Source organism: Grampus griseus (genome assembly GCF_964374135.1).
Source record: "Grampus griseus genome assembly, chromosome: 6".
NCBI classification, from domain to species: domain Eukaryota; kingdom Metazoa; phylum Chordata; class Mammalia; order Artiodactyla; family Delphinidae; genus Grampus; species Grampus griseus.
The window spans coordinates 63013792-63254436 of record NC_139000.1 but is presented as its reverse complement, the minus strand read 5'-3'; the positions used below and the strand labels follow the sequence as shown (position 1 = coordinate 63254436).

The following is a 240645-nucleotide window of genomic DNA, read 5'->3' as shown; positions in this document are numbered from 1 at the left end:
CTATAAAGACGATCAAGTTTATCCTGGCTTTTCAAAAAAGAAGAAATGACCCACACAAAGGAAATTAAGGTTGTCAGAGACCTGACTGGAGGATTTGCCTCCGGGGGGAGCAGGGAGGCCGCTCCCGGTGGTGTGTGCCCTAAAGGGTTAACTCGGGAGAGTTCTCTAAATTTTCCCGACTTTACCTGTCTTCCCAGAACCAACGCTCCCCCCACCTCCACCCCTGGCCTTCTCAACTCCCCTCTTTCGCCAGTGCTTTTTTTCTTTGGGCTCTTGGTTTACGGGGCCTGCAGCTGGTGGACTTGGCAGGCTCGCCTCATTAAGAGTGCTCTTTGAAAACGGACTGTGTTTGAGCATTTCCCTAATGAGGACAGGACGGGGTTAAAAAGTGACCATTTCATGGTTGACTTGAACCTGCCTACTTTTCTTGATGTGTCGTTGTGAAATGCTTGATGTGGATAACTCCCACTTGCTGAAGGAAAAAGTCACTGGTTCCTTCGGGTCCTCGGGGTGGGGTGATAAAGGGGTGGGGGGAGGTGGGCAGGAGCCGGAGAGACAGAGAGAGGAGAAAGTTGAGGGGAAAAATCGAGAGGGGGGAAGCGAGGAAAAGAGAAAAGGGAAATCAGAGCACAGCTGGAGGTGGGGGTGGCCCCGCCCCGGGGCTGGGGCCGTCGAGTCCTCTCCGCGGCCCCCGGCTAGGTAGACGCGGAGCCCCTGGCACTCACTTTTCCTCTCTCCATTGTCTGCACAGCCTTTGCTTCCACCTCTTCCCCACCCACCCCTGGCCGAAAACCGGAATTTGGGGGGCGGGGTGTGTATGTGAGAGTGTGTGTCTGTGTGTGCCAGTGCCCGTGCGCGCGCGCGCGCGCAGAAAGGGTGCAAGGCAAACCGCCGGCCTCCAAATATCCGAAATCAAGTTCATTCACTCGGGGCCCGCGGCTGGCGGCGGGGTGGGGGCGGGGCTTCGCGCGGGAGCTTGGCGGGCGCGGCCGCCTTTGCAGGGCTGGAGCGGCACACGCACCCCGCTCGCGTGCGCGCCCACCCGCCCGCCCGCCCCGCAGCCCCGGGCGCGCCGCGGCCCCACCCTGCTTGCACCCAGGCGGGGCGGGAGCCGTTTTCCGCCGGCGCCCCGGGCCCCGGGGGGGTGGGGATTGGGGGCGAGCCAGAGGGGCTGCAGGAGGAAAAGAGCGGAGCAAGCCGCGGGAGGAGGAGGAATAGGAGGAGGAGGCGCCGGAGGCGGTGGCGGCGGCGGCAGCTCGGCCCGGTCCTCCCGCTCCGAGCGAGGCCACGTGCACCGGGCACCGCCACGGAGGGCGGCAAACCGCGGCGAGGCGCGCCGCTTCTGCGGAGCTGCCCCGGGACGCGGGCCTGCGCAAGGGAGACCCCGGAGGGCCCCGCCCCCATCCGCGCCGGCGCGCCCCAACTACTTGAGACCAAGTTCGCTCAGGCCCCCGCCTCCCCCTCCTCCCTTCAGCCGGCGGGCATTGCGGACCGCGCCCGCCCGGGGTGCGAGAGTCGGCGCCCCAGCCTGGGCCCCGGGGCGGCCTGGGTGTGAGGGAATTTTCCATTCGTTCCTTTCTCCGGCCCAGTCCGGCTCAGTGCTTCTCCCACTCGGAGGTTCCCGCGGTTTAAAGAGATCGCAGCGAGCACCGAAATACCTCTTCCAGGGCGGGTTTTCGAGGGGTGTGTACGTGGGGGGGGGGATGCGGGATTTGCCCAAAGGGCGGAAAGAAGATCTATTTAAAATAATAAAAAAAAGTCATGGTGCTGTTGCAGTGGTATGAGAGCTTTAACAAATGAGAGAGAGAGAGAGAGAGAGAGAGAGAGAGAGAGAGAGAAGCAAGAGGAGGAGGAGGAGAAAGGTGGGGGGCGGGGGGTGTGGAGAGGCTGGTGCAAAAGGAATGCGCGTTTGCAGGAGGAGGAGTAAAGCGATGATTGTGTAATTAAATAATAAAACAATCCTTAAGTCTGATTTGGAGAGAGCTCGACCGGGGTCCAGAGGGTGGAACCGGTGAATTTTTCAACTTCCAAGTTTTGCAACGAAAGAAAGCGAGAGAGGGAGGGGAAAAAAAGAGCCCAGAGCAGAAAAGAGAGGAGTTTGGAGCCGAGCGGGAGAGCGGGATTTATCGTTTGGGATTTTTCAGGAGCGCGTTCCGATCCGTCTGGGCGGCGGCGGCAGCAGCAGCAGCCTCCTCGCTCGGCCGGGTCAGACGCGGGGCGAGGCGCGCGGGAGGGCAGCCGGGCGTGGAGGAGTCTGCGCGGGCAGCGGCGGCTGCAGCCGGGGACCGCGCACCGCGAGCCTCTTCCGCCCGGGAGACCTGCGCTCGCGCCCCCTCCCTCACCCCGGCCTCTCCCGGCTCCCCCACCCCACCCCGCCCCCACCCCGGCCCTCTCCCGCGCGCGCCCCTCCACCCGCGCGCACTCGCTCACGCTCCCCCTCGCGCACACACATGGTCGGCTCGCGGCAAAGTTTCGCCTGCGGTCGCCACTCCGGGATCCTGCCGCAGTGCTCGGGGCTGTAACCTTGAACTTTCCCAGCGCGGTGACACATTCTCCTCGCTCTCCCTCCCGCCCTCTCTCCTGCGCCCCCCTCCCCGCCTTTTTTAAAAAAGCATTTCACCACCAACCACCACCCCAATCCAACCCACACCGAATCTTCGCGCACCCCCTAGCCCCCAACAAAAACAACAACTGCAAAACAGAAAACAAATCCCCAAACCCAGGCGAAAAGCAGCCAACACCGGCGGCGGCGGCGGCCTCGGCGAGCACGGCCAGCGCGGTCGGACTGCAGGAGGGTTAAAAGTGTAGATTGGATTTCACCCCGGGAAATCTAGCACGCCGAGTGAACTTGAATCTTTGGCTATTTAAGGAGGACTGGGTTTGTTGTGAAGTTGCGGTGATCCAGCGCAGAGCCCCGTCCTGATTGATCGCATCGCGGGGCTCAGATGACTGTAAAATGAATAGATGAAATTCTTGCTTCTCGAAGATTTTCTTGGGCATCTCCGGGAAAGTGCGTTTTAAGGCGAAGTCATGATGTATTCTCCCATCTGTCTCACTCAGGTACATGCCTCGGTCACTTTCTCGAGCTTTCTCTCTAGCCCGAAATGCCTTTGTTTTGTTTTGCTGCTCTCGTCTGCGGACAATTAATGGCTTTAGTTAACCTCCGCACACCCCGGTCCCCCTCAGAAGAAGTGGCCCGGAGTTGCGGCGGGGTTTGCAGGGCGGCGCGGGAGCCGGCGCGCGGCCCCTAGCCCACGGCCACCGCGAGCGCCGAGCCCAGCGCCCTGGGCACGGAGAGCGGGCGCCCGCGCTCTGCCAGGGCGGCTGGGCCGGGCGAGGCCGCAGGGGATGGGCAGGGCCCGGGCCCGCAAGCGCTAGCCCGCGCGCGGCCCCACTAGTGCCCGCTGTACCCCTGCCCAGGGTGCCCGCCGCCTCGCTTGCGCGCCGAGGCGGACTCCGGCTTTAGAGGAGCTTTAGGGGAGGACAGAGCCCTTATAAACAACCGGTGAACTTAGGCGAGGGGACTCCAATAGGAGTCCTTGTGGGCGCCTCTGGACTCCGCTGCAGGCAGTGGGCGGGAGACGAAGCGACTCGGAGGTTGTGGTCCGGGGACCCATTCCTTTGCTTAATTTGGGGATCTGAAACTCAGGTCCATCGCGATCCGCACTTTGAGGCGTCCAGTGACCACGCCACAAAGGCGGTCTGTACGTGGACTCGAGTTAGTTGGTCGTGGTGAAAGTTAAGGACTTTTAAAACATGTTCATTTTGTGGAGACCTGTTCATTTGACGATATTTGGGCGTAGGACAGAAAGAAATGCTGGAAAGTAAGGTCATTTAAAATTTTTTCACTCTGAAAATTGTCCTAAGACTTTAGGAACAGTGTTGTGAAATAAAATAGTGGCTTTATACTTTTGCAGGAACACAACTTATATATTTTAAACCAGTCGGTCAAATGGAAAAGTGACGAGACCAAACAGACTTACCTGGGGGCATCTTTCATCGCTGCCCAGCTAACTAACCAACTGACGAGCTGACTAAATATCTTAGCCCAGAGTTGTTACTTGAAGCAGTATTTTAAACCTCTAAAGGTATGGGGCAGTTGACTTCAGCTTTTAGGAGGATATGTCACGATTAGTAATTGAGAACCATTTTCTTTGACGTTGGCTTAAAAACTAAACAGTTGAAGAAGTGTCGCCTAGTCTAAGGTGTGTTACAATTTTTTAAAAATCCAGTATCATGATGATGCATTTTTTCTGATGAACAAATGATTAAGGTTTCAATTGTATGACAATTAGAAGCCATTGTGATTCAAAAGGACTGAGGCATTCATAAATTGTGAATGAAGATGAAAACAATGATAAGGCTTATTCAGTGATTGGATACAGTCCTGTAGCTTTTTGGCTGACACATTTTTTATTGTTTATATTTTGTTTGGCATCGGAGTATGATTAACTTAGATATGGCTATTTTCAGCAAGTAAACGTGCACTTTAATTTAACAAAACTGGAAAAATGAATTGCTGAGCTATTTGTATTTTTAAGGCTGTGAATAATGGCCAATAAATATGATGATGAAACTGTTTCAGGTATAACGAATTGCCTTCAGCTGCAAAAGTTACCTTTCATATTACCCATCAGCAGGATTTTTTTCCCTCTTTCTGGTAAACCACATCCATTTGACATTATTTTTACGTTATTGAAGCATAGTTCAAATAAAACAAATTAAGGTAAGGTTTTCACTTGCAAAGTGCTGTACCACTTACTCTCATGTAAAGGATTGCTTTTCTATATTAGTTCATATTTCCAGCATCGGCTTTTCAGAAACATTGCTAGCGATTACATTGCATTTTCGGTTTCCTCTAAATATGTATTGAAAAGTCACTAGCTTTATCTAAATTTGTGTAAGTTAAAAATAATATTGTAGCATCGTGACATATGGAATATTACAAGCATATACAGCATAGTCATTCAGCTATCACATTAGTATTCAAGGGTGCATGCTTACCAACACTAATTCATGATGACTGATATTCTCTACTGTTTTAATAATGTAAATCTAAGTTGACATATTGAAACTGTTTTGGGGATTTAAGGTCTAGACTAGAGAAGAAATTTTAGCTTTAGAATTCTCACTTTAATATCTGTGTGACTTTATAGGTAGTGTAAGGTGTTGCAAAAGTAACATTAACGGTGTTACTTTGATATCAGACCAGTAGTTTAGTTTTGTCAGCAAAACATTTTTTAGGGTATGTAAATACAAAATAGAGAAACATTCTTAATTGATTGGAAACTTTACTAAGTGTTTCAGTTATCACAAAAGGATATCTAGGTTTTAGAAAGAATTTTCAGAAGGAGCTACAGTTAAAGTTGATATTTATCAAAGTGTTACTCAAAAGTATCAGTACCTGGATATAAATCTGTATTTATGTATCAGTATAAATCAGATGTTTAAAGAAAATTAAGAACCATCATGATATGATTTTGTATTTGCTTTTTCTAAAAATAATGTAAATCCTTAATAGTATAACTTTCACTTGGAATGATTGCATTGAATTTTTTTCTTCTTTCGCTGTTTCTCAAGTTCTTAAGGTACATTTAAAAAAATGGTTTACTGTTATATAGCAGTGGTCCAAGAACATCTAGTATTTATTCTTCTGCCTCTATATTGGTCTAATTTTCCATCCCTTTCATGGAGACCGCTGTTTCTGTGAAGAAAAAGAAATATTTCCAGTAGAATTAGGACTGTTTACTTTTATATTTGAAATTTGTAACTAGGCTATTTATTTTATCAATTTAGTTCAACTAAAGGAAGTTTAAAAAGAGAAAAAATTGGCATTACTGAATGCCAATGTGTTTTAATAAAAATTCTGAGAGAGCAAGGTGGCATATTACCTTAGCATACAGCCATTAGATCTTAGATCATTTACATGCTTTGCTTTCTTAAAAAATAATTTTCATAGTTGTTTAAAGTATTATTGTGATAATCTATTAATTAGGACATCTGAATACCTTAATCACGTTTTTTTTGATGAAGACAAATTACTATGCTCCACATTCATATCATTCAAAATCACTAAAAATATATTGTAACAGCATTAGAAAACAGTCATACTTGAGAGATGATATTTTAGTCATGGTAACACGGAAATATATGTGACTTGCTGAAAATCTCTACTTATCACTTTTTTGAGGATATGTCTCCATGTCAGAAGTAAGTGTTTTGCTTGAAAGGAATTCACATAATAGTAAAGCCCTGAAAGATATTTATAAGGCAACTGTGGACTGAGAAAGTTTGCTACTTCTATTTATCAATAGGAAAAAAGTATGTTTTAAAACATTACTTGGCAGCATTGGCAACAAACTCAAGGCAACCTTAAAAAACATTGTTTTGTGTGCATTTGCTAAGAAATTCCAAATTCAGCCCTCACATTTGCATTTTGATTGTTTAACTAAGTTATTAAAATTTTGAGATCTGTTACATGATAGATGATTGGAAGCTCAAACAAATTTAATCAAAGTATGTTTGATGTCTTTATAGGAAAATGAAATGTTACTGAACATAGTACTTAAGGATAAAAGTACTTAGAAGTTAACACATTGCTTAATATCTGTTAAAATAATATCGTATTTTTAAAAGTATGGCAAGGGTAAAGTGAGTGAGGCAAAGCTCCTCCCGCCCCCATGTACTCTTTACATCTCAAGTTTTTAGTTCATGAGTATATATGTATGTTTTTTGATCATATCAATAAATCATAGTTAAAGTCAGAATATAGGAAGTGAGTTCCCAAAGCATGTTTGAGTCCACATCTCCTTGAGCAGGGTTTCCTTTTGCATCTATTTCTAAGGGGGATAAACAAAGTTTTTGTAGTTACAGTGAATGCTGAAAGCATGGCATCAGAAAGTATATGGAGATAGGGAGGTCTTATCATGGGCTGTGGTTGCTGTGAGCAGGGCTGCCTTCCCACACAAAGAACAGATTGTGGTTTAACTCTTTCCATGGCCTAGTTTAATGTGCTCGCATAGTAACTGAATTGTTCAAATCTCTGCTGGAAACTACTGATCGGTTTAATGATTTCCTCTATGGCATTTGGTTATGCCTCATGCTGTGATGTAATCATCTACATTCTGTATTGTTATAAAATTTTGATTTAGGTTTATTCTGCTCTAGAAACATTTTACAGCAATATGTTAAAACACTTGAAAACTGCATTATTGATTGGATGGGATGTACACCTCTTCCGGATCTGAACTGCAGACTGCGAACATGCTGCAGTCTTTAGCGTTGAAACTTTGAATCTGATCTTAAAAACGAGTTCATAACTCTATGGGAGTTTGGGGGTGTCTTCTTTGTTAGAGTGTCATTTGTGATACTTTCATCATTTTTACCTGATGGAATTCATCAGTCTGCTGATTAAACAGAATTTATTCCACATAGTTCAGGGTGACCAGCCCTAAGATGTCAATGTTAACTTGGGATATAAACAGTTAGAGAAAGTTATTTTGTGGTTGAGGTGACAATACAGTGACCAGAAAAGTGGCCGCAGTGGAAGTTCTCATTTGTTTCAGATCTGGCCTTATTGCCTGCATACAGTGTGCACGACTGGATGTTAAGCTCTTTCTCGGAACAGTAAGAGGCCTGAGCTTAGGAGACAGGTTTTACCTATGGCAGGAAGTAATGAAATACTGACTGCTTTGGGAAGTAACTTGAAATAACTGGAGGTGCAAATTGTCTGCCACTCGTCGCCGCCTCCCTCCCTTATAAAAGGCGTACATGAAACAGGCAGGAAAAACGCAGGAGCCTAAGGTAAACCACTTAATTCACAAGACGGGATCTCTCCACGTGCAGATTCACAAGTCCATGCATACGGGCACCCACAGCCCTGTCCAAGAATTCAGAGGCGTAGCAGATGAATTGTATTGATTCCACAAAAGCAGGGAGTGACCAGCGGTGCTCTCCTGGTGTCACCCTGCCACTGCATGCAGAGACACAAAGAATGTAAAGTTGGTGCCAAGTTGCCATTTTTCATTGTTCACCTCAGATTGATTTTTAAGGGGTTTAGAATAATTGCCACACTCATGTGATCGGTTAACAAATTAACTGACTCTGTGGGGCTTCAGACTCTATAGGAAAGCTGCCGGAAGAACATCCGAGTCAATTTTGTTTCAACTTTAGAAACTTTTATTTAAAAATGCAAGAGCGTGTCTGTGGGTCTGTTAGAGAGTAGCAGCGCGCGTGTGCGCGCGCATGTGTGTGTGTGTGTGTGTGTGTGTGTGTGTGTGTGTGTTGGGGGCCAGCGTTGCTGGTAGAGGGAGGGAATGCGCTGCTCAAAGTATGGAAACCTTCTGTTCAGGACACTGATACGACAAGCTGTGTCCTTTGCCCACTTTCCCTCACTGTATACCAGTTTCTCTAGTTACCACTCTTGGAATGGTGCTGTTTCAGTGTTGGAATGTTGGACGTTTGATAAGAAAATGGATCAAGTTTAATGGCGCATGCTCTTTGTGCCACCAGCAGCCTCTTGCTGAGAGCATGCTCCAAAAGCGGGAACTGTGTGGCATTACACTGAGCATCTATATGCTTTGTGTTTCTGTGCCACAGAGAAGAGAAATGAACTGTGGCATCGCTCCTGCCTTCTGAACAGCTCTGCTCCGATTAAAAAAAAAAATCTCACTGTGTTCTTTGTAAAATGGTACTGCTTAGTGTTAGTTGGTCAATCAAATATTTAAATATTGAATTAGGTGCCAAGCATCTTGGTCGCTTACGTTTTAAAGAATGTAGGATACATGGTGGGAATGAGGGGGATGGGGCCAGAGTGAAAATACAAATATAAACCTTATTTTCTTTTTTAGGAGGGAGAATCAACCTGTGAGTTTTGGTGGAAAGGGGGCAGCTTGGCATACTTTATTTTCTTCTGGTCCTGCTATTTTGATAATTTTAAATAAGAAAAGAATGTTATTTTTGTGCATAACTCTTGGTACCGAATTGGGAAGGGGTTGTGGTCTGATGTTTTGGAGCCTTTAAAAAACTAAACTGACTGTGTATGTCTTCTTTTTCCTCCTCATCTTCCACAGGATGAATTTCACCCATTCATCGAGGCACTACTTCCACACGTCCGTGCAATTGCCTATACTTGGTTCAACCTGCAGGCTCGGAAACGCAAATACTTTAAAAAGCACGAGAAGCGAATGTCAAAGGATGAAGAAAGAGCAGTCAAAGATGAGCTTCTCAGCGAAAAGCCTGAAATCAAACAGAAGTGGGCATCCAGGCTCCTGGCCAAACTGCGCAAAGATATCCGCCAGGAGTACCGAGAGGACTTTGTGCTCACCGTGACTGGCAAGAAGCACCCGTGCTGTGTCTTATCCAATCCCGACCAGAAGGGTAAGATTAGGAGAATCGACTGCCTGCGACAGGCAGACAAAGTCTGGCGTCTGGATCTAGTCATGGTGATCCTGTTCAAAGGCATCCCCTTGGAAAGTACCGATGGAGAGCGGCTCATGAAATCCCCACATTGCACAAACCCAGCACTTTGTGTCCAGCCACATCATATCACAGTATCAGTTAAGGAGCTTGATTTGTTTTTGGCATACTACGTGCAGGAGCAAGGTAGGAGCAGATTGTTCTTTCTTCTAGCCCGGCACACACTGCCCGCAAACCCCACACAAGGAACGCCTGGCTTGGGTTAGATGGTCCTGGAGGCGCCTAGGTCTCGTTCACCTGCTCTGGGGAGAGTGGCATGCCCTCCTCCACTTGCTTGTCCACTGCCATGCGCAAGCTATGGAAATAGACATGGAGCTTTCCTACCTGGATAGGCATGGATATTTAAAGACCACAAAGAGATGTGTTTTCAAGTGTCTTTGAAGTAATACACTTTTTCAAAGACACAGAATAGTCCGAAGTGTTTATTACACTTCATTTTTTGTCCTCGGCTACATTCTTTACATCTAGTCATCTTTTCCCAGTTTGAAAATGTAACTTGATTTATGAATAGTCAAACCGTTCTTTAACACTCTTTGTATTAACCTCCTAACTAACGAGGTAGATCAACTTTTTTCACGGATCTAGTGCTATTGCCTTGAAAAAATAGAATTAACATTTCCTATTACAGAATGCTTAAGATAGCCAGTATCAGAAAGTATACCTTACGTAGACGTAGATTTATTTAATTTAAATATTTCTATCAACACCTGCTTTTGATTGTGTAATATTCGCTGTAGATTAAAGGGATCATAGTTCTTATCTAAATAATTTATGTTATAATATTTTCCCAGAGTGACTTGGGAACACTTAATATTGTTCGTTTACTTGAGTGTAAATTCATAAAACTTACCGAGGAGGGAAGTCGCAGCTCTCCTTACAGAACAAAAACAGAAAGTAGACTGGTTACACTGGATTAAAATAAATCTCAAAAAGAATGCAGAAACCGCATACCGTACCTATTTTAAAAAATCCTTGATAAAGAGAGTGGTGTAAGTGTTGCCTGAATGATTCAAAAATAGGTGATATATTTTGCTGAGTGTTTTCTGGGTTCATGAAACGTGATTATTATTTTTATTTTTCTTAATATATTTTCTTTAAGGAGGTTTAAAGAAATGCTTCAAATAAATGTATCGGTATATAGATGTCCTTGTGTTAGCACAGTCCATAGGAAAACATTTTAAAAAACAACCTACCAAAAGTGGACTGTAGTTTAATGTGCCATAGGTGGTGGGTCATTTTCTAACTTGGCCTGGTGGTAGGGAAAGTGGCCTGCAGATAGCCAGGTGGCAGACGGTTATCTGATATGTGTTATATAAGTGTGGGATTTAGTAAATGGTATGAACTTCATCATCATCCCAAAATATAAAATATCAGAATTACTCTTTTGACTCAGAAATCTAGGTACTTACTATGTGCTTTTTGTCTTTGTATTTCCTTGGTATAGTTTTAGAGATATGCTTACAAGTCATTTAAAAATTTCTAGTTTGATTTTAAATAATGGTGCTTGATATCATACATTTGGAGATATTGTTTTTTTTTAATGAAAGATTGCATTTACTGTTTCTATACACTGAAAAATTTAAGTCCAAGTAATGATGGTTTGGGGAAAAAAATTTTTTTTTTCCCTGTGTGTCCCCAAATAAAAGCACGTTAACACGTGACACTTAATTTGATTGACAGCTGTCTAGGAGGTGACATTTTAAGGTGGGCTGTATATATGTGTTGGATTGACTGTCAGTGTGTTGTAACTCTGTCGTGAAAGTCAAGGCTGGAAGTAAAGTTTTAGAAAGTGGGTCATGTAACTTTTTAGTGCAGGGAGGGAAGGTTTGCAAGCACTTCACTGCTGCTCGCCTTTTAACTTGCTTGAAGGCTAGTCCTTGAGGTGTGCACGCATGTACATTCACTCCTGGGGCAGGCAGCCAACTCTCTTGGTTGATGAACTGACAATAAAGAACATATCCTTTGGATTTGTGAAGATAGATTGAAGAAAGAAAAATGCATAAATGCCTTCTGCATTGCACCATCGGTCATGATAGTCATAAAGTTGTAAGCAACTCTTGCAGACCACATTTTCAGATAAAACATTGATTTTGTTGTTGTTTTTAGTCTCTCTTTTAAAAACCTTTTATTATTTTACACTGCGCACCTAATTTATATCTTCTGCTACCTGTGAGTGCACCATATCTTCTTAACATCTGTTGGCTGTTTCTTTGAAAAAGTCACATCAGGATGCTTTTGTGTTTTCCTTTTTTCAAAATTTATATCTTTTTCCTTTGGTCAAATGTAGGTTAATTATGTCATTTTGCAGTGCATTTGATTAAAGAAAGAATTTTAAAATATAAGTCTGTAGTCAGTCAGAGGGCTGCATTATCTCCCATCGTGACTTTTTATTTCTCCTCTAAGTGCATGAAAACCCACTTAAGTATGTTTTATCAATCAGGTGAAAAAGTATAAAGAAAAACATGAAAGAAAAGTCAGAAAAGAAAAATGTAATGTTTGCAACAGAATGAGCAACAGAATTACCTTTCCCCCCTTTTTTCTTTCTCTCCCCACTTCTAAACGACTGGGAGGAAAACATGAGAAAGAACAGAGAGAATGCCAAAGATGGTTGCCACTGGCACCAGGATTGGCATCAGACCCTCTTTGTTTAGCTCAGGATGCCTGTGATTTGTTAGTTGGCATCCGCATTGCAGTGTGGAGTGATGTTACAATATATTGACAATTTCCAGATCTAGAAATGTCAATAGTCCTCTTGGTTATTTATACAAGATCACAAACTGCATCTCTTCTGGAGGATGACATAAAGACCAACAAATAATAAAGTTCATTGTTGACCAACTTCCTATGCTTTTTCCCTGTTTCTCTTTTGGTTCAACCCACACTTTTTTTTTTTTTTTCTTTCATGCCCAGCAGCCTCAGCCTCATCTTTTTTTGAAATGTGGAAAGAGTTACTAGAGCTTTGACACAAGCTCTAGTGCTACATCTGCATCTGATACAGTTTTGGGGAGAATGTATGCATTTTGAAATCAGTTTTGATATATATGGTTCATTAGACTTGTGCATCCCATGGCCGCAAGGCAGAATTTCCTTTAAAGCTAAATAAATCTCTTTGTTATTCAGCCTCTTCTGTGCCTAGAGTCTGGTTGACCACAATTTAGTCCATTTTTGTATTGCTCCATGTTTAGGAAAGGGTCATGTTCAATATAGTCATTTATAAAATGATACCACCCCCCACTTTACCTAAAATATACACATCATGTGGGAGTCCCTGCGTTTAAATCCATAAAATCATTTGACGGTATTGATTCAGAGGGCTGCGCTTCGGCTGTTTCGTTGCTACAAGAACCGCCATTTTGTTTGTGAAGTGCCAGGCGAGGGGGAAAAAAAAGGCAGACACTGTGCTGGATGCCAATAATGGTTGCCAGTGGCACCGAGGTTGGCATCAGACCCTCTTTGTCTAGCTGCTGAATGCCTTTGATTCGTTGGTTGGCATCCGCATTGCAGTGGGCACACTGAAAAGTTTTTGACAATCCCTGAATGAAAGCTGCTTGCTTGTTTGCTGCAGCAAACCTTAGCTGATAGAAAACCCTTCCTTTTATCTATTTTTTTTTTTAGGTTTCTTTTTTTTTTTTCAAAGATGGTGACAGATTAAAGGAAAAAACAGCTCTGAAGTGGCCTCCATTTTCCCCAAGATATTAAAGATGTCCAGGGATTCTTGGGCAGGTGGTACCTATTCCCCATATTGTCTTTGTTACTGCCTTCTTGAAAGCAAAGCAAAACAAAACAAAACAAAAACCAGGCAAGCCTCGCGCAGCACACCTTCCCGGGACAGAAGTACGCTGTAGGATGCTGGGTGTGCTCTGGGAAGGGTATGGAGGGCTAGCTGGCTGCAGTGACATGGAATGCACTTGCCAGGACTGACTGTGGCTTTCAGTCACATCACTGCGTATTTCTTAGGCAATTTTTAGTTCCTTCAGTTTCCACACTTCCAAATTTTACAGTAACCCACTGAGAGGACCTTTCTATTTTTTTTCTAGTTAGTAATGTGTAACAGGGTAAACGTTAAAAAAAAAAGAAATGAGAAAACCTTCATGAGTAAACCTAACGTCAGGAAGACCAACCAAAAGGCTGAAATCATTTTGGTTGAAGTTTCCTAGATGGTCTGCATTCATATTGCTTTCTGGTTAACCACCATTATCTCGTTAATTAATAAGAAGGATTAGCAGTGCTACCCAAAAGGCTACACAGAAGGAAGTCTGGTCTGTGGAGGCGTTGAGTGGCCACACTGTGTCCTGTCTGAAGAGTGGCGTGGGGTAGGGGGCTGGGCTTTCTCTGAGGCAGGAAAGGGTTTTGAAGAAAGAGATGGGTCACAACACACTAAGATGTTTCAGGATCTCAAGAGAGAGTAACTGTTGTCATGTATTTAACAGATTCGAGTTTCAACTCAGCCTGACTGATTTTTGGACTGTGTTTTGCACTCTTATTAAACATGTTTTGGAGTGCTAAAGAGGCCTGGAACCTCGTGGCTCTCACGAGAGAGGAGTTTCCCTTTTAGCCTTGTGGAATCCTTAAAATCGTGGATGGTAACTTCTGTTGTTTTATTGGTAACTGATATGATGATCAAAGTGCATTTCAACATTGTGAAAAACGTGACTTGTTTACAGGGGAAGTTGTAATCATTATTATTGTTTTTGAAATAGAATCCTTCCTGGTTGTCACATCTCATTAGGGAGGAAGCAAATGCGAAGAATTGTTTTCCTCCCTCAGTTACTGACTTTTAGAATCCTTTTGGGTAACAATTATTTTTTTTTTTATGAAAAGCTTAAGTAGATCATTGCTTGCAAGTTGACAGCATATTTTAACCTTTTAATAAATTTCACTTCATTTGCAGATTCCCATTATGGGGAAAAGGAAGCTTTCATAATCTGTTAAAACGGATTGGTGGGCTTACATTGTGAAATGCTCAGAAAGCATGACAGTTGTATGCATGTTTGATTTAGGGGAACACTGTTAAGTTTTCCCATCTAGCGTCCTGTCCTTGACTGAACTTATGAACTCTAGTGCACACTTGTTTGCATTCTGGCTCTCGCACAATTCAGCAGATAAAGAAGGGCTCTTACTGGCCTGTCTTGCTCCTAGGCTTAATGAGACCTTTGTGGGAACATATATTGTAATATGAGATACGTAGCAATTTTCTCACTGATAAGAAGAAAACACAGGCCAGAAGTTTGCCCTCTCTGCCATGATGTTCCTGCCCTGATAGCTTTGCTGGACAATTCAAGAGTTAAACTCGGAGGCCCCAGTTGCCAGCTGGGAAAGCTTGGCATCTGTGTTCTGATATGGCAAACCAAGCTCTTGAATTGCTCTTAATATGATCTCACTTTTCAAAAGGGAAGGAGAGAGAAGGAGAGAGGGAGAGAGAGGTATATCATTTGTTATATCAATTATGATTTTCAAATATTTAAAAAGTATGTAATGATCCACTTTTTGGAGGCAGCAAAGGTTGGTAAAATGTCCTGCTGACAGCATTGGGTGTCACTCTCTGCATGATACCCTCTCGCCGTATATGCTGCACTATACATTTTGTAATGAAAAATATTCATCTAGATTACACGTTTGGATTTGCAAATTTAGTGCACTATGCCTCTTGTGTGGGAAAATAACTCCATATGCAAAAGGACCAAAATGATGTTCATTATTCAGGAATCAAGGTAATTTGGGGGAACAGTGCAATGACAGGAGATGATGCTTAGGTCTCCCAAGGGGTGCTCCCTGACAGATACAGGGTGTGTGCCTGCAGACTCAGCTGGGCAGGAGCCATTGAGGAGGCCTGTTGCCACTGCTTTAATTCTTTAAAGTTTCTGTGTTCTAAAGTGGTAACCTAAGAGGTATATCCACACATAGCTGTACTATAGATTTCGTAGGATTTTTTATTTACTTACTTGTTTTTCCCTAAATTTGGAATTTACAAGGAAACTGCCAAAAGGAAGTTAAAGTTTTAATCCTTCATTAACTTTTTTTTAAACTTAATTAATTTATTTAATTTTGGCTGTGTTGGGTCTTCAAAGCCGCACGCGGGCTTTCTCTAGTTGCGGCCAGCGGGGGCTACTCTTCATTGTGGCGTGTGGGCTTCTCATTGTGGCGGCTTCTCTTGTTGCAGACCATGGGCTCTAGGCGTGCGGGCTTGCTTCAGTAGTTGTGGCTCGCGGGCTCTAGAACACAGACTCAGTAGCTGTGGCGCACGGGCTTAGTTGCTCCACGGCATGTGGGATCTTCCCGGACCAAGGCTCGAACTCGTGTCCCCTGCATTGGCAGGCGGATTCTTAACCACTGTGCCACCAGGGAAGCCCCCTCCGTTAACTTTTTACTCTTAAGTTTGGCACTATAATTTGGAACAACAATCCAACATATCTGATGAGTAAAGTCTGTCTCATAAACTTTCATTCTGCTTAACTGAACTGAGAAACTAGACCAGTGGGCTTAAAAAAACTGTTTTGTGACACTTTTACCCCTGCCATCCCTGCCAACCAGTTGGAATTTCAGCACCTGAAGAGGGAGGGACCCAGTGGGAGGCTGCGCCAGAATTCTCTGGAATTCATAGAAGTTGAGATAAATAGGTTTTCACGTCTGTCATCCCAGTGGCTTGCATGATAACTGACTTTATAATCAAAAGAATCATTATTGCTTTGTTGGAAGGTTAAGGTTTCAGAGAGTGGAAGTAGCCTAAGGGGCGCTCATTAAAATAGGGAATTATTAAATCTCTGAAAAAGATGGGCGAAGGCAAGAGTGATCCCTGGCTCTGAAACTAGTTTTAGGTGGAAGTGTCTCTGCAGTTTGTGGAAAGGTAGCATTTCCTAGTTTGAAGTTGAGGAGAGTTGAACTTGTGACGCTTGAGGAGTTTGTCCATGTATGCGCTGTGACAGAGCAAGTGATCAGCCAACGTTATGTTCAAAGCAGTTTTACAACCTTTTTTCCCTCCATCCTTGTGGCAGAGGAATAATTTTAGAAATCTCAAGGACTAGTGGTTATGTGATGGGAAACAGGAGTTATTACAGCAGCATGCCTCAGCGCCAAGCATAGCAAGAGGGGAGCTTCCTCTTCAAGCTCACTTTTCTGTGGCAGCGTGGTATGTCGTCTCATCTTAAAATACATTCTTGGGTCCTTGAACTCTAATTATGTGATGTGGTTAATTTCACTGAATTCCATTGTTGGGATTTGGCATAGAGAAAAAATCACCAAACTGCAGAGAACTTGCGAACTTTAAGTGCGTGCTGTGGAGGAGGGAGTCTGCGGGATTAGTTTGTATTAGACTGGATGGTATAGGATGTGAGGCTAATGGGACTTGAATGCTTGGGCTTTTGGGTTGTTATATTATTCAGAAAATTGGAAGAAATGGCCACCAATTAACCAATGAGGTGGAAAGACCTTGAGGCTGAATTGAAGGCCACACATACAAGAAAAAAATACCCTCAAAATTACATCAAGCAATGTTCTAAGAGGGGAATGCAAACTCTTCTTGTGCATAAATATATTGTTTATAATAAAACACTTAGATACACATATTCTCTCTGTTTACGATGATAGTTTAAACAGGATGGCACTGATGAATCACAGACAAATTAAAGAACTCTGAATAAGAACTATATAATTGAAAATATGGGGTGATGGATGAAGTAATTTTACTAGCTGAGAGTTGCCTGGAGGTTGTTTATTTTCAGAATCCCATTTTAAGGCAGTTCAGAGCATGTAGTAAGTTATGGATGAAGCACAAATCAGTTGAAAATGGGATTTGTTTAAACAAGCGCAAAAAAAGAAAATAAGAATTGCTTTTGAGAAAAAAATTCTTTAAATATAGTGCAGTTTTAACATTCTGGCTAGCGTCAACTCCATGTCTCAAAGTAGAAACTTTAATAAATAGTATCGAGTTGAATTGTAAAATACATGTATCTCCCACAAAACTACACAAAAGCATTTAACAAGCATCAGTTCATAACTGTGACACTAATACATATTCTGATGCAGCGTGAAGCTGAGGATTTTTTTTAAAACTTCATTTTTCAAAACTCACATTGAAAAATATACATGGGGAAATGTATTGCTGTTAACAGGGAATGGTAGAGCTTAGGACAAAGATCTGATCATCAGCACAGATGTTAAGATAGTTATTTGAAATAGGGTGTATTTTGTAATTCGTGTGAGTAGGCGATTACATTTGTGCCCCTGTTAATAACCCGAGTATGTCAATATGAAGTCTATACCCCTGTATTAGTGAATTCTGAAGTGTGAAAAATGTTCCTGCTTAGCACAACTTGTATTTTATTATTCTGACATCTGCAGTTTCTGGATGGATTACCTTAAATTTGCTATGCTATGTTAAAAGCCTTGTTTTATGAGGTTGGTCTCAGCTTCTGGCCTTAGTGTCAGGAACCCTGCTACGTGATGCAACTTGCCTTGTTAGGTTTAATTGACCAAAGCTGATGTGTTAAAACAATTCATTTGTGTTGTAACTTATGCCCTGGCTAACTTGCTACCTGAATCCTTTGACCTTGACTTGTCTGGGTCATGAAATGGCTGCAAGCTGTTTGACCTTTCTATTGTGTAGTAATGTCACTGTTTCCTCTTATTCTTTTATGGTAATAGCTGACAAAAAGCCCCAGCCCTGACTTTACACCCCAGTGGATTCCAGGCGTCCCTTCGCAGTAGCGCTGTCTTCTGTTTGACATGGTCTAGCCGTAGAAGTGACTTTCTTTTGTTTGCTGACAGCGATGGGGACAGATTTGCAGCTCTCCTTGCTCCAGGAGGTGGGGGGTCGTATTCTGGCATTTAGAGGGATTTGGATTTCTTCTGCCTAGATTTTCAGTTTCCGTGTTTTATGATTATTCATATCACCATTTCCTTTTCCCCTCTCTTCTGAGGTTGGCTTTTCAGCTTTTTATATTTATGATTTCCTTAATAATTGCTTTTCAACATTTTCGGCTGTTACAATAAAAATATTTTATTGTCGCTCTATAGGGTAAAACTGGTAAATTTAGTTATGCTTTGGATTAGCAATGCGTAAGTCCTAAAATGACTGACTTATAAACTTCACCTCTTAAACTTGTCTGGTATTGGAAAAAGCTGTATACTAAACATGTAGGATTAAAACAAAATTTTTAAGAAATGAGAGTCATGTCGTAACTTTACACAGTCCATCTTATAGTTTTAGGGGAAACCTATTCGTGCGACTTAGCTGAATTTCAAAGCATAGTGAACCATTGGTAAATCTGAAGCTTTTACTTCTTTGGGGACATTTGCCAGCATGTGAAATTCAATGCTTATTTTAACAAATATAAAAATTGTTTTTTCCCTTCTTTATGAAACCCTCCTATGCAAAAATAGAGAATTTTACCTCTGTTCTCTTCCGAAGCAGTGAAATAATTTTATTTTTAAAATATTGGGAATGCCTTCTAAAATGTTAAAACACAGATATTTTTATCCTACCAAATTTTTCTTTGCCAAATATGACATTGTAGTTCATGATTTTTCCTATATTTGCCAGATTAAATATTTAAAATCCAAGCTGTTACATTTTATTTTTAAATTATTAGAGGGAAAAAAGGAAGTTTAAGTTAGAATGTGCATTTCCTTACTTGTATGTCCCATACTGTTTATCCATGTGTGTGGATACACTGACAGATGAGAGACAATGTGGTCCAGGCACAAGAACCTTGGAAGAAAACATGCCATTTTTCTATTCCCATTTTAAAAATATCTGAAATGGCAGGTGAGAGAGTTTTTCTTTTTCTTTCTTTCTTTCTTTCTTTTTTTTTTTTTTTGGTTGTTGCTGTTTTAAACTATTTTTCCCCCAGGAATGTTCACAAGATCAAGGAATTTAAATGCTTTTCAGCATTAATTGTGTTGATAATCCAGCATCCTGCGGATCCAAGGAAGAAAGGTAAATGAAACGTCTGATTTTGGTCAATAGCCTCAGTGTCTCTCTCCTGTCCATAAAACCCAATCTAGACTTGAAAACACCTCTCATGCCTTTCTGCTCACTCATTGGTGTTTTCATTGGTGGAGTCCACCAAGAATCGAGTTTGGATGTGGTTAGTGGGCTAATGGGTCGTATGCAGTGGGACTGTGATACAAGAACAGCGGCCAGCCCCCAAGGATTTAAAAAATGTCTGTGATTTCTTCCAGAAGTCTGCCTCGGTTCCTCCACCGAAATGATGTAAAACAAATCGCAGCTGCTGAGTTAAAGAGCCTAAGTTCCTGGATCATGTGTAATTGGTGTGTGTGTGTGTGTGTGTGTGTGTGTGTGTGTGTGTGTGTGTGTGTGTGTGTGTTGCAGAGTTGAAAAGAAGTGAAGGTAGAGAAAAAAAGAGAGAAGTAGGGCCTAGATCTTTCAGGAATGACTTAAGAAGGATGGTTCATTCATAGATTGAGGAGTAAATAACATACCATTTAAAATATTCTGTCAGCTTTGGATTTTGGATTCCTTCACAGTTGAGCACATCTCCCTTCTTCCTGCCTTTTAGTTTTTGTAGAACATAGAAAAATAAGCGCATGAATGTGACATGTCTTCGTAGTCTTGCTTCTTCTCTTTATCAGTTTTGTGACCTTGGCTACGTCACTTAAGCTCCACGTGCTTTAGTTTTCTGTCTTGTAAAATGAGGATTAGAATGCCCGCTTCGCAGGGCTGTTTGAGGATTACATGAAATAATTCATGTAAGTAAAAGCAATGATGTTATTAATAAGAGTGATTATTGCTCTTTATAAAGGAACATGGCATAATATAGACATCCGGAGGAGATGCCCAATAGTGAAGAGAATGAGTGATTAGGTGTTGCAGCAAGAGGTCATCAGTTTGTGTGTATCTCAGGTGATAAGACCCTCCAAAGAGAAAATGAAAAGTCCCAATCACAGTGATGTGTATAGATATTTCCTAGTAGGAACATGTTCCTAGTTGTATATGGTTTTTATATCAACTTAAAGTAGAATTACTGTACAGTTTTAGCAGTCCTCTATATCAGACTTATCAGAGAGTTAATTTCTTGATCAATCTAGGAGTCCCTGAAAGGAAGGAGTAAAATAATTTTATTAGTTGGCTCTTTGAGTAAATAACTTTGTGTTAAGTGAAGGATGTAGTAGGAAGTACTTGTAATTCATTGTACTCCAGTGAAAACATAGGACTTTTAGTTATAAAAACATGAAATTGCCAACATTTGGGAGAGCTACACTTATGTTTTAGATTTGGTTGGACAGAAGTGGTGATGTTGTGGACTGGATTGTTCTAGAGGAGCAGGCTGCTGGTTTTTAGACTCAAGTCTGAAAGTGTCTTATTTAAAAACGATCCCTAGTTGGGTCAAAACTCAAAATGTTTCATTAGTTATGTGAATTGTTTTCACTTTATTGCCACTGGACTCTTCCTCTTTAACTCAGTCTTTCCCACTAGTCATTTTTTATGGTGTTAAGAAAATTAATTAAATAATCTTTAGAGGAAAAAAGTTAGTATTTCTTACTTAAAGTGATGTCACTTTTTCTAAGAACAATTGAAAGCCAAATGGGAAGTGGTTAAAACATCTTCTTCTTCTTCCCAAATTAGATTTAGGATTAGCGCTTGAGTTTTGTGGCTCTGGTTGGTTGGATCCGGTGGTCCTGAAGCCTCTCTTGTGGGCCAGATTTTCCTTGGGGAACCAGTCATGGTGCTTCTTGCCCATGGGCGGTGGGTTGCTCCTCTCACTTACTTTGTACAGCAGATTTGCAAAGTGGACAGGTTAGCCCATACCCACAGTCTCTACTAGGGAAATATCTTAAATCACACGTCACACTGATGCAGTGCAAAAAAATTTCATATTCTTCTATGCAGCATTTTAATTATAATTATACTTAGGGTTTCTGGCCAGGAGTTAATAGGAAAAGTTATCTCACTGTTTGTCTGTTAAAGGGTAACTAGGGTGTGCAGAAAGTAGAATCAGGACATTGATTAGCTTGCTCTGATTATGGCACATAATTTTTAATAATCTGTGTCATGTCTTTTCTTTTTGAGAACATACCTGATGTTGCTATTCCGTTCAAAATCAAGAAGCATGTATTTTATTTAGTACATAAAAAAGTACATCCAGAATTTTTTGACGTGTGTAAACTGGATTGCTGTTGATGGCAGAAGGATTTAGTATTTTGTCCTTCTAATACATTTGAAAAGCTTTGTTTGCACTTAGGATTTAAAGTTGATATTGACCCGAAATGGTCAATATGCATTGACCATGTATGCAAATCGATGCATACATGATTCTTAAATACTGGTTGCCTTTCTTAGCCTCCTGGTGAAGCTAACATATTTCTTTAAATTTCCTGATGGTAAAGCATTAATATTTTTGGTTAAGACTTACAGTTATCATGTAACAGTATCTGTTCTATTTACAGTCTCCAAATAAGGGAAAAGCTGCTTATAGTAATATGAGGATCACTGGTCTTACAATAATTAAATAGACTTGTTATACTACATTAATCCCTTTTGGAACATTTGGAATGACTTCTTAGTACTAACAACACAGTATTAGGGCCTACAATTAATCTGCTTTTTGTATCCAACATTTATATAATATAAAACGTGTATAGAGAAACATATTTCAGGTTTAAGATGAGTTCATAGGAGGACAAAATGAAATTATATTGGACTATTAAGGAAAATGAATATGATTCTAAGTACTGATAAAATATGGAATTCATTTCGAGTTAGCATAGGTAGACAAATTGTTTTTCATAAGTTTTTGTTTTTTTGGTGAAGACCTTTTTTTGGGCTCTCAGAATAACGTTTTGGGACTTCCCTGGCGGTCTAGTGGTTAAGACTTCGCCTTCCATCGCAGGGGTTGTGGGTTTGATTCCTGGTCGGGGATTCCACATGCCTCATGGCCAAAAAACCAAAACATAAAACAGAAGCAATATTGTTATAAATGCAATAAAGACTTTAAAAATGGTCCACTTAAAAAGAAAAATCTCAAAAAAAAAAAAAAAAGAATCGCTTTCCGCCGGAGGTCCAAGATTTGCACGTGACACACCAGATATATGCAGTATGAAATGGAAGCATTTGTTCAATCTAATATCCAGGAGGTGTGTTAACACCTTGTGAGCTGGTGTTTCTTGCTTGGTCCCTGCTTTGATACAGCTATTTATTAATCCTGGAGAAAATGAAGCAGACCCAATTTCAAAGTCTGGTCCAATCTTTTTCTGTGTTTCATGGACATGATTTAAGTTAAGGACAGACTGGGCATTCACTATTCAAACAGAATTATTACAGATTTGTTAAAGAGAGTTCTGAGTTAGGATTGTGTTTACATCTTCTGTTGTGGAAGCCCCATGAGGCATAATTTCCTCCTCTATGTGGGTTCTTTTATTTTTGTTGAGTTTTTCACACCCGGGGATGTGAATTCAACCTTGGGTATTCCAGTTACAGGGAAACAATTTTGTGAAGGATGTAGTATTAGTTCATTTCTGGGGCAGATTGCATGCATATGTACAGAGTACCATGGAAGTGCTGGGATTATTGAGTGGTTTGCAGCCATTTTAGAGCATGTGCCTGGGACCAGCTAACACATTGTCAGGGAAAACATGATGTAGCAACAATATTAGATCATGCAAATGAGACTACTGAATAGTAATAGTTATGGGCAATATTTTGGAAAACACTGATTAGTGACAGTTTTATTACAGCAAATGTATGTATCAAGTCCCCAGATTTCATTGTAATGCACTGAAAACAGATGTCAAAGTGTCCCAAACAGAATTTCATGGTTAATCTACATATTGCATGGAAAGTACAAACAAACCATTTAGAATTCTGTTATTTAATCCTTTTAGAAGGAATGAAAATATACAATTTAGATTTACTCCATTCTTTCTTTTAATTTCAGTTTTTGTTTCCTAGGGGCTGATGATAAATTATTTTTTTTTCTTTGCTATTTTCTTAAGATGCATATGGGAGAAGACATATCTGCATATGGACATGGTTTTACTTAACATACTTTGAACTGTAAGTTTCTGAACATAAGGTCTTTGCATTAAAAAAAAAAAAAAAGGCTCTAAATTATTTAGTGACCTGGTAATGGAATTAACCTTCTTCTATTCCTTTGTTTACTGATGTAGAGTTTCACTCTATGCCACATAGTGACTGAAGCAGCGTGCTGAAGCGGAAGGGAGGAAAATTGGTAGCCCTCCCTCCTGCAAGTACCTGGGAGACTTGGGGCCTCTCAGTGACTCAGTTTCTTTATCTGTCAAGTGACAGAGTTGGCCAGAAGACTTCCACTATCCCTCTTAGCTCCAGCATCTTAGGAATTTGGCTTCTGGTTACCCTGGCAGGGGGAAGATCCCCTTCACATTAAGCAATATTTAATGAAGTTTAGCATACTCTTGTTAAATCTGGGATTTTAATACGTTTTATTTATTAAAGAGAAATAGAAAATGTGTAACCTGACTCTTGAGTAACACTTTCATGTTGCTCAATTCAAAGTCCAATAGTCAAATCATTTGGTTCAATCTAGATAAAAAGCTTGCTTTTTAAAGAAAGAGGTCTTTAACTCATAGATTTTTAGAGCTGGAAGAATCCCTAGAGACCTTCTCACTTTACAGCTGTGGGTACTGAGTCTAAGAGAGGCCCAAAGCCACTTTGGTTGTTTGCATTAGTTTTACTGCTACATGGGCATAAATAAGCATAAATAATTAAAAGTGTTATTTTGTGAACATAGCAGCAAGTTTTTTTAGGTACAAAGAGAAAAATTGTGATTAAAAGATACGTGTTATCATTTGTAATTTATTGAAACCAATTGATTCAAGAGTTCAGTTTTTTTCTTTTATAGCTTTTCATAGGATATATTCTATTGAAGTCACCCTATAGCTATGGTCTTCATGAGGATGACTATCTTTATCTTTTTCAGTGGGTGAAAAAAACTGATTAAGTTATGGTCAACTAATATGGATTTGATCGTAGTTGGAAAACAGAAAGGATCCATTAAAAATGTACTGCCAGATTTCCAGTAACCATTAAAGGTCATGTTTGAGACTGGTTGTAAGAAAAACTTTTTCTTGAAAGTCAGGTATTGGAAGAAAAAATGGGAGCTGGTTATGAGGAGCTGATTTAAGTTCTGCTTCCTGGATGTCTACAATTTTCAGATTAGCTTGATAATTACTATGTCTCCATTTTCCTTTGTGTGGTGCATATCTCCCATCTTAGTTTAAAAAACTGCTTTTCTTTTCCAGTTTAAAACAAACATTCATATGCCTTCTTTTATTTGAGATGTTTCTAAGAATTTTTTCTTAGTTTAATTTTAGAAACCCAAACATGTTAAATTCACAAGAGGCATTCAATTTTAAAAGGAAACTTTCAGTGAATCCTTTTGCTAAGGTAAGAATTCTTTTATAACGTGAAAGATTTGTCTATAAATTATGAGTGTCCTGTAATGTACTTACATATATCAAGGCACCCCTGAGTAGAGCAGAGATTAATAACTTTTAAAGCAGAGATATTAGCAGTATTAGAAAAAGTTTAATATCAGCTACTTTTAGCAGCTAACTTCTGGTTTGAGAGTTTATTAGGAAAGCTTGAAACCATGTTTTCAAGGCACAATGGTAGATGGAAAAATAGATGAGTAAAAGTCGGGTATATGTAAGTGAATGACAGCAAAATCGGTAGAAATGTTGTGGGAGCACATTATAAAATAGATAATGAGTATTTATGGAATGAATGAATATAAATTACTTAAACTGAATATAGAACATTAAGGGCAAATCAGATAACTGCTACTGTGGTAGTTTAAAAGTTCCTCAAACTGGGAAGAACTGATTTTTACTGAGACTTGTTTTGTTTTCTTTTATATCTCCACTGGTGACTGGTCACTGTATAAGAAGTGTCTGTATCTTATATGTGCTTTAAGTTTCAGGAATGAGTAAAATAAAACCATATGAAGTGTAGTATCTGTATTAGCAATCGAACATATTCTAGAATCAAGCTGGGGCTTTAAATGTTTGTTTTACTGTTATTCACTATGTGGTTAGGTAAATTGGTTATATTTTCTAAGATTCAGTTTTTTGAGCTGTGCAGTGGGTTGTGAGGGTGAAATGAGAAAATGCTTGTGACGTGCTTAACACCATGCCTGTCATATTGCAGATACTCAGTAAGATGTTTGCAATTATTGCTGTGACTTGTAATTAGCGACCACTATGGTGCTTGCTCATAGTAGGTACTGAGTATTTATTTGTTCAATGAATGAATGCTTACCACCTATACTAAGGATTCTGGAAGACTTGATCTCCCTTTTTTGGGGCAGAGCATTAAATTAGGGACAGTACTCTGCCAAAAGTAGGAAGAAACATATTATGATAGCAAAAATTAAAATATTTTAGTTTCTATGTAATGTCTCAAAATCGATCCATAAAGAAATGAACGATATAGAAGCACAGTGAATCATAATGCTCACTTCAGTGTCTGTAGGTGACTGAACGAAATAGCCTTACCTAGGAGCGTAAAGACGTGCTGGATTCTTGTATAAATTTCTGCTTAGAATCCAGTATACTTTACATTATCCATTTTTCATAAGGCTTTTCATTTGGGTTATCAGGAAATCTCAGACATAAACATAATCAGAAAGAAAAAAGAACGTATCTGTAACTGTTGCCTAGCAGGGAATACCTGAGGCACTGGTATCTTATGTAGGAAACCGAGACTTTAAAATCCCAAACGTTTTCATGGGCTCGAATGGGGATATATATTTTTTCTCCTTTGTGTCTCTGATAGCGCTGAATTATAGTCCCGCAAAAAGCTGAGAAGAGAGATCTTATTATTTTGTGTAAGATTATTTTCTGAAGAATAATTTTGGACTGCTTTGTCTTATTCATTAAAAATACATTACATAATTTTAAAAAATCATTTCACTAACATATATTTTAAGTGCCTAAAAAATTTTGGTGTTGGCAACTTTTCCTCAATAGTTATTCGGTAATAATCTTTATCCTGTTATTATTCATTTGACCAGTCATTATTAGGTTTTCCTGAAGAGTGTGTGTGTGTGTGTGTGTGTGTGTGTACGTAGATATGGTACATTAATTCTTTTTATTTGGTGTGTGATTAATATGATTCTGCATATATCATATAGTCAGGAAAGTGGACACGTATGGATTTATTAAAATGTATCTTTCAAGGAAAATATAAAACACTTGATATACAGGTGAAAAACAGTTGAGAAATGCATTTATTGAGTGGGAGCTCTGTACTAAGCATTTCAATATTTTAAAGGGTTAGGAAAAAATAGTGAAAATATAGATGACCTTTCCCAAATAATTTATCAGTAGAAAAGAGAGGATAATGGTCACCTGTAGTGAGAGAAAGAAAAATGACCAAGATAGTGGAAAAAGTATACAACTAACTAATGGTCTCACCAACTACTATATATAGTTGGATTTGCCTAGCTCTCTGGGTGGAGACCCTGTGGGACTGCACTGGAAAGGTCACAGAGAGGAGGTGAATCTCAAGCAGAGTTTTCTCAGGGGTTATATAACAAAAACAAAACAAAATGAGGTAGATAACCAAGAATCTGCATCTTATATAAATGAATTCTATTTGGCAATGACATATACTATATGAGAATTATATATTTTATTATTTTGGTAGCCTAACAGATTTGGTGTTTTTAATAATTTATTAATAAGGGAAAAATCTAATAGTAAGTTGTAACCCAGATGCTAAAATACTCAATACTAAATGGCTTTGATTAATTAATCTCTTTTTTAGGGTAGATAATAATATTCTAATAATTCTAATTAAACAACATTATTCTTATATATAGCTTAGCTTCAGATTTCAGTGTAATCCTGTATACATTGTTTTAAAATGTTTTATTTAATATGTTTTTAATTTATCTAATAATTTGTTTTAGATATTTTAGAATTGAGAAGATAATTCTATAGGCAGTTAAAAAATCTGGAAAGCAGAATATGCTGCAAAAATATTTTGCTTAAAATATACTCTAAAGTTAGGTGAATTCAGTTTCGTGTCCAGTTTACATCACTGTTATTATTTTAAAAACCAAGTGTGGCTCTCCAACTCACTAGAAAAAAAGAATTGTTTCAGTGTGATGAGGTATGTTTTATAGTCAGGCTGAAATATCTGATCTGATGCAAACTTATACTTCTTTTACTAAGAGCAATGGATCGATACAGTGACACACCCAACAATAAAATAACCCCCAGCTTCATATATTGAATTTTCCTAATATATTTTTCTCTCTGTAAATGATAACCTATTCTAGAATATAATGTTTCCTCATAGAAAATTAGAGAAAAAATATAAATGAAAACTTTGATAATCCTTTGGCTGTAGCTATAACATAGGTAACTTCTTTAAACTAGCTTTCAAGCCTTAAAGTTTACCAGGCTTAACCCCTAAAGAAAGAATTGAATCCAGTGTGTGAAATGCTAAGTTCCTCTATGCTTCCTCACCTCCTCAGACAAATAAGATGTGAATATAAGTTCTTAGAGGGCACAGATCTTTTTTCATACTTCTCTTCCCCTTATTCCTCATGAGGGGATATATACAGTATTGACTGTATAGTTGAATGTTGATTATGATGTGCAGATACAGCGAGATTATAAACACTGAAATTTAAAAGGAAAGGTCTCAATTTGCCATTTTATGATGGCATTTTAAAGCCATCCTCCTATCTACAAACAAGTTGCCTAGTCACTCAGCAAATATTCATTGAGTACCCACTGTGTATCAGGCACTGTGCCGGGTATGGGGATTTCAATATAGAGAAGACGAGCATTGTACTAACTTTTCAATAGGGAAAGACAACTTAAGAGGAATCATCCGATGTTTATTATTATTTTTCTTAACTGAAAAGTTGCTATTAGCTGCTTAGTAAACACTTGTGGAAAGAGTAATGTTAGTGATTATCATCTGAAGGTAATGACTTAGGAAAACTTGTGACAATTTCTGAGAAAACAGTGAGGCCATGGGAATAGATGATTTTGATGAACAAGCATGATTTTTTCATCTGGATGACAAAAAATAGTTTTGTCGGGTACACATGCTAATAACAAGCATGTTCTATGACATCTTACAGCGTGTAGTTTTTCTTGCAGGAAATTGAACACATGTTAGGATGCCTGCCTTTCTGAACTCTGGCCTTGCTCCTAACTCTGGCCTAGCCCTAGCCATTGCACTGGGCTCTGAGCGGCATCAGGACCATTCAGAGGTGAGAGAATCAGGAACGGTAGTGAAGCTTGGAGGAAGAGTGAGTACGTGTTAGGCTTCGCGATGATAATGGCAATAGATAGAAGAAACAGAAGAATAGAAGTGTGGCATTGGAGGTACACTCAGTAATTTCTCCAGCTCCTCAGATGTCAGCAGATCTGCTGCAGATTTTGCAGCTAACATGGCAGCCTGAGAGGTGACTGTGATTTTGGAGGAAGTGACTGGAAGCACAGGGAGTTGAAATTTGCTGGAAGGAGCCATGAAAACAGTGTCATAAGTTTGGAATTGGAAGTACTGAGCCTAAAACTCTGTTTTTTGTTTTGTTTTGTTTTGTTTTGTTTTTTTGCGATACGCGGGACTCTCACTGTTGTGGCCTCTCCCGTTGCGGAGCAACAGGCTCCGGACGCGCAGGCTCAGCGGCCATGGCTCACGGGCCCAGCCGCTCCGCGGCATGTGGGATCTTCCCGGACCGGGGCACGAACCCGTGTCCCCTGCATCGGCAGGTGGACTCTCAACCACTGCGCCACCAGGGAAGCCCTGTTTTTATCATTTTTAGCTGTACGACTCTCACTAAGTGTTTAAAGTTCCCGAGGCTCCATTTCTTCTGTGTAAAATGGGGATAGTAATCTTAAAAGCTTTCAGTAGGGCTAAATGAGTTAATGACTTGGAAAAGGTCTTGCCTAGCGACTTCAGCCTCAACAGATAGTTTGAGTAAAGGAAGGTAGGATTTTCTAGGCTGTGGTGATTTTCCACTCTGCTTTTTAGTATATAGTTGTTCAGCTAACACTTAGTGAGCACATACTATGTATCAGGCATTGTTTTGAGAGATTTATCTGTGTGACTTGTTTATCCCTCCTTAACCATGTGAGGTACTTTACTGTCCTTTCACAAATGAGAACCCTGTGGCCTAGTTTAGTGACTCAGAGCAAATTTAAACCCGTGTGGTTTGTCTCTGGAGCTCTTTCTTAACCCTACTTCTAGATGGTGAAGTTACTCTATTCACATCAGGGCAGAAGGAATAAAAGAGAATGTTATAGAGTGAGGAATAATCTCTGCATGTTAAAAAGATAAGCTCATTTTAACTTATTCACACATTTTAAAAAGGATTGAAATGATCATTTTTTTATCTTTGACTTGTAAGTTGTTTCTTTCAATTCTGAATAATTAATTCGGATATAGAAAGTAAAAGTTATAGTGATTTCCAAGCTAGTCTTTTCTCCTAAGCTAAGCAGTCTTTCTCATTTGTTGTTTCCTCTTATTCTAGTGTGCTTTTGTATGAGACCCTGAAATTGGATGTGTTTATTGTGTAGACCACAAAGGATACATAGGGAAGATAAAACAGCCTTAAAGAGAGGATTAAGCAAGTCAAGAGCCATACATGGTAATCCAATTCTTCAAGAATAGGCATCATGGCCTTTATGATTGGTTTATGATAAAAACCCTCCCTACTTTACTCATGCCATGCTAAACTAATGGTTTTCCTTACAAGTCTCAGAATATTTTTTCTTCTATCATTATTATTTGTTAGAAGAGCTGGGACATTTTTCTCAGGTTCACTGACGTTTGCTTACATCTGAGTAAATTTACTCTGGGTTCCTTCTGTGATGAGAGTTTTCTGAAGAAAATAGGTACGTGAACGAAGGACAGGTATTTTGATTTCCATTATAGTTTCTTTGTAGAATTTTTCTAAACAGAGACAAAACTGTGTTTGAATTTTTGGTGCCTGCTTTGTGGATTATTTAGATCAGAGGTTATGAGATTTGTAAGTCATCCTAGGGTTTGCAGAGCAAACACTCCTCCATCCTCTATTCCTATATGTTTCATTGACCTTTTGGTTCAATGGATTCATTTCCTTTTTAGATAAGACAGTGAGACTTTGAGAAGGATAATGTGATGGAAGCATCCAGAAATGACTCTACTTTCTCTTCAGAAAAGACAGGGATCCCTCTTATTATTGCTGCTTTATTGTTACGGTAGTAATAATTGGTACTGATAGCAGCAATAACAAAAATAACTACAGTGTGTTGAGAGTGTCCTGTGTATCACATGAATTATTTAATGTAATCATTATGGTTACCCAAAGAAGTAGGTATATTATCATCATTTAATAAACGAAGAAGTTGAGGTTAAATATGTTGAAAAACTCTCCAGTCAGACAGCAAGTAAGTGACAGAGCTAAGTTTTGAACCCATGACTGTCCCCTTCACATCTCATATTCCCAACTTCACTACTACTACTTCTCCATTTAAATAGCCTGTTCTTTAATCATCTCCAAGTAGAACAATTTCTTTTATTAAAGGGTCTTTCTTCATTTTCAAGGGATGTCAGTTGCATTTTATAATCATTACACCTGTCAGTTAAAGAGCTGTCACCAAATCTGAGTGTGGTCCTTCCTACCTAGAGTAAGAAATAATTACATATATTTTTTCTGTGCACTGTAAATATTTCTTCTTTCTAGCTGCCTAGATGTGCATTGGCTTGTTCCTCAGACACTGCTGTTCTGTCCCTCAGTGAGCAACAAGTGACAGAAATTTCTCTGGTGTTCTTAGACATTGTCTCAAAACATTTAAACATGTTGGCTTTATATATTTGCCCCCAGACATGAATGTAGATACTTTTCTCTTCCTATTCCTTTGATTTCTTTTCAGAGATACTTTATAAAGAGACCAGTGAAAGCCCAGGCTGAATCAGCTTGAGTTCGTGCAGCCCTGCACACCATCGGGATTGCTCTTGCCCTGAATGAGGAGTCCATTGTCCTCCAAGACATTATGTTAAAGCCTTAACTGTGAACTTTCAGTCAAGATGCTAGACTTGCCAGTTAGTTACACAGAAACTATTCTGTCTGGGCTGGAATGTGGCAGTTAAGACAGGGGAACTTTGATCTTCAAGATAAAGTGGGTACAGACACTAGTGCACTGTTGCCATTTCACCACAGTTTTAATTTGTATAGTTTTTTCTCACTTTAATCTAAATTCCTTAAACTTGTGTCCAGTGAATGGTGGGATGACACAATCAATGAGTATATTGTTAGAAAACCTTTAAGAGAAGCCAGTGCAGTTCATTCCCTAAGACCAGGCCCTGCCAACCCCACAGCCTCCCCGCCCCAGTCAAGAGTTACAGGGATATTTAGTTATGTCAGTTTTCTTTTAGGATGTGTGCCAAACTTTAATCTCTGGATTTGATATTTATGGGGTTATTTATTTATTTTTTTAACCCTGTCAAAGTTGTCTTAGCTGGCTCTAAGATGGCAGTAACCATAACAAGGTCACAACATTTAATATTTATTAAGCTCTTACTATATGCCAGGCACTGTGTTAAAAGGCTTTGCATAGAGTTTCTCATTTAATCCTCACCAGTACTTGACATGGAAGCCATCACTCTTAGCATCATCATCATCCTGTTAGAAGTGGAAATACTCAGACAGAAAGAGGTTCAGCCATGACCCGAGTTTGTACAACAGTGGGTAAGAGAGAGAGCAGGGATTTGAATCTGGGTATTCGGGCACTGGAGCCCTGCACACCTGGCTCCCTGGCTTCTCATTTGTCCTGTGGTTTTGGGCAAGTAAAGCCCACCTTCAGGAACCTGTTTCCTGATCTGTAATAAAAGCAAATCCTCTTGCGTTCCTGATCAGCATATTAAGGAGATCAAATAAGAAAAGCATACGGAAAAAACCCCAAACAAATCTCTGTATACTTTTAAGAAATATACAAATAGATGAGATGAGTTTAATGGCATCAACACATACTAAAGATTATGTATGTATATTGCCACTTCTATAAATAATCTCTGAAAATGAATCACTTCACTTATAAATTGGACCTCTGCAATGTGGGCCACCACATATAATATAATGTTATTGTGATTTTCACACTTACGTTGTTGCTGATGGTACAAACCATATTATACTTTAGAGGAAAAGTCGTTGAAAACAATACTGTATTTTATTCCCGAGTATCATGCTTAAATAATGCTTATAGAGTATTTATTGCCCTCTTGATGCCCTTTGCTACCACTTTGCTGGGGGAGGGGAAGGCTGACAATTATAAAAAGAAACGAAATGGATGTAATAGTTATGTCTGTAGCCAATAAAATGAGGTAAATAGTTGGATAATCATTACAGAAATATTATAAGTGTAAGTAGATGGATTCAGCATTTAAAAATTACTCTCCAAAAAAGGCAACCTAAACCCAACTTATACAGTAGCAGAAGTTTTGATACTGAATCAAATAGCCTCAATTCTTCTTTTCCCCTGAGTCGATACAGCTGCAAAATAGAGTATTTTTTTAGAGTGAACACCTACCACAAAATGTTTCTTCTAAAATTTACGTTTGGATTTTTAAAATATAATGGTTTTGTAAAAAGTACAGATATTTGACCGATACAGTACATATTTTGTATTCCTTTGGGTATTTCTGAACATATAATTTAGTAGTTTTTATGTTCACTTTGTTTCCCTAAAAAAGACAAGTATGGGATATTCACCTGCGTGTGTGTGTGTGTGCGCGTGTGCGCGCGTGTGCGTGCATCTGAACGTGTGAAAATGCAGTTTAGGGATTACAGCAGTTTAGTCAGGGTCATAAGTGACCTGACATGACCTTGAGCATGCTGTTTATAATTGCTGTGGTTAGTTTTTCTTCTCACTGTTTTTACCTATAATGTCAAAACACAATTATATGGAGTTGGTATGTTCACTAATAGCAGTTTATCTCTGCATGGTTTATAGACAGAGTCAAAAGCCAACAACTATAATTACATCCATGTTCCTAACGTAGCAGCAAACTAGAGAAGTGTGGTTGAAGTATGCTGTGGGTATCGTGCAGCCAGTAGGAATTATAGGGTAAAATCATTGCTTTGCATTCTTTTGGTTTTACAATAATTGTTACTTAAGTTTTGTTTTCTAGATTTTACCACTGTCTGTTGTGTTTATATGACCACATAAAGGGTGGTTGAGTTACGTGTCTCTCCACTCTATTTTTCTTTTGCTTGCCTTCCTCTATAAACCTACTGGTTCTCCTTTCACTTTCTTCTGACTCAGCAGACAGTACATTACAGTTAATAGTTTTCTGAAGCAGCCTGATATTCATGCTCTATGGAACCCATAAGACTTCTACTATTTGCATTATATGTTTAATTGGATAATTGTGGGAACCATGGTGAACTGTTAACAACTGTCAAGCCTTTGATTAATCTTTTGAATGTTCATTGGCATGGTTCAAGTTAGCAACTGCAATGCAGATTTTTGTTTTTGTTTTGTTTTTGTTGCTGTTCTCATGATTATTTGACAGGATTCATCTAGAAAAATATATGTAATTTCCCATTTTGGCTCACCTTACGTATTGCAGCAAAGAAGAAGCAATGCAATTTATGGATCACTAATTTATTTTGCGTGTGAGGTATTGCAGTCTAATAAATCTCCAGAAAAATTGCTATAAGAAAACCTTTTTATATTTTTAATGGCCTCCACGATGTAAAATACAAAAGAGAATTTTTGCTTGCGAAATAGTACTGATTTGAGTCCATAGTTTGAAAGAGGTGATTGAAAGGGAACCACCATAAACGTGAAGCATATTTGGTATTGAACCATAGAACTAGAGATTAATTTATAGAAAATCATTCTTTTAACTGTGTGTATTCACTTATGGGTCAAGTGAACACACTTACGGGTGTGTTCAGCTGTGGGTCTTATATGATATGAAATGAACCTCAGAAATATTATAGCAGAAAATTCTATTCAAACATAAATAAACTCTCAGGCACCCTTACATTTTTTTGTCTTTCGCTTTAAGTGCGTGTCAGTATGCTTGTGGAACAATAAAATATTTGCTTTTCCTTTAGTAGTCTGTAGGTATTTAAGATATTTGGCCTAACAGTGCACAGTTTTGAGGCTTCGTGTGCATGTATTTTGGTACTGGATAGAGAAAACAGGTGCACAGAGGAAAAGTTAGAATGAATAAATGAATATTTACCAAAAAAACATACAGAGTTTACATGAATACCATAAAGACTTACAGGGGCTTCATACGATATTTGACTCTTCTTTTTTTTTTTTTTCCTTACATAAGTGCTGCAACTCACTTTTACTGCAGTGTTCACTGAGAAACATCAGACTTCTTTCAATGTCACAAATTTCAGAGTAGGACTTTGGGTAGCACTATATCCAGGCTTTTAAATATCATTTTTCAGTTACACAGTGATACGTAAATAGTTTCTCATTGTAAAAGCTGCAATAAATAAAGCTAAAATTCCTCCTGGTCTATTTCTGCTCATCCTCTGAGGAAACCACTGTTGTCAGTTGGGTCTGTAACCCTTCCGGGCCTTCTCCATATCTCGAGTTACTTTGTTTTTGTTTTGCTATTTACTGAGGAGAGTGTTCCATCGGTCACAAAAGAGATGCATCCTCCAAGGAACCACAGACCCTACCTATGTGCCCACCCCGAGCTGTCTTCTGGGTCCTACCTTTTCTAACACTGGCTGATGGAGGAATGGAATTCTTTATGAACTGCCAATGAGATGCCTCATTTTCTTAAGGCATGTTACTCTTGTAAATTGAATACTGAACGTAGGAGCATTGATCTTGTGGGAAATACTCGCATCTAGTTTTAAAATCGATAAAATGGGGGTACAAGGGTAGGGAAGATTGAATTGCTAAAATTGGTGGGGATAGGTCTTACTGAGGAGGCAACATCTGAGTAAAGATTTGATGGAGTGAGTAGATACCAGCATTCTTTTTAAACACTTGAGTCTGTGAGTGTGTGTGTGGGTTTATGTGTTGAATGCACGTATGCACACACACATAGTCAACTGTTTCTTACATCAAGCCTGTGAGGCAAGCTCTGTTATTATCTTCTTTTTACCTGTAAGGAAACCAAGGAACAGAAAGGTTAAACCAGCTGTCCAAGGTCACAGAACAAGTAAGTGGTGGAATCAGGATTTGGACATAGGCAATTTTGTTAATCTATTATTTTAGATCAGATCTTAAGCTGGCTTAGTGAAGCTAATCCAGGGTAGGAATAACCTCTTTAGCAGACTTTGTACTAAACTAGATATATAGGACTCAAGATTAATTTCTCTTCCTCAGAAATAGGATACTGGATTCTACCTGTCATTTCCAAAGTGTGTCGTTTTGAAGTACCATCTTGGATCAAGTTAATAGGGTTGGAATGGGCACTTCAGCTGATCGCAAAGCAATTCTGCTACTTATGTTGAAAGTGTATTTTGATGCTTTAGTCAAATGCACCAAAGATGTGGGGGCGGGAGGATGGTTTTAGATGAAGAATATGCAAAAGGAATCTAACTCCATTCTCACCTCTTGAGTTTGCATTATTTTTATAAGACCATTGTTTGCAGTCGGGAGCTTAATGGTAATTGTACTTTCCATGAGTCTCAAGATGGCCTCCTCAGCCAGCTCCTAATAGGATAATGAACTGGAGAGGAAGAGTGAGAAAGGAGTGTCTAGAAGGAGCAACTTCAGATTAGAAGCCACACATGGTATGGCCCATAAATATTCATCCAGGAAAACGTCTAAGGTTCATTGAGCTGTAGATGAGCAACTTACCTCAAGCTAGATTTATGTTTTGTTCGCTGAAGTATGGTATTTCAATTCCTCCTGCCTCAGAACTCTTTCCCTGAAGTGTCCTTGAAGCCCTTTGACCTGCCATTTCTATGGAAACAGTCTGATCGCTGTTAGCCTCAACTTCCCTATATTTGGGTTTTCAGTAAGCTCTCAAGCTTAGCAGTGAAGTCTTAGGTAAAATGTTTGTGTGGAAGGTAATGGAAAGGGGATACAACTTTGAGAATATATTTATTAGTGTTGAAAATAGTATTCACAGTTTTCAGGCCTGATACACTTTTTTCATTCATGGGGATCGGTAGACATAATATCCTCCTATTAATATAGAAGTAAGAGCTGTGGTGGGAGACCTGGCTTCCCTTTTTGGTTCCATTATGTTACTGATACTTAAGCTTCAGTTTCACCATCTGTAAAATGGTGCTAGGGTTAACAGTCATTCAGAGGATACATTTTGATAACGTGTATGGAAGGGCTTTGTGAACTGAATTGGGCGCTCTCCCCTCATATATGTGTGTGTGTGTGTGTGTAAATATATATAGATGTATATATTTTTGTTGTCTACCCTCTCTTAATGCACTAAAGTGAAAAATTCCTGAGACTATGAACTTTGACTTATTCTTGATACCTTGATTAATACGTATTACAGATAATGTTTTTGTATCGAGCCTGTTTTGCATTTTTAGCCTCTCTTAGATGTTTTACTGAAAATCTAAAGTTGATTAACACATTTTTTTTCTCAGTCTGCCTATAGTTGATAGGCAGAGCAGACTTCTGCTGGAAAGTGTAAGGGACACAGGACATGGTTTTCGTCTCATTCCCTGACTGGAGATATTTTCTTTGAGTCCTAGTTTTTCACTTTCTCCAGAGAAAGTCACCATTTATGAATCACGCTGAGCTTAAAGGTCTAAATTCCCTACTGCGCAGTCCCAACATTACACCATAGTAATGCTCCTTACAGGGTCCTGCCCCAATCCCCAGCTCACCTTTGTTTTACATGTTTTGTTCTCTAAACCCCAAATCTGAATGTTCTAGGCTGTGCTCACACAGAGGCTCACATCTCTTCTTTCCTTGGCCTCTGAGACAACCAGAGGGGATACACTGGTCTTCCTTCTCCCTAGTGTTGTTTGTTGATTTCCACATATGTTTCAGACCGTTGAACTGTCCAGGTTTAGAGGTCCCAAGTAAGACTTGGATTGAACACATTTTTCTTGTTAGCAGTGTCATGACAAAGAGCAGCAGCTGTATAAACTAATCTTTCTGTAGCTTCACACGGGGGACTCAGTTAACAATGGGCCACTGTCAGCATTTAATCTTTTTTACCTCTTGGTTCCTGTGAACTTTTCTATTAGATATCAGGATTATTCTTACGCACAAACAGAAGAAAACGTCAAATACTACAAATCAATTGAACGTCCCTTGGTGTTCTCTAAGGTGATCCGGAGGAGGGCCAACGATCCTAATGATTATTGGTCGTGGTTAGAAAGACATACTGTCATGAGGATGGTTGTGACAGAATTTGGGATTCGCTTTGCTTTGGAAATGTTTCTGAATTTAGCACCGAAGTCCATCGTCTTGAGAAGCTGACTCTGAAGTTTGGAGTGACTGTGGTGTAAATAGGGCATTAAGGACACAGCTTCTCCCAGAAACCATCATAGAGACAGACACATCTTTGTGAGCCCTTCGTCATGTAGAAGTCTACTTCTGTGTATGATAATTTGAAGACATGAGAAACAGAAATCTCAAGTGACCTTTTATCTCTTTAGGTAATTTCTGTCTTTGTTTCTTTGTCAGAAAAGAAAGAGGGCACATTGGATGTTCAAGTACAGTGGGGAATTTGAAAAAGCAGAGTTATAGCTTTAGGCTAACAATGAACAAAAGTTCAGGTTCCAGTTTAAATGTACTCGACATTTGAACCCCTGTTTGAAGCCCTTGCTTTAGGTCTATCTGCAGAGGACATCTGAAATTCCTTTGGCTTCTAATCTATGGCAAGTGAACAAGAATGGAGGACAAAGAGATATAAAGGTAGAGCTCAAACAAGTTGTTGTTAATTCTTTCTTTCACCTAAGAGGACTAATGAGAAGCTTATATTACTAAATTCAGACTAGACCATTGTTGCCACTTGCCAAGCAGTGCATGCTTGTGCGTCTGTCTAATCCATATTTGAAAGCCACAAACAGAAGCACATAATTTGGCAAAACACCAAAAACATGCCTCGGCACACTTCTGGAGATTCTTCCAGATGACTTATTGATTCAAAAATTTTAGTGTGTGTGTGTCTGCGTGTGTGCACGTGTGTGTGAGCGTGCGCATACATCCATATTGCCCAAAGATGCTTAAAATAAGTTATGCTAGCAAACCATATGTATTATACTTGTTTCAGGGGAGGGGTTTGAGGACTTTGTTTCAAAATCCTGAATCGTAGACAGCAAAAAATATAGCTGATTATTGGGTAGTTACTTTCTATTTTCCTTTCAGGTTAAGTACAAACGTATTACTTAAAAAAGCTCCCCAAAACACAACATATAAAACGGTTTATCCTTTAGGAAGGTTAAAATATCCTATTTGTTTTAAAATGTGTTTTGAGGTTTTATTTTTTACAGACGGGTCACAAATAGTAACTCATTATGAGAAAACAAATTCTTCATAGCACCATAAAGAAATTTCCTAAGTTGATACTTTATTCTTTTACAGAAGTATTTTTCCTTTGCCACGTTTCTGCTTGATATAGGAAAGATACACTTTTTAAAAGCACATAATCTGAATTTAATCCAGAATACTTGAAGATATTTAGAAGGTAACTACATGAAGTTGCATTAACAAGACAGATGTGGAAGACAAACAGTCCATAAGAAATTTTTGGTGTGGTCCACTTCCCCTTGCATGAATATTATTTTTTAAAGTCAGGGGCTGTTATGTGTAGTATTTTATTTAAACATCCCAGCTTCTTTTACAAGATAGACATTATTATTCCTCATTTAAAGAAGAGGAAATGAGAGTCCAAAGAGTTTAAAATAAGCTTCCCAAAGTCACACAGCTAGGAGGTGGCAAAGGCAGGATTAATCTGAAGCCTGTCTGACTCCACAAATTATGCCCTGGACACTACCTCTCAGCCTTCTCAGATCCATCCCTTTCAGTCATTCATCTCCTTTTATCCCTTGAATTGCAAGCCATACTGCTGTGAAGGTAATTGCATGTGGATTATGTTAATGTATTTCCTTATTAAGGGCTTAAAGTATACTTTATAAATTATTTACACTTCTGTCCTTTATTTACAGTATCTTATTTAATATTTATCTCAATTGGGTGAGATAGATATTGTCCCCATTCTACAGCTGAGAACCATTAAGTCGTCACCCAACAGGTAGTGGAGAGCTGGGCTTAAGTATGGGATCCTTCCCCAACTGTTTTTTCTATTACATTTTAAATGGCTCAAGTCCAAAGAATATCAGTGCTGGGCTCTCCATCTCATACTCAAAAGTTGAGTATGGTAAATCTAGAACTTTGGGGCTTAATTAAAAAAACAACAGAAAATGAATATGAAGTACCTGACCATGTAATTCTTTGTAAGCATCTTCTCACATTACAGATGCAAATTGGTAATAGGTTGAGCTATTGTATAGGGTTGAGGGTCTTCTCTCAGTATGAGTTCTTTTCTTTTCTTCCTAGTTTCAAGGAAGTTTGTGGTATACTGGTAGGGGTTTGAACATCAACAACTTTTAGTCTTTTGGCTTCATTAAGCATAATAGAATTAGATTAAGGTGACTGAATTCACGCAAAAGTAAAAAACAAAAGAAAGGGGGGGCATGGGGAAAGGAGGGGAAGAAGGAGTTCGTTCTCCCTGCTTTATCTATTTGTAGTGACGTTTGAAAATTGCCCCAGGAAGGTAGCGTCTTTCCCCTTTCCTGCAGGCTTAGTTTTGCATCAGTTTCTTAGCATGCAATGGTGGAGAGTTCCATACTCATGACCTTTCAGATAAATATGCACAACGAGGAAATAAAGTTGCTGAGGCCTTAATCCCCAGTGTGTAAAAGGGTTTTCACTTACATACATGTTCGTTATTCTTCGAGGCACTGCTGGTGAATAGGATGACTCAGGAGATAGTCATGAGGGTCTTTCTGGCCTGGCAGGGTCCCCCCACCAGGGCTCCATGTATGTTGTCCTCACTGTTCACTCCAAGGGCACTGATATCCCTTTTCTGTTATCTCTTACTGTGACTTCGAGATTGACAATTACGAAGACCCTAAAACCATCGTTAACCCAAGTGTGTTCATTAAAGGAGGTGTATGCTGATTGACAAAGAAGCTAACATGAGGTAACCAGAAAGGTAATGCACTCTGGATTACTCATGTAAATATGTGACACAGATGGAGAATTTACAGACCTCGGTGCATTTAGGGAGGGGGAGGCCATCTTGGCCCAGTCCATGTAAACCCTCAGCAAAAGGACCAAAAGTGTTGTCCACCCTTGTGAACTAAGGTCCATTGGATAGACTGAGGCAGGGACAGATTAAGAACTTTAAGCGATGGTTCATGCACTGGATTTTATCAGAGATTTTATCAGATTAGTGGTCTGGGACTGTTGATTTGACTTTTTCTTGAAATAAATCAACTGAAAAACAGAACTTCACTGTCTCTTACCGGTTGCCTAAACAGTGTTTCCAAAAGTTAACTGTCTCTGTGCAGCTGACTTGATTCTCTCAAGAAATCAGTTAATTTTGCTAAAAAACAAACATAACTCTGCCACCTCTCGTGGGGTGCTTCAACGATGTTTCCAAAAGATGATTATCCTTCAACATGCTATCAGAACGGAGGAGAACCATTGTTTAAAACAGATACTGCTCCCTGTTTATTTTGTGAATTTTAACCTATTTAGACTTAATTCTTATGCCTCATGTTGAATACTTGTTCTAGAGAAATGTGATCCCAGGAATGCTGGTGATTTGCTGCATTCAAATGGTGCTATGCTTTAGGTTTCTGTTCCAATCTAAGATTTCAGAAGAGTCAGTAACTGCAAATAATCTAAAAGGGGAAGAGTGAAGAATGCTTCTAACTTCCCTTTGAAATGAATAGCTCTGCCAGAGCAGCAGCTATTAGAAAAACAAAAACGACAAAGAAAAGCTGCTCAGCTCAGCACACAGAGGTAAATTTACTTACATCAGACTGAAAAATGAGGGCTGGGCTTTGAAAAGACATCCCTTCTGACTAGAGGAAAGCTTGTAATTTTGGCAAGGCTGCAGCCCTCCTAAGCCCCTGAGAAATTCTGAAAAACATTACAGAAGACTGTTCTTAATATTAATGGCTGTCTTCCTGTGTGTGTGTGTGTGTGTGTGTGTGTGTGTGTGCGCGCGCGCGCGTGTGTATGCACACAGGGAAGAAAAATGCCAGCCAGAGAAGGGGTAGAGAATGAGAGAAGAAAGGATTACGTAGAATGAAGAACTACCAGTGAGAATGTCTAATTTCTGAAAAATCATTTGCACCTATCATTTTCTACCCCTCAACCAAGAGTATCTCAAGATGAGATTTAGAGGAACCCCAGCCCCTTAGACACTTTAAGTTATTAGCCTTGCAAGAATGTGGCCCTCTTAAACTCTTCCTAAAATACTTTGTTTGTAGATAACATGGCTCACTGATACAATCTCAAATCATGGGTTTATCTATTATATGACATCAGAGGTGAAAAAAAGACTGTTTCCCTGTGGCTAATTGTGGTGAGTGTCACATCATGTTGTACTGGAGTGAACAATTTCAGGGGCACTAAGGGCCTACAGCTCAGCCTCTTGGGAGGGGACTTTTCCTTTGCAGCTTAGCTTCAGGAAACGTGAACATTTGTGTTTTCAAGACCACATACCATTGGGAAGGAAGTAGGGGTGGAGGTGCGTGCTGAGATTAAGTGGCTACGAGAATCCCTGTACTGTGTATGATCTGGGAACCGCTGGGGTTTCTGTAGCCCTCTTTCTGGTGTGCCTTTAGAATTTGCAGAGGCCAACCGACAACAAATACTGATACTTGCTAAGGATATTTTTCACAAAATAATGTATTGACTTTTCAGGCCTGGCCAGACAGACTTCTGTACAGCATGCCTGACCAGCATGGCTGTGACTTGTGTGTGTGTGTGTGTGTGTGTGTGTGTGTGTGTGTGTGTGTGTGTGTGTGTGTCTCAGGAGACAGACAGATCTGCTGCTGGAGAGTCCACAATCATACTTCTTTGGGATATGTAGCTGTTACCTGTCATGGTAAAGGAATTTGATAATTGTGGGAAGCAGTTGTTAAAAAGCAACTTGGAGATTATTTTCAGGAGGGAGGCATTAACTCTTCCTAGCCCTGAGTCCATCTCCACCTGGGGCACTGGCCCATGTTACCTTTAAGGACGCAAGTCCTATTTCAGCTCAGCATGTGGACAGTTATGCGGATAATAAACAGAGAGCTGAGGTTCTTTTCAGGATTGATGATGTGGAAAGAAACAGAAAATGCACCCATTCAAAAAGAGTGCCTTGATTTGCTGCGGAGTTTAAAACTCGGAACGTGTTTTCCCAGACATGCAACTGCTCTGTAGCATTGCTGATTACTTAATGAGTGATCTCCCTGGCCTGCTCTGGCTGTGCATGTTTTCTTGACTTAGGACTGACACTCTCCATATAATCTTAATTCATTTTTAGTCTAGGCTGACTAAATCTTCTGATTTGGCAAAGTAGAGTGTCAGGATTGCCATTGTTATGTTTGCTCTGGATTTATATCTTAAGTTGAGGTTAAGTAACACATTTACATAAATCAACTCAGCGCTGGACTCTGATACAAAATTGTTTTACTGAGAGAGAGAGAGAAGAAAACGAATTGTATTGCTTCCTGAGACTTGCTTTCATTTTATATTAAACCTCAAAGGATTTATAAATTTAATGTGTTCTGTGTTAAAATGAACTCTTCTGTGGGTTTTGCTTCTTATAAAACAGAATGAAAAGAACTTTATTTGCCAGAACTGGTTATAGCTGTTGCTATAATGGGATGACTTTCCTAGAGGTAGACTGTAAAATGTAGTAGGCTGATATCATTTAGCAAAATAGTAATATGCTTTTAAAGAAGGATTCGTGTTTTCTGATAGGCAGCGCAAGGACTCCAAAAATGTAAAAAAAGTTCTTTCAGTAGCAAAGATACCGCAGAAAGGTGAAAAGGCTTTACATTTATAGTTGCCAGTATTTAAGTGGGAGTGCTTTTTATTGTGCTTCATGCAAATGTTTTTTCAGAATTTTATTTCTTTTGAAATAATGACAAAGAATATGCCATGGCTGTATTGGTTGGGTCATCATCTATTAAATCATGTTCTATTTGAAACAATTTTACTTTTGTTAAAATTTACTTATATTCTAAATCATGATTAAAAACATTCAAAATTTGGGGATAAGATATTTTAAAAGGTATGTTATCATTGCAAATGCCAGAAATATATAGAACAAATAAGAAAGAGATTGCTAGCTATTTTAAGTTTATTGAAAAAATACACTGAAAACTTGCCACTTTCAATACTATGAAATATTAGCAAAACACTCTTGACTATGAGATATGATGTTAAATGCCTGACTTTAAATTTTAATATTTTTTATGGCTACTGAACAGAATTTGCCTTTTGACAATGCCAGTTCCATGCACTCATAAAACTAGGAAATGCTAAATAACTTCATGACAAGCTTTTATTTTCATCTTGAAAGTATTTTCTTCCTAGACTGTTATTAGCATTGCTAAAATATCCTTCTGTACCTAGAGGAAAGAATTCTCTCTCCTGGGTCCTTGCGAGTATACTTAAGATGGACCAAGTGACAGGGGGTCACATTCATTTTGAACAGCATAGTTTCTTTGGTGGGATGGCTTTGTATTGTGTTTTGGTTTGTTTAAAGAAATTATTATTGACTCCTGAAGTGTTCTCCTTGAGGTTCCATGTTCCCTGACTTTATCTCATGTTGCTTCATTTAACATGAGTGTGGCTGTCTGGCCAACCACTCATCCTTCTTCATCCGTTCACTTGGGAAGATAGGATCCATATTTCCAGTTTCTGCAAGGTGGAAGCATGTGTTTTGTCCAGCTGAGTCTCTTGGTCTGATTTTTTTTTTTTCTGGTCCTAATACATGTTTATTCCTACATGTGACAAATCTGCAGTCGTGTTTTCTTTCTGAGTTATAAAGACTCAGATGTCATAATTAATTTGATGAGCAGGTGGGGGTTATTAGCCTTGTGCTTCACTTGCTAATAGCTGCACAGTTTTTCTAAAGTACTCTTTCAACTAAGGAGGCATTTCTTCACATAGAATAAACAGTACAGCACAAAAGCCTCAGTTAGATAACTATCCGTGGGCTTGAAAAGCTGCCAAGCAGATGTTGTTATTGGAGCTGGCCCAGGCGAGATTGGGCAAGGCAGATGCTTGCGGGGAGGGGAGGGGGGAGGAGAAGGGGGAGGAGATGTAAGAGAGCAGAGGTTGAAGGGGGGGAGAGGGAGGTCCTACAGGACTCTTGCTTGCTTTACAGGGGTTGGGCCAGATTTTGTTGGGGTGGGAGTTGTCTTCTCACGAGCTACCTCCATGGTTATGGCCTCCCGTTGGTCTCTTGAAATGTACATAAATGAGGACGGGGTGGGGTTGGAGGGCACCCTCTCTAAATATCCACATGGGAATGAATCCGAGTGTTCATCCAGCAGTCTGAGACTTCTGGTTTGCATTAGTGCGGCTGTGTGCAATTTTTGAAGGGCCTACGGAGACTCTGCTTCATACCTACCCACATATGTAATGGACATGACAGCCCTGACATTTACCAGAACTCATAGGTTCTGCTTTATTGCTATAAATTAGATTGTGCAAATTTAAGACAAAATGCTGTTTTGTTTCCTGTCACCTCACCATATAATTTTTTTCTGAACCTTCCCCACTCTATTAAAATGTTGCAAAGTAACAGCATACTTTTAAAAATTAAAATCAATCTTGGAACGTGTCAGATTTGTATGAGGTAAACATGTGGAAGGTTTAATCTAAGCTGATCTCGGTTCTGTCTGCTCTTTTTTTCTCTTTCTTTTTTTTCTTTTTTTTTTTTCGGGTGATCTAAGGCTTTTTAAAACTCATCTCTCACTCCCCTTCACTAGATTAAATTCTGTAATCTCATTTTTCTTTGAGCTGATCTCAAGCCAATGGTCTGGGGATTTTATAGCCAAGGGATAATTTTTGATAATGGGCTATTAAAACACTTGCAGCTCCTATCCTGTCTTTCAAATTAGTGTGTGCACAGATTGTCTTTCTGGGGAAAAAGTCTTTCCCTTGGCAATAAGCAACTGATTATGTGCCACAAGCAGCATAAAAGCTTCCTGTAATGCTTATACGAAAAACATAGGTAAATAATAAATGATAAATAACAAGGGTGACTGTACAGTGGGAGCGGCAATTCTGCCCAGGATTTTTGCTTTATCCTTTGGAGAAAAAGTCTTGTTTTCCCTTATTCAGACAGATTTAGTGTGTTCTGACAACAGGGTCATCTAACAGTTTCCTTAACGATGGAAGTACAGTGGCTGGAGACAGCTGTGTAAGGTCACGTAACTTTCATTGTTGTTTATAGTGTGCTTATTAATAGGTTAAAATGAATAACTCCCTGGACAGAGGTCAGGTAACACCTGTATAAATAATGCATTGCCCTTCCAAAATATCTAATGTAAAATTAATATACATAGCTTGCCACTTTGTTTTTTTATGCAGTTCAGTTTCCTTTCCTTTCTTTAGTCTTCTGAGGTATGATTAAAGTAAAAATTAACTAGCTCTGAGAAGGCAAACAAGTCTGTTCCCAAATACTCTGTTTTAGTGTGACTGAGATTTTGTTAGCGTAAGATTAAAGCCAGTATCCTCTCTGATTAAAAAAAATACCTGATTCTATGTCTCAATCATTTGTCACAAGGAAAAATATTTTGGACATACGGGCACATGGAACATAAAGTGACACAAAGCCACCAGTTGTGAAACTGATACGACGTGAGCTGTGCTGAGAGTTGGCATGAAGGCTTTTCTTCTTCATATGCAAAATTAGGCTTCAGGTGTGTCGTATGTGTGAAATGCATTGCTGCACCATGTGCAGATGGTAAGAACACATATGTCTCAATACCATTCTCTCAGCCTGTATGCTTTATCGCTCAATAGCCTGACAGATGCATATGGGCGAATTCATTCATTGCCCTCTCTGTTGATTGTTAGTACTTTTGGAAATGATGTTGTAATTTGGCAGACCTCATCTTGGTGGGGGAGTAGTACTGAAAGCAATGGCACAGTTTTTTAGTTCTCAACCAAGTACTTAGAGTTATTAAACTCCTTCAAATATAAGGTTTTCAGAATTCTGTAATCTTAAAAAAGAGAGGGAAAAAAACTAGTTCTACATTTGATGCCGAATTTGAAAATTTTGTCTGTTTATCAGCAAATGCGGCTGAAAAAGTCCCTGAATCATTTTAAATCTGCACAGAATGAGATACAGTGTGATATGTGATGTCAGATTAAAAAGTAAAAGTTCGGTCTGCGGACGGAGTCTCTAAAAATGTTTTTAATATAGTAGAGCACCTTGTAACATGAGTCATCATTAGGAAAAACTACGTATTTGTATACTGGAACATAAATAATTTTTCTGCAACAGAACTACACGCAACTGTTACTAATATGATACTGTAAGCTAGTAAAGTAGACATTCATACGCTTCTAATACAGTAAATGGTTTCCCTACGCCTAGGCCTTCAACTGTTCAAAATTGAAATCCATCAGCTAATCTAGTAAATGGTGGTGCTACACCCAGGCCTTCAATTGTGTAAAACTGAAATCCAGAGCAGTCACCATGAATGCCTCTTGAGTTGTTCTAATTATGCAGATGTTAAGTTCAATGAACATTTGTTGAGTGCCTCCTATATGCCTAGCAGTGTGCTAAAGATTGGGGAACTATGAAGATCAATGAAGCGTTGTTGGTCCTTGTCCTCAGGGAGTTCATAATCTAATCTAGTTATGGAAACAGAAGCATAAAACTAACCACCTAAATCGTATAGAACAGATGGTGGACAGTGCCATACAGACAGGTAAAGAGTACTATTGGAGAAGAGAGGAGGGACTTAGTAATTCACAAGAATCCAGAGAAGGCTCTTGTGCCTTAAGAAATGAACTAGAAAGATGAGTACAGTTTCCTCAGACAGGAATGTGAGGAGTGGGGCTCCTGGATGCTGGGATTAGCACAAGGAAAGGTAAGTCATTGGAGATGGGTATGGGCATGTTGGTGATTGTGGGCCATGCATGACCAGGGGGACAGTGAGTAGATTTCACTTGTGTGGGAAGAGTGAAGAGACTTGTAGAAGACTAGGCTTAAAGACTCGGGTTGCTGAGGGCTTCAGTTGCCACTATGAAGAGTTGCCAGTGGGTAGCTCTTCACAAATCTTGGAGCAGTTATAATTAGATTGTCTTATAGATGGCAACTCTGACAGCAAAATGGAAGATGGATTGGAGAAGGGAGAAAATGGAGTCGGGGAAGAGGACCTTTTAAGCCAAGCTTTAAAATTTTCATATAAAATATTATCTTTGTCTTTTCCATATGTACGGGGTATAGCATACAAAGATTTAAAACAGAAAGCATAGACTACATCCTTATTCATTTCAGTAATTTAAAAAGTTTTAATTGCGCACCTCCTACAAACCAGTGGTACTTCTAAGGGCTGTGGATATAATTTTGAACAAGACAAACATGAGTTCTGCCCTCAGGGAGCTTACCTTCTGTTGGGGAAGAATGATCAGGTCAAATCAACAAGTTAATAAACAAGTCATTTCAGATTGTGGTAACTGCTTTGAGGAAACAAGGAGAATGATACGATGTCAGTATATAGATTAAACTGGGGTGTGGGAGGCGTCTTTGTTAGATAAGGTCCTCTGGGAAAGCTTTGCTGAGGAAATGAAATAGGAAAAGATGAGAAGTAGTCTAGTATCCTAGTATGTTTGGTACTAATTTGTGACCTCAGTTACAAACATAGCTTTGGTTAAAAATCCCTTCGAGGCATTTGCACTTACAGAGATGGTCTCAGGGACAGGTGAGGCTTTCATGATTGTTAGAGAGCTCTCTATAAGAAACATTTCACTGTACTCCTGTGTAGACTGAATTTGCAGAATCATGATTTAACTTTAGGTGGCTTCACTGTAAATGAAATATTTAAGAAATATTTTATATGTAAAAGATCCATATGTAGAAGATCTTTGCTTATTTTACAAAACCTGCTTTTTCCTATTACGTTGTTCTGTTTCCCTTGTTCAATGCCCTAGTATTCTATGTCTCTGAGAAATCCCTTCCAAGCAACAGATTTCTTGGCATGCCTCTTTTCATCCTGTGATGGGAATTGTGTAGTCAGTCTCATCATCTTCTTTTCCCTGTATGATAGAAAGCTCAGAGCTCAAAATTTGTGTTCATTTGTCTGTTTATCTCTGTTTGGATTCTATGATAGCAACTTCCACTTCCTGTCTGTCTTTATGTCTTGGATTTTGTGTTTTCATTCATGGATTTTTGCAGCTTTTGATTAAGTGAAGTGTCAAGTCATTATTTGTAATAATAAATCAATATAGTTTAGTCTTCAAATCTGATGCTTGGGACCTGACTGCACATTCTGGAGATATTGAGGAAAGGGAGCACGGTGATGGATGGACATGGAGGGTAAGGGGGGAGGAGGAGGAGAAGATGGCTACACTACTGGGAGAAGCCTGGGGCTATTTGCAAACATGGGCAATCCAAGAGGAACAGCAGATCTGAGGAAGGGATAAAGACTTAGATTTTAGACAAGCTATTGGTCACCTGCCCTGCTGAAATGATGATCAGTCAATTAAAAATAGTGCTAGAGGGCTTCCCTGGTGGCGCAGTGATTGAGAGTCCGCCTGCCGATGCAGGGGACACGGGTTCATGCCCCAGTCCAGGAAGATCCCACATGCCGTGGAGCGGCTGGCCCATGAGCCATGGCCGCTGAGCCTGCGCGACCGGAGCCTGTGCTCCGCAACGGGAGAGGTCACAACAGTGAGAGGCCCGTGTACCGCAAAAATAAATAAATTAATAAATAAATAAAATAAAATAAAATAAAAATAGTGCTAGAGCACAAGAGGAGGGTTCTGGTTAGGAATTCAGATTTGAATATAATTGAAGACTTGGAAGTAAACGGAGCTATTAAGGGAGAGATTGCTTCTAGAGAAGATCTGAGGGCTGCAGATGGACCCCTGAGGGAGGTCTACAGTGAGTGACTAAGGGAGAGGAACCCACATCTCCCAGCCCACAGCATGTATGTACACTGTCATCAGACCAAAACCCCCATTCCCCAACCTTTTGCTGACTAGTTCTCATTCATCCTTCAGGGCCCATCTGAAACATTTTGTACTGTAGTAAGTCGATCCCCTTTGTCTGAGATGGTAGCTTCTCCTTTGGGCTCTTACAGCACTTTGTACTTCCCTGTCATAGGACTTATCACATAGTATTAGAATTGCTTCATTCGTTCTTTTTCTCCCCACTGCCCTGTAAACTCATTCACAAAGGTATCTCACACGGAGCTCAATGCCTGCTACATAGCTGGTGCTCGATACACATTTGGTAAATGAATGAAATAAACTAGAAGGAGTCATCCTAACTGTGAGAGGAATTCTGTCTCAGAGATGTCAGGGAAGACAAATGAGTGTCTAAAGAGAGGGACATGTCATCAACATAAGGGTGTTCATGATATGCCTCCTGTCTCAGTCACCTTGGCTGCCATTACCAAATGTGTGTGAATGAGCAACACACATTTATTTCTCACAGATCTAGAGGCCAAGATGTCTAAGTTCAAGGTGTCAGCAAGTTATTTTTCATTCTGAGGCCTCTTTTCATGGCTTGTAGGTGACTGCTTTCTCATGGTGTCCTCACAGGGCAGAGAGAGAGCAAGAAAGATCTCTGGTGTCTCTTCTTATAAGGGCACTAATCCTCTTGGATCAGGGCCCCACCCTTGTGACCTTGTTTAAGCTTAATTACCTCCGTAAAGACCTTGTCTCCAAACATAGTCACACTGGGGTTTGGGGCTTCAACATATGAATTTAGGGAAGGTGTGTACACAAATATTAAGTCCATAATACCTCCCTCATAGCTGGGTACTATTTGTGGTTTGTAGATAGATAGATAGATATTCCTAGTTGCAAATATGATATAATCTCCAATCCACAGTGGGAAGCATCTGCCTTTGCGCTGAATCCTGATCCAAAGGACTTTGTTGTGATGGCCCACATATACCTAGCCAAAATAAATCAGTTCTGATCCAGTAATTTTTATGGCTGATCTTACAGAGTTTCTCATGTTATCCACTAAATCTGTCTTCTTATTCACTTGATGGTGACTGAATGTGCTTAGGCTGTAACTTGAAAAGGAATTTCGTGAGTAGAAGGGTGTTAGGCACAGGAATACGTTAGGGAGGGAATTTATGGAACCTGATTTATTTTTAAATTAGATTAGATGATTATCTGCTTAGGTTGCTCTAGGTGTGACTTTGCCTTAGGTGGGGGGGTAGCCCAGATTTCCTTTCAAGTTTCTTATTGGCTCTAACAACCTGTGATTGGAATTTAAAAATTCATATTTTCAGGACTGTTTGAAATTCTTTTCTTCTCCATTTCCTAGAAATACTGTCTGTCGAAAATAAGACATAGTCAGGAAAGAGTATCTCTATGGTGTTGTAGCAGAAGACAGCAGAACAGAGCCTTTGAATAATTGATGAAAATATTTGTCGTCTTATACACTGGATAATCCTGAGACACATAAAAACTCATCGCTGATTATTTTTATTTTCCTGAGAAACCATCGTAAAATGTGTTTTTCTCACCTAAATGCTCCTAGGTACACAGACATTAGGGGTTCCTCTATTTTGATAATTATTTAACCTCTTGTAGTTACTTTCTTTATTCCTAAAAACATTATTATTACACATATACTTTTTTGTGTGTGTGTGTGTGGTACACAGGCCTCTCACTGCTGTGGCCTCTCCTGGTGCGGAGCACAGGCTCTGGACACGCAGGCTCAGCGGCCACGGCTCACGGGCCCAGCCGTTCCGCGGCATGTGGGATCTTCCCGGACCGGGGCACGAACCCTTGTCCCCTGCATCGGCAGGCGGAATCTCAACCACTGTGCCACCAGGGAAGCCCAGACATATACTTTTGAATTTTGAAAAAGTGACCTAAGTATAGAAATAATCTTCCCTGGATATAAGAATGGCTGTTGACTGGGCAGTGGTGTGTGATGGACCACCTCCCCTAGTAGCAGAGAGGGAGGAAAAAAGCATTTGACTTTTTGTAATATAACATATATCTAGTCTTAGTAGAAAGGTATATATATATATATATATATATATATATATTTTTTTTTTTTTTTTGGTCGCTTTTAAATGAGCATTTCTATATTTCTGTAATGTTCACTGGGAAATTTGTTTCCCTAAGGCCGGAAGTCTGGGCCAGAGGCAAACCCTCTGAAGTTTGTCTCCCTTCTTCCTTTGTACATTAAAATAAATCAAAACACAGCTCTAATCCCTTTATGATACTTGACAGCCATGGACTATTGTTCTGCCCTGCATCAGCAAAATCACTCTTTCTCACTGAACTGGGAGTTTTCTAGGATTGCCTTTTTACCTCCAGCATGTTTTAGGGGCAGAAGCATGACACAGTAGCAATACTAGTTTCTAGGGGCTGGGGGATGAGTAGCTGCCAGAGCCTGAGCACAAACTCTGGTATTTGGGCTTCGTATTTGCACCGTTCACTTTCACTTTCACTTTCACTGAATGTGCTGCTCCATTTGTCTGGGGCTCACTTTCCCTCTTGCTTTCCCTGAGCTCTTTAATCACTGAGATCCATAATTGTTCTCCATAACGAATACATAAGGCAAATTCTTTGAGCTGTAATATGAGGAATCTAGGTGGCAAACCTGTGAATGGCCACTCAGCTCCCTTTGATGTCACCGGTGCTGAATTCCATATATATCAGGAGTTTGAGCCAGGCCACAAGGGAAGCTGCATCCCTCTTCTCTCTTTACCCCCCACCTTTTTGGAATGAGTTTATGTTTTAATATTTTAAAGTCTTTTTTCCATATACAAATACAGGTATAGAAATTGACTTAAAATCAGGGTATCTGCTCTATTTTGTCAGAGCAATGAGGGAGAATAATGGGGGAGAAAAATCCTGGAAGAGTTTTCCTGCACAGGGAAGAACTGATGGCAACCATTTCTTTATGATCATCCTTGAGTTTGCAGCTTTTGTGAAACAAACCCCCCTATGCCATTCAGAATGCCATTGAAACATTTAAATAATACATTAATGGAAAAGAAAAACAAAACCTTGTTTAACAGTAGTTTATTTAGAGGCTGCACAAGTAACAATATCATGTTATAGGTTAAAATAAAAAGCCACAGCAACCCACCCTATCAGGCCTTTCCTTTTGGGGGAAGCAGGCCAGATGTTTAAACAATATTGCGGGATGTGTGCAGGCTGCAGCACTTGGAGGCCTTGGGAAAGAAATCATGTCTGCACCCCTAGCGTCTCACAGTTTTAGACCCTTGACCTAGAAACAGTTTAAACAGATGTTTAGTTCAAGGGATTTATGTCGACATTGAATTTTTTTTTTTCCTTTGGAAGTGGCTGCCTCAAAAATTGGAGCTTTTTCCTAGAAAAAGGACCAGAGAAACAACATCTCACAACTTGGTAGTTTCATGTTGAAAGTGTCCTGGTGCAACAGGAACAAAACCAACCAACAAACGCACAACCGGCTCCTCAGCCACTACCGTTCACGTGTATGAACGTCTTTTTATCCCCCTCTCTCAGTTCTGTGTATGGTGAGTACAGACTTCCAACAGGAAGAGTTTGCTAAAGGAGAAAATTCCTCGGAAAACCCCTTTTGATTATGAACCAGCATAAATTGTGGCTTTTCTTCCTCTCCTCATCTCCAACCTTCTTTCCCCTCCTCCTGCCCTCTATCCCCTCCAAATCTCCTTCTACCCCTTCTCCCAGAAATGATTCCTCCCAACTTTGATCCTGGTGTGTGAACTTCATTCTATGACTTGGGTCAGTCAGGAACAGTACGTTGCATCATAGTTGCCTTTTTGAAAGTGTTTATTTCATATCTGAAATGTTTTCATGTGCATTCGCTCTGCTTTGACTTGCAGAAGGAGAAAGAAAGTAGTTTTACTGGAGGCAAAACAGCCACCTGTGAAAACTAATTGCGTAGGTAGAGGTTTGATGGTATCTCTGGGAGGGATCCAGCAGGAAGAAAGTAAATGTTCTTAATCTACAAGGAAATCACCTGTGTGCCAAACTGACCCTCTTCATCAAAGCCAGGGTTGAAATATGCCATCCGATCGGTGGCCTGTGTTTAGGAGGCCGCGGTGGGGAGGGCGACAAGTGGGAGGAGCCCTGGAAGGCAGGTGCGAATCGTGGAGGTGAACTGAGTAGATATGGGGGAAAAAAGACGAATGTGACCAAGTCAGCTATGCCACCTCATTAAGGGCTGACATGTGATATGAATGGTCTACAGTTACTTTAAAAGAAAAGTTTGAGATGTGGCTGCTTTTGAGTTCCTTCTTTCTTCCCCTTCATCGAGTTTTCTTTTTAGTCTTATGTTCTGCTGTCTTGGCTTTTTTTTTTTTTTTTCCTTTCCTCTCCTTGATCCCAGCAGTCTAGTATACCCAAGTGTTCCTTGCCATTAAAAGGGCAAAATATACTGTGATAGAGAAGCAGGGATCAGTGATACAGGCTCCCTTTTGTCACTATCTGGGTAGCTCTCTGAACCGATTGTCCACAAATTTAGAAAGAGCAGGTCCCATGGGGCTATACTACGTACCCGCCTGTTACCTCTGTCTAAAGCCAATCAATCTGTGATTGGTCTTCCAGATGGCAGGGTCTGACCTCTCTTGCAAGAGTCTATATTTTGCTGGTCACTCTAGATGGAAATCAGCTATAGTTTTGGTACTAGATGTTGTCCACTCACACACCTACATGTGGCCTTAGCTGTGCGGCCAGAAAAGTTTGACAGCATGTATCTGCATGCTAGTGACTTCTCTAAATGGCTGTCTTCCATGGGAAATCAAAACTCTAGAGAAGAGGGGAAAGTCCCTAGCATTTGAAGCACCTTGAGATTTAGGGAGATTTGGGGAAAAGTTAGACGATCCTTTCCTTCTAGGAGCCCAATAACATTTTTTTTTTAGAAAGCGACTAGTGAGTTTTATAAAAGCTATATAAAAGGATTAAAGGACAGTTACGTGTGTTTTTGTTTTTTGTTTTTTTTTTGTGTGTGTGGTACACAGGCCTCCCACTGCTGTGGCCTCTCCCGTTGCGGAGCACAGGCTCCGGACGCGCAGGCTCAGCGGCCATGGCTCACGGGCCCAGCAGCATGTGGGATCTTCCTGGACCGGGGCACGAACCCGTGTCCCCTGCATCGGCAGGCGGACTCTCAACCACTGCGCCACCAGGGAAGCCCCAGTTACGTGATTTTTAAAAGGAAGCATTTTTGTTTGGAAGCCTTTGGACACATTTCTTAATGTGTCTTGATGTCTGGGGTGATCTGCAGTCAGCCCTCAGTTGGGCCCTCGGTGCAGTCACACGGATGCTGAGCTGCCCAGGGGAGCTGTTCAGCAGGAGGCCAGCAGGCTCCATTGCCTTTAGCTTTCACTGCCTGGAAGTAACTGGATCCATGTCTCTGAAGTCCATGGGCCCTCACTTACGTCAGTGTACTTTGACTCCTCCTACCTGTGCTCCGTACCCCTGTGTCTTGTGGGTCCTCTGAGGATCCAGCAGTTCAGTCCCGCCCTTGTTCATGAGAGCGCTCCCTCGGAGCCCCCTACTTTAAACTGCCATCAGAGGCTGTTCTACAAAAACCAAACTCGAACCAGTGTGAACCTATCTGGAGGTGATGTTGGATGCTCAGTTCTCAAATTCAAAATACCTGATTTCCATCCAGACAGAAGACCCTTCCAACCATGATATATCACAGTACCCCTGGGCCCCTTTTTCTAGAGCCTAAGCCAATGGACCCCCACTTGTGTGAGAAATTTCTCCTCCATCATATGTAAGGTAGGATTTTGTTCAGGGCGATCTATAGTTAGGTCCAGTTTATTTCCATGATGCCTAAACACTTAGACCATTTTGATATATAATAGACTCTTGACATTTATGAGAGATTTTTCCAAGGATGATCATGAGTTTCTAAACTTACAGGTAGCTCTGTGGAATGTAATTTCTTCCCCGCGTATCTGTATTGGGGCAAGAAGCACCACTTCTGTAGGCCTTTTCACTTTCTCTTCACTTCTATTACCATCACAAGTAATTGGCTTTTCTTTCAGTGGCCTTTTATTTATTTATTTTTTTTTATTTTTTTTGTGTGGTACACGGGCCTCTCACTGTTGTGGCCTCTCCCGTTGCGGAGCAACAGGCTCCGGACGCGCAGGCTCAGCGGCCATGGCTCACGGGCCCAGCCGCTCCGCGGCATGTGGGATCTTCCCGGACCGGGGCACGAACCCGTGTTCCCTGCATCGGCAGGTGGACTCTCAACCACTGCGCCATCAGGGAAGCCCCGGCCTTTTATTTTTTAAACAAAGAAACAATGTTATAGCTTCATGAGCTTTCTGTGTAACAAGGAATAGAGAGAGAACAACAAAATCACTCTGAGATATGGCTGTTGAATTGTTGGCCGGGTTCATACAATACCTAACTGATTCTCTTCAGTCTTGTGTGCCTGTGGTTCGAATTTGTCCTCAGCAAAATGACAAATTTGGTTATAGAATTGTCCCTCTCTCCTTATAGAACTTTTATGAATAGTTCATGCACCTTAGAACTTGGTCTGGGGCAGCACTGGTATTCTGTAGCATCCCCTGAATGAAAGCAGGTCCTAGAAAGAGGGTGTCGTAAAAAGAGCTAGGGATGGTATGTTTGTTAGTCCTGGGGTTCAATTTCAAGTGTAGCAAGTGTGTGTGTGAATGTGTACATAGACAGGTGCATGTGTGTCTATTATTGTTATAATGTTTCCATGTGATGTGCTTTAAAATGGAATGACATCCTTACTAACCTGATTTATGAAGCCACTGTGTAAAACTTTCCAAAAAGAGTACTTAGGAAATGAAGGTATAACAGAAAAGTAAACAGCTGGAATAGTGGGACTGTTGCTCAAAGTAGTTTCCTATTTCGCATCACCATTCAGCAAACTCTTCATTTAGAACGGTTTCCACTGTAAGACGTCCAGGGGCAAACTCAAAAATATATTGCTGGGGTAGCAGCAGCAGAAAGAGAATTCACGAGGCATGTAGTCGTGAGACCTCCTCAGGGTTCATCCAAGAAGTATGGGCTAGTTTTATGCCAGCTCCTTGCTCTGTGGCGGAAGCAGAACAGGGCCACGTACCCCAGGTGGGTAGAATGTTCTCAGATACTTAAACGCCATCCTGTTCTCACCTACCAGCAAACGTCTTTGACCGGAAGGGCTGAATTATTCAGCATAATTCTGAAAGCATTGTTCCTTTACTAATAAGCATCCAAGGTTAACCAGCCTGTTGGTTAAATTGCATGTTGGAATCAATTGCCCTGTTAGATCAGAGCAGTTATAAAAGTAGAAGATCTGAATGAAAGTTCTCAGTAACGATAAGCGGTACCTTTGCTTCCATTGAATTTATATTCTAAAATGAGTCATCAAAGAGGTTCTTTTACAGCTTACTATGTCAATAAAAAAGCACTCAAGACGCTTGACAACAACAGCCAGCGCCACTAAAAATGTAAATGGAGGGGGAAAAAAGCCCACACTTTTCAGACAGTTTACTGGGTTGCATTAAACAAAACCTAATTATAGGAGATAGTGATATAATGCTCTAAAAAAGCCATTGTCCCTTTTAAAAAAAATCTTATCTTTCTCTAGCACTGTGACAAATAATTCTGCCTACGTGTATTAATAAATTCAGACAAAGACACCATAGACGGTGCTCTGTAGACGTCATCCCTGGAATTTTCTCCTTATGACTGAAAGATTTTTGAGGTTTTCTTCCTTGTTCATTTAACCCCGAGTGAGGCACTGGGGATGCTGGGTTTTGCCGGCCTGGGGCATTCACAGTCTAATATCCAGCTTGTGAGAGAGCCGCACCTCCGGTGTCTCACGCGCTTTTGCAGCTGTGCAGTAGCTGGAATAAGGCACAGCAGTCACCTCGTGTCCACGACATTCTGGGACTGGCCTCCGTTATACACGTGTATCATCTCATTTACTATTCGCAGTAACCTTGCATTGATTCCCATTGTATAGGTGAGGAACCTGAGGCTTTGTATAGAACTGACTTGCACAAGGCCAAACAACTAGTAGGTGTCCCAGTCAGGTTTAGAACCAGGGCAGTCTGGCTTTGGAGCGCTTGGTGCTAAAACCATTAGGAAAAACTGCCTCATCCCTACGAGTGACGGAGGCTTTGTTAGCAGGTGGGCTCTTCCTCTAGGTGCTCTCAGCTCTGCTCAGTTCTGATGAGGCACAGCAGAATCTCCTCAGAACTGGGGTAGAGGCAAAGCCAGGTCAAACCAAGCCGCGGGAGCTTAGTTAGTTCCTGGTTCTCTTTCGAAGGCAGGTCTGGAAGTTAGCCTGAGAATGCTGTCTATCTCGTCAGCTTTTGAAGAGGGTCTCTGTAATGTGCACCATGTTGGAGGAAGTCACCCTCAACTCAGATCCCTCTCACCCAACTGTTCTTGTCACCTTGGGTCCAATTTATGAGCTCATGACTATTAAGTAATCTTGATTCTCGTGGTTCTGTAACTGTGGCTGCCAAACAGTCTCGTGCTTCTAAACTGTGTTCACGATGTGGCACGTACTCTTTCTTTTTGGAAGTTAGTGGACTCAAGGCAGGAATATGAATATTATATTTCACTCATCTTCCTTTCTTTCTTTCTGTTTCTCTGTATCTTTCTATGAGTCTTTCTCTCTTCCTTCTATCCCGTTCTCCTGGTATGTTTTCTTCCTCTTTTTTTTTTTTTTTACATCTTTATTGGAGTATAATTGCTTTACAATGGTGTGTTCGTTTCTGCTTTATAACGAAGTGAATCAGTTATACATATATGTTCCCGTATCTCTTCCCTCTTGTGTCTCCCTCCCTCCCAACCTCCCTATGTTTTCTTCTTGATTTATAGCAATGAAATTGGGCGTGTGGACTAAAGAAAAGATTTTCTTTCTTAAGGAGGGGAGCTTGTCTAGTTAAAATTTTGAAGGAAATGTATTTATTTCTAAATATGCACAATGAGTATGTGGTTCATGCCTTTTTTGCCACATTGTTTCCCTCTGTAACTGCATTGTGGTGGGAGATGAAAGATGAAAACCCAGATCGTTAAGAACAGGAATTCAGTAAGAATTTTGTTACCCTCAGATTCAACCTCTCTGGAGTTTGATGGGTATTTTTGTTGGTTTGAGGCTTCTGGAAAAGGTAGTTCAAAATGAATGGTTTTGGTACCACAGAAGCTACATAACACGTTTCATTTTATTCTCACAACATCCATATAGGGCTGCAGGTACCATTATTACCTTCCTTTTACGTATGAGAGAGACGTCAAGGTACTTTCCAAGATCACACAGCTGATGAGTGGTGGGTGTAGACGAGGTACTTCGATTCCAGAATCTGTGTCGTTCGCTACTTCCGTATTAGCATGACTGGGGGGTGGAGGTGGGAGGCTAAGGGGTCCTTGGAATCTCGAGCTACCTTGAACAGGATAGAGTCGAACTTGAGGTTTTGGAAAGGCAGTCAGACCATCATTTGATCATTTCTCCTGTGTGACATCCTCGTAGTCTATTAAGTGCTTTACGAAGCACACCAAGGCTCGTCAATGAACTGAATTGTTTAAAGTTAATTTTTAGTGACCTTGTGCAACTTCTCTACCCTCCGCTGTTTCATCAGTAAAAGTGAATCATAATTTTTGTTATCTTTTAAAGGATGTTAGGAGGGTTAATCTGTTACTACCCTTAAAGTATTTTAAAGAAATCAGAGCACATCCGTGTCCACAATAATTATATTAGATTCTTACCCCTTCTGCCTGGTCATCAGTATGCCCTGCATGTTTAGATCATGCTTGGTTAACATGAAGGTTATCGCCTCCCACCCCGACCCCAGTCACTGCCCACGTGTTCATTTCATGAGAAGAGTAAAACAAGGCAAGGTTCGTGGCTCAAAGTCATTGGTATGTATTACCATTGAGATTTAGTCCCCATGTGGTTTTACACTAAGGATATGCCATTAATTTGTTATGGGCAGAATGGTCACCACATTCGGCAAGATTCTCTTGCAGCTGCAGAACAGAAAGTACCCGGGAGTTGACTCCTGGCTCAGCCGAGTTTATTTCATTTTCAAATTTGGAAACAAGCTTGGTCCTTTCATATGCTAATGATTTGAGGGTTGTAACTTAATGTTTTTATCTCAAGTTCACTGAATAGGGGTAAAAGATCAATGTTATCACTTAGCCCTCTACCCCCTGCCTGTTAACAGACACATATACACGTACATGTCACACACCTACACACACAAGCACACAGAATGCCAACCAAACAACATTAAAAAAAAACAAAAAAACTACCTTATTCCAATTCTGTTCTTGGTGAGACATTAATAAGCTTTGGATAACTCAATTATTTAGCTCAGATAGCTGTGTGTTACTATAAACACTGGTATTTCAGCAGGTTGGCTTTTGGATGAGTGGATGGCCTTTGGGCGGCTATTAGAGAACTGATGCACTGGAGTCCAGTAAAATAAATGAGCCTCATCAGTTCACTTGCAGTCAGCAATTATTAGAGTGCAAGTCCCTGAAGGTGGACGTCTCCGTGCTTATATGCTGTGTCGGGTGGAAGAGGTAGATCAGCAAGTAATGTAAACCCCTATCATGTTGGTCTTTAAGAGAAGTATAAATGTGGGAGCTACTGAGATGCAGTGGAGAGTCTCTGCTGGTTGTGGGGGAGAAGGGAACATCTTATGGAGAGGTGGTGTTTTTTTGTTTCTTTTCCATTATAGTTTATTACAAGATATTGAATCTAGTTCCCTGGGCGGTATAGTAGGTCCGTGTTGTTTATCTATTTTGTATATAGTAATTTGTATCTGCTAATCCCAAACTCCTAATTTATCACTCCCTCATCCCTTTCCCCTTTGGTAACCATAAATTTGTTTTCTATGTCTGTGAGTCTGTTTCTGTTTTGTAAATAAGTTCATTTGTATCATTTTTTTAGATTCTATATATAAGTGATATCATATGATATTTGTCTTTCTCTGTCTGACTTACTTCACTTAGTATGATAATCTCTAGGTCCATCCATGTTGCTGCAAATGGCATTGTGCCATTCTTTTATGGTTGAGTAGTATTCCATTGTATATATCCATACCACGTCTTCTTTATCCATTCATCTGTCGCTGGACATTTAGGTTGCTTCTTTGTCTTGGCTATTGTAAATAATGCTGTTATGAACATTGGGGTGCGTGTATCTTTTCGAATTAGAGTTTTCTCCAGATATATGCCCTGGAGTGGGAATGCTGGATCATATGGTAACTCTCGTTTTTTAAGGAACCTCCATTCTGTTTTCCGTAGTGGCTGCACCAATTTACATTCCCACCAACAGTGCAAGAGGGTTCCCTTTTCTCCACACCCAGAGAGGTGGTATTTTTAATTGATCTCAAGACATGGGTTTTGTCAAGTGTGTGGGCAGCATTTAGACCAGGTGAACAGCATGAGGAAAAGTCAAAGGGCGGGAAAATGCAGGAGCAGTTATGCAGTGTGGCTGGAATACAGAACTTATACATGGGGCAGCAGGGGCCATATGGGAAAAAATACAGTGTGGTTACCTCATGGGGGGCTTTGAACTTTGGCCTGAGCTCTATGTACTTACTGTACTAACTCCTCAAAGGTATCTGGAGGCAGCTCCCAGGATATTACTTATTCTCAGAAGAGAATTTCAGACAACTTGACTTAAAACATTTTATTCGTGTGTTATTTCTTCACTGTCAAAAGGATCAGAATTTCCCTTTCTGTTTTCCTTCTGGGATTTTTTTGGGCGTATTGTCCTAGTCAGAGAAAAGCACACATGACACACATACAGGCTGTTCTCTCTTTGTACATTTCCAGCCTTCCTTGAAACAGTCATCTTGAGAACTGTCAAATTATCCAGCTATAATCTAATTGGTGGTGACTGCTTAGTCCCTTTGCACCAAAGAACTTGTATCTAGCAAGCTTCTCTCTTTCAAACATTTGTTAGTTCATTAAAGATGTTATGTTAGAGGTATACTATGATGATGCATCTGAGAAGCAAATGAAAGCCCAGGACAAAAGACAAGTTGAATAGTCAAAGATGAGCTACAACCATCAGGGAAAGATAACTATAGCACCTGATTTTGATTGAATAAGTGGTGATCACATTGATTTTGAAGTTGTTGCTAATCTCCTTAAACTTTTTTCATGGATGGAATAAATGAAAGTTATGAAGCGTTGATGTAAAAATAATTTTTTTGGGGGGGTCTCTTTTCCTTCCTTCTGTCCTAAGGATCTTCCTTCCCATCTCCCTCTCACCCTCCCTCTCCAGTCTTTTCTTACTGAGCAACTTCCTTGACAGATTGACGTTTGATTGTAAAGGTTTACCTGGATTTAATACAGGTGGTTGTCATGGGTGCAGTCTTTTGCTGCAAGGAGATGGATAGTCTGTCCACTGCCACCTGCCTCCACAACAAAGCTGTGGCAGAAAGGAACATGGCAGGGTCCATTAGGAAACCTTAAGACACCTTGTCTTCATAATCATCTTCTCAGTCACTTTGTTCAGAGGCTTCCCCAAGGTAATTTTTAGTAAGCATGTACCCATTAGTGAATAATAGAGAATTCATTCACTCATTCATTCATCAAACATGGACTGTCTTTAATGCTAATAGTACAGTTAATGGAATTATTATCTTTCTTTATTTTTCTTTTGCATGTTAAAACTGAAGCAGTTTCTGTTTTGTTTTAAAAATTGTAGATGTTTAAAAATGGTCATAATTCTTACATTAGTGCAAATTTTTTCTCCGCAGTTTTACTGCTTTATGTACCAACAGGAAAGGGAAAGGATGGAAAAAGCTAAATATCAAAAAAAGAAAAAACCTAAATATCATGATAAAATAGAAAATCTTTGTGTAATATTTTTAACTTTTAAAATATTTTCAAGACTTAACCTCTTTAAAAATGAGTTTTTAAAATGAATTCATCATAAATAGGTCTCACAGTGCCCTAAGAAAGAAATAATAAAGAGGGAAACTGGAAATAGTTTAAGGTACTTAAAGCATTGGGAAATAAATTCCAGACTTTGAAAGGGAAGTCCACAGGCTATACCAGCCCTTTTACTCTTCCTGACACTTATACTTTCTCCTAGAGGAAGGAAAGGTTAAAAAGTGGGTCTTATTTTTATTTCTCTTCCTTGTGTTTTGGGGAGTGAAATGGTTTCTCTTTTTGAGAGATAAGGGTAACCACAGTTTTAAAAACTGGCTACCCCTTGGATGCATGCGGTCTTGCAAATCCTGTAGCAATTGAAACATCTCCAGATAGATGTAAAAATTAATTAATGCCTTACTACCATGTAGGGAATGTGGGCACATGTGGATAAAGCTGACTAAATCCCACAGAGTTTGTGCAGCTCGCCTATTAAACCTCAAATAAATGTAAGAGGAGTGAAAGCCAAGGCCTGTTTTCTGTTGTTTTCCTACCCAGCTGGTTATTTATAAAAGTTGGACCTATTTGTTTTTCGGCTCTAAGTGTCCCCTGTCCAGGGAGCCTGAGTCATTCCTGGTCGTGGAGTGGACTCCGGGGCACAGGACGCTGTGCAGGATCTGGGTCGCTGGGACTGACAAACGGATCAGCTGCCCTTGCACGGGAGGCTCCGGAGGCCCCTGGGCCCTGGTGACAAGGCCCAGCACCTCCGTGTCTCCGTGACCTCTACCAGTGAAGTGCCGGCCTCGCTCACTGATACCATTCGCAGGAACCTGAATGACTGGTTAGTCTGGTCAGAAGAAAATAGCACTGACATCATGTGATTCTGGCAAAGTAAACCACATTGGAACTTGGCCTTTGAATACCCAAGGGTCTGGCAGCAATCTCAGGGGTTGGCTGGGAGCCCCATTGAGTTCACTAGTAATCAGTTGACTGCTGAGCTGGACAAGCTGCCCTAGTTTTCCTGACAAGCTCTGTCTAAAAGAATGATGGGCAGTCTGCCATTAGGATTTTTGAGCAGAGTTGCTAAAGATTAACTCTTTAGCTGCTGTCCATATATCATGGCAAGCAATTAGGTACAACTTTGGAGGGAAGGTTCCAATTCCTCATTCAGTTCTTGCACACAGAATTCCTGTCTTGCACAACAAACACCTATAGGCAAGGAGGAGCTCTGTAAAGCCCTTTATGTGTATGTTTCAAAGGAATGCCAAGTGGATGAGTTTTCCTTGAAGTTTCTAGTTTGTTCTTTTTAAACAAAATTCCATCATTTTTAATTATGCAGAAAGTCAGATTTGCATCTCAGCCATCCCTTGGAAATAGATATTACCTAAGAGAAGCCTTTGAAAAACTATGAACATTTAATGTTTATTTAGTATGATCGATGTATCCATGCATGTTCTTTCCAATAAAACTTGATAATTCAGAGTATTCTAGAAGAAAGGAAGTATTTGCAGTCAGTGTGTCCTAGTCCAAAGAGACCCCTTTTTGGGGATAAACCTGACTTCTCAAGGGGCTTATCTGCTTATCTTTCTCTGGGAAAGGTGATGCGTTAGTATCTTTTATTCCTTTTCTCACAAAGGTAAATTAAAATACAATTGATAGAGTTAAACAGGTTGATCAAATAATTCTATATGTTGTTCTCCCAGTGATGAATTTGGTATGTTTAATCTTGCTTTATACTGGTATTTCCCCTAAGGTACACTGTTTTCTGCAGATACGGTGACGGTCTCTCTTAGCCACCAAAGTTCTGTGACGGGACTTCAATACTCCCTTATATAGTCAGATGGCAGCAGTGGTGGCCCTATCGTGGGAGTGCAGTTCCAGTGATACATTGTGTGTCTTGGTCCACATTTGGGAGTTTTAATGGCGAAAGCTGAGGTTCTGGACTTCTTTCTTCCTCTTGGGTCCAGGCTTTCATTCTGACTCCACTCTGATCTTTTCTTCCAGAAAGCCATACTTGAGGAATGGTACAATGCCTCTCTCATGTTGAGGAGGTTTGTGACATTAGCCATCAGAGAATTTATGTAAAGGGAATGGAAAGCTAACATATGCTCAGATGTTGTTTAATGAACTCTTCCTGGCCCCCACACCTCTTGTCTCCCTTCCCCCAGCACAATATCGCTCCATAGGCCATAGCCTCAAAAGAACCCCCCTCCACGGCAGAGCTAAACACTGAGAGTGATAGCCTCTCAGGTGCATAGTTAATGGAACGTTTCAGTGAGTTTTTGATTTGGCTTGTCACCCTAAGACTTACCAAGAGAAGATGAAAGCGACTCAGGGGTTTTGAATAAGGGTTTACAGATAGGTGACACCTTTGAGTGTGTTTGTTCCTGCCGGGTGTGGTTTGGGGGGTGAGCCAGTGGAAATACCCACAAGACTTTGACATTCCTGATGTTATTCCTTCATGGTCCAGGGATGCGTCTGTCTAGCCCTTTGCGTGGAGACAGAATCACCACTGTTGCCAGGCCCTCATTTACCCCAAGAATGGACTTGGGGGTGGTGAAGGAGTGGTCCAGAGATGTAGGTTACCCTTCCTCCTTCCTTTCTTCTCCCACCTCCCTCTCTTTTCCCTCTCCTTTGTTTTTTAAACATTACTTACCTTAGCATCTGCTTTCACCAGGCAATACACAGTAAAGAGCAAAGCAGTGCTTGCCCAGCACTCAGGGAGTTGCTAGTCTAGTGGGAGACAAAGACGTCTCTAATCAGATGCTCACAAAACTAAACACAGAATGAAGAATTATGGTCAATAGTTTGATGGAGAGGCAAATGATGACAGAACGACACAAAGCAAGGGGATCTTATTGTATACCAGTGACATTTCTGGGTAATACCATTTCTTGGTAATACTTAAGAAAATCAAGAAGTTAGATCTGAGGTTGAATCTCAGCTCCACAACTTACTATTTCAACTTGATCAGTAGACTTAAGCTCTTTGAGTCTTAAATTTCCTTATCAGTAAAGTGAGGATAATAATATCTACTCCCCAGAGTAGATATTATACGTGATTGGAAATACTAACTTTGAAACATTTGGTTGACACAGTTGAGAATTTAACAAAATTATCTGTTATTATTAATGCTATAGTTCAGTGAACTAAATTAAAGATATCCTATGGGTTTTTTCCCCTGTCATTAAAATGCCACTGACAGCCTAGTTTAGTGCATACCCATGGTTTCCAGAACCTGTCTACTGAAACGTTATGAGAAATTAACCAATGTCTCAGGCTGTCTTGACACTAACATGGACATTCCCGTAGTTTCATCCACTAATTTAACTTAACATTTTTAGGTATGTAATAACCCATTGACATTCCCTGAAAAATGCTGCCTGTAGCTTTGTCTCTCTTTCCTAACTTTTCTCTCTGTTTACTTCCAGGGGTCCTTTTGGTCACTGAAAAGTGTCAGATTCTTGCTGGCGTTCAGGTTGTATATTAATTTTAAGTGTCAGGAACTGAAGTCATACAAGCTGAAGCGAGAAAGGGAATTTACTGCCTGATGTTAACTGAAAAGTTCAGTGCATCCTCAGGTGTAGCTTGATTCAGGTCCTCTGAAGATGTAACAAGGAAGGTTCTCTGACTCCCTTCCGACGCTCGTGTCTTGGTTACCTTCCTTCTTGGGCAGGCTCCCCCTTCATGGTGGAGAGCTGCACGTTTACCTTCCATCAGCTGAGCGCCTCCAGTGGGAAGGAAAGTGATCCCTTCTCAACAGTTCCAGCAAAAGTTCCTGGGCTGGCTCTCATCCAGCCCCCTGAGCCAGTCACTGAATTGGTACAACATGGTCATTGGCAAGGCCCACTTGCCTTCCTGCTCTTGGAGCTAGGGGGATGAAGACAGGACACCTAAGGGACATGATCGCAGACGGGGGGTGGGTGAGTGGCCCCCGGAGGAAAATTATTGATATTACTACCAGGAAGTCGTAAATGGTGTACAGTCAACACCCAAACCAAACAAACAAATAGGCAGAAATCCCACTATAGATAAGAAGAGGTAAATCACCTATTCTTGCTTTCAGTTTAGGTGGGAGTGAAATTGTTGATGAGGTGACAGCGAGGCTTGGTACCAGCTAAGTATTGTCTTGACTCTGTGTCAGGCAGTGGGCTGTATCCTTCTGTATCTTACTTCTGATATTCACAATAACCCTACGAGGTAAGTATTAAAATCCTCCTTTAATAAACTAGGAAACTGACATCTAGTGAGATTGTATAACTGGTTTGAAGCTAAACAGCTAGTCAGTGGTGGAGGCAGGCTTCAGCCCCCATCTTTCCTACTCCAAAGCCCATGCTTTGGAGACATCAGATCCCCGATTGTCATGTTGCCCTGCAACAGTGCCCAGGCCGTGTCAGGTAGCCCTCCGGGCCTGAGGCAGTGCAGAGCCGTGCCACTTATGCCTAGATTACTGGCACATTTTTCTGTGGACGTAGAGTAGGCTTCTCTTCCAGGGCAAGGTCTTGAAAGCCAGGACTTTAGAATTCTGTTCCAATATGGGCACCGGCTCTCACTGGATTATTGGATGACTCATGGAAGGGCTCACACCCTTAGTCTCCTCTGTCTGTAAATTGGTGACAAAACTGTTACTGTTGGGAGATTAATTGGTTTGCTTGAAAAGTCATATATACTGAGCATCACACCAGACATTTGAAAAATCAGTCCCACCATTTAATCCTGGATTGCTCAAGTTCTTTTGACTAGGGTATGTGTCTTAGGTCCTGCTGCCATAACAAAATACCAGAGCTTGAGTGGCTTAAACAACAGATACTTATTTTCTCACAGTCCTGGAGACTGGAAGTCAGAGATCAGGGTGCCTGTATGGTCGGGTTCTGGTGAGAGCTCCCTGCCTGGCTTGCAGGTGGCCGCCTTCTTGCTGTGCCCTCACGTGTCAGAGGGTAAGAGCTAGCTCTCTAGGGTCTCCTCTTAAAAGAACACTAATCCTGTCATATCAGGGCCCCACCCGTATGACGCCATTTAACCTTAATTACCTCCATAAAGGCCCTGTCTTGATATATAGCCACATCAGAGTTTAGGGCTTTAACATATGAATTTGGGGGAGACCCAGTTCAGTCCATGGCAGTAGGATATTAGTGGTTTTATATGAACCACACATCTGCATTGCTAGGGTTAGAGGGCTAACCCTTTACATCTGTTAACGGCACTGAATAAGAGGGCTTGGTATGGGATATTTCCTTTTTTTTTTTTTTTTTTTTGGCCACGCCATGCAGCACGCAGGGCCCCCTACAGTGGAAGCATGGAGTCTTAACCATTGGACTGCCAGGGAAGTCCCTAGGGTATTTCCTGATACTTATTTATTAATTTTGGGCAAGGTGATTTTCAATTACTCATTGAAGTTCCCAGTTAGAGCAACAGATCTTAGAAAATGATGTGACAAACATGTGGGTATTCACTCTACAAATCCAGATGTGAGATGTGTAGAAATAGAGGTATTAACAAAGCATCTGAAAACTCAGAGGAAGAAATAACCCAGGGTCAGCTGGGCAGGGAAGGCTTCAGAAAAGTGAATCTTGGTATCACAGGATAAATGGGATTTCACAAGATATAAGGCAGAGAGGCCTATCTGATGGCTGGGACACAGTCCTATATGATAGAACTTGCTGTACCCAAGGAAGCGGGTATGGAGACCAGTGGAAGCTGTCTCCCAGCTAATTGAATCAGAATTTGGAGTCCCTCAGTTACCTGCCCATCTGGATTTTATTCTAGAGTGGAAAGCCCTGGAAGGCCTTATGGAAAAGGGGAAGTATCATAGTTCGACCTGGGCTTTGGCCAGGCACAGTCTTAAAATATAGAAAACCTAGAGAGCCTAAAGTTGGAGGTCTAGCACATGCTGTTCCTGCCACGTAGAATGCCTTTCCCTCTCTTTGTGTACCCACCAAACTCCCATTCACCCTCAAAACATTGTTCTGGAGCAGTGTCCACGCTAAAGGTGTTCCTGACCTGTCCAAATAGAATAGTCTCTCCCTCTTGTGCCCTCCTTCTATAGTTTACGTGGGTCTATTATTGCTTGTATAACATCATAGTATAATTATGTGTTTACAAATCTCTCCCACTACTTGACACAAAGAACCTTGACAGAAGGGCTTGCATGGTTTTTTTTTTTCCTGTTTTCTTTTGTTCTGTTCTATTTTGCATTCAAAGTGGACAGTGCTTGGCACATTGTTGGTGCTCTATTCATATTTGTTGAACACAACAACCAAGCTGCACTAGGGCTACTGTGAAAATCAGGAGAGAAGCAAGGACATGGAAAAGGCTGCATTGGTAGGACTAGAAAGGGGGGACATGCTATGGGTATAGGAAGAGGAATTGGGGATGACCCTGAGGTTTCTAACTTGGTCATCTTGGTAAATGTCAGTTCCCTCAACAGAGACAAGGAGCATGAAAGAAGCAAAATTTGGAGGTGAGAGAATGAGTTTGGTGTTTTGGTTACTTAGGAACATTCCAAGTGGTGATGTCTGGTAGACAAATGAAAATACAGCTTTGTTGTTATCTCAGACCTTTGAAGCCAAGGGTTTGATTGCCACTGCAGAGGGTGAGAAAGTGGGCCAAGGATGTAGCTTTGGGGAAGGCTGACTTTTAAGGAAATGGTAGAAGCACTGGGATTAACAAAGAGAATGGAAGTAGAAGTCCCAGAAGTAGGAGGAGAATCACGACAGCTCAATGTCATAGAATCAAAGAGATGAGAGAAGGGGCACATGTTAGACCTGTCTGGCCAGTGAGTTTTATCATGAGTTCTTTAATAGTAAGAAGAACAATAGTAGCAAGAATAATAATAACAGTACTTACTGTTTTCTCAGTGCTTGCTATGTTCCAGGTATTTTGCTAAATGCTTTTCCTGCATCTCATTTAATTCAGACCTTAAGCCTGTTATCCTTAAGCAGACTTGCAAATTCAAACTGAGAGGTTGGATAATTTATCCAAGGCCAAACAGCTGAGCATTGGAACTAGGCATGCTTTGCGAACTTACAAATACCACAGAGCATACTAAGCAGTTATTTGATTTTACTTTTTGGAGGGGGGAATTCTGCAGGATAGTATAGAGATTAAAGTTTTTTGCAAAACTTAACTGTATATGGAATCTAAGAAAAAAAAAAGGTCACAAAGAACCTAGGGGCAAGACGGGAATAAAGACACAGACTTACTAGAGAATGGACTTGAGGATATGGGGAGGGGGAAGGGGAAGCTGTGGCAAAGTGTGAGAGTGGTATGGACATATATACACTACCAAACGTAAAATAGATAGCTAGTGGGAAGCAGCCGCATGGCACAGGGAGATCAGCTTGGTGCTTGGTGACCACCTAGAGGGGTGGGATAGGGAGGGTGGGAGGGACAGAGACGCAAGAGGGAAGAGATATGGGAACATATGTATATGTATAACTGATTCACTTTGTTATAAAGCAGAAACTAACACACCGTTGTAAAGGAATTATACTCCAATAAGGATGTTAAAAAAAAACAAACAAAGAAACAAACTTAACTGTAGTCATCCCCGTTAACTCAAAAGACATGTAATTCTTTCTCTCTTACTTGGGTGAGAAGATAAGTGGATGATTTACATTTTTTTGAACTTGTATCATTTAAATCAGCTGATTGAAAATATATCCATCCAACTGCACTAGTATATGGTATATATATATATATGTATACACACACACATACACATATATGTCTACACACACATACATATTTTGAAGTATAGTTGATTTACAATGTTGTGTTAGTTTCAGGTGTACAACGAAGTGATGCAGTTATACATATGTGGTGTATATTTTAACTTTATTTTCTGTTGTAAGGTCATTTAAAAATAACCCTTTTCTACCATTTCCCCTACAACCTGACTTTTTATATAGTAAAGGGCATTGTTTAACTGGAAAGAGAAACCTGGATATTTCTAGCAGTTCTGTGGTTTAGTGATTTCATGTTGCGTTGTATGCTTAAGACACGTACACAGTAGTAATTCCTGAAAATATTGGCTCATAATTGCTGCACTCTTATTGATGTATTTTCATATATAATTCAGGAAAGAAAAATTATTGCATGTGATAGATTAGTATTACCACATAAAAGTACTGATTTGTGTATCCTGTTTTAGTGCATTGCTAGTTCTCAAGAGATATCTATACAGTAATTTCTAAGAAACCAGACAGTTTAATTTTGCTATTGGTGTCAGGTTAAAGCATTGGTGTATGTTTGCAGCTGTAGCTGTGGCTTCATCTGGTCCTTGTGCAGGACACCTTTGAGCAGCAAGGATTCTGTTCTGGGCTCACCCAGACAATTACTCTCACCCGAGCCTTAGCACTTGTGGTTTCCTGGCCTTTGAGTGGGTGAGTATCTCCAGCTTTCAGGCCATCTGAGGTTAGGTTGAGATTTCTCAGAAAGAACTGTTAGAAGAAGTATGGTGAGGGAAATGAAGGACAATACGATACCATATAAAGAAATGGATGAACGCAAGTTTGTTCATTTGTTTGACTTTTGAACCTTAATTAGGTGAATCTAACCATAGATTGATTTTCTGGCTGCACTTGAAGACTCATTTATGTCCAGTTTATCTTCCCTCAAAAAAAAAAGCAACAAAGGGAAAGCCTACCCTTAATCTAGATCCTGGAAGGGGTCAGGAATTGGGGTAGAGAAGGAAGGTCAAGACAGCTGTGATTGCTGTTTTTTATCCACCTGGTGGCTTCTCTTTCTCAGTTACATTTGTTTTGGAGTCACATGCCAGATTCTGCACTTTCAAGTACCTTATAATGCAGAATATGATCTTTTTTTAAAAGGTAAGGTAAATAGTTTCTACTGCTCTTTCCAATCGTTGGCTATCCTCACTCTGTTAGAAGTCAGAAAACCTCTTGGAATTTTCATCACGTGATTGGTTTTCATAGTTTCTGTGTCTATAGAGAGAGAAAGAATGAGATTTAAGTTTTTAAACTGTAGACTTGATGACTAAAATATTCGCAAACTTGGTTAAATCCGTGATCTCTTTATGTAAGTACTGGATTTCTTTCAAGGTGCTGTCTTCTTACCAACATACTGTGCAAATAACTGCAGTTTAATATAGAGATAACTTGATGTGGTTAGATTTGGTAAACCCTCTTATCTTTCCAACATGCATCGTTTATTTAAAATGCATAGGCATATGTTCAGAACAAAGTTATTTTCAGTGCATATATATTCATTAGCCTGTGTGTGAAAGAACATTTCAAATAACAACCATCTTGATACTTGGTTTTCTTTCAAAACTTTCTTCCCTCTCCACCTTGGTTTAATTGAACCCTAGGCCTGAACTCGTGAACGCATTCCCATGGAGCCAGGGTACATTCGAACGTCTCGGACTGATACAAAATTGCTTTGTTGATCATATACCCATGCATGATAAGATATGCATAAGAAGAAATCTGGTACAGAAGTATAAATAATACTTATCTTTAAGCCAGCATCTGTCATCTGCTTCAGCAGACAGTGCTTGCTTTCTTCCTAGCACAAAAAGGGCTGAAAGATTTATGGAGTAGCTTTGTTTGTGCTCCATGATGCTTAATCAATTTTTATTAAATTCTAAATTAAAACTTGGCTTTCACTACATCTCTGACGTAGAGCACAAGGGGAGAGATCATGGTGCCCTGAAAAGGTTAGGCATGGGTGATCTGAATCCTCGATCTATTTCTTCCTGCAGGACTTTTCTTAATAACTTTTATAAGTCTGACCAAATCCTTGTAGGCTTGAGTAGGAAAAGATAAATACAACACAAACTTTAGACTTTTAAGACTTCTAGGGAGAGGGGGGATTTGTAGTTTGTTTTTAATACTCTCATGCATGTTCTAATATCTGAGAAAAGAACACATCAATGATTTCAATGTGCAGGTAATGTGCTTACTTTGCATGTAGAATGGTTTGATAAGTGAAGACTCACTAGTTATGCTTACTGAGAATTCTTAAAGTTTTTGGTAATCGAGGCTTAACATGTTAAGCATCTGATGGAGACCTGGGCTTTGCAGCCTTTTTCTGCCTAGTTTACCTTGTAAGTTCTACATTTGCAATTTTCTGGTCTTTTCATACAGATGCTTTTTGTTGAGTATCAGCATATGGTAGGAGGCCCACTCAGAGAAGCCAGTTTATAGATGACCATCTTATTATCTCTGTAACCTTATGTATATAGGAAACCTAGATTCATGAGTCAAATTGAATTTTTCTTTTTCAGGTAAAAGTCAAAAAAAATACTTGTGATTGGTTTTCTTACATTCTGTATCTGTAAGGAGAGGAAGAATGAGATTTAATTAAAAATATAGTTTTCTGTTAAATACTGATATTTCTGGTTGTGAATTTACTTTTTCTTACATCTGGTATATACCAGACTAACCTGTACATATTATTCCTTTGGAAACATATCTGTGAGCCCTGATCCAAAAGTAGTTTATGTATCTACATTTCAAAGTATAAAGTTTCTTGAAGAGAAGGGGGTAGGGGTGGACAACCATGAAATTTGTTAATTATTGTTTATTTTCTAGGAAATATGGCAAGCTGTAAACTTAAGATCAGAATATCTGTGTTTTTGAATTATTTAATATGCTAGAACAGTGAATTAAAGAAAAATTTGGAAGCCAGTCCCACCGTGCCCAAAGAATATTAATAATTCATGCAGCTCTTCCTCTCCCATCACTTATCTTTTCATTGCCACATTTGTACTTTTGTCTTATACATTGCCATGTTTTTCGTTATAAATGCCAAGTGTAGATGTAGATGCCCATATTGACATATTCTGCTTATCGACTTACTACCTAAGTCTTGACATTTCCCTAGCCTTGGTATTGCCTGGTATGCCATGCATATATAGCTAGGGTTGCAGTCTTTGATGATCTGGAATTATTCAGAAGCTCTGCCTGGAATGGTTAAATGGAAGGTTACTTCTGAATACATTTGCTCCTCACTTGCCTACAATATATTTGGTGCCTGAGTGTATTCTTACCATATGCCTTCTTTCTCAGCTGCTGTGATTCAGAAAGACCCTTTGGAATTACTGTGAGAGTAGGGAAGAAACCCTGGATTACCAAAAATTAAGACAGCCCAGCTCAACTTGATATGCAAATTAGCTTTGAGGATGCAGTGTAGTTGGTCCTGGCTTCCTAACCTTAGCACTGCATCTTACACTGTCACTTGCCAGTGCTACCACATTGTGATACTTAGAGCCTGTATAGCTAGAGAGGTTGTCTGCTTTCTGTGTTTCTGTGGAGTAATTTTGAGTAGATGAACTGAGGCGTGGGAGAGATTGCCAAATGAGGTAGTGATGATGGCTAAAGAGACTTGGACTTAGGGAGTGCTTTCTGGCAGAAGTTCAGCTCAGACAGTATCGTGTTTTTGACCATGGTACTTTAGACACTCTGCCAAGTGTTTGTAACGAGATAGGGCTGTTACTATACTTTGCTTTTAACTTTACTTTTGCATACAGTACGCCATTCTTGTTTTATAAACTGTGTCGCATACTTTTTGTACCTCTATAAACAAGTGAAGCTGTTGAGTTTTTGGATAAAGTTTGAAGCAGTCTTGTGTTGCTTCCTCTTTGCTTTATGCTCCAAGTTGAGAGCTGAATAGTGAGATCTTTTTTCACACCATTTATAATGCGATGCACATTTTGAAGGCAATTTAAATTCTTTTGGCTCCCCAGCCATATGCTTCAAAATGGAAGCATTATACATGTATGGATAGGGGAATAGGTAGGAAATTGGAGTGTAAAGATATATGGCTGGGTATGTAGTAGGGTAATACTATCCAGAGAGAAAGAGAGAGAGAGAAGGGAGGGGGGCATGTTTCACTCTCTAGGAATTTTTCCAAACTTTAGGCCCAATTTTGCTGAAGCAAATAATATTACACAAGAAGTTTAAAATGTTTCCACAGGCTATACAAGAACCTTTATCCATGTAATTTATATGTCTAATGAGATTTTGGAACTTTACCGGTGTATTATTTGAGAAATTGGCAATATAGTCAAGAGGAATGAACTTTAAGGTATAATTTTTAATGGAAGGACGAAAACTAATATAAGCTAAAACTATAGTCCTGTTTCATGATTACATTTTTCCTTTTTTTCTTTTTTTTTGGGATTTTATTTTTCTCCATTCTCACCTTTGCCCCTCAGTTTTTCTCAGTTTATTTCCACATTGGAAAAGTGAAGTGTAATATTCTCCTTAACACAGAAACCCTTTCACTCTGTCTCTCTGGAGACTCTTTTTATTGTTTTCATAATCCATTCTGCCTGAGTAGAAAACACCAGATTTCTCCAATGTTATGAAAATAATTTTTACTTTGCTTAGATGGAAAGATCCTGTTTCTGAACTTTCTCGGTATAATCATGTAAGTTTCTTGTGGTTACGTCACATTGATCACAAGGATATCGTTATATATAAATTAATTTGGCTGGTCTGTGGATTGATATGCTTATAATATATTTATGTTAGACCAGGGGCCCCTTTCTCATTCTCGTTTAAACCTTGCTTCCTCATCTTATTTTCTTTCCCTTTTCCATCATAGATCATAAGTGACTTCTAATATTAGATCAGATACAGTACGTAGTTCCTTCTATAACTTTCATCAGAAATGGGAGTGCTGTGTCAATCCAGGTGTTACTATAATGTACTTTTTCCTGAAGAAAATAGCCTGTAGGTTAAGTATACCTCTGAAGCTTTTTTTATTTAGAATAATATTCCTAAAATACACACACACACACACACACACACACACACTGTTTTCTCCTTTGCTTACTTTACACTTACAATTTATATATTGTTTTCTTTGCAACTGTTCTATAAAAAATAGTTTTCAAAGTTAAATTACTGTTCTAACATTTTGAAAGTAAAATACCACAAATCTTTGGGTTAAATCATGGGGAATCATTTTGTTCTTTACAACAGATTTCTTAATTTTCATTTCTTAGATCCCTATGTCATGGGATACATTATTGGCCACTTTTATAGAATACAAATTTCTTTTAAACTTCATGGTCTAACATAACAGCCTTTAAATAATTACCATGTGGTGTACTTTCACCATCAGTTGACTTTATGTTGTTTAGGAAACACATGGGAGAGCTGGGAATTAGGAAACAAAAGAGAGAGAGAAAGAAAAAAACAAGAAGGACCTGAATTTCGGTCATTCATTCATTTATTTTTGAGAAGGGGTGGAAAAGCCCACAGATTCGTATCTCAGTAGGGTGAAGTTGTGTTACTGTTTATCTGTACCTTTTTCCCCCTGTGGCAAGAGACGTGAAGAATAGACACTCACTCCCAAAGACACCAAGTTCCAAAGCACTGACTCATGAGCCCACAATGAAATCCTAGGATGCAGCCATTTCCTACCTTTGTTTGGAAATGAACTGATTGGACCAGGCGGATGTAAGCCCTCAGCTGCAGAGCTTTACAGAAGGAAATGCTTTGGGTCTCTCTTAGGTACTGGATGCTGTTGAGCCACTTCTTTGTATTTGATGGGATCAGCCAGCGTGAAAATGTTTCCTAGCATGTAAAAAATTCAGACCAGGGCCATTCTGTGTGTTTGTGCTTATATAGTCTCCACCTGATGGCAGAGAGAAGCATCCCCCTCCTTTTCATGCAGTGTATTTTAATTACGAGTTTATGTATCAAACTCATCACCCTGGTTCTTTCTCTCTAGCTTAGTCTCACTTGTTTGCAGTCTCCCCATCTCATGGTGACTTCCTGGGGCTGTAAGCCCTGGCCCCTGCCTCCCTCTCCTGCCCAGGTCACACTCCCCCTGTTCTCTTAGCATCCGCAGCGCTGGCCTTCTCGCCACTCCTCCAGCACTTTGCTCTCCCTGTTCTTGCTGCTGGGTAAGCCTTTCTCCCCAGATCATTGCAGGGCTTGTCCCCTCACGTCATTCAGAGGTATGCTCAGAGAGGCCTTCTCCCACCACTCCATCCATTGCTCCCTCCTCCAAGCCTCTTTTCCCTTACTCTGCTTGACTGTTCACCCTATAGCTCCCTGGCATATTTTATATTCACCTGTTTCCTGGTTTACTGCTTCTCACCCCCACCAGCTGTTAGCCTCATGTGGGTTGGAACTTCCATCATTTAACACTCTTTTGCCTGGGCCTAGAACATAATAGAACATAGGTATAGTACCTAGCACAATGCAGAACCTGGCAGATTCACAATAATGCCTGTTGAATAAACAACGTAGACCTGATAGAGATGGCGCTTACCTCTTCTACTGGGCCGTTTGACAAGTTATATAGCTTCTGGGTGCCTTGGCTTTCCCATTGGATGAGTGGGGACAACATTTTGCATACCTCAGAGGCATCATGGGAAGTTGAAGAATGGTAAGTGAGCTTTAATCACGAGGAATAAAAGATCAAACATGAATTTTCTTTTATGAAACGGAGCTCTGAAATAATGAAAAGGGTCTGTGCCCGATGGGCAGGGATATATCTTAGATACTCAGGATTTTCCGTGTATGTGCTGTTCCTGGACACTTTTTCGGTGATATTGCTTGTAATGAGCCTCTGAGGATAGACGAGGAGAGAGCTAAGGATAAGCTTAAGGATAAACTTAAATTTGAAGGATAATTTGGCGGCTGTAGTAAAGCAAGCGAATGAGATAAATGAAAGAAGTTGGCTCTAAAGAGAGCATTTGAAATTCTAGCTTATTGTCATATTTACCACCTTCAATTCTCAGACCTGATAGTTTTCAGTCAGTAGCCTTTCTGGGATTTTCTGAAGTGTGATTTTACCTTGAATGTATCAGAGCTGGAAATAATTGTTTATGTTTATGCAGTTCATAATTTTGCAGTTTAGTTTGTGTGGGTTAGTGGCCCTACTGTTCAACTGGATGGCAAATCTGTGCTAGGAGGATACCATATGTACAAGTATTTTCTTAAATAATGTTGGCGTTTGCCACTGGTGTTAGGGGAAGAAGGGAAAAAAATGAGAGTAATTCTGGAAGCCCTCCAGTAAGGGGTTAGGAAAGAACTTAGGGACAAATGCTCCTACTTGGAACACAACACCAAATAGTGGTTTTTTTGTGTTTTTTTTTTTTTTTTTAAGAGAAGCCAAAATTAAACACAGTAGAGTTTACTGTTTGCTAATCAGCATGTGTTTACTTTCTCTTCCAAAACTGAAGTTGCCAACCAATACATTTCCTACCCAGCGCTTGAATCTGTCCAAATAAACATGGGAAGTAGTAAAACAATGACACCACATGAAAAATATATCCTCATTCATTAAATAGAATCCAAAAAATTCTCTGGAATTTAATTCTAGCGATGAAGTGAGAATTGTTTGGTCTACTAAGAGAGGATAGTGACTTCCTGCCTCGGTTAATCCAGCCGAGAAGAATGTGTTTTTAAGTTTCCATACAACTCTACACACATTGGCCTAAACCTGGAGAAACATAAATGGACTATTTCGTGTAAACCCCTCACCCACATTCCCAGAGGATGAGGGCATTTTGGGTATAACGTAGTTTTATGATAATTGCGAGCATAAGCAGCTTGTAGAATTCAAATAATCAATTTTAATTTCTGTCTCCATCACTAACGATTACTGACAAGGAAGTTCTCAAGATGAAATTATGGAGTCTTCCTCTGGAGACTGCAAACATAAGGAAAAAGAGAAGTTGTAAAGAGATGGTTTTATTTTGTGGTCAGTCAGTTTTGGAAAATAAATTCAAAAGCAGTAGCTACAATCAACAGTACAGAGGACCTTACATTCATAAGGATACCAGTTTACTTTAGCTGTTAGTGAGCAGTTCCATGTAGAATTGTTATCTATAATGTATATGTATATCTTTGTGAAGAAGCTTTGTTGTAGGGATGCAAGATGGAGGTAGAGTGATTACTACGGTATTACTTTTATGGTTTAAATTTGCGTTTAAAAAATACCCAGTGTAGTCTTCATACTAGAGGCCAGACACTCACGGAGCTGACTCCTCTCTTCTATCAAAACCTGCTTTGGGGAAATTAGTCATTTACTCTTTAATTTGAGTTTAAATAAATGCATTGAGCTTTCAGTAGTAATTACATTAAAAACTCTATGAGTATTGTAGAGTTAAGTAGTTCAAGTTCAAGCCTTGGGGAGAAGCGGTGCAGTCTAGTAGGGACAGGCGTTCTTTTTGACAGAACCCTTCCTGCAGAGGTGACTGATTCTTTCTCCTTGGGCAAATAAAGCCAGCCCCTTGATCTTTACTATCAGGCAGGTCCCAGTGATGCTTCCGGTGAGCAGCAAAACAAAAGGTAGTCGGTTCTTTGAAGGTGATTTAGCACCTAATTGTTATTCAACATTACATTTTAAGTCATTCTAGCTATTGCAGTACAACAGTGCTTTTTTTTTTTAATAAGAAATTAATTACCTGAACAAATTTACTTCTTGGATTTAGTTTGGTAAATGGCATATAACCAAATAATAGTTTTGAGTAAAACTGACATCACAGCACATGAAAACCCAGAGGGGTCTTTTAGGATGAGATAGCATATGTCAAAGTCATCAACTAACAGCTGTATAAATATTGGTTGTTGCCCTTGTTATCTAATCTAATCATTTACAGATAAGGAACCTGAGGCCTTTGGCACTAAAAGAATCACCTAGGCTAGGTAAGGAGCAGTCCAGAAGAACTGAGTTCCTAAATACAGAACGCATTCTACTCCATCAGGCTGCCTCCCAAGTTTTAAATGGTATCCCATGAACACCAGATCTTTTTTTTTTTTTTTAACTTTTCTGAGCTTGAATTTAAAGAAATAAAATGTAGAGACTTAGTGATTATTTCCTAAAAAACTAGTGTCAACAGCTGCTTTCAACGTTCAACACATACCTTAGTATATATCAGTCAAGCTGTATAAGAAAGTTATTTGTTCTGTGTAACTTTTCATCTGACAATCATATATATTGATATGCACATAGATTTACATACCTATATACTTCCTGGTGTTAGAGAATGAATATATTGTACATGGGAGCATTCTGTGTATCCTTTAAATTGAAGAAGAAAGTGGAAAGATTTTAGAATAGTCATAGAGTTCATTCAGCCAGCCACTCAGTAGTAGTACGGATAGTGGAAATGCAAAGATGAAGAAGACTGACACAGTTCTTGGCTTTATGGAAATTAGTACCTCAAGTAACTGTAGGGTATGGATATAGGGAGACAGTCAGTCAAGTCAGTATGGGGAAAGTTATGGTGTTGAAATATAGGATCTTACGGGGACAGAAAAGAGACAGACGCATACACCAGATCAGTGAGGGCGGCCAGAATAAAAGTTAACCAGGGGTGCTTGCTTCGGCAGCACATATACTAAAAAAATAGGAACGATACAGAGAGGATTAGCATTGCCCCTGCGCAAGGATGACATGCAAATTCGTAAAGCATTCCACATTTTTATATGACCCAGCAATCCCACTACTGCACATATACCCTGAGAAAACCATAATTCAAAAAGAGTCACGTATCACAGTGTTCATTGCAGCACTATTTGCAATAGCCAGGACATGGAAGCAACCTAAGTGTCCATCGACAGACGAATGGATAAAGAAGATGTGGCACATATATACAATGGGGTATTACTCAGCCATAAAGAGAAACGAAATTGAGTTATTTGTAGTGAGGTGGATGGACCTAGAGACTGTCGTACAGAGTGAAGTAAGTCAGAAAGAGAAAATCAAATACTGTATGCTAACACATATATATGGAATTTAAAAAAAATGGTTCTGAAGAACCTAGGGGCAGGACAGGAATAAAGACACAGACGTAGACAATGGACTTGAGGACACGGGGAGGGGGAAGGGTAAGCTGGGATGAAGTGAGAGAGTGGCATGGACATATATACACTACCAAACGTAAAATAGATAGCTAGTGGGAAGCAGCTGCATAGCACAGGGAGATCAGCTCGGTGCTTTGTGACCACCTAGAGGGGTGGGATAGGGAGGGCAGGAGGGAGATGCAAGAGGGAAGGGATATGGGGATATATGTATACGTATAGCTGATTCATTCTGTTATAAAGCAGAAACTAACACACCATTATAAAGGAATTATACTCCAATAAAGACGTTAAAAAAAGAAAAAAAACAAAAGTTAACCAGGGGAAGGGCAGTGGTATTCCAGGAAGAGGAAACAGCATGTATGAAGACTCAGAGAGAGCTCAGGATTGGAAAGAAGGTCAGTAAAGGTAGAGCTTCAATAGGCAAATCTGCAAAAACATTGTTTTAGGAATTTCTCAAAAGAATCAGTCTGCCAGTCTTCCTTATTAGTTTCCATTGGAGGCTCTTACACTATACGTGAGGTTGTTTTTTCTGACATAGTATTTGTTCTTTATATTGATTTTCAAGCATCTAACATTCTCCGTAATGTCCTATTTGAGTAAAATTATCATTATCATCTATAGACGTATATTTCTTAAGCTCCTACCAGTTGTGAAGGCCTGCATACTAAGACTGCCGCATCTGAACCCCGATTATAGTAAAGGATTTAAAGTTGAAAATATTAAGTTGTTCTTGGTCTGTTCAGAGAGACCAAGTGTACATCCTTGAAGCTACTTTTTTCCCTACAATTCTTTGATCCGGTGATTTCACCTCATTATTCCTATTCTAATTCCCTTGGTTCAGTTTCTTAAAAATGTATTTTGAAATATTTAAGACATACAAAAATAGAAATGTTTCAACAAACTCTTGCATGCATCACCCAGTTTAAGAAATAAAATTTTGTTTAAATTTATTTGAATAAGATTTAAAATAATTAAATAAAAATTTTAAATGAATGTATGAATAAAGAAACAAAAATTTAAAAATAGATTAATAATATCCCTGCATGCCTCTTCTCCCCAGTCTCATTCCTTCTTATCCTGCTACATCAAGCGGTAGCTTCTCTCTTACATGTTGCAGTTAATGGGTTCTTGTTCCCAGTACTTTTATTGCATGTACTTTTCTGGCACGTGCATTTTGTAATGTTTCTGATGCTGAGAACTCTAATCTCTCTGCCATCCAATCTAGAGAGTAATCCTCTGACATTTTACTGCAGGATAATTTCTCCTAGGTTTGACAGTGAGTCAGTGAGTCAAAAGACTCCAGGCTCCAGTGCTGTGTTTCCAAGGGTTACAGAAGTTCTCTAAGCATCTTTCCTTGACGTATAACATAATAAAAAAGCATTGCCCTTGACTTTTGTTTTGGTAATTATAATCAATAGATGCTTTAGATATGTAAGAAGATGTATACATTTCAGAACAATTTTCCTTTTGAGTATTGGAATGAGTGCTAATGATGACGAAAGTGTCCTCTGCTCATTATTTTGGATCAAAATTGATGGACTCTAATTAAACCGAAATATTTCAGCTCACAGTACTAGTTAATTCTGCCTGGTATATAGGCTCACTTTGCAATATATGCAGTTTGCAAACAGATATTAAAGAATAACAGCAAAAGAGCTGAATGCTGAACCTCAAACCTCTTTATGGTAAATTGTTAAATGTTTTTCATGAAAATTCTGGGGATCACTTTCTGAGAAATCCCTCCACATCTAGAAATTTCAGTTTCCAGTTACCCATGAAGGAATGGAAATGATTTACTTATTATTTGCCTTTGGAAAGAGTATTTTAAAGCTATATTTGTGTGGATATCACAATTTCAACATGATTTACTATCTTTAGGGTTAAACCACATGTGTATAAAGGATCTTTTGAAGAGCAGTAGTAATACAGTTAGTTTAGGAAGTGCCACAACTTCAGCTTCCTGTTCTTTGCCTTGGCTTTCTTAAAAAGTGAAGACTTTCTGCTCTGTCCTGTCAAGAGCAAATGCAGAAGGAAGGAACCAGAGGCAGGCCTGCCCCCTTGACCTGTCCTGCTGGGCGTGTCAGTTTGCTAGAGGAGACCTGGCAGCCCTGGGCTCTGTGTCCGGGGACCCTGCAAGTAGGTGGGGGCATTCCTGACTTCTGTGATCATAGCTCCCTGTAGGTACAGAAGACACCACAGCGGCCAATGAATCCATCTAAATATTTAAGTAAAGTAGGACGAATAGTTCAAGTCATCTTAGGAACTTGTCAAAATTTAGGATTCTAGGAATCATTTACGAGACATAGGAGTATAAGGAGTCTGTTAAATTTCTAATTTGAAAATTTCTAAGGTGATGTCCATCTTAGAAAAGAATATAATACTAAGACTTGATCCCTAGCCCTCTAAGACGTTCAATGGACCTCTGGGCTTCCTTCCTTTCACCTGCTAACCTTTGTCTTCCAGTCTTCCTTTTCTCAATTCCCATTATGTGGAGTAAATGTGGTGGCTTTTATTTCTTCCTTGCCTTTCCCTGAGCGGGTGAGTGATGCCAACAGCTGAGTGTCTTCTTCAGAGAGCATCTCGGACCACTGTGCATTTTGTGTGTTTGGTGGTGGGCAGGCCAGGCACGCACAGAGTTAAGCCCACGGCCGCCCTGTGTTAACTGAGCATTTCTCAGTGTAGCCAGGTCGTAATCCCTAAGCAGATGCTTTAGGGGTCTTGGTATTGTCCAGAAGTGGCTCTTGTATGAGAAAAACGCAGCCATGCAGAAATGGCACACACACTGTTGACTCGCCCACCGTGGCTTAAGGTTTTTCCTTTATAACATCCATGAACCCGTTTCATCTCTACCTAGCCAGAGAGTGTTGGCGCCTTCCCTGTCGCTACACCTTTAACTCGTTAAAAATAAAAAATTAAACAACAACGACAATAAACTAGAATCACATCGTAACGTTCCCTACTGATAAGAGGTTCTGGTTTTCCTTGCGTTCTTTTCGGTTTGTCGTTGTTGGCCCAGACCTTGCCCCTTTCTCAGGTCTTTCAGCCGCATCGTGGCCTTTCAAAACTTTTAAGTCCTGTAATACTATATTTTGTGAAGAAGGGAAAAAAATGAGATTTTTTTCCTCCTTGCTTTTGTTAACCCATTCTTGTTTTAGGCTCCAACAAAAAGGGTTTTTGTTAACTGGAGCTTAAAATCGGCCAGCTTGCAAAGTATTCTCCCTTTTTATGCAGGGAGGATTAGCTTGGCATGTTATGCAGTTCCCTTGTATGAGCCATTCACGTGTCCTGTCAGAAGGTGTATAATTACTCACTTCACCATCAGCAATCATTCTTAAGTTAAAACCTGTTTTAAACCTCTCATTAATATAAATCATACCGGGAAGGTAGAAAATACACCTTCAAAAAGAACGAAGTGTTAGGGAGCTAATCTGTTCTTTTCATAATAGACCCAGAGTAAATAATTTTTACTTAGCGCTTTTCTCTCTTTGCAATCAAAATAGTTTGTGATAAAAGATCGGGTACCAGGGGTTGCATAAATGTGCAATGTTTTATTCAGACGGGATTGGGCTTCCTGCTTGGTGCCAGCTTCGTTTTCTCTCTGTCACCCTTGAACAGTGAAGTGTGTAATCCTCCATTCTTTTAAAGTCAGCCCCCTGACAGAATTTCCTCTCTCTCCCTCTCTCTGTCTCTCTGTCTCTCTTTCTCTGCCCTTCTCTCTCTCTCCCCCCTCCCTCTCTCTCTTGCCCTCTCCCTCTCGCCTTCTCCCTCTCTCTCTCTCTCTCTCTCTCTCACAGACACACACACACACACACACACACACACACACACACACACACACAGAGAGATTCAGGAGTGCAATGTTTTCATTTTTCAGGTTTTTCTTTCAATGAACTATCCCAGCATGCTTGGCTAGCTAGCAAGCAGTCTGAACATATAAACAATGCCTCAAAGTATGATTTTTCTTCATGGAAGAGCCTTAGGCCAAGGACTCAAATATCCATGGTCTATTTATTCATTAGCAATGTGTTCTAGTACAGATATGGTGGCTCTAAAGGCATAGCTCGAGTTACTCATCTTCCTAACATACAGAGGCTGCTTCTGCTCTTCCTCCATGCCTCCCACACCAGACTCTCCCTGCCACTGCATCAGACATGTTGTGGCTGTGGAACATTCAGTCCAAGCTGGGGCCTCAAGATGAGGGAGTTAGGCAGTCTCTGAAAAAATGTCTTAAATTCTTATACATCCTGAAAGGCCCAGCCAGATCTGGCATTTGCCCACCTCTCCAAATTCATTTCTTACTTTTCTCCCTAGCGCTTCTGACTCATCTTCTGACAGTCTCCTTTTTCTTCTTTAAATTTGCCAAAGAGCCCTACTCTTTTCTACCTAAGGGACTTCACTTCTACTAATCCCATGTGTCCCAGTTAAGTTTTACTCATTCGTCAGGGTCTAAATTTAAGCCAATGTGCTTTCTTTTTTCCACATTTTTTCAATTCAGTGCCAACCAGAAGTTATTCTAGGTCCTTGAGATTCAGGGTTGCTTTGAACAGATGACATCCCTGCTCTCATGGGGCTTATATCCTAGGAAAGGCCTTCAACATAGAAGTCTTCTTGGACATTCCAATCCATGTGGGCCCCCTTGAAGTTGTGTTTCCATAAAACTCTATGAGTCTTCATTGCATTTTCTTCACTCTGAAGGAATAAAGGAATGGCTGTCTCCCCGTCCCCAAACATCTTCCAATTATAGTCTTCCTGAATTCTTTTACATCACTCTTACACTGTCTGAAACATTATACTAATTAGAAATTCATTGGGATTGACAGACATTTTCTTAAAAAATAAATGTCAATTACCAAAAGCAATTGTTTTAAATTCATATCATCTGCTTTTCTTTTAGCACCTGGTGGACATTAGTGGCTGCAGGAATGAGGACAAGGTTAGGTTGAGAGGTGATGCTTTTAGTGACTGGAACAGTGGGAAATCCAAGGTGGCTGGCATGGGGCACAGTGCCTGGGAGGATGGGTGTCAGGGAGATGGGAGTGCCCACAGGGAGAGAAGAGGGTTTGGAAGTGAAGATTGGCTTTCTTTAGGAATTTAAATAGAGAAAGCTACGGCCCCCCTTTTCTTTTTTGTCTCTTGGGAAAGAAGGAAAGGAACTAAAATTAGTTCATCTTTTATGTGCCGAGGACTTTACCTATCTTATTTCCTTTTTTTTAAAAAATTTCTTTTAAGGCATTATTTTATCTCCAGTTAATATTTAAAGATCAGGTCTCTTTAATTCCAGAATTAGAACATGTAAAACTGACCCTCTGTAGCCTCTGGGTACTCAATTAATGTCTGTAGAATGAATGAATTCACTGTATAGAGACTTATTCTCCACTTTAGCATGAGTCTTCAAGCCAGCTTCCCTAGACTCAAATTTCATGTTGGTACTATTGGTATCATAGCTGAAGTGCATTCAGAGTTGAGTTGGGCTTTGTGGGCTGGTATGAAAACCTAGTCACCTTGTATGATATTGTTTTGATAGGAGATTTCAATGTGAGGTCCAGACCACTGACTCGCCTATGAGCTTTTGGAGCTCTGTTCCTTAGTAAGTTGGGGGTTACCCATATGTGAATACAGAGGTGATATGAAATTAAATCTTACGTATTCTGTTTTCTTGTGATACTTAGGATACTTCTAATTGAGTTTAAGTGGTTCTCTCTCTTTCTTTTTTTTTTTCTCATAAATCTCCCCAAAGCCTTTTTATAAGTAGGTAGTATACCTAATAATGTTAGTAATAAAAATTATCACCTAAAAAAATTTAAAAGAAGTCAAAGGAAAACAAGAATTTCTAAGATCCCCCAAATGTAAGATCTTTTGACATGTCCCTGTTTCATACTGAGTCACCAGGAACATGACATTAAGCTGATTTTGATTTGGGTTCAAGTGAGAGAGAAACCACGTTAGTGATGAATTCTAATAAGATTAAAATACAGTCACAGAGAGAGACCCCAGATGGACTGAGAGAGGCAAACCATGAGATCCTTTCTTATGTAATGGTAAAGGCTGGCCAGAAAGGAAGCTTTTTCACTGGAATCTTTGCAAAACTGCATACACCAATTTACAGGCAGTTTGAATTTATATGTAATTGACGTATTTCAAAAACATTAAATGTTGGGATTGACATATATACACTAGTATGTATAAAATAGATAACTGATAAGAACCTGCTGTATCAAAAAAAATAAATCAAATAAAATTCGAAAAAAAAAGACATTAAGTGAAGAGCGACATGTTTGCTATTTTGACCACTAAATTTGAGTGTGTAGTGGGAGTAGGTAGGCTTTAGTACATGGGCTCAAGTAGAAGATTATTTGGTTGAGATGTGGGAAGCACTAGTAAGAAAAATAAGGTTCATATCGAGTCCAGTGCCTTTGATGTGTATGTTTCTATTCCTATATAATAACTTTTGAAGTCAGCTTCAACACAGTATATTTTTACAGTTACTTCTACTGTTCCTATAACAATTTTTAAAAAGATACATAGAAATGCAAAGTTGGATGAGAAATCTGATTAAAGGAAGAGTAAATGAATGATTCAAAATGAGTTAAAAATGAAATTTTGTCTTTAAAAGGTATTATGTTAAAGTACACTTGGAAAGAGAAATTATGTAAAATTAAATTCATAGATATAGATTCTTCCAAAGTACCAGGAGACATGGTAGTTCAGTGGATGGAACACAGGCTCTGGAAACCTGGGAGGCTCTTCTCTGCATCTCACCAGCAGCATTAACTTGAGCAAATTACTTAACCTCTTGAGGCCTCTCTTGTTCCTCACCCGTAAGATAGGGCTGATAATAATAGTATCCACCTTGACAGTCTGTATTGAGAAAGCCAACTTTTGTGAGGTTTCTTATAAATGCCTATTTATCAATGCCCTCTCACACGGTGACTGTTCTCATCAACAATTATATAGCAGTAAAGGAAATAGATATTTAAAAAAAATTATTACAAGTAAGTCACAACGTATTGTTATTATCTTCCTGTTTTCATGACAGGATTCCTATTACTTAGGTTCGGGAAAATATCCAATTCATGAAAATCCAAAGCAGCTGTGCTTTTGTTGTATAGTACCTGTTATAATACATTTCAAGTTTAAAGAGGGACATTTCAGAACAATGTTCATTGATTAAAAAAATTCATCAATTTTTGGTTCATTCAATAAACAGTTTCTGAGTACCTAGTAATATTTTATGTCTTATATTAACCTCTAGGAATAAAAAGCAAAGGCTCTTTCCACAGTCATCCACAGGGACGTCACAGGCTAAGAATAAAGTTTTACCAAGGAACTGGTAATACACTAGACAGTGGTAAGTGGCAGAAAGCTTTGAACTGAAAAACAAGGTTTTAAAATTGTAGTATTTGGGGGGCATCCTTAGGAAGGATTCTACACACACACAGAGACACAAACACACCTTGAGTTTATAAGTTAGAAAGCCATTTGAAATGTAAACAAAAAAGTCATTTAAAAATTTTAGTCCATAGCAAAGACCGAATTATCTGAATAACTCTAATTGTTCATTTCTAAGGTGTCCTTGGCTGTATTAATCTAATGTTTATTTTTAAAATGTGATTAGCAATTATCTGGAATACTTTTAAAAATATATGCTTCAGTTAATAAAGGTCATGTTAAATTTTTTTTTGTTTTTTGTTGTTTTGAGACTCATAGTCTTATATATTCATTGCTGTTCTTGAGGTTGTTTTTACTGAATAGATTTTAATGAAAAATATTCTTTAAATATTGCTTATTGGCTTACTGGATGAGAGATGATTCATCTCTCAATGAATTAATATTTTCAGTTTTGTTACAAAGCCAAATTGTCATCATTAAATGATTTTAGAAAAAAATAACATGTTCTTTAAAATGTAGAGTACATACCTTCTCAATTAATTATTTTGTCAATGTTTATTGAACAATGAGAGCCAATTGAAGATTACAATAATTGAATCTTCTGAACTAGTGTTAAAAAATTTACCGGATCAATGTTCTAAGTCGTTATTCTAATCAATTTTGTTGAAATGAGATCCATTCAAAAGGAAATAACACATATTTCACCACAATGACCAAATATTATGTACAACCAATGTAAAAGAAAAATTCATTAGAAACAATTATATTGGCCTGGACCTTTAAATATTTTGTTCTGTGTTTCCAAATACTTTTTGGATCTTATTGTAGAGAATGACAGCAACTTTGGGAGTCAATCCTGAGAGTTTGGTAGAACTAGATCTGCTTCTAAGCTTAATGCCTGCTTATTAAGCTGGAAAACGTTATTATTTTTTTATATTAGACTTTAATATCATAAACAATGACAGGCTTTTCATGTTGTTTTCATAAAACAAAATTTGCTTATAAACCCAAAGCCATAAAACCACAAAAACCCCAGAAACAATCCATCACTTTGTTCCATCCCAAGTTCACTTTATTGCTTTCAAATACATAAAGTGCCCTGTACTTGAGGAAGAATATAGTGTAAGGATGAATTCTCATAGCATTCCTTAGGATTTAAATCCTTGGATATCCAAATCAAATGCATTCAAGTAAACAAAGCTACAGGTCATATTTAAAAAATGCTTTCAGAGGAAAATTTATACAACTCAAAAACTGCTTAATGTCCTTGAAGGGAAGAAACTATATACCTACATTAGTGGTAAAGAAAATATGAAACTGGAAAATATATAATTCTGGAAACGAATAACACAGGGCAGATGATTAAACTGAGATCATATAAAGCTTGATTTTTGTTCAGGACACTTTCAATTGCAATTATTCTCTTTGGTTCTTAGCTGTTTATTTTTAGTGGTGAGATCATAGTTTTCCATGATTAGGGAAATAGGGTCTCCATACGGAACTATGATGTGGAGTCCAGAAAATAACCGTGGTATCAGTGGAACAGAGGTCTCAGCAAATGCTGGTGTAGTTTCACCCCCAACCCCAGTATTAAGAAATAATTAACATACATCACTGTATAAGTTTAAGGCGTACAGCATGATGGTTTGATGTATATTGTGAAATGATTACCACAACAGCTTTAGCTAACATCTATTTTCTCATATAAAGAAAAAAAGGAAAAAAAATTTTCCTTGTATTAAGAACTCCTAGGATTTACTCTCAACGACTTCCCTATATATCATACAGCTGTGTTAGCTATAGTTATCATGTTGTACATTACATCCCTAGTACTTATCTGTCTTGTAACTGGAAGTTCGTACCTTTTGACCACCAGCCTCCAGTTCCCCCTCTGCCCACCTTCTGCCTCTGGCAATCACAAGTTTGATTTCTTTTTCTGTGAGTTTGTTTGTTTGTTTAGATCCTACATGTAAGTGAGATCATACAACAATTGTCCTTCTCTTCTGACATATTTCACTTAGCATAATGCCTTCAAGGTCTATCCATGCTGTCACAAATGGTAGGATTTCTTCTTTTTTATGACTGAATTATAGATAGATAGATAGATAGATAGATAGATAGATAGATGGATGGATCTCACAACTTTTTAATCCATTCACCTGTTGATGAACACTTAGATTGTTTCTATGTCTTGGCTATTGTAATTAATGTTGCTATGAATGTGAGTGCAGATATCTTCAGAGTTAGTGTTTTTGTTGTCTTTGGATAAATTCCCTTTTCTCCACATCCATGTCAGCATTTGTTATCTCTTGTCTTTTTGATGATGGCCATTCTAACAGGCAGGAGGTGATATCTCATTGTGGTTTTAATTTGCATTTTCCTAATGACTAGTGATGTTGAGTATCTTTTTATGTACCTGTTGGCCTTTCATACATCTTCTTTGAAGAAATGTCTATTCAGTTTCTTTGCCCATTTTTAATTATATATATTTTTTGCTACTGAATTGTATGAGTTCTTTATATGTTTTGGATATTAACCCCTTATCAGATAAATGGTTTTCACTTTGTTGATCATTTCTTTTGCTATACAGCTTTTTAGTTTGATGTAGTCCCACTTGTTTATTTTTGATTTTGTTGCTTGTGCTTTAGATGTCATATCCAAAAAATCATTATCAAGGCCCATATCAGGGAGCTTTGTTTCTATATATTCTTCTAGGAGTTTCATGGTTTCAGGCCTTACATTTAAGTCTTTAATTCAATTTGAGTTAATTTTGGGGAGTAGTATAAAATATGGGACCAGTTTCATTTTTTTGCATGTTAAGAGCTAATTATCTCAGCACTACTTATATTTAAAAAATATTTTATTGATGTATAATTGATTTACAATGTTATGTTAGTTTCTGCTGTACAGAGAAGTGATTCAGTTATACATATGTGTACATCCCTTTTTATATCCTTTTCCATTATAGTTTATCACAGGATATTGAATATATTGGGTTGACCAAAAAATTTGTTTGGGTTTTACAAACTTTTTGGCCAACCCAATAGTTCCCTGTGCTATACAGTAGGACCTTGTTGTTTATTCATTCTATGCATAATCATTTGCCTCTGTTAATCCCAATCTCCCAATCAATCCCTCCCCCCCCACCCCTCAGTACCACTTATTGAAGGGACTGTCTTTTTTCTATTGTGTATGCTTGGCTTTCTTGTCAAATATTAGTTAACCATATATGCTTGGGGTTATTTCTACATTCTCGATTCTGTTCCATTGGTCTGTTTGTCTCTTTTCACGCCAGTACCCTCCTGTTTTGATGACTACAGTTGTACAGTGTAGCTTGAAATCAAGAAGTGTGATGCTTCCTGCTTTGTTCTTCTTTCTCAGGATTCTTTTGCTATTTAGGGTCTTTTGTGATTCCTTATAAATTTTAGGAGTGTTTCTGCTACTTCTGTAAAAAATGCATTTGGAAGCTTGCATTAATCCTCTAGATCAGCGGTCCCCAACCTTTTTGGCATCAGGGACTGGTTTTGTAGAAGAGAATTTTTCCATGGGAGGGGGTAGGGGATGGTTCAGGTGGTAATGAGAGCAATGGGGAGCGGCAGATGAAGCTTCACTCGCTCACCTGTCACTCCCCTCCTGCTGTGCGGCCTGGTTCCTAACAGGCCGCAGACTGCTACTGGTCCATGGCCCGGGGGTTGGGGACCCCGCTCTAGATGATTTCGGTAGTATTGACATTTTAACCATATTAGTTCTTCCTGTCCATGAACACAAGATACCTTTCCATTTATTTGTATCTGCTTTGATTCCTTTCATCAATGTCTTATAGTTTTCAGAGTAGAGATCTTTCAACTCCTTAGTTAAATTTATTCCTAAGTATTTTATTGTTTTTGATGCCATTGTAAATGGGATTGATTTCTTTAGTTCTTTCTCAGAAAATTCATTATTAGTATATAGAAATGCTACTGATTTTGCATGTTGATTTTGTATCCTGCAACTTTACTGAATTCATTGGTTGGATCTAAGTTTTTTATTGTTGTTATTATTGTTGACTTTTTAGGATTTTTTTATATATAAAATCATTTTTTATATATAAAATCTGCAAATAGAGACAATTTTACCTCTTTTTGTCCAATTCTGATACCTTGTTTTTTCTTGCCTGATTACTCTAGCTAGGACTTCTAGTACTATGTTGAATAGGTGTGGTGAGAGTGGGCATCCTTGTCTTGTTCCAGATCTTGGAGGAAAAACTTTTAACCTTTCACCAATGAGTATGATATTAGCTGTGGGCTTGTCATATATGGCCTTTATTATGTTGAGATATGTTCCTGCTATGCCTAATTTGTTCAGAACTTTTATCATAAATGGATGTTGAATTTTGTCAAATACTTTTTCTGTATTTATTGAGATGAGCATATAATTCTTTCATTTTACTGATTTGATATATCATATTGATTTATTTGCATATGTTGAACCATCCTTTCATCTCAAGGATAAATCTTACTTGAACATAGTGAATGATGCTTTTAATGTGCTGCTGCATTTGGTTTGCTAGTTTATTTAGAATTTTTGCATCTATATTCATCAGGGATATTGGCCTATAGTTTTATTTCCTAGTAGCATCCTTTTCTTGTTTTAGTATTGGGATAATGCTGGCCTCATAAAAGGAGTTTGAGAGTGTTCCCTCCTCTTCAGTTTTTTGGAAGAGTTTGAGAAGGACTGTTGTTCATTCTTCTCTAAGTATTTGGTAAAAGTCACCAGTGAAGCCATCTGGTCCTGGCCTTTTCTTCATTGGGAGATTTTTTGATTGCTGATTCAATCTCCTTGGACTATTCAGATTTACTATTTTTTCCTTGATTCAGTCATGGTAAGCTTTATGTTTCTAATAATTATTCATTTCTTCTAGGTTGTCCAATTTGTTGGCATATAGCTGTTCAGTGTGGCATAGCTTTTGTAGCTTAGGACTTAAGCTACAAAAAAACAGTCCTAGCTTAGGACTGTTATGCTTGTTGAATATGGCCTTCTGAGTAGGCCAGAAAGATCTTAAAAGTTGTTTATTGTTCAGGGAAATACAATAAGGGATGAGAATGGATTTAAGGAGGGACTTTTTTATTTTATTATGAGCTTATGTCTTTGAGTATTGTTTAGATTGTTTATGGGTTAGATAGAAGCCTATTTGCTTGAAGGACAAAATCCCAGAAGATACACAGAATGCCCATCAGTGGCTTCTTGGCCAGCTGGAGTGTAGTTGAGGTGCTGATAGGATACAGGGTGGCTGGGAAGGAAGCCATGGCCAGAGCCTGTGAGACCAGGTGGGTTCCTACTGCTTCACTTCTCTATCAGTCACAGGCACTGCCATTTCCTTATCAGACGTAGGTGTGGAGGAATTGAGCTAGAACTAATAGGAAGGTTTTTCTGCTTTTGCGTTTCATTGAAATTAGATTGGCTCTAACCTGTTCCTTTAACACAACTTCCTCCTTTTTTTCCTTTTTTTTAACCATTGAGGTCAAATGTAATTTTTCAAAATTTTACTTCTTGATTTCTCTCTCCCGTGGAATTGCACAACAGGGAAAGAACTTGAAGTATAAAGGAAGCCAGTGTAATTATTAAATAATGAATGGTTACATTTTCATAGATAAATGTCATAAAATAAAAAACTCTGGAATGCTAATTTTTAACAATGTTCATATCTAAATGTGTTTCTTCTGGAAACTGTGGGTGGGAATTGTGCATGCTAAAATTGATGCAAATAGGTTGCAATTCAGAAAAACAATTCAGCGTAGAAGTTTGAACTGGAATCTAATGTAGTCACTTATCAGTAAGTGGAGGGCTTGGTTAAAGTAGATCAGCTCTGAGATCTGCTCTGCTGCTCACAGTATACAGAGTGCAGCCTGGCTTCTGTCAGGATAGACTAAGATTTTTGTCTTCAAGTCCCTGCTCTATGGTTCTATGATCTGGGCATAGTGCCTAACCTCTCTGAGCCCCTGGTTAGCTGTGTAACTCAGAAGACAGAGCTGCAGGTAACATTCCAAGGGAGCAGCAGAAAGAAGGAATGGATTAATGCTGAGTCCAAAGACTAGGAAAAGTTCTAGGACAGAAAAGGCATTTGATCTGGTCTGCATGGAATGCGGGTTCCTAAACGCAGTGGATAAAGAGAAGGACAGACTTGTCTAGGGGAGTAGCATGGGCAAAGGTACAGTGGTCCAGCTCACTGGGGCTTGAAATGCATGACTTCCTGTCAGGGGAGCTGAACCTGGAGTTTAGGAAATGGCCTTTGAGGACCCTGAACGCCATATGAAGTGACTTTATTCAGTAGGTGTATATGTTTCTTGTGCTGTGTAACAGATTACCACCAATTTAAAGCAACACACATTTATTTATTTATTTTCTATTTTTTTTTTTTTTTTTTTTTTTTTGCGGTATGCGGGCCTCTCACTGTTGTGGCCTCTCCCGTTGTGGAGCACAGGCTCCGGACGCACAGGCTCAGCGGCCATGGCTCACGGGCCCAGCCGCTCCGCGGCATGTGGAATCTTCCCAGACCGGGGCACGAACCCGTGTCCCCTGCATCGGCAGGCGGACTCTCAACCACTGTGCCACCAGGGAAGCCCAACACCCATTTATTAATATGCAGTTTTGTTGGTCAGAAGTCCAGAGCAGTGTGTACAGTCTCTGTGCTATTATAAGACTGAAATCAAGGAGGCTGCTGGGGCGAGTACTCATCTGGAGGCTCCGGGGAAAAGTCTGTTTTCAGGCTCATTCTTGTTGGCAGAATTTAGCTTCTTGTGGTTGGAGGATTGAGGTCTGCATTTCTTTGCTGGCTCTCAGAGGGCCGTCCCCTATCCTTACCATGTAGCTCTCTCAATTTTCAAGCCAGCAATGGCACATAATTCCTTCTCCTTCTTTGAATCTCTCTGACTTACCTTCTGAGATGAGCCAGAGAAAATGCTCTGCTTTTAAAGAGCTCATGTGATTAGATCAGGTTCACCTGGATTACTTCCCTAATTTAAGGTCAACTGTGTCACGTAACATAACCTAATCGTGGGATTAAAATCCATCATATTCACAGTCCCAGGGACTATGCAGAGCATGTAGACCAGGGGGCAGGAAATTTAAGGGACCATCTTAGAATTCTGCCTTCCACAGAACTGCAGGTATCTGAGCAAGAGAGTTATGTGTTCCAAGCAGCATTCTAGAAAGTTGACAATACTGGAATGTAGAGAGTGTTTTGGAAAAAATGAGAGACTGGAAGCAATTGACACAGGAGGAAGTCTTTGCAATATCAAAGGGCTTTAGTACTGCTTATGTCCTGTTCAGTACTGATTTAGTGCAGTTTAGTTTGAGAAGGGCTTCAGGGCATTGGAAATAGGGATCCAAGGATCAAAAGGACTTGACAACTTGCTACCTTCAGCTAGGAGCCAGGATAGTATTCCTTTGTGGTTTTGGAGGGAGAAATAATGGGTGGTGCTAAGCAGATGGTCTCTCTGTGCCTCCCGCTCTGAATCATGTGCTGGCGCTTCACTTTTAAATTAAATTCACGATTTCCTCTTTATTGTTGAATCCAGAAGCCAGTTTGAGGACTGCTGGACCTTTCTAACACCTTCATTTTATAAATGAGAAAACAGAGGCTCATAGAGGAGAAATGGCATCCCTGCTAGAGTTTCTTAGTTTTGCCAAGTATGTAGTTTAGTTTGAGAAGAAACAACTCATTGGTAAAGAATGAGTAGAGGGGTAGAGGGCATAAGAAAGGGCAGCTCATGAGATTATCTCATGGATTCAAGGGAGACTGGGATTAGCTTGGTTTGGGATTCATTAGGAAAACTTCAGTCGTGTAAACGGGTCTTAGCCTGGCTGTTGAAGGAACTAATGGAGAGAAAAATCAGAATTACCTCCATAAAGGTCTGCAGACAAAGCCAGTTCTGTGCAAAGTTGGGGGATAAAAGATGCTCCAGAGGCAGTGTGGTACAGTGGCATGAGCTTTGAGGTCTTAGGTGTTTGAGCTGTGTGATGTTGGGGAAACTATTTGTCTCCTTGAGTGTCAGTTTTTCCTACTGTATAATGGGGCTAGTAATTTTGCACATATGAATGCATAATAACAGTTCTGTGGGTCAAAACCAGTTGAATATCTGAAACCTTATATGTTTCAACCTAATCTATCAATACCCGATAGGGTTGCTGTGAGGCCTGGCTGTGATAATGCATGTTTAGCACAGTACCCAGCATATAATCGGTACTGAATGTATAACACCTGTTTGTAATATTATTCAAGGAAAAGGAGACTTCAGACTTTGGAATTTAGGCAGAGAGGTTAACCTTTCAAGCCAAGCCTCTCACTTTGAGATACAGGACAGTAGCCGGGCTGCGAGGGAGAGGATTCTGGATTTCAAGTGAAATGTGAGAATATCAACCAGAGGATCAGGTCAGGAGGCCAGAAGGACTTCTGATGTGTCAATATTTGGCTTGACCTGGGCATACAAAGTTTAGTAATTTCACTGTGAATTATAGTTCTAGAGAAGCTCATGGACTTGGGAGGAAGCTAGATGGGCTGTAGATAGGATAAAACCTAGTTCAGAGCAGAAAACCCTCCTTGGGAGGGACAGAGAGGGCCAGGAAGGAGGGATGGGATGTGTGTTCGTGGGCGGGGGGCGGCGAGGGAGGAAGAGCAGGGCTAGATCTCACTGGATGAAGAACAGAAGCTCTGGGTGGTGGAAACTCATCTGGACGGGGCTGAGTTTTAGTGACCAGATGGGCCAGAAGTGAGGAATTTACACTTTGTTGAAGGAGGTTTTCTAGAAGGGAAATGAGGGTTCCTTAGGGAAGAGTAAAGAGCTGGGAGAGTGGCCGGAGAAAGGGGAGGAAGCGTGGGGAGGGGTGAAATTTGTGAGTGTTAAGGACGTGGGGGTGATGGGTGCGCAGAGATGTGAGAGCTGTGGGCTGCGATCCACTGGCCAGGACACTGGGTCCAGTAACCAGAGTGACAGCAGGACGAAACCAGGGTTCCCGGGCAGGGCTCCTGATTTCTCCAGAACTCTAGGTCTGGTAGGAAGGAAGACCCCTTGTGCAGAATAATCCACCTCTTAGCCCTCCCCCCCACCCCCTTACGATATTTGAGAATACTAAGTCTCTCCCCTACTCCAATTCACAAAACAGAATCAAAGCATCTCTGAGCCTGTGAATCACAAGGGCTTTATGACAGCTTCAGAGAGGTGCCTTGACCTTGTTTATGATGCCTGTGCTAATTAGAAAGGACTGTGTTCTTTTTGTGGCGTAAGACTTTGCGGTGGACCTACATGGTCATTATGATCAGTAATAATAAATGATAAAAATTTAGAACAGGTGTCTGATAATCCTTGGTAGAGAGGTGTCATGGGATCTTGTTCCCTGACTTTGCCTTCTCTCCACCTGGAACGGAGGCTGATGAGCCCATCAGACCCCAGCCTGCTGGGAGGAGATGCCTTGGCTCACCGTGAAGAAGGCATGATATGCTGAGATGACTGTTTATCTTGGACGAAGGGCTGCTTTGATGCTCTCCCAGGGCTGGAGATGGAGAATTAGCTTGTGTGCAGATTCATCTTCTCACAGGGAAGTTAGTCTAGTTCCCAGGCATGGAACCTTGGCCTTCAGAGTCACAGGGTGGGTTCTGACGTAACGGGTCAAGATATTGGCTTCTTCTCTTCCAGGAGAATGTTTGATATACTGTTTTATTCACCGTAGCTTTAATTCCACTGTATAAACAAGAACATGCCATTTTCTTGTCATCTGCAGAGCCCCGGATTTCTTAAATCTCATCAAAGGTAGTGTTTTTTATTCAAGCTTTCTTCCTGAATTCTGCCCTGGAGTGTTCATAGGCAGTTTCACATTACTCACCATTTAGTAAAGGTAACAAAAACAAAACAAATCCCAGCAAACATGCCTCCTCCATAAAACGCACATAAAACAGGAATAACATGTGAATGAACAAATCCTAGCTTGAATTCGTTCTCTTGCAACAAATGTAGAGTTGTTTGTAATTTTGAGTAAGTGAGTCTGCAAACCAAAATAGTTAGTAGGTTTAATTTTAGTTTCACAGTTTTGACATGGTAACCCTAAATCACATCTTATTTGCAAAAATCTTTTCAACCCAAACTTTTTTTTAACCCAGTGCCACAAGATGACTCTATGTTAAAATTTCTCAGAAGACAATATAGCTCTATCTATTAACCTAAATTAACATATAGATAATAAATAGTAATATTTATTATCAAGATAGTAAATAATACCATTATTCGCACCTTAGATTCGCTATTCTTGTTGAAAATGTTGGTAGTACTAAACATACCACATTTTAAAAAACAAAAAAGCCTTTAAACGTGGCAGAGAGGAAGTAGTCAGAGGATGTACCAAACTCCATAGGATGGAACATCTTAGGGGAGAAAAAAGGCTAAAGCAATCAAAATTTCTACCAGATTGGATTCTCTGCATGAGTTTCATTAGCCACCTTTTACTGAAGAACTGGCACTTAAGAAGTGTTTTTGTAGTTGGAGACTGAGGTGATAATTTAATGGTCTCCAGTCAGAGCTAGTAGGAGACTAAGAGAGGAAAGGTTTTAGGTTCCCTAGAGGATAGGAAGTGTTTCTTTCAAAATCACTCTCTGTGGTGTCTCCAAGGGCAATGTCAACAAATAGGTCCTTGATAAGTGTCTTTTATGATGGCAGTGGTTGGGTGGATGGTAGATCAATAACTGAAAAATGTCTGAACTTACAAGATTACAGGCTTAATAGAAATCTAGGCATCAGCTATGATCAAGACCAATGCATTTAAAATAAATACTTCTCCACTCTGAGCTCACGGGAAAAAAGGGACTGTGCATGTCAGATGCCAAACCCCTGACCAAATCTGGGCAGTAGTAATAGCCTCTTTGGCCCTTGGTAAAACCTCCAGTAAACTAAATACCAAAATCAAATATAGAAATGAAGGGATCTCTGTAGACTAGCTGAGTGACATGGGTAGTTACTGGTCTCTCAGGTGGCCAGGAGTCCAACTCAGAGTTCTATAATACCTCACTCCTGCTTGCCCAGGACCTTCAAAGTCTCGGATTAATGTATGAAAAATCTTTTTCAAGAGGCTTATTGAAGCTCTGTTGCCTTGGATAGAATGCCAGTGGGTAGAATCTGGGTTTTATCAGGTGCTACTTGAGGAAAAGCATTTATGGTAATTCAAGAAAAGCACTGAAAACAGAAACACGCTTTGGAAGTTGTTATTTGGAGTCAGACTCTTGAACGTATCATGGAAACAAAACAATTGTAAATATTAAAAAAAAATCATCATTTTATTTTATATCTGGCTTGAATATGGTGACCATGTTTGTCTATATTTCCTGGACAACTGGCCTGTTCCTTCAGCAGTTTTCCTTTGGGAAAATGTATCCCTTCCAAATGCTGCCTTGTAGCTCACACCTCATCATTCTTATTCCCTTGTTAGGCTCAGCAATCCTTGCCTTCTTAAAAATGCCGTTAGTTCCACAGAGTAATAGAGGGGTTCTCAGCAATCACAGAAGAAGCCGAGTCTGTTTCCAAAAGTACAGTTTACTGGCAAAGTAGCAGGACCTAAAGGCTTACATTTTTGTGCCCCTCACTGCCATAAATATTTTATTTTCTTACCCTAATTTTCCCTTCACTCAGAATGACTGTCCTGTTTGTTTGATCTCAGTGGTATGTGTTTTTTGGTAAGTGTTCCAAAAATCTTTGGGGGGAATGAAGTGGTCTTAAATGAAATAATTCGTAATATGGCCAGTCAGAGCAGGATTTATGAGTCTTCCAAAATAATGTAAATTTAGTTTGCTTAGTTTGTATCTTTTTTTCTATCTCCCAGCATTATTAAATAATTAGATAATTGATATCTTATCTTTTGGTTGCTCATGCCCACTCCAGAAATAATTTGTAAGACAATCTAATTCAGATTCTGTCTGCTTTAAATAGGAATTAGTGTGGGTTGCGTGTAATATATGTAAAAGATGTAACCTGGGAAAAGTTATTGCCCAGAAGGTTTGGAAATTACTACTCTTTTTCCTTTGGCCATCATAAGGCAATTGATCAAAGTGGTCAACTCAATACAAAGAATATAACTTTGGGGCATAGCATGCTTATGAATTCAAATATTAAATCATTTCACGTATATTCCACTTAATGTTATTAAGTTCTACCCAACAGCACTTTCCAAAAATTACTCATAACTTATGTATGCTACTATGGCAATATTTTAGAAGACAGATGGGGATAGCTGTTGTAGTGTCCAGTGTGAAGCACCATGTCCTGTACATAGACTAGAGTAGTCCTTGTGAAATAAATGACTGTTAGTTGTGGGGTTGTCTGATACAGATTTGTACTGGAAAATTATACTTATTTTCCCTTCTTCAGCAAGACTAAAAGCAATTTTGGCAAATACAACATAGTCCTTAGTGTCACATGAGTATGATGGAATTGAAGTGACTGTTATGTGGCCCTGACCTTGGTGTTGTGATCTGGGTGATGTGAACCCTTTGGAGGATGCAGTATCTCTCTTCTGGGGTTCACTCATTTTTGTGGAAGCTTACCTCCTCCGCAACTTTGTACACACGCACGCGCGCGCACACACAACACCTTCATTCTTACCAGTGGATACAGATGAACCTTGGCGGGACCCACCTGAATCCTGCTTTGGGCCCTTCTCATACCAGAACTTCTTTAGTTTATGCCCCGCCTTCACAGGGACTTTCTGGGGTCAGCAAAGTGACTGGATAAACTAATATATGTCTCCATGTTAGTACAGAACTTCCCTGTGGCATAAGCCCAGCTTGCTTGTCAATTGATATATTTTTGCAAATGATTGTTAATTTTAAAGATTTAGGTATTTTATTTAAAGTTAGTTTAGAAAAATGCAAAAACAAAAATTCTTGACCAGCAGCAATTAGATTTTCAGGTAACTTCTGCCAGCCTATCTTTTCTAAACAAAACAAATCTGTGTTATTTCTTCATATTGACCATTATATCTGACTAAATTTGAATTATACCAGCTTTATCTTCATTCCTAAGAGTGATGATAATACCTATTTTTTATTGCATACTTACCATGAACAAGGCACTGTGCTGGGAATTTACATGAAGTGTCTCAATTCTCGCTACAGTCCCGCTTGGAAGAGATTACTATTTGCCTTTTACAAGATGATTAAAGGACATTTATCCAAGTTACAAAGCAAACAAGTGGACAAGAAGGTTGAGAATTCTTTATTAAATTTTGCTTTGATAACAAGAGTAACAGTTGCTTTTGTAGTAATATTGCAGTATTGTTGAAGTGCATAACATAGGAAGTTAGACTCCATCTCAGTACATCATACAGAGAAAACCACTGTTAACAAATGGTGCATCTTTATCTGACTCTTGAGAATAATCCCTGGAGTTTATCTGATAATTTTTAATGTAACAGTTTCTAATTCTTTTTCTTATGACTTTTTGATGATGTACTTTTTACTTTCTTTACAATTGAGTCAGGATGCATTTTAAATTTAGAATAAGCAAAAATTCTCAGGTCAATATAACTTTTTACACATTTGCTTTCTCTCATTTTTTTTACCCCCAAATACCCAAATCCTTCCTTATTTATTAGTTAACTTTTAACATTTATTCATAAGATAGCCTTCAACTAGTATGTGCAGGTGTTCAGTGCTGTCACCTCTGCTTTTCATTGGACACCGTTAAATGTACACCAGAGACTGAATTTTTCAAGCTCCTTGTTTTAAGTATTTTTGTGTTCTTTTTTTGGTTACAGATACGCTAGAAAATCTATAGAAACCTATGTGAAAGTTGGTATCTTTGGAGATTAAATAAAGACTGCTTTAGCCATTACTCTTCTATTTCTTGCCTTACTAAGCACCCCATTCATGAGCTTGACATGTTATTTTTTACCCAGCTATTTACTTAAAAAATTAAAATTAATACATTTACAGAAAAATCATTAAATACTGCATATGGGTAAAAATGAAAAGCAAATGTCCTTCCTCCTCTCGTTTCTCTCTCAGCCTTACACTCATTCCTAAATTTCTTCTGTTTCCAGATTTTCTTAATGGACATATAAGCATATTTTAAGTAGTAGCATCTTTTTAAGTTTAAATTATCCAGGATGACCACCTTCACAGTGCATGCCTCCCTCACATGTTCACTGCACTGCTGAATAAGCAGGTCTCAGCAAGACTTTCATATTCAGTAAAATAAGAATACATTTCAAATGGGAAAGACAACCAGGACCAAGGAAATAGAAATGGAGAATGCAAATATGGAAAAGAGTACAAATTTGTAGTCTATAAAGCTCAATAATGTTGCCTGCTAGATTAACAAGTATCAAATGAACACAAGTGTTCTGGTTGTCAGTGTAAAAGGAAGGGATATAATCGGTAATACTTTTTTTTTTTAATCTGAAAGACTTAAATGTGACCAGTTCTTAGAGGGAAACTTTGAGCCTGGATTTCTCAAGTTTCCATGGAGGATTTTTCTGTTAGGTTGCTTGTTGGAGCAGCACAGGTCAAAATGGTAGGTGGCGATGTGAGATGTATCCAGCTCCATACCTCACGTGGGGGCCTCCTGTTCAAAAATGAAGAATTTCAGGACAGTGATAGCAGGCATCCAATCAAGTGGCTTTGCAGGTCTGGGACATGAAGCCAGCCCAGTGTACCTGGAGGTCCTTGACCACGTGGAGGCCTCTGAGGAGTGGAACAGGCTGGTAGAGGAGTGGGGAGGTCGTGCCATATGCAGGGATGTGTTCCACTGAGGGTCCTCTTTGGGGTTTCCTGATCTTGGCCACATCTTAAGGAAGGGGCATTGATGGTGGGCTAGGATGTGGTGACTTGGGGGAGGGGGAGGGGGGAGTAATGTGGGGAAGTGTAGAGGAGGCTCTGCTAGAAACAATAGAAATGTTTGATAGCTGACGTATAGATGGAAGGTAGCGTTGGAATATTAAACAAAAGTGTGGGACATGAGGGGGCCACTGTCCCTTAAATGTTGTGGGATGAGAGTGGGGGGGATATTTACACACCAACACCAGTGCACGGAAAACAGAGATAAGTAAGTTCATGGTTCCCGTTATGTACGTGTAAGAGGAGAGAGGGAACCACGCTTCCTCACCAGACACAGCAGAGGGGCGCGAAACTCAGATTAGTGGCCTGGGATGTCGGGAAAGCCTTCCTGGATGAGGTGGCCCTGAGAGGGATCCTGAGGGAACAGCCTGGGTGGATACCAGGACGCCCAGGTCCTGTTATCCAGGAAGCACTTCAGACTCTATGTTCAGGTTTTGGGGAACCACTGAAGGCTTCAGAAGGGTACCATGGTCAGATTTACATTTTCTGAAGTGCTTTTTGTGTTAGCGTGAAGCAGTGGTTCTCAAAGTGGGGTTCCCAAACCAGAAGCATCAGATCACTCATGAGCTTCTTAGCAGGGCAGAGTCCTAGGGCCCCATTCTGACCTATGAAATCGGATCTCTGAGGATGAACCCGAAACTGGGTTAGAACAAGCTCTCTAGGTGATTCTTAGGCACATTAAAGCTTGAGAACCACTACTGTGGAGAATAGATGACAGAAGGAACTTAGTGTTTATCATAAATCACTTATTTGATTAATGATGAACCTGCGGGCCAGAGTGAATAAGTAACTTATCAAAGATGAACTTAGTGGTGGGCCATAATTAAGACAGGAGTCTCCTGACTGCTCTTCCTCTCTGCTCTTTCAAACTTCCTAGGCAGTGAGAGGATTATTAGAGCATTTTTTAAAGGAAGATGTAATTATATGTTATATTACCTTTCCAAAACAGTGCCTACAAAAGTACAAATGGAAATAGGCAAATAATGTAAGTATGCAATGATTGATATATAAAACTTGCTTGTATATTTCACGTGACGCATGTTATGTTTGTGTGTCTCTGAGACTGGCACGGGGAAGAAGGAAGTGACTTCTCGAAACTTTAATTACTCTCTAAGCAGTGAATTTAATAGCTCTATGACCTTGGGTAAAACATTCAGTCTCTTTGAGCCTTAATTTCCTTATCTATGAAATGGGGTTAATAATACCTACCCAACACCGTTGTTAGGATAAGGTAGCTTATGTGAAAGTGATTTGTAGGTTGTAAAGCATTATAAATGTGAGTGATATTATTTTTATCACATAGTTTCAATATAAGTCCATTTATCTAGCAAACATTTATTAAACATGTATGATGGGCAATATCATAAGAGTAGACTTTTTAGAAACGTGTTTTTGTTTGGAAGAATTATAAAACTTTTCAGGTGATGTCCTAAATGATTCACATAATTACTAAGTAGGAAACCCACTCAGACTTAGTAAGGAAATTTTTGATTTGAAATTTCTAATCCTATATTTTGTATTGAATCTTACCTTAGGCTGTTAGTTCCCTTCTAACTTTTTCTTCATTCTTATTTTCATAGAGATACTTAACCAACGCATTCTCCTTTAATATTTTTAATTTTGTCCTTTAAGATTTTTAATTTTGTCCTTTAAGAAATGATTGAGTTTAAAAATTAAATGAGCGTATCATTATTTACATAACCTTCCAGAACAGCAACAAAAGTGTTTAAGAAATTTCTAAGTAAAATTAAGTCAATGAGTGGTTTATGTCACTCATCCGTACCTTAAAATGAATTGGAGTAGTTTTGCTTTCATCAATTAAATATAAGTATGCTGGTTCTTAATATGAGTCTTTTGATTTGCTCACGTAAGCAGGTCATAGAAGTTTTTCATAGCTGTAGGTTAGATTCTCTCTGGGATTTTATTAACTTGTGTCTCTTTGGTGTGAGAACAGTTCATTTTTAAGGAATGCCCGTCTACCTCTAGAGGTGGCACTCATTCTTTAAGAAGCGGCACTTTATTTGCATTAACACTAAGGCAATAGTCCATTTAATACCAGCTAAATTGCAGTTATCTATAAAGCCCAGTGGTGTATTCCTTTGGTGGGGATATTCTGTTTAACTGAGAGACAATTCTTTAAATGTTTTAATCTTTTAATTATCTATTATTGATGTTGAAGATCTTTCCAACGTATATACTTCCTTTCCTTTAAGTACAATATCATGGTCACAAAAAAAGTTAATCAGTTTTAATATCAATAACATGGCACCATATGGTTCAACTCACATTTCATTGTAGGGTCCAGGAGAGGCCTGACCTGGAGGGTCCCCCCTAGCCTGGGGAGGTATGAGAGGTGGAGAGACCATCAGGGCAGACGCGCAGGGTGGTTACCATCTCTGTGATAAGTGAACAAACCTCTGGCCCTCACCCTCATCACCTATTCCTGTTACCTTGCTTTGCTCCTGCCTCTGCACTCTGTCTTCTGGACTTGAATAACAGTTTGTTGGTTCCTTGCCTTGAGTAACTATCCTAGTATTTTTTTAGAGGTAGACAGTGTAGTGGTCAAAGCTTTTCTCCATTTGTACTCCTTTTTATAGTAAGGTCATTTTAAATTGACTAAGATTATGTTATTTTACTTTGTAAATTAACTACTGTAGACCAAATCTAAATAGCCCATATATTCTGTTTCTGTACATTTCTATGTAGTTTCATACTATTGCTGTAGGAAATGAAGAGTATTTCTTTTAAGAAACCTCCCAGATCCATTAATATCTGAATTCAGGTTGTTTTTTGAATGCAATTTTTGTAATTTAATTCTAATTCCAGATTGAAAAACATTAGCGCAGGTAGTATTACTATTAAACACACACAATACATATTTTTAAAATACAGTATCATGGACATGAAGCTAAGGGCAGTATTGTTTTTAAATGAAAGATTGCAGTTTTATCTTGGGTTTTCCCCAGGTTGGAGTGATTCCTAACATGGTAGAAATATATGTATGTAACTAATATTCTAAATTTTAGGAAATAATTATTAAGTATCTGGCTTTTAGTCTAAACAGAGACAAAATAATCACGTACATGCAGATGTACGATTTCAATACAATTTCAACCTGTTAACTAGGATTTCCTTTAGTTTTACTGAGTCAGAAATAAATTACATAATAAGTTCCTGGAAAATCTGCAGTGTACAAGAGATACAGCTATCTTGATACATATTAAAACTGACTCTGAATAAATGAAATTTGAAATGGGAATTTTTTTTAGGACTCATTCAAGAACATTTACATTTGAAAGTTAAAAATATTCTTTCTGTTTTTTCTTACTAAAAATTTAAACAGAACAAAATTAAAATAATGAAGATGTTTTCTCTTCTACTTATTGTAATTACCTCTTCTGCTTGAAATTTTATTTTTTGGCCTCATATGAAGCAACAGATCACTACAGCCAATTTGTGGTTTTAACAATCAGAAGTTACTGACTAATGATGCTATTCATATTTGGGTTGGGAATTAAAGGAGACTGTGTGTGTGTGTGTGTGTGTGTGTTTGTGTATGCTTATATTTTAGTATTTTCTTCATCACTGAAATGCCAAAAACAATTTGCAAAGCTATTCTGAATTTTTGGCGTTTTCAAACTCAAGGTCGTTAATCTCTTTTTAAGTTCTTTTTTCAATCTTGTAAATATTTCCAGTTATTTTTTGAAAAAAACATTTTTTAAGAGAAAATAGGAACTTTTGTCTCTATACTGGAGCAGAAGAAAAATGTTTTAAATGCCCTCCACATTTACTACTTTACTTGTACAACTTGGATGCCTTTCTATATATTTAGTTTCATTCAAGTTTTCCGCTCTTCATTCTGAAAAGGAAGCAAAATACTGAATCCTTTTTCCAAAAGAAAATGTTTGTAGTGTCATGAAAAATGAGAACAGATGGGCCTGCAGAGCTTTGGGGAGAATGTCGCACTCCAATTCAAATCGTTAGGCAAGTCAGAGACAAACTTGAAGCTACCAATCATTGCAGTGATTTGTATGACTCAATACAAGGGTGCAAAACAAAGAGTTACAAGGTAGAATTTTGCCTCTTACGTTAACTAAAAGACCTTTTACTAATTTACAGTCCAGATTTGACTAAGTGGATGCCCCAGGTTTTGTTAGGAAAAAGAATAATCAGGGAAAAGCAGTCCTCATCACTTCAAATGTATTTTATAATTTTGGGCTTCACAGTGGGCAAGATTACTCAGATGCAGTGTGACAGAGTATTAGCGAGATGAACAGATCTTCCGAACCTGGAGTCCTCTGCTCTTTTCCCTCCACTTTTAACTAGATTAGCTTTGCAGTGCATGAGGGTTTGGGTTGTGTAAGGTGCATTAACTTCTCCCCACACTGTTCTGATTGAGCAGCAAAGCATCTATTACCAATACCATATCCAAAGTGACGTTTCCATACAGGCTGCCTGCTGTTTCATTCATAACCACAAAACAGACTGAAATGACTTTACTTCTTTTTACAACTTGCAAAGAGTTAATGGACTGTGCTGGCCCCCTGCCAAAACCTTTAAGGAACTTTATTAATGTGTTATAAGGCTGGGAGACCATAGTATGGGATTCTGTTGGTTATTCATCTTAATGAATAAAAATATGTATGCACAATTAAAGCCACGTTCTCTATCAATTGCCTTCTAATAAAGGTTGAGTCTTTGTCAGGACTCGTCATTACATTCACTGATCAATTTTGATTCTTTTTTTCCTCAAACCTAAAGTTTTCAGCAGTGTAATAACGTGGACTTTGTTTAAAGAAATACCAGCTTAGTATTTGAAATGTGAATAATTATTTAATGATGAGATGAACATTCTTTAGCAAGTGGTAAAAATGACTATTTAAAAAAAAACCCATGGTGAAAAACCTAGTCATAACCTGCCGCATTTTCTCATTATTTATAAAAAAAAAATTGGCCTAAGATCTATTGATTCTTCATTAGACAGAGATAACATAATTTTGTGCAGATCATGTGGGAAAGGGATATATGAATAGGCAGCATTGAATATTTTTTTTCTGTCTACTCTGTTCTGACATGTCAGTTATCAGAAAACATTTTTATTTTCATACAATTTTATTGTTCTTTCACCTCTGACATTTTCTCCCCACTGCCCTAGAGATGGAGTGTTTCAAGTAGGGAATGAGGGCAGAAATCATATCATATTGAAAATAAATTTTAAAACAGACTGAATGAATCAGTAGGTCTAGTCAAATTTAATGCTGTAGCTATTGGAAAAAAGGATGAATATTTTTGCATCTTTTGAAATATGTACTTTCTCCCCCAAATAGAATACTGCATACCTTCAAAAGAATGTTGAGGGCTTCCCTGGTGGCACAGTGGTTGAGAGTCCGCCTGCCAATGCAGGGGACACGGGTTTGTGCCCCGGTCTGGGAAGATCCCACATGCCGCGGAGCGGCTGGGCCCGTGAGCCGTGGCCGCTGAGCCTCCGCGTCCGGAGCCTGTTGCTCCGCAACGGGAGAGGCCACAACAGTGACAGGCCCGCGTACCACAAAAAAAAAAAAAAAAAAAAAGAATGTTGAATGGTCCTTTTCAGTTTGTGAAAATAACCCCAGGAACCTAAAATGAGGAAAACGTCCAGGGAATTTTTTGGCAAAATGGTTTTCATATTATGGTCGGAGTGACCATAATATGGCGAAATTTTACACCATTTTATAAAAAGTAGTTGTGAAGAGTTATTTAAAACAAAACTTTGGGGCTTCCCTGGTGGCGCAGTGGTTGAGGGTCCGCCTGCTGGTGCAGGAGACACGGGTTCGTGCCCCGGTCCGGGAGGATCCCACATGCCGCGGAGCGGCTGGGCCCGTGAGCCATGGCCGCTGAGCCTGCGTGTCCGGAGCCTGTGCTCCGCAACGGGAGAGGCCACAACAGTGAGAGGCCCGCGTACCGCAAAAAAAACCAAAAAACAAAAACAACTTTGGTAAGTGAAACTACCAAGAGGATGTGAGTATATTACACTTGCAAAGCAGCAGAATAAAAGTTTAGGCCATGTCTGTTTTTATAGATTTAAGTAAGTTAGTATGAATAAGTATGAATCTTAAGTCATACTAAAGTTTCTGAGACATAGAGTCATCTCTGGTTTTGCCTGTAGTGGAAATGAGAATAATTCAATTTTCTTGAATTAACAAATTTAGAAATACGCATAATTTATTTCTCTATTTGAGAATTAAACCTTGATGTTAGAATGGGTGCCAATTGCAATGAGAATTCAAACAGCCATTGAATTTAGCACCTAGTGGTTTATTCTCTTAAAGATGAGCCAGCACTTTGCCTTGAGTTTTAAAAATGACCTACCTTGAGGTCATTAAAATAAGATTACAAATATGAGAATAAAATGTGGAAGATGATTCAAAGTGACTTGGGTTGGGGGAGAATAGAGCTGTTTGGGGAATGGGAAATAATCTTTCAACTTAGATTTTGAACACTGGGTGTAGCTGGCCATATTTTCAAGTGGAGGCATCATCCTGTGGTCCTTGACCTTGTAAGTTTGATAATTCTGTGCTCTGTGTTGTAACTAACCACCTAATCTGAAGCAAAGAAGTATTTTGACCTGTACTCGTTCTTTGAATCTCAATTCACCCAAGGAGGAGGACATGGTGAGAGTGGAGTTGGTGGATCTCTGTCAGGTGGCAGGGGAAGCTGGCTCTCCTCTGCAGCCCTGTTGTATCAGTAGACAAATGATCAGACCCTAAACCCTGGTTAAGTACAGCTAAGACTGCAGTAACATTCATGGGAAAAATGGCACAGGGGGAGAAATCAGGCTGTCATTTGCGAGATGTGGCTTAGAGGGGGAATTACTTGATCCTGTGGTGAAGTCTCAGGACTTTGGTGGGAGATTAGGAGGTTTGTGGGGAATGAAGAGGGCAGTGGCTTTGAAAAGGGTGTCTGGTGGTCACATGTTATCAAGGCGCTGAGCTGCTCATGCTGAGCTGGCCCTTTGCCTTTCAACTGCATGCACCGACTTAGTCCTCAATTTGTGGGCTGCCACGGGCAAAAAGGGTTTTCTGGTCTCATCCTTCTCCCAGCCTGTGCACATTACCAAACCACAACATAAACTCACCACAATCAGCAGGCTCCACTCAAGGGAGGCTTCCGCTGGGAACACTGGGACGTTATGTGTCAAAAATTAGGAGAGTTGCCCAAAGAACCTTGTAACTGTAGAGAAATAACCTCTACCTGGACTTCCTTTCTTTTTGGGTCTGATGGTGCCACTTCTAATTTGAGAAAACAGCAGATTTAGGTGGGACTCCAGAGTCAGATTTGCTTGAGCTTAATTCCTGGCTGTTTCAGTTGTTTGAAGAGTAGCCCTGGGCCAGTTTTCTTATCTGAAAATGGGGATAATAATAGTACCTGTCCCACAGTGTTTATTGCAAGGAGGAAATCCACATATGGTATGGAGAACACTGCTGGATATGTAAACAAATGCCCATTGACTGTTAGCCTTACTATTATCTTATTACTCTCTATCCACAAGGTATTTGCTGTTGAGGAGAGGATATGAGAACGTTTAAGAACATACAGCATATGAGGCACTGGTGCTTTGCATGACTAATTGCATTGATCCTCACTAGGATCCTTTCCAGTGTGGGGATCGGGTTTATAAAATGTATTTCAGTGTCTTGTGTACTCAACAAGACATAAAGTGTATGATTTTCAGAAACTTATATTTTAGTTGGGGACACAGACTGTACTTGGCAATATGTATCCAAAATGACCCACATAAGAAAAAAACAAAATCTGAAACTTTTTTAGTTTTTTGTGTAAAACATGTTGTCTTAATCTCATATTTCTGTGTACTATAGCAGAGTCTCTGCATATAGTAGGCGATAGATCAACATTATTGAATTCCTCTGTTTGTTGAACAGTTTGTCATTTTAGAATTGGGACTCTCAAGGAAGGAAAGTTAGAAGTTAGCAGCATCAAACCATAAACTCACATGAAAGTAAAAAAAAACTCAAGTTTTGAAAGTATTTGTAAGTTAACAGTGAATTAGAGGTATTTTCTGAACACACCAACTTTGCTTCACCAGTCACTTAAGAGTGGCCTGGTGTTATACAGCTAAGTGACTTTGACTCTCCTGATAACTAATTAAACAACGGCTAAAAATTCCTATATGTCTTTCGCGCAGAATTATAATAATGGTGAGAAAATCTTCTGCCTTTAAAAGGTCCAAGAAGTATGTATATGTGGGCGCCTATATATATATACACATATATATATATATTTCAGGTGAGTACTGGGGAAAGGACAGCATTCAAAATATACCATTAAAGAGACGTTAGAGGTTCTTCTGTTATGATGGGGATTTTTAAAAATGAAGTAGAAATTATTGGTGTGGCTGCACTGAGTGTGTGGACTTATAATTAAAGCTAGAAAGCCTGGGCCTTTAGTGAATAAGCACTATGTGTATAATGAGTGCCACCGGTCTATGTCAGCATTATGGAATTCATCTTTCACCTCTGAATTATCTCTCGGCAGAGGCAATGTTGGATTCATTTGAAGCTTAGAATTACGGAACAGTAATCGCTGCCAGTAATGATTATAGGATAGTACACCAGGCCTACTGTGTCTCTCAAACTGAGCTTAAAATTGTGGGACACCCTAAAAGAGAAAAATCCAATGACCTCATTATGCAATGTTTGGCAGCTGTGGACACAGCATTTTAGCTGGGACTTAAGTTTAAGAGAAAAAAACAGGACAGAGACAATACGTATCTTGCGAGATCTAGCTGTACCTCGGAAGCATTTTACCTTTATGTGTAATTCAAATGTTTTGTACATTCCTACCACGAGCAAACTGGGTGGCTGGAGCTCCATGCAGCCCCCCTCTGCCCGGCCCTCCCTCCTTTTGGTCAGCCCTTGGAACTTGCATTCACTGTGGATTTGGGCTCAGTTTTTACAATTAAGTGGGTTTTGTGCTATGTACGTTTGCCTTAGAAGGGTATAAAACTTTTTCCCCCCTTCAAATTTGTTACTTTAATGATATCAGAGAAGCATAGCCCCTTAACGAAAGAGCAGGAAGCAAATTAAATATTTTTTTGGTTTTCATTTTGCATACACATGTGCTTTGCCAAAGACTCTAAATCCAGGTCAAAATCATGCGTTGCAAATGGGAAAATGTGGCCTTTGCTCATGCTTTTCTGTAGTATATTTCCCTATAGTGTGGTCTTCTTACTTTACTTTTTTTCCCCACAAAATTACGCGAGTTTCTCTCATGGGCAGCAATCGTTGTGGGCATAGGCGTCACTGAAAAATGGAGGCGAGCGGAATTCAGAAAAGACCCCTGTCACCACTTTTTAACTTGGAGCCTTGCAGTATTACTTTGTAGTTAGTTTTTCAAGCAGCTCTTTAAAAAAAAAAACCAGTTGTGGTAGCAGGACTTCTTTCTGTGGGAAATGTGCGTCTTGGCTTCCTCAGAGGCCGCTGTGGGCCCGCCCGGCCGCCGCTGCCCTCTGCCCTTGGCGAGGCGGGCCGGGCCGGCGACATTTCAGGAGGCCGCCTGGCAGCCATTTTAGATCCTGCCCGCGCACAGGGCTCCTGGCTGCCAAGAGCTGCCGCCGCTCCGTGCCAAGACACTCTTGGCAGTGGAGATAAACTTTGTAGAGATACACAGTCCAGAAATATCTTATAATTACAAAGCACAGGGGGCAGAATGTTTTTACAATACAGCTGTGCTAATGTAAACATTTAATTTGGCAGCCTTCTCCACCCACTTTTCAATTAACCGGGTTTATGCAGATACTTTAGGTCTGTAATAAACTTTATTGCTACTTCTCTTAGAGTACAGTTTATGAAACACAGATTGGAGGGTTTTTTTTGGGGGGGGGGGTTCCATCCATTTAGGAAAGCACATGGTGAAGTTGTGTTGCCATGAAGGGGAAGTGTAAGCTTTCTGTCTCAAAAACTGCCACAGACCTGGCTTAACTGAAACAATGGCTTTAAGGGAAAAAATGTGGAGGTGTGTCCTTTGGCTTCTGAAGGCTGCGAGAGGATATTAATAGAAAGAGGTAAAATCACTTACATGGCTACAAAAAGACACTTGTGTTGGTGATCATTAAAAAAGATAAATGGCTCCTGCAATGTATGAGACTGTTTCAGAGATAAATTCCCAGTAACAGTTCTTACGGATATAATTATAATAATTGTGTAATCGCCGTGATAATTATTCTTATAGAGTGAAAGAAATAATTTTCTATCTAAAGTAGCATTCAACTGTTCAGCTCGCAAAGCTAGTCAATAGATCCTTTTCAGCTAACCTAAAAAATGGTAGAGGTCATACAGTTTTAAAGCTAAATGTGGTTTTAATTGACATTGTGAAAAGGAAATTTTTTTCATAAGGAATATGACATCACATTTCAGGATATCTCTTTGCACAGATTTGCTTACACATTTCTCAGATAAATTAGAGAATATCATATAAGTGCCATACATATGAATAGTTTTTTTTAAAGACAGAAAACTATTTTCAACTTGTATTTTCATGTCTTACTATTTAGAAACTTTGCCTTGTTGTGGTTTTTCAAAATTAGCTTTTTATTTCACGTAATGATGGATTTCCATAATAGAAAACCATTCTTATAATATTTTCCTCTCAGGACTCCTTTTGAGTCCCTCGTTTAATCTGGCTCCATCATCACTCAATCTATGGGTGTGACCGTAAAGTAATTTTCAATCTGAAGTTGTATTTGACTATTCAGCGTCCAAAGCTCGTCAACAGATTCCTTTCAGCTACCTGAGAGACGGTGGAGATCAGAGAATTTTAAAGCTGTGGTCTCAGTGTTTTGTCTGCTCATCACAGCTAAACAAGGCATTTAGAACAGCTCTTATTCTCTCAGATGTTTTACTCGTTAAAAACAAAAATCAAGCAAAAAAAACGTTTGTCTCACAGCTAAATCTGTGTGTATCATGTTAATTTTATTTTCAAAATGTGATAATTGAGGGACTTCCCTAGTGGCGCAGTGGTTAAGAATCCACCTGCCAATGCAGTGGACGTGGGTTCGAGCCCTGGTCTGGGAAGATCCCACATGCTGCGGTGTAACTAAGCCCATGCGCCACAACTATTGAGCCTGCGCTCTAGAGCCTGTGAGCCACAACTATTGAGCCCGTGTGCCACAACTACTGAAGCCCGCGCGCCTAGAGCCCGTGCTCCGCAACAAGAGAAGCCACCGCAGTGAGAAACCCATGCACCGCAACAAAAAGTAGCCCCTGCTCACCACAACTAGAGAAAGCCCGTACGCAGCAATGAAGACCCAACACAGCCAAAAATAAATAAGTAAATAAAATTTTTTAAAAATGTAATAATTGAGGATACTGCTTATTTATAAATTATAAACAGAGCTCATTTTACCTACTGGTAAGTGATGAAATTCAGCACAATGCAGATTAAATTGTAAGCTGCATGAAGAGAAGAACAAATCATGTTTTGTTCTCTTTGTAGACTGAGCCCCAGGGATGATACATGGAACACTGTAGGCGCTCAATCTTGTGTTTTGTTTTGTTTTTGTAAACAAACAGATGGGTAAATCTGGTAAGTACAAGTCAGAATCCTAAATATTGAGTTTTAATTAATTGTATAAACTGGTAGGTCATTGTGAAGCTTTTCTATAGATTGCTTCGTCTTTCTTTGGGGAATTAAAGCTCTTTGTCTCAGTTTCTTCATGGATGGTATATCCAAGATAACAGCCTTTCTGCAGCTTAAGTGAATTCCCAGAATTACACAGGGTGAATGCAATATAAGGAGGTCACAGTCTTATGCAGGGAAGCAGCATATAAAGCAACCAACCATAATGCAGTGTTCAAGTCCTATATTGGAGACATGAGCAAGCTGCTGTGGGCCCTGGGGTGGGGTGGCCTCCTTAGAAGGGAGAAAGTAAGGTTCAGAAAAGAAAGACAAAATTCAAGGGCTTTGAAAGATGAATTAAGAGTTTGTTTAGCTGTGAAGAAAGGATATTTCAGAAATAGAAACCATATGGGCAAAGGCGTAGCGACCTGCAGTTGCACCGCGTATTCTAGGAATTTCTAGAGTGTACTAGAGTTTACGTGTTGGGAAGTTGGGCATAGATGGAAGAAGGGGTGAAAGAAGAAGGTTGTCTGATGGCTGTAGTGAGCGATGAGGCTAGGCTGGGGCCAGATGATGAAGAGGTCATGGGTTGTTCTGGGCAATAAGGAGCCATCGAAGTGTTTTAAGGTTTGAAGTGATGTGATTCCTGGTGGAAGTGCAGAGGTTGGAGTCTGGCTTCAAATCCTAATGGCCTGAGGAGGCTGAGGCTATTGTCAGAGGACACATGAAGGCTCAATGAGGGATTTTAGCAGCATTTCAGAAGGAGATGAGGGAGTGAATGTAGGAGATAGAGTCTAGGCCAACAGTTGAACGTGAGATGGGGTTTCCAGACGCCTGAGTTTTCACCCTGGGCCACTGAGTGGGTATGGGTGCCCTTAATTGGTATGGATGGGGGCACTGAGAGGGTGCCCGGATTGTGCACTAGCAACACTGGGAGAGGTTAGGGCTAGAAATTGAGATTTAGAGTCCCCTGCAAATGCGTAATAGTTGTAAACATGGAGCTGGTTGAGTTTGTTCAGGGGGAACAAATGAAGACAAGATGGGGGGCCACTTGGTGGGTTGTCTTAGGTGTCACCAACATGTAAGAGGTCTACAGATGAGGAGATAGCCATAGAGATTGGAAAGAAGCCCCAGAAAGACAGGCTTAGAACTAGGAAGGATTGGTTTCCCAAAGGAAAAAGGAAGGAGAATTTTTCAAAGTTGGGGATACTTAGTGTCCAAAGTCAATTAGGTGGAGTTTGGGAAGTTCAAGGTAAGTTGCAGCTTAGAGAAATAGTAATTTTGGAGTTAGGACACATCTAGACTTACTGACTCTGAGAGCTTGGTATTGGGCATAAAGATTATTATTAATATTTGCTCATTTTAAATGGTGATCAGGGAGTATTAAGTTTTGCCCTTGTCTTTTACCCCTCAGCATGTAACTTCACCAAAACAGATTCAGTCGGACTGTGGTCCTGGGTTGCTTAAAGGATGAATGTTCTGTAGACCTTAAGAAATATCTGGCAGAAAGCAATGGATTATGTTTCTTTGTAATCTCTTCTTCTAATTCTGAGGGAATTTGCAATTTTTCCATCTAACTTCACCATCGGCTACTCTATTGAAAGAAGCAGAAGCTACTTTGAAATTTTTGTGTGAGTTTTGGAGAAGGCATGAACAATTTCGTAGAAAATAAAAGGAACTTTTCCCAACCACTGAGCACACCCTTTTAATTGCTCTTCCCAAGCCTTCAGACATTCCCCTGGGGGGAAATTACACTCCCAATTCCAGGTCCCAGAATTCACCGTGTTAACAGCAGCAGTGAGGAGCAATATATTTGCACAGTTCCTACTGTACCCTTCTCCCTGTGTGACTCCCCAGTTGAGCAGTAAAAGACTCCAAAAATGGTGATATTATACTAGTACATACAGATTCTACTAGAAAATATGTTTGCGCCAACTAACATGTAAGTGAAAACAATAGCCTACTGCAAACTGGGTGCAGTTCTGTGGTCTCCTGGGATATCTTAATGGGTTTTGTTAATTCCCTTTTTTAAATGCCTGTTGCCTTCAAATGTACTGAGGTCCATCCTCAGTACGCAATGTCGACTTCAGAGTTTCCTCTGAATGAAACTAAATGAGCAAGTAGAAGGCTTGTTAGTTAAAATTGAAAGCATGAACATACATGGCCCTTTCAAAAAGCAAAATGTACTGGACTCCAGTTCATCTTTACTTGGTTTTATCTCTCCAGCCCTCAACCATCCTAAGATGCTGCTTCACCACTTCCTCAAGGAAGCACAAACAGGAGCAAATCAAGTTTCCGAAAGTAAAGTTGGATCCTGTTTAAGTAGATTAGGGTCTGGCATACCATTTAACTTTATCAGGCATTTAAAGTGGAGGATGTACACTGTAGCCGGCTGTGACTTGCCAATTAGCTGGGCTTTCCCCACTGTTTCTGGTTTGGCAGGGATGAGGGTGGTTCACCCTGCTGCACTGCTGCCTGCCAAGGACACATGGCCAGTTCCCGGCTTCCTGTCTTCCTCTTTGTGTCCTGGCCTGGCCTTCCAGGGAGCTGCCAAGACACCATTGCCAAAAATCTTCCTTCGGAAAGGTCAAGCAACCTCAAGTCACCTATGCCAATATTTGTGTTTTCTTTTAAATCCTTCTGTGCTCGACTTGGAGAAAAGCGTACAGCTGAACACGCAAAGAGTGGAACCTGGGGTCACTTTGGATCACTTGGATAAAGCAACAGAACCCAAAGAATCCCTTGGCCAGTCAGGGTATGATGTTTCTCGTAGAATTCTATTTAAAGCTCTGTGAAGTGTGATAGAGTTCAGAATGGTTCAATGTGGATTTGGATTTAGTTTGCTTTTTAGGATTCACTCTACGCATGTGATTTTTGGCTGTAGCTAACTGCTGGTGCATCCCATGGCAGGGAGAGAGAGATTAAAATGGAAATTGGTCTTGGCTTGAGGACTGCATTTTTGTTTGTTTGTTTTTGATAGGACTCTGTAGTCGCATGCTACTTTTTGCTTTCCGGTTTGTGAGAAAGCATCCTTGTAAGCGGTGTGAGAACAGTGCACAAAGGAGTTAACCTGGGGTGCCTGTTGTAAGTGCCATTTCTTGGCCCCAGCACTGCTATAGGAATCACAGCCACTGGGGGTGAGGTCCAGGAATCTGAATCTTTAACAAGCATCTCAAATGATTCTGATGCTCGCTAAAACTTGTAGACTGAAGGTGTCACTGATTGTGAAATGAAGATAAGGCAAGTAGCATTATTGTCACCAAACAGCAAATGGTCCCACATGTTTCCTTCAGTTGATCTTTTGGGAGACCTAGATCTTTTTCTTTTTTTTTCAACTTCTACTCTTTTTATTTATTTTTTTATACAGCAGGTTCTTATTAGTTACCCATTTTATACATATTAGTGTATATATGTCAATCCCAATCTATTGGGAGACCTAGATCTTAATTTGAATCTTTAGATTGTATGCAAACCACCAACAACAAATGCTTTTCGGAAGATTGAAATTAAAAAAAAATACTAATAAGAAACATTAAATAAATGCCCCTTATTTGAACCTTAAATTTTAAGATTTTTAAAAAGGTTTTTCCCCATGACACATAGGGCCACCACAGGTTGTATACAGAACAACTCTAGCTGTCTTCCCCGCTGCAGTCCACACTGTGATGTTCCTTGGAGTTCTGTAGTGTGATGGGCCTTAGAGATACCTCTCATCAGAAGAAAGTTTCATGTTGCTAATATTACAAAATACAAGGCAGTTTTTTTCTTTATTTTGAAAAGAGTCCATTGGAGGAATATGGAGAACTGAGCCACCTAGTAATTCTCATGGCTGTTGTCATTTAATAGGGGAAACACTGTATGTTCTGCCTGTAGATTCAAGGAAAGTACAACATAGCCCCAATATTCTCTTTTGGCTTTTCATGTAAAATTGTCCATAGCATTTCTTCCCTAAGCTCAGTTTAATTTTCTTGTATCTTGTGATACGCTACCTCTGTTGGTAAGGATGGTATAGCCTTGAACCTTTTTTGGTTCTTTGTTTTATAGCACTCCTAGAGTTAGGCCCAGGTTACCTTTGTAATTTTGCCTTTTTTTCTCCTAAATTATTTCCAAAATTTGCTGAAAAGCTGCAGCCTCAGGGACACCTCTGCCTTTCTGACATGACTAACGAACGCTCCACTAATGTGGAGCACATGTTCTGTCCAAGTTTACACATAGCCTTGGGCTCCACGTTTGCAACTTCAGCATCTTCCATTGAAAAGAAACAGCATATTTTTCCTTAAACTCCCCCTTTGCTTCCCCTTGAACCATAGTCTTTTATAACAGTAATAAGGAAATGTGGTTATGGGTATAATTGCCATGAGGCAATTGCACCCTAGAGGACTGGCAGAATTTACTTTTCTATATCTGAGGGCTGGGCTCCATCAAGAAGCTCCATTTGCAAATAACTCAATTAGAATAATCACGACAATGTCTTTATTTTTATGGCAGCGTTCCCTATAGAGATCAAAGTGTGTTAGAGATGTCCTATCAGATTCATTGTTCCAATACCCAGTGGACTGGAATAAAAAAGTTTTATTATAGCTCATTTGAGATAGACAGTTGAGGCAGAGAGAGGGTAAGTGACATCCCAGAGGTCGCCAAGAAAGTCAGTAGGGGAACTGCAAAGAAGAATCCAGGTTTCCTTTTACTCTGCAGGTTATCAAGCTACATACATTCTTTCCTGGCCATTGGAAAGGATGAGAATAAAGCCAACCTCTTTTCAGATTGCAAAATCATGTGGGTGAAAGTGCTTTGAAAATTGTAAGGCATTGTTGCTATCTTTATGACTTCGTGCAAATGGAAGGTGAGAAAGAACCTTACTGTCAGTAGCTAGTTGTTCCAACTCATGTGTCATGGGTTTTGCAAATTCTTGATTGATGGAGCCCAGACTATCAGTCATCTTGATCAGCAGTGAAAGACCAATGAAAACTTACATTTATAATTCTGAATTTAAACAATACATTTAAGCATCTTATAGCTCTTTACAATTCTTAAACTGCAAAAGTTCCATGAGATTGACAGCAAACTTTGAACCAGTCAAGAAGCTGATGATCAAAGTTTCTGTGGTTAAATAAACTACCTAACAAAGAACTGATCTAAGTATTCTGATTTCTTTTAAGGTTTTTACTTATAGACTCTATAATTCTGAGGCTAGGTGTGAGGAACTTAGGCCCTGTTTTTTAGTGGGAATAGGAGATTTGAGAGTAAAATTGCTACTAATCTCCTAGTCTGATTTCAGAGAGCCTTGGAGGACACATCCTCTGGGGAAGAGACGCAATTAACGCAATGTTCTTAATTACTTTTGTTGGCTTGGTGGTTAAAGGTGGCGTATTTTGGTGTAAGGCTGTTGGCTCTAAAAGCCCTGTGTGCTGGCATGGGGGAGGGGAGTCGTGAGTGGTAATGTTCCCTCCCTTGAACAGGAATCCCTTTTCCCAACCAGGAGCTGAAAAATCAGAAATGCCCCAAATTATCAGACCTTGCCTTCTATTGGGAAAAATGAGAAGTTAGGCACAATAGAAATACATGAGGTTTTAAAGCTCTCTCTTTGCTTTTCAAAGGAGGTTCTAGAGTAAGTTCCTATTTCTTCCTTCTAACCCACATAAATGGAGCTGTCTTCCACTAATCATAGATCCTCCCTGTTCCTCTCATGGGAAGAGTAATGGCCTTGAGACTATCTCATCATCACTGCACCTCTTGTTGTGTCTTATTGCTTAATGAATGTTAAGCTGAAAACAAATCCAGGTAAACAGGGGAGCAGAAAATAAAGTTCAGCCAATGTGAGCTTGTTTGTAAAGTAACGTAGGGAAAAAATCCACCTTTTAGGATCATTTTTAGCATGGCGAATGGACTGAGGAGATAAGTACTGTTCTCTACCAGTTGATTGGATTATATCAGTTAATTTATTCCAGTGTTGGTAATTGCTGGATGATACTAATAGAAAACTTTCAGTAATTATTTTATTATTATTATTGGTTGGTTTATCCTTTCAAAGGAAAGTTTGAAAACCATTTTCTTAAGCACCCCCTCTTTTTTCTTCCAAATGTCCTTACTGGATTCCTGGGCTCCTTTTTCCTCTTTTGTATTGTCTGTTGTATTTTGGTTTTCGTGGTGTGACATACACATCCATAATACCACGAAAGATTCCTGCTCAGTGAAGAGAGAGTTGAGCAGTGTGGTCACTTTGAAAACACAAGAGTCACTGTGAGTGGGAGCCTAATGTGAGGAGGAAGCTTTGGCTTGGGGTCCAGATTGGGGTAACCTAACTTTGGTATTCAAGTTGGGTCTGGAACCCTGACTTCATTGCCATCACTAATATTGCCATTGAGTAAACAAAGCTAAATAAATGAGAATGATGCAGCAGCCCAATAAAAGTCTTCTCATTTGTAGTTTATATTTTCAAGCAAACCCCAGAAATGACCATTTTCTTAGAGATTATTTCTGCTTTATGTCCTTGCAAAATTAGCTAGACTTTTACCCCGTCTTTACTTCATTAAAGTGTTCCTTAGATATAGAGTCTGCTAGAAAATCGAATATTTTGTCAACAAGATGTAAAAATGGCAAGCATCATTTTCTTTTAAGTAGCTTTTGCTCTTTCTTTCATTTCTTAACCAGTGTCACGGGAGGGAGAAGGGCTATGCTCCCCTCAGGCAGGTGACAGAGCTTCTCACGTTCATGACAGGAAGCTGTAACATTCCAACCTTGCTGTCTTTGTTAGTTGGTTTCAGTTCTGCTTAGGTCAGTGGTACCAAAAGTCCTTCTCATCTTCCAGGAGTTGAATGGTCCTATGAAGTAAATTAATGGTTTCAGTCTAAGCCTTGGGCAGAGAGACACCACAATTAGCACTCCCTGGTACCTGCGTTGGCATTCTCAGCCAACATGCCAAGACCGAAAATTTCTTTCCAGGTCAAGCATAGCACATTATAAAGAAACTTAGGGAATGTCACACTAAAAGATTTACTCTTTAAATGAGAAAGAGAGAGACCACGCTCATGCCACTGGGTTGAGGTGATACAGTCTGCCTCCAGTATTAAAAAATCATTTCCTTATAAACGTTTCAGTGTTATTTTGTTCCTTTATATCTGCTGTGACGTTTGTAAGTGGATGGAGATTTTCTGTTTATTGGCTTCCAACCAGATCTTCAAATACATTGTTTGAAGGTGGAGATTACTTCTTCTTTGCTCTATCAGCCCATTTGTAGGAGGGTGCCTCTTTACACCTATCTCTGGGCCAGTTACATCTGTCATAATTTCAGTTATCTGCTTGGTATAATGTAAGCAATTCAATTTCATTTGTTTTATCTTGTCTCTTAGTTACATATTCCTATGTGATGGCTCTTAAATCACAGAATCCAGATGTAGAGTACATTGGAAGAACTGGGGATAATTCCTTATTTCTTATTGTCTTTTTTTTGGACGGCAACTTATAGCAAAAGTTTAAGTATAGAATACTGTGGGCGTAGTAAAAAAAACCTGGTTAACATTTAGATTCACTTTCTATCTGCCATTAGGCTTCCTGCCCCTTGTCCATGTTGCCAGAGAAATTCAAGGACTGTCTCTATCTCGTGGTCTCAGCATTATTCCTGTAGTTTTCAATGTCTGTGCAATATGTCTACTGTCATGTTATGAAGGTTGTCTCTTAGCTTATTCATTGCGCTATAATGTTCTCATTGGAAATAAAACGGAGCGATGGGAAAATGCAAAAAGTAGAAATTATTGTTCATCTTACTTTATGCTCATTTTATGCCTATTTAGACTATAACTCATTTTCTTTTTCAATAAATATTTATTGAATTAAATTTACAAATTTTGCCTTAAGTGACAAAAATTGACTAAATAGATTTCAGGCTCAAGTTTAAAAAAAATTTAATAAACAGTGATTTTTCAGTTGATACCCTCTCCATATGATGTTTGGCGGTAATTATCACAAACCAGGGCACTAATGTTTAAGAACCATGAAAATAAAACTTTCGGGATGGGGGGGTGGGAAAGTTCAAAATGACTGAGAGGAAGCACAGGGTCGTGGTATTATAGTGCAGTGCTGGCAACTGAGTACACCCACCAAGCACTGGTGCCACCCTGTTAAAGTTTCATCAGAAAAAGGCGGCACCACGTGAATTGATGCTTTATGTTTTCTGCAATGTCACTTCCCTCTAGTGGGATGTTATCTATCACAGTGTAAAATATTGAGCATATCCATACTGCTTGCATTTGTGATGGTAAAGTTGTAGTATTGTGAGTTCACATACTTCCCTATACATACAAACAGAAACATTTTTGTTATCGCCTATTTGTGGCGTGTTCTAGTAAAGCGCCATAGATTATGCAGTTCCGGTTGAAGAAAATGCTTCTGTCTGTTCTTATTTTATGAATTTTCCAATGTGAAAATGCTAGACGTCAAGTGAGTGAACTATTTCCTAGAGAAAAAAGAGTAATGCTGAAATTATTTCTCTTTTCAAATATATATTATTCTTAGGTTGATATATGTTGGTCTATATTTAAGACAACTTTTTTATTATCTCCACATGATATTGTTAGATATTCAGATAATTGATAAGCCACTCAAAGTTGTTTATGAGATAGAAATAAATGTACAACGTTCTATAAAAATTATCAGGCTCATAACTTGATCCAGTCAAGGAGCAGACAGTCATGTTTGTAGGAAAATCACATACACAAGGAAAAACCCAGGTATCATGTGAATTGTTAAAAGTTGGATGGAAAGACTAAGTCTGAGTAGGTAAAAAGAAATAGTAAACCTGGATGGGTGGGTATGAATATCAGAGGATCTGCTGGAAGAGATGGATTTAGAGCTTGGCATTGAAAATCTGATTAATTAAATTAATCTTTTTTAACGTTGATTATCTTTGCCAATATCGTGCATTATAAAACACATTGGGGTATAGCGTTTTGTACTGCGTACTGAGCGGTGACAGTGCTTTGTCACCTTTTTAATGAAAATCATAACAATGACTTGAAATTTATTAATATTCTACATGGATTATATTTAGTCCACTACCTCTAACTCTATTACCTGACATCTATTTTAGAGTGATGAATATGTCAAAAAGTACATGTATCCATCAGGATCCAGAAAAATAGAGCTCCTACCCGAGTCCACTAGAAAGAATTACCAAGGGGAGACCAATTACAATGATGTTAGAACAGGTAAAAACCCAAAGGGGCAGTGAGGCAACCCAGACATTAGCATCTGTAGGAACCCACTACTGCAACTTAGGCTGGAGGGATAAGAGGAGGAGGTGGTGTTGCCAGAGCCCTTGGAGACCACAGGGAGAGGGGCCCACCCTGTGGAAGCTAGAACACAAAGGAGACAGCCATTGCTTGGAGATACCCGTTAAAAGTAGAAAGAGAAGAAACACCTCCCTTTCTCCTGTCTTCCCACTCTCCAAGTTCCACAACTCCCACCAGAGCCTCCCATTGGATGGCTCTAATTTGAAGCCAGTTGTTAACAAGCTGGGAAATGTAGTTTGCAGGAACAGAGTGAGGGATGTCTTGGAGGACAAATTATCACTACATGACAGTTCTGATTTTGGAGATGGGGTGGGGGGATGGAATTGAGGTAAGGTTCAAAGCATTAATTTTGTGGGAGGGATTAAGTTTGCAGGATATTATCCAAAGCCTTATCATACTAGTTTTTCTTACTGGCATTGAGTTACTAAATTTCTTTTTTATCCTACCGGAAAATTTAGTTTATGTTTTTTTCATCAAGAGTATTATTAGATGCTTTTGAAAATTCTCCATGAATGATCTTGTTGGTTAATTTTCAATTGTTAACATACTGTAAATGTCAGGAAGTATTCGATCTTCTCTAATTAGAGCCAGTCTTTAGAACCCCAAACAACAGGTGACAGTCTCAATTGTTCTGATGGTAATTGGTAGCTCTGACAAAAAATTATAATCACCCTCTCTTTCTCCATCTTTTGGAGGTATCAGGAATGGACCAGGAAAAGTTCAACTGCCCTTGTAATCAAGCATTGTCTACAACTTGGAAATAATGATGTGGTTTCTTGGTTCTTTTGTGATTTTGAGGGGGAGGTTGGGTATGCAGCATAGCTTGTAGTTTGTTGTTTGACTGGAAGGCAATGTCATTTTTGAAATGGCAGCATAATAATCAATTTGGAAAATTGAACATTAGCCGTGTGTAATGTTATGTGCAATGGAAATAATCTTTGTGAGCATGGGAGATGAGTCTACAGTGAAGAACTTGATGTTGGTCTGTGTTAAAATTTTGTCACATCTGGAAGGCATTTGATGTATAAAATTACATAGGTTTGATACCGTTCAGGGTTAAGACATACGGATGGGGCATAATGCAGAAACTTGTTCTTTTTCATACTCTTTAGGTATAGCTTAGAGATTTTTGAATCATAAGGAGTCCATTTGAATCTCCATTAAAGATAAACTGAGTAAAATGACAAAATGGAAGGAATTTTGAGCACAAGGTTCACAGCTCCGTGCTCTTATACTCTCGATTCGCTTCTTTAAAGGGGATTAAGCAAGTGGGCATGCCTCTCATCATTTTTTCTCGTTTTCCAAATAACCAGTCGATTCCATAGTAGGCTGCTATAATAGGCTTTCTATTATTCTTGTTTAAAGTTACCTGTATTTTTAACTTTCCTCTTAAAATGATCATTTGAAAAAATACTGCCCCATAAAATTATAACAAATCTTCATATTTCTGTTGAGTTACAAACTTTTCAGAGTCCTTTCAAACATATCATTCCACTTATCAGAATAATCCCGACCCTTCTCTTGAAAAAAAGAAGGAAAAGTCATGTTCGTTAGCCATTTTTTGGTTTTTTATTTTACCAGTAAAATTGAGTTACTTTCCTCTCATGCAGTTTTCATTTGCAGGAGGAAGTTACTATCTCCTCATTTGTTTCCTCATTTTATCCTTTAAAAAAAATTTCACATGATGTCTTTTTCAAGTAGTTTTATTCCTGGTAAATTAGCTTTTGTCCTGAAACCATGAGGACAGAAGTTCTTTGAACCACTTATCAAGGAACTGTTAGGACATTTAATACCGTTATCTGCCACATCAGCAAGCTTCCTGTTTCATCAAGTGACTTCTCTGATTTTTTTCCCTCCAATATTATGATAAAATTATTTTATAAACAAAAGCAGTCATGAACGTCTGACGTACAAATCTACTTGACCATGGTAGAAATATATTATCTCTATCTTACTCTGTTACTCTGCTGTGTATTGTACACCTTTGATTAAATACATACATTTATTTTTATATGAATACATCATCATAGACTTAAGAGCCGTGATTTAATAATAAAGCAAGGGCGACTTATTAATGACATACAACTAGTAGGGTATGTAAAAAAACCCACCGATTTCTTTTCTCTAAGCTCATATCGTGATTTCAACATTTTAATGATTTGGCGAGGTATCTTTTTACCTTAAATAATGGAGAAATCTGTTGAGGTAAAACATTTCTTTTTAAGAACACATGCCAGTGAATAAATGAGCACAGGAAAAAATAAGGATATGACTTTTTGGTCACTGACTGAATCAGTTGCTAAATTTATATTTGTAGAGAGCTCACAGACACTTAAAAATAGACTATATGTAGGTAATAACCAAACAAGTAAAACTTACGATTGGCATTACTGCCAATTTAATTATAATTTCAGAAAGATGAAAAGTATTTTAAGTGATATCAGCCATCAAGGTATTGTTCACTGTAAAGAGTGGTCCTTTATTCAGCAGATATAAACGCCAGGCAGTGAATAAGGCTAACATGTATCTTGACCCATGAATTTTACACTCCAACAGGAGACCTGTACACTAATGCAGAACTTTAATTACCTGCGTTGTTAGTGTTTTCGAGGGGAAGTATACAGTGAAAACGGAGGAGGACTAACTAGGAGGGTTTTTTTTTGGTGGGGGTGGGTGGGTGTGAGTGTGGGAAATTAAACCTTAAAGTCTATTAAAACAAATCTTAGCCTTTCCGCACAAATATTTGTGCATATTTTCACTGTTGTATAAAGTTATTTTTTTCCTCTTATTCCTGTTGGAAATGACTAAGGCCAAAAACTCCTACCTTTTCTTATTCGGTTTTAAGTGATTGGGCAAGATACAAACTGATTCAGGCATGAAGTGGTTTGCTTAGGGTCAGAGCACAAGTGTTGGCAGTTACTGAATGGAACCCAGGAGTTCTGACTCTCCAGACAGTTGTGAGAAAACACGTCCTGCTCCCTGAGAAGAAAGATTGCCAACAAAATATTAGAAAGTCTTATGTCTGGTTTTAATCTAGATAAACAATATTGTATTAAGTTTTGGGGAAATACAAAAAACCGACATAGCACAGAAGGGCCACGTACACCCAGAATGTGCTAGGTGTAGGACTTAGAATAATGCATGAAGACCCCAGGACAAAATAAAGCAGATAAGTAAGTTACTGTGCCAGGCAGTGTAATTAGTGCTGTTCAGGATTTCGGTGGTAAAAGAGCATTTATTTTCCCCTGCTTTCCTTTTAAGAGAAAATTTCAGACCGATAGGATCACAAATGTTGCATTTCGTTTATGTTGAAATTTTGCATTGATTTTTCAACTTGCCTCCACAATTATGCTCTTGAGTCTGATGACATTCTGGTTTTCATTTTCAGATTCATATTTCACCAGCATTCTCTTTGCACTACATACCTTGCTATAAAATGCAGGTTTCGCGGTTTCCAAGGGAAAAAAAAAATTATATTACATAGTATGGCTGAAATCCACAATGTCTCCCAGATGGGAAAGACAGAACATTCATCTCATCTTTTCCTCCTGGATCTGGTGGGGTTTTGGAAAGGACTTCATTGTTTTCATGTGGCAGAGTGCATTGGCAAATTGTTTTTTAAAGTACGCAGTGGCGTGTTCATCTCATATTATAAGATATGGGCAGCATTTAGGAAAGATTATAAATCTTACAACTCTCCTCAGAAACTTAAAATACAGCTGGAAATGTTTTGCTTCCAACAAACATGCAATCTTCATAAAATTGGAAAAGAAATGTTTTGAATAAATAATGTTTTGGTTTATTTCTCTCTAGTGCTAGATCTATTTTTTTAGTCAAAATCATGCCATAAAACTCCTCCTTCTTCTATGCTAACACCCTTGCCTCTGTATTTATATTTTGCTGGTGCATCTAAGTTTTTTTTCATTTTTAAAGTATGCCAGATTGCTTTGCCTTGTTTTTAAAGATAGAAAACTGGATTTGCTTCCAGGGACTCTTTCCCTAACTAGGCCAGTTTAAAAACTAAACAGGGATTGAGTCAGTTAATTAATTTAAATGAGATTACAAATCAAAAACATATTACGCAATCTTGATTTAATTACCACATTTTATTTACTTAATTGAAAACACACTCTAGAAAGTTTGCAATCTTGACAATGACCAGTATAGTATCTTTACATTCTAAAGGCTAACGGCTTCAAAAACAAGAAGTTTAGACGATCCTGGTTGTGACCTTTGGTTTACTCAATCCCTGGATCAGTAGAGAGTCATTGAACTTAATCTGAGGCCAGAAAGGTCAGATACGATTATCCCTGCTTTCATTTGCGGGGGTTTGGTGCTAGTTAATGAAGCAATACAAACCTCTGGTCAGACATGTTGGCAGGTTTCACACTTTTGTGCAGGGGTCTTCCCATCTGCATTGGTGAATTGTCCCCTGGCATGAACAGATATGCTCTCAAATGGGTGTGGGATTTTCTTTTTTTCCCTGAAATTTCAGTGCCCTATGGTTTTGGCTAATTCCTTGTGAACAAAGTTTGGTCTTGAGCCCAAACAAATCCTTATTTTAATCCTTGCGATAGGATGCTTTGAACCTAATGCTCCTGTTAAGCAGAAAAAGGTGGCTCTTTAAAAGAAAGTTTAATAATAGAACTAGTAGAATGTGTAGGGAAGAGAAATAGAGGGTATAGTACCTGTCTACTCTCTTGTACTGTATTTTTCTTTGGTTAAATAAGTTACTTTATCTGTAAGGAGCCTCAGTATAGCAACCTCTTTTAAATCTCTGAGTTTTGCTGTATAGAAGATATATTTTAAAATCCATGTTAACCAATAAAAAGGGAGATCTGAAGGTATGGGTCTTCAGATGGAAAATAATATGGATTAAAAAGCATGATTGAAAATATGTAAGAAACCATGTCTCCCAAATATTATTTTGGTTCTGTCAAAAGTATTCAGAGAGGTTTAATGTCTCTTCCTGCTCAGAACTGGGTTTAGGGGAATGGATACAGACTCAGCAAAAATATGTCAAGGACTCCATTAACCAAGTGACAGAGTTAACGCTTCCCATGGATAGCTAGTTACCCAAGTTTTGCAGAGAAGTGGATGCCATATAACGTAATCTCCTGTTGAGAAGGGCCAGATAGACCAAATCAGAGAAGGAGAGAATGAGCATTTTCCCGCACATTTACATGCTTATGAGAGATAAGAATGTGCTTAATTTTCCCAGATTCTTTCTTTGTGTTATTCTCAACCATTTAAGAGCGGAAGAAGGAAGTATTATAAAACTTTAGTTTTGTGGCATCCCAATTGATGAAACAGTCCTCCATTAAAACTGAAGCTGTATAGATCTTTAACGTGCTGCAGAAAAAATACGGCAAATTATGTAATCAGAATTGTGATTACATAAACCTAACTCACTATAACTCCCAGGGAAATCAGTCCTTGTAGAAAGTAAACTGCCAAGAAGGAGGCAGGACATTTTGCACAAACGGAGAGGGAGATTCGTCTGAGAAGAATAGTTTTCTCCTCTCTCCTTGAAAAAGGTGGATGTTTTTGTCTTAACTTTGTGTTTCCCTGTTATAAAGTGCATGGGTTTGTATCCCTTCTTTCAGGTTTTTGTTTGTTTCTTACATTGGCTTTTCTCTTTCTTAAGTGATTCTTTCTGGCATACTATATACTTAATTTGTAAAAATATGCTATTTTAGTATGTCAGTAGTTAATAATGTTTTGGAGAGAAAGAAGGGGACTATTCTAAGCCTCTAGAAAACTCTCATGGTATCTTTAGTTGACAATGGGCTATTTCTTTACCTGCTTAAAGCCAAAGAATATGACAAAGGGGCCCTTTATCACATGATGACTAATTTTAGTTCTAGCAAGAGGCTATCTGTAGGTTAACAGGTTACAGTGTGGGTTTCATTTACTCTTCTGATATCCCTTGATATAAAAGCTATATTGTTATAGAGTCATAGAATTTTAGAGCCAGAAGGGACCTGACAGGTTACCTTGTACAATTCCTTCTTTGCACCAGAATGATTATAAATAAAAATGATGCCTCTCAAATTTTTTTTTTTTTAATAAATAAAAATCATGCCCCTCAAGTCATGGTATCAGAGAAGAAAATGAATTCCTGGAATGTGTCATTTTTGGGTAGAAAGACAGCTTATATATAAGGGTCATCAAAAGCTTCTTGGCCTTTTGCTTGCAAACTAGTGGCCTGCTCCCTGGACCTCCCGCGACAAGCATCTCCTCCCTTTGTAGGAGAGAGCCAAACCTTAATTTCTGACTCAAAATAGTGCCTCTTATCTACCCCCTCCCATTTCCAAATATTCCTTCAGAAATGAAGGGAAGCAGAACTGAGCCTTACATTAGGCTGGGAGACCCACTCTGGGAATTGTGTCTCTATTCCCTTTCCTTGTCACAAAAGTTTGTCTACTTGATTTTCTTTCCCACTGGATAATTTCTTAAGGACTTATTTATTTATTTAAAATTGAGGTATAGTTGATTTCAGTGTTTCAGGTATACAGCAGAATGATTCAGTTATACATATATATACGTATATGTTCTTTTTCAGATTCCTTTACATTATAGGTTATTACAAGATTTTGAATATAGTTCCCTGTGCTATACACTAGGTCCTCACTGGTTATCTATTTTATACGTAGTAGTGTTTATCTGTTAATCCCAAACTCCTAATTTATCTCTCCCCCACCTTTCCCCTTTGGTAACCATAGTTTGTTTTCTATGTCTGTGAGTCTATTTCTGTTTTATAAATAAGTTCATTTTTATCATTTATTTTTAGATGTTTCTGCACAGAGGCAGCATGCCTAGTGTTTCTTCCTTTTTTTCTAGTCTTCTTTGTGCACTTCCGTAGTTTATAGACCAATTGTTTTCTATTCATTTGACTTAAACAAGTGTGTCAGGCGCTGTACCGAAGATTAGGGCCATAAGGCTAAGTAGGGCAGTATCCCTGCCCTCATATAGTTCAGAATCTAAAAGGGATGACCTCAACATGGAGGACTTTAGGGAGAAAAAAGACGGACACTGCGTGCAAGGACTCAGGGGCATCAAATGGAGGTGACACACATGGAACTGAAAGGCTAATGTATGACCCAGGTGTTGGTAGGGGCCAGATCAAAGTGCCTTGAATGACATCCTAAAATTTTGGAGTTTTTTTCTGTATGTATTGGGACTCATGTAAGAGTTTTAGCAGGGAAGAAGCTTGATCAGTTTTAGGTTTTGAAGAAATCGCCTTGTTAGTAGAGAGGAATATGTACCAGCAAGATGTGAGATCTGTTTATTTTTCAAGACTCTGTTCCTAAGGTCACCTCCCTCTGATATCTTTTATGACATGCCCTTGCCCATCCATCATAGGAAGAACTAATTATTTCCTCTTGCTATGTACTCATTTATAGCACCTATCACAGTGTATTTTTTTTTAAATTTGTACATTTCTGTCTGAGCAAGCTCTGAGCTTCTAGATAGCATAGAAGGTATATTCTTTTTAAAACAATATGTTAAAGCTCATTATTGTAAATTAAATGGAAATTTAATACACATTTATGGAGAACCTAATATGTTCCAAACATTAGTAACTGGAATACAGAACGTGCTTCATAAATCTTATTCTCACTTAATTGAAACTTACATGAATGACCTTCAAAAAACCTTTCATAGTTGTGATGATCCAACCACATCAGTTAATTGAGTTCATCCCCCTCCACATCCCTCCCCCCAAGCATGTTAGTACTTAATACAAACATTTAACAGGTCAGTATGTATTTATTATCTTATATGTTTAACAGACATTTCATTGGACTTCCATTAGATTATCAGTAGAACATTAGAATTTCCTCAGTTTAGCAATGAAAATCCAAACTAAAGTTTTTAGAGTTGGCCTCTTTCTAAAGCATCAATTAGTGTATAGACTTCAATGATAATAATAATTATTTCCAACTTCAGTTAAAAAGACTAGCTAAAGGTTTTTTTAAATTTCTGAAGAAGGTTTTGAATATATTGGTAAATGGTGGGAAGGAGGAGGGAGATTAGGGGAAGATAAAGTTCCCAGAAATCTTGAATTGAGTGAAAGGTCATTTGGATTTGCATGATTTTAAGATTGCATCATAACCACTCAAGAGGCAGTGTGTCTGAATGGGTGGCCCATGTAGAGAACACATGTTTTAATAGTTGCCTTGTAACTTTGTACAAGCCATTTAGATCACTTAAGTATCCCAGGATCTTCCATAAAATTGTGTCATTAGAGAAACTTGGTTACTCCTTAGGTAAAGTTTAGATATTAGAAGAGCCATGAAAGATTGGCTACTTTTTAAAAAGGAGTGGATGGAAAGATTGAAGGAAAGTTAATAAGGACCATGTAAGGATGAGAACCTTTACTTATTCCTAGAGAATCTTTAACCTGGGGGAGGGAGGAATTGATTGAGTTTTAAAAGCATTAATTTAGAAATGGTTTCATTAACTCTTCTGTTTCCTAGAAGAAATATAATATGTTTAATTCACACTTTTAAAACACAAATGTTGGAAAATATGCAAAATGTATTTCAATCCTACTTTCTGTCCAGTCAGGTCAGAAAGAGACAGACAAAGAAATGTAGAAGTTATAGAATGAGATCAGGGAAGAGGAAATAAAATGTGGGGGGAATGACAGAGGACTGGTTTAGGTCTGCTGCCTTCAAGACCCCTTCCCCTCCTTTTTTCTCCACTGCATCAAAATCTTTCTAGCCTCAAGACTGAGTGTGCTGGGCACCTCACAGTCCCATTCTTACCGCCCTCCTTCTTCAAAGACTTCAGTCTTCTAGAAGGTAATTTTCGTCACATGGCTGGTATCTCCTGGCTTTTGAGCATGACAGCTCCCTGAGAGCCTCGAAATGGCAGCACTGCCTTCCTCCCTTTTGGGGAGGGTGGGACTAAAGCACTTACAGAGGAATTCAAGAGGGCACACGCTCGTCCGTCTTCAGTTGATTCACCACGGACAGTTTTAGATGCTTACACTGGGATGGACAAATTTAGTCATATCCCTTTTCTCCCTTTCTTCCTGAGAGTCAGTCCGTTAAAAATATTAGTCATTTTTTGAGTGTGTCTTTTCTGTTTAATAATAGCTTTCATTTATTGATTGTGTAAGATGTGTCTGACCAGTACTTGACGTTTTATATAGTAAAATCTTTGCAATGATTCTATAAGGTAGGTAGCATTACAGTTAAAGAGCAGGACTCCAAGGCCCTAAGAGTTAAGTAATTTTGTATAAGATCACATTACTAGTGAGGGACAGAGCCGGGATTCGCTGTAACATATGAAGTACACACACATACACACGACTTGAGCAAATGATGGAAGCAGTTAAGGAAAACCTTTGGGTATAGAGTAATTTGACCTAGGTGGTGAATTGGAAGGGTTTTAGATGTGGTCTAAGTAATTCTTTCTCTGAAGTTCACCACAATAACAGTTCATTTTTGGTTTCTCTGCCCACTGTGACTCCCTGGTTACTTCCTTTTCCAGCAGTTGGAATGAAGTGACCGATATAAGGTGACATAAGAGTTAAAAGTAGATTAGAGTGTTAGAATTTACAGTTGGAAAAGTAAGTGTTCTTTTGCTCGTTCCTTGAGGGGGCCTCTTTTGTGTTTTGGGGATCCAGTATATGCTGTTTACTGCATGAGAGGGCACAGACGTTGGACTACGAGGGAAAAATCTGTCATGTGTGCCAGTAAATGCCAGATTATTTTAGAAAGTGGAATTATTATTATTAAAAGCAAGTGTATGCCTCAAATTTAGGGTCTACTTTAGCTTTCCCTCAAATGTTTGTGGGTTATTTTTCAGAAATTACATTTTTATTTCAGTTGAAGAAGTTGGTCTGCAGTTGTTGGAAATAGGGGGAAAGGGTAATTTGAAGCAGAAAAAAATTAGGGTTTTCCACATGGGATGTTGTGGTAATGGGGTGTCATTGTTCTAACTGAATACTTTCTCAGGAATGGAAGAGACATTTTTCTTTACTGGATCCAAATTTCAGCAACAAGATGTTGGGAAAGAATTTTGTGGTTCTGTTTTGAAGTTGATTTAACTAAAAATACTAAGGCTCACCTAGAGTGGACAGCTCATGTCCTCTGATGACAGCCCTAATTTACCTCATGTTGTGTCATCGTGAAGGTGTCATTAGCCGCCATGGGGGATCAATATCTAGACCTCCATAAATGTGAAGTAGCTTTACAGGGAAAAATAAAATGTGGGGAGGCTCTGGTCAGTGGGTACACACTGCATAAATGGAACTTCTCAAAATGTTAAGAGTCACTTGAGAAATTAAGCTGGAATGTCATGTCAATTCTGGGGGACATTTGTCAGAGGAACTCAAGGCAAAAATAGCTGAGGCTATAGCAAAATCATATAATTTTTCTTTTTTTATGTAACTGTCATACTCCATGCCTGGAAAGTAGCCAGTATTGGGCCATCTTTTATGGGAATAAAGAAAGAGAAAGATTGATCTCCTAAGTTATAAGTCACTGAGTCTTGCCTCAATTCCAGAAAAACTAATAGAATTCATGGGAGATGAGACAAACCTTTTGGAGAGTACCTAACTCTCTTTGACTATCTGTAGAAGGCTCTAGCCAGAACTGAGATTGCAAGAGTAGTCCTGACCGGTTTCTTTTCCATTTGGGGAAATAAGAAATAAATTGGAGGATAATGTGGGAATCATTAAATATATTTACTGAGATTTTATAAAAACTGTTCTAGGACAAAAAAAAAAAAAAAAGGAAAGAAAAGAAAAAGAAAAAAGACAAGGAAATGGGATGAAGGGGCACAGTTCCGATCTCAGTATTAAATCTAGTTAGCAGGCATGAGGCAAAGGGCAGAAATAAATAACCAAGTTTTATACAGAAAGAAGTCAACAGAATGTCCTTGCAGTTAATAGTAGAAGCAGCAGTTGCAGTATGTTAATAACTTGAGTAGAAGAGCAGAATAACTCTGCTGAAAAAACCAGCATAAGATTTTTCTGCTTAAATAAGACTGGATCCTGTCTTGGGTATAATGGCCAGGTTTCAGGAAAGAGACTTGTCTGTGGCCGCCTATGAAATTTTGTTGAAATTCACTATCAAGTTCCAAATTGCCTTTTCTAGGCAAGCAAAGAAAGCTGCTGCATCTGAACCATCCAGCCCAGTGCATTCACAGCCGTGAACAGCACACTGAGGAAAACACAAAAGAAGTAGACAGAATCTCTGCCTCTGCTTAGGAGCATGCAGTTTAGTTGGGGAGACAAAACTTAAATACTAGAACCAATAAAAGAAGAGTACAAAGCAACTTGCAAGTAAGTGTATAATAGTATGGCGCAAATGACATAGATAAATGCAGAGGGGACATGGAGGAAAGGGGAGTGAGCAAAACACAACAGTGTCAGGTTAGTTAGGAAAGGCATGTTTAACAGTACTGTAGCTTCCATGTTCCTTTCTGTAGCATCGATGAAGAACGATGTGGGATAGGAAATTCAGATATTCTGCATTGATCTCTTCCTCCTTATCTGCCGAGTCTGTCCGTCTATCACAGATGGAAATTAAATTGATCCAACAATTTGCTCTCCACAAAGCCGTGATGGTTTCTACCTAGTAATTTATGCTTTTCTTGGTGTTTGCAAATCGATTGCTATCATGGGATGCAGTCAAACCTGGGCCTGGATCCAGTAGGTTGGGGGATTATTGGAGTGGATATGTGTGTATGCGATTGAAATCCTGGAAAAACGGACTCTAGTTTCTATGTATTTTTACTCATTGAATAAAAACATTTTCAGGTTTTTTTTAAAAAGCATGTTTAATTACACTCAGATTGCATTTTTAGGGAATGTATCTGCTTTATTTCCTACTGCTCCTGACAGGCCCAACCTTCAAACCACCTTTAGTGGCTTCGTCGCCAGACCTTTTGTTTTAAAAAAGCCTTGCCCTACCCCACAAATATTAGAGATCGCTACTTTTTTCCTCTCGAAAAAAAAAAAATATATATATATAGATGTTCCTCTAGTTTAATAAATAAAACATTGCTCCTGAAAGGCTTAGGAAAGTATACTTTATTCAAACACTCGACTTCATTGTTCTACGTTAAAAAAATTTTTTTAAGTCCTTCTGAGGATTGTGAAATTCTTTCAAAACAAATTAAAAAGAAAACATTTTCTGTGATTTCTTTACAGATTCTGGACAATCAGGAAGTCCAAGCCACAATGATCCTGCCAAGAATCCTCCAGGTAAATATGTGTTCCAGGACGTTTGCAATCTGACATTGTTGGAGAACAAAGGTACCACTGTATAGATAAACACCCCGTAATTGGTCAGCTGCCTATTTTGTTCTGGCAGGCAGGTATGATCAGGACAAGATGTGATTCTTTTTAGGCCCTTCACAGTGGCACATACTTCCACATTGGCGTCATCAGTATGTACCTAATCACTAATGTTTTACTTTTTGTTGGTGTTTCTTTGAAAATGAATATGCATGTATTTTATAGCTGTATATCTTTCAGGTGCTAAAAGTCACTGTTGTTTGAAAAGCCAAAAATCCTTCTAATCTTTCTTTTAAAATGCACAGGAAAAAGTATAATTTTTCATACTCTTATTATAGTTTATCAAATCTCATTACTTTAAAAAGTAGGTTGTGGTGGTAGTGGTTATGTCTTCATGCGGGATTTTTGCAAATGAGTTTTTATTCCATAATGTTTTTAATGGGATTCCAAGAATCAGGAAATAATGAAAGTAAGACTTTTCCTTTAGTATAATGTATGTCGAATACTCTCTTTATTTTCAGAAGTTGTTCCAGATCTGAAAATGGCTTTTATAAGAAACCATACTGTCTTCATGGTTTTGTTTTTCCTAAAGCTGCAGATATAGAATTTTGACTGATTTAGGAGTAGTATCTCTTCTCATGAGATAAAAACTAGTGCAAAGAAGAGTTTCTAATATTTTAATCTCATAAAAATTTTAATTATATCTGTGACTTTAGTAAAAGAATGCAGCAAAAACAAAACAAACAGGTAAAAAAATTCAAACTGACCACATATAACCTCCACCTCCAAAATGATCTCATTTGGCTTTTCATTGAAAATAGACCCCCAAATTTATAAAAGGGAATCATAAAAGTTTCCACAGGTAGACTTAGTTTTAGGTCCTTAATTGCTTGGTCTTCCTGTCATAATACTTTGCTAATGTGAGGCTGAAGAACCCTCAAAACTACAAGAAAATGTGTCAGAGCATTCTTGCTTTAAAACGATGTTAGAAAGATATAACAAGTAAATATGTAAGTAAAAATGCAAAGTCAAAACAGAATATATTTTTTTCTTTCTGAGTCTTGCTTATATTTTGTTCTCTATTTTTATCTTCGAAAAAAATTTTCCAACTGCATATTAACTTATTCTGTATCGTACAAAATCAGATTGTATGACAAAAGTAGTATATCCTTCAAAGATAAAATATTCTAATTAAGTATAGATATAAAATGTATACTAAGTTGATTTTTCTTTACTTTCATCCAAGTCATTTAATATGACTAAAAATTGGTAGCAAAACATTGAAAAAACTGAAAAATTTTAAATGTAACTTCCAGTTAAATTGATTATTTTATTTTTTGTGTGGATGGGGCCAAGAAAGCGAGCTATTTAGAATATAATAAAATTTGTCAGAAATTTTCTGAACTTGAGAAAATTTATTAGCTTGTAATGTCTTCAACTTTACTAAAATTTCTTCTTTTTAGTTATTAATGTTTTCTCTGTGTAGCATGATAACCAAAAGCGAATTGTATCCAAACATTTTTTAAAAGCTTCTTCACTCATTTTACAAAGAACTGGCAGGGAGGGGGACCTTTATTAGAAAAAGAGTTGATAAGCATTGTTAAGTCAGACTAAACAAAGGATATGCTCTTTGCATTTGAATGACAGCTTGGTTTGAAATTAATAAAGCTGTTATTGTTTGAAATGCATTTCTGAACATGTACAGAAAGAATCATACTCACTTAAAATGTTCTCTACTTGAGCTGAATGAATAATCTCTGAATAGTTATATAATGACAGAATATGATTTTTCAATATTTGTTGAGAAGCTTGGTTAAATTTTCTTTACTACATTCAGTGTAGCACCTATTAATTTATCTGTTTACATATAATATGGGTAGCAGAAACAATCAAGATAAAGCATCTCTATTATTTTCCCTCTTAAATTTTCCTTGGAAATCAAACCTTTTGTGAACTATGTCTGAAAACTGGAACGTTGTAGGTAAATATATATTATGATTAGTTGAATATTATGTATATGTAAATTGTACAATTGTTACCAGTTTTTCAGAGATAGAATATAATGAAACATAAAATATCAAAATTAAGTGGAATAAAATTAGAATTTTCTTTGATGATTCAGAAGCATTCTATCGTTTCAACATGCTTTGTGTATCATTATATTATGGACTTAACCTTAGAGATTATGAAGGAATTCTGTTTGATGGAAGTAAGAGTTTGTTCTGTAATAACTTGACATAAATCAAATCACTAGAAATATTAAATAGTATCTAACTGGAAATGCGAAAAATCATAACTTATTAAGGTTTTTGTTTTGCAGTCAATTGGGATAAATTATACTTATTATTAAAAGCTCTTTTCATAAGTATAAGCATGTTTGGTATTTTTAGAGCATAATTTATCTCTTGGAGGCTCTTTTCATCTCTGTTTTCTGGCTTTGGCTGAAATGTGAAATCTCTGAATTACCGTATCAAGTAGGCATGATACATTTACAGGCAAATTCAATCTACTACCATGAGCAATGAAACAGTCGAATCACTTTGCTGTTTGTATTGTTATAACAAAGAGAAAGTAAACTTTTGAAAAAGATTGCCTTGAGTTCCAGCTCTTTCTTGTCACTAGTAGTTTTCCACTGGGAGATGTGCAACCCCTGGACATTGCCACCATCTACTTCTGTGTTTATTTCATAACAGCTTGGGAAGAGATGGCAAAAATTCAGGCCCTTTTGGAAGTAAAGGCCCTTTGAAATCAGTTTACCACTGTTGACATGAAGGTGGGATCACATCCAGTCATTCTATAAGTACAGATGCATGGGTCTCCTACAAACTGGGCATCCCTCTGGCTTGGGTTTTCTCCAGCATCAGACATGACTATCTGATTCAGAAGAACTTCTGAAGGGTGACCTTAAGGTTCTTCAGACTGTAGTATGGAGTCTACAGATAGGCCTTTAGTTTTTAATTTGTGTTTCCTGATTGGGATTTGTACTTAGTTAGCAAGCTAATCACGTGCATTTGAACAAAAGCGACTCATTTTTGGGGAGGAAGAATATTTGCTACTTATTTTTAAAAGAGCTTAAGTAGGTTTATTTTACTATTTTAAAAGCACTTAAATAGTCTTTGCAGTATTTCCTTATACTATTTCGTGATTTAATTTTTTGTATTTATTCTTTGTTACATAGTGGGGATGGGCACCATACTCTTTTCTGGGCTAAGGTGTCCAAAAGGTCTGACTTTGTCCAAGGACATGACATTGTTATTTTGGTCAAGAACCACTAGGCTACTTCATTTTTTGTATGATGCACATTTCTCTTATTTATGTTGGGGTCAAAAGTTATATGTTTATATCTAGATACTTCTTTCTGAACAGTAAATTAATCCCTTCTAAGCAGTAGACCTGCAAGAGTCCTCTTTCAACTATAGCAAACAACTGTTGTGGAGCAAAGGAGAGCAAACCATTAATTTAAGAACTTAGACACAGACCTAATTTTATTTACAATGATTAAAACCTCTACTTTCGCTTTTAGAAGATGTGTGTGATTGGATTATAATCTTTTGAAATGAACTTTGACTTGCTATATTATTTTGTGTCTCTACATCCCTTGGGCTATGAACTTTTAGACTTCCCAATCTTAATCAGTTACCTAATGCTGGAGTGCTTGATATCCAAGGAAAACAAGGCAATCTAGAAGTTTGATTTTGCCTCTAAGCCAGCTAGAAGTGGATGCCTCTTCTTGGAGTTCAGGAAGACTGTAGGTTTGTGGGGAGCTCTCTCTTGGCAGGAAATATAACAAAGAAACATTGAATCTTAGGACACTTTGCAAATTCTGTGATGAAAACTTCTGAAGCATTCCAAGTATCATTAACCAGAGCTTTCTGACCTAGAATGACATGGACTTATCCTACTTTTCTTTTTTGCAAAATTTGTAGGATGCTTGTGCTGTTTTGTGGGGCAGCTTTTGTGTATAGTGGGGCAAAACCTCTGGGGACCATTAAGATCATATATTGGGTAAATGTCAAATAAGCCACCTTATATCCTACCTGGAACAAAAATGGAATTACAAAAATAATTGAATAAGTTAAATAAGGTGTATCAGCTATAGCAATATGCTCATCTTACATTTAAGATATTATTTTAATTTATATTTATATATGTTCCATATATAAGAGAGATCATACAGTATTTGCCTTTCTCTAACTTATTTCACTTTAGCATAATGCCCTCAAGGTCCATCCATGTTGTCACAAATGGCAAGATTTTGTTCTTTTTATTTATTTATTTATTTTCTGCTGTACATGGGCCTCTCACTGCTGTGGCCCCTCCCGTTGCGGAGCACAGGCTCCAGACGCGCAGGCTCAACGGCCATCGCTCACAGGCCCAGCTGCTCCATGGCATGTGGGATCTTCCTGGACCAGGGCACAAATCTGCGTCCCCTGCATCGGCAGGCAGACTCTCGACCACTGCGCCACTAGGGAAGCCCAAGATTTTGTTCTTTTTTATGGCTGAATAATATTCCATTGTATGTATGTACCACATACATACCACAATTTCTTTATCCATTTACCCATCAGTGGACACTTAGGTTGTTTCCATTTCTTGGCTATTGTAAATAATGCTGTAAAGAACATGGGGGTGCATATATCTTTTGGAATTTGTGTTTTCATTTTCTTTGGATAAATACTCAGACATGGAATCTGTGGATCATATGCTAGTTCTATTTTTAATTTTTTGAGTAACTTCCATTCTCTTTTCCATAGTGGCTCTACCAATTTACATTCCCACCAACAGAGCGCAAGGGTTTCCTTTTCTCTGTAACCTCTCCAACACTTGTTATTTCTAGTCTTTTTGATAATAGCCATTCTAACAAGTGTGAGGTGATAGCTCATTGTGGTTTCAATTTGCATGTCCCTGGTGAGTAAAGATGTAGAGCATATTTTTATGTACCTGCATTGGCCATCTGTATGTCTTCTTTGGAAAACATCTATTCAGATCTGCCCATTTTTAAAATCAGATTGTTTGATTTTTTGCTGTTGAGTTGTATGAGTTCTTTAAGTATTTTCGATATTAGCTCCTTATCTGATATATGATTTACAAATATTTTCTCCCATTCAGTAAGTTGCCTTTCATTCTGTTGATAGTTTCCTTTGTTATGCAGAGCTTTTTAGTTTGATGTAGTCCCACTTGTTTATTTTTCTTTTGTTGTTGTTGCTTTTGGTGTCAGATTTTAAAAAATCATTACCAAGGTCTATGTCAAGGAGCTTACTGTGTTTCTCCTAGAAGGTTTATGGTTTCAGGTTTTACATTCAAGTCTTTAATCCATTTGGAGTTAATTTTTGAGTACAATAAGATAGTGGTCCAGTTTCATTTTTTTGCATCTGGCTCCTGTCCAATTTTTCCAACACCATTTATTGAAGAGACTGTCCTTTTCCCATTGTATATGCTTGGCTCCTTTGTTAAAAATTAATTGACCGTATATATGTGGGTTTATTTCTGGGTTCTCTATTCTGTTCCATTGATCTGTATGTCTGTGTTATGTTAATACCACACTCTTTTAATTACTATAGCTTTGTAATATAGTTTGAAATCAGGGAGAGATGCCTCCTGCTTTGTTCTTCTTTCTCAAGACTGCTTTGGCTATTAGGGATCTCTTTTTGTTCCATATAAATTTTATAACTTCTATTTCTGTGAAAAATGCCATTGGAGTTTTTTTTTTTTTTTTTTTTTTTTTGCGTTACGCAGGCCTCTCACTGTTGTGGCCTCTCCTGTTGCGGAGCACAGGCTCTGGACGTGCAGGCTCAGCAGCCATGGCTCACGGGCCTAGCCGCTCCACGGCATGTGGGATCTTCCCGGACCGGGGCACGAACCCGCGTCCCCTGCATCGGCAGGTGGACTCTCAACCACTGTGCCACCAGGGAAGCCCACCATTGCAGTTTTGATAGGGATTGCATAGAATCTGTATATTGCTTTGGGTGGTATGGACATTTTAACAATATTATTTATCATAATCCATGAGCACAGAATATCTTGCCATTAATTTGTGTCTTTTTCAATTTTTTTCATTAACGTCTTGTAGTTTTCAATATACAGTTCTTTCAACTCCTTAGTTAAATTTATTCCTAGATATTTTATTCTTTTTGATGTAATTGTAAATGTGATTGTTTCCTTATTTCTTAATTTCTTTATCTTTTAGGTCATTATTAATGTATGGAAATGCAACAGAGTTTTGAGTATTGATTTTATGTCCTGTAACTTATTTATTAGTTCTAACAGTTTTCTGATGGAGTTTTAGGGTTTTCTATATAAAATATCATGTTATCTGCAAATAGTGCCAGTTTTGCTTCTTCCTTTACAGTTTGGATGCCTTTTATTTCTTTTGTTTTTTCTTCTTCTTCTTCTTTTCCTAATTGCTCTGGCTAGGACTTCCAGTACTATGTTGAGTAAAACTGGAGAGAGTGGGAATCCTAGTCTAGTTCATGATCTTGGAGGAAAAGGTTTCAGCTTTTCCATTGAGTGTGATGTTAGCTGTTGGATTGCATATATGGTCTTTATTATGTTGAGGTACATTTTCTCTGTACCCACTTTGTTGAGAGTTTTCATCATGAATGGATGTTGAATTTTGTCAGAAATTTTTTTCGCATCTATTGAGATGATCAAATAATTTTTATGCTTCATTCCTTAATGTAGTATATCATTTGTGGTTATTGAACCATCCTTGCACCACTGGAATAAATCCTACTTGATCATGGTGTATGATCCTCTTAACGTATTGTTGAATTTGCTTTGCTGATACTTTGTTGAGGATTTTTGCATCCATGTACATGAGGGATATTGGCCTATAATTTTTGTCGTTATTGCTGTTCCTGTGACATCCTTATCTGATTTTGGTACCAAGGTAATGCTAACCTCATAACGTGACTTTGGACATGCTTTTGATTTTTTTAGAAGAGTTTCAGAAGGATTGTATTGATTCTTCTTTGAATGTTTGGTAGGTTAACTGCATTCAGGTAGGAATGCTGATCATGATAGATTTGATTTTCTACAGATTCTGTTCTGGTGTCTTGTTTGGGCACTACCAAAGAAAGTCATTCGTCATTTGGGGTTGCACTTGAAATCTACACCTGTGAAGTTTCCTGCTGTTCATCTAGATCTGCACATGGGGGATGCTGGGCTGTACCTTGGGTGATCCATCACCTTGCACCTAAAGGCTGGGCTGATTGTCCCAATGTTGTGTGGATTTGCAAGAAGAGCTGACAGTCTTGCCTGTCCCCGTTTTCCAATCTAGATTCTTGTAGGCATCTCCTGACAAAGGTACTTAATGATAGCTCTGTTAGAAATTTCTTTTGTTTTTTAACATCTTTTAAAAAATTAATTAATTAATTTTTGGCTGCATTGGGTCTTCGTTGCTGTGCGTGGGCTTCTCATTGCGGTGGCTTCTCTTATTGTGGAGCATGGGCTTTAGGCATGTGGGCTTCAGTAGTTGTGGCTTGCGGGCTGTAGAACGCAGGCTCAGTAGTTGTGGCACATGGACTTCGTTGCTCCGTGGCATGTGGGATCCTCCTGTACCAGGGTTTGAACCTGTGTCTCCTGCATCGGAAGGCAGATTCTTAACCACTGCGTCACCAGGGAAGCTCTGTTAGAAATTTCTAAACAAGGAAATACATGTCCAAAAAAATTTCACTGGTGAAGCAGTCTGTTCCTGGACTTTTGTTTCTTTGGGAGGTTTTGGATTACTGATTAAATATCCTTACTAGTAATTGGTCTGTTCAGAATTTCTATTTCATCACAATTCACTCTTGGTAGGTTGTATGTTTCTAGGAATTTGTCCATTTCTTCTAGGTTGTTCAATTTGCTAGAGTATAATTGTTCGTTGTAGTCTCTTATGATACTTTGTGTGGTACCAGGTGTAATGTCTCCTCTTCCATTTCTGATTTTATTTATTTAAGGCATCTATCTTTTTTTCTTGGTAAGTCTAGATAAAAGTTTATCAATTTTGTTTATCTTTTCAGAGAACCAGCTCTTAATTTTATTGATCTTTTCTATTATCATTTTAGTCTCTATTTCATTTATTTCTGCTCTAATCTTTGTTTTGTCTTCCTTCTACTAACTTTGGGCTTTGGTTGTTGTTTTTTCTAGTTCCTTGAGTGTATATTTAGGTTATTTTAGATTTTTCTTATTTCTTGAGATAGACTTTTGTCACAATAACTTTCCTCTTAGAACTGCTTTTGCTGAATCCCATAAAATTTGGTGTGTTCCATTTCCATTTTCATTTGTCTCAAGGTGTTTTTTTATTTCTCTTTTGATTTCTCCTTTGACCCGTAATAGTATCATTAACTATAATAATATGCTGGTCTTGCATTTAAGAAAATTTTTAAATCAAACAAATTTTGAGGTTGATTTCTCCCCTACTCTACTTTATAGATACTGAGATTGAAGCTACCAAATGGTTGTCATGAAACTAATGAAAACCAACCAAATAATTATCAAGAAAACTAGCATCTGCAGTTGTAGTCATCATCTGCAGGGATCACTAGGGCCTACGTTTGTTTGACTTTTCACTTTGTTTTTGTCAAAATTTAGCATTTGGGACAAACAGTACTCTCTAATAGTTACAGAAATAATACAACATTTTTCTCTGCTATTTGCGTATGAAGGCAGATATATTTGCATAGGCCCTGCATGACCTCATAGAGCATGTTTTATCTTAGAATATCGTGTTCAAGGTCAAAGAAAGGGGAAAATTCACTCTGACTTTTTTTTTTAATAACAGTCCATTCACTCCTCAGTTAATAAGTTCATGCCCACTCATTCTCATATCCTTATTTATCATATCCACCAGAATCAACTTTTTTTATGGGGGGTAATGCACTATTTCATGATACTTGATTCTAAACTTCGGCTCTTTACAATATGCAACAGACTATAAACAGGCTTTCTAGTCATAAAAGTATAAATAGAAAGACAGTAAAAGGATGGGTTAACTGTGGTAAGACCTGACATCATATTGGGTTGGCCCAAAAGTTCGTTTGGGTTTTTCATAAGATGTTATGGAAAAAGCCAAACAAACTTTTGGGCCAACACAATAGGTAAAGCTTTTAAGTAATTTGAGAATGAAGTCCATGGGAGTCAGTACAAAAATCAAAGGATTTTTTTCCTAATAGATTTTGTTTCAGAGACATTTTTCTTCTTTATCCTCTAACTTTTTTGAAGACATCCCATTAGTAAAGTTCTTAAATGTTCAAATTTAGGTTGGAACTCAGAGTAAAGGAGGAGAGGATAGGTAATGAGTTTTGTTAGCAGATGAATCTTAAAAGGTCCAGGAGGCAATAGTCCTCAGCTACTTATTTTTGCAGGTTGCATTATGGCTGCTCATGTATAACTCACTCCTCAAAAGTTGATCTACATCGCAGTTGGCACCGTGCCCAGCCTCTACAATGGGTCCAGTCTGATCACTTGTAATATTAGTTTTGGGGGGAAAAGAAAGACAATTTAGGAATATTTTATAAGGACATGAAAGAAGCGGGTTTATCTATATCGCCCCAATTATCCACCCTGGTAGGCCATGAATACTACTAATTGAGTGCCAACTGGTTGCTGAGCTCAGAATTAAATACTACATTCCAGGAGACAGGGCGTGGATTGGTTCAGCTCTATATGAGTAGAGACAGCCATTTGTCCTCCACCATTCCACACCAAGAACAATAAACAGCCCTGAAAGAGCTGTCTGTAGGTAGATTTTTCAGCCACAGATATTTAATGGGCATCTATTTTGTTCATGGCATTAGACTAAATGCTGTGGAAGATTGAAAAGTGAGTTACACATAAAACTTGCTCTCCCCAAAGTTTCAGCCCATAAGTACATACAATATTCTATACATATTGTGGAAACCTAATATTACTTAGTGCTACAACTCAAGTGTCATGGGAGTTCGAAGTTGTGAAATACTGTTTCCAGCCATTGTGTAAGGAGTGTAGTGAAGTGCAACGAATATGAACGTTGGAATTAAAAATTTCCCCTGAATCAAGGTTCTAAGTTTTACAGTGATCATGAGGGCCGTGACCAAATCAGCCCCCTTCTCTGGAACTCAGCACAGTCAATTATACCCATGCCAGTTGTAAACATTACATGAGAGAACATACCTGGCAAGTAGCAGGTGCTTGGTAAAAGGTAAAAGGGAGGGCTCTTTCATCCTACTTCCTCTTCCAGCTGGGTTGATCAAGAAGACTTTCTGCAAGAAGTATCATTTGTTGTGAATCCCAATAGAAATGTGTTGAATTTTCACACTGCACTCCCCTAGATGACATAAACAGAGTCACAGATCATAAGATGCATAAGAGTAGGATGTTAGAGGTTACATAAAAGAGACAAAAGAAACAGATATTTTCAAGTCTCACGGTGGAATAGAATTTGAGTTTTAAGGTAGTCCTTTTTTCCTAAAGTAAGCCTTTTGGCCTGCCAGGAAACGTGGAATGAAATTTTGTTACATAGTTTTTAATAATGACAAGAGAAAGAGTACAAATGTATCTTTTGAGATTGCTTTTCCCCTGGCAACACTTTATATCTTAGTCTCTTGTATTCACATTGTATAAATATTTTTCCTACTTGCCTTTCCATAGTGCTCCTTCTTTCTGAAACTACCAACTTGTCTCTCTCCACTGAAAATGTTCTCTGTCCCTTACTTTTCCTGGTCCTCTCAGTATATCTCCCTTACTCTATTAACTTCTTCCTGACAACTTCTTACTTTAAAAATAATGCATATTGGGCTTCCCTGGTGGTGCAGTGGTTGAGAGTCCGCCTGCCGATGCAGGGGACACGGGTTCGTGCCCTGGTCTGGGAAGATCCCACATGCCGCGGAGCGGCTGGGCCCGTGAGCCATGGCCGCTGAGCCTGCGCTGCGCAACGGGAGAGGCCACAACAGTGAGAGGCCCGCGTACCGCAAAATAAAAAAAAAAAAAAAAAATGCATATTTTGTCCCTCATTCAGACAACCCCCTTCAACCAAGTGACCCATCTTGCTCTTCTTTTTCATGACATGATATAAAAGACTAAAATTTCTACTTAATTTCTCCTGCAATTGGACTTCTGTCCCCACTTGAAATGATTCTCATTAAATTAACTTTTTATGACCTGAGTCCAGTGTTTCCTTTCCATTCTATTCCTGCTTCCGTATTCTTGAACATTTATTTGGTTCACCTGACCACGCTCTACTGAAACTTTATCCTTGCTTTAATTTTTTTAAAAATTTGATTGTGGCAAGAACGCTTAACATGAGATCTGCCTTCTTAAGAAATTTTTAAGTGATTCTAGTTACAATGTTGTACAACAGATCTCTAGAGCTTATTCATCTTGATCAAAGGGAAACTTTTTGCCTGTTGATTGCAATTCCCCATTTCCTCTTTGTCCCAGCCCCTAGCAACCACCGTTCTACTCTGATTCTATGATACTGACTATTTTAGGTACCTCATATAGATGGACATGCGTTTGTTTTTCTGTGACTGGTTTATTTTACTTAGCATCATGTCCTCAAGATTCATTCATGTTGTTGCATATAGCAAAATTTCCTTTAAAAAAAGGCTAAACAGTATTTTGTTGTATGAATATACCATATTTTCTTTGTCCATTCATCTGTGGATGGACATTGAGGTTGTTTCCACATCTTCGCTATTATGAATAGCGCTGCAGTGAACGTGAGAGTGCACATATCTCTTTGAGATCCTGATTTCGATACATACCTGGAGGTGGGATTTCTGGATCGTATTGTAATTCTATTTTTAATTTTTTGAGGAAGGAACACCCATGTTATGTTTCATAGTGGCTGCACCATTTTGCATTTACCAACAGTGTGCAAGGGTTCCAGTTTCTCCACATTCTCCACAGCACTTACTGTCTTTTTTTGTTTTTTGATAATGCCATCCTGACAGGTATGAAGTGACATCTTATTTTAACTTTAATTTGCATTTCCTGATTATTAGTGATGTTGAGCCTTTTTCCATATGCCTGTTGGCCATTTGTGTATCTTCTTTGAAGAAGAGGCTATTCAAGTCCTTAGCCCATTTTAAACCAGGTTATTAGTCGTTTTTGTTTTGTTTTGTTTTGCTATGGTTGTAGGAGTTCCTTATATATTTTGGAGATTAACCCTTTATCAGACCTATGGTTTGCAGCTGTCTTCTCGCATTCTATAGGTTGCCTTTTCACTGTTGATTGTTCCCTTTGTTGTGCAGAATCCTTTTAGTTTGATGTAGTCCCATTTGTTTATTTTTGCTTTTGTTGCCTGTGCTCTTGAAAACAGGGCCTTTTCCTGGTAATCCAGGAACCATAATGTTTTCTTTCAGTTACTTATTAACCAGATTTCTGTCTTTAGTTTTCTGTGTGTTTTCAGTCCCCCCTGTGACTTTTAAGTTTCATTCACCTCTTATTATTCCTAGATGCATACCTTTGGAACAGATCTCTCTCCTAATGTTTCTCGTGCCCAACTTCTTTTTGGACACGTTTCCGTATAGGTCGCATGGGTGACAACTCCAAAATTCAATTCCTTTTCTTTTCTACCAGACTTTATCTCTACAGGGCCACCGGAATCTCCCCAGACACCCTCGGCTAGAGTAGTTCATAAGTTTTTTCTCAGGATCCCCCACGTATCCATTCATCTTTTCTTTTGGAAGCTCTTTAAAATCCACCCCACCTCTCAGTTCCTGTTACCCTTCTTTGGGCCCTACACATGATTTCTTGCTTCCAGTAGTGCAAAAACCTTATCTCTATTCTCTACTTGCTCTTTCTTTTTCTAAGACTCTGTAGGAATACACTTCATAAAACACAGATCTGACTTTCTTGAAAACTGATGGTTCACTCCTTATATACCCATATTCTGTGTCATGGCTTTAAATGCTGTTCAGTATCAGATACCAAGTATACTAGGTTCCTTTCCTTTCCCTTTCATCCATGTGCTCTGCTATTTCCTCTGCCAGAACTGCCGCATCCACCCTACAAACACTTGTTCATCTGTTATGTCCGAACTCTTCCATCTGTCTTACTGGATTCTCCCAGGCAGAGTTGGGCCTCTCTACCTGTATTATGATTGTTGCTTTATGTTATATTTATATTTTATACCCCTCCACCCCCGAGACAGTTAAAGTTTTTAAATGAGTAATTTACTACTATAATCCAGTATCTTTATTTGTTTGACACATGCTTGGAAACATTACTCAAAAAAAAAAAAATCAGGTTGTCAGTGCTTATCGACGGCTAGTCCAACTTCTCTACTTATGAAAACAACGCAGAGAGGTTAAGTGATTTGCCCAAGGTCCCAATTAGTTATTGGCAAATGTGGGTTAAAACTCATTTTTTTCGTGGGTCAAAACCTGAAGTCAGTGGTAATCCCACTGCATTATTGGCACCTTTCTCCTTGCCTCTCCTTCCCTGCCCCCAATAGATAACACAGTTTATTGTGGTGCATCGCCTTCTGAAAAATGAGAAAAGTTTGGCCTTGTCTCTGCTTGGCCTAAGTGTTGGTGAGCGTGCCACGAAGAGAAAGAGAGGAGAAATCTTTTCGTTGAGATGACTTAGGAGGATAGAGTCTGGGTCCCCTGGCATTCACAGAGAGCACCACGCTTGAGTCCCTGGGGGCAGTTTTAATAGCTGTGGCTGCCGGGACAAGGGGCAGTGGACAGGGGGTGAGGAGAGGCGATGGAGGGGCCTATTGAGTGACCCTTGCCTCAGTGGGAATGAGCTTGGGGAGAGATGGCAGCTGAGTTTCTGAGGCTGTGGGATCAGGGCAGGAATGAAGGAAGAGGCTTCAGTGCCAGGTTATTGCAGTCGCGGGAGCTCAGTGGCCTCCATCTTGCTTTCCGTTCCCTTTTTTGAGGTTCATGTGCTTTACATTTGCACAGGTCAGGGGCTCACTTGGTACACAGTCACAAGTGTAATTTAAACCTAAGATACACTCTCCTTTCACAAAGCTGTGAGAGAAATGACTCGTTCTTGGGCTATAGCTAGTTATTCAAGCTTTTGTTTTTCCTGCTTCCTCACTTTGTAACTGCATAGAATGATCTTGTGCTATCTGAAATGATATCATCACGGGGTAACATAGAGTCCAAGTGAAAATTTAATACATTGATGTAGGCCCTTCATTTATACTGCCCCTAGTTCCAGAAAACTTTCAAGAGGTCTCGCAGCTAAATAAGTTGCAGTTTGTTAAATTTTGGAAGGCATCACTGTCACGTGTTTTTCTTTTTTTGCTGAGTGCCTAAGTTGCCCACAGGGAGGGTTAGAGTCCCCGTGTGGAAAGAGGTCTCCCTCATAATTAGCCTAGGTTAGGTTATGGCTGTGCCTGCTACCCTGAGTAGTTCTTTCCCTCAAATATCTCAGGTTCCTTTTACAATGACCGCCTGCATCTGAAGTTTCTTCTCAATTTAAATTCTTTTCCCTCTCCATATTTACAAGGTTGGCTTTTGTAGCATATGGCTACAATTTAATAATGCAAATCATTTTCCTTCTCACAGCTGGAAAGCTGGGATTGTTCGATATCACAGAGAGAGTGGACTTGCTCCAGGCTAGTTAAAATCACTGAACTCTGCAGAAGCTAAGCTTGCTGGAAGTATCGTCCTATACAAAGGCACCCAGGGGACCCCACCTTGCATATGAGAGCATCATGCTTGGAAAGAGGGATCAATTCTGTATATTGCAAGCAGAATAAAATGCTAAGTCGATACATATATATATCTAGCTACCTAGATTTTCATCTCTGTTTCTACCTCACAAGATTAAAAAATGTGTTTTCAACTTATTAGGCAGATCAACTAAAATCTCATTTCTTTTTTCTTTTTCTGTAACTATCAGAAAGTATCAAGGTACCAAGTAACTTAAGCAAGTACTTTTGTGTGGTAATTTGACTCATGTTGGCTTTTACCTAATAGTATCATTGGTGGTCATAGAATTTAAGAAAAAAATCAGGTTTTGGTTTTCAAAGTTGTTATAACTTTGGGTCTTTTAACTTGTGTGCTGGTCTTCAGTGGCCTTGCACTCTTTCATTTTATTTTATGTAATAGAACTAGGGACACTTCCCTGTTTGCACTGAAATATTTCTAATTCTTGACTCCAACAGAGATATCCCCTTCCCCACCGCTATTCCATACCTGAGCATGTTCATTTCCCCAAGGCATTCAGGAGGAAGAACGCAGAAAAACCACTTGGCTTTCAGATTTGATCTTATCATCATTAAAATCATCATGTGCACTTGTTAATGACATGAAACAAACAGTGACATGATGTATTTTTAAAATATATACATTGTATGGTTCCATTGATATGACATGTCTGGAATAGGCAAATCCACAAAGGCAGCGGTTTGGAGATGTTGGGGGAAATGGATACATGACTGCTAATGGGTATAGCGTTTCTTTTTAAGGTGATGAAAATGATCTGGAATTAGATAGATACACGACTCTTTGAATATACTGCAGACCACTGAATTGTGCACTCTAAAAGGGTATGAGAGTTATATCTCAATAAAGCTGTAATTTTTTAATGGTTTTTTTAAAGTGCTTATGAGCCATCAGGAGAAAAGGGTTTGGGACGCAGGGCTAAGATTGAGATTTGGGGGGTTTGTCTGGGGTTTAGAGACCTCAGGAGATCAAGGAAGAGGCCCCAGGGAGCCCTGGCACAGGAAGTCACGTGGCAAATGATACGAGTTTACGTGTGCATTTCTCAACGAGCTGCAGTCTGCGTCAGTGGAGCCCCTTTTTCTGGTGAGGTACAGAGGCCACTGACGGACACCAATGGCGAGTGATGTGATTTATTGTAAGATACTGGCTCCATTGTTTATTTTGTGGCACTTTTGTAAGTGTAGTGGATTTTTAGTTTCAAAATTTCGTATTTTGGATTGTAGTCATCTTCTGAATTGAATTCTTTCAAGCCGAGCAATGTTTTCTAAATAAGTAAGTATATAATGTTGACTGGTGAACCATGGAGTGTCCATGAGTTTTTGAGAGAGCATTTAGAAAGACAAGTAGAGAGACAAGGAAAGACCACTGATGGGGTTACTCTTATAACAGATGAGGAAGGCAAAATATTTTTTTAAGTGCTGAATCTTAATGTGTTATTTTAAAAAATATTGACATGCTCTCCTTTTAACTAGAGCACCTAGATTATTTTAATAATGTTCCTAATTTCTGTGCCTGGTATTTTTGCCTTGGGTCTTTATCCCTGTGATACATCTGGTGATCTTCAGAATGCGCAAGTCTGATTATTTCATTCCCCTCCCCTATCTGTGTCAAAGGTTCCCACTCTAGGCTAAGCCTAATCTTTCCATGGCGTCTAATACAGCCCTTCACGGTGTGTTCTCTCCTTGCCCTTCCACTGCCCACGTGGACCTTGCATCCAGCCTTAGCCTTTATGTCTTTGTGTTGTTTTTCTGCCTAGAATGCATGTACCCCCTTGACACCTCATCAGTGAAACTTCTCCGGACCCTGTCTGTAGTACAGTTTTACAGCTTTAACGGCACCTATATCACAATTTACTTGTCTTTTTCACTTAGTGGATTCTGAACACCTTCAGGTGAGGACTGTATAACTCTATTTGTAAACCCCGTATCTAAGGCAATGCCTGGCCAGAGACGGTTCAGCAGTGTTCAAGATTTATGAAATAGAGGCTTAGACCTACAGTAGGCTACATCAATTGTAACTTGTTCTTGAGGTTACATCCCCAGCCCCAGAACCTGACCTAAGTCAGGAAAAGCAGGGTGTTTCATAGAGACAGTTATGGTGGGCTGCTTCTGCCCTGTAGGTACACCACACCCTAGATATGACTGTTTCAGAGATGTTCTGAACTCCTAACTCATGTAGCATGGTCTGATGATGCATTTTGTAGGGACGTATCAGACTGAGAATTGCAGTGCCCTGATATGATTACTGATTTAGAATACCAGTCTTAGACGGATCCAGTTCTCTTCTCCCAATCAAATGAATTATAGCGAAGTCCTGTTTGCTGTTCTATGCTTCTGTTTAGTGAGTGTACCAGAATGTTCCTAGCGTCTGCATGATTATGAATGTGGAAACAGGTAAGGTAGCTTTCTAGAAGTAGCAAAAATTGCATGTAATGGAAGTCATTATTTTCAAAACTTTTCCTGATTACATTGACTGTTCCTTATTCATTTGTGATTCTTTTTGTGATGTGGAAATACTGATTTCTGAAAATTTCGAGACTACTGTTTATAGGTTAAGGAGGTAATTTATTTATTTTTACTTTATTAAGGTATAATTGACATAGAATAAATTGCATATCTACCTATTATATATAATATATACATATTATATATGTATATACACATATATATATACACACACACACACACACATATATATATGAAGGGAATAAACACTTACCAAATATCCATAGCCATATATTTATGTGTCTATTTCTGGTCCATCTCATTGATCTATATGTCTGTCTTTTGCAATATCAAGTTTCTTCTTGATTTCCGTAACTTATTTATAATAAGTGTTTATAATAACTTTAAAAAATTATTTTAGGTCCTTTGTATTTTCACGTAAATAGAATCAGCTTGTCAAATTCTACCAAGAAAAAAAGGCTGCTAGAATTTTGACTTAAGAGTAGTGAGATTTAAATCCAGGTCTTTTTAGGCATACAGCAAAATAATTATCATTAGCTATCTAGTATAAAGTCCACCTTTCTGGCTTAACTTCTCATTCATATTCTCCCAACTCTTCACTAAAACTTCCATGAGTATATGTAAAACCTTGAAAGTTTTTTCTAAGCACACTAAAACTAAGACTAAAGGAGAGCCTTTTATTAGAATCTCAGAGACTTATCCCATAACTATATGACCAGTGTAGTGGCATTTAATCTAAAACGTGGTGGTTTTCCTATCTTTTATCTCATGAAAGATAGCAGTGTTGATTCCTTGAGAAATTATAGACATTAAAGTTTGATTACACCCCATTATCATTCCCTAGGTTCAGAGCTTTTTCTATATCAATTTAAAAGGCTATAAACCCAGAGACCAACAGGGTTAGGAAATGGGTTATAGAGAGGGAGTGAAGAGTATGGGAAGACATCTAGCAGTCTGATTGCATTTCCTAACAGGAATCCTTCAAAAATTCTCCACTCTGGGCTAGAGTCTTAATTCCTAACACCACAGATAAGGATCTCTGTAAACTTGGTTCCATCTGTCTTTCCAGAAAGTAAGGGTTTTCATGTACTTCTCGGTAGGATCTTACATATCTAGGGGTGGGGTGAGAAGAGCCCACCGCTTTATAGTAGAGGTTCATTAGATGAAAGACCCGCAGTCACTAGAAATTGGTCGGAATTGGAACTTCGACTAACACTGTTACTAGTACTACAACTACTGCCATTACCAACAATCATTTATTGAACCCTAAGCACTTCATATGAGCGTTCTTATTTAATATTCACCTCAAATCTGTGAGTTCAGTATTACGATTATTATTTCCATTTCACAAATGAGAATTGGAGGTAGAGAATTTAAGTATTTATTCAGTCATTAATTAAAAAAAGGAGCAAGTATGGAAATTGAACTGAGATAGAGTTTAAAGCGCTTATCACAGAGCCTGGCATGTAACACTGAATAAATGATAGCCACTATTATTTTATTATCATCATTATTATGGTTATTATTACTCTTTATTTATATTAAGTAATTTAATCAAAGTTATCCAGCTAGTAAATGATAAGATCCAATTATGTCAATTCTAGAGCCCTCAATCTCAACCTAAAAATACAGTATGCTTTTTTGAGGCAAAACCCTAAATTTGGATAGACTACCCTGTAAGTAAAAAGAAAACAGCCAACTGTGCCCTTGGTGAGAAAATACTGAAGAACAAGGGAAAGAGTCTGTCATTAAGATCCAGAAGAACGTATCTTTGAAAATGAAGAACTAGAAGAAATTTCAGAGAAAACATTTTGTTTGCTTAGAAAAAGGGACTTACATGAAAAATGAACAGATAAAATAATAGCTTCAGTGAACAGAGTACCATGTGAGTTAAGAAAGACTAGCAAGGGGGCTTCCCTGGTGGTTTAGTGGTTGAGAGTCCGCCTGCCGATGCAGGGGACACGGGTTCGTGCCCCGGTCCGGGAGGATCCCACATGCCGCGGAGCAGCTAGGCCCGTGGGCCATGGACGCTGGGCCTGCGCGTCCGGAGCCTGTGCTCCGCGGCGGGAGAGTCCACAGCAGTGAGAGGCCCGCGTACCACAAAAAAAAAAAAAAAAGACTAGCAAGAAAACTAAAACTGCTTTCATATAGTTAAAATCTGGATTGGAAGAATAAAAAACAGAACTGATGCTGTGGAAATAATCACTGATACAGATATTTGCTCCAAAAGCAGAGGAAAAGAACAGAGAGGTTAAAAACGGTGAGAAAAATGTTTATGATGGAAGAATAGAAAATTTAGCATTTATTTAGGTGTTCTTAGTGAGAAATAAGAGCATTTAGGAAAGAAATAGAATCAAGGACAAATGAAGAAAACTTTTATGAGCTAAACATAATCTAAATATGCTGGTTCATATGGCTAACATATCCAGCCAATAGTAATAATATCTAAATATTATCCTGTTACAGTTTTTGTATTTCATGGGTAAAAAGAAGAATCTTGTAATTATCCTAGAGGAAAAAGTTACCTGCATTTCTTTTAATGTTCAAGGAATTTTATTTCTCGTCAAAGGTGATAGAAATAGAGTCTTTACTATTTGTGGTCTTGAAAAATAGTCCCTCATTTTCTTTGTAAAAATTTTACTTGAAAACCTGTTGCAGTTGACAAAGTGATGCACCAAAATTAAAAAAGAAAAAATTTAGGTTGAGGAAAGTCCTCAGATATATACTGATCGTTATAAATATAAATATAGCAATAACGGTAGACTGATAATGAGAATAATAATTAAATAGAAAGTTATATCTAAGTAATTATTGTAAATAAGATTATAGACATAAACTCCAAAGTAAAAAGTAGTTCTTGAATATATATATATATGTGTGTGTGTGTGTGTATATATATATATATATATATATATATATGCAATTAATAACAGTTTTCTGGGTCTCAAATTCCAGATCATTTTTTTTAAATTGTGGTAAAATACATATGACATAAAATTTACCATTTTAAGTGTATAGTTCAGTAGTGTTAAGTTTATTCACTTTGTTATGCAACCAATCTCTGGAACTTTTTCATCTTGTAAAACTGAAACTCTGTACCCGTTAAATAACACCTCACTCTTCCCCCTTCCCCCCAGCCCCTGGCAACCACCATTCTCCTTTGTTTCTATGAGTTTGACTCTCTAGATACCTCATCTAAGTGAAATCATACAATGTTTGCCTTTTTGTGACCAATTTATTTACAGATTACATTTTTAAGGACTGAAAAGAGGAAGAGGCTTGAAGAGGTTGGGTAACTAGGAATGGCAGACTAATTTTCTCATTTTAGTATAATTTTTTTTGGTTTTGCTAAAGAGTCTTTATTGTTTGCTTTTATCTCTATTTCTGCTTAGATTTGTTATTAGGGAAGCCTGCTTCTCTTCTCGGAGTCAAGTACATTTTCAGCCTCAATTGATAGGATCATGTGTTGTTGTTTTTTGTTACTGTTGTTTGTTTGTTTTTTCTCTATTACATCGCTAGATTTCCTGATAGTGAACTGCACTCATTCCTGGAATAAACTCTAATGATAATAGTGTATCTTTTTTTGGTAACATTGTTATATTCCGTTTGAATATATGAATTGAATATATTCAATTTTATTTAGGATTCTTTTTTTTTTTCCATCCAAAATAGTTAGTTGTTAATCCCTTGAAGTTACACCATCGAACTTGATGGGAGTTATTTTAATAGGTATTCTTGTGCACATTTCTCCTTAAGTATACTTTATCTTCAATGCATAACTTTTAAACTTAAGAGAAAAAATAGCAAGCAGGAAGGATACAATGCAATATGCATTTCATTTTGTTCCAAACAAGCAGCTAAAAAAAAAGAAAAAAAAAAAAGGACAGCATACATTAAACAAAGTGCATCAGTTCCAACGAGTTAGTATTAGAAAGAGGCCTAATTCGCTGAAGACAGTCAGAGGACTGCCAGGGTGAGACTTCTGACCGGTTCCAGCGCTGTGTTTAGGATTCCTGAAGTTGCATTTACATGTTTGCTTGATCTTTGGTTGGTTGCTTGCTTGCTTTGTTTTGATAAGGGACATTCCAAGTTTAGTTATTTAAGTTTTGCTGGCCTAATAAAGCCTTATGACAGCGCCTGCTTCATAAGGTAACTTACCATTTTCTACAGCCTGGGAGAGTGTAAATAGCATTGAAATTTGAAGGCAAGGTAGAGGATAGATAAAATCCAGCTGTGCACCCATCTGTACCTATGTCATTTTTAAAAGTGGTTTTAAAAATTCCTTTTTATGCTATTGTAGGGTTTTCAAATTTTAAAGTGCATATGAACTCATTAAGCTGCAGATTCTGATTTCGAGGGTCTTGGTGGAGCCTGAGCTTCTGCATTTCCAGCAAGCTTCCAGGTTATGCCAGTGCTGTTGGTTCTGGGACCACATTTTGAATAACAAGAGACTAGCGTAGTGGTTCCCAAACTTTGCTGCACATTGGAATCACCTGGGCAACTTTTAGAACATCTTCATGTCTGGGTCATATCCATACCAGTTAAATCAGCATAGCTGGGAGTGGAAGCCACGCATAAATTGCTTTTTAAGAACCCCAGGTGGTTCGAATAATCAGCAAATTTTGGGGACCACTGCACTAGGTAAGTGTTCTATTCAGGGTCCACTTTGCACAATTGTGGTTACTTTTATTTTAGTAAGTAATTGCCCCTTTAAGTTTTGAAAGTTGCGGTCAGTAAGTTGTATGTGTTAATCTCTCATAATTCTTTTAATGCATTTGGTTTCTATGGTTATGTCTCCCTTCTATTCTTGTAGTTGTATATTTTTGCCTTCTCTTTTTTCCCTTAATGAAGCTTGCAAATGATTTTTCTGTTTTGCTTGTCTTTTCAGAGAATCATCTTTCCTTTCATTGTTTCAAATATTCCTCTTTTTTCTATTTTATTAATTTCAGCTTTTATCTTTAATTCCCTTTTGAATTTTTGTTGGATTGTTTTGCTGTTTTTCTTTTATGGTAAACAATTTTCCTTTTTCTTTTGTCTTTTTCTTTTCATTGCTTTCTAGATGGCTGACAATTTTTCTTTTGATTTTCTATTTGATTCATGGCTTATTTTCTTAATTTTCATGTAGTTCAGAAGATATGGTCACTTTTTTTTTAACTTTTAGTTTTATTTGCCAAAGATAAACAGAATGGCCTGAAAAATTCTCCACTTTTAAGAATTTGTTAACATTTTCTTTTTGGTCAAGGACATGATCAATTTTTATAAAATTTCCATGGATATACCAACAGAGTATAAGATGTATTTGAATGATATAAAATAAGTCTAATAGCCTAATAGTCATATTCAAATCTAAAAGACACATTCTAAAAAATAAGTCTAATTGTCTAATAGTCATGGTCAAATCTAAAAGATGTATTCAGAGTTCTCACTATAGTTATATTTTTATCAAGTTTCTTGTATCTTATTGGATTTTATTTTATGCATTTCTTCACAATACTGTTTGGTGATAAAAATTATATTTTTATTAAGTTTCTTGTATATTATTAGATTTTATTTTATGTATTTCTCCACAATATTGTTCGCTGCACCAGTACCTTGTTTGGTGCATGTATTGGTGCATTTCTCCACAATATTGTTTGGTGCATGTCATTCATAATGTTCTTTAACCTGTTTATTTTAATTCATCTTAAATTCCATCTTAAAACCATTGCTGATTGACACTGATTTCTTTTTGTGTGAATTTGCCTGACTTCTCTGCCTACTATTTTATTTTCAACTTTTTGTTCTTATTCTCACTTTGTCTTAAGTATGCTCCTTAAAAGTAGCTGGATTTTGTTTGCTTAAGTTAATCTAATGCTTTCTTTATGGGATAATTCAGTCCACTTACATTTGTTATAATGATTGATATATTTGATTTTATTCCTCTTGTTTTACTTTAATCACTTATTTATACCTTATGTTCTTATTTTGACTTTCTTAAGTTCCTATTCATTGTATTTTGTTTCCTAGCTGTTAATTTGGAAGTTCTATCTTCCCTTTCCCTGCTTTTAAAATGAAATGTCTCTCATTATTTGAAAATAGTATACAGCTTTCATATTGACTCACAGGTACTATGATTATCTGGTATTTTAGAGAAGAGAAATGGGGGGACGTAGAAAAATTGCTTCACTTGCCTTAAGTTTACATAGTAAGTGACAGAGCTGATTTTTTAGTATAGTTTAATGTAATTTAATATAATTATATTAATTGTAGTATATTTTAAGATGATATTATAAAATTTAATTTTATTATAATTTCAATAAAGTAAAAATAAACATAGCCCACTTAGTAAACCATAAAGTATCTGTGCTAAGAAATTTTAAAATCTGCAAGAATTGATTTTCTTGAATAATATGTAATAAAATTGTCTCAAGATCAGAAAATAGGAGTAGATTAAATTTCGTGAAACACTTGGAGTTGTCTAAGAATCTTCTCTGAAACACATTCTGGAAAGATGATTTTACCAGTGAGTTTTTCCAAACTTTCAACTTTTTTTTTTTTTTTATGAAAAATAATGACTGTCATCCAAACCATTTTATGAAGCATGCATATATCCCTGGTATGAAAACTTGGCAAATAAAATACAAAGATTCCCACAAAAGTATCCCAACTACATATAGAGAATTTGGAAGAAAACTGTTAATAAATCAGTTCAACAGTAAATTTAAAAAGCTATGTTCCATGGACCAACAAAAATAATTTAATCTAAGAATTTGTAATATGTAACAACAAAAAATGCTGTAATGGAAAAAAAGGATAATCTCACAATGCCAAAAAGACATTTAATAATAACAACGATTCTGATCAGAAAACTTTAAAAAACACTCTGAGAAAACTAGGAATAAACGAATATATCAGATGATGAGGAAAAATCAATCATCAATTAATGGCCAAAATTATTAACTGTGAAACTCTAGAAGTATTCTCATTAACATTATGAATAAAATATTCCTGCTAGCACTATTCCTATTTTACATATTTTTGAAAGTTCTCTTCAGAGAAATAATGCATATGTATATGAAAATATCTAACATTATTATAATTAAATAAATGAAAGTTATAACATTAATGTAATGATATCTTTTCTCTATCAACTTGCCACAGTTAAAAACAAATCCCATTAATATGACTAATATGTAATCCTGGCAGCAGGGTGGTGACATGGAAACGCTCATGATGTGCCTGAGGGAGTATAAATTGGCAAAAACCTTTATGGAAAGCAGCTTGACAGTTTTTACCAAGAGCTTTAAAAGAGTTTATGTCCTTTGACCGCTAATTCCACTTCTGGGAACTCCAGCCTAAGGAAATCATAAGAATTGCTGACAAAAATTTGTGTCCTATGATGTTAATGGCAGTGCTGTTTATAATATTTTTTAAACTGGGAAATAACCTAAAATGCCAAACAATGGGAGAATGGTCACATAAAGTATGATACAGCCATGCAGTATAATATGGTGCAGGCATTAAAATCATGCTTTTGGAAAAGTATTTAATCTAAAGGGAAAGATACAATGTTACTTAGAAAAAGGCAGGATATGCATTTATTTAAATTTTAATCTCAATTTTATAAAAATCCATATTTATGTATATTATATATATGTAGGAAAAGTTTAATGGACTCAAAGGAAATACTTAAAAACATAAATAATATATTAATATACTACTATCAGAGTGTGTTAAAGTCAGAAAAATTCTGACTCTACCAGGTCATTTCAATCACCATCAGATATTTACATTTCATGTTGAAGGACAAACTTAATTGTAAATTTATACTAAAATGTTAGCTATAGGCTGAGATTCAGTCTCTGTGCAGAGAATTGTTATCTTTGCTGTGATTAGTGTATCTATTTTATAATCACAGTTTCCATCCTTAACCATGGACAGTTCAGATCAGTTGAGAAACTGAAGAGAGTCCTGTCTTGTAACACCCCTACCAGAAAAATCACCAATGGGTTAGTTTTGGTAGCTGAAGTTTTATGAAGATTGGCAAAGAGCTAGTATGAAATAATCTTATCTTCTCCCGCTTTACATCTATAAACAAAACAATTTAGGCATCTTTTACACTCAGTTGAAGGAAGTGAACAATTGGAATCCTAGGGCTGGAGCATGCCTGTGAGATACCCAGTGTTCTCTTCTTTCTCCAAATGGAGCAATGCAAGAAAACTAACAGGAAAACAGCCGTGTAAAAAAGTGGAATCTGAGAGTTGCAGTGGGCTTTTGAAGTGCTCTTATCCAACTTCCTACCCAAAGTGAGAATTCTTAAATCCAGTGGAGGGGTCTTTACATCCGCTGGGAAACCCCCTATATTTGTAGACACAGGTTTCCTCATTCTGTAAAATAGTAACAACTTGAGGATAATTGTGGGCATGTTGTGCATTCATGCTTTCTAAGAACTTAGTGCAGTAGCTTGACATGTGTTGGTTATTATTACCTTTGCAAGGTCTCACATTCCTTTCTAGGACTTTTCTTATTGGATGACAAATCTGTTTACTGAGCCAAAAAAACAGTTCCTGGAACTATGCAGAATAAGTCTAATCCACCATCTACATTAACAGTCCTTCAAATACTTGAAGACAGCTTTCATGAATTTAATAACTGCTTTCTGTGTTTTTTTTTAATTTCAAGAATAGAACACAGTAGACCATAAAAATGAGCCATTATCAGTCTTCCTTTGGATTTTCTGTGTAAATGTTGTTTAACATTTAAATGGTGCTGATTATAATTTGAGATATTAACAGTTAGATATGCCATTGCATCCCTCTGTTATTGTTTGTAAAGGAGGTTAAACACTATATTAACTTCTGAGTAGTGATTTATTGTTGCTTTTGTTAGAGAAAAATAAAAACAGTAAAATAATATAATTTGATATTGCCTTTGAGAATTTTCAGTTTGCAGAGGTCTTTATTTCCTACTCAATTTTATTTTTTAAAAAGCATACATGTAGTGTAAATACAGCATCACATAAATGCTAAGTTGTTCTTTGCTTCCTGGTGTAAGCTGTTGTGTAATATTGCTCAGTAACCATTAAGCAGCTGCTCTGTCTCAGAGATGCTCATATTTCCTTTGGTAGATGAAGGGAATTTACTGTATGAATGTCTCCAAATTGCTTTAAGATCTTTGGCCTCTGTGTCAGCTATTTAGATTCACAGTGGTCTATGTAACACATGAAAACCATGTTTTTAGAAGCCCCCAGAAGCCTGGAGGTTACACATGGGGTTGTGTTAACAGCAAGCACCTGCATTTTGCTGAGTGTTACCCTCTGTATTGTATAGCAGGGCTTCTGACCCCCTGCATGATCCTCTCCAGTTATTTGCCAGAGTCCTTAAGTACTCTCTCGTATGCTTGTGAGCAAGGACTATTAGCTGGCCAAGTACCGTGTCATCCACTGTTTCTTTTCTTTAGCCCGCCTCATCTTGGGTAATGTCTGTCCATTGTAAAGGCTGTGCTGCGTGCAAAGATGCATGAAGGGGGCAGCCATCTGCTTCAGGTGCTTCTCCCAGGCTACCCAGCCGCCTGATTCCCACCCCCCCCCATAAGGTCATTGTCACCACTTAGCCTTGGGAGCCCTCCTTTTACTGAAGTCTCGCTGTGCTCCACACAGGAGTGGAGCCCAGTGGGACCTATGGTGTTGCGTTTTGGCTAGTGGGTGCGAAAACAGTTCTGACATATTTTCAGTGTCTTTCATAGTTTTAGTAAAATCTTTCAGTTTTCCTTGTAGATCCAAATTCCTCAGAACTTGGGGAATTGGGGGTAGGGAGTGGAGAAGCACCCTCAGCATTCTGAGTTGCCTTCCCTTTTCTATGAGATGGTCATTGTATCTGTCTGTGTGTGACTGCCTTGCTGTCTTCCTGCTGGTAGGATTACCTCGAGGTGGCTCTTCCCTCCCTTAGGATTCGGCTCGTGACAGGACCACACATCACTCCATCTTAATGGGCATGACTTAGAAGCAAATGGAGTCCTAACTACTCATTGGAGTGATAAGGAAATGAACTTCAGATAATATCCATGTATTGAATTGTTATTAAGTATTACACATGGAATAATTTATATAAATGAAATGTTCACTATTCATTCACTCATTCATCGATTTTTAAATATTTGTGAACTATTTGAACCCCTCTAGTCCCTTGGTAGTTATTTTGTACTACATGCCTAAAGTTGTACATTAATTACACAACAAAGTCAGAGATATAATCTGACTGTAATCGTTATGCTTTCCCATTTTGCCCAAAAGCTTAAATAAACTCCTCGGCAAACAAGTTCCAGAAAATAACAAGGGTCAGTAGAGTTATCCTTCGATCTTAAGCTATCTTTATCTTCATTGTTACAAAATTGTTAAGGTGTTCATTTGTGACCATGTTTCAAAAAGCTGAACGTTACATTTGTTTTGCAAGCGTTTCGTAGTTACTGTAATGTGGGCGATGAGTTAGTTGTTAAGGGAGATATAGAGATGAACAAAACCCAGTCACTCCCCCAAATAAGAAGAAACACAAGGCTTGAAAACAGTTATCTTGGTAAACTTGAATGTGCAAAGTGATATAAAGTGAGAACAAACTAGGTGCTATGTGAATACAGAAGAAAGAGATTATTTCTAGGTGGCACAGGAGTTGGGAGGGGAGGGTGGAAAAGCAGATTATGGAGCAGATGGTGGTTGAGCTGGACATTGAAGGCTGCGAGGTGAGCCTGTGGAAAGAGGGCCCTTCTGATCAGAGGCAGCTACGTTAGAAAGATATGAGGGCAGGCCTTTACAGAGTACGGTTGGGGAAGGACAAATAATCTTGTCTGATTGGTTAAGCACACAGGCTGTAGTCATGATAAATAAGTTCTCTGTATTTAATGTATTTGTCATATATAAAATGTTATGTTTACCACATGTAAAATAAAGTATAATCTATTATGCTTAAAACAACAAAAGCAATAAAAATCTTTGTATACAATGATAACCTATCAAAATTAAAAACATAATAGATGTTTGTGTAACACATGTCTCCAGCCACACAAAGGGAGTCAATGTCCTTTTTATGTCTCAGTGGCTTTTAGCACTTTGTACAATGTTGTCTACCTGGAAATTTCTCAATAATCACTGAAATGAATTCAACCTGGTGAAAAATTAATTGCTGAAGAAGTAGGCTTTTCTTAAAATAGAGCTGCATCAAGTGGGGACACTTTGTTATTATCCTCTTAAAAATGTATATCTTTTTCAGAGCAGTGACTTAACATGAGACCTGAGTTTTATCACCAACTGAGATCTCATAATTTCTTCTCATTCTTTTGCTATTTCTAAAGAAGGTAGATGGATGGATATAAAACAGTGTTCAGACATACGCAGCACCCCTGTTTATTCACAGCAGTGAGGCATATATGCTAATTGAATGACTTTCTGTCTTTTCATGCTGTGTATGGTTAAAAAGTGGGCTGGTAGCTTTCTCTCTGGTAAAATTTCTAAATGATGATTTACAAATAACTTGAGCGTGTCTGGAATTCAGTGTGCATATTTCAGTGTATGGGTGATTGCTGACTCCATAGGCCAATCCTAACTTATTGGTAACATTTACTCAGTGCCTACTCTGGGTTTTATATTTTTATCTCACTTATTATTTGTAACAACGATGTAAGGTAGGTAATTTTATTATCTCTAATATACAAATGAGGAATCTGAAGTACAAAGAGTCTAAATGTTCCAGGACTATTATTATTATTAATTTAGAATTATTAATTATTATGATTAATTATTCCAGGATGCCACACTGGCAAACTGTAGTCAGGAGTCAAACCCCAGCTCTTTGACTTGAGTGAGCCATGTTGCTAAAACACCCAGACCTCTCTCATCCCTGCCCCGAATCTAATCTCTTGGTCAGCCCTGAAGCTTTATGGAACATCCAGTCAAATTGCCGGTTCTTGGAATTTAGAGTTTTTTCCTGGAAGCATTTTGATTCTGAGGATTTTCACACTCTTATTCTCTCCCTGGGGCAGCAGAGAGTAGCCATATCCCTCCTACCTAAGGTGTTCCCTCCCTCTGACCCTCACTACACTTCCTTCTTCTGGATGAGAACCTGGGGATAGGACTGGTGGCCCCATCTGCAGTCCTGGAAAGAGTTAGACCAGCTAGCAAGCATGTCTGACTTACTCAGGCTCCTGACCCGTGGCCCACGGCTACTGTGGGCCCTGGACCTGGAGGTCACGGAAGGGTCAGGAGGCATCCTGGAGGTCTGGCTTCACCACATTCGCCAGAAAAGGATCCAGTTCTTGACATGAAGGGAGTCCCAGGGAGTGGCAGCAAGGGTGAGAAAGCAGTGAAATCATGTGAGGTATATTAATGGTGCACAGAAATAGGTCTGTGTAAAGTATTTGCTGTATGTACGGGTTCTGCTTTTGTGTGATACATGACGGGAACAACGGTGGGAGTGCTGGTAACAGCAACTCACTTTTTAATCGGGGAAGGATTTGTGAAAGAACAGTGTTTTCAAGAGTTCTTTGGAGTAATTCCAACAAGGTGCTAATTGTGGCTGTGGTTTTCCTTTTTCTTTATTTCTCTTTTTTTTTTTTAATGGATGGACTTTAGTCTACCAGGTGCTACCGATCTGAGGGCCTCTGAACCTTCATTCCCTATGCGTGGGCAGTGGCAAATAAAACCATACCAATTGCCCTGTACCATTGGAAAGTTAAAAAATTTTCCTGAGAGATTATTTAGCTTCTAAAGGTTAAACGTTTGTTTAAACGGACCCAGTTTGCATTTTACAAGAGTTTTGCTTTTACAGTTCTTCGTTGTAAGCATACTTGGGTTTTGTTCTAACCTTTGGTTTAAAACACTTGAACAAATTCTAGTGTTTAATCATTTATTTGCTTCCTGCTTATGTTGATCTCTTTCATCTTGATGTTTATTTTCAGGATACCTTGAGGATAGTTTTGTAAAATCTGGAGTCTTCAATGTATCAGAACTTGTGAGGGTATCCAGAAGTAAGTAAACTCTTTTCTTATTATTTAACTATACAGTATGATTTAAAATATTTTACATTTGAACCTTAAATACAGTATGAAGAGAACTGTGTATTAGGAGAATTTGAGTTTTTAAATCTCTGACCTTTTGATGAAATCAGAAGTGAACATATTTTGTCTGGTTTTCTAAAATATTTGCATTTAAATCAACACTTTCTGTAGCACAAAAACAATTTGCGGTTTGTTCTGCTTGCTGTGTTATCGGTATTCGTTTAATTCACTGTTCACTCTGTGACCATAGATGGTCATTTATATCAAAGGAAGTGTGATTAATTAAATGTACTCAGTGTTGTTATGATAACCCACATAAGTTTCCTGTAGATAAGTGCTTTTTCATTTTGCTAACATTTTGGTGAGGGCTTGGAGATGTACAGGATATACACACTAACATGCCGAGTGTAGAGGGATGCAGAAATTAACTTTGCAGATTGTAGCTGGATATAGATAGAAAGCATTGTTATCCAAAACAATGTCCAATTGTTTCCATTGGGCACCTCACCTGAGACACCATTCTTGACAGGCTGGGTGAGAATTTTCTCGAGTAAGTTCACCTGGCCAGCTAACTAAGCAAGGGGGACGTTTCCTTGATCAACTCTTTTAGTTATTACTGGTGTGTGCAAATATATGTAAGATGCAGTTCTTATCTCATTGATTATGCTGAAGGGGGTGACTCATTTCTACTTGCTCTCTTCTCTGATTTAGCTTATTTATGTAACTTTGCAGGGTGTATTTTCACCTGACATTTTGATAGAGAGTGTCACAGTTTGGAATGATTTATTCAGATGATGTAGGGGCACTCTGGAGCCTGTTTAAGTTGTGTTTTTCACTTGGGTCAAATTCAGAGGTCATGAACAAGAATTATGATGATCCAAAAAGAACAAACAAGAATGAGTTACTAAGGGTAAGTATAGGTAGTGCTTTAGCATGGCGTTGAGTGAAGTAATCTCCAAGGTAGTAGGTGACTTTGTCTTTGGAACTGTAGTTTCTCAAATAGTTCAGATTTCTGAAGTGGCTAGTGCAAACAGCCTGTATTTCAGAGAGTTCTGTACATGAGCATTTAAGACTTTAGTAGCATCCTTTCTGACGTAATTCTGCAGTGGATAAATGTATGCCCCAAAGACTTCTGCCCTGGGTCTGTTGACTTGGGGGCAGTGTAGGAGACCAAATTAATATCCTGTATGCCTGTACCTATAGGGTTCATATTTGCTGGGCAAGAGGATTCTGATGGTCTACTTCATTTACTTCATTCACCAAGGCGATGAGCCTTGTTTGTTTTTCCTGATCAGTATGTGTTGTGCAAAGGCCTCTGATATTTGAACTTTTTTATGTTTATTTTTAATTTGGAAAGGAACATGCCTGACTTACTTACTACTACTTTATGGCATCATGTAAGGAAGGGGGTATTTAAAGATGTGTGTATGTGTGTGTGTGTTTCCCCATACTGCTCTTTAGCAGAGAGGTTATGCTGCTACAGTTATGAGACATTATGAAATTATTTGTTTAAATTTGTACTTTTCTCAGTTTTATGATATATTTTCACCCTTCTTATGAGAAGGATAGTAGAGTCGTCTGTCAGAAAATATTACTAGTTCCTCATTATAGGTAACATTATGCTAGATGCTGTAGGAGAGCCACATGAGAACTTTTAAAAGCCCAGATTGATATTTTGAGAAATCTGAATTTGAAACATAAAAATAGATTAAAAAAATACCTTTTTAGGGACTTTCCTGGTGGTTCAGTGGTGGAGAATTCACCTTCCAAAGCGGGAGGTGCAGGTTCGATCCCTGGTTTGGGAGCTAAGATCCCACATGCCTTGTGGCCAAAAAACCAGAACATAAAACAGAAGAAATATTGTAACAAATTCAATAAAGACTTTAAAAATGGTCCACATCAAAAAAATCTTTAAAAAAAAACCCTTTCTATAATAGTTCAGAAATGAGGCAAATTTAACATATACCATTCATTCTTTCTTGATTCATATTGTCATCTCCTAGAGGTTTTTAAGTTATCTGTTATAACAAACATTACTAATTTGTAATTAGTAGATTAATTATCTGTATTCATTCATTAGTTACTTTATTCAGCAAACATGTATTTTCTACTGCATATGTAAATAGGTGTCTCTGAAATGCTTGAGAAGTTATTCTCCTAAGTGTTTTAATATATCCACATTATAATCTTATTTACACAATTGAACTTCATTGTTTATGAAATAAGGGTTTGCTAAGTAAACATCAACTTCAGCACAACCCTTACGCTGTATATCACAAATTCTGACTTCTTGAGGGTTTACGGTATGTTAATGGTTTCTGTCCTCTGGGGTTTTACTCTCACATGACCCTCTAATGTGCATGTTGACTTTAGCTAATGAAGCTATTCAGTTTTAGGATAGTGATCTTTCTGGTGAATGATATTATCACCATCTTAAAAGTTGATTTAGGATCAGCTTTTGGAGTGAGGAGAACAATAAGAGAGATTAAGGGTTGGCCTCTAACCCTTGGAGTCCGAGGTTCTTCTGAGCTTGGTTTCTAAGAGGGTATTGGCAGCCTCTTAAACATGATTTGCAGCCTTCGGGCCCCTTGCTGCTCTCTGGGAGAGGTGCTAACACTGGTCTTTGCGTCTGATGTAAGTTTTTCCAGAGGCTTTTAAACAGGCACATCTGCCTGGGACTTGCTGTTCTCATGCACTTTGTCATTAGATAAATTTTGTGCCTGTGTGCTGTTTTAGAATCTGGCCATGTTCGCTATTAATCTACTTTAATTTCCGTAATCTCCCGTTTAGTGTAAAAATGCACACTAAATTTTACGGTGCTCGTGTGTAAATCTGTAGACAAGGTGTTCTTGTTCTTGTTTCGCTTAAGCCATGACTAGAGCTTGATTTTCCGTCTTGTACCCCACCCCCGCAGTTTTACTGAGATTTAGTTGACATGTAGCGCTGTAGAATTTTAAGGTGTGTAGCATAATGACTTGACTGACGTATGTTGTGAAATGCCACAGTAAGTTTAGTCAACATCCATCATCTCATACAGATACGAAAAAGAGAGAAAACGTTATTTCCTTGTGTTGAGAACTCTTAGGATCTACTCTCTTAACAGCTTTCCTGTATATCCTACAGCGGTGTTCATTGTAGTCCTCATGTTGTACATTACATCCCCAATACCTATTTATTTTATAACTAGAAGTTTGTACGTTTTGACCACCTTCCTCCAATTCTCCCTCCCCCCCCACAACACCCACCTCTGGTAACCTTTTCTTTGAGTTTGGTCTTCTGTTTGTTTGTTTGTTTAGATTCCACTATTGCCTTCTTGATACTTTGGAAGAATCCTTCTGGAACAAAACTTAGAAAAAAACAAAATTTCCAAAGATTTTTAATTATCATTTTCCTATAAATTATACCTAGTATGCATACGGTCAAGCAATCTGTGTTGACTATCAAGCCATATGTTTATTAAATAGAAACTACAAATCTTTGCCTAAATATTGCATGAGCTTAATAAATTGCAAATAGTTGATATAAGATATAACCTGTAAGTTTCCCGTTGGTAACTTAGTTCTTTGAATTGCATCCATCACTGCTGTTGGAAGCCAAACAGATTGCTTACGTTCACTGAGCCCCTCAAATGCCTCCTTCCAGCACATACTCTGCTTTCCAATGTCACATAGAACATGGTTCTAATAATAAACTTTAAAGCATGTGGTTACTGCGGGATTTCTTACCTTGCATTTTTTTTTAACCTCTGGTGTACCTCAAGCCACAACAAGCAGCTACATTTTAACTGTCCAAAGAACTCGAGCCATTAGGCATAGTTGCACATTGAACGCTAATATTTTCTGTGTAAAATGAGACTGAAGCATATTATATAATATGAACAACCTAACAGAGGCAGAAACTCCAGAGTGTTAGAACTGAGACTAATCTCGTATGTACTGATTAATTTTTAATGGGGAGAGATAATCGTTGTGTATTCCTTGATTGTTTCTCTCCAAAGCATGCACCTCCTAATCGTATTTTCTTTAAAAATACTTTGTTAGTCTCAGCCTGCCTGAGATATTGAAGTACGATTCAACTGATAGTGAACACATTTCACATGCTTATTAAAAATTCTAAGTAAGAAAAATTCCTTGAAAATCGGCTGTCCCTTTGGAATTTTTTACTCAACGTGTGGTTAGTTTGGAGAGAGGGGAAGGTTAAGTAGACTTTGTGTTCTTAGCGTGAATTTCAAGGGCTCCAGAATTTTCCCACCCCACATAGGATACACTTTCTCTCATTGGAGATCTTGAAGGCCTGATAAAAACAGGTGAAAAAATAGAAACTATTCTTAAGGATTGTCCTTTGACACCAACCTGGCTGGCCTCCATCTTGTATGTCATCTCTGCCCATGACCTTGCTCCTGTAGTAATTGCTGTTTAGAGTAACCTCCCTTTACTACCTTACTCATCTTCCAAAGCCCTGGGCCAGCTGTGACTTTTCCACAGATTTCTTGGACCATTCAAGCTTGTATCAGATTCTTCTTTCCTTGAAATCCTATAGCATTTATTGATCATGTCATTCATTTGGAAGTTTCATTATAAAACGCATTATGCTGGTATCTCTGTGTTTTTCATGAGTATTTTGTTTACCCAACCTGTTGCCCAGTATGTCTTATTAAGCACGGGAACTATCTTAGACTATTGTGGGTCCCTTGCAGCACCTGCCAGTAATGGGCACAATATCTTTTTTTTTTTCACAATATCTTATTGAATGAACAAACCTTCAGCAAATAGGTTCATTTGTACCAGTTCACCAGCTTTGCGTGGGTTTTTGAACTGTTTCATCTTTGCTGACCACTCTAGGTTGCCAGGGAAGAATTTCAGGGAAGAAAGCAAGGAAAGAAGGGAATTCACATTTGTTGAATATCCATTATACACTAGGCATGATGCTGGACTTTTATCACTCCTTACCTCATCTCATCCTCAAAATAATCATATGTTATTCTAATTTTCATTTTATTCTAATTTTATTCTAATTTTCATTTTACAGTTCAGGAAACTGAGGCACATAGCCAATAAGTGGCAGAGGGAGTTAAAACTAAAAGGCTGTCTATCTCCCAAGATCCTACTCATTCTAACACAACATGCTGTCTGACAGATTTATTCAAGATGTCTAGAAACCAATTTTAAAAATTTGAAAAGATGTAATCCATTGTACAACAACCAATATTACATGAAAATTTTCAGTTCTTAATACATCAACAAACTCAAAAAGACTTCTTGATTTATAAAATAATACCTTAAAGTATAAAACTCCATGAGTATATTTTAAATGACTTATGAAATTGGGCATACAAACTTTTTTAAAAACAAAACATAGCTGTTGAGTAAAACTGTACTCACCATTCATATATGAAACCTGAGTATGTATTTTGGAAAAAGAATCTTGACTTTTATTTCATATTTGTCAATTTTACTTATATACCTGTCCTAATACAAGAATTATTTTTATATCAAATAATTATAAATATGATTTCTAATGCATTCTAACATTAACGTTAACATTATTTTAAAATAATAATCGCCTCTTGTGAAACTATTCTAATTCGATTTATTTAACAATAATTTGGTTTTTGAGATCTGACTTAGTACAGAGTGCCTTGCTTGGTGCCGAGCGATAGGCAACATATATTGTTCCCTGTGGGGCATCTAGAGACTAGTGAGGTGACAGGTGTAGGGACGACTAACACAAAGGACTGAGTGAAGAAGCTTGGGCAGTGGGAGTGGGAGAAGGGGTAACCAGTGATGATAGCATGCCTCAAGTTTCCACACTTGAACATTGGCATCGTGAGGATGTTTGCAAGTCTTAACCAGTGAAAGGCTGGTATTAGATTCTTAAGGTAAAGAGAGTTCCCCTCCTCCTTGCCCAGAGGCATGGAAAATATTAGATTATTACATTTGAATAGAGATGACAACAGTAAATGGCATTCCCAATGTTTGTTGGTGTTGTTGTTTCATTCCTCAGCACCCATAACCCAGGGAACTGGAGTCAACTTCCCAATTGGAGAAATCCCAAGCCAACCATACTATCATGACATGAACTCGGGGGTCAATCTTCAGAGGTCGCTGTCTTCTCCACCAAGCAGGTAACTGAAAGAGGAGCTGCTTTTGTTCTCAGTCTATATGCAAATAGGTAAATAAGTAGACGTGCAGATAGATAGGTACACAGGTAAAGAGAAGGGGGAAATAAAGCAAAGAGTTCAAGATTTTTGCTGATTTTACACAAAGTTTTCATCTTTCCTGGTTAAATTTATTTTGAAATTTGAAAGTTAAATTGTTGTTCAAAGCATTTTAAAGAGGCTTTTTGGGGAGACAAGGGAACTATGAAAATGTATTAATATTTTTATCCCCTTATATGAAGTATTATAACTCTATAAGTAATTCTTTTGGTGACTTTAAAAATGGTATTGCCATAGCAAAGATCCCTGGTTTAGGATTGATTCATCCAACTTTTACCCTAATACCATGTCCAAGCTGGGGATAATGAAACATGAAAAATAAAATGTGTCATTTACTTAACCTTAAAAGGCCTTATTCTAGGCAACAGGTTTGCCAAGTTCTTCAGTTAGTTGATGTTCTTTGAATAATTTAGTTAACTCTCAGTTACCAGTGAAAGTATTACCTGCTCTGAGATTTGGCCTAACCAGCCTTTGTTGGGGAACAGCTACAGTGAGGTGACTTTGCCTTTTAGTTCTCTGCTGACATTCTCATATTTCTCTCTTGACCTTCTGATTGTAACTTTCAGTCCCACAGGAGTTTAAAAAGAGATCTCCTATTTAAGTGAGGGAAAATTAACTTGGCAAGTTGTAGTACATGGGATTTCATATGTTCCCCTATTGTTGAATGATAGAAGAGGGCTGAGTGAATAAGACAAATATTATAGCTTTATTGGGTTTTTTTGAGTTGAATCTTCAATATAGGAAGAGCAATCTCATTTCCATGGCATTAAATATACCCACGATCAGATAGAAGATCATACTTGAGTTCCAGAGCAAAACATATATTTCACAGTATCAACTGTTAAAAAATTTAAAAATCTGGATAACTATATTCCTATGCTATTCTCAAAAACAAAAATTAATTGCATTTGAATTAATTGTGGGGCTATGCACATTTGTTTGTTTATTAACTAAGTTCAATTTGATGTCATTTATGGTCAAACTATATTTTCATATAGTTAGATTGCGTAGCAAGATAATAGGGTTTATTATCATTAAAACTGTGATATGGTGAAGTGTTAAAAATGCTTTAGTTTTTCTAAATTTAAAATGCGAATAGTAATTTTTTATTTTGTCTGGTGGATTGGTATGCTGTCAACACAGATCTTTCCTCATGATCATTCAGTATCAGATACTACGTCATTCAAATAAAAAAGGTTTAAAAAAATTTCTCTATTATTTCCTTATGAAAGTCTTTTCTCCCTCATTTCAAGTTTTCCATACATATTTACCGCTGATTTACAGATGGGAGAATTAGATTAAAGGAGGCTTAAAAAATACATTCTAACTTTGGATACCCTACAAAGAAACCAAAGAAACTATTTACTCTCACTGTGGTTTAGCATGGATAGAAATTGCCATCTCCTGCATCATGTTGATACTCCGGGAGTTGTGAGTCAAATATTAATCACAAATGTATCTATGCATATACCCAGACATGCACATGCTTCCAGGATTTGGAAACAGTGTAGTAGAAAGAGCACAGTCTCAGAAGTCAGAAGTCTTTACTTTGTGTCAGACTGCTTCCATTAACATGCCCTGGGCAATTGATTTTCTCCAAATTTGTCTTCCCACTTGTAAGAAAATGGAGGATTGGTTTATGTGTATGGCTTCTAAAGTGAATTACAACTCTGAAATCCTATGACATTAGGTTTATTATCACTGTATAAAGTTCATTCAGAAGATACCGTTTTTAGTTTTTATTTCCATAGGTGTGAATAAGATTTTTTTTTAATTTAAGGAAAAAGTATCCATTTCTCTACTCATAACTTACTGTTTAATAGGGTATTGGTGAAGATGTTTGAAAGCAGTATATCAAGCAATATGGCATGTGGCATAGAATAGCTTTTTAATCTCTGCTCTAAATATTCACTTTTCTTAGTAATTGAGATAAAACTATGTTTTCTTTATTAAAATATATTATAATACTTTGAAAGTTATTTTGGTTTGAATTTGGCAATGGCCTATTTTTCATGGTTGATCTTAAGAATAAAGGATCAATAACCTAAGTTTTTAGGAAAAAAATCTAAAAACAATAAATGCTGGAAAGGGTGTGGTGAAAAGGGAACCCTCCTACACTGTTGGTGGGAATGTAAATTGATACAGCCACTATGGAAAACAGTGTGGAGGTTCCTTAAAAAACTAAAAATAGAACTACCATATGACCCAGCAATCCCACTACTGGGCATATACCCTGAGAAAACCATAATTCAAAAAAAGACATGTACCACAATGTTCAATGCAGCACTATTTACAATAGCCAGGACATGGAACCAAGCTAAATGTCCATCGACAGATGAATGAATAAAGAAGATGTGGCACATATATACAATGGAATATTACTCAGCCATAAAAAGAAACGAAATTGAGTTATTTGTAGTGAGGTGGACAGACCTAGAGTCTGTCATACAGAGTGAAGTAAGTCAGAAAGAGAAAAGCAAGTACCATGTGCTAACACATATATATGGAATCTAAAAAAAAAAACAAAATGGTTCTGATGAACCTAGTTGCAGGGCAGGAATAAAGATGTAGACAGAGAATGGACTTGAGGACACGGGGTAGGAGGGGGAAGCTGGGGCAAAGTGAGAGTAGCATTGATGTATATGCACTACCGAATGTAAAATAGTTAGCTAGTGGGAAGCAGCAGCATGCTCTCCCTCTGCTTTGCAATGACCTAGAGAGGTGGGATAGGGAGGATGGGAGGGAGGCCCATAAGGGAGGGGATATGGGGACATATGTATGCATATGGCTGATTCACTTTGTTGTACAATAGAAACTAACACAGTATTGTGAAGCAATTATACTCCAATAAAGATCTATTTTAAAAAAAGGATATATGAAATAGTTTGTAATCAGTAAAGTACTATAAAATTTTTAATATTATTAAAAATAGGGTTGTTACTAATAATTACTATTTTATAAGTGTCTTCTGAATGCCAGCCACTAAATGCATGAGATTTACATTTAATAACTCATTTAATCCTCTCAACCACTCCCCTTTTTATTATTTCCATTTTACAGATGATTAAACTGAGTTTAGGAAGGTTAAGGAGTTTACTTATCTTTGAATTGACATGAAGGGATTACATTTTTAATGGCAAGTGCCGTACCAACGAACGTTATTCATATTGATAATAATTATGAGTCAGGTACAATCGACAACAATTTTTAAATTAGTATACCTATCACATTAAGAATTCACTTTTTAGTACTGAAAATAGTGTTCTACTACTGGAAATATATTTCAACATGTAAATATAATAAACACATTTGTTAGACAGGTACAGTTCTGATATATTATAGTAAATGTTACATACAACTAGAAATGTCTGCTACTCCTATTGATGTCTGAAATACTCACCATTATTTCAAAGTGGTTCTGAGATACTGTTACTTGTGTTTGCGGAAATTTCCACAGTAAGAATATTCTCAGATTATGTATTTTCAGATGCTACACATCTTTCTGGAAATCCCATTAACATTCACTCTTGTCATATTTTAACAGCAAAAGACCCAAAACTATATCCATAGATGAAAATATGGAACCAAGTCCTACAGGAGACTTTTATCCCTCTCCGAATTCACCAGCTGCTGGAAGTCGAACATGGCATGAAAGAGATCAAGGTGAGTAATAAGGCGTTGCCTCTAGGAACAGTAGAGTAAAATGTCAGCTCCTTTCACAAATTTCATTTAGTCAAAATTTCATAATTGAATCAATATGGATTATATTTTTTTCATGAAATGATTGCAATAAAATTATTTTTAAGGTCATGTACTAGTCAAATCTTGTTAAAGTGAAGTTACAAAATTCCCATATTTTTATGTGTTTATTAAACTTTTTTTTTAGACAAAATGATCTTTTTAGAACCCTCAATGTGTGTGTGACTGACGACGACCAGGCTACATTAGTTGGCTGGATTGTAGCAGAAGCACAAGTTCTGATTCAGTCAAATCAATCCGCTCCTCTTAATGGGGTATTTTAAGGAGGAGCCAGGCTTTAAGCGGTTCGCAGGTACTAGTTACTGAAAGTTCCCATTTAAAGGAAGCCATACTTCCTTTTGGAAGTAGGTACAACATGAACAATAAATAAGTGTAATGTAAGACACTTGGTGTCTGAGTCAATCTAGTTATTCTATCTAGATAAAACTATAAGCCAGTTCTAGGGCAGCTCTAGGGAAAAATATAACTTTAAGAAATAGGTATTATTTGGCTCTCTGAATTCATACTTTGCTCTTTTTCATTCTTAAAATCTATTGGATTAAATATACTTCATCTGACATACTCATGCCTTTTTGCCACAGAAGGAGATTATTAAACATGGAAACAAAGATTAGCTAACAATTTTTGTTGGTATGTATGCAAATATGACATATCAGCAGCACAAAATGTATTTGAAAATTCTTTTAGATAAAATTCTCCATTTTATTAAAAATGTAAAAAAAAAAAAAATAGAGCTCATTCTCAATGTTTTTTAGCCCATGACTTGGGCGTGTGTCTCTGAGGCTTGAGGAGCTGCATGTCCAGTAATCTCAGGAGACCAAATAGCTCTGAAGCTTAGCAGTTAAAGCCAAAGTTCAGGACTCCTTTTCTGCTGCTCCATGTTTTCCTACCGAGTGCCATAGCATTTAAAGAAGGGTGAAACATCTTCATGGAGGAATTGACATTGAGTCAGATGGGTCTCCTTTAGCATGCTGAGATTTTTAACTAGTAAAGAAGGGGACAGCGTGGGCACAGACAAAAGCACAGGCAAGCATTGAGGTGGGGAAGTAAATTTCTGAATGGCCATGTATGAGCCCTGTGGTGGGAGGCTGTGTGTGTGGATGGAAATAAAGGGAGATCGTTTTAAGGAAGGATTTGAAAATCAGCTGGAGAGTTTGGGCTCTGAGATCTCACTCCACCTCCCAAATCTATTCTTTAGACAGAACCATCTTTTAAAACATAATAATGTCATATCACTCCCCTACTTCAGTCACATCCTGCTTCTCTTAGGAGAAGCTCAGAATTCCTTCCTGTGATCCACGGACCTTTATCTTGTCCTCTGGCCTCTTGACCACTGCTCCAGCCTCAGCAGGGGCCGTCTGCTTCCTTCTTGCACTTGAGCCTACTGCTTTGTTTAGATTTGGAAATGCAATACCGAAGACCTTCATATAAGCCATGCCCTCTGGAGGGCTCCTCTTCTGTCTCTTCTTCTGGCAAATTCTTGGTCAGTTTTCAGGTCCCAGCCTAAATTGAGGAATTTCAATCTAAATCAGGTCTTTACCTCTTGACACCTTGTATTGTTCCTTCATTGTGCTTATAATATAGTTTCTTCATTGTGCTTATAAAATAGTTCCGTATTTGTTTATGGGATTAATTGTCTAAATCTGTCTATACTATGAGGGCGGGGACTTTATCTGTTTGGCTACTGTGTAACCAGCGCCTGGGAACCATGCACAACACTTAGTGCTTAGTAGGGGCAAATAAATATTTGTTGGCTACATGAACCATTGATAGGCAGAACACCAGTTTCATTAGCAAAGGCAGGAAATAACAGGGACTTAACCAGACTTGCAGAAGTAAGAATAAAAACAAAACCCTCAATCCTTTATATTTTATTGCTTGTTTTACTGACATTGTCAGCTTTTTCTAAACAAAGCCATATTTTCCTCATCAGAAAATTGTTCTGGAAAAGATTCTAATGGTAATAACATTAACATTGTGAATGTGTGGCAATGGAAGTGTTGTGCAGAAGTGTAGGTGTTCTTTATTATAGAGAGTGTCACTCTGTAAGAATTGATTCCTCTTTCAGCCTATTGAATAAAGCCAATCTCAAATCGTATTATAAAACATTTTTGAAAAGTAGAAGGGAAACTGTCATTCTTTCTTTTTGTAAAATTGTTGTATTGTCTTGGTGATTTTCTTTTGTCAAGATGACTGTAATTATTGGAGAAGTCTGTAAAGGAATATTAAGAGTAAGAAAGAATGATCCATTTTCATGTGTGCTTAGAAAAAATAGTCTGTCACTTGAATTCTGAAGACTGAAGATTTTGTAATGTGCACAGTAAGCCCTTGTGGGAAGAAGACTTCAACTACAATGAAAACATGAGGGCAGGACAGTACTATCTTTATAAATTTGCTAAGCCAAATGCAGTCCTTCTGTTTGATGAAAATTGCTTTCTTTAAACCTGCAAAGTAAAATGTCCTGGTTGTTCTTGTCCATCTTCAAATGTTCTTTAGACATACTTGCCTGTCATGAAGGGAGTTTTCTAAAGGGCATATTGAGTACCACTCGATACCGTAATAGCTTTAGTACATGTCTAAAAATCCCTGCGCTAATTGTATGCAATAACTACTTACTGGTTGCTTAAAATATATTTGTGCTTATAACTGGCAGAAATGTTTAAAATTCACTGTTAATTATTTCCTGGGTCTGCCTTAGTTATTTGTGTTAACTTTGCATTAACATCTACTTTTTCCATAACCCTTAACAAAACTGAGCGAAATATGCGAATCCAAAATAACAAAATTACGGAGAGTATGTGGCATTCCACCTTCCCTTATAATCTGAACCACAAACCTAAACCTTTGAGATTTATTCCAAGTAGGCAAAAATAAAGAATATAGTGTAACTAAATGATTATACTCATTTCATTTAAAAAATTAGGCAACATTTTAATACAAAATCTAGATTCATGCAGTGACAAATATTCCTGTATTTTAATAATTTAATGAAAAAAGTGTTTTTATTTTAGCATACTATAGACATAATTATATCTTTATGGCTTTTCAAAGCACAAAAAAGTTACAATTTCCTAGACATAAAAGAGTTGTAATTTTAATTTTGTAGAATATAGACATGAACATTTTCAAACTGAACACTGCTTAATAGGGTTAAACATTTCATAGGAATCTTTATAATTTGCTTAAATTTTTTCTGATAAATAGTGATAGAAATTAAATTTGTTAGAATCTACATTACATAATGTTTATGTTTTAACTTTATATTCTTTGATACATAAAGGAAGAAAAAGAAAACTGGGCCAGTAACAAAGGGATATACAGCAGCTGTTACATTCTTTCCTAGATTCTAGAATATTTTTTTCTTGCTTAGTCTCTTTGATGAATTCCCTAGTCTTAAACCTCATGACTGGTTCTACCTCTATTGAAAACTTTGTTTTTTGGATACTGCTTTCCATCATTTTAATGGTTAAATGAATAGAACCAAGATAGCTTATCAATTTGCATGTTGAAAATTTCTTTTATTATTCTCATACTTACCCCACAAAATATTCCATCTGAGAGCTTGTCTACCTTAAATTTTTTCCCACCTGAGCCAGTTCACAGACTAAATTCCTCATTGATATAATTCTCTTGAAATCACTACAGTAGTCCTTTGTAACTTCTGATGTAAGAGGAAAAATAGAGGCAGGTCTTGGTTTTTCCTCAAAGTTACTTTCTTGGGACTAAAGCTTGTAGTATTTTGGTGGCTGGAAATTTAACAGACTAGTAATTGGTATGCTTGAACATTTGAAACAATTCTTTGTTAGTATCACTTTGTCCCTACCATTCTGATAGTCCCCGAGCCATCTAAGCTTGAATATAAAACTCCTAAAATGCTATTTAATAGACGTTTAGTGATATGGTAAATATATTTGTAATATACAGCTGGGCTTTCTAAATGGAAAATTTAACAGCTTCTTAGTCTAATGAGTATTTAAACAACTTGTAATCTTAGATAAAATGTAAATTCAGAAAGACTTTTAATGCAGTAAAATTTTATTAGTTCTTACACATTTAGAATTGTGATAATTGAACTAAATTAACATTTATCAAATGCCTGTTATTTGCCAGGACTTTTTCTAGGCATTGGGCACATAAATATGAATAAATTAAATTTCTAGCCCATGACCGGCTGAACAGAAATATAAATTTTTATTATTTATGAAAAAAGTTTCTTCACAGAAAATAAATAATGTAAATCAGGTTATGAGGGGACTGTCTCCGTGCCCAACTTACTTTTAAGCATTGTGAGAAATAAATCTTTACACAAAAATCAATAAATTGGTATGTTAGCAAAAAAGTAGCACTACTTAGAGGTGTATTGGAATGTAATTACAATTTTAAGAGTAGTTTAAAAATTTATACTGGACTCTCAAATAGGCAATATTTAGGCATCGCATTCTGGTTGCTATAGGTACCAGAAAAAAGCACTATTTAAAAAAATTTACAGTTCTGTCATACAAATAAGTCTTCAGCTAGTTTTTCTGAAGTTTTAATATATTTCCAAGCCCTAGAGATTTATTTGTGATAAATTTGCAAATGTTCTCATTAGTAATAGATTCTTATATGTTGTGCTCAATTTTAATCTGAACTTTATAGAGTTCTGTAAGGATATGGTATTAAATAAATAATGAATTAAGCCAAAGGGCTCAAGGGGACACTGGGGGCTAAAGAGTAATAATGCCAGCTTAGTATCATGCATTTAATCAAGTATAGGAAATAAATAACAGTCAGTAGAGTGTGGTGACACTGATAGGACCGGACTCAGAGACCAACCTTTCGTAAGTTAAAAAATGCTAGATACAAGAGCATTCAACCAAGTTTGGAAATTTTTATTTAAACAAAAATTTAAACTTTTTTATTCATAAGTGAGTTTGTAGAATATTTAATATACTACTGTGTGCTGTGAATGTGAATATCCAAGAGTGGATATTGACTGAATATGTATTAAGTTTGCGACTTCAGAACCTTTTTTCCCCCATCTAAGAATCTATAGGGAGATTTAATCCTACATTCAGACTTTGGAAAGCAGTGCTCTATCCCAAACTACAGTCTGACAAATGATAAACTCTCAAGGTTTTTCTAGCTGTAGAAGTTGGGTGAATGAGCAGCTTTCACAAATAGTTGAGTAACTACTGACATTAAATGAAGTCCTAGAAAATGGCAAGAAAACAGCTTGGTAATCTCCTGGAAGAATGTTTAAGCTCCCTTTGGGGACCAGATAGAGCACCAGCAATTCCTTACATTCCTAGAGTTTGTATCACAAGGATTAAATATCAAATGTTCAAATATCAAATTTTGAACCAGACAGAATCAAAGATACAAGCGCTTTTGATGGATACATGTGAAGAGATGGCTTGAATTTAATGTTTAAGTACAATTAAGTTTTTTTGTTTAGCTTATTATTAAAAAATATATCAAAAATCAAGAACTTACAGTTCTTACAGAACTTGCAATGACTCTCCATATATTATGTTATTGGAGGCAAACTCTGGGGATGCCTTCATCGTAGTGTATTTCGTTCTCTTCGGCTACACTGCTGTAGTTGAAAAATCACATTATGAACATCTTTCAAACAGAAAGGAAGACAGTACGTTGTTGGTGAAGGCTTTCATCAGAATTCCTTACCTGGCCTACTAATTAACAGATGTTTGTGCTCTTTTCATGTGTTCTAATCAGGAAGAGCATTTTGGATGGGACGCAACCTGTGTACATGGCTAGAAGGGACAATACTACTTACTAGGGGAAAGTGATACTCATATTTCTGTCCTCTGGAGGCTTAATGATTTGAAAATACAGCATTTTGTAGAAAAACCATCGTGGATAATTAGTTTGAAAAAAATAACAACTTGCTGTGTGACACTGGCTCTCTAGATTGGTAGAACACAGTCTAAATTAGGAAAGTGGAAAATCCATGGGAGACAGTGTGCTTCGTTATCATAGTGTACAATGAAAAGTTTCTTAGAGTGGTAAAAGGTTTTATTTCAAATCCATTTACACATTAATTTCCTATTTAAGTTTATTTTGAAGTAATTTGGAAAGCCAGTTTCTTTTGAGTTATTATACCACCAATATCATATACAATAAGAAGTTGATTTTTCAGGGATAGAACACAGATTATTAGAAGCCTTAGGGGAGACATAGTTCAAGCTCCTTATCTGACAGATAAGCAATCTAAGTATCAGAGAGGCTGTCTCATCCATAGCGTCCAGATAATTAAGAGCAGAGCCTAGGTCTTCTTTTTCAAAGCCTGATATATATATTTTTGTATTTTTCTGTTATCCTGCAACCCACCTAGGGGAAGCAATATATAAACTTACCTACATAGGGAGAAATGGACTAGGAGAATTTGAACACTGCTTAACAAGTCTTGGCAGGCGGACAGTTCTAGGGAGCTTCATGGAAGAGTCTGTTAGACCTTGTAGAACTAGAATAAGTGTAGAGGTGAATTTATGAGTTTTCAGGTCTGGAAGAATTGTCAAAACAAAATTTTAAGATGGTAAAATTGTGTATCTTCTTTTTTAAAAAATCAACCTCTTAATATTTGTGCCATGATTAAGTTTTTGAATTAAAAAATGGGAGACATGAGTGCTTTTGATGGATAAATGTGGAGAAGAGCTGGTTTGGATGGAATGTTTAAGCACGATATTTAAAGTTTTAAAAAGCTTTTTGTTATAGAGAATGTCAAAAATAGAAAGAATCATAAAGTGAACTTCCATGTACCATTTTTTAGCTTTAACTGTTATCAATATTTTGCCCATCTTGTTTTATTCAGTATCTTCCAGTTTTTTAAGTATTTTAAAGTAAATCCCAGATAATGTGTCATTTTACTTATAAATACTTAAGTTTCTAATAGACAATGATTATCATTTTTAATACAACTCAATACCATTATTAATTTAACAAATATAACAATAATTCCTTAATATATACTGTATAACCCATGTGCAAATTCCCCAGAATATCGTATAGGTTGTTTTGTTTAAATGAAGGTCCCAAACAGATCCAATACCATATTTGTATTTTCAACTTGTCTTTAACCTATAATAGTTCTATTAACTATTTTTATATTTACTCACTTTTGTATATCATTTATTTGTTGAATAAACCACATAAATTTAAATCTTTTCGTTCAACAAATACATTCAAATTGAGGAAAACCAGACCCTCCTTCCATTTGTGGCTACCATCTATTGAGCACTTACTCCCTTCCAGGATTGAGCTAAGACTTTACATATATTTTTCTTTTCAATCCTATTTAAAAACAAACAAACGTTTTACAGCTCATTAAGCTCATCACTACAGTGGTTAAGAAATTTGACATAGATACACAGATAACTAGCATTGATAGAATGGGAGCCCTTGTCTCTTCCACTCCAGAATCCACGCTCATTATTACTGTATATACTGCCTTCCAAAGAAGTCATTGTCATGCTATGTTCATGGTTTTGCAAACTAGTTACAAAACCTCTATGACAGTTTTTTTTTCCTAACACATATGAAACTTTACTACAAATAAATACATATAATAGCAGAAGGGTTCACAGACTCCAGGAATTCATGAGTGCAGTTCTTGGGCTGGACTCAGGTTAAGAATCTCTTTTCCTTTAAATAATAAGATGTTAATAAATAATCCTAAAGTCTAGAATGTCTTTAGTTGAGGTGTGTGATATACATTCAGTTTAAATTGAGCTATGTGTGTCAAAATATAAAAATTATATATTTATTGCTGTATATATTTTTTTCTTTTCTATTCTAATTTTTTGCCATATGCCTAGAGCACTATAATGGTGATCAGGAAACTATCAATATAAATAGTGGTATGGCCTTAGAACACTTAATGTCAGTAAACTGAGTTTTCTCATCTGTGAGATAAAGTTGGATAGTAAGGTTCCTTTGTGTTCTAATGTTCTGGATTTTAAATTAATTGAAGTCAGAGTATTTATAGATCTTTAATACTTGAGTCTTTGAGCTTTCATTAACATGAATCTTTTTGAAGACTCTGAACATTTTCCATTTCCTGAATTATTTTTTAGATGTTTATTTTAAATGCTCTTGTTGAATAACTTGATAATTGGCTGTTTAGGTGCTTGGAGGCATCATATGTTTTGCCTTATACCTGAGGAATGTGCAGTTCTTACAAATACAAGCCCTGTCCTGCACCATTCTGGTACAACAAATGATTGAGAGAGATTGAGTTATTATAACAGAACATTGTTATGGGATCTGTGTCTCCTACTTTGAAAATAAATGACTCAGCCAGACGGCAACATTTATATTTTCTCTAAATGACTAGGGATATAGCAATAGGAGACCATTATCCTGTGACAATATTCTGTTTCATTGACATTATCTCACAAATGTAATTGGTCCATTACCAAATAGAGGTTTTGTTACTGATCAATTTCACGTGATTTCTAAAACCATTAAGATAATAAATATGCCATCATAGTAATTTCATTGACAGGATGTTCTTTTTTTCTTCATTTACATTTGTTAAAGGAGAAATATAGATTTAGACTGAACTTAAAAACTACAACTTATACCAGTTTTGACTACTTTTCCATTAAAAGAAACGGAATATTGTGCAGAGTAATCATATTTGCATTGAGCTGCCAAAGTGACGACCTTAAAATTTTTTCATGATTTTTTTTGTCTGCTACACTAAACCACATCAAATCATAATTGTTCCTAAGCAATTAGTTTACTACCTAAGTTTAATGATTTTATTTGAAATAAGTTCCAGATCATTTCCAGGACTTTCCTGGAAATCCACTAAAATAACACATCAGTAAAATCAACCCTAACCATTACCAGCATGTATAATAACGGCATTAGTAACAACCTAAACCTTGAGATGTCTTGTAGCATAAATGTTGCTAAATGCATGGCTTTTCCCCAAATGTTCTCTAAAAAGTCATCTGTAATCTTGTTAAATGAGAACTCTTCCAGTATCTTTCTGACTTTTACAGTTAAGGTTACGGTATTGATTTTATTTTATAGTCCATGGCTCTCAGATGCTTAACACTAATAAGCCTCTATAGCCCAGAGGTTCTCCCCAGAGGCATGGCGAATAGCAGCTATTTACCTATGCCAATATTTAATAAGCATCTAAAATATACTCCACATCTTGCATAATTGTTTGGTGCTTTTCCTCCTTTCAAATTAGATTTTCTGACATTACTCAAGATACTTTATCATCGTCTGTCTGTTGAAATGAAATTGCTTAATGGACAAAAGTATTTTGAAGTATTTTTTAAAAATAAGTTTTCATTTATTCAGTATTCACTCTTTCAGCATTGTTCTTCATTATTCAAGGCTTTTTTTTTTTTTAATGTCTCAGGAAGGTGTTCGTGAGCTTCAAAGGGGTTTGAGCTTTAACTTGGTATTGGGTGTTGGTGTAGCCTGGAGACTTTTTTTTTTTTAAATAGAGCTGTGATAAACAGAGACTTGCAGAAACATGCTACTTACAGGCTTGGGTTGGAATATACTATATGGAGAGACTTAAATTATCACAAAAGGTTTTAAATTGCTCAAGGATGTAGTAATATGCTTGTGCAGTTAAGATTAAATAACTCAAAGATTAAAGTAAGAATTTTCGTATATTTAACACAAAGGCTACCATATTTTCTGTTTTTTCCTTTGAAAAAGAACTGATTTCCTTAAAAGAAAAAAAGATTGAGAAATCTAATTGAAGATGATATCTTATCTCTCCTTAATGTAGCTTGCCGATTTTCTGAAGTTATTTTAGAGTGTGATAAATATATATATATGGAGATACTTTCTTAACATGGCAGCTAATTATTTTTTGAATCATCTGGCATCATCATCAAACTACTGTAGTGGGATTAAGTCCATATGTCTTGTCATACCATTCAGAGCTTTTCGTTAACTTGGAGCGTGTAGGAAGGACTTATTCACATTTGCCACAGAATCATAAAATTTTACATCTAGAAGAGTCCTTAGAAACAGATATTCAGATATTTCTTTTCAATTGTATTCTCAAAAATATTGTTTTGCCTTTAGCCAACTAAATTGCAAACGTTACATTAAAGCGTTTCATTTTACATTTTTGTAGCATCCAGTATCTAAGACCAGTGAGGCATTTCCTTCTTAAAGCATAATGTCTGGCACAGTATCAAGATCCTGTGTTGTCCACCCATCACTGGGAACTATTTATAATATTCTATGGACCTACAGGCAGTATTTTTTTCTCCAAATATATATTTTACCATTTTTTATTATAAAAGTAAAAATTATTTGTGGGGGATTTGAAAAACAAATCGTCAAATATAAACAAGAAAATTAAAGTCACCTGTAATTCTATCACATGGAGATAACTCACGTTAATATTTGGATATATTATATGCCAGTCTATTTTCTATATATTTTTTTCTATGCATATTCTATGTATTCTATGTCAAGTAAAATTTTTGCCCTAAATTGGGCTTATACAATATATGCTATTTTGTAAATTCTTTTCTGTTTGTTTTTTTTTTTGGTCTTTTATTTATAATATAATAGCATGTTACAATGTCATTCAATTTCCACTTTGTAATGCTGCATAGTATGCCACCCTTTGGCTATACCATACAGTTTTGAAGGTCTGCTTTACTTGTGGATGTTTAGATAGTTTCCAAGTTTTTGTATAGTTAATAAAGATACAGTGAACATCGTTGCATACAAATCTTTGTACTTAAATCTGATCATTTTGTTCCTGTCTAGTTCTATTCATTGTCCCCGGTTCCTGGCATACTGTCTGGCACTAAGTCACCAAATACATAGATGCTCAATGAAATTTTGTTAAAGGAATAAATACATTCCTACTGTAGATTTCCTGAGTTAAATATTATGTCCATTTCTAAGGCTTTTGATAAATATTGGCACAAAATCTGGAAAGGTCTTATCAATTTATATTCTCACTAGCAGTGCCTGAGTGGTTTGTTTAACTCCACCATCATATCCATACTACTTAGACACAGCACATGGCTCTATAAGCAATTTTGAAGCATGTCCTCTGAAATATATTTAAAGAACAGTGAATCTATGGCCTTGTGACTCTACCCATGCACCTCTTTTCTGTCATTTATATGTCACTTAAACCATTGGGCATCACGGTACATCTTTGCTTGCCAGGAGCTGAGAGAGCCCCATTTTATTGTGAAGGAAATGGGGAAATGGAGAGGGTACCTCAGGGAATATGCAAAGCTTTCAAGTAAAGACACCTACTTGGTCTCTCTCCTTTCTTGTCCTACAGACTCACTCCCTCGGGGCACTTCCCCACATAGGTTCCTTTTTTTTTTTTTTAACATCTTTATTGGAGTATAATTCCTTTACAATGGAGTGTTAGTTTCTGCTTTATAACAAAGTGAATCAGCGATATATATACATATATCCCCATATCTCCTCCCTCTTGCATCTCCCTCCCACCCTCCCTATCCCACCCCTCTAGGTGGTCACAAAGCACCAAGCTGATCTATCTGTGTTATGCAACTGCTTCCCACTAGCTATCTATTTTACATTTGGTAGTGTATATGTCCATGCTACTCTCTCACTTCGTCCCAGCTTACCCTTCCCCCTCCCCGTGTCCTCAAGTCCATTCTCTATGTCTGCCTCTTTATTCCTGTCCTGCCCCTAGGTTCTTCAGAACCATTTTTTTTTTCAGATACCATATATATGTGTTAGCATACGGTATTTGTTTTTCTCTTTCTGACTTACTTCACTCTGTATGACAGTCTCTAGGTCCCTCCACCTCACTACAAATGACCCAATTTCATTTCTTTTTATGGCTGAGTAGTATTCCATTGTATATATGTGCCACATCTTCTTTATCCATTCATCTGGCGATGGACACTTAGGTTGCGTCCATGTCCTGGCTATTGTAAATAGAGCTGCAATGAACATTGTGGTCCATGACTCTTTTTCAATTATGGTTTTCTCAGGGTATATGCCCAGTAGTGGGATTGCTGGGTCATACGGTAGTTCTATTTTTAGTTTTTTAAGGAACCTCCATACTGTTCTCCACAGTGGCTGTATCCCCACATGGGTCCTTTATCTACAGGTAAAACTTAGGAAAGTAAGGATCAGTATGGTTCTCCACAGAGAAACAATAGAAATAAATCCATCAAAGCTCTGGGCCGGGATCTTCTGCAGTTGGTAATTGCAGTATTTTTCATAACACTTATACAGTTATAAATAGCGTCTCCTCTAAATTTTCCTCTCCTGCACACAATTTACTGCCAGGCAAAAGCAGAGGAGGGGAAGCCTGGGTCTCTTTCAGTGCTCAGTCGGCAGAGTCATCCTCCCTGCCTTCTCCTTGTCCTCCAGGCACAGGGCCCAAGCTGTTTCCCTGTCTCAGGACTGACTCCGGATTTATGGCCTGAAGTACAAGTATCAGATTTCCAGCTCCTGAACTCATCCCACACACCAGCTTTCGTAGCCTCTCATTTATTATCTCATGTATTATAAAGAGCATTATTATTTTATACAGATGGGTCATTCCTTTTTCATGTTGTCATCCAGCTTTCACCCCAACATTTTAATGGAAAGCAGAAATTCCCCAGTTTAGCTAATGTTCACTTGTCAGTCTGTTTTGTGTTGCTTGACAGAGTTTCAAGGGAGTAATGGGCGTGTTAACCACCTTTGCCTTCTTCCAATGAGTTTGGTCTCTGAAGAGCTTTTCTATATCCAGAGTTTTTATAAATCTATAAAGCTCTTTAAAATCTAGAGAAGCCTAAAACCTGTAAAAAATAAAGAAACTTGGAAAACTATGAGGGGTATTAAGTTAGTAAGACTTGTCAATATAATAAAATCTTGTCAAATCCTAGTCACTGGACTCCCTAAGCTAAATGTTCCCACATATGCACTTTTCTTCTCTGATCTGTATCATGCTCATACCAAAGGACCAAAGTTTCATTGCACCTTGAGTTTTTTCTGCAAAAAAAGAATCCTGTAACATCTGCTCAGCAGCTTGATAATGTAAAAAATAAGGAAGACATTTTTAACAATGATTATAGCTTTATAAGCACCTCATAATAAAATATACCTTAACATTAAATACTGGAAAATAAGAGAAGTCGGCAAGTGGTGATTTGTATCAAGAGGCTTCTTTTAGACTTGTTTACAAGTATGACATGTAAATAAGAAAGACAACTTAGGAAGATGTAAAAATATTGGAATTTTAAAAGATTTTGAGGCAATTTGCTTCTTTGTTAACTAGATAGAAATATGTTTTTCTAAATCATAGGAATGGCACAGTTAATATATTTTGTTAGTGTTATGCTATGCTGAAAAGAACAGCTTCATAGAAATTCAAGAATTCTTGTGTGCTCTTACATAATTGATTTCAAATAGTTGTAAACTGTAAGTGTCATGTAGGGAAGAAGAAAAGGAATTTTTTTTTTTTTTAAAGAAAATGATGTGTTTTCTACGTAGGCGATAGACATTCGATTTGTAACCTTAATCCACTGAAGCATATTGGAAAAGCTAACATATTGCTCTCCTATATGTGAAAAAGGAGCAGGTGCCCCAGACAGGCAGGTGTTGAGGTAGCTGTTGGAGCTTGCCCTAGATCACTAGTTGACTTCAGTGAAGTTCTACTAACAGGTGGCTAACTGATTGGAGTGTCATGTGACATTTATCCCGGGAGCGACTTGGATGACAGGTTGCTACAGACTGAGGAAGGGGTCTTTGCTTTGATGAAGAAATTGCCAAAACTCATGTCTCATTAGTGTTTCCTAAGGTTCTTTGGAAGTGAACAACAGTTTAATTAAGGGCTGACGTAAACACGTTTCTGCACACTTTCCCTGCAGCCTTTTATCACATTAGAATTGATCAAAATTGTTGCCTTGGGCTGACTTGAACAGATATACATCTGGAGCGCCATTTGTGCAAGCTGCCGCCTAGTCGAGTACATACGCTGTGTTTCACAGCAATGCTCTTCCTTTGTGGATGAAATTACGTTGTTGGGAGATGAGTTGATCTAACTCTTTATTTGCTTAAGCCTTTATCTCTTTGAAGTGTTGCGGTGGAATGAATGACACATCAGGGCTTAGGATGTATGTATGTCAGAGTGCCAAAAAAACTTAAGAGTATGGCTAGTAAAAATTACGTGATAACTTGCTTTTGCAAAATACTTATTTAAAGGCATGCGTAAGTCTAAAGGAACTGACTTATATAAGTAACCTACATGAACTTTTTCTTACATGGTAGTTTTCTATTATGTATTTAACTACGCAATTGGTTTCTAAAGCCATAGCTAATTGTCCAATTATAAATCTAAACATGGGTGTAGACACTGAAGACGAGCACCATCAATGTGAATCTCCTTTAAAAAGACAGCGTCTCTAATTTTTGGCCATTAAGAAGAATCCTTTCTATAATCCAGTATTATCACACTTGCAATTATTTAATGAATTTTTGTATTTAATGTCTGTCCTCTCTGCTGAACCGTAAGCATCACCAGGACACGGAGCAGGTTGTCTTGTTTAACATCTTGAACTTGTTGCCTTTCCTTAGTTTCTCACACTTATTAGAAGCTCAGTGACTGATTTTGTATTCTCTCTTTGCTTTACATTCAGTTCCTTCTCATCTGGTGGTATCTATTCATGCATCATACATTTTAAGATAGACTGACTGTGGTTATTTCACTCATCCTACGCTACTGGTTATCATTCCCCCAGATAGCTTCTTTCACATGCAAGAGATTCTAAAATAAACTGCCTAGACACAGTGTCTGCTCCACTTCTTCTACCTTCTTTTAATCCTAGATTTTAAAAAATTCTTTTCCTGAGTAGCATGATCTTGTCCTCCACATTTTTTTTTGTGCCCTTGATGAAATCATCTTCTGTAGGAGGTAAGCCATTAGTCAACTTTTTAAGCATACGTATAGACATGCTACGGATATAACAAGTACAAAATAATAATGAAAAAAAATCAAATAATATAAGACACAATCATAGGATCATTAAGGAAATCTAGACCGCCAAAATTCTTTAAGAGGGATTACTTAAAGAGAAAGTAAGTCAAGTTGGTTCAGTGGATAAAATATTGTTCTATAAATGGAATAAGAGGGCAGAAAAACAATTTTCTAGCCCAAGAGACCGTCCTATGCTAGGAAAGGCACAGAGTTAGAAGCACATCCCTTCGGGCCCCCCTTCTCCTCCAGGAGGCCATAAACAAATTAGCTTAAAGTTTAAATAAAACAGAATGATAAGGAAAGATTAAAGTAAAAATGTGGTACCATGCTAGATGTTAGGATGAAGGAGGTATCATCTGAAGGAGATGATTCCAACTACTGTTTTTATGATGAACCACGACGAGGAATGTTTAAGAAAGAGAAGAGACAGGAAATTCTTGATGTAACCATTTAATCAAATGGGCCGAGTTGGGGAATGGAAAAAAATAGAGCTTTTGGAAAGTTTTCCCTTTGGGAGTCAATTCATTTATATAGTGCTGCTTTCCAAATCACATTTAAATTTCTTTGCCTGATTTCAAGCCTTCACTGTCCTCTGCTTCCCTCTCCTCCACCACCAGCAGCTCCTGCCTCCTTCCCACCAGTAAAAACACCAGCTAATCCTTTTCTTATCATCTGGCTTCTCTCTGCAACTTCTTTATTTCCTGTATTCCTCAACTTATGCATTGATAGTATGTATTATTATTCAACTTATTGTATATTTATATATTATTCAGCTTTATTATTATTCAACTTATTTTCAACGTAATCTTTTTATGTATGATTCTTCCTGCTTGAAGGACATTAGATTGTGAAAAGCATGACATTTGTTTTTCTCCACAGAAAGGTCACGTAAAAACATCTTTCCATCTATCCACTCCTCAAACATGTTTTTTCTGTAGCATACTAGAGCATTAAAAATAGCAACGATATCATTTTTCAGTTTGGCATGAGGTCTATTGGACTTCAGACATTCAAAATAAAATTAAAATAAAAACAATGCGAGCTTGATTCATGCTTAAAATGCAATAGCTAGAAACTCTACCCTTATTTCTCCCAGATAATTGACCTTTTACTTTTATTCTCTCTTCAAGCCAGAGAGTTTTTTTTGTTTTCTTTGTGAGGGGGTAGGGGGCTCATTTTGTGTCACCTTAAGTACTTAGTGCCTTGTACAGGCTGTATAGCAGTATATTTTTATTGATTAATGAGCCCAAGGTTAATTTCATTTAGTGGGAAAACAAAGGCAGTTAAGCCTACTTTTTAATACTGCCATTCTTTATCTGTTTCTTAAAAAAACTGTTTCACTATGGACAGTGGACCTTCCCATTCTTATTTTTACTTACTTTAAGCTAATTTTGTTGTTTAAAAAGAAGGCAGTTTATGGTGCCTTTTACAATTTGAAGAGTGAATTTTATTTTGTTTCTGCAGTGTTGGCCTCTATAATTCCCCTGTGTGTTTTGAACATGAAGGTACCATTATTATTCAGTGTATGCCTAAAGAGAACTAGAAAATAAATGGACCTGTAATAATTACCCAGTAAAGCCAAGTGTATCATTTTGACTAAGAAAATGCAAAGGCTTCGTTTCTCAAAAATTACATAATCATCTATATTGTTGAATTTCTCTGTACAAACACCCCTGATTTATATGCCCTTTATGAAAAGAGGCTCATGTGAATTCGCCTGGGTTTAATGAAAATTCTGAAATAGTTGTAGTAGTTGCAATAGCCTTGGTTGATCTTCTCCAGAAATGACATAACTAGAATGACACTCATTCTGCTTCCCAAACTCTGGTCATATTTAATTGTTTTTAAATGATGTATAGTATATGCTTTATTACTTATACTGTGGAGTCTTTAGGAACTCGTTTACCCACGTTAATTTAATTCAAAATTTATATTGAAGCACAAGTAAAGCATAAGAGTGTCAATAGAAACTTACCAGTTTCTTTTTCTAAGAGTTAATTTTAAATTAAAAATTTGGAATGGAAACTTATTACATCATCTATAAAGTGAGGGACGTTATAGAGGTTCTTTCCACCTCTGACAATCTATATGTCTGTGATTAACTTGCAGCAGGCCAAAACCTATATTTGTGTATTACCTTTTTTTAAAAAAAATTAATTTATTTATTTTATTTGTTGCTGCACATGAGCTTTCTCTAGTTGTGTCGTGTGGGCTTCTCATGGCGGTGGCTTCTCTTGTTGCTATGGGCTCTAGGCGCACGGGCTTCAGTAGTTGTGGCTCAGTGGATTAGTTGCTCCGCTGCATGTGGGATTTTCCCGCACCGGTGCTCGAACCCGTGTGCCCGGCATTGGCAGGTGGATTTCTTAACCACTGCACCACCATGGAAGGCCCTGTGTATTACCTTTTAAAATCACATAGCTCTTAAGTGGAGTCAAATATTATTTTTGTCATTTTTAAGGTAACTTAGCTGAAATGAACTTCCTTTGTCTATTTTTTAAATGGTTTAAAAAGTTTCTTTTTTTTTTATGTAGCAGCATTAGTTGCTGTGGTTCTGTTAGTAAACATTTCTTTCCTTTTTTTTTTTTCTTTTTGAGAAAGATATAAGGAAATGGTACACTCATCAAAGTTCTGATAGGTTAGTGACAGCCAGTTAGTCACAAATTGTAGCTTACAGCTACAAGTACGCCTGTCATTTTTTTGTAGACTGTGATGTCTACTGTAGTTACAGTAGCATATGTATTCTTTACATGCCAGTGTGCTGAAAACATATTTAATTTTATTGGATGCCTTTACCAGAGCTTAGGTAATTTTTTAAATGGTAAAACAGTGATAACTAGTTTCTTATCTTAATAGCACCATGAAGTTTTTTTCTCATGTCAAAAAAAAGTTCTTAATTAAAAATGCAAATTGTATACATATATTTTATGTGTGATAAAGTCTTGGGTTTTTTTTCTTTTAATAAAATTTTCTCCTTTTATGAGGAGAAATACGAAAATATTTCTTAAACTGAAATATTTATAGGTGAAATTATATGATGCCTGGGATTTGCTTCAAAGTAATGCAGGGGGAGGGAGTATAGATGGGGTAAAGATGAAATAATTGAATAATTAAAGAAGCTGAGTGATGAGTACTGGAGAAGAATCCATTATTATTCTGTCTACCTGTGTATATATTTAAAGTTTCTGACAATAGAAATCTAAACTTCATGGCTCATGTGATTTTTGGAACATTTTACTATACATTTATAAACCTCTGTAAAAATCAGCATTACTCTAGGTGTTGGAAAAAGGGCACATCTCTCCTTACCAACTGGAGTTCCCTCCTGAATTCCGTATTCCAACTAGCTGTATGGTACAGTCTCGTGGTCACCCAAGATGATGACTTTCTAAATTAGTTATTTATGGAATTGGGTTAATTCTGTTGAAATATCTATTATTGCATTAGCTCTATCTCTACTCTTATTTCAAGTCTCATATCTGTCTTTTGGCAGTATTAAATATTTGTGGGATGAATGAGTGAATGAAGCCCTGAATACTTCTCCTGTCACAGCTCTTTTTATAATTCCTTTTTAACTTGTCTGTATCCCGTCTAGATTTCAGGTTTTATAGGGGCTGAAGCCAAATCTAGGTCACAGTTGTGTCCCCAGTATCTGGCGCAGAGTCTGGCTACACTAGACCTTCAGTAAATATCTATGGAATGAATGTAGTAATTAATCTATCTTCTTAAGTAGTATCCAGGATTACTGTCTTTATTTCAGCTAATTCATCCTCCATGTAGTTTCTGGAGGGATTGCTCTACACAGCAAATATGATCCTATTTTGCCCATCAATAGTGTTTTCTTATCAGGGTAAGCATTCAGACACTTATACATGAAATCTGAGACCCCTCATTGTGTGGGTCCTGCCAGCTGTTCGCTCCCTCTCTCATCTTTGTACTTCACCACTCCACAGACTATGTGTAATACTTACATATTTTATGCCCCCCTCCTTTGGAACATTTCCTCCTTCTGGGAATGTCACCCCCATCCATGTTTTATTTATTTTTTTATTTTTTATTTTTTATTTTTTTCATGTTTTAAACATGGTGTCACTGGGGGTACCATCCTTAACCTGGGGAAGCTGAGGTGATCACTGCCCCTGTGCAGTGAGGCTGGAGAAGTAGCAGCAAACACCACAGCACCTCTGCTCTCAACACACTTTCTCCTTCTCAACTGTTGACAACCATTTTCTTCTTACCATTTTTCTCTTCGCTGACCGTGAATATCCCTACAGCAGCAATTACTTTTTTATTTTTTGTAACATCCTCCCTTTACCTGGCAAATAGAGGAACCCAATAAATATTTGCAGAATGAACATATTAAGGAATGTCTTTTTTGCCAAACAAGTAATGAGTTTTCCATAAAAGATGTTAAATCAGTGATAGATTATACTTACCAGCATACTCAAGGCTTGTTTTTCACATTTGCCCCAGGTTTTCTCTATTTTTTAGGTCGGTCAAAAGACAAACCCCTGAATTGTATACATTTAAGAATGAAATGCTGAGGTTAAAAAAGACCTTGATGTGAACCAAGGGACCGAGGGAAACGTGATGCTTAGTTGTTCAGAAGTTCAAAGTTTATTTAGTGGTCAGAATAATTCCGATGGTACTGTTAATGAAGCCTTGGGTTAGCTTCAGTGGAGATTGTTTCTGACAGATATTTCAAAGCTCCAACGTAGCTGGGTCTTTGACCCTCATTTTGTATTTTGTAAAAGAGCAAAAAGTACAAAAATCATAAAATGTTGGAAAATGAGATCTCTTACTAGGTTGATGTGAACCTTGTAGCTTAAGAAAGTTAAGTAAAGCTTGGGCTTTCCTCTCTTTCTCGGCAGATATGTCTTCTCCGACTACTATGAAGAAGCCTGAAAAGCCATTGTTCAGCTCTACATCTCCACAAGATTCCTCCCCAAGATTGAGCACTTTCCCCCAGCACCACCATCCCGGAATACCTGGAGTTGCACACAGTGGTAAGGAGTTTCAAGCGTAGAAGAGAAACCTCCCTCTTGTTCGCAGAGCCTAAACCCTCAAGGATGGATCAAAACTCTATCCTTATAGCTAAGGTGACCTATTTTCTCAACCAAAGAGGGAGGGTCGTAATCTGATCCAAAAAATTTTTATTAATATTTGAGGAAAGATTTTAAAGCCATACAATTAAATAGCATCTACATAATGTATTTTTAAATTGCCTGTATTGGAAAGATTACAATCACAAAAGATAAGAAAATATATAGTTATCTTAACAGTAGCTTCCAGGTTGGTCCTAATTTTATATATTTTACTAAAGAGAAAGATGGAGTTTCAAGTATGCTGCTGAGTTAGAGTATTTCCAGCAGCATTGATATATAGACACTATTTCCATAGATACTATTTTCTCTACAGAAATCAATATTTTAGCTACTTATTTGGGAGTAAAATTAATCAGAAAAATAAAAGAAGTACTTTTCTTTGACAATTATTTCATGTACATAAATCCTTCCTGTGGGCTAGTACATTTGATATTATGTTTAATATCATAATTTAAATAGGAAAAAGAATCCGATATTTCACATTTATACTTTGAGGAACAATTAATGTTAAATCCTCTTTTAAAATTGAAAATGAGGTATAATTCATAAGCAATACTCCATACTTTTTACCTATTGCTCTTAAACCCTAGAAAGGAGTAGTCTGAATTTTAGGTGGAGAAAGTTTATTATGTAAAAAAAAATTATGTTTATAGTGATACTCTTATTGCTTTAAATTTATGGTGAGACAACTCTTTATTCTTCAAAAAAACTGAATCTAGTTTTTAAACCTTTATTCAAGGGATATGACATCTGTTTATAATAAAGTTCTTAGCTTTGGTCTATAAATATATATTGATATGTATTGTCCCTATACTTAAAAATGCATGGCCTTCAATGCTACCATTAAGACAATTATAAAATTAAGAGAAGAATATACAAGTCAGCTGTGGTATATAAAATTTTTTACATTCATTTATTGTACTGCTAAGATAGATGAAAAAAGTCAGTAACTATTTCATACATTTGTAATGTTGAGTATCTGGGCAAAATTAACTTAGAAGTCAAATCACCCATATCTGATTAAAGTGTTCATATTTCTAATATTTGGAAAAAATTCAAGAGTACATTTTTACATAATAAACCATGAGCGATCTAGATAAGCCTTCCACCTTTGTCCTTTACCATATATATGTTCAATATGTAATATATTAGGGCCTGTGGCAGACACCTTATCATGAGAAACAGTTTCTCTCCTTAAAGAGCTCATGGCATAGTGGGGAGAGAGAGGGACCCTATCATCAGCCAGGCATCGAGTATGACAGGATTACATCCTTGGAGGAGGATTAGACGCCTGGAAGAGGTGTGTTCTCAACTGAAGTTTGAAGAGTGAGTTCACCACAAGAAGGAACAAGCCGGGGGGCGGTCATTTCAGGCAGAGTGGACAGCGTGTATCAATGCAGTAGAGGTCATTGCAGCAAGGAACTGCCATATGTTGAAGGATCCGCAAATGTTGAAATGTGCCCTGAATAGGAGAGAGTGGCCAGAGATGAGGCCAAAGAAGTGGAGCAAGACTGGGTCTTAAAGCACTTGAGGTCTGTACAAACCTGTGAAGTTGTTGGGATTTTATTATTGAAGCAGTAGGGAGCCATTGAAAGATTCTTAGCAGAGAAGTTCCATGATTTAAATGATACTTTAAAAAAATTATTAATTTGAGACTATACAGGATATATTGGAAGGAGCAAGACTGGAGGAAAGGAGGCAATTAGGAAGACTTTGTAATATCTAGGCAAGGAATACATAAATGTACATGTATGCATGCATGTATGTATGAATTCTTTCATAATGAAGGGAAACATTTTTTGCCTTGTAGTTTGCTTTTCTTTCTTTAAAGGACTAGAATGACTTTTATTGAGAAAGTAGCCATTTTTACTTTCATTGGGAATTCTGCATTCTATCTAGTTTGTATCAGGCCAGCCAGAGCTTATTTGAGCATAAGTACTTGGGAGCCCAGAGATTTGAGCTCTGATTTGCTATGTACCAGTTCAGATCAAAAGAGATCTCTTCCAAAACTACTGATGCCAAATGATCTTAAAGCCCAGAGGACCCATGATGGAGCTATGTATATATCCTCCAAGGGTTTGTGTACAGATATAAGTAAAGACCGTGGTTAAATTGAGCTGAGATTAAGAGCACTTCAACACTGAGTCAAAAGATGTGCAATTTAATTGAGGCGTTGGCATTTTCTTAAATTACACATTCAAGTGTGTATACTCCTTAAATAAAGTAGTATTTCAACAAGGAGTTTTGTCTTAAGAAATAGGTAATTGTTCTCTGAAATGCATCCCTTTGATGGAGGATGCTCAAACTTCAGTGTGTGCAAAGATTACGTGGGGCACTTGTTTAAAATGCACTTTCTGGTGCCTCACCCCTGGAGGTCCTCATCTAGTACGTCTGTGGTTAGGCCCAGGAATCTGTACTGTAGCAACAATCCAGAGGATTCTGAGTTCCCTGGACATTCAGGGAGCAGAGTTGTGACCATAAAACTGAGTTTATGATTCTTCTATGATGTACATTTTAAATTTCTTGTATCTTCTGAAAAAGCTTTCTTTGGGGAAGATAAGGAATATCCCTTAAGGGTAATGTTTTTTGTACGTAATTACAAAGCTGGAAATAAGTCATTCCAGATGGTTTTCATTTATAGGTCATGGAAGGAATTTATTTTTCATATTGTTTGCTACATTGTCTCATAAAACACTAAACATTTATCATATAAATTTCCTATGATCTGGATCAAAATAGTAAACAGAAATAGACAGTTAATCTTCACTTCTATCTATACTGGTTGATACTCTTAAATTGTACTTATGTAAAGTACAAATTTAACATTATGGACAGAATGATTGTGCAATTGTATTCTTTCCCCATTTTTAAACTTAAGCATCATATTTTAAAAACTAAATAATAAATTATGATCACACTAATTTTGAAAAACTACAGTAAAATTAAACATTATATACATCACATATGTTTTGTACATTATTTCTCTTTATAAAATATGTGATTTATGGGTAAGTTAATATGCCTATATGAAAGTTAAAATTTGCATTTCTGAGGGTTTTGTTCTTGGTCTTATCTCAATAATGTCTTTTGAGCTACATGTAGTAAAAGTTAGAGTAGGAAGAAAATAGAACTCTTTTGGTTTTAAAAGGAACCTTTTCATTTAAAAAAAGAGTTCCCAGGTTTATGTTCAAATATTCCAAAGCATTTATAGAATGATCAGTTAATTATTCAGGACATTATTAATTATTGGCTTCCCTTCTAAATAATGCAAAATATTTACTTAAAATTGAAGTACACTTCTGTTTTGAAGTTTGTTAGAAAATGTGTGGGTCCCCTGCCCTCTACTTAATGCTGTGACTTGGTCTGTACTTAGGAGACAAAGACTTTTTAATCAAAGAATGTGTTCTGATGGGAAATAACTTTGCTTAAAGAAATATTTTATGAATTATTGGCTTAACCTATAAAAGAGAACCTTCTTTTTTTAAAACCATTCATAGATCTAGAAAGCAAGATTGTTCGTTCCCTAGACTGGAGGTGATATCTGTGTGGGCTTAGCAGTCCTGGCATAGAGGATAATAGTAAAAGACTAGCTTATTTTAAGAGAGTTTGGTTAAATCAGAGGGAGGAAATGAAGAGCCTTCGGTTGTATAGTTTCCCAGGATTCTGTAGGATTGGGACGGAGCGGTATGGCCAACAGCTAATGAGTCCTCTCTTCTTTCCTGTCTCCTGCAGTCATCTCAACTCGGACTCCACCTCCACCCTCACCGTTGCCATTTCCAACACAAGCTATTCTCCCTCCAGCCCCATCGAGCTACTTCTCTCATCCAACAATCAGATATCCTCCCCACCTGAATCCTCAGGATACTCTGAAGAACTACGTACCTTCTTATGACCCATCCAGTCCGCAAACCAGCCAGGTAAAAATGAGAGAGAACATATAATTAAAGCACAGGTCTAACGGTAAGCCCTGAAGCTTACTTAGACAGTGTGTCTGGCAGAACAGCAAGCTTTTGAAATCCATCTTCAGGAAGTTTCTTGGTGACTCACTAAGTTTTTATTGAAAGGTGGCTGAATGACAGGTAGGAAGTATGTTGCCCCAAAGGAAGGGGCACATTTGTGAAGATGTTCTTGGTTTGATGTTTTGGGATTTTCATTGAGTGAAGAGAAAGTTAATGCAGAAGGTCCACTGACAAAAATGTTCTGAGCTGGAGTTCACACCTCTGAAATACCTGGTTTGACACAGAGACAAAGTGCTTATTTCAGGCAGAAGCGAAGTATGAGCTAAAATAAACACACACAAAAGACCTTCCAGTTGTATTTATAGACCAACTATTAGGTATTAAAATAAGCTTTGGTAATGTAAACATTTTCAGTGTTTGATGACTACTTGAATATTCTTTGCTCAGACATGACTATGTTTCATAATGAGTGACATTACCAGAAGTCTTTTTTTTTTTTTTTAATTTTTATAGTGGTAAACACTGTGCAGTGGCTTTAAGGATTCTTTGTATAAGTGTAGTGACTCATGTGCCTTCCTCATTCCCTAAACATGTGGTTTCTCCTTTGGAGAGGTCACTTCATGGGGATTTGGTATAAGAGGATTTTCCACAATCAAGTAGACAGTCTGCCAAAGCTGGCTCTATCAGTCATCGTAATATCAAAAATCTGTAATGTAATTTCGATCTTATGGTCTGGTATTTGGCTCTGCTGTTTTACCTCCAAGACTCCTGTCCACTTCTTCTCACATTTTTTAACGTTCTGCGGGATTTTCATAAGTGTTCTGTCATTAATGCTGTTCATTTACTAAAATGCCAGTAAACGGTATGTGCATATTAATTTAGAATTAACAAAGAAAGATCTGAAAAAAAAATTCCCTTTGGTCTTAATTTAATTGTTAACACGGAGCAAAATGGTCCCTTCTGGGTTTTTTTTGTTTTTTTTTTTTGTGAGTAACAACATGTCCAGCACTATTTGGGTTACTTAACATTAAGTTATCTGTACTTTTAGCTCCATTGACTAGTAATGCTAAACTAAGTATACTGTTCTTGAATTTTGAATTTAAAGTTAAATGATTTGTGTTTTAGAAGAAAATGTTCAAATGGTGTAGCACTTTTAATGACTGTAATAATAATTACTAAGTAAAACAGTAGGATCTTGGTATATCAATTTAGAAGTAAAATTTGCTGTCAGAGCATGGATTCAAAAGTCTCAGTTCCATAGAGCATTTTGCTAGACTCAGCTGGGAACAGTGCACACAAGGTCTGATTTTAATTTGTGTAGAATTTCCATGAATAACAAAGTCTAATTAAGACATCCATTAAAAGTCCTTAACGTTAATTCAGTGTGGAAAATCTTAGAGTTCCATTGGATTTTTTTTTTTAACTGATGTCTTAATTAGGCGCTGTTAGGGGAAAAATTATGCAAATTAAAATCAGGGCCTTAGTGTTCTGCATTTCTTTAATTATTCAGTGCTTGTTTTACGTATATTTCAATTTCTTTATAAGTTAAGAGGGCATGTTAGGTGATAATCTGCCTATATTGTTCTCAGTTTTTCTTCATATTTTCAAGGTAAAGACCGAGCTTCTGAGAAGCATCTTACTCTCATCTCAATTAAAAAAAAAAATTCCCTCTCAGGATTTTGTATAATAGGAGCAATGTACTATAAGTAGGATAATCCTTTCCTAATGCTGTTCATCTTCAGATAAGATGTCTCTCTTTTCATATCTACAATATGAAAGTTCATCTATTAGCAACCTTAAAAGACAAGCTTTATAGTGTAGCTTCATCTGTTTTGAACCAACAGAAAACTGAAAAGAAATAACCTTTCCATTCTTCTGACCCTGAGTTTCAGGAAAGTTGTCTCTATTGGCTTGGGAGTTCTTTCTTTGTCACTTTCACTTTTTTTAAATGAGAGAAACATCTGTTTGTTGGTTTATGTCGATTCAATTCCAGTAGACAAGGCTTGCAGGGTGGGCAAGGTAATATATTTGGTGGCAGCATTTTCTTGACAATATTGTTATTTTTCTCTTCTATGCTCTCAGGTAGGTGCTGTCAAACTGTTTTGGTGAACACAATATACAGAAAGGCTTTTTACCATCGAATGTACCACCGATGATAAAACATGATCACTATTTTTTTCTTGGGGGAGATATATAAAGCAGTCTTTTGCAGTGGTCGCACAACCAAAAGTTGATGGTCTTCTTTAGAAACAAATTGCTTTTTCCCTTTGAAAGGAAAAGTGGGTCTTTATTATAAACTGCAGAGTTGTTTTTGCAGGAACATTATATCTGCTTTGATGTTTAACTTCAACTCAAAACCAGGTAATTTGCACTTCAAAATAGGGCTCTTGATATTCACCTTTTTAGCTCTAAAAATCGGGAAAAAATGAGGACTTGTTGACCTGTTGTCAACTGTTCCTTTCCAGTATCCCCCAGGGCTGCACTGATTTTGACTGTTAAGTCGAGCAACTGAGATGCTTTGTCCTCCCCACAGCAGTTTGGAGATTAATTGCATTGCTGCTACACCGATTAGAGTGAGACAGTCATGCTATTTAATGGAATATTTTAAATAAAATTAGTCTAAGATATAACTCTCTCCTAGGTCTCCATAGGGGGAAAAAATCTGGTCAGTTTTCCTGACTTAAATACTTAATTTACTCATGATGAATATGTAGGATATTCAAAAGTTCATTTTCTTTATAGAATAAATAATGTGGCCTCTGAGGCACCCAACTAAGACTTACTTCATGTCTCTAAGTTCTAATAGTGAAGTGTTCTTAGCTGTTTATCTTTTTCTTTAAAGAAACGTCTACTTGTAATTTATGTGCAGGCATTTAGATAAATATTCTGTTTCATTGCTTTTTTGACTTTGAAAGTGGTACAGATTATAAAGACTAAACATTTGTGGAGAACACCCTCATAGCAAATTGTTGTGTACGTTATGTACTGGTGAATTCCAACATGAGCATAATTAAAAATACCATTCTCTGTCTAGAAAAGTACATTCCAGTATTTCTTCAAACAGTGTTCCCTTAGAATTTTGTCTCGCACTATGGACACTAGGCTAAAACTCAGATAATAATATCTTTTCTATCACTGCCTAGCGGATTTTCTCTTTGATTCTCACAGATGTCAACAATCAGTGTTTTGTGTCACTCTCCATGCCCAGCAATGGAAGAGTAACTCAAAAAGCAGAGTATATTTGATTGCCCTCTGCTTCACTTCAGCACGTTTTAATTTACGTTGGAAATCTTTTATTTGTAGGTGTAGGGTTGGACCTAGTTCAGCGTTTTATATCATTGTGTGGACGCTGGAATTTTAAATATTTAAAATATCATTCTACCTGCTTATATTAGTAAATCGTCACAAGTCGAGTGGAGATTCTAAGATCAAAATTGCCTGATGTGTGTTTCTGAGTGCACCTGTGTGTGAGCAAGGGCTAGCATTTTTGTATGCCAAAGGATGGGCCTTGACTATAAATGATGGGAATTGTTGAGTTTGACTCCTTTGGTCTCCTAGAAATTCTTGTCTTCCTTGTCTCAGTGATATCATCATTTAGGTAAATTTTGTGTTCTGAAAGCCAAAAGTGACCATGAAGAGCAGATAAGAAGGTAGCACTGATTCTCATTCTCACTAGCTCAGTAAGGACTTCTGTTTTAGCCTCGGGCTCAGCATTGAAGTCTCCACTTGAGTTTTCTGTCCAACTCAGTGGAAGGATCAGTTCTACCTGGCTCTCGGGGTGTTGTAAAGATGACTGAACCTATATAAAGTGCTTTGAAGCTGAAGACTTTCTTTAAATGCTGCTGCTTCTTATGACTACTAACCACTGACGAGCCTCTCTGACTCAGATCTGAGAGAGCTTGTGTGGCGGTTGCACACAGCACGCGGGGTCCACTCAGCTGTGTGTGCTGAGTGGAGTTGTTGGACGAGACGACTGCCTTTTGGAGTGTTTCACCCGGCATTCTGTTTTTGTTTTGTAGCCTAACAGCAGTGGTCAAGTAGTAGGGAAAGTGCCTGGCCATTTCACTCCTGTCTTGGCACCCTCTCCCCATCCCAGTGCAGTGCGACCTGTGACCCTGACCATGACAGATACTAAACCCATCACTACATCCACTGAAGGTGAGGCAGCTTCACCTACAGCAACCAGTAAGTATTTCTGTAGGAAATGAGAAATGTCCATCAAAGGCGCCGTTGGATATCTGATCCAAGGTGGAAAACACGGCAACTTTTCCAGCTACCCGACCCGATGGAGATTTCTCATTTATGTGGAACTAGCAGGCATGAATGTGGCCTGGCCCTCGCAAGCTCTCTCTTATCAAATTTCACTCAGTGCATCCTATTTGAAAAGGGAGAAGCTTATTTGTTTGAGTAAATAGCTATAACATAAATAATAAGTCATGCCTGCTTGTTCAAGGTATACATTGAAAATGCACTGAATAACATAACAGTGTACAAGGTTTTTATATCACCCGAAGAGAGATTAGGTAATTGTTAGTTATTGGAGCGTTCCTATAGAAATTAAGCCCCTTCACAAGGCAGGCTGAACCAGTACCTCTGTAAGATAATTGCATGTTTACATCACTGCAGGTTATGTCATTGTGTGTGAGGAACAGTCACACAATGTTGGGTGGAGAAAACACTTCAGAGCTGAGTATTAGGCACATGTAAGCTACCTGCACTTTCATTGTCTGCAACTTTTAAAAAAATTTTTTTGATTATTTAGCCTATTATGGTGCATCAGGTATTAGGATTTTTAGCGTGGCCATAACATTTTAAATGTCAGAGATTTAGCCAGTGAATTTACATCGCACATACCAATAACCCAAATGATTCCTTCGCTTCTTTGTATAGAGTACTCATAAGTACACAGGAGTTATTACCCAGTTTTTCAATTGGCTTCATCCAAACTGCCAGCTTTTTAGAACTGGAGCTGGTGTGCACAGGTTGGTAAAGTGGAATGATAAAATTCCAGTCGGGAGGCATTAGCGTGCTTCTCGTCAATTATACTTATATGTTAAATCCAGAGCTTCTATTTTCATTTTTAGAACAAGAAAATCCCTATGCTCTGGAAATTCCTGTGTGAAATTACAGAGATTTAGAAGTACCACTGGTTCTTTCTTTCTTGGCCATTGGAAAGTGCTCTTTTTTTGTGGCCTCTGAAAGACTAGGAAGGAACCCTACAAGAAAAACGGATAATACTTGGAGTGTACAGTGAACTCGGCATTTCTTTCTCAAAGTTCATGAGGCCCCATCAAATAATAAAACCACACAAGCTTGTAATTCCCATCAGTAATCATTATTCTCAGTAACTGGTTTGTTGATAGAGGGTCCTACACTAGTGAACACTTCCCTGAATGCACAGATGGATGAGACCCAGTCAAGGAAGAAAAAGAATCCTTTGTGCTACAGGTTAGCTATGTACATTACAGTCACTAAAATGCTACATCCAAATTTTAAAAGTGGATGCCTTGGGCATCTTTGAGCAAACAAAGTCAACACTTTAAATAAAAGCAAATAAAAAGCAAAGCTTTTTAAGTAGTTGAAAGTTGCAGAAACTTCTGGTACCTACTCTTATACTGACATTAATAGATTACATTCAAGGGAAGATCAGACCGAAACGATCACAGCTCACCTATGGGAGTACTGTCAGCCTGTTTGTTAATGAATTGTTCTTATACTCACATACAGGTTGATCAAAAAGAGATCTTATTTGACTTATAAAATCATAAAATATTCAAAGGAATGTTTTGGTTGTATAAAGATGGCTGCATCAGTCCATTTTCCACTCCTGCACAAAAGCGATATAGTGAGTCGTTTTTCTTTCCTAGAAACAAAGTTGTCGCTGCCCCTCCCCAGGCGCCACTGATGAGAAATTAGCCATTGAATTCATAAATCAGAAAAATTAAGGAAAACACAGAGGCCAAGGAAACCTCTTTCTCGTGGTTGAAAAGAAAGAATAGCACAGACTTGGTGCCCACTCTCTAAGGGTGAGGCTCTTCTTCAATGGTGTGTGTTGACTTCCAGAGGTCTGGAGATTGAATAGGGGACACTGGCTGCTTAGGGCTGCTCTTGAGTGAGCCCTTCATTCAGGAATAACTAAAAGGTGAATTGTGAGCATCTTCACTGTTTTAAAAAGTTGACCTAAAAAAGCCTCAATGGGCCAAATGAACATGGCAGAATTAATGTATTCGTTTTAAAAACGCCTTTTAAGAATTAACGTCTGGATTCCTCATTAATCTGATGGTTTTAAACCAAATATTACAGCTTTCTTCAGACCTATAGATGTAACATAAGTGATGAAAATTTACTTTTTCTGTTTATTCTGACATGGAACAATGGGATTGCTTAGCGCTGGGAAGATACATTAGTCCTTTCCTTTGTGAAAAAGAACAAACATCTTTAGGACTAGGGAGATGTTTTCTTTGAAAAATTCACTCTGCACCAAAAAGTACCTGTACAAAAAGTACTTGCAAGGTGAGACCGTAATAATTTAAGGAGTATTCACCATATGTCAACTCCCTCTCTGGACCAATCACAAAAAAATTGACTTTTTGTGCTTCTGGAAAAGAAATGATTTTTTTTCAGAAACATTTCTATCAAACTTAAGGGCATTTTCACATTAAATAAAATACTGAGCTAATTCATTCTATATGATATAATAAAATAGCCTTCTCCTTTATGTTAATAATGTTAGATATTCTTTTTAGTAAGACTTTTCAGTAAGACATTTTTCATCCTATATCATTCAGGCACATCTGCTTAAATCCCATCATTTAAACCTTTCACTTTTTCCTGACAGACTTTCAGTCTGCTTTTACATTTAGAATCACAGACCATCATTGATTATCCCATTATTAGACAACCAGGATCTTGTAAAAGGTACATCTAGGAAAGGGACCCTTCTATTTAGCCAGTCCTTGGTACTCCTGCAAGACTGTAACCAGAGCATGTGTGAGATGCCCACACCAAAGGATGGGATATGGTTACTGGATAGATTTTTTGGGAGGGGGATAAACCAGTCAACACGAGGTCAACTGTCATTTATATCAGTGGTATTCACTCACACGAAAGAGGAGAGAAAGACATTGTGTTTTGTTTTTGGTTTTTTTTTTTTTGGTTGCAAGTCCCACTTCTCTGGGTTTCTTTGGCGTGGACAGGGTGTTCATTTGATAGTTCGCAATTTTTATCTTTGTTTTTGTTCTTCCTTAATCAGCCTACACAGCCTCAGGCACATCTCAAGCCAATCGATATGTGGGACTAAGCCCAAGAGACCCATCCTTCCTACATCAGCAACAGGTGGGCAAGTTTCACCCAGGTGTGATGGTGTAGCCACGCTTTTGCATTGGTGCTTTTTCTCCATGCTGCCTCTCAGATCTTGACTCAGAACGGGGCTCACGGGGCTTCTGAGAAAGAAATTGATCATTTCATTTTCCAAAATATCTTCTCATTTATCCATTGTTTCTCGCCTCTCTAAACAGGGTGTCTCAAATTGGCTCAAGACCTTTTCCTTCTCTGTAGCATATTTCATAACATCCATGAATAAACAGTGTTTCAGCCAGAGTATTTTTCTGTTTTACTGGCTATTGAGAGCTCACCAGCCTATACCTTCCAAAGACAAAAATTGTCAATTGATTTAAAAGCCGATTAAAGTAGGAGCACTACACAATTCACAATTTGTGTTTTTTTTTGAGCTCTTTCATATTTTCCAGATGTTTTACTCCTCATTTTGGCATTTTAGTCCAAGAAGATGAGTTTTGAAGCTAAAATCTCAGGCGACGCATCCTTCCTATTTTAATAGGTTTAAATCGGTTTACTGATTTCGGATGTGATAAAACACTTTTTTTTGGTTCTGCTTTCTTACCTCATTTATGTTTCAAGTAGCATTTTAAATTTCACATCTCATTAATGCTGTAAATTTAATGCAAATGAAGTGTTTACCCAAACTGTGAAAATATACAGCCAGGATTAATGGTAGCTTATAAACAAATTAGCCATAGTCAAAAGCGTGGACCATACAAATACAGAAATCCCACGATTCTAGTTACGGGATGACAGAAATCATTCTAAACGCTTCCAAATTTAAATATATTTTATGACGCATATGTTTGCTGCTCTCAAGTTTTGATAGCAGAGCAGTTTGAAATTAACAGTGTGCAAAATATTGCATAGGGAAAAATATCTATAATGAATCAGAAAGAGCTGGTATTAATGAGCTTGCTCTTCATTTATAATATAAGTTGTATGTGCAACTGAGTTTTTACAGATGTAGCGAGCCTGCGCAGGTACTCATGCCAGCTTCTTTTGTTCTAGACTTGTCCACCTAGTTTATGCTTATCATGCCTATCTGTGCCTCATGTGGAACTTTCAAGTCCTGCCCAGTTGCAGGCCAAGGTGGCAGACTGCTTATATTAAAGGTCACCACATGCAGAGTTCAGAGAAAATCGTAAAGATGATAGCTTATTCAAGATACTTGATGTTTTGCCAGGTTTAAAAAAAAGCAAAACAAAACAAAACAAAAGAGTGAGAGCTAACTGAAAACATCTGTACACAGTTATGAAAATACCAAATAATAATTAGTGGTTTTGCCAGCCATTGGCTTTTCAACATAATTTTCTGAAATGTTGCTTTTTTCACCTCTAAAATTGCTATAATATGAAATATGCTATAATTACTGTAATATGGTTCTATTTGACAAATGCATATGTTCCTTGTGTTTTTTAGAAACATATGCAGGATTCATAGGTTTAGAAACTTATTCTCTTACAACTCATTTCGCATATTTTCAGAAATATTCTTGTCATGAGACTTGCATTCTTAATGACATGTCTCTAGTTTTCAGTTAACTTTTAATTCATAGAATCGTGCCTCTGTTATTTAAACCTTTAGCCCAAACACATTTAGAATATTATAACCACTTTCATGTATTTAGAAGCAATCTTCCCATCCTCCTGTCCTAACCTAAGGCAGCTTTAAGTTTTTAATTTATAACTTATGACTGTCATTAGAGCCTCATGTAATTATGATCACAAAAATTGATTATATAAAAGTTATTTCTTCTTTCACATGTCCAAGGATAAATCAAGAAAACTTAACAAGCATCAGGAAAATACTAGTCTTAACGTAGATAGAGTTCTGAGCACATTTTAATTGAAAAAAAAAAAAAGAATATATATATATATATATATATATATATATATATATATATATGAGTTCTGGAACTACAAACTTTTTTCATCAAAGGCTGCCACTTGTTATTTAAGTAGACAATGTCAAGTGAAGACCTCTTACAATATAAATATGATTAGATGGGTCAAATATGGTGTACACTTATGGAATATATAATGTGTATTGATCTTTGAAAGAAAAATTATATAAGCTTCATAATGAAAAATATAATGTTCAGTTTTAAGTGCCATACAGACAGATAATTTGTCCTCTGTATGGTGAAAGAATTAGTGCTACTTTTTGAATTGAAGAAGCCCTATATGCCAATTCATAATAAGCTACAATTTGAGGCATGCAGAAAATGAGTGTATATGCGTATCATACTATACACGTAGATTACTAAACTAAGGCTCTAGTTAAAAGCTTTCAATTACTTTAATCCTTTCAAATTTTAACAGAATCCTAGAGATGAAGTTTTATGTTTACTGTCCAGGAACAGAGGGACAGGAACAGTTTAAATGACTTCAGTAGAGTAAAGGTTATTCTTTCGTACAGCAGAAATGAGATTGATTTACTGTGTCCTTTCATTACTTTCCAAAGATTTAAAAGAGACCACTCTTCTAGCAGCAGGTTTTAAATGCATTTGGTTTAAAGTACTCAGTGATGAATGGAAAGAAAAATCAAGGGGTACATGAAATAAAGGTAATCAATCATTTTATATTAGCTGGGAGAAATTCAAAATTAGAAAGGCAATGGTTTTAGTCTGAGAGAGTTCTTTTAAACATTCCCCTTAGCTTTTAATATACATGACCCCTTAAGAATAAATATTGTCACCAGGTACATTCTTCAGTTTATTGGCGACTGCTTTATAAAGATTTATCCTTTTAGGTTATGAAAAGTATTGATGTGCATTGTTGAGTGCTATTTTTTTCTTAGAAAAGAACTTTAATATAGCCTACATAAATTAGAGATAACAATAAATTTAAAATTGTTGAATAATTTTGACTGTCTTATAAATAATCCTTCCACACAATGACACTAAAGCAGAGCTTTCAATATAATTATTCCTAACACACAAGGACACTGACTTCTTAAATTAAGATGGGAAATATTAAAATTAACCCTGTACTCCACTGGTAAGAGTAATACATTCATTTTGGCAAATCTGAATACTAAAAGCATAAGCTTTTATAACCATTAACTTGGAATACATGCAGTTGTTATTAGTAATTATACATCACTGTGCTCCTTTTTATAATGGTTATTACTGATCATTACTGGTTGCTAACTGCCTTGAAATATAGTTTTTCTGACACAGGAATTTCACTACCATTCTTAATGTGATATCTCATTTGAATCTGAAAAATAAAATCACATAATCTTGAAGAATATGTCAAAAAAGATTTCTTTAAAACAATTGATTATTTTCCATTAAAAACAGTCCTCTAATTAGTCATAATAATCAGCTCATGCCAGCTGATCAGAACTTTAAAGTTTCCCTTTATCTCTTAACTCAATCTTGAGTGTTTTTCAAGGTCTGGAACTAGACTGTCTTTGAGATGATTGGCTTATTTAATGCATTCACTATTGGCATGGGGGAAATCTTAAAATCAGAACTTCAATTGGAACTTCATTCTTTAACTTTTCTGTTGGACGATGGTGTGGTGGCTTGAAGAACTTGTGGGTTTTTGGCAAACCGAACTCTTTAGTCTCTGCTGAGAAATGTCTTTTTATGATTTGGAACTTTTTCAGAAGTGTCAAGGACCTCCTCTCTGGCTTAACTTCACAGAAGTTTAGTAAAATGCGGTGTTTCCTTTCCTCCTTATACTTCCTGAACACACTGTGCACATTCATTATGATAGGCAGTGAAGAAACCACACTTCCTAAATTTCATCTCCCCAAGAATATGGGAATTATATAGCAGAGTAGTGGGTATTGCTTAGAAAATACAGAAATTTTTGTATAATCCAGTCTAACAATTTTAGTATAAATGGCAAATATGAGACAGCTTACTTGAATTAGCACCAATTTCATATTGATCAGCCTCATAATGAACTTGCTAAATTGCAGGCCTTCTTTCTTTGTAGTCATAGAAAGTTTGGTAATATAAAAAGGTCTAGTTAATTTGATCACCGTTATACTAGAGTGTAAGGCCATAATAAAAGTATAAATCCTTACTGTTATACATCAGTACAACATATTTACAAAGCCCTTATTGCAAGTTGGAAAAAAAGTTTGTAGCTAAGAAGCTTCTTGTTTGGAAATAAAAGATTAGTATTCGAAGTAATTCGATTACTATTCATATCAATTACTATTCAAATACTATTACTCTTTGAGTGTCAAATACTATTACTCTTTGAGTGTCGTGTAGGCAAGGATAATGATCCAGATCTTAGGTGTTGCCCCTTGGGCAGATTTTTGAGGGAAACTAGATGGTCCCCATGCTTGTTTTTCTGAAACTCACTGAGTTGGGCTAAGGTACATATTAACCTTTGATATGGATTTGGGATTTGAGATTTGAGATGGAGCAAATGGGAGGTCACTTTTGCCTTCCCTGAGACAACAAAGTCAAGCCAGCTCTAGTTTATAAAATACAAGCCTTGTTTTCATAACCTCAAAATTATAATCTCCTGACTATATATGCTACTTATCATTAGAGCTAATGAATCAGTGGGCTGATCGACTCAAGTCCTTGCATTACTTCTCACAGTTGCATGGATTTTACTGGTGCCCGGGCTTCCGCATGTTACATCTCTTGCATGATTGTATGATGCTCTTATTTCAATTTCAGTCACTGGGCTACTTTCTATGAAAATATTTCAACACTTTTCTTGATAAAAATTTGAAACTAGAATTTGAAAGGACTTTTCATGACACTAAAAATTTCTGTTACACCCAATGGCCTTTTTAAGACGTTGCCTCTGTACGATTTTATGTTTGTTTATCTAAGATATTCATTGAAATCCCTTTATAATATTTGTCCTGACAAATGGCAAAGCCAAAGCTAGGTACGTTAAAACCACTGGCAAGGTAGTCTTTTATTAAAGGCAAGCAATTGAAAGGCCACAAGTAGACTATCAACAAACTTTTCAATAAAGTCAGGAAGCAGGCTATCAACACTTGGGCTGTTCTTATTGTGTCTGTTATCATAATTGACAGCTTGACGTAAAACCCTATCACATGACTTCTGGGTAGGTATGTAAATGGATAAGAGGTCACCTTTCACATATGCTAGCTGGAAAGGAAACACATTTAAAGGAAGTTTCACTCAAAATAATGGCTATGCAAATGTTTAGCTTTTTGGCTAGTTCTTAAAATAAAAAAAAATAAAATAAAAAACCTTCCAAAGTCTGTCTTTTATCATTCATTCATTCACTTACTTTTATTGGGTATCAAAGGCTAATATCCAGATAAATTATTCTAGAGAACATAAAAATAAAATCGTTTGCTCTAACCTTAAATTTCAGTCAATGCAATCACAAGGGAGACAATTTTCTTTTCTGAAATTTTTAACTTCAGAAGGTCTAAGCAGAATCAGGGAAATAAAGGAAATTATGAAGAGTTATAATTATAGACATTTTAGCCTTAAATATTCTTGAGCTGCACATGAAAAGTAGGGTAGGAAAAGAATAATGACAGGCAAACTTGTGTCGTGGCAGACAAACAGGGATTAGGAGTCAGAAGGTGTGGTTTTAGTGACATGACAGGACATGTCTAACCTTGGACAGGCCTTTAAACCTTTCTGTCCTGTTCTTATCTTGGAAAGGAAAATGAAGAGGTTGAACTACATGATCTCCAAGTTCCCCTGAAATCTTAAATTTTACAGATGAAAGTAGCCTCCATTTAAAAATTAAAAAAAAAAAACTTTTCATTTTCTAGTTCTTATGATTATGGTCAGTAGTGTTTATTTAGTTCATGAACTATGCATACCCATTTAACTTAATCCTACCGTGTTTATTAAATATCAAGAAGCACGGTTTTCAGAAATTGATATTAGATGTAACTTTAAGGTACCAGGATGACCTTGAATATCTTTTTCATTTTTATATGTTTACATGCTCCACCTGTATCCCAATTTTATCTTGACCATTTTGTTTGTTCAGTAAAGCTACATCCTTTTCATTCAGAGGCCATTTTATTTGCTCTCTGGTAGGTGATTAATAAAATAAAAATCAACTAATCTAAGAGTTAAGAGGAAGATATGAATCCTGAAGGATTAATCGTTTTAATCACCCCACCCCCAAAAGCACCCCCACCCCAAAAAATCTGTTTCTTTGGGGGCTATCTGGAGAAATGAAGAAACCTAGAAGAACATAAAACACACCTTTCAAGATATTCCCTTGAGGGTCCCTGTAAGCTTAAAAAAAAGAAAAGCAAAAAGATAAATTTACCTGTGTTGATTATTCTGTTTACAGTTTAATGGTTTATTGGTTCAACGGAAAGCTGTTGTCATCATAAGGGACTGTTAGTACTGTTTGCTGAGTCCAGCAAAGTAGAACATTTTCTTACCTTCTTTCTTTTGTTCCCAAAGCTAATTGTGAGGCATTTAACAAAAGCCCGTGTTAATAACAATGGAGGGCCGTCATGTGAATAAACAAACTCTTATTCTGAAATCACAGGCAATGTTGATTCTACCTGCATGAATATTTGAGTGTCGTGTAGGCAAGGATAATGATCCCGATCTTAGGTGTTTCCCCTTGGGCAGATTTTTGAGGGGAACTAGGTGGTCCCCAAGCTTGTTTTTCTGAAACTCATTGAGTTGGGCTAAGAACAAGGTTCTCATTCCAGAGATTTTAGGGACATCATCTTAAGAACATATGCAGTGAAAACTTTACCTTCACTTCTTTCTTAGTTTGGATTTTTTCAACCCCATCCCTTCACTCATAGCTTTTTTGAAGGAGAATCTTAAACTTCCTTACCTCACCTTCTGTTTGCTTTTGGAAATCTGGGCATAATTGTTTTAATATAAAATTTACCTTAATTTTCTAGACAATCTTATGTCATGTTTGTGGATGCATATAAATTAAAGAATTAAAATTATTTATATGTGTGCATTTCTGTGAGGATGTGCACATGATCAGATCTGTCAAAGAGTCTGTATTGTTACAAATGTACGAGTTGCTACAAACACAACTTTAACAAACTAAATTTCTAAACTACTTTGCCCCTGGTGTTTTAAACTTGATTACTATAGGGGGAAAAAGTATCTCCCTATTTTTTGAGGAAAAATACTTGGAAAAATCACTAGGGCGTTGTTGAAGCTTTGCAGAAAATTTTTATGTTAATGAAAGGCATGTATTTATGTACCACTTAAAATTAAAGATTTAAAATTTAATTTAAAAAAAGAATTGATAGCTAAATTACATAACACCTACCCTCTCACAGGACAGAAATTGAGGAATCACTACCCTAAACTTAAATAAGATTATCACCTATTATTTTAAACATTTAAAGTCTAAACTAAAATCCGTTTTGGTTAGGAATTCTGAATTATGCTAATACCAAGAATATTTAACATGTTCCAAAAAGAAGCTTAAAATACACTTAACCTTTCATCACCTGAGAATCTGTTCAAAATTTGCTGAGTCAGGACTATCTTGTTCAAACAAGATTCTTAGGAATTGATTTCATTAGGAATTAGTATCATGGAAATTTTCAGTGAATATACAGTTTCTATTTTAATTGTTTATTGTTTCCCCTGTCCACACGATCACCTTTAAAATTTTGCTTAATCAAGAGGTTAATTATTAATTCAAAGGCTCTTGGTCAAGTAACCTGGTTAAGTAAGTTATAACATATAAGCAGGTATAAGTACTTCTCCTCAGAAACTTTTGGAAATGTTGATAATGCCAGTCCACAATCTAAATAGCTAAATAAATTTAAATTTTATTTTATATTTTCAGTAACTGAAAGGAAATTAATTCAATACTAATTGATATCCTGCCCATTTCTTTGGCATGTAGATTGTTAAATATACTCAGTGATCATTTTTTCTGTATTTAAGCATAATTATCTGTTTGGGAGAAGATATTTTGATCATATGTACCTTAAGTATGGTTGAAAATGAATAGTTGTAGTCAGGTTTCATCCCTTTGAGACTAGTGTTAGGAGAGAAAGTCCAAAAGTATGTTGATTTTAAGTGTTCAACGGGTGGCCAAAGACAGCCCTCTTGACATTTTGGAGGGATGATTAACAAAGAAACAAACAAAAAATTAGCAACATGAACAACAAAAAACTAACTGATTTACATATGCATTCTTCCAAGGAGACAACAGTGTCTCCAGTTGTCTGGGAGACAACAAGCCAATCAGTGAGTGACATTTAGGTCACCTGGCTTTGTGAAAATAGCTTTTCTTTATGAAAATTTCTCCAATATAACCTGAGAGGCTCATAGAAACTAACCTGAAATTAATTATTAGCAGAATTAACATGTGCTCTGCCTAGAGCTCTGCTCTACTCTGCCTCCCTTCTTCAGAATGTTTACTTGACTCAAATCTAGGACTAGAGCAGAATCTATGAGTGGTCCTTAAGGTAATCTTTATACGAAGCCAAGCTTCTTGAACTGTTTTTAGATTGTTTTCATAGTATTGCTTGAAAAGAATATACTTTGAAGGAGCCAACTGACTACTGTTACTGAAGAAATAATTTTTCAAATTGCCCCATCACGTTGCATTTCTGATGAGATGCTCCATTTTGAGCACCTTTTTAAAATCTTGCCATAAAATTTTCTCCTTTATGCAAGCATTAAGGTCCATTTTAAGAATATTTTTCATTCTAATTTAATTTCTTTACTGACATATGGCTTATTTATGACATATATTCTAAGCAAAATCTACATATCTTTCAACCTATCTATCTGTCTACATTAAGGGAATTTTTTCAGCTTTTTAATTAGTTAATTAATTGATTGGTTAGTTAATTTTCAGTTCTTTAATTTATAAAATTACTTTTACCTGAAATATCAGTATAATTAAAATACATGTTTGGGGAATTTTAGGTGGTGTTTTTGGAGCCTCATAGATCTGTAAAAAATGAGCAAAACCAAATATTCCGAAACTCCAGAATCACTATTACCTAGAGTGTATAGAAACTAGAGTCTAAAAGGAAAAGATTCTTAATAGCCAATTTTTTTTTTTAGCCATAGTGTTATCAGAAAGGATTAAAATAACTTATCATGAGTTTAAAGGGACTTTGGCTCCAATCATCATCTTCTAGAAATTCTTACTGAAAAGCAGCAAACAAGGTTTAGTGGACTGCTTTGAATAAGTCATCTTTTCAATGCAAGATTCAGTTAATTTACAGCATAGCTCTCTACAGATTAAAACCCATGATTTTCTAGTGTGTTTTTTCCCCCCAAAGCCAGATAAGTTTACTTTCTTAAGGATAAAAATAAGCAATATATCTTTTCAATAAATCTGCTAGCACTGTAGGGCAGCTGTTAACCAAACAGAGCTGGATAGGGTTACTGGAACAACCTCTGAAGGGCAGAGCTGATGATTTGGAGATCTGGGAAGAATTCGTTTCAGCTTGTATTCAGCGCATTCCTCACTCTATTCAGATGTGGTAAAGTATTTCCAATGCCATTACTCCGAGTTTAAAATAAAAGTAGAAACTCCTATCAACTCTGTCTGAAAAGAAAAAAAGCCACTTTGAATAAAACAAAATTAGTAAACATCTAAAACTGAATCCCTTGATGCTTCTAAACATAAGTTAGGGAGGATGTTCATAAGGTGGGACCCTTCTCCTCTAAACTGCATGTCTTCTGTGTTTTGCAAACTGCATGCTTAAAAGTTATTGATTATTTTACTCAGTGCAGATTATTTGGTATGTTACATATTTTTAAAAGCTTTTAAAATTTTTTTTCTAAAATATATCTCTCTATTGAACATTAACGTTTGCTTTTATTTCAGCACATTTTGTACTCTAATTAATGTCTAATTGTTATGTTCTAAGCACTCATTTCTCTTGTATGCTTTAATTAATAGAGAAGCATATTGCAATAGCTTTTTCTGAAAAACAGTCTAGGAATTTTGCTTTTCAGAGTAAGGTTTTCTTTTGCTCTTTTTTTTTTTTTTAAGTTGCCTCTTGGGAAAGTAAGGTTAATGCCATGTACAGTACTAGTTTGCATGTGTTCATTTAAATACTAAAAACTGTAGTACTGCTCGATCCATATCTGACTGCTAGGTTTCAATTGACAGCTGAGGATTTGTGACTGGACCATGAATCAAAACGGCAGGCATTTATACCCCAGTACCAGTGAGGATACATTGGGAATTACTTGGCAAAGGTAACATTTTAATTATTTCCAACCCTACACTTACACCTAAAATTACATGAGCTATAGTGTGTGTTTCTAACTAGCTTTACAGAAAGTATATATATGTTAAAATTTTAGTTGTTTTGGCTATATCATCCTTCTCTCCCTACCCTCTTCCTTTATTTCTCATTTAGATGCAACTTCAAATTAATTGGAGATTAGAGCATATGCTAATTGGTGACTGGAATTCCTAAGTGCTGTCAAATGTTGTAAACGATTTATAATACTGGGGGGAGGTGGGGAGGAGGGGATTTGACACTTAGATTTTAGGAACTGAAAAATGAAATCACAGTTTTAGGGAAGATTTTTTTTCAGCTGTCTGAGGAAAAAGCATGGGGTTTTCACATTATAGATTCTTCTCATTTCAGTTCTTTTTCTTTACTGTTAACTTTAAGCCATTTTACTATTCATTTACTCCCCTCTCAGAGGGAAAAAGCTAACTAAAAGAAAAATTTCAAATCAGTCAATTTAACTGTTATTAGCAACACTCATGAATTTTGGAGTGGGGGGATTGTTGGAATCAATAGCTAGAGAAGGAATTTTGTTTAAGTAAAGTTTTAACTTCTTTTTATACATTGATGTGAATCACTGAGAGCTGACTTTATTTGGTTGGCTGAGAAAATCATTCTAAAACTTCATTTTCGAAACTAGTTTTGATATTGTCTCATGTACTGGTTTTAGAAAGTAAGTAGTGCTAATTCAGCTTCTTAGGAATTATTTCAATAAAGAATAAATTGTGTCAAATTGACAAATTAAATGATTAAAATTCATGGTATAATCTTATGTAATGAGATAAAAATTTACAGAAGAGAGTGAGGTAATCCCATAAGGAGTTCAACAAAAGTAGAGCCAACATAATTTTCCAACTGTGTTATGACTGTCATCCTCTCTTTACTAAGCATCCCTGTGTTAAAAGTACATACTTGGGTATCAGTTGTAAACGTGCTGCGCATCTCCATATGCTTCATAGAAACTGCTGAAGAGTAAAGTTTCAAAGAATGAAATTAATGAAATGCCACTTTTTTCTCAGGTAAAAATTAAGAAAATTAGTTGGATTCTGTTTTAAAAGCCTGTTGACTTTTTATTAATTCACTACCTGAAATGAATACCATATGACTTTTCCTCTTTTTAAAGATTAGTATAATATCCTCTTTAAAATGTGTACATTTTTACCTATTTTGATTTTTTTCCACGAAGCTTATATTATTCCTCCATTTGGAAAAAATACAATATATACTTACAAAAAAGAAGATAAACTCAGTGAAAGAAGATAAACTATTTATTTAAATAGTCTTTATTAGTAAGTATTTTAAAATTTAATTTGATTCAACTTGATAACACAATGTTTGGATCTAATTTTATTTATCCTTATATTCCATGCTCTGTTGGTTGGCTAAATGGCCCATTTCTACATACAAGCCTTAACATATTTAGAAAAAATTGCAAGTCAGATGGAAAGAACTTGTGTTTTTAAATGTAGCTATAGCTGTGTGAACTTCCCAATCTGTGGATTACTGATTGACATTTACTTATCTAAAATTGGGTAGTATCGCTAAAGTACATTAAAGCGAAATAAGGATATAAATTATTGAAGACTTAAACTATAACTGTACCTAGTTTGTAGTGATGTTTCAACTCAAACATTGTTATCCCCAAAAGGAAAAGGTGAGTGGACAGTGAATCACCACAGAACACAGGTATTGGAGTGAATTAATATGACGACTAAACTCAGTTCTTAGGAGAGCATTGTTCATCTTACAAATCATCTTCTTGGTGAAAAAGTGGTGTGGTCATCAGTTTCAGGTCATAATCAGAAAAAAAAATTGGAATTCATGTACTTAAGATTTCTTTTATTTTCTCTCTCAAAAATAATTTTTTTGGATTAGCAGATCATGATATGTAGAATGGCCTTAGTGCTTCAAAAAGCTTGACGAAGGTAGCTTTTGGTTTGTTTCTCCCCTTTTTATCATGATTCAGAGGGCACATAATTGATAACGGCAGGAATCACGTTCATACATTCAACAGGTATTTATTGAATCTCTGTGGTGGGCAGTCCCAGACACACTGTGACTGATACAGACCCTCACCGTTCTTAAAATCCAAGTATCATACAGTTCAGAGTAAACGTGCTCAGATGCGACAGGAATTTGCTTTGCTTTGCTATACTTATCAAAAATGGGCACACGTGGAGTCCATATTTGATCATAAAATAGGTCATGTCTGTGGCATAACATATTCGTAATTTATTCATGGTTTATAGTGTGTGTCTTATAGTTATTTAGGAAACTCAGTAGTTTTTTTTTTCCTAGAAAAGATATTGAAAAAAGAAATCACAAATGTCTGTAACACTACTACTTTTAAGGCAGATAACAGACATCTAAAATCTTCAGGGCACTGCTGCAACTTTAGAATGATCTGAATAAATTAAAAATACATGAGAAATGTCTGTCTATCCAACCAGAGAATTAAATCATTTGCCTTTGTCCTAATGGAATAAAGAAAATATCACGTTATTTTGGTTGTGGTTGTTGCTTTTTGTTTTGAACAAAAGGCAATCCCCGGAGACTTTGTGGTAGCAAAGGACAAAGCAAAGAAGGTGTTTTGGTTTTGCTTTGTTTTGATTGTTGTTTGCTACCGTTACCTTCTTCGTATAATCACTTGTCCATGGTCGCCCCCTTTTCTGCCATGTGCCCATCCTTCTGTAGAGGTGTTTCCATGTCAAAGCAGCTCCTTCTTCAGGGCTGAAAATGGCAGTGCTGAGGGAGCTGAGTGAGTATAATCAAAACTGGAAGACTTCCTCCACCCTCCTCCCTCTCCACGCGCCCCCCACCCCCAATGTATAAACATTCTCTTCGGAACCAAAGCTGACTCCGTTGGAAAGTTTTCACAGACTTATTAAGTTGCAACCCTGAAGGTGTTCTGTTGTTTTGACCTTAGAATTTTGTGAGCCATTTGTGTGTGTGTGTGTGTGTGTGTGTGTGTGTGTGTGTGTGTGTTGCTTGCGTCTTGAAAATGTGAATTTTTTTCTAACCCAAAGGTCACGTACTGCAGTCAACCCAGAGTGAAATCCCTTGGTGGAGGGCTTACTTCTGCTTGAGGCTGGAGGGGCTCAGCTCTTAGCCGGGTAATAGGTGATGATGAGTTGCTTATGTTGTTCATAAGGGTACTGTTGTGTCTGTGCTTTGTCCTCTGATGTGGACAAATTACACTGCTACATATGTGAGTTACGTGGGTATAAACAAATACAGCAGTTAACTCCCTAACTGGCTTTCTTTCTTGAAACTATAGCCAGAACATAGCTTGTACTAGCAAATATGAAAGAGCAATATAATTGAATGAACAAGAAAGCCAAAGGACAATCCAAGAATAACATAAACAGAAGTTATTTAAAAACGTTGGAGGTAGTGCTTTATGCAAAAGAGAAACTGGATTTATTGTTTCATTCCCTCTTCTCCCTCTTCACCCCTTTCAAGAAAAGGCAAAGCCACAAGTGAGTGGCTGTATGTGTCTGATGGCTTCTATAAACATAGCAGCAGCCTTCAGATGGCTAAAATAAACATGTGTGTGTTACTGAAGGATATGTTTACACAAACCATTTGCTCAGCCTCTGAAATAATGAATAAATGAAGATTTTACTGAAATAATTGGAGGGATTTTTGTGTTTCTGCTGATGCCATAATTGAATGGCACCGAAGAGACTTTTATCAGCCATTTTCCATGTTACATGTGTTAGCAGTTCCTTTCTATGAGTTGAATACTTCATTCTGTAGTTACTTTACACGTGTTTTTGTAAGAAATTGTCGTTTATTACTGCAATTCTAGAGAGTTGCTTGATTTCCCAGGAGAAATTTAGCAGCCAGTAAAGATTATTTGAATCTGGTTGGTCAGGAGAAGGAGGGCAAAAAAAGAAGGAGTAATAGCGTTCATTTCATACATCTAAGCCTGTTTGCATAACCCTGTCCTCAACCATGTACCATTTTCACTGCTTTGTCCATAAAATTTCTTTGTAAGATACATGTCCTCAACGACTCAAGAATGAATGTTTAAACAAAATAACTTTCAATATTGCGGTGCAAACTATGTTTGTATGTAAATATATGTATATGTGTGCCGTGTATGTGTGTACATGCATGTACACATGTGCATATGTGTGTATACATGCGGCACATGTATGATAAGGGTAATATGTAATTAAAGGGTTTTACGTAATGCTAATAGTTAACCTGTATTTCAACGTTATACCTAGACCATCCCTACAAATTCACTAGGTTAGCATTTCCTGCTTTCAGTTTGTTATCTTGACACATAACTACGGTACAACAGCTGGGTTGTTCCTGGAGTTCCTGGGGAGAACTTTCTTCTCAGAGTGCTGAATTTCCTTTTCAGCTGTCAGCTCTAAAGTGTGTTCAAAATGTTCAACTTTTTACACACCATTCTGGGCCCCTAGAACCACTCTGGGACTAGGATAGAAATGCTGATAAGGTAGATGAACGGAAGAATCCCGTTCAAGGAGGGGAGTTGCAAAAGCCAAAATTGCACATGACCATTGTTTGGGAACCAGGGCTACTAAGTAGTGTTGTTCTTTGTACTTGGATATTCTATTTAAAAGAATTACTTCTCCATTTACCTAAAAATTATTTGTACCTGTTATGAAATCAAAAATTTTAATGTGATCGTTCTTAAAACTGATCTTTATCTGGTGTTTACACACACGCAGTATCTGTCATCTGGCTGTTGAAAAATACATTGGGATTTGTTGCAGTTTTGCCTAACTTTCTCCGTTTGTAAAGAAAGATTTGCACAACACAGCGTTTCCTTTTTATCTAGGAAACTCTTCAGAAGACTTCCTAAGAAATTAATTGTATTCCAGCCAGACTTGCATGCTGCCATCCCACAGGAAATGGGTCAGCAATCCATTAAGATGCCATTAGATAATCTAATTTGGAGCTTAATCTCTAAATTAACCATGCTCCATACTTGAAGCATACTTGAGAGAAAGAAAAAAAGTTTACGTTTGAATCGATAGGGGAGCCGAAGCGTGAAGAAGGCTGTTTGTTTTTTCTGTAGCCGTGGTCACGTCTCAAGCCGTCTGGTAACCAGGAGAAACCAGACATGATGTAATTCCAGATTGAACTTGAACTTCAGGGACTTAGGCTAGGGGAACAATGGACCATAGGAATCAATAATGTCCATTTTCCACATGATTATGTTTGGAGCTTTAAGTTAACCTTTATGGGAGAAGCAGCAGGATCTGCAGTGGGACCAAAATGGGATGACCCAGAGACAAGATGTTAGAGGAGAGAAAACAACTTTTTCCGCGATATTTTCTGAGCAGCGCTGCAGATTCCAGCAGGATTAGAAAAGTTCCCGCTCTGCCTGTTCAGAGCACTCTTTGTTCGCTTAGGTAGGACAAACTTAATCTTACGTTTCCTGTCAGATGATTTTTGGCTGTACTGCGGGAGAAGGAGGAACATGATGCCGAAAATTCCCAAATGTAAACCTTGCTGATTAACCCTTTGCCATGAAAGAAGTATATTAAACACCTCCTTGATTTGAAGATGTTTCATGGAAAGTACCATATTTACATATGTATTAATTCCCTGAGAAATCAGCTCTGTCAGTGGCCAGCGCACCCTTTAGTAACTTACTTTTTGATTCACATGTTTGCTAGTGCTGTTAGGAGGTATATAGTGAATTTTCAGTCGTATTTACTGAGATAGCAAAGTATATGAATGAGTAAACGTGATAATAAACGTAATGACAAATTACAAAAGGAGAAAAAGTTCAAGAAATTGAAGAACACAAATTTTGAATATTCAGAAATTGCAGACAGCTACAATTATTCTCTCCTCTGTTAATCTTTGTTTTATGAGAAGGAAGGTTTTTTTGCACATGTGAACAGAGTAGCAGGCATAACATAAAAACATGTTCAGTTCCTTAATCATTTTTGATTTTATGCTTAGGAATTCTGAGACAGAAAAGTTCTGTCCTTTAGAGGTGAAATTGTGCAAATAACACTGATTTTTGCTTTTCAATGAAAATCATTTGGGAAAGAATCACATTTTGCTTTTGTATAAAACTTACATTTCTATTTAATTTGGTATGCCTTGGGTGATTTTCTCTAGTGAAAGGCACTATTTGGAAGCACTATTTTTGTAGGGAATTTTGTCTGCTGTTGAAGACTCACATATGCTAATAAGGGGAGCTGTAGCACTTGTAACAATAGCACTGAAAAGGAGCCCGGGGATAGAAAGGAATACAGACTAGAGAAAGAGGATGGAAATCCACACGTAGGATTCTCCGCTGTGGTGCAGTCTGTGGGAGGAGATCAAATCGCTACTTTGAGCCTCATAATTCTATATTTTTAATTGGCTAAAACCTCACACAGCTACATAGCTTGTTAGATACATAAGCGTCTGTGTACCGTAATTTATTTACAATTAGTCGTCTTCATAGTAAATCTCTATCTTCCACTTTCAGTTCAAAAACATGAAAAGTATGGAACACAGTTTTTAGGTTTTTTTTTTTAATTTGGTCTGTTTAGGGGAAGAGTATTTTTCCTACTTATGTCTAAAGTAAACATTTTAAGGAAATAAGTTTTTATTACTTTCAAGTATATAGATTGCCTTGTTGAAGGGTCTTCTAGGATTTTGTAAGGGCTGTTTACTAAAAGAGTACAGACATTATAATGTACACATTAGGTAATTAGCTGCAGTAGCCCCATACATAAAAGCTCTTCTTGCCCTGTGCTTTTCATTGGATGACATATTTCACTGGCATATGCCATTATTTTATTTAGAAAATGCTAGTACTCACACATAGTAAAGTTAACACGCAATCCAGCATGCCCTGATAACAAAACCCACCTGAAACAACTGAATATAAATTAATGAGCTTTGATAGCCTACCGATTGGATATGTTATTTTCAAAATCGTTGGTCCCCAAGGAGTAGCTAGCAATAAAGCAGGCTATTTACCTACTTAGTTAAGAAACAGATATGTTTCTCTTTCATTACTATGAAGTGCTCTTGCTTGCAGTTAGAATAATTCCATTGAGACACCTGCAGTTTATGATATTTGGTGTTTCTCAGAGAGCCCGCAAGAGTACTTTGCAGTTAGGTAAGAGCCGGCCAGGGAGCTTTCCAATACAGATTGTTACAAATAGTAATAATCATTAGGAATCATCTTGCATGCAAATAGGATCATTCCGATGGCAATAATGATACTTAAAAATGGGGGAAATAAATTGAAGAAACCCAAGACCTGTGTAAAGCACTTTCACTTCTAGTCTAGCTGCATCAGAAGTGGAACGCAACAAGCAAGTTACTGACATACAGCCACGTCTGTATGTACATCAAAAAAGGTAAATATTGCCTTCAGCTGAAAAGGATCTGGAATTGGATAAATAAAATACAGGTATTTGTGTTGAAATTTGGACTCAAAAGTTATATTCTTTGGGAATTTCAGTGTGCCTAAATGATTTGGGCCTCAATTCATAGAATCTCTTGTATAATTCAAGGATAATATGAATTCTTGCTTAGTAATATAAGTAGTGTGTTTCACAGAAGAGGGAGATTAGGTGAAGTGTAGTGGGTAAGAATGTAGGTTTTAGAACCACGCTGCTAGATTTCAAATCCTGGCTTCTACAATCTAACAGCAGCAGGGGTTGAGCAAGACACAACTTCCAAGCTTCAGTTTCCTCATCTGTAAAGTCAGAATAATAATGGTACTTTTCTCATAAGTGTGTTATGAGGATTGAAAGCTTTAAAGTAGGTCTAGCACATAGATCAGTGCCTGGCAAATGCACACACTAGGTAAGTGCTAGCAACCAGTATATTTAATAAGTACCATTTTCTTTGTTCTAATACATGAATGAATTCTTAGATCTATTCTTTATGTATAATAATTTATGTAATAATTCCTAAATATATGGGTACTTAAATACTACCCATATATTCCTTCCCCTGGTCTGATGGAGCATTTTTTCATAAGACACAGTCTGCAGCATTTGTGTTATATTGAAATAAGCCGCCAGTCCAAATGCACACATCCAGGACAGCATGGTTTCTAACTTAATACTTAATTAGCCTGCCCTTGATTGGTTTTTCCAGGTAGATTTTAGCTATTAATAGGGAAAATTTTTTATTGTGCATTTTGGGAGAGATACTAATACCTGTGTGTTCATATTATAGTAACAAAATTAGAAAGGTTTAGCCAAGGAAGTAATAAACTTTCCTTCTTGGGGGTATTTGAAACAGGTACAGTGGAATTAAGGGCAAATCCTGCTTTTAACTTAAGGTATTTATTGAATTTATTTTCCATGTTTTCTGGGCCATTGCTTACTTTTATTGCTGTCTATAAGTAATGTGGCTACTGGTACAGTTGAGGTACGTATGAATATATACAGTTCTTGGGGCTTCATTCCCGTAATATTTTTTTAAGCTTCTTAAAAGAGTACTTACTATCTTTAAAGCAAATATGGTAGTCGTATGATTAAATCAGTATGTAAAATCTGAGTGGGTGATACGATTATTCCCCTGAAAAGTATTAGTACACTGGATACTTTGACATTTCATAAAATGTTTGACAAATGGGTTGCCCAACCCATTATCAGATGCACACAGACTAGTAATAAATGAATTTTGCCATTTTTCAATTAGCTTTTATTTCAGGACAAATAGTTGAAGGAAGCCTTTGACTTTGGTTCTTTACTAAACTTATGACTCCATATATGTTTATTTGGTACGCCATGGTTCTTGCGTGGGTACCAAGTTAAAAGCTAAGGACCCAACCCTTTTTGGCCTAGAATACACAGTCACAGAATGCATAATTTTTATAAAGCACAACCAAGTCAAATGTTGACTTGTCCAGAGGAGTTTTCTCAGTTTCTTTCTTTGAAAGGTACAGAGTCTCTTTACTCCTTGTAGATACAAAGACTAGCCATTTTATCCAATTTGTCCCGGTTAAGAAATATATAAATAGTGTATCATTTTTAAAAAGAAGAAGGAGGTATCTTCTTCCTCCTTAATCCTCACCATAACGTCACTCTCAATTAGCTTTGTTTTCAAAGGAGATAGATATAACAAATTTCATATTCGCTAGATCACCCAGACCGATCACATATTCTGTGCACAAGTCTGCTGCAGCACTAGCCAGCTGTGTGGGGCATGGGAAATTCATTGTCTCCTGAAGCAAATACATTTTGCCTTCAGAAAACTCTGTTCATAAGTTCTTTTGAATGTTTGGTCAATGTCTAACTTCCCAGGGAAGCAGTATAATAGTTAAATGGCCATGGGAATCAGAACTGATTCATATCTGAGATCTAGGTGGGTAACTTTGGATGAGTTTAAGCCTCAACTTTCTCATCTGTGAAAAGGGGATAATGATGGCAATTTCAAGAGTTCATTGAGAAAATTAAGTGACATAGCATATGTAAAACGCCCAAGATAGCACCTTGTTCATAGTAGGCCCTCAGCATGGTATCTTCTGGAAGTTTCTGCCTTTACGCTAATTCTGTCTACCTGAACCGTATGGAACAAGTCTATGTTTCTTTTCAACTCAACTATCATGTCTTCCCTGTTTCCGTTTAATGTTCCTCAAATGACATGATTTGGTGAGTTTCTTCACCAAAGAAATGCCATAGAGTTTGTTTCTCTTGAAGAGCGATGCCTAGAAGAAACACAATGCTTCTGAGATAGTCTGATCAGTATAAAATGAAGCCGTCCCATCACCTACCATTAATGCATCTTAAGGTCAAAGTAATTTGTTTGTTTCTTTCTTTCCTTTGGTGGGGGGGGTGGCAGCCACATCATACATTTGATCAGAATCATATGAAAATATGATCCATGATATCAGATGTATTAATTTTTCCTGTAATTTTTATTTAACTTTATTTTATTTTTAATGAAATATCTCATTATATACTTAGAGCGTACATAGAGTAGAAGTCACTAGGGTGAATTCTGCTTTGTGTTAAAGTATTGTCAAAATATTTGGGGCTTTGTTTTGTGCCTGATTTTCCACAAAGTACTTGTATTCTTTTCTCTTTTTACTAGTATGGCAGGTATATATATATATATATATATTTTGTTTTGTTTTTGTTGTTGTTGTTTTTGCGATACGCGGGCCTCTCACCGTTGTGGCCTCTCCCGTTGCGGAGCACAGGCTCCGGACGCGCAGGCTCAGCGGCCATGGCTCACGGGCCCAGCCGCTACGCGGCATGTGGGATCTTCCCAGACCGGGGCACGAACCCGTGTCACAGCATCGGCAGGCAGACTCTCAACCACTGCAACACCAGGGAAGCCCAATATTTTTTAAAGATGTGCTTTCAACTTTCAGTCATGCTCATCTTCTGTTTGCCTTAAAAAAAAAAAAAAGGTGATTTGGCAATGAAAAATGTAATGAAGACCAAGTAAATGAGTGTTTGAAGATATATTGCTGAAGTAGCTTAATTTGACTTTGAATATTTTCAAATCTTTCAGTTGAGAGACTCTCATCTCTTAATAGACAGAGACACAGATTATTGGATTGAACATAAGGTTATCCATATAATTTTCATTCTATTAGAAATTAAAACGATTAAGCATTTTACATGTAACTAGTTGTATATGTACATAAATATGAAAGTGTGTTTATTTTATCCATGCTGGCAATCACTGACATTGACTTATGTAGAGAGAGTTGATATGTAAAAAGCACTGTTAAATTTCTACCTGAAAAACTATGAGATTTGAGGCATTGTCTTTTAGAAATTAAATGATCTAAGTTATTTTGTTTGGCTAAACATTTTTCTTTGCACTGTTATCGTAATCTTTGAATTAGTTTTACCAGATTTTTTTCAACGGGACTACCAAAAAGCTCTAAAAAATGTCTGTGCCTTACAGTTCTGTATTTAACCTCCAGATTGGCAATAAGAGACTTGTAAGCCCATATATGGGGTCTGCATAGTGTTAATGTCTGAGATTTATTTTCCCCCAAAGGTTCATAAACAGTATTGACAAATATATCACACACTGCAATTTTGACGTGGTCATAATGTAGCATGGGAGGTTTGAAAGATTTAAATAAACATCTAAATTGAATTTGTTAGCTCTTCTGCAGCAAGAGTCCTGTTAGTCACTAGCATCTATGTATTTTTGTCAAGGATTTTCCATAAACTAACAATACATGTCTCTTCTAAAGAACTGAGTAAGAAAGCTATTGCAAAATAAACCCTGAATTCCTGTCTTTTCTGCCATTGATCAGTAGACTTCTCCATTTAAGGAGTCACATCTATTTTCAAGCATTAAAATACACTTTATTTTCCTAAAATATGCAGTTTCTAAATGACTTCCTAGAGCCCATTTAATTTGGGACTCGTTAATTTTGCAAAGTTATTTACTTGTCGTTGACATTTTCTTTTACTGTCAAGGATTATCAATTTGAGCTAGTCTTTTTGTTTTGTATACATGCTTCCTGCTTTAGGTTAAAAATAATGGAGATCCATTTTTGTCATTTATTTGTTGAGAAATAATTAGCATCAGCTATGGTCAGCAATAAGGATTGATAAGATAAGGTCATTTTCTTTAGAGATCTTACCTTTCAGTAAGATAATCATAGATACAGATTATTATGATATGAGGTAGTGCTATATAGAAGTACTATGTAATCAAGTGCGGTAGGACAGTGGAGGGAAAATGTTTCATGATGAATCATGTAACACTCTTCCCAATCAGTGGCCCAATCAGTGGTGCAAAATGCAGAAGTAATTGTTGAAGATGTGTGTGGGAAGAGAGAAATATGTGAAAACAGTTAAGTCTCTTAGAAAAGGTTTCAATAACAACTTTTTATTCTGTAGAATTATGATTTTTTATCCTATAATGACATATCTTTTTATTTGAAGTTTTTGTTTCAAGTATTATATGATTTTTCCTGCATAGTTAATTTTTGTTGATACTAAACATCTCTAATTTTAAGTTCAGAGATGCCTATTTTCTTATTATAGGGGCCAAATTGCAATGTACTCGTGAAATTATGTGATTATGAGCAACACTTTTAAAAAATATATAGTTGGGTGTGATTTGGAATATTTAATTGATTTGCCTGTTAATCCAAAAATTTACTGAGCACCTACCATGTACCAGTTACTATATTAGATGGAGAACAGAAAGAGAAATGGACTTTGTTATTATGGATCTCATACTCTAATCACAAAATCCCTTTAGCATAAAAGGTCATTGTGAATATTTTTCTGTTAAAATATTAACTCAGAAATATGTACCTAGACGTAATAATGAGCCTCTTTATTTGTTTAAAAGTGTCATGAGAGTAAAAAGTTACATATCAAGTTCTTTTTTTTTTTTAATCCACGCTTTTTCTTTTTGGGGGGTAGAGGGAGTAGGTAGGAAAATTGTTCCTTCAAGGTAATATTCCATAAAGGTTTTTGTACCTTTGGAATTTAAATATGAAAAAATGAGGGTGTCTAGCTTGATACCTACCATAGTAGAATCTATCTCACCTCATGGCTCCAAAAGTAAAGAAAAGGATATAAATTAAATTTAAAGGATAAATTAAATTTAAACATTGAAGTTGTATTTCCATGCCAGACGATGACAAAACTGGGTATGGAATTGTCAGTTGGATGTTTTCTTGTTTCATGATTATTTATGCAGCTGTTACTTAGCTGACATTAGTTCCTAGTTGAATGTTGGAACAAATAATGCATCTGATTAGGTATACCCAGAATGTATGTTATGGGGTTGTTTTGTGACACGTAGGTGTCGTGTTATTTTCCTCTGTATGATACTTGTTGAATGAGAGATTATGCCAGTAGCAATTAGAGAACTGTTTCTTGAACTGTTTTTGTTTTATACATCCCCAAATACAACATCGGTGAAATTAGAGTTGGTTGGAGAGGGGCAAGCCCCTCCTCTGCTTACTCCCTCCCTGTGGGACTTCTCCCAGGCTGCTCTCCAGACTCCCAAACTCACAGCAGCTGGGATGTGGAGACATGACTGATGCGGAGGGACAGGGGATGCCCTGGCTTCTGGTGTCAGCTTCCAACTACACATTATGCACTGGCCTTCCGAAAAATGTATTTTCTCTTATTGTGAAGGGAAAAAAAAATCTCTTTCATTACGGCTTTCAATTTTATTCAACCGATAGGCAGGTGAAAAATTGAAATACATCACAATTGCTGGTGAATTAAAACAAGATCAGAGTATTGCTTGCAAAGTATGTTGGCACTGTTGTAGATTTGCTCTTTTCTTTCTCTTTTTTTTTTTTGACAAAAAATCATATTATATTTACATCAAAGTAGACCAAGTATTTTAGGAAGAGTATCCTCAATCAGAGTTTAATAACTATGGATGAGTCTTACTCGAGTTTTTTTCACAATTAGTCTTACCATCCGTGAAAGAAATAGACCATGTAGCTTACATACATATAATGTTTATAATTTAGCACATGTATCTCATATTAAACTGCAATTTGGAAAAAAGCTATTGTAGTAATTTGATGCCTATGGAATTTATATTTCTAATATTGCTGTAGAGTAACGTTGTATTTTTTCTTTTTCTCTTCCTTCCCTCCTGCCCCTCTCCTGCCAACAGTCCTGGTACCTGGGCTAGCTTGGTTCCTTTCCAAGTATCAAATAGGACACCCATCCTACCGGCAAATGTCCAAAATTACGGTTTGAACATAATCGGAGAACCTTTCCTTCAAGCAGAAACAAGCAACTGAGGGAAACATGAAATACAACACTAGTTTAAGAAATTAAAAAAAAAAAAAAGGAAAAGAGAAGACTGGACAAAACAAAACAAACAAAAAGGGAGAAAGGAAAGAAACTGAAGAAAGAAGATAATAGACCAGCAATCGCAGCACTTACAATCACTAATTCCCTTAAGGTTGAAACTGTAATGACATAAAAAGGGTCGATGATATTTCACTGATGGTAGATCGCAGCCCCTGCAAAGTAGCCTTTGTTACATGAAGTCCGCTGGGAAATAGATGTTCTGTCTCTATGACAATATATTTTAACTGACTTTCTAGATGCCTTAATATTTGCATGATAAGCTAGTTTTATTGGTTTAGTATTCTTGTTGTTTACGCATGGAATCACTATTCCTGGTTATCTCACCAACTAAGGCTAGGAGGCGGCATCAGAAGTGCTGGGTGACAGAGCCATGAGCCAGCCATTTTATAAGCACTCTGATTTCTAAAAGTTAAAAAAAATATATATGAAATCTCTGTAGCCTTTAGTTATCAGTACAGATTTATTAAATTTTGGCCCTTAACCCAGCCTTTTCCAGTGTGTAACCCAGTTTGAAATCTTAAAAAAAAAAAGAAAAAAAAAAGAAAAAAAGAAAAAAAAAAGAAAAAGAAAAAAGGAAAAAAAAAACAGTTTGAACACAAAGGCTCTATGGAAGAAATGCCTCTATGTAGGTGAAGTGTTATCTCTGCATGCAACAGTAAAAATTAATATAATAGTTTCCCCACAAAAGAAACACTTAACAGAGGCAAGTGCAATTTATAAATTTATATCTAAAGGGGAATCATGATTATAAGTCCTTCAGCCCTTGGACTCTAAATTGAGGGGATTAAAAAGAATTTAAAATAATTTTGAACGAATTTATTTTCCCCTCAGTTTTTGAGGGCAGTAAAAAGGCATTAAATCAAGACAAATCATGTGCTTGAGGAAAAAAAAAATTAATGAAAACACAGCACTTATGTTGGTTTAGCTGCAGCCTCCTTGGAGGTAGAATTTATTTATTTAAAATTACTGGTTGCATCAAGAACCCATAGGGTGTACAAAAGGTTCTATAAAATCTGCATTCTAGAGACAAAGAGGCAGGCAAATCCATGTCACAAGGGTAAAGCTTATAGTTTACAAACTGGGAACGCCAGGGTGTAGGATATAAAAATGCACTCTTGAGAAAACAGATGTAATCAGGGTGCTGAATACTTGCATGGTGCTTTCAGACATTAGCCTTGTTCAACAAATTTCTTGTATTGACAGATCTGTGGTGTGCATGGGCAGACACATTTTTGCCTCTATGTCTCTTAAAATTTTAATTAAAAATACTCTTTCCAGTAATCCTAATTTGCACGAAGATATAATGTCCACATTACGTGCCTTGCCTTGAAATCTAAAAAACAAAAAAAAACACAAAAAAACACAAAAAAGTGACATCACTACACTTGTTTTGCTGCATTTATTATCATTTTAAATCTTTACCATTTTTATGACAAAATATTTTGTACTCCAGACGAAGAAAAATGTGTGACATCATGGATTTTTTAGACAGTTATACCTTTATCTCACATTTATAAAGCATATCATGGCTGTGTATAGTTGCCGCTTAAAAATTGTAATCGACCAGCAATATTTTCAGTATTTTGGTGTTTTTTCTATTAACCTTTCATGTTTTTCATCTTCCAATTAATATTTGGGGGGGAGGGATTTCAAATTTATACGAATTATGCAATACCAAGTTTTGCCTATGTAGGTAGTGCTTTTAGCTGTATTGGTTATTATAGGTAAGTACACAGATTTAAAAAAAAAATAATGTATGCTTTTTTTTTGTTTGTTTGTTTTAATTGACCAAAGTGGGTACTGCTATTTTTGCAGTGTGATGAGGTCCTTTTGTGTACTGAGAGATGGACAGGGGATTTTTTTTAATATACATATATATATATTCTGGGGTGGGTGGGAGGATTTTTAACACTTTACAGTGTAGCTGTGAAGCCGTGCACCCTGAGATGGGCCTGGGCTGCACAGCGACTGTTCTGCCTACTGTGAGAAACTTCAACTTCACAGGTTTCCCTCTCAAACTCCCCACCTGGGGTGCAAGCGGAACTCCTTTCTGCTTTTCATAGCAACAGAGTAAGAGCAAGCAAACACAACCAATTCACCTGGAGGCAGACTTGGCTTAAAACAAACGGTCTTATCTTTTTTAGGGGGGGCGTGGTCGTTTTTCTTGAAAGTTCCGGATCCACAGTGGAGAGTGAGCCTGTCTCATAGTTAGCAAAGATAGTCGTTGAAAAGTATATCTAGCAGATGTTTCAACTTCGGGGCTGAGCATACTTTCTCCTCTAAACTATGCCATCCTGCTGGAGGGGGTGCTCCCGCATCCTTTCCCCACCACTTTCCTTCCCCATTTCTTCATTTCATGAATGTTAGTCTGTGATTTACCTGGGACTCACTACTTCAAACGGACGGTAGTGCGCTTGGAAATTTTTTTTAATATCCAGGAGATTGAACAGAGGGCTATTATTACATGTATTCGGACTTCTAGATTAAAATCAAAGTTCAGTTTTTAAGGAACAAAAATAATAAGTCTTAAGTTTTCATTTTACCTGCCCTTTTTAAACAGAGAACCAGACTAGAAGGGAAATAGAGAATTTTTAGAAATGAATTTTCCTGTGGATGAATTAAGCCCATCAGATGCTGATGGGATTTCTTTTTTAAGGGATGGTACCTCAAGTATATATTGGATTTAATTTCCCCGGAGGGCTAGAGGGTGAATGGAGGCTGGTTCTACTTTACTCTGCCCCACTGCCTGCCCCCCCCCCCCCCGCCCCACCCAGTCCCATTGAGGGAATTCATTACCAGGGGGAAAATCTTTTAGAATTAGTGACACATGGTGGGCTGTCCTGAGGAGCCCCCGACCCCCTTCCCCCAGGCCATGGCCTAATAAAATAAACTGTCTATTGTTCTCACAGCATATCATTTAATAATGAATACTTTAGAACAATGCTTATGGGCCTGAGAATTGTGTTTGATTAGCCCATTCAGTTTGATAGCCCCAATGCTGAAAAGCACAGCAGGAGCGCAAGTTCAAAAGGAAGTCCAGTCATTTCTGTGATGACTTGCCCTGGTGGAAAACAGATCATCTCAGCCAAGCTCTTCAACCTAGTAGGTGAACAAATCAACCTCACAGGACACGCAGTATTTTTTTAAGAGCAGAGTCGCTCTCTTTTTTTTTTGCCAGTGAATGAGCAGCTCTAGCTAAATAAGTTACACACTGTGGGTATTCCTGCCTGCCTCTTGAATACAAAGGCCTAGTTCAAGTGTTGCTTTTTTTTTTTTTAATCATTTTTTTTTCTCCTTTCCTTTTGAGATAAAACTCTTAAAAAGATACTACTCTCTATATAATCTCAAATCCATTTCGGCCTCCTCCTCTTTTTACCAGGAAGTATCTTGTGACTAAGGGCCCCCCCCCCCTTGCAGGTCTTGCACGCCCCTCCCCTCCCCAGAACTGCAGAGCTACAGGATGGTGAAGGTCACCCAAGGGCATCAGTAGGGGGTGGCGTCTCCAGCCCCGGCTCCGCGGCACTGTTCAGCTTTCCCTGCGTTGCTTTGCAGCCCACCCCTCACAGTGCCTCTGAAGTGTTTCCTCTGGAGTGACATGAGCGTTTGAGGCTTGTCTAAGGAGAAAAAAGAAAAAGGCAGTGAAGGAGACTGTACATAAAGACATGGCAAAAATCTTAATTATAGCAATATAGTTATGGGGTAATGTTCGGGTGGGCAGCTCCATTAAAAAAAAAATATGTGAATGAATCTGTGAAGCTGCGAGTAGCAAGAAGAGCGAAAGGTCTTCTTCATGAACCGCCTACCTTGTAGACAGTAATTTGTACACTGTATAGTTTTGTTAAGAATTTTTTTTTAAATTAAAATTCCCATGTTTGTAAAGCTAACTTTTTAACAATTATAATGGAACTATATGTTGTTTCCATTTTTAAAGTAAACAAGAATATTCCTTGTTTGGAGACTGGACTTGAGTTAAAACTCTCCAGGCTCTTAAGTTATGTATTAAAAAAAAAAAAATCTGTCCATGTTAGGAGTTATTTCACAGATTCCTGTGCTTGAAAAGCATAGGATACTAATCCTTTAAAAAAGTGTAAATGGAGAAAAGTTATATTTTATGAAGGTTATTTTGTTGTATTTAGTATTGGAAAAGTTGGTTTTCAGAGCATTTCAGAATGTCGGAAGCACCACTGTCTTTTTATTAGTATATACGGCCTTTAGCAAAAGTTTTTGTGATTGTTACGTGATGGTATTTAAGGTTGTTTCACAGAGCATTCAGGATAGGCAGAAAATGACAAAACCGTGCTATGTCTCACATAACGTGTCCTCAGGGAGCAGAATCTTGGATTTGTGACTTGTAGCTTCATAAGGACTCAACAAAAGAGATTGCACAGGGACATCTTCAGCGGTGTGACACCAGGACATGTGTTCTTTACCTAGATTCAAACTCTATGTACCGTGTGAAACGAAGGCTGCAGAAAGTTATCCCATATTCAGTGTACAGTATTCATTTGTAATGAAACAACTCTACAATATTGCTGGCAGATAGGCCCCAAGCATGACATTCAGTATAGTTTACATGTTCCTGTCAAGGTCTTTGGTTAACATTAACCAGCTGCATGCTTCCTGGACTTTAAAAAATTGGGTTTCTATTGCAAACTTTTTTTTTCTTAAATGTGCAGGCTATTCAAGTCCAACTGTAAAAGCTCAAAATTGAATGTTCTACTCCATGCTGAAGGAGCTGAAAGCTGCCTTCTTCATATTTTGCACTTTCTGGTAGTTCCCCTGTTTTTTTCTAATTCCTTAAAAATTGTGTGGGTGGGGTGGAGCACTGCAGTTGGGGGGTAACATGGACCACTGATTTTTGCCCTTTGACCCTGCACAATGACCTTTGCATCAGCCAAACTCATTGCCATGACAACTCTTTGTACTGTGTCCGTGCCACAGATCTGTTGGTGACATTGTTCATATAGTCAAAGGGGACAAGTTGGAGACGGTCAATTTTTACATTTTTTTGTTGTTGTTGCAATTCTTTCTTCAATGGTTGTAAGTAGTTTTGTTTTTTTTGTTTTTTTTTAATAATAAAAGGGTTCACTAGTTAAGACTCTTTAGAAATATCTGTGTGTTGCAATTCAAATTGTTGAGATTGTGAAAACGCTTCAGTGCCACTAGCCTATGAGCACGCCAGCCCCAGCCTCTGATAACTTTTATTGCATGATACAGTACCAGTAACAAATGGTGGCCTACATACACACAAGGCAGTGTGAGCTGGTGACACTAAAGCCAGTCTTGTATTACTGTATTTTTGACAGAATGGTTTTGAAAACTGTGCTACAGGGACTGATGTGGCAAATATATCTCTTTATGCAGAAGGAAGTCTTTTTTTTTTTTTTTTAAGAAGTATGGCTTATTATGCATTCTTCATCGAGGGCATTGAAGTTGCATGGACTGAAAAAAAGTTGATGCAAAACGAGAAAGAAACAAACAAAAAAAAAAACCAGCAAAATGTTTACCAAAAAACTCAAACAAATGAGCAGTGCCTGTTCAATTTCACAGTCTCTGTTGAGTTCAGTTGTAAATATGTTTCAAATGACATTTTCTTGGAAAAAAAAAAAAAATCTCTACAACATTGTAGAATGTGAGGGGTAACTCCATCCCAGGCATAGGCTTCTCAAAGCTGCATTAGATTATGTCTTCATCAAGCTGTTAATTTGTGCTTATATCACATAGAACTTTTAGCATCCTGGGAAGAGGTGCCCTCACCTCAATGATATTTCTCTGAGAACAACTTTTGTAGGACTGTGTGTTTCTTTAGATACATTTAGTACAACTGTAGGTGACGAGTAGTCAGTTATTGCTTGCTAGCTACACACCAGGGTTGATCCATTTTAAAACTTTTGGCATTTTTGTCCTCATGGGCCATAAATACAGAACCTTGTATTTTAATTAAATTTTTTCAAAAAGGAGGCACATGCACAATCTCCGTGTAACAAACCTTTAGCAGTAGGATGTATTATATGACAGTTACTTAATTTCTGGCGTTCAGACCTCTGGGATCAGCCCCAGACTGGGCCAGAATGTTAGCGAAGGTTTTATTGTGCCCGGTTGGAGGATAATGTTCTTTGGGTACTTTTTGTGGGTTGCAAATGAACTCAATTGCCACAAGTTTTAAACTGGTGTAAATCAAGCTTGACTTAATGTGATTGTTACTGTTATATCCAGCCTATACTGCTAGCAGCTGCTCATACTGCAGTCAATTACTGGAAGCAGATATATTTCCTATGCAAAAACTGTTTAAACAATAAAATGAGCTATGCTACAGACTCTGGCCTCATGTTTTATTTTCCTCCTCCACCTCTTCCCGCCGCTCTTCCTACGTTAGCGTTGGGGTCAGTATATCTTGGAAGTGGATCTTGGTCCTTCCATCTGGGAATTTTGTAGCATGGGTTTAATTTCTTAGCATCTGGGATGGTTACTATTTCAGTTCGGTACTTCCAATTGCACTGGGCACGTGTGGATGTTTAAACCCTTCTTGCAATTCCTACTACGTATCGTCCTCCCAAACTCTCTAAACAATGACAGTAGAAATGCAAGTGCAGATCTAGAATTTCAGCCCCCCACTCTCTGAGAAAGGCCTTTCAGCAATGAGGTGAAGATGTAACGTGTGCTCGGGATGACTGGACTGTGGTCTCCTCGACTGAAAAACCACAAGGGCCTCAAACACACACACTCAACAGAAAAGGTAAGTCCTGGGGCCACCCTGTGGCTGTGGGTTTAGTGGTTTTGTGAGTACTGGAGGAGAAGAATTTCTTTCTCCCAATGCCTGAAAAGGAGAAGCATCTTAGGTTTCCAAGAAGCGGTGCTACTTTTCAGTGCGAGCAGGGTCGATGTTCCTTATGCACAGGGAGGTGGGACGCGAGCTGAAACTGAGGATGGGGTCCCAAATCCAGACTCCTTGAATACAGCAATTCTGAACGGAGTCAGCTGGAGTTCAAAAATAGCTAATTGAAAAGGAATGAGCTTAAAGGGTTTTGCGATCCATCTGAGTGATGTGCACAAATGAAGCAAAACTAATGCAAGCTTCATTGAAAAGAGATAAAAATGCCTGGAATTTGACCATCCCAATCAAAGACTTGCTGAAACGGATCCAACTGCCTGATCCCACCACCTCTTAATTCATGACTCGGGTCCCTTTCACCTCCCCAAACCGCCCTGATACAGTGGGTTTACAATGCTGTGTGTAGAGTTGCATGCAAATCAGTTGACCGCTATCTACTGAAAAAAAAAATGGAGAATCCTGGACGGCTCCAAGACGAGATGGTAATTGGATTTTTTAGAAGATTAAGAAATGTCCTGGGAAGTAGTTTTAAGAATATTATAATTGAAATAAAATTTTTACGTATAGAGCGACTTTTTGCCCTGATGAAAATGTTTGGCTTTGTTGGCATCGATCAAGATTTGGGGATAGAAGAGAGACAGCAGTGAGGAAGTGTACACAACAGTTACTTCAAGTCCCTGCTCTAGAGTTAAACTGGCTGCTTCCAAATGCTGGGACTGGCCAGCTGTATAGACAGTTACATAAACTTTCTTTGCCTCAGTTCCCTTGTCTGTAAAATTAGTGAGAGTGTCTCATTAGGCTGTTGAGAGAATGAATGAGATTGTGCGTGTAAAGCTCTTTCAGTGCTGGAAATGTGTTACTTATTATTACTATTATCATTACTATTATTGGCTTCATCATTGGGCAGTGTGACACATGAAATGAATGGATTGGTTTCTTTTAGAGTGAGGACGTGAAGATATGAATTATTTTCATTAGCAATTGGTTTTGCATGTGTGTGTGTGTGTTTGTGTTGTATGTTATTGAAATAATTGAATTGCTACTGGTTGGAGAACATTACTTCTTTCCCTTTTAGTTTTAATTCTGTGGCAGCCAGCAAGTCTCTACTGATACATATTCCAACAGAGTCCTTCCAAGAGACCATTTCTTGAATGGAAACTGCGCGTCTGTAAATGACCTGACCTTAGCTTCTAGAAGTTCCCTTCAGGTGATGTCAATACTTTCCTTTCTTTGTGAGGGAAGAAAAGCATTGATTTCTTAAGTCTGTTAATTTTCTAAGTAGCTTTATTTTATAGGAGACACAAGAATTTGCAAGGAATAGAAGTTTTCTCAAATAGAGAAAAGTCACGAGAACTGAACGGAGGACCTTGTGGGCTGAGGAAGCCCCAGGCAAGAGTGCAGCATCTGACTCTCTTCCCTCCTTGGACAAGCTGACAGCTGGCATCTGTGCTCCGCTCACATGACACTCCATTCTTTCCTCTTAAGGTGGGGACTGGATAAGGAGGTGAAATCTGCAATGGGCTGGGAGAGATTGGATAAGCCTGAGATATGCAGCTTTCCAGACTTCATACAGAGGAGCCCCCACAAAGTCTTTACAGGACAGCGTAGCTGCTCCCACAGGAAAGGAAGCAAACGTTCTGTTCTTTGCTTCCAGGCCACCTCCCTCTGTGGAATTCCCCTCTTCTTCGTTCTCCCTTCACTCCCTGCTCACCCAGTCCCAAATGCCCCCAAACCATCCTTGGGTTGTCCAAAATTGCTCTTTCTGTTCAGGGTTGGAAACTTCAGTGATCCTCATGGTGTCTCTTATTCTAAAATGGTCCTTTCCTCCATGTCAACAAAATGCCCCCCTCTGGGGTACTCTGGGCTACTGGATTTTAATGTGACCAAAGTAGTCCACATAAGGGCCTGAAGGATAGATGGAGGGCAGAGTAGAGGTGGGAAACTTGCATTTTCCAAGAAGTTCTCACCACTGTTATTTTTTAACAATAAATGATTCCTCTCTGGGTGGATTATATGAAGAAGTCTTTGCGGCGTGCAATTTATTGCTGCGGGGGTCAAAAATGCAAATGGTCACAGCTTGAGGGCAGGGGGGCAGGGCAGGTAGCATAACTGGGTTAACAGGCAGAGTTAACAAATGGGGACCCTGGGGATTGGCAACCTGAAGGGTGTGTCCACATTTAACAACAATAGCTGGGGGCTGTTCTGTCTCCCAGAAGCCCCCTCAGCGCTTTCCCCACCCCCTTTAGTGTGACCGTGGATGTAAATGAGCCCAGGGCTGCCCTGGATCCATGCCCAGCACCCTCCAGCAGCCGCCCAGTACCTTTCATGGTACACAGGGAAAAGACACTTTCCTCAGAAAGAGAGACTTAGAAGGTGAGTCAAATCCACCCTGTCCTGATCATATATGTTTTTCCCAATTACTGTTTCTCACATTTTTACTATTCCAGAATCAAAATTCTCTTTGTTAGTACAAAAATAAAGTGGCTTTACACCTATCCAGAGAAACATATAAGAGGAGGGGCACTGATGGAACTTCATTATGATGAGAAATTCAAATGAAAATATTTTAAAAGAAATTTCAGCCCCAAATCCATTTATACTGCAGTTCCTTGTCTAATTTGTAAAAACACAAATACACGAACAACCTAATGTTTGCAATACTAAAGCAAAATGTCCAGAATACTTAAATAATATTCCAGGCAAAACTAAATGTAAACTGGAATTTCAAGAATGTG

At 37.8% G+C, this 240645-nt stretch overlaps 1 protein-coding gene across 8 annotated transcripts; it reads left to right on the top strand.

The window, feature by feature from the left end:
- Window positions 1-1669: 1669 nt before the first annotated feature.
- On the top strand, window positions 1670-236552 carry NFIB (nuclear factor I B). Of its 8 annotated transcripts, none has more exons than XM_082657076.1 (13): window positions 1670-1683; window positions 2870-3060; window positions 9072-9603; window positions 135547-135600; window positions 165674-165742; window positions 171776-171896; window positions 175534-175652; window positions 195573-195707; window positions 199539-199723; window positions 203785-203950; window positions 207018-207100; window positions 217168-217256; window positions 230876-236552. In XM_082657076.1, exons 2-13 carry the CDS (start codon window positions 3031-3033, stop codon window positions 231003-231005), a joined length of 1713 nt encoding a protein of 570 aa, XP_082513202.1. In that variant the 5' UTR covers window positions 1670-1683; window positions 2870-3030; the 3' UTR covers window positions 231006-236552. The 8 variants fall into 8 exon arrangements, with proteins under 8 accessions (XP_082513202.1, XP_082513201.1, XP_082513200.1 ...); XM_082657075.1 differs by lacking the exon at window positions 1670-1683 and adding an exon at window positions 1729-1862; XM_082657074.1 differs by lacking the exon at window positions 1670-1683 and adding an exon at window positions 1944-2205.
- The last annotated feature ends 4093 nt before the right edge of the window (window positions 236553-240645 follow it).

Excerpts from the sequence above, each read along its gene's own strand:
- NFIB (XM_082657076.1), top strand. The coding sequence starts at position 3,031 with ATGATGTATTCTCCCATCTGTCTCACTCAG. Across the intron at positions 165,743-171,775 it reads ACTTGTGAGGGTATCCAGAA|CACCCATAACCCAGGGAACT; the intron begins GTAAGTAAACTC and ends TTCATTCCTCAG. Across the intron at positions 199,724-203,784 it reads CCAGTCCGCAAACCAGCCAG|CCTAACAGCAGTGGTCAAGT; the intron begins GTAAAAATGAGA and ends TTTGTTTTGTAG.